Source organism: Arctopsyche grandis, chromosome 6 (assembly GCF_051622035.1).
Source record: "Arctopsyche grandis isolate Sample6627 chromosome 6, ASM5162203v2, whole genome shotgun sequence".
NCBI lineage: Eukaryota > Metazoa > Arthropoda > Insecta > Trichoptera > Hydropsychidae > Arctopsyche > Arctopsyche grandis.
The window spans coordinates 28,451,047-28,739,404 of NC_135360.1; the positions used below are offsets into that span (position 1 = coordinate 28,451,047).

Sequence of the window (288,358 nt, forward strand, 5' to 3'; positions counted from 1 at the left end):
ATAAATTGGCAAACTCTGATAAGAAACGATCAACTTGAAGTCTAACCAACAGTATTATTAAAGATTAGCACGGGATCAAACTTGGTAATCTCTCGGTGCTAAACATAAACACAAAAACCGAGCCATACTGCTGGTTGGCCATATGCTCTTCGTTGCTAAGAAATAAATAAACAAATACTCAAAAAATTTCTAGAGGTATAGTATGTAAATAATCAATCTACCCGCAGATAAATCTCTTCGTCAGTGTCCGACTTATTGTATCTTTTACAATTTTATTTAAAATATGGTGTATTTATTTACATTGGTTTGTAAGGAAGTACATACATACATACATACAGATGTTGAATGGAATATCAATTTTAGTATTCATAGATGCTTAGGATTATATATGTAGTTAAATAGGAAAAATAGACAGTGATGCGTTGTAACTAGATGACTACGCCGATTTTCTTGTCGAAGGTGACTACTCGTCTGGGTGCTGTGGATGTAGCCGATGGCGATGGTCAGAGCCAGGTTCGACGATGATGGGGGAGTGGGGCAGGGCCTCCAGTTGGTGAAGTTGCAGACGGAGATCCGTTTCTGCAGCTGCCGTCTTCCCTCAATGGTCAAGATGGCGGTCGCCTCGTCCATCTCACCGTCGATCCCTGAGCTTGGAGTGGGATCCTCACCGAACCTGAACACAAATTATAGTCATAAGTATACTACAGAGATATGTACACAGGATGAATGTCAAATTTGAATCTTCGTACTAGTCTACAGTCATATATTTTGTTAGTACTGTGGCGGCTCGCTATACGACATGGTCGAGTTTGGTTACCTTCCTGCGAGTGGGGACCAACTCGGCTGGGTTCGGAGAGCGGCTACTCACTCTGCCTTCAGCTGTCACAAATAAAACACGTGCATTAACATGCCAGTCGTCTCATTCGTTCATCCCCCATAACTGGGGTAACCAAACTCGACCATGTCGTATAGCGAGCCGCCACAGTACCATACATCATTAATTGGTTATTTTTTTAAGATTTTCATTCATAATGTTCTTGTTGGCTGCTTGCTACTTTCTAGAGTTGATTTTTGTTAGTCGTTTCATTCTATTATGAAAATTAAATAAAATTATTAAATACATGTACGGTTGTATGCTGGCGGTCTGTTGTCTGTGGTAGTCGTATCATTGTTCGCCGTGGTTCTGCTCTCGTTTCTCTTGCGATTAACCGGCATTATCAATGCTGCAACTAATGCTCGTAAAGAAATAATAAATCAAATTGTACAGGGTATATTTTATACTGTTAGAGTTTTTTTTAAGTATTGTTGCGTGGACGTGAAGTGGGGGCTTCCAGAATCGGAGAGAAAGACGCAGGAGTTGTAGTAGCGGTTTATTGGTCTGCTCTCGTCGGTGCTCCAAGTCGGAATGGTTTACAAGCCGAGAGCGCCCCATATTTATACCCGTTTGGGCTCCACAACTATTGGTCGATCCCTTTGGCCGTTAAATACGGCTTATTCATTCGGCGAGGACATTTTGGCGCGAACGAGAGATCAGGTGATTAGCGCTCATAAGTAGAGATAAGATAGTCACCGTGCTATCCATTGTTCGGCAAACCTTTAACAATGCATTTACAACCTTTGAACAATACACGGCCCTCTCAGGCTCCGGTGACTACTCATAAGCCATCGGTCCACGAGCGCTACCCATCTAATCTCTACGTTACAGTATTTTGAACCAAAGTGTTGTTTGAAACAATAATTGTTTTTTTATTTATTTTATCTATGTACGTAGTAACAATAGATGAAGTTTTGTGATCATGCGAAAATTCGAACTCGAGATTTTGACTGATTCCAACTCAGAATCGATCACTGATCACGTTTTTTTATGATCTAGAAAAATTTGTGTGTATCTGTGTGGGTGTCTGTGTATTTTGGGGATTTTTTGAACACTGTTTTTTTTTGTCCTATTGAACTGAAACTTAGTATCGGTTACTGAAATTCTGATCGATATGACGTTAATTTTTTTCAAGTTTTTAAGTTGACTGGAAATGGTACCTCCACTTATAGGTATCATCTTTTTTTTAAATTTTTGAATTCAATTATCTCCCAAGCTGCTAATCAAATCGGACTGATTTTTTACTTTATCTACATATATTTATTATAATATTTTTTAAATATTTTTTCGTAAGCCGTAAGTAGTACTTTTACTATAAAGAACCGAGGTTTTTTACGTTTTTCTCGGAAAACTTTTGGTTTATTGAACTGAAATTTCATATCTATCAGTTTAAGCTGAATACCAAGTTATGTATAAAATTTGGTGGCAGCTTACTCTTGTTCGATTTTTCTTCCACTATTTTTTTCGACCCTTCAAGCACGTGTGCGCTTCACGAAAAAATCCAAGTATTATTCTTGTATGAAAATAAAAAAAAAAATCGCTAAATTTAATAAACTGGAAGTGGGATTTTTCCTCTTTGAAAAGTCAAAAATGTTGTGACTACGATTCTTTCCACACCCCTGATCTTGTCAAGTTGAAAATTTATATTTGTATTCTTTATGTACTAACTTAGAGTTGGTAAGGTTTTGGTCAGAATTCGTAAACCGGAAGTAGTATTTTTTTTTTAAAACAATATTTCATTATTTTATTAAGACTTTTTAAATTATTTTTATTTTCTTGATATTTTATGTGTATAATAATTATATTGATTATAAGTAATAAAAAAGTTTCGGACAAAATCTGACAACCGGAAGTAGAACTTTTGTCTTATGCAAGTTTGCATACATTTGCGCCCAATTTGTATCGAAAATGCACCCATAACCGGTATGTGTGAATGTGTATGTATGTTTAATTATCAAATTTTGTTTTTTGACCTTCTTATATTCCTCAAATACATAGATAAAGTCATGGGTTGCTCACATCCGAATTTTAACCTCGTTTCCCTGAAGTATATTAATAACACTGATAGGCTTAAATAACTATATATTTAGGCTGTGGCTATTTGCAGGTACTATATCTGCGACAGGCGCAAAGCCTTCTGCCATCTGCGAACTTATAATCCGATTATAATTTCTTACATTTAATATATACTAGACTTGATTGAATTAATAATATAAACTAATTTGGATTATATTTTTACTCTACGTCACTTTACGGGTTCGAACTAAATTTTAAGAGGTTTAAAACAAAATTTTAGAAGTAAACACGCTGATAGTGACAGTTCACGCGCATGCGCAGAAAGCTTTGCGCCTGTCGCAGATATAGTACCTGCAAATAGTCAATAATTCGCAGATATAGTACCTGCAAATAGCCACAACCATATATTTATTATATATATTATTCATTAAAAAGTGCATATCATTGAAAATCAATTGACTTGGGGATAATATTCAAATTTATTTGCTAGTTGTATGTATGATACATATTTACATATTTGTTAATATAAAAAATAGCTACATATGGATAGCTTATTATTGAATAATTAAATTATGATCAATAGTCATATATTCAAAAGTGGGATTTTTTACCTTTCTAAGGTTGCGACGAATTTATTGATCTATAATACGTTGGTCTTTAGACGAAATATGAAAATTCAATATATGAATGTACATATGTATGTATATGAAATGTCTCGTTCAATTGAGCAAAACAGCGTGGTAATCAAAATGCAATTGAGTAGTGAAGTTTTATTACATTTTAAATGAAGATATACAACAAAAATAGTCTTTGGTAATAAATATAGCATTCATATTGATATATGTATTATCAGTGCCGGCCTTACACCCAATAGCGCCCTCAGGCCATTTTTTCTAAACACCCTTAGAAAAAAAATTTGTATGGCTTTTGGCGCTCTAATTTTAAAATTTAAAGCGCCTTTAATACATCGAGCGGCGCCCTAATTTATTTGGTGCCCTCGGGCACCGCCCGACCCAGCCCCCCCTAAAACCGGCACTGTGTATTATATACATATTATTATAAATAAAAGATAAAAGGTTCTTTGCGTACGAAAACATTAAAGATGAGTCTTGCATAAGTGTTTATGATTCTGCTTCCATTGCAACTCAAGTTATTCCCGAGTGGGTTTTAATGTCAGCGCATTTGTCTACGCTTTAATAAACATTTAGACCGGCAATACTTGTATGAAGACACCATTTTGGAAATGCCGACTCAAATGAAGTATCTTCACACTTTCTGTTTACGATTTTTACAAGCATCTCCTGAGGTGTGTGGACAGGTCCATGGAACCAGTTCTACAACGGTTTCAGCATCTGGAACAACGAGTGAATATTACATATGTCTGATTAAGCTCGATTGTATAGTATTTTATTCGACCGATCGCCACAGTATAACCATAAATTATAATGCACGAAAGTATCCATAGAGACGAATAAATAATGATTGCTTCATACAAGTACATAGTGGACATTTGCCATGCGATGTGAAGATATCCATAAATGATGCATTTTACCTGTACGAATACAGCAGAAGACACGAAATGGCAGAATTAATTATGAAGGAACTCTTTTCTTACAATATATAATTAGATAAATATAGCTGTGAAATTTTTATGTAGAGGATATTGAAGAAGATGAAAGCTGCACCTTCAGAAACATGAGGAATAAAGGAATGGTTTCAGAGAAATATTTGTTTTTAAATTTAATACTATTAGGAAGATGCGAAGCCATCGAGTTTTCAATACCTGTAAATAAATCGATAAATGTAATGTACGGGAATAATATTCTCATTGAAATGTTTTACAAAAGTGGATGTAGTATTCAATGACTTTTGGAAACCGTGAGTCAAAATTTAAAATATCTAGAAACCTGTTGGTAAACAGATGTCTTAATAAATAAACTTTCATTTGGTAGTAATGTGTTTTTGAATTATTCTCAAAAATATTCCAATAGTTAAGTTCATAGTAGCGTGTTCTTGAGTCTTGTTTATGTATGTTTATTTATTATCTTTGAAATATGTTTCAAAGGATTTCTATACATCCCTAATGACTAAAGATAAATTGGTGCTACTTTAGTATGCGGTCTACCTTAGCATGCGATCTACCTTTGAATCGCAGTCGACTATTTTTTTTAATATTTGTATTGTAGCAACGAAATGTTTATCACAATTTTTATTGTCAAAGCATTTCTATCAAAATATCGTCAGCAGATACATATCTCCTAACCAAATCTTAAATGAATAGGGCCAACCTTAATTTAACCTAACCTATCCTGACCCTTAAATAAATAGGTGTTGGCTGCTAAGATATGTTTATTTTTGTGAAAATATTGATGAAATAAAACTGACACCTATTTATTTAAAGGTCAAGATAGGTTAGGTTGAGTTAAGGTTGGCCGTATTAATTTAATATTGGGTTGTTAGGGTCGGTATTATTTGGTCTCAGTGTTACACGCGAGAACAGAGACAGTGAGACCGCATATTAAATTAAAAAAATGAAGGTAGATCGCATACTAAAGTAGATATGTGAAGGTAGACCGCATACTAAAGTAGCACCGATAAATTTTTGATAAATTGTATCACATTGGTCATCATCCAAAAAAACAACAAAGACATGTAGGTACATGTAATAGCGCTATTCTATGTGTCGGCGATAACGCTTGCCAATCAAGAAAAAACCTGTATATATACTGTTTGCTACCAATATTTCCTCTAGGAAAATAGTCTCACGAGCAATTAGCGCCATCCATTGAAAATTAATGTAATTAGATAATAAATTTTTCTATTAGTGTTTAATATTCTTTATGTAGTTTTTATTTACACCATGAAATCGGGTCAAAAACCACTCGTTGAAATATCAACGGGCACAACACTCGTTTATTATAAAAGTATGTAATTTACAAATACACAAAAAATAATTTACAAATAACAGTTATTACGCGTATTTTATGGAAGAAATTATAATGAAATTATCGAAATGAATTATAATACACAAATATACATTATAAATAATACATTATAAATAAATATACATAATATATGTGTGTAAAAACCATACATTATGTAGATACATATACCTATGTATAGTATTTATTGGAAAGGTTTTTGTCGAAGTCCATTATTACTCCTGAATTTGAGTGATCGAATTGAATTCAAGTGTTTTGAACCTTAACAAAAATATTATTGGAAGCAAAGTGTTCGAAGTATGTGCTTGCGATTTATTTATTTTCATAATATTGAAGCGAATCAAGGAAATGCCAATGTTTCCAGAGAAAACAATTTAATAGAAATAGTAAATACGAAAAACAACAATATTGCACGAAAGTTACATCACAGCGATAGCTGTAATGTTAAATTATTTGATTTGCACTCAATTAAAGCGGTTGAATGGTTTGTTTTTATATTGAAAACTTCATCAACTTTTTGTACGTAGATACATATTATATAATATAATATGTATCTAAGAACAAAAGATAACGTCTGAATTGTCTATCCTATTGAGGCTGCTTTAGGCCAATGCGGTTGACCCAATTTCGATGTGGTATTTTATAGCTCTATTATATTGGGAATTCTTTTGGGAGGGTTTTAAGTTATATGTATTTCATTATGGAATGACTCTAGGAGGGAGAGCAATGAATAAAAGACAATTAAATTGATATAAGAGAGGTATATTGCAAGCACATATAGGAGAAAGAGATAATATGCTCACTGGTGTAATACGAAATGGGTTTTCATTTTTAAATGTTTCAATTTAAAAATAATAAAGCTATTCAATGATTTTATGAGGACATTATCAATTATAGTGTGGAGCGTTTGATGTACATATGTATTTTGTCTAGGGATTGCAAAAATACTGGAATTTCTGATATCAGTATTATCGAAAAAAAGAACGATACTGTTATTACCGTTATTTTTTTTAATTAATTAATTTTTAATAAATAAAAACATCGCTTCTGATATCCCGAGCAGTGCTTGTATGTTTCAACATGTTTATTGAATAATACGCCAAACCCAAACATTCAAATATATAAGGATATTCTGGTACAAAACTGTGAAGTAGGTACGTCCCAGGTATATAGGATCATAATGTTTCGTAGAAAATAGTGTTTTTTGAGTGTTTTTTTTTTGCAATCCGATTTAGGCTTATCAGATACCCAATCATCGCACACAAGATGTAAACGTAGAGTCAACCATCAGCTGGGGAATTACATAGATGTGGTAGAAAGACAATTTTTTTCCCATACACTAATTAGAAAAATAGTCCGTGTCATCATTGTATGTATATATCGTACTGAAAAATGTACCAAATAATATATTTTATCACATTTTCAATATATGTATGTACATATGTGCGTAATTAAAAAAAATCAGTACTTTATATTAAACATTTTCTTATTTAAATTAAAATTGAAAAGCTTTGCGAACTTGAGACGCATTGAAATGGGGCCGCGATACCGAAAATGCTCTCGAACATTGTATTTAACGATATGTATCGGAAAACAGTAAAAATCAAAGCAATTTTACAGACAACGATATATGCAAAATATATATGCATTGGTCGTTTTCGTAGTTTTTAGTCATGGAGATATCGTTTTCGACAAATAATATGTACGAATTTGAAAAAAATCGATACAATCGGTATTTCAATTTTTAATACCGGTATTACCAAAGGTTATTTTAGGTTAAAAACCGGTATTACAATTCTTAATTGTGTCAATATTATAATATGTCTGTGTACCAAAAAATATAATTTAAAATTTTTGGTAAGAAAAAGGTGATTAAAAAATGACCTGTCACTATCGACATCTGAATTAAAAACAATGATTACTATTCATATTCAAAAATAATGATATTATATGTATCCGGAAATAGTCTCAGGTATTAGTACTGTTGCGTAGCTGTGGGTTCAGGATCTAAATGAAAGGCCAAAGCCGCTTCACGGCATTTATTTAACGATTCGGGAGGTCCACACGCAATCACCGTTCACTCCAGAATAATCTGATCTACCGTGTGTACCTCCTTATAAAGGACAAGTAACAAATGACAGCTTTCCCGATCCATTAATGTGTCTATTGTATTGGCACTTAAAGGCCTACCCTGGCGAGTCTATTGTTTACGCAAGCGCTCGCCCAGGTATTTGAGAACTCCAGCGTATCCTTTGTTCGGGCACTTACTGAGTCCCGTCAGCCTAATCCAGGGTCTCTATTGTTCACGCACGAATGCAATTAGACAGTCGATACTCTTTCTCATGTTCCCACGTTACAGTACGATATTTTTAGCATACTTTGATTTTAAATTTATGATACACTTAGCGGCTCCTTTGAATAGCAGGTCAAAAATGATATTTTGTGTTGACTCATTCTTCGACTGATCTATACAACGATTTCTTCTAAATTCAATGCAATTTGACTAACGAAAAATATAAATTATTATATTTCGACACTACCGGTAGTACCGAAGCTTGAATTTTGATAAAAAAACTGGTAGAACTGGTTTCGGTAGTACCGGAATTGTAATCTTTAGTCGTGACGATGAATGATAGGTACTGTTACCTTACAAATTTATTAAAAACTTTTAAGAAAAATCGATTTTGTTCAAATCAAATTTCAAATTTTTGGAAAAAAAACCTTTAACACAGTGCTAGTTCCATGTAATTATCAGATTAGATCTTTATTTATTATTTTAATACAAACATCAACACCATTATTAGACAAAGCAATGAAACGCAACAGTATTTGAACTATGTATGTATAACAATGTGTTCAAACAATAAATTAGATGGAAATAGACTCGTGGAACAATTTAACAAAATTATCGAACATCATTACACTGTCTTTAACAAGGTGCTTTAAAGTTTTAACAAGGTGCAAAAGTTTCGCACGATAACAATACACGAACACCTAAAATTGACGAAATCACCCCTCGCGAAAGCGTATTTATTACAATGTAAAATTTGTGTACATATCTATATATAAATACAGACACGTGTATGTATTTCCGATCGACCGTAATTTACAAAGTCGAAGTTTTCATCACATTTACAAGGGACTAAATGCTGGGGCAATTTTATTCGACGTTGCAAACTTTCGCAAAGTTCGAACGTTGCGTGTTTCCCAACCCCACAGCCCATACGACACATGAATATTAAATGATATGGATTCAGTTTCTAACCGTTTCTTATTATGCGATGATGGTCTGGAGATCCTGAGCAAGAATAGCGAGATGTCAGCACTTCCCGTCTGGTCAGAGTTTCTGGTCCCACTTCGACGCAAGGACACCACGAAAAAAATTGCTTGAATCCTCGCCGAAATCTGAAAGCCAAAAAAAATCATCATTTATAAGGAGATACCATCTCGCCCAAGTTATTCAATGCAGAATTTTCAGGAACTTGGAATGGGACACAGCCGGAGTAAGAATCAACGGTCGCTTCTTGAGCCACCTTCGACGATATAGTTTTAATAGCTCGTAATTCAGCTGACCTACTTAACAGACTAGCACAACTGGACAGGGAAAGTAGAAAAGTAGGATTAAAAATTAACGTAGATAAGATCAAACTAGTGTTCAATAGTTATTGCATGCATTCCATTAGATGATAAACCAGTAGAAGTCGTAAATAATTATTTATATTTAGGTCAAGTAATTGAAATGTCTGGTAGTAAAGATGAAGAGAAATTAGGATGGAGTGCATTTGGACGAATAAATGCGGTTTTTAAATAAAAAATGCCACTTTGCCTGAAGAAAAAGATCTTCAATCAATGTATGCCAGTGATTACGTATGGATGTGAAACTTGGACATTGAACGCCAAGTTGCTACACAAAGTCCAATGCACTCAAAGAAGTATGGAACGTTGTATACTTAGCATAACGAGGAATGGCAGGAAATGAAATTTAGTAAAGAATGATTAATTTCCACTCCAGTAAGTAAAAAATGTGATTTTTTGTTGCTCAGTGTTATCTTGAATAGATTTGATACGATCTGTAATCTTGTACGGTTCCGTTATTAAATAAAATTCCAATCATAATACATATGTATATATATTTTTTAAATAATAACGTAACTTTTGCCGAACTTTGTACTACATATATGTATAATACATAGTCTGTGGTTGTTTGCCGAAAGTAAATGAGATTGTATTCTGGCACAGTGAGCGGAAAATTTGGGGTTTTCACCTCGTGTTTGCAACCCTCATGAACGAGTTACGGTAAATATGTATATAAAAAAGAAATAGACGAAAAATCTCCGACGCCACTGTTTCGCAGATCAATTTGTGTTTGGGTTAATTTTATACATTGAAGTTGATAGTCTGTTTATTTAGTTTGCGATGAAGTAAACAAAGTTTAGGACCCGAAATCAACCCTCAGGATTTCAGGCAATTTGTTTTCAGTCGGAAAACTATAATATGTATTCATTATAAAGCTGAAAAAAGTATTTTGAAAAAGGCTAATGGATTGGAGGGGAGGGGGGGAAACAGACCAATACTTTATTGAAAATAAACAATTTGATTAAAAAAACAAATATTCACCAGCTAACGACAGTCAAATTATTATTGCAAAATGCTAAATTGTCATTTTTTTAGACAGTTCATTACTTTTCTAAGCATAGCTGTCTAAAATTCACCGAATTTTCTCTCAGATTTTATTTCTGGATAGTTTGAAGTTGATGAATATACATATAGATATGTATGTATATGTACACTTTCTACTTTAAATGGTCTTACAGGAAGACTATTTCAAGCTTTTTGAAGTCCAAGCAGCATTTCAGTGAAAGTTTTCAGATGAATTTTATTTACAGGTGCCCCAAATGTGCCTACCTGGCCAGAAAAATTGTACATTTGATACAAGTTTTATTATACAAAGTAAATATGTATCAATTAATATCCTCAGAGGCATTTATATTTAAATTTGTAAATTTGCAGCATTTTATACAATTCAGCGAAATCTGAGATTGCTAAAAACTCGAGATTTGAATGGAAACTCTGAAACGATCGACCTGGAGTCACAAATCCATAGTCTGGCCAGCAGTAGGGCTTCCAAGCCGGCTTAAACTGAAACCGAAAAACCGGCTTTTGACCATTCTTCAAAAAACCGGCTTTTTGAGACTTTCTTTAATTAATGTTTTTTTTCCTCAAAACTAGCAATTATGAATTTCAAATTTCTATAAAATATCAACAAAAAAATGTGTATATCCAAACTTTCTTGGGGAATAGGCGTAAATACATATTTTTCTTTGAACAACAAAATAAGGTACAGCACTTAGCGGTGGCTTTGAGATTTAGTAATGGATCAGTTCATAAACCAATAAAATATTATTGAAAGTAGTTTCAATAACCTACACAAGGCCTTTCAGAATTTCGGCAAATTGGGTTTATATAATTTGTGGCTTATTTAAATCGTCTAATTTTTTGTGCATTTTTGTAATCTGCCATTTTACGGCTGTAATATATAATACAAAATTTATTATTTGTAATAATAGAATATATTTACAATTTTTCGACATAAAAATTTTAAAATAAAAAAAATCTAAATTTTCTGAAACCGGTTAACCGGCTTTTTATTTGTAAAAAAGCCGAAAACCGTGTTTTTCTTTCGGGCGGTTTTTTTGTGAACTATGCAACTATTCAGTTGTGCCTTAACCAAACCATTCCAGAATTTCAGTTTTTTTTATTCAGAAACTTCAAAAAGTTCAAAGATTATATTGAAATAAATGATGAATTATATCCGATAGATGTCACTTGATTGATATTGTAATCAAAACATAATTATTCGGTTATGTATATACATACAAGTTGTTGTAAAGTGTTAATTTTGGAGTTACTAATCGTCTGATTGTTTCCGCCCCACCCTGTATATCGATCGTTATTCCACGTCGTATGGTTTGTAAGATAACGAAGTGATATTATCAGAACTTGGTTCACTCTTGCGCAAAGCGGTCAGTATAATAATATATCGTTCAAATTGGCTTGTTTACGTTGCGTCAACCTGACGCGTATGAAAGTGACATTTCCAATATGGCCAATGTCGCAATGAGTTGGGATAAAACAAATTGAAAAAGGAAAAAACAAATGTTATGAAGTAGTAATAAATTGTCGCCTACTTGATTTATATTTCATAAAGCAGGAAATATAGTGAATCGACTGAGAGCTTCTATTAAACGTTCTTTTCCACGTATTAATTGTTATTAAAGCCTTGCAAGTGATGGAATAGTGTTTCGTATGAAAGCTCTGATGAATAAGCGGACTATTTCACATTTATGGATCATATTCCTGTGAGGCTTTGCAGGACTAAGTGTAAGCTTTCTCCGGTAAATTATTTTTCCTATTGATTTCGGCTTATTCAGGCATGTTCATTTGACGAGACAAACATTTTTATATATTAAACATATTATATAAACTAAGAGAGAATTTAAAAACAATATATATTTAATATCACGTAGCACTGATTAATTGATTATAAAACGAAAAATTTATTTCTTTCGTCACTACATGAGTAAATTTAAGTTAGTTTTTCATTTGAAAACCAATCGATACATATTGCATATATGTATATATGTATATAATTATTGTAATTTCAACATAATTAATTTTTTTTTGTTAATTTTAAAGTTTTGATAATATTATTTTTAAATTTCACATTCGTATATTTCAATTGTTACCCGATTTATGTAAATACATAGTACGTACATATAAATATAATATAAGCTGCTCAAATTCAATTCCTGATTACTAAAGGTGGGATCAGACGAACTTTTCATCATAAATTTTGAAAAGGACCTACCCTCTTCTAAATTCAGACAAGTTTATTTTTCATCCAAAATATTTCCATCTTGAAAATATTGATCTGTAAGATTAACTAAGATATCTCCGCTTGCTATTCACTCTTTGGATTTCATTACTTATAATAAAATATACTTAATTTAAAAAATAAAATTTGAACCCTTCGCTATTTTATTACTTTAATAAATACATACGTAGTATATAATTGTAACTACATATGTAAGTATCAGTAAAATACAGCTTGTAACAAGTTTTTTAATTATTTGATTTGTATATTGATTCCATATATTAACCAGCAACGTCGTCTAGTGGTGATTATTGAATTCTTTCGTGCTTGATGTCACAGGTTCGATTCCCACTAAGAGTCTCGTTGTTGGCCAGACCTTGGTATGTCGAGGTCAATCGTTTCTTATCAGAATTTTACAATTTTTCTGATTTTCATTGAAACGGTTCCTGTAAAATTGGCTTTTCCTTTTCAATTTTCTGTTGCAAACCTTGAGTTATTGTTATATCTCAGGTTTCACCAGATTTCTCACCATAGATGTCTCTGTGGTTGTTTATCGAATGTAAAAATTCGTATTGTTACATGAAAAATGTTATTTATCGTATTTATACGATGTTTGTAATATCTGACCATAGATGTCAGGTAGTTTTCGATTTACATGTGTATGTATGTAATAATTATGTATTTAGATGTCTCGTTAATTGTGAGTTTTCATGTCTTGTAATAAATTAGCCATAGTGACGACCTGGAGCTAGTCTGTAATGTCACTGTGGCGAAATTGTAAAAAATATACATATATATATATATATATATATATATATATATATATATATATATATATATATATATATATATATATATATATATATATATATATATATATATATATATGGATTACTTCTGAATGGCTCATATAATGATGATTGATTACCAAAGATAAAAATTTGATTTAAATATTTGTACAAAGATAAAATTTTAAACCTAAGCCTATTTACATAAATGATGAAATATACAATTAGACCTGAACTACATACTTGTCAATGCTTCATACCATTGCTAATGATAATATATATGAGATTGATTTTTTTTATACAAAAATATTGTCTATAGGTAACGTTCATCGATCTCATCACCTGTTTCGTTTATTATATGTCTGGACATATGGAAAGGATGATCTATTTTTTAACCGATCTTCCTGTCGTGTTTTATGTAGTGTCGAGCACGACCTTTTGCCGCAAATCACCATAATAAATATCAACATTGGCCAAGCACCTTGCTCTGGTCCTATCGCCTTGGGCTATTTTTCTTTTTTTTTCGAAGCGCCTGCGGGTTTCGCGATAAGCGCAATTATTTGAATATGGTCCCATTCGTTTTGAGATTACTCTAATGCCACCCTCAGATAAAAGCAGAACCATAGGGGATAAGGGATACTGTCGAATGGAGGTGAAAAATATTTTTTCGAAAAGAGTTTCGAGAAAATGTAAACAGAACACGTGCGCGAAACTAAAAGCTCGCACGACATTAATTTTTGTCACGCGCGGGTTTCGGCGACGCAAATTTAATATCGAATGTATTTCCGTCACTCAAAATATGGAAAAAAAAGAATATAATCGAAAAACTATTCGAATCAAAAACGTATAAACGCAAGGATCTTTCAATGTGTTTGAAAAGTGCGAGTTTCGCATTCAAATTCGACCGTGCGAAACATTAACAATCTGAAATTTCCCTTTTTTCATTCACCAATTGGAATTGGAATCGGTTTTCCGATGAAAATTCTGATGAAAATTCTGATGAAAATATAAAATATGATTTATGCTCATTTTACAGTCTGGAAATTCATTTGTTAAATTAATTACGATAAGGATTAATTGACGAAACTAAAGTTGTATGTATGTATGTAATTAAATGAAAACTCAACGTTATGCTGGTTTACTTTCGAGGTAAACTCCATCTGTATTTAAATCACTTGGTGTTATATTTTTATGTTAATTTTCATTTAAAAGCTTTAAAAAAAGTCTTCTCCTGAAGGTAGCTTTACGAGCGAGATAAATTATAACTATTATATATTTTTAATCTTCATTCGTATTTACTGCGACAAATGTTAAAACTGAATAAGCATATTAGTTTTATTATCAAATCTAAAAAAATAAATACAAACTAAGCAAATCTAACAAAATAAATACACATTAATACAAGATATTAATTTTATTATATATAAATTATATAAAGATTCAAATTTTACAATGAATGTTTTGTGTATATAAAATTGAACAAACAATTCGATTTCATTGTTTGTTCAATTTTATGTTGTATGTACATAAATATTTCGATGTATGTACATAAATATTTCATATTATAATTATTATAATTGAAAAGATTTATATAAAAAATATATATTTATATAAATTTAAAATTTCATGTATGGAACGTTTTATATATATTCTTGTGGATTAATAACAAAAATTCGTTTATTTTATCGAGGTAAGCCAGTTATCAATAGAATTTTTGAAGAATAGTCGAAATATGATTTTTCTAAGTGGAATTTTATTTAATTGTCATATAAAGACAATTTAATATATTATCCCTATTAATTCAATTCAGATTCTTGTAAATACGAGTAAATAATAGTACGAGATGTTAGCCCGCAATTTTACCGATTTAAAATTCAGCACACTTCCAATTAACCCTTTTAAACGAAAACAAAAAATAATGTGGCTAGAACACTATTCTAATAAATATGTTTCAATAGAATATACTCGATATAAAATATTAATAACAGTGTGAAAAAATCTCAAGTAAAAATACGCACTTTTGACTTTTGATTTGAACTGGAAGACTACGTAGAGACATTTGAAAGCTGAAAAGTACTACAAATGGAAGATAAAATACTCGACTATAGATTTCAATATTCATTTTGAACAGGAAATTGACAGATTTTGATAAATCGACCGAACAACACCAAGATATAGAAAAATCGCACGATTTAAGAAACACATATGTATCTCCGAATATCGAGCTAATCAACATTTTTTATTACCAGATTCGTATTCACTGGGCATAGATCTATAAGAAAAGTCATATCTCGTCTCTGAACCATTTTTCGTGTTGAACAGTGTAATTGAAGCGCCTTTACCAAGTTCTGTGCGTCTCTCAAGTTCATCTTTCCAACCCTCAAATTCAAATTGCTCTTCGAATATAGAATATAAAATAAACATATTTAATAACAACAAAGATTCACGAATCTTATATTGCAGGAATATTTATTTTACAAGCCGCTTACCGCAGTGAAGGCTCTTTTTCCTTCGCTTACATTCCATTATATGTACATATGTACTACGACAGTATGTGGCGCTTTAATGCAAAGGTATAACTTTCGCAACACTCTTGGTTAGAATGATAACACTACTTTCCATAAACAGTACCGCAAAACTAGGATCACGTGACAGTTTGAGAGCCGCCTCTATTACGCAAAACAGTCAAACGCTATAATAAACAACCCAACACGAACATTCAACACGTAATTCGCAAAGTCGGCAGGGTAACGGAGCGTTGCGTTAAAATCGCAAAAAGGCGGATTCGCGGTCGAATTACGAGAAACATTAAATTAAATAAATAAATGTCCGTGTATTCGTGTTTCGGTACGATTTTTCGGTTCATTTATTGCATGTATTTCCAGCGTTTTCCGTACTTCATTCCACGTTCACCTTTGACTGCAGAGCGAGCGATGAAAAATTTCAGTTTCGCGGTTCGCAGAGCGCATAAACTTTAACGGAATTTTCATTACCGGCGGAAAATTCGTCGCCGAGAAAAGTCGGAAGTTGAAGCTTTGTATACCTGGTTTTCTTTGTTTTTTGCAAATGAACTGCTACACCGTTTGAAATGGTTGAAAGAGAATTTTTTGATGTGCATGATTTACGTATAAGGCAGTATATCATCAAGCTTATTTATTACATTTGGAGGTGAACATGGAAACAATTTTTTTAATCGTTATATTGCATGACATATGAGCCGCTATATTTGAAAGTGGTAAAGTCCAATTTTGAAAAAAAAGGGTTTAATGCTAGAATTAGGTAAACACGGATGTTCTTTTGTAAATTCTACATCAAAATAGATCCATATAATATGATCAGAAGAAATTTCACTGTAAAATATTATTGTACAGCTGTCATTGTTTGATTGTTAAATGCTTTTTATTATTACGAAATTACGTTCACAATACATCTTATATATATTGTAATAGCTATTGATTTACTGATCATTTTATATTTTACAATTTTATTTTAATTTGGTTACTAATCATAGTATTGTATTATTCTAATGTTAATGTACAGCATAATAGGAAAACGAGCTCAAAAACCTGTTATTGTTGATAGTAGAGTGAGTTCATATATATCATACTATTTTATCACTGCCTTTAATTTGATATGTCCAGAATCTCGGAAAACCAAATAGCAGGTTTCTAGTATTTTTAAATATTGTAAAACGGAAAACATTAAATATCTCGAAATGAAGAAAAGTGGACTTATGCCATTTTTAAATATAATGTCCCATACAATTCCGTAAAAAAATAGTGAAGAGCTTTGATTGATACAGTTGAATATTCAAAACAAATGTGTAACAAAAGTACGTCAGCTCATCATGTTTAAATTTTCATTTAATATAAATTTTCTGTAGCCTGCTAGATTACTTGTTCTCCCTCTAAATTTGAACACAGGTGAGTAAATGATTTTTTGTCCATTCGAAAATGACATTTAATTAAGGAAAATATTGCTTAAAATCTATTTGTAAGCTTTCCAAATGTTTCAAAAAGGATATCCAGTATAGTTTGAAACAAATCACTATCAAGATTTGTTGCTGAGATATGAAAAAAAAAACTAATTTCATTACAATTTCTATAGAAATAATCTTTATGTGTTTTCAATTATTGTGTAAGATCATTACTCTTCAGTGGTTGGTGACTTTATGTACATATACATATACATATATATGTATGACTCAAGGCAATAGTTTCCTATCAGATGTTGGCAATTAATCTTATTTAATTGTTGAAACTGTTCTTACCAAATTGATCACCTACCCTAATTTATCATCATTATTTGAAATTTATAATAATATTTTAAATTAATATAAAGTTCATCTGTTGCTACAAAATTGGCCATAGATGTCGCCTTGGGGAAATGTCGTAAAGACCATGATAAAAATTTTTGAAATACCCACTTATCTTGAAAATGTCCAATTTAGTAATAAAGCTTAATAGCCAAAGCTTTGATATTTGAAATCATTTTAAATTAAAAGTTAAAAATACATTTTTTTAATCGTATTATACTGAAAAATTGCATCTTATCCGAATAAAGGATTTGCTTAATTAAAAAATTCATATTTATAATTATTATATTAATTACTGGTGTTGTGCCCGATGAAATATCATCGCATGGGTTATGGCATATTAAGTTATTAAATAATAAAAAAATTAAAAGATATGTGACGGTTCTGTGTTCGATTAATTAAAATATAATTAAAATATAATGTTTCTTACATATTTATTGAAACTGGCTGTAGGTGCAAGGCATTCCTTATGCTATATTTTATTTGATATTTTTACTTTATCTGTTATTATTAAATGCTATTTTTTATGTTTATGTATGGATGTATTTATGTTTATGTTTAATTGTTATTTTGCTTTTTTTTCTTTTTTGTGTTATATTTTTTGACCATTGTGGCGCTTTAGGAATTCCTGTTATGCCACAATGGTCTGTTTAAAATAAATAAATAAATAAATAAATAATTAATTTAATACTTATATTTAATTGCATAATATGAAAAAAGGTTCAAAAGCGCGCTAAATCAAATTACCATTATGTATTTTTTATATGGAGTGACGTAAGCAATATCTAACCTGTAACGGACCTGTAATATAGTGATAGACCCGATGAAAATTTAATCGGGTGTATTATAAGTAAAAACTACTTACTTACCTGCATATACATATATACAATATAAAACAGCAATAGAAAAATTAATTAATTTTCAATAGATGGCGCTAAATGCTCTGAAACTATTTTCCTTAAGGAAAAATTGGTAGCAAACAGTATATATAGAATTTTTTTTTTCGTCTGTTATTATGTTCGTATTATATTCGTACATTTTTTTGGCAATGTTTTAACTGTGACGTAAGTACATATGTACATATGTCGAATCGAAACTATTATAGTACGGCGAGTGTTATCGCACCAAGGCACACAGAATAGCGATATTATACATATATATATATATATATATATATATATATATATATATATATATATATATATATATATATATATATATATAATGTGTATTATATTAATTAATTATTAATACGAAAGCCATGAATTGCATAAAGGATTCTATACGATTTGAAATGATTGATTATTTAATATATATTTTATATTTGATACATATGTACATATGTATTTACAAGATGTATTGCAATCATTGATGTGCATACAGGTCAAATATTGAATAAGCATTACGTGCTGTTTAATTAGGAGATGGTGTTAATAATCTGTGTAATCAACAGCTTCCCTTTAGCCAACATTGTATTTCGATGGAAAATTGTGTATAGAAAGCTATCTCGATGTTTTATATTATTTGCTGATAGGCATTTATTTGTTGCTAACGAAATTGTGATTGTTTTCTATTCAATTCGAAACGAATTGATGTTATTTTTTTTTTCAGATATTGTTGTGTGAATGATGTGTTCCCAATATTGAAGTGTCAAAGCGTTCGCAGAATCGAAGTAATATAATATTGAGAATGAATGAATATTTTCGCTCGTTTGAGTCGGAAACAATATCGTAAGACGTATCATAAACTTGTTGAGTGTACAAAATTGAATAAAAACACGTTGTTTTTTTCTTGGAAATACTCTACATAAATACATATACAATACATTTTATCTCATTTCTTCCAATAAGGTATGTAATCTTATAGATAGACGAATCAATATTTTCCTTGTTTACAAAATTTTGTTCGTGTTTTCATTTAATTTCATTGTATATTATATGTGAACATATCGTAATGGAAATTTGAAGAGTGGTAAAAATTCTTATAAAGGTTTTTTGTACTCTTGAATTCTATACAATTTTATAGATATATTGAAGTTTTATTTAATCATGTATCTTTCACAATTATTGACAATTCAGGTTCTTTGAAAATAAGTTTTTTTTTGTGGGAGGGATAGCTTAAATAATTTAATATCAGCAACGGGGAACTAATATACAATGTGGTTAGCATATATGCTTTCGAACATAGTGGTCACGAGTTCGAGTCCCACTGGTTGCTGCTGGCCAGACCTTATTTTATGACTCTAGGTCGATCCTTTCCTAGCAGAGTTTGCCAGTTTATCTGATTTTCATTGAAACGGTTCCAACAAATTGGCAACCTTTACCTATTTCTTGCAATTTTCGAGTATTCAGCATCTCCAATTTCACCGATTCGTATAAAAATGTTGTTAAATGGTCCAAAAAAATTATCCATATATGTTTCTGTGATGCTTTGCTTAAAATTATTCTAAAAATTGTAGATCAATATTTGTAATTGGCCAGGAAGGTGCATTCGGGTTTACCTGTTAGGCCTTCCTGGTATATATACATATATGTAAGTAAAAATAAAATATTTGCACATAAATAATGACTAAAAAAAACCCATTGAATATTCAATGGGTTTATTTTAGTGGGTTTATGGGTTTATTCAATTATTCAATTATATATATATATATATATATATATATATATATATATATATATATATATATATATATATATATATATATATATATATATATATATATATATATATGTATAATATCGCTATATGTATATTGTATTGCCATTAAAAATATGTATGTTTATATTCGACTAGTTGTTTTACCAGTCTTCGCTCAGTATTTGTAATATAAACAGATTAAACATGGTGAATCTAATAGTAAATATTAATTTGTTTTTTTATTAAATTTATTTGAATCAAAAAATTTTTTTTAGCCATATCGAATCTACCAACAAACCTTATATACATACATACAAAGTCTCTTTCGAAATTATATATTAGATGTTAGTGAATTTAAAATAAGTAATTGTCAGAGTATTTGTTCACATCAGGTACTGTTAAGTTAAATAAAGCCTCGTAATGATAATAATCAAAATCAGACTCATTTTTAATTTATTATTATTCGTTCGTAAATCATGTCAAAAATAAATTGTAAATTAAATTTTGGCGCCTTGTATGGTAAAGAATTCATTGATTTTATTATAGAATATTATTTTTTATACGAATTTAATTAGATTGTATTGCAAATTTTTATGATCAACTTCATCCAGGCAATGCTAAATATAATTTCGAATATTTTTAAAGTACCATAGGGATCGCTTTTGCTCGGGCAACGTTAATTACCAAGGTTTATTTTTGTTGAACTGGAAAAACCTCACCTAACGGCAATTCATTAATTGAATGAATCACTGTGGGGTATTTTTGCTGAAATGCTATTTGTTCAATTACATTTCCACAATTATGTAGCATTTTTAGGCGACATGTAACTAAAGCGGTATATAGATTTTACAATTTGATATTCAGCCGATGGATTTTTACATTGATAATTAAAATATACTATTTTTCGCTGTGGTTCGTTGTCATGCTTGCAATTTATTTTATCCAATTTGAGGCCCATGCTGTGGGTGGAATGAAAAATAAATGAAATTGTTTAAAAAATATACGGCATCCATTATTCTGTCGATTTCAATCATGCCGTTTTAAATTACTTCGTACGGTAAAAACTTATCGTGTGAAAAAGCTCACGATCCGGTATCCGAAAACGATTAGGTGTAACTTTTGCCGTTTTCCCAGCCGCGAAATAGCCCGCGTAAAACATTCGAAACCGTCTTGTTTGTTGGCCGGGATAACGGAGCTAATTTGTATCCGTTTATATATAGGTAATATTGTTTTTCAAGGGGGAGAACATCTCTCGAAATCGCTTTTGCTCATTTTCGCGGAGAAACTTTTCGTTATCCACTTCGCAAAAATGATAATGAGGAAAATTCGCTGAAAAGTGACCCGCGTGCGGTCCAAGCAAAAATATTCCGAGTAGTCGAGAGCAAAATACGAAAACTTGGTAATTGAGTTTCGGGGGCATTCTATAAAGAATGTATTTTATTAGAAATATGTACACGTATACGTGTTGAAGATTTACAAATTTATTAAAATTGCCAGGGCTATTTTAAGGTATATCCATTTAAATATTGATTCATGATGTTTTTCAGAACGTCGAATGTAAATTTCAGGTTATAAATATAAATATACATACATCGAATATATAATTTTGAAAGAGACTTTGCATATACATATATATGTATGTATGTATGTATTGTTCTATGACGATATATTTTCTTTTCGATTCAAATAAATTAGCCCCCTGGTCCTGAGGGGCGCCGAAGGCTCCGGGGGCGCAGGTGCCGGATTCTGGTTTACATATAATTTCGAAAGAGACTTAATATATATATGTTTATTTTTTCGTGACAGTCAAATTAATAAAAAAAAACCAAATGAATATTCAAATAAATTTATATAAAATGTTTACTATAAGATTGGTCATTTTTAAGCGGTTTATATTACAAATACCGAGCGAGGCCGGGTAAAACCACTAGTAGGTATATAATTTTGAAAGAGACTTTATATGTATGTATGTAAGTTTTAGTTCGTAGAATCCGTGACGTTAAATTTAATAACATAACAAATGAATATTCAAATATATTTAAATAAAATGTTTACTATTAGATTAACCTTGTTTAAGCCGTTTATATTACAAATACCGAGCGAAGCCGGGTAAAACCACTAGTAAATATATATAACCAGGAGCGTGGACTATTTATGCAAATATTTCTTGCAAATCTCAAGTAATTCAACGTCTTGAGTTTCGTCAATTTTTATGATGAAGTACTGCACAAATTTATCCATAGATGTAACTGTGGATGATGTTCGTATGAATTCACTTTGTATAAATACGCAAGTATTCATTCGAGAAACCGCATCACAGTTTGGAAAATACTGTGCATATATGTATAATCAGCAGCGTGGACTAATGGTTAGCATATATGATTTCGAGTGGAGTGGTCACGGGTTCGTGTCCCACTGGTGGCTGTTGGCCAGATCTTGGTTTGTGACTCTAGGTCGATCGTTTCCTATCAGAGTTTGGCAATTTTGCTGATTTTCATTGAAACGGTTCCTGTAAATTGGCATTTATTTCAAATCTTTCTTGCAAATCTCAAGTTATTCAACGTCTTGAGTTTCGTCAATTTTTATGATGAAATGCGGCAAAAATTTCTCCATAGATGTCTCTGTGGACGATGATCGTATAAATTCGTATTTTATAAATGCTTGTATTGAACGTATTGTATAAATGCTTAAATTTTTTGAAATATCTTTTTACTTATTAATTCAGCTAGTCAAATATAAAATACTAAGATGCAATATTTTAAAATTAAGTTGTAAAACTAAAATCCAAAGTCGTCTACATTAAAGTCGCCTAAACCTAATTGCTTTTCACGTGAAAAAATTTAAATTAGTTTCAACTTAAACATAAGAAAAAGGGGTTTCAACATTTTCAGGCAATTAATCATTCAGATTTACATAATTTTTCCAACACACTTTTCGTTTTTCTGTTCACTCTCGTTCGTTCTTTATTCATAAGTGTAATAATAATCGGTGGGAGACAGAGGAAAAAATCATTTATACCTGCGAACTTACAACTGATTTTTTCATCATTTAATTAAATTTAAATGTAATAAAATTAACCCCACGCAATTCTCTTTGAATAATAAATGAACCAACCTTGAAACCGAGGACTGCTTAAAGCGCGAACATGTATGTATATTTAAAAAAAAAAACAAGCATTAAAATAATACGAAAATGTTATAAGTGCTCGTCTTTATAAACAAGCACGTCTCATGTTGTTTGCTAATCGTGATTATATAATATATTTGTAAGTCGTACATTATTAGAATTACCATTAACTGTGAATGTCTGTGCTAATATTGACATGGCAAACATTTGCATATTTTAAAATATGCATTTAATCCAAAGCATACACACTCTAAAATCTTTGAATGTAGAATAATATTATTTATTTAAGTTTAAGTTTGGACCATTGTGGCATTACAGGAGTCCCTAATGCGCCACAATGGTTAAAAAAATACAAAGAGATAAGAAAAATGAAAATATATATATGTATATCTATACACAGACAAAAATACATTTATACATAATTATAGCAATAGCAGATAAAGTAAAAATATCAAATAATAAAAGTAGGGAATGTCTTGCATCTACAGCCAGCACCAATATATAAGAACGAGTCACAAATATAAAACATCCTTTAGAGGAAGATCAAAAGTCCACTCATACAATACATTCAATGAAAATAATGATGAGCGCAGGCTACCAGACAAATAGGTTAAAATAATCTACGATATTCTACGCTCATTAAGATGAAAAATATCACATTTATGGAATTTTAACTAAGAATATTTTGAATTGTATCTATCAAACATAATTCTGAACTATTTTTACTTTAACTAATTTTACTATCTATTTTTATTTGTTAATTTAATAAACCGAAATTGGGATTTTTTCCTCTTAAAAAGGTCAAAAATGTCGTGGCCACTATTCTGTCCACACCCCTGAACGTATTGTTGCGTAGGGGTGGGTGGAGGATCCAAGTAAAAGGCCATCAGTCGTTTCACAGCATTTATTGATGATTAAGGAGATACACGCACTGGCAGTGCTTAGTCCAGAATGACATGATATCGCCTACGTACCGCCTTATAAGGGGTAGATCTCTCAGGACGTCTAATCTGTTTACCTACTGTATAGTCACGTATTCGGATATGCATTCCCACGATATGAGAAGTGCAATCATTGTTTAGCTTATCTCCACTTAGCCTGTCGCTAATCCTTGAAACCACTTATACCAGTCGCACGGTATGCACTTAGTTAATCCGTTAACAGATATCCGTTACAGATAATCCTTGAACGGCCACACAGTCTCTGGGATTCTATTCGCTTAATCCGCGGCGTACGTAACAGTATCAAGCTGAAGATTTACATTTGTATTCTCTATGTACTAACTTTCGTAAAACAGAAAGTAGTATTATATTTTAAGTAATATTTCATTATTTTATTTTGACCTTTTAAATTATTTTTATTTTATTGATATTTAATGTGTGTAATAATCATAGTGATTTTAAGTAAAAAAAAAAATCGAACAAAATCCGACAACCGGAAGTAGAATTTTTGTCTTCTGTAAGTTTCCCTACATTTGCGCTCAATTTGTATCGAAAACGCTCCCATAACCGGCATGTGTGAACGTGTATGTATATTTAATTATAGATTTTTTTGTGACTTCCTTATATTCCTCAAATACATATGTAGATAAAGTCATGGGTTGGTCACATCCGAATTTTATTTATTAAAATACACATATATATATATATATATATATATATATATATATATATATATATATATATATATTTATATATATATATATATATATATATATATATATATATATATATATATAAATAACCAGCAGCGTGGACTAGTGTTTAGCATATTGCGCTTTCAAGCAGAGTGGTCACGGTTCGATTCCCACTAGTAGCTGTTAGCCAGACCTTGGTTTGTGACTCCAAGTCGATAGTTTCCTTTCATAGTTAGCCAAATGTTATGTTTTTCATTTAAACGGTTCCTGTAAATTGGCATTTCCTATCCAATCTCTCTTGAAAATCTCAAGTTATTCAGCGTCTTGACTTTCGCCAATTTCTATGATAAAATGCTGCAAAAAATTCTCCATAGAAATCACTGTGGATGATGTTTGTATGAATTCGCATTGTATAAAATGGTTATATTATATTAATTGTATTATTGTATTGTATCTGTATTAGTCACTTTGGAGCAACAAACATTGTATGGCAGGATCCTAAAATGCAACTACGTATGTACTTGAATTATAATTGTCAACAGATACATATGTACATATATTGTCAAAGTTTACAGGATGTGACACGTTAACTATAGGGGGCATGATTTAATTTCCAAGCAAGTTAGTTCCCGCTTTCGTATCACCACCTGTCGAATAGTCTTTGGGATTCTGAGTCAGCTTCCTGACAATTAGGAAATTTCAACCGACATTTGCCCCACTCCCCCACCAGCTAGGGATTAGGTTTTCGACATTCCAATATCGGATTCCTAGCATTTCAACAAATTCAATTTGCTCGCGAAGCGACCACCTCTCGAGAATGCTCTCTGCCATCAAACCCTGAACGTAGCTTCTGAGGCACAGAGAGAGGGTTTCTTCCTCACATCCTTGTACCCGCAAGGGTCCCTCGAGGGTCCTACAAGAACGCTTGTCTAAACCTGTTGAGACGATGAACGCATAAATTGGTACCGTCGATAATCCTCGCCAAAATCTCCACTTATTATTATACCTATGTACCAATGTGTACGTATTTAGGTAGGAGACAGTCCTACTTCGTCCTACGTAGTACATTATTTATATTACAATATAATTTAATAGAGTCCTCTGTGTATTGTAAGGTAAAAATAGAACGACTTGAAGCTTTCGTCCGGGAAAATACGTTGATGAGTTTTGCCCGAAGTTATTATATCATAGTAGATAGCCACAATGAAGTACGTACATATTTGTAGTGGGTCGTAAAATACCTTTTTTGATCTCTTGGTAAATAACGTTGCGAAAGTTTTTGTGTATCGGTATTTTGATTGAAACTATTACGATAACTATTTTATTATATCGTTTTCTTTGAAGGATTTTGGTTTATGCTTTGATGGCTTTTTATTTTATTGTAGGACAGCGTTTTATTTGTATTTTTATGTTTGTTGTTTTATTTTATATACTGTTTTTGTTTGTTGTTTTATTTTAATCTTTAATTTATACCAGAAAGGCTTTACAGGTAACCCCAATGCGCCTTCCTGGCCAGAAACATTGTACATTTGATACAAATATTATTAGTAGTATACAAAGTACTTAAATGCGTATCAATTAATATTCACAGATACATCTATGGTCAAATTTGTAGCATTTTATACAGTTCAGCGAAATTCGAGATTGCTGAAAAGTCGAGATTTTGCGAGAAAATGGGTAAGGTTGCCAATTTGTAGGAACCGTTTCAATGAAAATCAGATAAATTGGAAATGATCGACCTTGAGTCACAAATCCAAGGTCTGGCCAGCAGAAACCAGTGGGATTTGAACCCGTGACCACTCTGTTCAAAGCATTATATGCTAACCACTAGTCTATTCTGCTGGTTATGCAAAGGAAACTTGAAAAGATCATACTGAATTACGAATTTAAGAATTTCTTAATTCGTAATTATGAATCGAAGTATGCATATCATACTTGATTTGATTTATTTAATTGAAATTAAAGATTTATGTTTATGCTTAGCACCGAGAGGTGACCAGGTTTGATCCTGTGCAAATGTTAAATACTGCATTACTTTACTTTATAAGACTCACACTTGCTTATTTGTGACTCCAAGTCGATCGGTTCCTATCAAAGTTTACTAATTTATCTGATTTTATTTTTGAAATGGTTCCTCGATCAAATTGGCAAAAACCATCCTACCTGCTATGTCACAAATATCTGAATTTGATGTACAATATGCTAAAAATTATGTACAAATCTAAATCCATAGATGTCTCTATGGATTAATTAATTGATTCATTAATTTTTAATTTCGTGTTCTTGAGCCTCTCGAAATATAGCGAATTATGTAATAAAAAAATCTGCAATGTTTGTAATTAATTGGCTAGGAAGGAGCATTGGGGTTTACCTGTTAGGCCTTCCTAGTATTTATCTATGTAAAAATAAATAAATAAATAAAAAAAATTCGTTAGAGCATTTATTTTATATATCATTTCCTTAAAAGATGTTTTTCAATTCAAACTTTCTATAGGTAAAATCAAAATATTTGAATCAAAATTTAGTAATGGAATTCAGACTACTTCATTTTTAATGAAATATGAATTATAAATAATGAAATGAAATGTAAAAAAAATTGACACGTTTGAATCCGCTAAAAGCGTCGGCACTTTTTTTTTAACATAAACGAGATTTTTTTCGCTGCCAAGTGATTGACGCATATCTTGGCGATATTTTCCATGTTCCATATTAAATTTCCCACAGACAGAACGATCGATGAATTCGTACTCACGACATTCTGGCTACATTTCACCCATTATACCTATATATTATATATCCAATGTAGTGTGAAAGGAACAGAACGAGAAAAGAATTACTGTATATTTTACACTTCACACTACCGAAGTAAAACTTCAATATGCAAAATCTATATACATATACACCAGATATGAAATAGGTCAAGTATGTGAAGGTCATTTTTAATGAATTCACATAAATATTTATCAAAGGCATGCAATTCCCGTTCCCGTTCCCGTTTCAAGTGATAGTTGGAGCACTACTAAAGTCTCTTCAACGTCGTGTCGTCATAAACCAACTGGTAACGTGGTTACCAACGAACACATTTCCTTGACTACACAATGGCGCTTCAAACTTTCGGGTCGGTAAAATCGTAATTACGAATATTATTATTAACAAGTTTTTTTTTCACAGTAAGCTTCCCGGACATACATACAACAAATCCTGAAAGTTTCATAGTAATGGGTTGAGTGATAGCCTATACGAGACAGACAGACAGACAGACAAACAGACAAATAGACATTCAATTTTATATCATATATGTATATATATATATATATAGATTTAATTTTTTTAATATAAAATATCTATAGATTTATACACCAGAACAGAGAGATACATATCTATTGAATTTGGTTTCCCGGGGCTTTTTTTCAAAAACCGATTTTTAATTAGTTTTATTCTTAATATATCCTTATAATGATTTTCTCCAGAATTGGGCCTTTCAAATAGCACGGGTCCTATGAATTTATTTTAACTCCTCTCCCTTCTCAGCAACCCTGTACACATATGTAAGTTACTGGTTGATTTGGTGAGCAATTCTCAAATTCTTTCAGAATTGAGTTTATAAGTATATAAGATGACAGTTTGTTCTCTTCTCCTGTGGCTCGTACCAATTTGATGGTTTGGTCGCCTGTTGCAAGGGGCGTCAAGCTCCTCAACCTGATTTTAATATATACTGATCTAGTTGAGGGATTGTTTAATTTGAGATCGTAATAAGTTCTATTATTGTATTGGTTTTTGATTTGTTTGCTTTTTTATTATGTTTTATTTTCATTATTATTATTGTATTTTTTTTAACCATAGTGATGACTTGAAACTACTATGCAATGTATGTAACTATGGCAAAATTATAAATAAATATGTATCTAATAATACAAAATCGATTGTACTTTCTGATTTAAATGGCAGTTCAAATAAAACCAAATTAAAACTATATTTCGTTCGGTAGTCTGTGGTTTTGCGGTATCCATTATTTTACTCGTAAATGTAAGTTTTATTTGTATAACTTGTATAAATTTTATTTTATATATGTATGTTGAGGTCAAATTTATTTACAATGCTTTGTGTATTGATGCCTCGTATGTATGTACATACATATTTAGATAAAGTAGAGATATATAAATACATGCTACGACCTATGCAAATACTAACCGCTCCTATGAGAGATTACCTTGGTAAAATGCTATATTTTTACCGATGCAACAATTCCACGAATCTCACTTATATATGTTTATGTCACAGTATATTTTTCACTGACGTTTCAGTGAAATCATAATCAGTTGGTTTTATTAATTTAAGATTAGATTGATGGGGTTGGTATTATTTAAGGGACAGGATAGGTTAGGTTAAGTAAGGGTTGGCCCTATTCATTTAAGATTGGGTTGTTAGGGTTAAATTCATTGTTTGATACATTTACACTGCTTGAATTGCTGAAAATATATTTTCACATGAAATATGCTTTCACTGCAACATATGTACATATATACACCCAGCGCAAAGCGAAGCTTATCAGTCACAAATTTTACCGGAATGGCCCATTTTTCGCCCTATTGGGTCTCACTTTCTGGCAATTTTGTTTTTATACTTTTACAGTTGTTTTCAGCATACCTCAACGTATTGTTGCCAAAAAGTTTTAAAGTCAGTTTCCCCCAGACTTTCAAGTAGTGCGTGCTTTTTTTAGTGTTGTGAGAGTTGAGCGTAAAATATGAATTTTTGTCGATCGCCGAGAAATCAAAAATTGTCACTTTCTGAAATTTATCGACGAACGGGGACACATTCTACCTACAATTGCTGTATTTTTTAAGAAGTATAAAAAAACAATGGACGTAACACCTGTCGAAAAAATGGCAAAAAACTGACTTCTCGAGACGAACGGTTTCTTAAGAGAATTTTACATCAAAACAGTTTCAAAACTACGTCAGAAATTAGGTCTGAGTTCGTTGAAGTTGGAAAAAACAGTAAGCCTTAGAACAATTCAATATAAACTAAATGAACTTGGTCTATTTTAACGGCGCCGTGAAAAAAAAAAACCTCCTCACGAAGAAAATGAAGGATACTTGTCTTTGGTGGGCCAAAGAGAAGAAAAATTGGACAGTTCAAGATTGGAAGACGATTACTTTTTCAGATGAATCTAAATTCAACCTGATTGGATCAGATGGGATGGTGCTAGTACGACGAAAATCAGGCGAACGCTATAAAGAATCGTGCTAAGCGCTGACTGTTTAGCATTCGCCATGGTATGATAATGGGGGCCATCACACGGTATGGTGTTGGGTCAATCATTAAACTAGATGGGATAGTCGACTCACAGAAGTATAAAAAAATCATCGACAAAAGCGTTATTCCTACATTAGAAGGCTTACCGGAAATGGTTAAGGATATTGTATTTCATGATGATTCAGCAAAGGCGCATCGTTCAAAATTTCAGAGTATTCAAATTGTTTTCACAATTAATTTTAATTATTTTTAATGCATTGGTATATCACCATTTGTTTTTTTTTTTAATATCGATCAAGATAAAGATAGTTTAGGTATAAATGGATTGAATTGGATTGAATGGCCAGGAAACAGCTCGGATCTAAATAAAATCGAAAATATGTAAGCAAAATAGGCAAAAAAATTAGAGATAAGAAACCAAGAACCATAAAATAATTAAAATACATTATTTATGATGTATGCTACAATGAAATTAGTGATGAAATATTAAAAAAATAATATGAATCACTACTTAAACGAATAAAACTACTTATTATAAATAAAGAGGGTCCCATTAAATATTAATATAAAAAAAAACATTTTTATTTGTATTCCCTACTATTATTTGAAATCCCCTTGATATGTTGAAAATCTTGAAGAAGAAAAAAAATCCGTTTATATCGATTTTTTGATTTATGAAATCTACTCCAGGTATAAAAAAAAAGTTCATTTTCACTCCAAATTTACAATGATTCCCCTCATAATGTTATCTATTGACGAAATTGCTTTTTTTTTGGTGCATATTGATGAAGAGGAGTTGTAGAAAGTAATACGAAAACTGTTATTTTAAATTCCTTTCCTAGTCTTTTAAAATATATCGTTATTTGCATGTGATGCAACTGATAAGCTTCGCTTTGCACTGGGTGTACATATATAATTGTGAAAGAAGTTTTCTTAGGAAATGAATGAAATCGACTTTCAATCAAAATTCACACAAATGCGTAGGAAAATTGAATACAAATTGTGTATAACATTATCTTGCGGTTTTACAAACACGAATTCAGGCCATAATAACATTTTAATGAAGACTAATTATACAATGTGTTTACGATTCGCGGGAAAATTTCGCTTTTAACTCGCGCCGACGACATCTTTGTCAACACGACGTAGCGCACGCATACTTTGCGAAACTTCAGACACTTCGTTCGCCAAACAAAGCGGTAAAATTAAGGTCGAAATAATAATTAAACCATCCTAGAGGAAGTGCGAAGGACTGGGGGGGAGGCAGAGGGAGGTGGAAAGCCTCATTGAATATTTTATCACATCACGAGTGCTTTTGACGTTGACGCATTGACCGGATCCTCCTTTTGATTCACGCGAGTGTGCGAAAACGTGTCAGTCTCGCGAACGTGCTGAAAAATTCGACTCTGACACTTTTGACTGATCTGAAGCAGCTGTCGCCCCCTGAAAATGTTTCGAAATGAGACCTATCAAGTTCTCATCCCCAGCTCGTCCATTTTTTTCGACCCCCAGCACGAAAAGTCAGCGTGTATTGGAATTGGAGTTTTATATATGTATGTACTTAATATTCGGAAAGTTTAGATTGGAGTTTTGCGAATTCATAGGTGCAGTATTTGGATCGAGTGACGTGGGTTTTTATTATGATGTACCACATTTACATTAATGAAAAGTTAAAATTCATTATGTTATCAAACTCGTGTGTGAAAGTTCACGTGTGCTTTTCAGAAATTGATACATAATATTGTAGCATATGCTAAAAGGAGCCACCGTTATAATTGGTTTTCGAGGATTATCTCTAGCCTTAAGTGCTGTCGGCTAACAATGGAGATCTCCAAATGGACTTAGTGGTCGGTAACGGCACCCAGACACTTCCCGCTAAAGTTCTCAGAACTGACAGCGCGAGACCGTGGGACTGCATATCTGGTATGTGACTATAAAAATAGGTAAACAAACGTATCGAGGAAGATGCACTGAGCGACCTCCCCTTTATAAGCAGGTACTTAGGCCATACCAAGGGATTCTGGACGGAGCACTGGCAGTGCGTGGATCTCCTTAATCACCCAATAAATGCTGTGAAGCGACTATGGCCTTTTATTTGGATCCTCCACCCACCCCAACACAACAATATTATATACACGAGAAAATTTTATTTTATTTTTACATAGATATGTACCAGAAAGGCCTAACAGGTAAGCTCCAATGCGCTTTCCTAGACAACTGATTATAAACATTTTTTGTAATATAAATCGCTGTATTTCTAGAGGCTGAAGAACACCAAATTAACAAATAACTAATTAATTAATTAATCCATAGAGACATCTATGGATTTAGACTTGTACATAAATTTTTTACATATTGTACATAAATCAAATTCAGATATTTGTGATAGCAGGTAGGATGGATTTTGCCAATTTGATGAACCATTTCAATGAATATCAGATAAATTGGCAAACTCTGATAGGAAATGATCGACTTGGAGTCACAAATATCCAAGTTTGACCAGCAGCGTTAAAGATTAGCATGGGATCGAACCCGGTTACTTCTCAGTGCTGAAAATAAACGCAACTACCGAGTCATACTGCTGGCTATGATGAATTCAAAGTTTTGTCTTTGTATATGTAAATGTAACAATTTAATAATTGGAATAAGGCAATTCGAATTTTGTAAGACTTTTGTTATTATATTCTTTACATAACATATTGACTGTAAAATATATTTAATGATACATTTAAATATGCACTGTTCTTCATACATAGAGTTTTATTAGATTAGGATATATATTTTATGAAATTGAAAACAATGAAGTTCACATGTTTTGACCCAATTTAAAATAAACCAATAAACAATTTACGTATGAGAAATAATTTCATTTATTAAACTTGTATCATTTTTTTGATAAATTCCTTATCTCCATTTTATGTAAGTGTATCTAAAACATACTTTCATGTTATTATAACAAATTCGTAATTTGATAGATCTCTTTAGATTTCGTTGAAATTTGTATTGATAAGCCCCAATTATGAATTTTTGGAATTTACATAGCTTGAAGCTTTCAACTTGTCATGATTTTAATCTGCTGGGTTTTCGGCTGTCAAAATTATCAAGTATCTATATTTAAATGATGAACTTCTGACAGGAACTCTAGTTTGCTCTATTGAAAACAATTTCGAAATTATATTATAATATTAAATAATATAATATAATGAAATTTTCAAACAATATTTAATAGCAAAAATCTCAAAAATTTTTGGGACGCCGAATATATAAAAATATTTAAAGTTCAGACACTTCTTTTTTTTCGTGAATTTAAAGAATTTACTTGAGTTAACTTTTTACCATTTTTGCAATTAAGTTGGGGCGTACCTAGAAGGTCTTTATTTTTTTATATGTTTTAGAGTGAATCTTTATTATCCAGTGATATTATACTTTCAATAGTATAGTAGGTTTACTTTTTTCAATTCAATCGGTGAAAACATGAAATAGTGATAACCAGTGGCGTGGACTAGTAGCATATTACGCTTACGAGCAGAGTGGTTACGGGTTCGAGTCCCACTAGAGTTCCGCTGCTGGCCAGACCTTGGTTTGTGGCTCCAAGTAGATCGTTTCATTGAAACGGGTCCTGTAAAATTGACATCTACCTTCCTATCTCTCTTGCTAATCTCAAGTTATTTAGCGTCTTGTGGTTCCCCAATTTGATTATAAAACTGCTGCGAAAATTTCTCCATATATGTCCTGTGAATTTTTGTATGAATTTGCATTGTATAAAATGCTTATGTACATATATTGATTGTATTGTATCTGTATAAGGGTACTCGTCGCTTTGGAGCGATCTGTATAGGCGAGTGTTCTTGTTCTATGAAATAAAATAAAAATATCACACAAATCAGGACATTGCAAATATGCTGTCATCTAGGATGATAGATCATAATAGTACTAATTGGACGAAAGGACTTGAGAATTGTGTAAATTATTGAAAATTATAAAAGACATAGTGTGAAAAAGATAAAGGTGCTTAAGCAATTAAAGTCTGACAAAGCGAGACGGTGGCGAATAAATACGGCAACTTTCCATTAGACGTCAAGATAGTCAAAATTGTAGCATTATAATTGTAGTCTATTATGATTATTTTCCACCATCAAAATCATCAGAAACGATTTAAATTTCCATCGTTGACCAAACCGCACAAAATGGCAAAGTTTCAAAACGATCGAAAGACTGTAGGAAAAGATACTAAATCGATTACAAATTATCTATTTTTTGCGAGATGTCGAACCTTGCACTTGCATTGTATCAAACACTTGCGAAACACTTGCATTGTATCAAACACTTGCATTGTATCAAATATCGAGTACCCGAAGTGCGCCATACCCAAAAACGAAAAATGAAAACAATCGAGAGAGAATTCTGAGAAAAATACCAAATTGAATGTATTATGCAGTCATGCGACATTTTTATGTCTATGACTATAAGAAGAGGCTTGTAAAAAAATGTATTTCATCTAAAGGTTTAGGACCTATCAAGCTGTATTTGGGCTGCAAAAGTTGGTCTAAAATCATCGAATTTGCATTCTGGTGTAATTCAACATTTATACACTGAAGAATATATCAAAACACTTTTTTTGGAGTTAGAAGAAAAATACAAAAAAATACAGACATTACTAACAAACTAACCAGTAGATTCTATAACAGAATCACTAATAACCATACTAACAGACTTGTGAAGAGTCTCGGTGATTACAACAAAATTTCTATACCCTTCAGGTATTACACACAGATTACCTAAACACAATCTGCTTTAGGTCATCGACTTGAATTAATATTATGTATTAGATGTATTATGAGCATTTATAAAAATTGTAAATAGGTTTTTGAGCTCTTTTTCCTATTATATAATACTATTATTACTAGGAGTCCTCCAGCTTCTTCATAAAAAGAGAGAGCTTCTTGGCAAGGTGAAGCGCCGTAAGATGGAATACTTTGGCCACATTATTCGCGGCCCCAAATATCGCCTTCTACAAACAATCATAGAAGGGAAAATAGAAGGCAAACGGTGGCTTGGGAGAAAGAAGCTCTCTTGGCTCCGGAACATCAGGTCATGGATGGGACTCGGTCTCGAAAAGCTATTTCGGCTTGTCCATGATAGGGAAAAATTCGCACGGGCCATAAACGATGTCTGCCCATGGTAGTCGCCTACGTCTGAATACGGATTCGGCATTAGAAGAAGAAGAAGAAGATGATTACTAACAAAATTAAATTATAATTGTAAAATAAAAAATGATCATTAGATCAGTAGCTATTAAAATAGATATAAGATGTATTGTGAACATAATTTAGTAATAATAAAAAACATTTAAAAATCAAATCAAAACAACATTAATACATATCAGAAGTAAATGTATTCGGAGTATGAATTCCCTAAAATGCCAATGAAAGAAAATTAAATACTTTTACTGCCAGTATGAAATCACTGTAACTGTATATAACAAACTTAAAATAAAATAACAAAATGGATGTATAACGTTAACAAATTATGGTTCAAAGTTGTTAAACGAAAGAGCAAGATTATCATTAACAGTTTATAAGCGAGATTTGCATCATAATATCTGGCAAATCAGCCGAAGAGTTTCAGCAGACGTCGACATGCGATATTTCAACGGGGTGTTTTGTTTCGGGATGTGCCTCCTTCTTATACCGCAGGCAAACGTTTCAGTTAGCAAAGTTGGATGAAACGCGAGACCGCAGCTTCAAGATTGCTCCTTGCAGAGTGGTAGACGCTTTATTATTTCCTGCCCGAGGAGAACATTCGAATCGCGCTAAGGTTTTTAATTAAAACTTGTCGTCGGCCACGTTTTTGGCCCAGGACACACTTTTCGGTGTTTATGAAACGCGAGAGCGCACCGGATGCTACAGCAGCTGCCTCATCGAGTCTATTTGAATTATTAACGGTCGTCGGCAGACGCTGTCTCACGGCTCTAAATTTGCCAAAAATTAATTATAATTTTTTTCATTTTATACCAACGAGAGCGTGACGGTGATGTATCGTTCAAATTTCAGCTGAAAAATTGTTTAATTGTATTAAATATATATCTGCAAGGATAACGTAGTCTGTAGAGTGTTTATTAATATACTAGTGTTGTACCCGATGACGTATCATCACATGGGTGTTGGCATATTAAGAGGGCTGGACAGCAGCGCCTTGTCCATACAAACGTACTATACTACTCCCTACCTCAATTATGGCACTAGAGAAATTATTTTTAAATGTGCTATGGATATCCACCATTGAGGTGCATCTATTGTTTTATTTTTTTGATTAATTATTTTTTATAGGAGCTAGGAGCCGCCAAACATCTATAAAATCGCCTCTTTTTTACACCCACGAAAAGAGTCTAGCGTGGTTATTTAACGGTCGATTTTAAAAAAAATACGCCGATAGATGCACAGAAAATATCTTTCTCATACCGATGATGAATTTTTTTTAAAAATTAGTCCAGTTTTGGAGGAGAAAATAGTAGAATACGAAACCTCGATTTTATCAATTTAAAACACGTTTTATCTGGTCGAAACGCAACTGTCGCATTCACGCAATATATATATTGATATATATTGTCGCATTCACTCTATATATACATACACTCAATATATATATCGAAGAAAGGAACGGTAACAAAATTAAGGTATCGGGGGTACAGCCCTCTTAAGGTATTAAATAAAATTACATTAAAATAAATGTGTCAGTTCGATCCGCATGCGGTTGATTTTTTTTCAAATACCTTTTAAATATAAAACAGATGGCGGTAAACTCTCTGCCAAGAGGAAACATTGGTAGCTAAGAGTATATATAGAAGATTTTTTTTATTTTTTTATTATATGTTTGTATACGTTTTGGTAGTGGTTTAGCAGCATATACATATATATGTATGTAGAATCGAAACTATTATTATATGTAGTACGGCGAGCGTTATCTCAGACAAACAGACACACATACAGACAGACAGACAGAACAGCGACATTATGTATATATATATATATATATATATATATATATATATATATATATATATATATATATATATATATATCACTAGCTGAACCCGGCATGCGTTGCAATGCCAGAATAAGGCATTCAATTCCCGTTCCCGTTTCAAGTGATGGTTGGAGCTCTACTAACGTCTCTTCAACACCGTGTCGTCATAAACCAATGGTTACTAACGAATACATTTCCTTGACTACACAATGGCGCTTCAAACTTTCGTGTCGGTAACAGCGTAATAACGAATATTATTATTAAGAGGTTCTTTTTCAGTCATCTTCCCGGACATGCATACAACAAATACTGAAAGTTCCATCGTAATCGGTTCAGTGGTTAAGGAGCTTATACGAGACAGACAGACAGACAAACAGACATTCAATTTTATATACATATATAGATGAGCCGTTATATTTTTATATATCAATTTTTAGTTCCAAAACACTAATTCTGTTTGACTTAATTCACAAATAATTGTTATCACTAATTTTTAACACGTCCAGAATCTGGGAAAAGCAGAATAAACGTATAACAGGCAAACAGTATTTTTAAATATCGTTAAACGCAAAACATTATATATTTAATGTTTTGCGTGATATTTCTCGATACGATGAAAAGTGGACTTTTGCCACGTCAATTATAACGGCTCATCTGGTATATTTTCGACCATTGTGGCGCATTAGCAGCAGCGTGAACTAATGGTTAGCATATTATACTTTCGAGCGGAGTGGTCACGGTTCGATAGTAGCTGTTAGCCAGGCCTTGGTTTGTGACTTGTGACTTGGTCGATCGTTTCCTTTCAGAGTTTGCCAAATTTTCTGATTTTCATTGAAACGGTTCCTGTAAATTTCCTTTTCAATCTTTATTGTACATCTAAAGGTATTTAGCGTCTTGAGGTTCACCATTTTCTATTATAAAATGGTGCAAAAATTTATGCATAGATGTCGCTGTGGATGATGTTTGTTTGAATTTGCATTGTATAAAAATGCTTGCATTAATTGTATTATTATATTGTATCTGTATTAGTACACTCGTCGCTTTGGAGCGATCTGTAAAGGCGAGTGTAAAGGCATGTTCGATGAAAATAATAAAAAACATATTAAATGAGTATTATTTGTATTGGTATAATTTAGATGCGTTTGAAAAGGTATGTTTGTGATATTTTAAAAGTTAATAAATATATGCATCTTACGTATGTACATATATACGAGCTTACACATTTTTTTATCTGATGGATTCGAACATACATACGTACATACGTATTTCAAGACTATGATGATTAACGGTGACTAGCTGCTAGTAACGCTTGCCAAAAGTTCTGATTGAAGAACTGAGAAAAAGGGATGAAAACGAGAAAAGAAATAAATTTAGTCCCCAAAAGCAGAAATGTCGATAGATTTTCGCCGATTTCAATGTGTGGGTTTAAGCAAAAACATTATATAGGCGTATATGTACATGTGTGTATAAATTTAGCGTTGAAATGTGTATTATATCATATTAAATATGCACATATATAAAATGATGATTTATTCACTCAACTTTAGATTTCCTCGTAATATTTTATTTGGAAATTTTCTTATTTTTGTAACGTCGTCAAAGAACCTTATCAAAATTTAATGGAAATTATTTTTTTAATGAATTATATTACATATACATATGTACATATGTATGTAAAATAACTGAATCAAAAGCGCTGCGATATATAAATACGATATATGATATGTAATCGCATCAAAAAAGCAATGAAAAAATGAAATCTAATGGGAAATCGATATGTCATCGTTGCATGTTATGATTTTGAACCTTTATATTAAATATTACGGCTACAGGTACACATACAGGTCGAAATATAGGAATCATTGCTAGTAATTTATTATATAAATACGATATATGATATGTAATCGCATCAAAAAAGCAATGAAAAAATGAAATCTAATGGAAAATCGATATGTCATCGTTGCATGCTATGATTATGAGCCTTTATATTAAATATTACGGCTACAGGTACACATACAGGTCGAAATATAGGAATCATTGCTAGTAATTTATTATATAAATACGATATATGATATGTAATCGCATCAAAAAAGCAATGAAAAATTTAAATCTAATGGGAAATCGATATGTCATCGTTGCATGTTATGATTTTGAGCCTTTATATTAAATATTACGGATACAGGAACATATACAGGTCGAAATATAGGAATCATTGCTAGTAATTTATTATATAATTAAAAATAAGAATGTTTAAGAGTATATAATTTAAACGGTTGCACGAAAGAAAATGTGCACAATGGAAACGCCACATAAATTTAAATAGTGTGCTATACTGTAGTATAATTATTTTCAGGCTTTTTACAAATGAGAGAGCTGTTGGAAACACTCCATTGCAATTAAGAACTTTTGAACACCTTTTTAAAATTTATTTTTGCGTATATATGTATAATTTATCAAATTACAGAGTTGCATTTAAAAATGGTGGTCACACGAATGATATTCTGCTCGATGAATAATTTTCATAAATCAAACTATAAGATATCCGATGGTTAAAATATTGTGATTTATTTCAGAAAAACTTCCCGCAATCATTCACAATTTTCACACATACATAAATATAAAATAGTAGATGTATCATTTCGATAATATCCATATTGCATCTATCCGATAACGCGTGACGATCTCATTCATATTTAACGACACGTCCCAAAGATAGTTTTCGCTACGAAAATTTAGACGGTGAAACGCTACGACGTGTTTTCCTCTCATCGATATTCCATTCGAAGTGCGTGAATGTAATATTTGAGCTATCATTTCGAACGAATTTTCCGAAACGAGGCGATATAGCCGCGAAAAAAATAGAGGCATATTGACGTTCTTTCGTGATTCGCTTACCTGGAATTCATCCAAAAGTAGATCATCGGATTGTACATGGCGTTGCTCATCGCCAACCAGTAGATGGATAGGTAGATCTCTTGAATGTACTGGAAATTGGTGATTTCTGGATAGTAAGATGTGATTATGAAGTAGCAGTGGAACGGCAACCAGCAAACGCCGAATATCACCACGACGACTATCATCATCTTCACAACCTGAAATGTATTAAAAAAAAAATAGAAAAACATCTTGAAGTAATATACAATATTATACCAATTTTATTTATTTAAATTGGCACACATACAGAATAATATATAAACAAGAAAGCAGAGACAAAAAATAATAAATACAAATAAAAATATAATATTACATGTAAAGTGGGCACCACATGGTGATATAAGAAAACAAAATAGAAAAATTACAAACATATATAAAAATTGAATGACGATGAAGGTGAAGAAGTGAATCAACCACAGATTAGCTTCTTCACCCTAGCCCTAAAATTACTGAAAGAGTCAGAAAAAAGGTCGGGACAATCATCTAAGTCATCGTAAAGACGGCATATACGTGCGATTGCGCTATTAAAAGAAGTGTTATTACGACAAATTGGTGGATAAAAAAGATTTCTACATCTGGTGAATCTGGCATTAACGTTAAAATTAATTTAGTTCAACACAGGATATCATTAGCAATCTTGTATAAAATTAACAAATCAGAAACTCTTCTGCGCTGAGACAAACTTGCGATCTTGAAAAAAGAGAGTCTGTCATTATAAGATGGTAACAATTTAACAAGACCAGTCATATGAGATAAATGGCGCAGAATTGTCTCTAAATGATCTACGTAAGTTTGGTAATAAGGAGACCATATAACTGAAGCATACTCCATATTACTGCGAACCAACTGTTATAGAGCAATATTAGAGTATGCGGATTCTTAAAGGCTTCGCAACTCGGCAGATAAATCCCAATAGTTTATATGAATTAGTGACTATATGGTTAAATTGCTCAAATTATAATATAGTATAGAACATTCTATAAATACATAAATAGTATAGAACATTCTATAAATACATAAATAGTATAGAACATTTTTGAAATATAATTTAAATATATTACATTTATACTTTACAATATATGTATGTATGTACATACATATAGCCAGCAGCATAGCTCGGACGTTAAGCTTCTGCTTACCGTCAAGAAGATGCCGGGTTCTATCCCTGAATGAAAATGAATTTTTCAGAGTATGCTGTTGGTCAGACCTGGATTTGTGACTCCAGGTTGATCGTTTCCTATCAGAGTTTGCCAATTTTCTCTGATTTCATTGTTGAAACGGTTCCCGGAAAAAAAAATGGCTAAAAATCCTTCCTACCTACTATGTCACCACTATTTGAAATTTGATGGATGTACAATAAAAATTTATGTACAATTCATAGATGTCTCGTTAATTTGCGAGTTTTTTCAGTGTCTCGCAATTCAACGACTTATAATAAAAAAATGCTGCATTTGTATTTGTAATTGGCCAGGAAGGCGCATTGGGATTTTCCTGTAAGGCCTTCCTGGTATATATGTAAAAATAAAAAAATAAAATAAAAAAAAATATATGTTACAGTAAGAGCGTCAAATCTCGAATCAGTATACACTGAATACACTAAGCAACAAAAAGTCACGTTTTTGAGTTATCAGAGCGGAGACTAATCAATCTTTACTAAGTTTGACCCACTGAATTTGAATATGATAATGATATTTGTTAGTTCGCTCCCGAAATAGCACTTTTAAAAAATACATATATATCTTAGCAGCCAACACCTATTTTTTTAAGGATCAGGTTAGGTTAGGTTAGGGTTTGCCCTATTCATTTAACATTAGGTTGTTAGGGTCGATATTTTCTTCGTTGCTGACGATATTTTGATAAAAATGCTTCGACAATATTATGGGGCGGCAGGAAAAAACAAAAATTATAATAAACAGGTCGTTGCTACGATACAAATAAAAAAATTCGGGTGTGACCAACCCATGACTTTATCTATGTATTTGAGGAATATAAGAAGGTTACAAAACAAAATTCAATATTGAACTAATAACTATGATAGCGATACAAATTGAGCGCGAATATATGCAAATACTTGCACAAGACAAAAGTTCTACTTCCGGTTGTCGGATTTTGTTCAAATTTTTTTTATTATTTAAAATCAGTATAATTATAATACACATTAAATATCAAGAGGATAAAAATAATATAAAAGGTCAAAATAAAATAATGAAATATTGTTTTAAAAAAAAATACTACTTCCGGTTTACAAATTCTGACCAAAACGTTATCAAATCTAAGTTAGTACATAAAGAATACAAATATAAATTTTCAGCTTAATACGTTTAGGGGTGTGGACAGGATCCAGGCGACAACATTTTTATCCTTTTTAATAGGAGAAAATCCCACTTCCGGTTCATTAAATTTGGTGATTTAATTTTTTAATTTTACTTAAAATCACTATCTTTATTATACACAATAAATATCAAGACGCTTAAAATAATTTAAAAGGTCAAAATAAATTAATGAAAAAATAATGAAATATTGTTTTTAAAAAAAATACTACTTCCGGTTTACGAATTCTGACCAAAACGTTACCAAATCTAAGTTAATACATAAAGAATACAATTATAAGTTTTCAGCTTAATAAGTTTAGGGGTTTGGTCAGGATCCAGGCGACAACATTTTTGACCTTTCTAAGACGAGAAAATCTCTCTTCCGGTTCATTAAATTTGGTGATTTTATTTTTTATTTTTACTTAAAATCACTATCTTTATTATACACAATAAATATCAAGACGCTTAAAATAATTTAAAAGGTCAAAATAAATTAATGAAAAAATAATGAAATATTGTTTTAAAAAAAAATACTACTTCCGGTTTACGAATTCTGACCAAAACGTTACCAAATCTAAGTTAGTACATAAACAACACAAATATAAATTTTCAGCTTAATACGTTCAGGGGTGTGGACAGGATCCAGGCGACAACATTTTTGACCTTTCTAAGACGAGAAAATCTCTCTTCCGGTTCATTAAATTTGGTGATTTAATTTTTTAATTTTACTTAAAACCACTATCTTTATTAAACACAATAAATATCAAGACGCTTAAAATAATTTAAAAGGTCAAAATAAAATAATGAAAAAATAATGAAATATTGTTTTAAAAAAAAATACTACTTCCGGTTTGCGAATTCTGACCAAAATGTTACCAAATCTAAGTTAATACATAAAAAATACAATTATAAATTTTCAGCTTAATACGTTTAGGGGTTTGGTCAGGATCCAGGCGACAACATTTTTGACCTTTCTAAGACGAGAAAATCTCTCTTCCGGTTCATTAAATTTGGTGATTTTATTTTTTATTTTTACTTAAAATCACTATCTTTATTATACACAATAAATATCAAGACGCTTAAAATAATTTAAAAGGTCAAAATAAATTAATGAAAAAATAATGAAATATTGTTTTTAAAAAAAATACTACTTCCGGTTTACGAATTCTGACCAAAACGTTACCAAATCTAAGTTAGTACATAAACAACACAAATATAAATTTTCAGCTTAATACGTTCAGGGGTGTGGACAGGATCCAGGCGACAACATTTTTGACCTTTCTAATAGGAGAAAATCCCACTTCCGGTTCATTAAATTTGATGATTTTATTTTTTATTTTTACTTAAAATCACTATCTTTATTATACACAATAAATATCAAGACGCTTAAAATAATTTAAAAGGTCAAAATAAAATAATGAAAAAATAATGAAATATTGTTTTTAAAAAAAATACTACTTCCGGTTTACGAATTCTGACCAAAACATTACCAAATCTAAGTTAGTACATAAACAACACAAATATAAATTTTCAGCTTAATACGTTCAGGGGTGTGGACAGGATCCAGGCGACAACATTTTTGACCTTTCTAATAGGAGAAAATCCCACTTCCGGTTCATTAAATTTGATGATTTTATTTTTTATTTTTACTTAAAATCACTATCTTTATTATACACAATAAATATCAAGACGCTTAAAATAATTTAAAAGGTCAAAATAAAATAATGAAAAAATAATGAAATATTGTTTTAAAAAAAAATACTACTTCCGGTTTACGAATTCTGACCAAAACGTTACCAAATCTAAGTTAGTACATAAATAATATAAATATAAATTTTCAGCTTAATACGTTCAGGGGTGTGGACAGGATCCAGGCGACAACATTTTTGACCTTTCTAATAGGAGAAAATCCCACTTCCGGTTCATTAAATTTGATGATTTTATTTTTTATTTTTACTTAAAATCACTATCTTTATTATACACAATAAATATCAAGACGCTTAAAATAATTTAAAAGGTCAAAATAAAATAATGAAAAAATAATGAAATATTGTTTTAAAAAAAAATACTACTTCCGGTTTACGAATTCTGACCAAAACGTTACCAAATCTAAGTTAGTACATAAATAATATAAATATAAATTTTCAGCTTAATACGTTCAGGGGTGTGGTCAGGATCCAGGCGACAACATTTTGACCTTCCTTCCGGATGCTTCCGGAAGGGAAAAAATCCCACTTCCGGTTTATTAAAATTAGTGATTTTTTTTTATTTTAATCACATTGATACAAGAATTATACTTGCATTTTTTCGTGAAGACCACACATGTTTAAGGGGTCGAAAAAAATAGTGGAAGAAAAATCGAACAAGAGTAAACTGCCACTTCCGGTCGACGGACGCTTACCAAATTTTATACATAACTTGGTATTGAGCTTAAACTGATCGATATGAAATTTCAGTTCGAATAATCAAAAGGCTTTTGAGAAAAACATAAAAAACCTCGATTATCTAGAGTAAAAGTACTACTTCCGGTTCAGATAAAAATATTTAAAAAATATAAAATTATAAAAATTATTATTTTTAGTACATGTAAAAAAAATTCAGTCCGATTCAGTTAGTAGTTTGGGAGAAAATCGAATTCAAAAACTTAAAAAAAAGAGGACACCTATAAGGGGAGGTACCATTTCCGGTCAACTTAAAAATTTGAAAAAAATTTACGTAGTGTCTATAAGAATTTCATTAACCGATACTAAGTTTTGGTTCGATAGGACTAACGGTGTTGAAAAAATCCCCAAAGTACACAGACACACACACAGACACACACACAGACACACACACAGACACACACACAGACACACACACAGACACACATACAGACACACACACATTTTTTCTAGATCATGAAAACGTGATCAGTAATCGATTCTGAGTTCGAATCAGTCAAAATCTCGAGTTCGAATTTTCGCATGATCACAAAACTTCATCTATTGTTACTACGTACATAGATAAAGTAAAAAATAGTCGACTACGATTCAAAGGTAGATTGCATGCTAAGGTAGACCGCACACTAAAGTATCACCCAGTATTATTATACATATACATACATACATAAATCTATGAAATTTAAGTCCTGTGAAATCCGCAAATTTTCCGGTTGACTTGACATGCATTCAGAATCGTACATAAAAAAAACCGATGGCGCTGAATTAATTTAATTCACCACCGTTGCTTTTCCGGTACCAACGAAAAAAGCTAAAAGGCCTATAGGAATGTGTTACTTTGTTTGCACTAACTAACTAGGGAAAAGCTGAAGCCCACTCGAGCGTTAAACTGAATTACGCGAGTTGCCCTCTTGAAAGTGGGCGTGGGTGGTTTCAAATGACGTGTTCTTTAAAGGTAAACGTCGTTGTTTATTATACATACATACGTGTGTTTGGAAACGTGAGTAACAGTGAGCCAAGGCCATCGAAAAAAGCGAATTTAACGAGTGAAATCAATCAAAAATACATACAATTTGGACGTAACATATCGCTGTCAATAAATTGCGCAGTTACGAGGACTTGGTTTGCTTTTTTTTATACAAATCGAATGTACGTATAACGGTATGTATGTATGTATGTACATACATAGGTACTTTCAAGAGGTACTTGGTCCTTTCCGATAAGTGACAATTTTTTTCCCTTTGAGCTATTGAAGAGTTGCTGAAAGGTGCACTTAACTTTGGCAATGGTCAAATGGTCTTTGACGGTGTAAAGGAATTCAAGGCGTTTTAAAAAATAAAATTTGTCATTAAATTTATATAAAACTCAAAACTGGGGATTGCAATACCGGTATACTGGTTTACCGGTATATCGGCAACATTTCGCTATTTTATTTATATACAGACATATTATTGCATAATATTACATTGAAATCGATGCAAATGGCGTATTGTGGATTAGGTTGTCTGGAATTTGTTAATTTTTAGTATTAAATGTGGAAATTTCAAATTGATAAATTCACTTGTAGCACAGACTAACCAAATCGTAATACATAAATGCGATCAGACGGTTGTTTTAATTTAGATCGAAATTTTAAATGGTTCAAAATTTAAATAAATAAATATGATTGGTTAAAAATATAATTTATTTATTATTAGGAATTTACTTTAATGCATTTACATATATGACATTATTCACCCGAGATTTATTTTTTAAATATTTACGATCCTAGGTTAATATTTTTAGGAAAAGTAACCGCATCTATGTACATATGTACGTAGTAACAATAGAAGACGTTTTATTTATTTATTTACCGGTGAATACCGGTAGTCGGAAATATTAATTACCCTTTACCGGTTTATGACATTTGATGGCCAATTGCAATCCTACTAAAAACGAAAAAAAATCTCAGTGTATTTAATTAGTTCTTTGTTTGTACTTCCAATTTACAGCCAGATACTTGCATCAAAATTTCTAGTTTGTTATTTTTTTATTTACAATTAAAATTATTCCATTATGCCTTTATGCGACAAGGGATTTTGTGTATTGAGCTATGGGCAATAAATATGGTTCAACGTTGGTTATGGTTAAATCCTTTTAATTAGTTATGGTTAGAGCCTTTATCGAACTCGTATTGTAAATAGGTTTTTGGTTATTTTTCCTATTATGCTGAACATTAACATTCAAATAACATAATACTATAATTATTAACGAAAATATGTAAAACAGAAAATGATCAGTATATCATTAGCAATTAAAATAGATATAAGTTATTTGTGAATATAATTTAATAAAAGGTATTTAAGAAACAAAAATCAAAATCAAACTCATGTTTTGCGAAAACGCCTAAGCGTCGGATACTGGAAGATCTTGGTCCGATACAGTTGGTCAATTTTTAAATGAATTGGTCAGTAGCTATCTATGCGTATACAAATTGGGTAAGTTAATTTATCAGTCTGAGAATGTATGTACTTTTATTTGTTTTATTAAAATCTCGACTTTTTAAAATAAGAAGGTCATTCACGTGTTTTCGGTTTCAAAATTTCATTTCATTATGTATTGATTGTTCAATTTATTTACTGACCATTTATGATAATTATTGGCTAAAACTGTAAAAGCCACTCGAATCTACTAGTTGAATTGCTCGGCGTTGATTGGGATATTGAATGTCAACAAATAAAAGCAAAAAAATGAAATACCTTGTAAAAGAGCCCCATTTATAGATTTGTATATCGGGAAAATAAACAAACATTCATCTTTAAATATTATTTATATATAATATATATGTATGTATGTATGTATATTATTTTGTTTGATTAATTTATATGAATTTATAGATTGTAATATTTTGTATGTATTATGGTTAGTTTTATTTGTGAAGTGAGAAAATATCAAGGTTGACGAAATTTAGCGAAAATTCTGAAGGCTTTCCCAGTAACGAATATAAATTTTCAGCCTTCAACGATTTGCGGTTTTTTTTCTTTAAGAAGAGGCGTTTAAAAAACAGCGCAGCTTTTCTCTTATTAACTTGTTTTATTCGTTCGCATTTGAAATATCAAGTGCGTAAATATCTAAATGCAAAGTTATGACAAAGGTTTTCGCGTTTTATTTTTAACTTTTACGACCGCCGAACATTTTCAGTCCATTAAAAAAAGGTTGTTTCTCTTTAGAAGCTACTTCCGCCCCAATGGGAGTGCCATTTAAATTAATTGAGGATTTTCTAAGAAAGCCACGAGTTTCCGCATCGATACTTTTAATGTGTTGTGAGCTTTTATTTCTCGAGATAATTACTTTTCGAGGGGGTTTTTGGTTTGTTTTACAAACTTATGTATAATTGAAGTGTCGGATCATTCGCGTTTTAAATAATAGTATGCGAGTCAGCGAAGTGAGTTTGCGGGTTTTCCCGGATTGAAAAGCTTGCGAAAATTCGCTAATGGTTTTTCATTACGCACACCGATATCATACATATCTTCAATATATAATACGACAATGTAGACACGTTCAATTAATCTCGAGTAAATACATACGAAATTCGTATCGGCATTGTATGATTCGTCGGAAAGGATTACTTTTCAAATTGAAATTTCGATTGTGCGTTTTCTGGGATTATGTACGATTTTCCGGCACACAAAATAAGAAGGCATGTTTTCATTACGTGTGAAACAATTAATCCGTTTGTCAACTTTTGTTAGCCCTCCGATACACACGTTTCATTAAAAAGGTACGAGCTTTCAATCAATGTTGAACTCGGTTCGGTGTCGAACATTTGACCGAACCTCTCATTCGGAAATAAACAAACCCGACTCGAAGCTTTTGAAATCTGTCAAAAGTTACGGAAGTGTTGAAGTTTTGCTTTTTTACCCGCTGATGGCACTCGGAAACTTGTCTTTCTTCAAAGGCAAGCGAATGTGACTGATTTTCATTTGGGAATCTACAATACATATGTCGGTTATACGAAATAAATTTTGTTTCCATTTTCTGACTCTATTTATTATATATCAATCTTCTCATGTTTGTATTCAAATAAAAGCCAATTCATAGTTTTAAAATTTGCATGTTATTAATTATATGCATGTTTAAATACACAGAGCAACAAATAAAATTAACGAAGCGGAGACTATTCAATCGTTACTAATTTAGACCCATTGAATTATATATGATAATAATTTTTGTTGTTTTTTTCTTCATTTATGAGATACATACAAACATATGTACGAGCGTTTAAAAAAATGCGCAATTTTTACAGATTTTTTGTTTTTGCAGTTTTGAACTCAAAATCTAGTATTGCTGTGCTAAAATTGAGTATTAAAATTAATAGTCGGATGTCTTTTCTATTGATTGTGATTTTAATTGCTTTAAAATACGTATAATTTTAAAATAGTGATATATTTTTTTTACTGACCGCAAAAGCCAAAAAAATGGAAATTTTTCACATTTTTTAAATCGCTTATATCTCATAAACGAGAGTAAACCAACAGTAATCATTATCATATTCGAATTCAATGGGTCAAACTTAATAAAGATTGATTAGTCTGCACTCTGGTAATTTTTTTTCTTGCTCAGTGTTATTAAGTGTGTACATTAACTATGTAGCTTTGGCTTTTAACTAAAGCGAAAAATTATTTTAAATTGAGTTAAAAATGTGGTTGTTTTTAGACCGTATGCATGATTCAAAAGCGAGATGAAAGATAGAAAACGCATCACTCCATTAATTTAAGTTCAGATAAATTAAAGTCGAAAACCAACTCTTGTAAACGTAGTGAAGTATAGAACTGGTCCAATAAATGCATAATAGCTCGAGAAAAAAATGTGTAAAAAAATATATGTATATACATACATAAGTATATATTTTTAACTTTAAAATTCGCTAGATTATGAATTACACGTATTTTTAAACGTAAGATATCACAATCAATATAAAAAAAGAACTCACTTTTGATTTCGATACTCAATTATGGCATAAAAATACTAGATTTTGAGTTAAAGACTGCAAAAGCCAAAAATCTGTAGAAATTGCGCATTTTTTAAACGTTCATCACATAAAAATCAGACGAAAAAATCGAAGTAAGAAGAGGCTAGTAAAAAGAAAATCATTATCATATTCAAATTTAGTGGATCAAACTTAGTCTCCGCTCCGGTATGTAGAAATCGTGATCTTTGGTTTTTTTTTTGATTTTTGAGTCAAATAATACGATATAGAAGATAGTGCTTATGTAATAATATACTTTCAGCATAATTTTGACGAAAATAGCGCTTAATCTGAAAATTGTGATATATAAAAACTTCTCAAGATCATAAAACCTGATATGTATGTAGTTCAAAGTTTTTAATCAACTTATTTGAATTTGAACCGTAAACCGTAAACATAAAAACCTGCATATTTTAAATTCAACATTGCATCATTAAAACATGTCGAAGTATTTGCTTCTTCAAATATAATTTTCGAACACACATATAAAAAAAATAGCACATACAAAAATGTACATTGAAAATATATAAGATAAATAAAGATTATCTCTCTCTCTATATATGTATGTATGTACATATAAAACAAAATAAATAATTGTACGTATCGCTTGATTCATGAGAGTTTTGGCACTCTTCTTAGGCTAAATCATTTCAGTTCATCGCTCCCATACAACGAGCCCGTTAATATGAAACGCCGTTAACGACGTATCGAGTACTAAACTCTACGCGCCATATGCAATAAATCAACCTAACGGGCAACATTGTAAAAATACGAGACATTTTGTGAAACTGAAGCGAAATCCGGTTATAGAAAAAAATATATTGTATATTGACAAGCACATATGTATGTACATATATACGAATATTTTTTGCGGACACATTACGACATTCACAACGAGCAACCCACAAATTTTATTTATTAAATTTATGCACCACAGAAAACAGCACGTTTTGAAGATGCAAGCTTTCGAGACGGCTAGCCGACATTGCACGTGAAATATTACAGGCACGTGCTCCTGTGAAACTCTACCGAAAATGCACCAGCAAGCATGCAATACATCCCTGTAACATTATATAATCTGAAAAGTAATCAAAAACCAATTATAGTGTTTCAAATCGAAGTGCATTCTCTCTACCTATATATGTAGCTGCCATTCCTCAGGGAGATCTATGTATATTCAATCCGAAACTTATCCAGTTTCATTTATTATAATATATCTACATACGATATGTATATATATTTAGGGTTGAAGTCGTACTGATTCAATATTATGAAACCTGAAGGTTTCGATTGAAATTTATGACAGTAAAAGCTTTTACAAGGTATGAAACAAATTGGACCGAGAAAATGGTCCAATAAAGCTATTCAAATTATATTATTGGATCGTATCCGTGGAGAGCTTTTCTTCTCGAACGTACGCTCGGGCATAAAAATAGACATTCATTCAAATCGTAATCTATTCGGTGGATATACGGATATTCGATTGATGAAATGATGCATAGAAAAAGCATATAAAGTGCCCTTTTTTAATGTCGATAAAAACATGTATATGTATATGTTTGTATTTGAATTCTCACCTATGTATACATACGTACATTTATTATCGTAATCGATATACATTAGTTTAAAAAAAGATTGGCAAACTGCAAGGTTATTCTTTATTATTTTGAAGAGTTGTAAAATAATTTGAAATTTTTAACTTTGACTGATGACTGATTTGATATCAAATTAAGTATATACATACATATGTGTAAATCATTAATATTTTAGTTGAATATTTATTAAATAAGCTTTTGATTAGTTGATAGAAAATTTCAATATTAAACTAAAACTTTTTTGTTGAATTTTTACTAACCATCGATATTTTCCCAAATACTACAGATATTTTAACCTCAATCAATATAAGTTTTATGTCAAAGTTTTCCATTTTTATCTTGGTTTGTTAATAATTTTTTACCATTTTCACCATCAGTTACTTTCCATTCACCATCGTTATTTTTTTATTATAATTTGTATCACAGCATAAAAAATACTACTTCTGGTTTACGAATTCTAACCAAAACCTTGTCAACTCTGAAACAGTATGTATATGTATATACATATATATATATATATATATATATATATATATATATATATATATATATATATATATATATATATATATATATATATATATATATATATATATATATATAAAAATAAATATAAATATAAATTTTCAACCCGATTGGTTTAGAAGTGCGGTAAAAACATTTTTGGTCTTTCTAAGAGGAAAAAATCCCACTTCCGGTTGATCGAATCTGTTCATTTTTTTTTATTAACATGATATTAATACAAGGATTATACTGGAATTTTATCGTGAAGAGCACACATATTTAAAGGGTCGAGAAAAAGCGAAAAAAAAACAAACCTTTAAATAAATTGGCTTTTCAAGATCCTTTATTATATTAATATGTACATATATAGAGCTTCTACAAAACCGATACTTACAAAATTGATCAAGGCAAACTTAATAGAATTCCAAAAAATTGCACAGAAACATTTTATCCAGATAATCGGAATAAAATTTTTCATTATATCGATTAATATGCAGGATGCATGAAGAATTTCATATAGTTCGGTTGAAATACACGCCATCCCAGGAAGTTTTAGGTATAGAAATCTAATTCAAAAACTATTAGCCGGATATTTGAACCTAGTTAAGGCGTGATTTCAAAGTAAACGTGTTATACATACCCTTCTTTTGCTTTTGACGTTCTCTAATTGACGTTGAGTGCATTCGCCTATACTTTGCGAGCCCCATAGTTCAAAGCCAACGCGAGCATACGTGAAACTCATCGATCCTATCGGCACGAAGTACGTTAATGCAATGAAAGCTATGTTGTATCTGAAACGATAATATAACACATTTTAAAATACAAAAAATCAACGTGACTACATTGATAGGAAGTACTGATGAACTTACATGAATTCTCCGGTGGAATGGTTTGACGGACCGTCCGGCCACTCTGAATAGCACAGTGTTCTGTAATGTGCAAAGAATGGAGATTGAATGAATTGTTTTATAGAAAAATTTATATTTAAGACATATTCATATTTATGCATTGCAATAATCTGGAGTTTTTAAATCATTTACTGTACATATAATATTATAATAATATGTGTGCAATATCAGTTGCTAGGATTAAGTCGTAAATCAGACGGCTCTATGCATTTAATGCATATTTATAGCCCCATTTTCACCCTGTAAATCGTCGTATTTAGAACGTACATAAGCGTATGTGTATGTGATGTATTTTTTTTTTGATTTTTAAATGCTTTTTATTATTACGAAATTATGTTCACAATACATCTTATATCTATTTTAATAGCTACTGATCTACTGATCATTATTTATTTTACAATTTTAATTTAATTTTGTAAGTAATCATAGTATTATATTATTCTAATGTTAATGTACAGCATAATAAGAAAAAGAGCTCAAAAACCTATGTGTGATGTATAATAATATAATGCCAGTATTGAAAAAGTCGGGTAAAATAATAATTTGTTTTCTTTGGTGAAAACCTTTACGTGGAAACCGTTCTGTGATAAGATAGTGTCGTAGAGTTTCAATGAATACAGCTATGTAGAATATGTATGAATATTTTGTATGAAAATGGACAAAGCTCTCTGAGGCGTAAAACAAAATAAAAGCTTATATAGTATTTTATTATATAATGAAATCGAATGATACAATTTTTTATTACAATTATTCCAATAAAAGTAAAAATTAAATAAAAGCCGGTTAAAGTCCATCTTGACGATAATAAAAATTAAAAATTATTTTTTTTAATAACTTAATAGAGTCGTAAGATTGAATAAAATCATGAATTTTGGCTGTCACCGATATTTGCAAGATGTCGATGACAATGTAATGTCAGGACAGTCGAGCTTCCAGGTTGAATTGAGTGAAGCTGCAGAAATATTAATGCTTTCTGCAATCAAATCTTTAGTTTTGCTCTGTGAATTGGGAAGAGGAACATCTACGTTTGACGGAGCTGCTATGACAACTTCAGCAGTGGAAGAGTTGAGTGGCAGGGGTTGTCCCACAGTGTTTTCAATTCATGTTCAAGACTGGTGTGACACCTTGGGGCAAACCGTCAGGTCACATTGCTTATTGATTTGTTATTTTTATTATTATTCTTTATTCATTTTTTATGTATTTATTATAATCATAAATATAAAATAAATAAATGAATGTTTTGTGTATTATAATTATATGTAATTATGGTATTTGATCATACAAGGTTTCACTTGGTCAATGTTTTGTATAAATATTGAAAAACTGTATGTTTCTGTTTTTAATAAATAATTAATCAAATCGTTTATATTTTAACCAGCAGCATAGCTCAGTCTTTAAGCTTCTGCCTAACACAGAGAGGCACCGGGTTCGATCCCATAAGCTGACTTCGATTGAAAATAATTTTTCTGAGTATATCTGTAGTGCTGCTGGTCAGACCTGGATATTTGTGATTCCAGGTCTATCGTTTCCTATGAGAGTTTGCCAATTTCTCTGATTTCATTGTTGAAACGGTTCTCGATTAAAATTGGCTAAAAAACCTCCCTACCTACTATGTCGCCACTATTTGAGTATGATTCATGTACAATAAAATGTATTTACAATTCATAGATGTCTGGTATAAAAATGTAATAAAAATTTCACATTGTGTATGAAACAAGCTTATATGCATATCAAATATTTATTAAATTTATTATTAAATATTTCGACAAACAAAAGTGAAAACAAAATACAAAAAAATATTTAAAGTACATATATAATAAAACACTTCAGATAATAAAAAAATATAAATTCGAAGAAGTGCTTAATTTGAATGCTTTTTGAAATATTGACTTACGAAAATAATAAGCGTGTACTTATTTGTCAAGAATATTTCCTGGAAAACTGATTTTCCGTAGTCAGAATAATAAGATGGAGTATTTTAGGCGATAAGATCAAAAGATTTATATCACCACAAATTTATTTCTTATAAATATATACACAATGTTGCTTTATTACCTGGACACTAACAAGTCGAAGTTTTCGTGCTGAATTTTATAATATCCGAGTCAGGTGAAAATGTCTGTGTTTCGCAAAATTTAATATATAAACAGTGTGTTTAATTCACAATAAAAAATCGGACATATTCAATTGCAATATGTTTAAATTTTTCTCCAAAAAAATTCACTAGAAAAAACGATTATGTATTATCATTTGTTTTTTCACGATTTGAATTTTAAATAATTGAATAGTATCGTATTGAAAATAAGTGATAGTGAAAGGTTCATTCAACAGATTGAATAAGATTTTTAGTGTTTCGCAATTGTTAATTCGCATCAATAATCTCTACATTTTGGCAGGAAGGGCGGAAACACACTGAGTGGTACATGGTACGTATTTTTTTGGATAATTTTAAATACGCGAAAAAAATGCAGCACCTCTAGCCCATATACGTGGTAAACAGTCCCAAAAATCACCCCCTGTAGTATTTTCGGTGATATTTTCTCCTTGCTTGACAGTGATCGATAACGGTGAATCCCGTATTTGAAGAAATGAAGAAGAAACTTGTCTGATCTTGGTTGCATATGACTATGCATTCAAGTGCATATCAAGGGAACCCCCACTGTGAAACGGTCTCAGTGGTGAGCCAAAGACGTGACGTCCCGTACTACTCAGTGTGTTTTCACTCAGTGCGGCTTCCGTAGTGAAAGAGTTTAGTGGCAGGGGTTTCAACTCATGTTTTGTTTGTAAAATAAAATAGGGGTAAAATAAAAAAAAACTCATAACATGTAATAAAATATTGTAATACTGTACATATGTTTATGTTTTTAATAAATAAATAGGTATAAAATCTCCTTGTACTCCAATCACAAACCAAATTAAAAATCAACCCTCTAGAATTTTTTGCACTAATTTCCACTCGATTAAAAGCGACAATCATCACGAGCATACAAATTACCATGTCATTCGACACTCAAACACGAAGACTAATCAATTACACTCGCCAATTTTCCGACACGCAAACAAACGCGGCAAAAAAAACAGTCGACTTCACACTAGAGATTCTGTTCCGGGTTGATTTGGGACAGAAATTCTCGGGAATTAACGAAATTTTTAAAATTCTTTGTACCGGGAATTTTTGTCTTGAATCCCGGGAAAAATATTTCAGTCAAAAAGTTCTTTAAATTTATTTATTAAATCGAACACGTACACTCGCTTTACAGATTGTTCCAAAGTGTATATAAATACATAATTATTATTATATATTTTTACATTATGTATATACGACATCAATGGTCAAACATATCAAAGTAGCATTGGAAGCATTTTATGCAATACGTCCAATTTGATTAATACGAGCATTTATACAGAGTGAATTCAAACAAATATCATCCACAGAGACATCCATTGACAAACATGGCACATTAGTATAACAATCATTTATACAATACGATCAACACATTCAATTCATACAATGCGAATTCATACAAACATCATCCACAGAGACATCTATGGTGAATTTTTTGTAGCGTTTTATTATACAAATCTTCAGATTTGCAAGAGAGATATGAAAGGAGATGCCAATTTTATAGGAACCATTTCAATTAAATCAGAAAAATTGGCCAACTATGATAGGAAATACCGAGCTAGGGTCACGACCAAGGTCTGGTCAGCACCCACTAGTGGGGCTTGAACCGTGACCACTCTGCTCAAAAAAATAATAATATGCTAACCACAGTCCACGCTGTTGGTTTAATGAAAGCATATATATGTATGTATGTATATCCTACGATGAAATTATTATAAGTGAGTAAATTTTCTTATATTGACCATTCCATAATGGAAGAATCTCTTTTAGATCCTGTTGTATATGAGATGTTGAATATAAGGTGTTTTTAAAGACAAAACTAGAAAATAACGTAAATCAAAATAGCGTCGACTTTGACTTTTTTATATTGACAAATTTTATATTGATGAAAAGTAAATGAAATTGAAAAAACGATCTTTTTTCCCACCATATGAGCCGTAATAATTGAATGTGGCATAAGTCCACTTTTTTTCATTTTAAACGTGGATGTTCCTCTTCCCAATTCATAGAGCAAAACTAAAGAGTTATTTTCAGCAAGAATCAATATTGCAGCAACTTCACTCAATTGAACCAGGAAGCTCGACTGTCCTGACATTACATCGTCATCGACATCTTGCAAATGTCGATGACAGCCAAAATTCATGATTTTATTCAATCTTCGACTCTATTAAATTATTAAAAAATTATTTTTTTAATTTTTATTATCGTCAAGATGGACTTTAACAGGCTTTTATTTATTTTTTACTTTTATTGGAATAATTGTAATAAAAAAATGTATCATTCGATTTCATTATATAATAAAATACTGTATAAGCTTTTATTTTGTTTTATACCTCAAAGAGTTTAGTCTATTTTCATACAAAACATTCATAAATAGCTGTCTTCATTGACACTATCTTATCACAGAACGGTTTCCACGTAAAGGTTCAACTTTTCCACATTTTTTCACGAAACAAAACAAATTATTATTTTAACCGACTTTTTTAATACTGGCATCACACATAGGTTTTTGAGCTGTGTTTCCTAGTATTCTGTACATTAACATTAGAATAATATAATACGATGATTACTAACAAAATTAAATTAAAATTGTAAAATAGAAAATGATCAGTAGATCAGTAGCTATTAAAATAGATATAAGATATATTGTGAACATAATTTCGTAATAATAAAAAGCATTTAAAAATCGTTGTACTAACGAAAAGTAAATGAAATTGAAAAAAACGATCTTTTTTCCACCATATGAGCCGTAATAATCGAATGTGGCATAAGTCCACTTTTCTTCATTTCGAGAAATATTTCGCTAAACATTAAATATAATGTTTTCCATTTAATAATATTTCAAAGTACTGGTGGCTTGTAATACGTTTATTCTGCCTTTCCGAATTTCTGGACACATTGAATTAAAAGAAGTGATAACAATTTGTGAATTAAGTCAAACAATAGTGTTTTTGGAATTGAAAATTGGTCGTCCGCCACTTTCAAATACAACGAAACATATATCCTGGGATTCTGGGAACCCCGGTTACGATCCCAAGCTCCGTTCCATGTCCCGGGAATTGAAAATCAGAAACCCTACCCCACACCGCGCTAGGGAAATTTTCATCGATGAGCTTAATTCACTTTTCGAGTCAAATCGTCGAAAGTTTGCGTGCATCGAGAAAGTGTATTATATTCGGCGAGTGTCCTGTCAAATTGACTAATACATCACCGTATGTATGGGGCTGATAGCGTTACGTGTAAACTAAGGGATGGTAGCAATAAAGTAGCTCGTCGAATAAACGTTATTTATCGCGTTCACCGTCTGAATAAGTAAGCCGGGCTTTATGTTGAGCCAATTTCGGGCCGATAAAGATTGCTTGACCGTTCGCACGCATGAGGGATTTCATCCTCCCAATGGCGCTTTTCGCGAAATTAATATTTCACGCGGTACCAAATGGCGATCGATTGCCTAAACATCGTCAGCTGAATCTCTAATGTGTCTACCTTGCGTCTTCCATCTCGAAAGTGTTGAAGAACATGAGCATAGGAGAGCCGAGAGCAGCGCTGACTATCCAAACCAAGGCCGCAACTGCGAGGGTAGCTCGTCTTCCGGCTCGGGGTTTCAGAGGTTTCATGATGGCCATGTATCTGAAATAAAGAAAAAAAAAAGTTAGATTATCCAATTAAACTATAGTATCTCCCAACCGTATCTACGAATACCTGTTGATGTTAGTCATGTAAACGTTTGACTTATTAGGCTAAAGCGTTTCGTTTCATATACGGTCTAGACTTATGTACTTTCCTTGCTAAAATAGTTCAAGAAACTTCAATAATACTATCGAGGTGGTTTACAGTCTTAGAAGGTTTTATATACATATGTACATATGTATATATATATATTTAACCTTTGAAGGATGGAGTGAAGGAACGAGTGTCCCGAACCGGGGTCGAGTAAGACCTCAGTATTTTTTAATCAAAATACAGTTTTTCTCAATACAAATGGGTTTAATATAGGTATATATATATATATATATATATATATATATATATATATATATATATATATATATATATATATATATATATATATATATATATATATATATATATATTATTAATCATTTTATACATGAATATAAAAAAAGTTTAAGCCCTATAGCATGTTTTGGACTATTTTTGTATTAAAAAATAACGACAAGCATCAAGACGCGAAAGCACATAGGTAGGACCAACAGGCGACTGCATGACAATAACCCCAGTATTTTTTAATCAAAATACAGCTTTTCTCAATACAAATGGGTTCAATATATATCTTATTAATCATTTTATACATCAACATAAAAAGTTTTAGTCCTATTGCATGTATTTGACTATTTTTGTATTAAAAAATAACAACAAGCTTCGACACGCAAACGCACATAAGTAAGGCCAACAGGCGACTGCACGACAATACTCACGCGCCAAAAACGACGAAAACAATAGCTTACGAAAATATAGCTGTCTCTTTCTCTTGAATTGATTCATCGATCAACAAGAATATGCACGCGAACAGTCAAAAACACGACTTATCGCTACCGCCTTTAAATCATACTTTGGAACGTAGAAATGTATAAATGTATTTTTTTACGACTCACCCCTTTTCTAAATCATACAAAATCTATTAACATAAATTTCTTGTAGTTCATTCTAGGAATACAAGAAATATAGGATGTATAGCTTTGAAAACCATATAGTTAATACGAAAAACGTAAAAATTGGGGCCCTTGCATACCTCACTTCGGTGAGGGAGGGTTAAGTTAAAGTTTGGACCTTTGTGGCATTAGAGTAGCCCGTAATGCCCCACAATGGTCGAAAAAATACAAAGAGATGAGAAAAATAAAAATATATACATACATACATATATTAACAGACAAAAAATACGTCATATACAAACATATATATTCCGAATTGGTACTCAATTTTTTAATTTAATTCATTGAAAGGCTAAGGAGTTATGTTTAATTTACAAAACCTATTACTTTTACCGTTAAAATTCGGGTGGTCCATTATGAGTAAATACATTTTATAGTTTACATTTTATAGTTTACGTTTTAAGAATGGTCTGTTGAATTAGATTTAAATTTATTTTTATAATCTAATTATGTTTATTCTGTATGATATATCTCCGATTTTAATTAACAGATGTAACATGCGTCATTTGCCACAGCGCGCATTTTATTTGCGGTCGCCCGCATTCCGAAAAATATATATAATATTTTTACAATAATTCGATTCGAATGCATCGAAACGACCAAATAAAATAATTCGAACATTTATGACGTTCGAGATATAATTAAATTGGACACGGTTTTTTCTTTCGCTTGTTATATTTTTCGGGGAAAAAACCGAAAGAGCGAGTTCGTGACGCGTGTCTTCAAATAAATTTTTAGCGTTCGCTCGTCGATATTATAAGGTATAAATTGAATTTTTTTCAAACGAAAAATAAAAAAAGTAAAAAGCAATATGTAAGTATGTACGTATACATATAAAGGCGCGGAAAAAACGGAATGCCGGTCACAAAGGGCGGAACGTTCTGTAATTTAATTTAATACATCTTTTCCAAGTTTCTTTGTAGATCGAAAAATGATAGACATCACAATGCGATCTACGAATTAAATGCACGACAAACCTTTTATTAAGTTATCGTTTACGACGGAATGTCATTGGTATGCATGTCATTGGTATGTATATATCAAGTAAAAGTACAATTACTTGCCGAGTCTTTCAAATTGTCACTCAAATATAATGTAAAATTTTGAAAGTACTAAAAAAAATATGATTAAACTGAATTCAGTTATAAAATCATTTTTGTTCCAATTTTTAGTATCCTATAAGAGGTCTTTGGTTACTTTTAAAAATAGGTTCATATTTTCAAACGTACTTTAAAATTAAACTGTGAATCACATGACAATTTAAAACACAATCAAGCATTCATTATAAAATAAGATGAAACAATTTCAGTGGAAATATCAGCATGAAATAATTTAAATAATGAAATAATTAATAGCGAGCTATTTAGTAGGATAAATTTTTTTCTTCAACCGATCTGCTTTAGATTTTATTACATCTTACATATGTACGTACTATATATGTTTAATTATTTATTTAATAAAAAATCAACATGCCTCAGATGTAGAAATTCATAAAAAGCAAGAATAAATATAACAAAATGACATCTGAGCCCAATTATAGATTTGTACAAAATACATAATATATCTATGTATGTAGAACATAATATATATTTGAACACATATGTAAATAAAAATAACCACCAGTTTATATTCCGCAAACACATTAAAGACGCTCGTTCCATACGTTTTCACTCTCTTTTTATTCATATGTAAACAAATGTGAAATTTATTGCGGGGATTGGGGAAGGTAAGTTTTATTTTGCCTTAAATTTGCGCATTATTATATGTACATAGCATAAAATTTTATTGAGTTTCATTTAATATTTGTTTTCATTTTCCTGTCAATTAGTGAATTAAAATGGTGAGAGTTTTTTAGAGTATAGAAAAAGTGAAAGGTACATAGGAACAATATTTTTTCATATAAAATCGATTTAACCATTTAGAAAAAATCGATCGATTCGCCCTCTACCATTCATACAGCTAAATTACAATATGACGATGTTTTTGCTGATATTATGATATTACATATGTATAGGTATACATTCATATGCATATGTATAATTTATTCTTCTTTTCAAGTTTTCAACACTTAAGTGTTTGTGGTTTATTTTTGCAGAATTGATCGATTGTACTTTTATGAAAAGCGTATGCTGAATTCAATGTGAATTCAATGAACTTTAAATAACAAAAAGATTTAAATACGAATAAAATTTTCACAAAAGTTGGAAACGCTTTCTCTCAATTGAACACCGTAGTTTCTGAAAGCGTTCGTGTCCATAATATTTCGAACATCGTTCTACGTTTTATACCACTTTGCACTTCTCTACGGATTTAGAGATGCTTCAGATGTCCAAAGACATATTTAACAAGTGTAATCGTGGTCTGAACTACAGAGGGATCAGAGTGTACGATTTCCATTCGATTCTGAAATTCAACGTCATCACCGACAGGGTTTTCTACAATTGTAAAGAGTCTAGGTTGAGATAAGTCTTTTTGTTTTTATTGTTTTGATTGTTTAACACTGTATTGTGTCTCATAATGTGTCAGATACATATGTCTGAAAGCTTGGCGTTCATTTATGTTACATGTTATTGTATGTGACTAGCTTTTTGATTATTTCAAAAGAGACACAAAAAGTTATCGATACCAAATTCCTCAACCAGATTTCTGTCAACTAGGATTTATTTAATTTAAAATATGCTGATCTGGTTGAGGGATTGTTCAGTTTGAGATCGTGATTGTGTTCTCATATTTAATTGTTAATATTAAAATTATTGTTAATATTAAAAACATTTTTAAATGTTTTTTCAATGGAGTATGTATGTATATCTGTAATGTCATTATAGCTTGACTGTAGTAGATACATACATATGTACCAATTATTTATAGACATGATGTTGAAACCAACACTGTAATATTTAAAGTATATCAGAGTTTTGGAAAATGTATCATGGACGTAAAAACGGAAGGAAATAGTCGAATTTATTTATGAATACATTTCCATTATTTTTGATGGAAAAAGATAACTTCAAAATTATACAATATGGAAAATCAAGAGAAATAAATTCTATTACCGACACCTAATCTGATTATACACTTACTTTGGATTATAAATTATTTGAACTTTGATTTATTAATGCCTTCCTAAAACCACCTGTTTATATATCAACGAGAAAACACTAGTTTATTTTAAATTGTAAATATTTAGTATCGATAAAATTGATGAAATAAATTAGAAATCGTTCTATAGGTACAAAATAATGTCTTTTCCGCTATAAAAGTCTCGTATAAACTAATGTAAATATACTGTGTCAGTGTATTTTTCAATATTTAAAAACATGTATATTTAATTATCAATATTGACAGATTATACATACATGCCTTCTTCATTAAACGAGTCCTTCAAATAAACTGTCAGCGCTCACTCGTCGATGTTATAAATATTATATATCATTTTCTAGACGAAAAAACAAATTAGTATATATTTAAGTGGGGAAAAATGAAATGCCGGTACAAAGGTCAGAATGCTCTGTTATTTAATTTATCTTATTCTAATTTATTTTTTACAACGCACGAGTAACCCTTTATTTAGGTCGAATCGTCCGCTTAATAGCAGAATGTCATTCGTATGTACATACCCATACATACATATATACATACATCAAGTCAAGGTACAGTTAATCGCCGTCTTTCAAACTATCACTCAAAATATTATAAAATATTAAATTCAAGAATAATATATATATAAAATATTATATGTATATGAAACTGTGTCTCCCATTCACGTTAGGATAAGTTAACATTTTTTAACGGTGAAATGTAGTGGAATTGTTTCAATAATCAAAATAAATCATGTATAACAAGCCTATTATTATTATTCTAGCTTGCACTAGCAGAACGACATTCTTGTAATATTAGAAAAATAAACAATTAATTAATTAAACAAACTGTTATGTACCTTCCTTATCAATGTAGTCAACTAACCAGTAGGGATAAGACACACCATTGATTTGTGGCACACCTAATTTAATGAGAGATGTACACCATTGATTTGTGGTACACCTAATTTAATAAGTAGCACTATTAATTTGTGGCACACCTAATTTAATAAGTAGCAGCATTGATTTACAGCACACCTTATACACTGACTAACCAAAATAATACGACGCGTGTCTTCAACACTTCATTGTTTTAATGAAGAGTATATAAACTCATTACTGTTAGAATTTAAGTTAGTCATCACCATCGATTCCGCAAGTGACAGTTTGTCATCACCATCAAGACTCCGAGAGTGGTAGTCGATACCATCGAGACTCCGAGAGTAGCAGTCAACATATCGGCAGCAGAACAAAGTTAAATAGTGAAGAAAAGTTAAAGTGAAACAGTTCTACGTATCTTATTTAAATTCTCCGTTCCATAATTAAATTCTACTAATAAGATAAATGTTACACTTTAATAATAATAAAAATATCTTGGTTAGTTAATCAAGTAGTAAAAAAAAAAAGAAAAATTATTTAATCTTTCCTTGGAACGTGACAGTACATATGTTATATTATGTATATATTTCAGAACTGTTATTAATCATAACAATGAGATGTCTCTATCCTTAGGTTTATAAAATGTATTATGAACATTTGATCATAGTTGTAAATGTGTAGGTCTGCTTTTACTTCTATTGTGCTTTAACAGAAATAGAAACGTTTACCAATTACAACAAAACACGTGTAAAACTTGTAAACACTGAATCGGTAGCTAATAGAATAAACTGGCGGGTAGTGAATATATGTGCATATGTACATATGTAAATATAATATCTCATGAAAAATTATATTTTTTCAAAATGAAATAAGAAAAAATCGTATTTTAAAAAAGATGTTTCTAATATTGCCGGAAACAATATGAATATTGCAAACCACTGAAAAAATCGAGTTACTGTTTCGATTCGTGTTTTTGAATATTAAGGGTTTCTTTTCTCAGATACACATGTTCAATTTTATTTTTAGCATATTAGCTACAGTGACATCACAGAGTACTCTAACGCGTCACTGTGGCCAGTGACACAACCATAACACAAATAAAGGTATATATAACATCCGTGCTCGATGATATTAACCAGTAGCGTAGTCTAGTGGTAAATGTTGAATTATCTTGTACTTGATGTTACGAGTTCGATTCCCGCTAAGTCTCGCTATTGGCTAGACCTTGATTTGTCAAGGTCAATCGTTTCTTATCAGAATTTGCCAATTTTTCTGATTTTAATTGAAACGATTCCTGTAAAATTGACGTTTCCTTCCCAATTTTCTGTTGCGAACCTTTAGTTATTGTTATATCTTAGGTTTCGCCATATTGCTCACCATAGATTTCTCTGTGGTTGTTTATCGAATATAAAATTCGTATTGTTACATTAAAGTTATTCATCGTTATTTATCGTATTAATACGATATTTGTAATATCTGACGATAGATGTCAGATATTGTTTAGATTTACATGTATCTATGTAATAATTATGTGGACCAGGAAGGCGCATTTGGGGTTTACCTGTTAAGCCTTCCTGGTACATTTGTATATACATATGTATGTAAAAATAAATAAATATTTATCTTTTATCTATATATATAAAATTTAATGTCGGTCTGTGTGTCTCGAATAGGCTCCTAAACCACTGAACTGATTACGATGGAACTTTCAGGATTTGTTGTATGCATGTCCGGGAAGATTACTGTGAAAATAATAATAATATTCGTAATTACGATTTTACTGACGCGAAAGTAAAGTTATCCTCCCGCCTTCAACGCATCATGCCGTGAGTGTGACAATAATCGCGCCGCGCCTACCTCGCACTTGAATGTACTGACCATTCAGGGCTGTACCACAAACACACGTCAGCAAATATATCTATACCTATATATAAAATTGAATGTCTGTGGAACGGGAACGGGAATGGGAACGAGAACGGGAATGGGAACGAGAACGGGAACGGGAATTGCACGCGTTATTGTGGCATTGCAACGCATGCCGTGTTCAGCTCGTAATTGATAAAATCAACCACGGGCATTGCTCCACAACCATTCAACCAGTTCAGTGCAGCTTACATTAAACAGGTCAATTTCACCAGCAACCCGGTTGAGCAGATATATCGCTCTATGTAGATATTGGAGATGTTGCCAACATATTTGTGCGAGCTACAGGACGAGGAAAAAAATATGATTTCTCAGGTTTCTGAGCTTAAAAAATATAAATAAAGGTGTATACAACTTAAATTCATTAAGAACCTGAGGATAAAAAATTTATGAAAAGCGCAAGTTGAATTCAATGTATGAGAAAGGAGCTCTCTAAATTACAATACATGAATAAGAAAAAAATAATTTAATAAGAATAAAATTTTCATTAAAGTTGGAGAAGGTTTCTTCAAACGATTTCCGTTGTTTTTGAAAGCATCCGAAACTTTAATGTTTCGAGCGTCGTTATACGAGTTTCACCATTGCACTTCTCTCCGGATTTCGAGATATTTCAGAAGTTTAAAGATATATTTAACAAACAGAATTTTGACCTCAACTATAGAGGAATCAGAGCATATGATTTTCATTCGATCCTGAAATTCAATCTGATCACCAACGGGGTTTTTTTCAACAATAAAGAGTCCAAGCTAAGATTCGTCTTACCGTTGCTTAACGTATCGTTGTTAATTATGGCTATGTTTTTCATGGCTATGAATGCTTTCCATTGTATTGTGACTAAAAATGTGGCTGAAATGTCTGAAACCTTGAGTTACATGTGTATAATTGAAATTATTTTATTGCATGTTATTATGTTTATGATTAAGTCTAAAACAATACGACAAGTTATAGATATTGTAGAAAGAGACTTTGTTGAAATGGATCAAGCAACCGATGAGCAGAGGTATTTAGTTAAAAAAAATTAAATAAGATCTAGAGTATTTTAAGCACTGACGTGATTGACGCACAAATTGAATACATATATCCATTTTGTCAAGAGAAATAAAATACTGAATGTGATTTACTTTGTTTCAGAGAAATATTCTTCAAAAATCAAATAGTTATATTTGATTTTGATTATTAAATGCTTTTTATTATTACGAAATTATGTTCACAATACATCTTATATCTATTTTAATAGATACTTATCTACTGATCATTTTCTATTTTACAATTTTAATTTAATTTGGTTAGTAATCACAGTAGTATATTATTCTAATGTTAATCTAAAGCATAATAGGAAAAAGAGCTCAAAAACCTATTTACAAATATGGAAATTAGGAATAGTGTGGTTTTTTGTGATCGGTTCTATTGTATTCGCTATCTCGTCTAAGTCAATCCTTGAATTGTTATACCAAGGATTAATTCAAGAATACTACGAAGGAAGGCATAGACCTTACCTTTTTCCATTATGGTTACCGCATGACGACGTTTATCAAACACCAATTTACGAACTATTTTTATTTTTGGAATATATGGCCATGTTGGCGAATTTAATCACATATAACGGTTATTTTTTTATTATAAATGTCGTCTAAGAATCAAGTTCACCCATAAAATGTTTGATTGCAGGTTACATGACTGTATTTATACAGTTTATTGTACACATGAAAGGACAGTACGATCTGATAATTTCAAGTTTTCGAGATTTGTTCAAATTTGACGGAGTTGAATTAACACACTATAAAAAGAGAGAATTGCTTAAAGATAGAATGAAGGCTATTATCAAAAGACACCAACGTATATTGGAGTAAGATCTATTATTTACAAACATACAATACATTTATGAATATGTACTGATAATCACATTATAATTTAAAGTATTACTTAGTAGGTGTTTATGTTTTATTCCCTCCATACACGTGTGTTTTATTCCCTCCATACACGTGTGTTTTATTCCCTTCATACATCTTTCTAGTATGAGAATTAAGACACTGAATATCTATGGAATAACTTTATTCGACCTAATGATTTTTAGCACATTGTTAGTTTGTGTGACTGGATTTCAAGTTGCAGAGATAAAATAAAGTCTTGTTTAATTTTACATGAACCTAACACTTTCAATATAAAAAAAAATACAAAACGCAATTTCAGGGAATTGAAAATGGAAAATTTGAAATAGTGTTTTGGCTATTTTTTTGTGGAGCGGTGCTTCAAATTTTAATTCCAAGTGTCATCTGTTCGAAGTTCACAGAAAAGGTATACGTATACATATATGTATGTATATAATATTATTATTATTTTTATATACATATACATATATCAGGAAGGCCTAACTGGTAGACCATAATGCGCCTTCCTAGACAATTAATTGTAAATACTGCAGTATTTTTATTACATAAATCGCTGTATTTCGAGAGGCTGAAGAACACGAAACTAACAGTTAAATAATTAATGAATTAATCCATGGATTTAGACTTGTACATAAATTTTTTATATATTGTATATATGGTATCATGACAAATCACTCACAGATTTTACACTAATAATTTATACGTTAATTTGAATTCTATATGATTTGATACATGTGTCATTGCATCGATCAAAAACTATAAACCGTTGAGTGTAAAGTCCGTGAGTGATTTGTCGAGGAACCCTATATACATATGTAAACAATACTACACATCTAACTGTTTAGTAAGAAATTTTATAAACAGTTATTTTTTAACAACCTTTAGGCTAAATTGGCAGGAGATGCTTGCTATTTCTGTAATTGCGAATGCTTTGATATTAAAAATACAATTGAAAAAGACATGCAAATATTTATAGCACACTCGAATCGTCCCCTTGAAATTACCGCATTGGGGTTGACGACAATATCTTTGGAAACGTTTTTAGGAGTAAGTTGAATAATTCAATTGTAATATAACCACTGTTAATATAAGACTGACTTATGAACTTCGTAAATCCAAAATTAAATTAACTTCAATAACCTTTATTTTGGACTTTTGAAATTATCAAAACAATTAATGTGGATGTACACTGTTGATAAGTTTCACTAACGATATATACTTACAAACATTTGGGTTGCTGTTAATTTAATTTTTTTTTTTAAATTTAGATTATGAGTACTGCTATTTCGTATTTTACCATGCTACGGAAAATGAACAATCTTCAAGTTTATGGATTAAAAGTAAATTACTGTTTTGTTTTATAAATGAAAAATTAAATTTTAATTCATTTCAAGCGTGTCATTTTTTTCTTCTGGATTCAAACAGACTTAAATACGATTAGTAAGTTGTATGTTGATTAGACTACGAGAATTTAAAATGGAAAAAATAAATGTTTGCATTATCAAAGCAATCTTTTATTACAATATTAATAATGCGTATATGGATTCGAAGTAAATTTAAATTTAATTTTTTTCCATTACGAATTATTTGACGGGTATAAAATACCATATTGCAGAAATATTCCTAAAATTGTATTTAACTACATGCTTACTTAACGCTTACATAATAAATTATATTAATACTCACATAAATATACACATGTATGTATTTGAAAATTCTATCTAGCTATAATGTGACATATTGTAAAGTTAATCCTTAATGACTTGTATATTTCGGTAGTCGAATTATTAGACTGGAATTCTAATTGGCATAAATAAATGTTTACGCTAGTATACCAATATTTTATTATAAAGATTAATATACATACATATAAAAACAAATATAAAGGTTAGTCAAAAACAGGTATTTAATTCAATTAAAATGACAATATAATTGAATTTGTTCAATATGATTGTATGTAATGAGGTCTCAACAAATATCCACCATGAATGTACTTCAAATATTTTTGTCCAATTTACTTCAAATATTTTGTTTCAATAGTTATAACGATATCGTTATGTGAATATACCGTTAAAATTTCGGAGGTAAATGTGTAATAATATAAAAAAATCCAGGCGGACGCAATTTATCGTCTGGCATTTTAATAAATCCGAGTCCCAACCCTATCCTAACCCAACTTAAACTCATTTAATTAATTTTATTAAAACCGAATAATATATTGAATGTTTCCCATTGAAAATATCTTTGGAAGCTCTTAATTAATACTACCATTCAATGTCTACAATTGATGTCTGACGACCACATCCAAATTTAAACATTTAAATGGAAACTTAACGTTCAAATTAATTGAATCAAAACAAAGTCGTGGGTTGGCCACGCCACATAAATTAATTAAAGTGTCTTAAATCAGATTAAAACGTTCATTAGATAAACCACAATTTTGCGCGAGAAAATTAGAACATGACCCAAAGCAGCAGCGCGTCATTGCAAACACAAACATATCGCATGTCACTCGTTATATTTTGTTTCTGGAAACTAGAAATTGCCGACTTATTTTGGACTGTTTTTTATGAAATTGGGGCAAGAAAATATGCTGAATAAAAATAAATTAAAAACTTCGAGATGATTATATTATGTCACATTATTACATACATATATAGTTATGTTATGTTATGTTTTCGAATATTTTTTTAGATAGATATGAAAAAGTAATAGTACATAATTAATTTTGAAACCAACACTATAGCAATTAGACAATCCGGGAAATAAAGATATGTTATACATGGCAGAATCAGCAGTCAACAGAAAAATGGATGAAAATTGCCAAATTTTATTTGTGTAAATTATTTGATGTAAAAAGACGACTTTAAAATTGTACCATATGTATTAATTTTAGAATTATTCAAAAGGAAATTTCATAATTTACTGATATACATACATACATACATATCAACGATCAAAATACCAGTTTGTTATAAATCTAAAATATTAAGCATTGATTAAAATTGATAAGAATTTTCCGCTTTAAATTGCTTTTATTTATTAATATTTTTAATATACTCTTTTTCTTGTCTTTTCAATATTTATGAATATTGATATTTATTATTCATTATTGACAAATTATGTATTTTCATTCATTTACAAATATCTTAATCATAAAGTAACGAATCCTCGACGCGTGTTTTCAAATAAACTTTCAATGCTCGTCGATTCTATAAGGTATAATTTATTCAGCAAAAAAAAAATAAATACACATAAAAAAGCGGAAAAAACGCAATGTCAGTCTCAAAGGTCGAATGCTCTGTAATTCAATTAATCTAGTTCAATTTTTTTTTATTAATGCACGACTAACCCTTTATTAAGGTATCGTCCAATTTATAGCAGAATGTCATTCGTATGTACGTACATAAATATGTATGTACATACATGCATATCAAGTCAAGGTAAAATTAATCGCCGTTTTTCAAACTGTTAAGAAAAATTTGTTTTTCTCATATGGGATTTTTTAAATATAAATTCTTATTTACTCTAGTAATATGTATAATGTGTGGAATGGTTTTAATTATCAAAATAAATCATGTATAATAAGTAGGGGTCTCAAATCTGAGTATTGGAATACTTTTATACGAAATTATATTTTTATTTTAAATTTACAGCACATTCCATTCTATTTGTTGTGGCAATTATTTGTTTCAGCTATTAGAATTCTCTTCAATTTTATAAATAGGAACAAGGAAAGGTCAAAAGACCTTTCCTTGTTCCTTTCCTGGGCCGCCTTTATATCATTACCGCGTAAGTACGTATGTAATGATATAAAGGCAGCCCAACCTCTTAGTAATATATATTTACTTACATTAGTTAAAGCCGGGATCATAATTTTGATTGAAATCCCAATCATTAAAATCTTTTTTTTTTTTTAATTTTTTTTATTACTTAAAATTACTATCAGTATTATACACAATTATTATCAAAAAGATTATAATAATTTAAAAGGTCAAAATAAAATAATGAAATATTGTTTTAAAAAAAATACTACTTTCCCACTTCCGGTTTATAAAATTTAATGATTTTTTTATATTTTCATGACATGGATACAAGAATTACACTTGAATTTTTCACGACGAGCACACATGTTTAAGGGGCCAAAAAATAGTGGAAGAAAAATCGAACCAGAGTAAACTTCCACTTCCGGTTGACGGATGCTTACCGAATTTTATGAATAACTTGGTATTAACCTTAAACTTCTTTATATGAAATTTCAGTTCAATAAACAAAAATACATACACACATTTTTCACTAACCTCTTCTTATTCAAGATCACGAAAACTTGATTCTTCAATTTTCGTATGATCACAAAACTTCATCTATTGTTACTACGTACATAGATAAAGTAAAAAGGAGTAGAGTGTTTCAATAATTTTGTTAGAGGAGCAATGATTCGTGGCATTATAATAATTTAGATTTTTATACTCCTTATAAATATTTCTCAAAGATGGATATAGACGACTATAGACAACATTCAAAAAATGTATTCAATCTATGAATTTTTCCCAAAGTCGGAACATCATAAATCATTTTCTGGCACTCAAAATGCATACTATTTCATCCAAATCAGAAATTGAAAAACTTAAAAAAAAATTAAAATAAGAATGACTTTTCAGTAAAAATTATGTTTTTACCAAAGTTGGGAAAGCTTTCCTCAGCAACGACAGTAGTTTCTGAAAGCGTCTAAAGCGTTCATAAAGCTTCTGACATCGTCTTAAGTATTACGTTATTGCACTTCTCTCAGGAATTTAGAAATGTTGCAGAAGTTCAAAGACATATTTAACAAGCGTAGTTTCAATATCGACCAAAAATATATTAGAGCGTACGATTTCCATTCCATTCTGAAGTTCAATTTGATCAGCAATGGAGTTTTTTTTAACAATAAAGAGTCCAAGTTTAGATTATTAAGTCCAATATTTAACATATCATTGTTGGCATTAGATTTATATTTCATGTTTACGAACGCTTTTCACTGTGTTGTAATTAAGGATGTGTCGGAAATGTCTGAAAGTTTGACATATGGCACTATTGTTAAACTTATGTTTTTGCAAGAGATTATGTTGCTGATTAAGTCGAAGAGTGTGCGACATGTCATCGATATTATAGAAATAGATTTCATTGAAATGGATCAAGCCACTGATGGTGAAAGGTATTTATATAATACATCTGAATACAGATGTATTATATGTATGTTACTGTGTGTCTGTGTATTTTGGGGATTTATTGTACACCGTTACTCCTATCAAACTGAACCTTAGTATCAGTTGCTGAGATTCTTATCGATACGACGTAAAATTTTCAAATTTTCAAGTTGACCGGAATTGGAAGTTTTTTAATTAAATTATCTCTCAAACCACTAACCCAATCAGACAGTAATTTTTTTTTCATGTAATAGAAATTATAAATATTATACCTTAATATTTTTTGAAAATTTTTACCTAAACCGGAAGTAGTACTGTCAGTCTGGCAGTTTTATTTTTTTCGACCCCTTAAACATGTGTGCTCTTCACGAAAAAATTCAAGTATGATTCTTGTATCAATGTGATAAAAACAAATAACTAAATTTAATAAACCGGAAGTGGGATTATTGTGTCTTAGAAAGGTAAAAAATGTTGCGACCACGATTCTGTCCACGCCCCTGAACGTATCGAGCTGTAATTTATATTTGTATTCTTTATGTACTAACTTGAAGCTGATAAAGTTTTGGTCAAAATTCATAAACCGGAAGTAGTATTTTTTTCAAAATTATTTTTTATAATAATTATGGTGATTTTAAGTAATAAAAAAATCCGACAACCGGAAGTAGAACGGATTAATAACAAAAATTCGTTTATTTTATCGAGGTAAGCCAGTTATCAATAGAATTTTTGTTATTAATTCACAAGAATAGTCGAAATATGATTTGAATTTAAGTGAAATTTTATTTAATTCTCATATAAAGATAATTTAATATATTATCCCTATTAATTCAATTCAGATTCGTGTAAATACGAGTAAACACTAGTACGAGCTTTTTGCTCGCAATTTTACCGATTTAAAGTTCAGCACACTTCCGATTAACCCTTTTAAACGAAAACAAAAAATAGTGTGCTCAGAACGCTATCTCAATAAACATGTTTCAATAGAAAAAACTCAATATATAATAGTATTAGCAGTGGGAAAAAATCCAAAGTGAAAATACGTACTTTTGACTTTTGATTTGAACTGGATGACTACTTAGAGAGATTTGAAAGCTAAAACTGGAAGACAAAATACCCGACTATAGATTCCAATATTCATTTTGAAATTGACAGATTTTGAGACATCGACCGAACAACACCAAGATATAGAAAAATCGCGTGATTTATAAAACACATATATCTCTGAATCTCGAGCCAATCAACATTTTTTATTACCAGATTCGTGATTACTGGGCATAGATCTATTTATAAAAGTCATATTTCGTCTCTGAACCATTTTTCGTGTCGAACAGTGTTATATTTAAACAGCAGAATAGAACAGTGGTTAGCATATAATGCGTTGAACAAAGTGGTCACGGGTTCAAATCCAACTGGTTTCTGCTGGTCAGACCTTGGATTTGCGACCTCAGGTCGATCGTTTCCTATCAGAGTTTGTCAATTTATCTGATTTTCATTGAATCGGCTCTAACAAATTGGCAACTTTACCCATTTTCTCGCAAATCTCGAATTTCGCTGAATTGTATAAAATGCTGCAAATTTATAAAATTGACAATAGTGTCTCTGTGGGTGCTATTAATATGTATTTACTGTATCAAATGTATAATGTTTCTGGCATTGAGATTACCTGGTATAAATTAAAAAAAAAATTGATTGATGTTTAATATTAATGTATGTATGTATATGTATGTATTTCAACAAACTGAACCAAGTAAAATATTTATATACAATACTTTCTTATATTTCAGGAAAATATTCTTCAAAAATCAAATACTTATATGGAAACTAGCGATAGTGTGGATTTTTGTATCTATTTCAATAGTCGGCTCTTATATGTTGAAGACAATCCTCGAATTATTATACCAAATATTAATTCAAGAATACGTCGTAGGCAGGCTAAGACCTCACGTTTTTCCACTATGGTTACCCTACTGTGATGTTAATGAAACGCCAGCATATGAAATATTATTATTTGTGGAATTTGTGTCTATGGTGGCAAATTTAATCGTATTTTACGGTATTTTTGGAAACAAAGTATCAAACTTGAATTCGCCAATGAAAAACATCCATTATGTTAAGTTATTTTAATCATTTCAGGTTACTTGAATGTATTGATACAATTCATCGTCCACATGGTGGGACAGTTTGACATTATAAAATTAAACTTTCAGGATTTGTTCAAATTTAGCGGAGCTGAAATGACAAATAGTGAAATGAGGAAAATACTCAAACACAGAATGAGGGCCATCATCAGAAGACACCAACGTATATTGGAGTAAGATCTATTATATTTTTCTCAATGTGCACCGATCGGTCGTAATAACATGTTTTTACGCAAATACAATACACTAGTATTGTGGCCGATGTAATATCAACGCATGGGTTATATAACGCATGGGCATATTTAGCTATTTTAAAAATATTTTTTTACAAGCCTCTTCTATGTATGTTTGCCTTCGCTCGCTTGTCTGACAACATTTGGATTTGATATTATTCATTCTTCCGATCGTTTTGAAACTTTGAGCGGTTTGGTCAACAATGCATATTTAAATCAAATCTGCCAGTACGATGTTAAAAAATAATCATAATAAACGCGTTTAAAAAATTCTACAATTTTGATCATTTTGACGTCTAATGGTAAGTTGCCTTATTTTTTTGCATTTCCGCCACCCACTCGCTGAAGAGAATGCAACTATGAGCGTTTTTTTTAATAAATAATGAGTATTAATATTATGAAACAAAAATTTGTGTTGTAATTATGTTCTTATATTCGAAACCAAGTCAAAATTTGATGATTCGGATTATCCGTGTTTTTCAATTATTCGTGCCCTTCCTCCCCAGCATTAGCCCAGATAATCGAGAGTGTACTGTATTATGCAAATATAATACACTAGTGTTGTGCCCGATGTAATATCAACGCATGGGTTATGGCATATTAAGTTAATAATAAAAAAAACTTCATCTATTGTTATTACGTACATAGATAAAGTAAAAATTAAAACAAATGTTAAAAAAATAATTTATCGATGAACGGGGACACATTCTACCTACAATAACTATATTTTTTAAGAAGTATAAAAAAACAATGGACATAACACCCGTCGAAAGAGCAAAAATGGCAAAAAAACTGACTTCTCGAGACGAACGGATTTTAAAGAGAATTTTACATCAAAACAGTTTCAAAACTGCGTCAGAAATTAGGTCTGAGTTCATTTAAGTTGGAAAAAACAGTAAGCCTTAGAACAGTTCAATATAAACTAAATGAACTTGGTCTATCGAAATGTTGATATGTTGATATTCCCCTTGATATGTTGAAAAGCTTAAAGAATATAAAAAATTATAAAAAAAAACATTTTTATTTGTATTCCCTACTATTATTTGAAGTCCCCTTGATATGTTGAAAATCTTGAAGAAGAAAAAAAATCCATTTTTATCGATTTTTTGATTTATGAAATCTACTCCAGCTATAAAAAAAATGTTCATTTTTACTCCAAATTTACAATGATTCCCCCCATAATGTTATCTATTGACGAAATCGCTTTTTTTTGCTGCATATTGATGAAGAGGAGTTGTAGAAAGTAATACGAAAACTGTTATTTTAAATTCCTTTCCTAGTCTTTTAAAATATATCGTTATTTGCATGTGATGCAACTGATAAGCTTCGCTTTGCGCTGTGTGTACATCATCATATATATAAAGACGGTAATCTGTGTGTGTGTGTGTGTGGGTGTGTGTGTGTGTGTCCTAACTCTCGCCGAACATAATGAACGAATCGATAAAAATCGATTAATTCATTTTTCGGCGAGACGACTTTGTCGCGACTCGAACCGATCACCCCAAATAGCCTGAATATGGATCTAATGAGCTAATGGTCTCGGACATCGCGCCAAATCCAATTTTTCATTTTGCCTTTTTTTTTTAAACATTAATTGAAATATTCCTTCTCGCCATATAAAAAAACGTAATTTTAATAATTTCATTTAGCGAAGTTTTGAACCATTTTTTTTTCTTTTCATATAAAACAATTAAATATATATTTTTAATTGAAATTATTGAAATTGAAATTAATTTATATTTTAGCGATATTTTAAAAATAAAATCAATTCCAGGACGCCGACTGGAACCTACCCCCATCGCGCCCAGATCAATATACGCTGACCAGTACACCATGATACGGATATAAAGACTGCTCTAAATAACGTTAATATTCACTAATCGTACAGAACGTATGGACAACCAATCAAAACGGAGTCATATCTTCGGTAGTTGTCGGAAGAAGTCGGAAGTAGTCGGGAGAGGTCGGGAGTGGTCGGGTGTCATGGATCGAGTGAATCGATTTCGATTTGCAGTATCGCTCGGGGCGATAGCTAATAATAATAGAAAAAAATAGGAAGTCTTTAAATAAATAATTGAAAACTCTCTATGGGAGTCTGCGTATTTTTAAGAATTGAAAATTATTACAAATAAAGAATTGAAAACTATCTATGAGAGTCTACGAAAATAACGGTAATAAATAATAATAATAAAATAAATAATTTTATACCCATGCGATGATGTTTCATCGGGCTATTCACTAGTATAAACAATAAGCACCAATAGAAAAAATAATAAACTCATTATTTATTGAAATAACTTTCAATAGATGGCGCTAAATGCTGAGAGACTTATTAGTCTAGAGGAAACATTGGTAGCAAACAGTTTTTCGAAGATCTATTATCTATTATTAACGACTATTATAATACAGCGAGCGTTATGTCACACAGACACATTACACATACACACATCTAGAAACACATACATAATACCTCTATTATGTATATACATATGTATATATATATATATATATATATATATATATATATATATATATATATATATATATATATATATATATAATATTATCATTATCTTTCTAGTATGAGAAATAAAACAATGGATGTGTTTGGAGTAGCTTTATTTGCTCAAATGCTTTTATCCTCTATAGTACTTTGTATGACCGGATTTCAAATCGCAGTTGTGAGTTTCAACCAAAATTCTGTGTAATTTTAAACAAACCTAATACTTTCAACAGTAAATAATAGAATCACAATTTCAGGGAGTTGAAAATGGACAAATTAAAATATTATTTGTGATGTTGTTTGGTGGAGCGGTCGTTCAACTTTTAATTCCAAGTATAATTGGTTCAATGTACACAGAAAAGGTATAAATATATAATAAGTTTTTCGTTCGAAATTGTATGGAAAGTACTTTTTATGTGATTTTTAGGCTAAATTGGTAGGAGATGCTTGCTATTCCTGTAACTGGGAACGCTTTGATATTCACAATACCATTGAAAGAGATTTACAAATATTTTTAATACGCTCGAGTCGTCCTCTCGAAATTTCTGCACTAGGATTGACGATAATATCTATGGAAACATTTTCAGCAGTAAGATAAAGTTATAAAATTAAATTGTGAAATAAAATCCCGCTAAGATATTAGCATTATATCAAAACATGATTTTCTTCATTTTCAAATGATATACATATTTATGTTGGAGTAATTTGATTTAATTTTTTATTTAAGATCATGAGTACTGCGGCTTCTTACTTCACCATGATACGGCAAATGAACGAAAGCGTATAAATTAACACAATTTTCACGCTGATGGATGGAAAACACAATTTTTATTTGATTTTTTCAACGTGCAATTTGACCAGCCAAAAATTGAATTTTTATTCACAAATAAATTAGATTCACGAAATGTTCCCATCGGAGCTAGTTTTTGGTGTGGAAAATTTTTAATTTGGGCTTTAGAGAAATTTCGAACGTGTGTCAACTTTTGCTTCTAGTTTCAAACCAATTCCAGTGTTTTTACACGTATTGTGACGTGTCTTAATTGAAAAGTTCCCAAAAGGCAATTTAGTGCTTGCAATTTTTTTCGATATAAATAAAAGAATTTTGAAGTGAAATTAAATATATTTCTACTATAACTTAATTTATATTTATGTATTGTAAGACAATCTTTTTTCCTTATGCACTTTCATATACTAGGTATAAACATATGTATGTATGTACATTAATAAATTATTTTTTTTGGTATATTTCATTTTAAATACCTTGAGTAATATATGTCTAATTCACTATTGGAATATATTCCATGTAGGTGTTCCTTCTCGAGAATTATTTCTCGTGAATTTCTCAAAAAAAATACCAAATTAAGAAATTTTATAAAACATCTTTTATTATAAAATTTTTTTTTTTCGAATATTTTCAAATAGTTTACAGTCACTGCTCTTTAGAATGCTATATTAGAATGAGCGGGTTTTATACCTAATGTGCATACTTCTTAGAAAGGGTCTGCGAATGATTTTCAACTTTATAACGTGCCTTATCTTATGTTCTTTTTTATCTTATTTTGACCCGGACATTGCAAATGCGTCAATCTTTAGAAATACGCAAACAATATATTTTGACTACTAATTTTTGACCTGAATTTATTTCTATTACCATTACTAAGTTGATTCATATGGCAAATTACATTCCAACTGGTCGAAATATATTATAACTGAAAATATAAGTTGGTACCAGGTTAGATTGAAAGGTTAGGCTTTCGTGATAACGTCACTTGACTGAAAATAAAAGTCACATTTTTGTTTTAAATTTACTCTTAGAGTTTTCGTAATACCATGCTCATTACTATAATTCGTAATACCTAGCAAATATTGACGCATCAATTAATTCTAAATAATTCGTAAAAACACCAGAATTTTCAAAGATATTATATTACAACTGTCGCACATTGTTGAAAGTGTATTTGTATTTGTAGAGTTATAATTTAATAGTTGATTTGTATTCGAATATGAATTACTTAAACGTCAGTTGGAATATATGACAACTAAAAATACACTTTGACTGTAACATCTATGTGCATACAATTGAGTCACATTTGATCTCTGACCGCCACGCCAAATTTAATCATTTAAATGGAACTGCACAGTTTATGTTTGAATTAATCGAACCAGAACAAAGTTGCGTGTTGGCCGTACCTCGTGATTTAATTAAAGTGTCTTAGATCAGATGAAAACGCTCATTTGTTAAACCGCAAAGTTGCGCGAGAAAATTAGAACACAACCTACAGCAGCAGTGTAATTGCGAACACAAACATTTCGCATATCACTCGTTATATTCTGCAAACAAAATTAATTACCAGCAAAGGTAAAATAATAAATAGCTATTCTATACTTTACTTAGTGTGATTTTTGTACATTTATTAATTTCATCTTCAAATCGGGAATAAAAGATATAGATGGAATTAAATGAAAGCACTCCTTTTGAACAAAAAAGGCAATTAAATAGGTCATTATTTTGAAAAAACTCATTTGGGAGATTAAATTATTATTCTATGAACGCTATTGTCGTTGCCCAGGTGATCCATTTAATAAATACAATAATCCTGAAAATTTCGTATCCTTAGAATGGAATGGCGATACTTTAGATACTAATATTTTTAGTACATTCGAATCGTCCCCTTGAAATTATCGCATTGGGGTTGACGACAATATATTTGGAAACGTTTTCAGGAGTAAGTTGAATAATTCAATTGTAATATAACCACTGTTAATATAACACTGACTTATGAACTTCGTAAATCCAAAATTAAATTAAATTCATTAACCTTTATTTTGAACTTTTTAAATTATTTAAACAAATAATGTGGATTTACGTCGTTGATACGTTTCACTAATGATATGTAATTAAAAACATTTGGGTTGCTGTTAATTTAATTTTTTATTTATTTTAGATTATGAGTACTGCTATTTCGTATTTTACCATGCTACGGCAAATGAACGGAAGTGTATAATTAAATAATCTTCAAGTTAATGGATAAAAATTAAATTAATGTTCTGTTTTATTAATGGAAAATTAAATTTTAATTCATTTCAAGCGTGTGTCATTTTTTTCTTCTTGATTCAAACAGACTAAAATACATATAAATCCTTAAAGATAAGTAAGTTGTATATTGATTAGACTACGAGAATTTAAAACGGAAAAAATAAATGTTTGCATTATCAAGCCAATCTTTTATTACAATTTTAATAATACGTATATGGATTCGAAGTAAATTTAAATTTCATTTTATAAGAATTATTTGACGGGTATAAAATACTATATTGCAGAAATATTTCTAAAATTGCATTTAACTACATGCTTACTTAATGCTCATATAATAAATTTTATTAATACTCACACAAATATATGTATAATGTATATGTAAGTTGTATATTTCGGTAGTCGAATTATTAGACTGTAATTCTAATTGGAATAAATAAATGTTTACGCTATTACACCAATCTTTTATTATAAAAATTAATATACATATAAAAACAAATATATAGGTTATTCAAACACAGGTATTTAATTCAATTAAAATGACAATGTAATTGAATTTGTTCAATATGACTGTATGTAATGGGGTTTCAACAAATATCCACCATGAATGTACTTCAAATATATTTGTCTATAATTGCTCAGTTATATAACGATATCGTTATCTGAATATATCGTAAAAATTTTGGAGATAAATTTGTAATAATATAAAAAAATCCAGGCGGACACAATTTATCGTCTGTCGTTTTAATAAATCCGAGTCCAAATCCTATAAATTAAAATAAATTAAAAACTTGGAGATGATCATTATTTCGTATTATTACATACATATACATATGTACATAGGTATGATAAAGACTTTAAGTTTTCGAATATTTTTTTAGATACCAACACTATAAAAATTAGGCAATCTGAGGAAGGTAAATAAATCTAAAATATTAAGCATTGATAAAATTGATTAAAAAGTAATGGAATAGATTAAAAATGTTTCTGAGTAACCAATCTCTAAAATTATGCCTTTTCCACTTTAAATTGCTTTTATTTTTTAATATTTTTAACATACTTTTTGTCTTGTCTTTTCAATATTTATGAATATGGATATTTATTATTCATTATTGACAAATTATTATTTATTTTTAATATACAAGTATACCACAGTGTCTTCACAGGTCACCCCAATATGATACTGTCACCCTAATTATGTGTTTTCATTAATATACAAATACCTCAATCATAAAGAAACGAATCCTCGACGCGCGTTTTCAAATAAACTGTCAATTCTTGTCGAATCTATAAGGTATAATTTATTCAGACAAAAAAAAGAAATACATATAAAAAACGGAAAAAACGCAACGTCATTCTCAAAGGTCGAATGCTCTGTAATTCAATTAATCTAGTTCAATTTTTTTTATGAATGTACGCCTAACCCTTTATTAAGGTATCGTCCAATTTATAGCAGAATGTAATTCGTATGTATCTATGTACATATATATGTACATACATATCAATTCACGATAAAATAATCGCTGATTTTCAAACTGTCACTCAAAATAATATAAGATTTTAAATGCAATACAAAATAATATTAAATGCAAGAAAAATTATTTTTTCTTATACGGGATTTTTAAAATATAGATTCCCATTTACTCTAGTAATAAAATGTGTAGAATGGTTTCAATTATCAAAATAAATCATGTGTAACAAGTAGGGGTCTTAAATTGGAATACTTTTATACGAACTTATTTTTTATTTTAAATTTACAGCACATTCCATTCTATTTACAGCACATTTCATTCTATATTTGTTGTAGCACATTAGAATTCTCTTCAAATTTCATTAATATTTTGACCTTTCTAAAACTTCATCTAAACTTTTTAAAGTTTACTATTCGATATTCGATTATATTATAATATTTGGTAGCACTAATAATAAGCCAATAATAACACTAACCTCAATAGATAACAATACATACACATACAAATGTTTGTATTGAAATAAAACTAAAAATTAATCATACGTACAAATTAGTAAGTACTGAGGACTATGATACGATATGTTTATATTCTCTAGATATAAAAATTTAATAGCAGATTCTTAATAGTTGTTAAATAGCATACAGAATGAATTATGAAGATGTCTCTGTGGATTGATGTTTGTATTTGCTTTGTATAATACTTACAATACAATATTTGACCATAGATGTCGTGTTCAATGTAAATGGGTGTATACCTGTATATATGATTAATAATTCTTAATTAGTATACCATATCCGTCTATTTGGAGCAAAACGAGTGTGCATGATAAATTGAAATAAAAAAGGAATGTCTCTTATGCTTAAATTGGAGGAGAAACGTTACCAATCACAAAAAAACTTGTTAATTACATATAGATACTGAACACTGGATTGGTAGCACTAGAATGTCTATAAGGTGGGTAGTGATAATTCCTCATGAACAACAGAAATACAATTAAATTTAAGAATCCTATTTTATAGAAGATGTAAACCACTGAGAAAAATTGAATAAATGTTTCAAATCTGAACCTTTTAGTCAATAAGAAAGAGCTCCGCCTGTCACTTAAATTATACCGGGGACCAAAAGCTACATTTTGCGGCTATGGAATATCCGAATATGTATGTATGTTTGTACATATAAACACTTTATTTAAAATAAACAACGGTTACGAATGTGCGGAATTGAATTGTTTGCCAGGTAGGCGGTTTTCCGCAGTCTGTGTTATACGTGTTGAGGAATAAATGAGGCAAGAGCCGAGCAAAAGGAAAACAAACGAAAGGAAAAGTGAGAAAAACTGTCGGCATTTGGAACCGGCTGCGAATACAAACAGAAAAATAAACATAAGATTTTATTGATTGTACGGGAAACATTTAAGAGCGAGTCCGCGGTTCAGTATTTCTTGATTTGCGTATGTAACCAATTCGTTTCCGAATTTATTAAATCTTTATATATAAAAATAACCACCGGTTTATATTATGCACACACGTGCGTAATATATATATATATATATATATATATATATATATATATATATATATATATATATATATATAAAATTGTGGGTGGAATATTTTTACGGTTGAAGGATTTATTTAGTTTCTATTTTCATTTTATGTTGAAGTTGTTGTTTGTCACAGCAATTAGAGTATATAAAAGTTTAAAAGAAAATGTGTGGATCGCACTTTCGAACTCGTTCTGGTTAGTATTCCAATAAAGGAATTTTAACAGCTTTAACCTTCGACTTGTGGGATAACAAAAACGACGTGGGATGAAAATGGCTTAAAAACTAGTATGATAAAAGGTTCAAAATCAAGCTAGTAAGTTGAAAATACAGATCTGAAATTGGCGCCTTGGCCATGGAACGAATACACGGCATCGGCCATATTATTTTATATAAACATATTTTTACTATTCATTATATAGCCTACATATTAGTGAATTAAAAATATATATGAGAAATAATGAGAACCTTTAATGCAAATTTATAAGATCAAGTGGGAAAAAGATCAAGTGGGAAGAAGAAAAAGAAAAAGAAGAAAAAAAGATATAGTGGGAAAGGGAAAAAGAGGTTATAGGTGTAGAACAATTAAAATTGGACAGAACAAGTGGGGGGGGGGGGGGGGGGAAGTCAAATAAATAAGGCTACAGGCTAATGAAAAAGGAATAGCTGTAACCGATTTCAATTTTTTTCGATAATATTTCACTAGCGGACACAATTTAAATCTCTATCGGGGGCCAAACCTCGCAAAATAGCAAAGTTTCAAAGCCATCAGAAGAGCTTAGGAAGGAATGTCTTGAGGACGAACCTTGTAAAAATGTAAGGATTTTTTAAAGGAAGAAAAAAGGAGGAACAATAATTTTGTCAGCGAAGAAAAAAAATTTTTTATATAAAATCTACTAAACCATCCAGAAAAAATCAATGTTTCCTAGTCCTATTGTAGCAATCGCACTCTTCAAGACAGCAAATAAAAATAAAATATCGTTAGCTTTTTGCTTTATCGATGAAGTTTTGTGCTATTATTATGTAAATATATGTATATGTTACCCACACGAATCTGTAAAATATATGTATTTCTGCTATATATGTATATAATGCTGTGTATCGGATTTATCCGTAGATGTCTCTATGGTATTGTATTAAAATATAATTGTAAAGTGTTTGGAATTGTAAGTCCTAATGTACAACAAATCATCTACATAAATGTACATATGAGCCGTTTTATTTGTAAGTGGCACAAGTCCACTTTCCTTCAATGATGGATATAGTCATAGATTGAATACACTTTTTGAATTTATTCAATGTCTGAACATAGGTAACATCGTGTACTATTTCATCCAAATCAGAAATTTACAAATTTAAAATAAGAATGACTTTTCAGTAAAAATTATATTTTTACCAAAGTTGGGAAAGCTTTCCGCTGCAACGACAGTAGTTTCTGAAAGCGTCCAAAGCGTTCATAAAGCTTCTGACATCGTCTTACGTATTACGTTATTGCACTTCTCTCAGGAATTTAGAAATGTTGCAGAAGTTCAAAGACATATTTAACAAGCGTAGTTTCAACATCGACCAACAATATATTAGAGCGTACGATTTCCACTCGATCCTGAAGTTCAATTTGATCTGCAATGGGGTTTTCTTTAACAATAAAGAGTCCAAGTTGAGATTATTAAGTCCAATATTTTATATATTATTGTTGACATTTGCATTATGTATGATGTATTTGAACGCTTTTCACTGTGTTGTAATTAAGGATGTGTCGGAAATGTCTGAAAGTTTGGCTTACGTCGGTATTGTTAAACTTATGTTATTTCAAGAGATTATGTTGCTGGTTAAGTCGAAGGGTGTGCGACAAGTCATTGATAATATAGAAAGAGATTTCATTGAAATGGATCAAGCCACTGATGGTGAAAGGTATTTAACTGAATATAGATGTACATATTTATGTACATATATAAATGGTTTCCTTGATTGTTCTGATTTACTGAATAAGGTTAATTTCAGAATCCCAGTTCGGTACTCTAGACGCGTTGCACTCTTTTCACTTGATCCTTTCAATACTAATTCCCAAAAATATTTTTATCTGCAGCGCGTTTATCGTGTGTTTAACGGAGAGCTGAATGAGGTTGATCTATTTGGTATTTCCCTACATCAATCCAGGTCTAACATCAAGAGAATCTTGACCGATTGATTCATTTCTTCTCCTATTCTATTTTTCCAATATTTCCAATATTTTTATACTTTAGTTTAGTTATGTAATGTGCTATTTAATCATATTATAGCTTTCATTCTTTTTCTTTTCATTTGTTTATTTTGTATTTACCTTTTTCATTTGTTTTATATTTGTAAATTTCAATTTCTTCTTATATTCTATTTTATAACCTTTTCCAAATATTTTAATACTATAGTTTAATTATGCAATGTCCTACATATTTTGTCATGCCTTTATTCTTTACTTTTTAATTTGTTTTCCTTATATTTATCTTTTTCATTTTTGTAAAAATCTATTATTGGACTCGGATGTTACATATATTATTTATTTACTATTTGTTTTTTTATACATATCTATGTACATCCTGTCTGTTGATTTTTCAATTAATAAAATAAAATAAAATAAAATATATGCTGATTTTTTGAACACAGTTTGACAAACACAAACATATTTTTCTAGATCATGAAAACGTGATCAGTAATCGATTGAGTTCGAATCAGTCAAAATCTCGAGTTCGAATTTCGCATGATCATAAAACTTCATCTATTGTTACTACGTACATATGTAGATAAAGTAATAAAACGGAATTGGGATTTTTTCCTCTAAGAGAGGTCAAAAATGTTCTGGCCACTACTCTGTCCACACCCCTAAACGTATCAAGATGAAAATTTATATTTGTATTCTTTACGTACTAACTTAGATTTGTTAAGGATTTGGTCAAAATTCATAAACCAGAAGTATTATTTTTTTCAAAACCATATTTAATTATTTTATTTTAAACTTCTTGATATTTAGTTTGTATAATAATTATGGTGATTTTAAGTAATAAAAAAATTTCGAACAAAATCCGACAACTGGAAGTAGAACTTTTGTGTTGTGTAAGTTTCCCTACAATTGCGCTCAATTTGTATCGAAAATGCTCCTATAGCCGGAACGTGTATGTATATTTAATTATTGAATTTTTTTTTGTGACTTTCTTATATTCCTCAAATATATAGATAAAGTCATGAGCAGGTCACATCCAATTTTTTTTGATGCTGCATGTTTGGAACTGGATGTGGAAGCAAACACATCGGATTTTCATTGAATCGGTCCCAACAAATTGGCAACTTTACCCATTTTCTCGCAAATCTCGAGTTTTCAGAAATTTCGAATTTTACTGAATTGTAAAATTGTGGGTGTTATTGATATGTATTTACTGTTATGTTATGGTATAAATTAAAAAAAAAATTGATTGATGTTTAATATTAGCCTCAAATATGTTTATATAAGCATTTAAACAAACTGAATCAAGTAAAATATTTCTATACAATACTTTCTTATATTTCAGGAAAATATTCTTCAAAAATCAAATACTTATATGGAAACTAGTGTTAGTGTGGGTTTTTGTATCTATTTCAATAGTTGGCGCTTATATGTTGAAGACAATCCTCGAATTATTATACCAAGCATTAATTCAAGAATACTTCGTCGGAAGGCTAAGACCTTTCGTTTTTCCACTATGGTTACCCTACGATGATGTTAATGATACGCCAATATATGAAATATTATTATTTGTGGAATATGTGGCTATGGTATCAATTTTAATCGTATTTCACGGTATTTTTGGAAACAAAGTATCAAACTTGAATTCGCTAATGAAAAACATTCACTATGTTAAGTTATTTTATCATTTCAGGTTACTTGAATGTATTGATACAATTCATCGTCCACATGGTGGGACAGTTTGACATTATAATATTAAACTTTCAGGATTTGTTCAAATTTGACGGAGCTGAAATGACACATAGTGAAATGAGGAAAATACTGAAACACAGAATGAGGGCTATCATCAGAAGACACCAACGTATATTGGAGTAAGATCTATTATATTCATTTCAATGTGCACCGATCGGTCGTATTAATATGTTTTTATGCAAATATAATACACTAGTGTTGTGCCCGATGTAATATCAACGCATGGGTATGGCATATTTAGCTATTTATTAAAAAAAATAAAAAAAAATATTTTTTTACAAGCCGGATTCTAGTATACATATAATTTCGAAAGAGTATACATGTTAGTTTGTTCGTGAGAGTCAATTCAATAATAGTTTGTATATAAAATTATTATTTTGATTAAAAACACCAATATTTTTTTTTTACTACCGCCATCTATGCATAAAATTAATGACTACCAACTGTCACCGAGATTAAAAATATTCGGACCTGAAATGCTTCTTGTACGATATTTTATCTCTATCGTAATGGCGGAGGCTCCATTTACTTATATTGATGACCAAAATGAGCAATATGGCAAAGTATGAAAACAATCGGATAAGAGGCAAACTTTTTCCTGAATTGTAATCGTAAGTGAAATGTGAAGGAGGTATGTAAAAAAAAAAACAAACGAGTATTCAAATAAATTTTTTAAAAAAAAACTATTCAAATAAATTTAAAAAAAAAACTATTCAAATAAATTTTTTAAAAAAAAACTATTCAAATAAATTTAATAAAATGTTTTCTATTAGATTAGTGATGTTTAAGCGGTTTATATTACAAATGCCGAGCGAAGCCGGGTTAAACCACTTGTAGGTTATATAATGAATGTTAAAATGTTTGTATTATAATGATGATTTGATATTCATGTTATGGCCAAATACGTCAGGCTCAACTGTCATGGTGACATTTATGACACTGACATGTAGCTGTAGGAATCAGTCGATCTTTTTGTTTTGTTTTCAACTCGTTGACATGGGAAGTTTTGGGTTAAAGTATGCACATTAAACGAGGTGTATCGCAAAGCATAGAACATCTTTTTGGTTGCATTGCCTGTGTGCATGCGACACGTGCACCTCTATCGTGCGCCCGTCGAGACATTCGATTTCTTTAATTTCATATACAAAATATAGAAGAGGCTTGTTTTTTTTATTTTTTTTTCAAATACCTTTTGTTTTCAAATAAATATATTTAATTGTTTAATATGAAAAAAATGGTAAAAACTACAGATCTACCTACATATAAACAATAAACACCAAATAATGAAATAACTTTCAATAGATGGCGCTAAATGTTCAGAGACTTATTTGTCTAGAGGAAATATTGGTAGGAAACAGTATACATATATTGAAGTTTTTTGAAGATCTGTTAATATTTTCGTATTATATTCGTACGTTTTGTTGGCAATATTTTTACATATGTCGAATTGAAACGACAATTATAATACGGCGAACGTTATCCCACACAATAAAATACACAGACACATACAGAGCCACACAGCAACACATACAGAATAGCGCTATTATATGTGTATAAATGTTTATCTTTCCAGTATGAGAATTAAAATAATGGATGTGTTTGGAGTAGCTTTATTCACTCAAATGCTTTTGTCTTCTATAGTACTTTGTATGACCGGATTTCAAGTCGCTGTTGTGAGTTTCAACCAAAATCCTGTGTAATTTTAAACAAACCTAATACTTTCAACAGTAAATAATAGAATCGCAATTTCAGGGAGTTGAAAATGGACAAATTAAAATATTATTTGTGATGTTGTTTGGTGGAGCGGTCGTTCAACTTTTAATTCCGAGTATAATTGGATCAATGTTTACAGAAAAGGTATAAATATGTACATTCATAATAATCGTATATATTATAAGTGTTTCGTTCGAAATTGTACGGAAAGTACTTTTGATGTGATTTTTAGGCTAAATTGGCAGGAGATGCTTGCTATTCCTGTAACTGGGAACGCTTTGATATTCACAATACCATCGAAAAAGATTTACAAATATTTTTAATACGCTCGAGTCGTCCTCTTGAAATTTCTGCACTAGGATTGACGATAATATCTATGGAGACATTTTCAGGAGTAAGATAAAGTTATAAAATTTAATTGTGAAACAAAATACCATTAAGATATTAACATTCTTACAAAACTTGATTTACTTCATTTGCAAATGATATACATATTTATGTTGGAGTAATTTAATTTAATTTTTATTTAAGATCATGAGTACTGCGGCCTCTTACTTCACCATGATACGGCAAATGAACAACAGTGTATAAATTAACACAATCTTCACGCTGATGGATTAAAACACAATTTTTATTTGATTTTTTAAATGTACAATTTGATCAGCCAAAAATTTTATTTTTATTTACAAATAAATTAGATTCACGAAATGTTCCCATCGGAGCTAGTTTCCGGTGTGGAACATTTTCAATTTGGGCTTTAGAGAAATTTCGAGCGTGTGCAAACTTTTGCTTCTACATAGTTTCAAATCAATTCCATTGTTTTTACTCGTATTGTGACGTGTCTTAATTGAAAAGTTTTCAAAAAAAATATAACTTAATTTATATTTATGTATTGTAAGACACGCTTTTTTCCTTATGCACTTTCATATAGTAGGTATAAACATATGTATGTATGTACATTAATAAATATTTTTTTTTGGTATATTTAATTTTAAATACCTATAATAATATATGACTAATTCACTATTTATCTGGATTTGCCATGCAATGTTTTTTTTTTATAAAATATACAAAAATGAAAAAAAATCTCAGTTGGTCGTAATGTGACGTGGATCGTTTAATAATCGATTAATTCTCGTAATAACTCCAAGTTTACATTACTTAAACTTATTTAATTAACGAAACTTTCATAATACCGGAGTCAACTTATTTATTTTACATTTGGAATAAATAGAGTCTTAATCTCCCAATAATAAACAATTGCTTACGAAAATATAGCTGTCTCTTTCTCTTGAATTGATTCATCGATCAACTATATACATATCTTATTAATCATTTTATACATGAAAATAAAAAAGTTTTAGTCCTATAGCATGTTTTGGACTATTTTTGTTTTAAAAAATAACGACAAGCATCAACATGCAAACGCACATAGGTAAGGCCAACAGGCGACTACAGGAATCAATAACCACGCACCAAAAGCGACGAAAACAATTGCTTACGAAAATATAGCTGTCTCTTTCTCTTGAATTGATTCATCGATCAACTATATATCTTATTAATCATTTTATACATGAAAATAAAAAAAGTTTTAGTCCTATAGCATGTTTTGGACTATTTTTGTATTAAAAAATAACGACAATCATCAACACGTGAAAGCACATAGGTAAGGCCAACAGGCGACTGCATGACAATACCCACGCGCCAAAAACGACGAAAACAATAGCTTACGAAAATATAGCTGTCTCTTTCTCTTGAATTGATTCATCGATCAACAAGAATATGCACGCGAACAGTCAAAAACACGACTTATCGCTACCGCCTTTAAATCATACTTTGGAACGTAGAAATGTATAAATGTATTTTTTTACGACTCACCCCTTTTCTAAATCATACAAAATATATTTCTTGTAGTTCATTCTAGGAATACAAGAAATATAGACAGTATATCTTTGAAAACCATATATGTAGGTATTATTGAGTTGGGGGAGGATTAATTAATTTATTTATTTATTAGAGTTGAAGAGTATCTTCCAGTTAAATATTTTGTATTTTTACTAATTGGAATATATTCCATGGTATAACCTGGTAGCAACTATTTTTAGAGTTGAAGTGTATTTTCAGTTATAATATATTCCGTCTAACCCACGTAAGCTGATTCATATGGCAAATTACATTCCAACCGGTCAAAACACATTATAACTGAAAAAATAATCCAACTATAAGGTAACAGGTTAGATTGAAAGGTTGGGTTTACGTGATAGCGTCACTTGACTATTAAATTAAGCTGGAAAATCATATTTTTGTTTAAATCTACTTTATTAGAGTTATCGTAATACGATACTTATTACTATAATTCGTAATACCTAGCAAATATTAAAGCATCGTTAAATTCTAAATAATTCGTAAAAACATCAGAATTGTGAAAGATATTATATTACAACTGTAGCACATTGTTGAAAGTGTATTTGCATTTTTTAGAGTTATAATTTACTAGTTGATTTGTATACAGTAACACAGCGGTTTCCAAACTTTATGCTACTACGCCTCCCTAAAAAAAAATTTTTTTTCCGCGCCTCCCTACCTTTTATTTTTTAATATATATAATAATATAGACACGTTTTAAATAATAAACCTTTATTTAAAAAAAATACTGAACACTACAATAGACAGAATAATAAAAAGGTTTTGCTATAACATAAATTCATACGAACACGTATATTTATTATTATATTAAATTACTAATTAAACTACATCTAACACATCAAAATTTAATGCGAATGATGTTGTTGTTTATTGGCACAAAGTTTATCAAATCTTGGGGCCAATATGAAGAGTGCCACTCGTAAACTCCTTTTCGACTATTGACCTGGCTCGATATTTGGTTTTCATTGCAGCTAGTGCCGAAAAGCCCGTTTCGCATAAATAAGACGTTACAAACGGTAGAAACACTTGCATTGCTTTGCAATACAAAGATTCATACTTAATTAAAATTGAATTATGGTTTCATTTTGAAACTTGTTTTTTAGTGAGCTATCGCATGATAATTCTATCAATTTTTCTTTTTCGATGGTTGTTAGTTCGAATTCGTATTCTTCATTGTAGTTTAATGGATTCTGTATACACAAAAACTTTGAAATAATTGTAAAAATTCAGCACTAAACCATCCAAGAGGTCAATAAAAAGATTTTTACTTGCTTCAATATTGGCTGTGGCCCAGAAATATTTGGAAAGTGAAAACATATCTAATTCATTCTTTTGTAAATTTAATTTCCATAACTTCAAATTTTTAATGAAAGCTTTTACTTTGTCTTTTTGAACAAGTGGATGTATTTTTGATCCCTGCATTGATTTATTTAAACCCCTCAATTTTCCAAAAATTTCAACCAAATAGGCAAGTTTAACAATTAAATTATCGGAAGGTTTTCTTCGAGAAAGGTTGCTAATTAAATGTGTATATAAAAATGAAAGAAAAATAAAAATAAACATTCATGCATTGAATTTTAACTGTTAAGCTACGATATGAAGTTTTATTCATTTGTAGATATTATGGTATGAAAATTATTTTTTTATTAAAAAGTTTTGGCGCCTCCCCTGGCAATAGTCCGCGCCTCCCAGTTTGGAAACCGCTGCAGTAACATCTACATACAATCGAGTCAAATTTGATCTCTGACCGTCACGTCCAAATTGAATCATTTAAATGAAACTTCTGCACCGTGTATATTCGAATTAATCAAACCAGAACAAAGTCGTGTGTTGGCCGCACCGCATGACTTAATTAAAGTGTCTTAAATCAGATGAAAGCGTTAATTAGTTAAACCGCAAAGTTGCGCGAGAAAATTAGAACACAACCCACAGCAGTAGAGTGTCATTGCAAACACAAACATATCGCATATCACTCGTTATATTCTTCACACAAAATTACTAAATAGGAAAGGTAATAGTAAAGATAATAAATAGCTATTCTATACTCTACTAAGTGTAATTTTTTATATTCATTAATTTCATCTTTAAATCGGGAATGAAATATTTAGATTGAATTAAATGAAACCACTCCTTTTGAACACAAAAGGCAATTAAATAGGTCATTATTTTGGAAAAACTCATTAAGGAGATGAAATTATTATTCTATAAACGCTATTGACGTTGCCTAGGCGATCCACTTCGTAAATACAATAATCCTGAAAATTTCGTAACCTTAGAATGGAATGGCGATACATTCACAATAGACATTTCAGTAAACGATGGGGGCTGAAGATAAAAATTATATATCTCGACCCTTTTTTTAACTAATGTTTTATTAACCAAATCAGATAGAATGTGGAAAGAGAAACAAAACTGGATAAGAAACTCAAATAAGTGAAATATAACTAATCAAAATTAATCATTATCGAATTTTAATTTACCATTTCTCATCGCATACTGAAAATAAAACATTTGACCATTGATACGGCTGAAAAAGCGAATTATTTACTTAGCAGTAAATACGTGAATGAAACAAATTAAGCGTATAATTGTTTGAAATTTTGTCGCAGGCAAAATGTTAAAGGCTTAAATTAATTAGTATAAATATTGAAAATAAATAACTGTTATAAAATTCCTTGGCCTCCTTTACTTAGCAACGCCCGTTGTTCCTGATATTATTATTATATTCGCGAAAATCGATCTTGAATGTGAGCGGGTTGAATCAATACTTGTATTTTTCATCCGAGTAATCGGACTCGTTGGCCATTTAGGAAGCTTTTAAGGTTGAGTGCTTACTTTGGGGATGAAAAAGTGGCGTGCCTCAAACAATACACAACACATAAACACAGGGTGCTTTCTATCCCCGCTGTCTGTTTTAAAACTAATGTTTAGATCCATCAAATGGTGGATTTTTAGTTCTCAGACAATATATGTATGCATACATATAGTTGAGCTTAGATACATAGATAGTTTTCCCGGTCCACGTGATGTGTATTTAGACGTTGCATTGATGAAAGTTAACGGAGGTTTAAAACGGAAAAGTTTTCGGAAAAATTTTACAGGGTGTAGAATTGATCTGTTGCTCGACAAATTCTCTTTTCACATTAAGGCATATTTTGAAATTGATTAGTATATAAATTTAGCACTCGTCGGTTAAACTTTGTAGTGCGATTGACAACTTAATTATACCGTTATTTCAAAGCCACATTTACTCTGTTTGCAAGTAAATATCCAAAGGCAATTATCAAACTTATAATATATTATATTAAAATGAAGTATTGATAATACATATGTTATTAATACGAATGGTATCAATCCTTGTAATTTTGAAGGCAGTTATAAATGTAGTTACCTTTATGGTTTACTGTTTCAAGGGCACTTTCTAAATGTAATTAAACTGAAACGATACTAAGACTTCCGATCAATATATTTGAATATACGAATAGATACGTCTATGAAAATAATAATACTTTACAACTTGAAACTATTCGAATTAACTTTTGATTTGTATGGATGAAGAGTTCGGTGAATCCAAATACTGGAAAATGTTATTAAAATAAGATAAATATGGTTACCAAATACGGTAAGTTTGAGCCCCTAGTTATATAATATAAATTGAAAATGGCGGTACATATTTATGGTTCCTAAAATTGAACACTTTATTATTAGTAATTGACAATTTTATTCAGACGATAAACAATTTTGAACTATAAAGCAATCAGGAAAATATATGCTCGGGTTTATTATCGCTGCTAAATAAAAAAAAGAGAAATCTAAATTTTGTATAAGACATAAGTAGTTATGGCAAAACACACATTTTATAAGAGACATAAAAACAACAATAAAAAGATAGCCAGACGTTGATGCAAAAGTAAAAACCTCAATAAAATTAAATAGATATGTACATATATGGGAAATCGGGATTTTTTAGCAATTCACGAAAGTATCGCTTTGATTGTTGGTATTTCTAAACCTAAACTTATCGCACGAGATACAAATTGGACATATTTGTATTTTATTTTAAATTAATCATCCACTCTCGCCTAACAGATGGCTCCAAAGCGGCGAGTGTGCTAAATAGATTAAGACTCGAGAAAGTATAAATTACATATATTAAATACATAATTATTACATACATACACATGTAAATCGAAACAACACCTGACATCTATGGTCAGACATTACAAACATCGTATACAATACGATCAATAACATTTTTCATGTAACAATTCGAATTTTTACATTCAATAAACATCCACAGAGACACCTACGGAGAGAAATCTGAAATATAACAATAGCTCAAGGTTTGCAATAGAAAATTGGAGAGAAAAAGCCAATTTTACAGGAACCGTTTCAATGAAAATCAGAAAAATTGGCAAACTTTGATAAGAAACGATCGATCTCGAAAAACCAAGGTCTGTCCAACAACGAGACTCTAGTGGGAATCGAACCCGTGTTACCTTGCACGAAAGAATACAACATTCACCACTAGACCACGCTGCTGGTTGTATATGATATGTACATATGTACATATCGATTAAAATCGAGAGCAAGGATCATATTTTCATAACGTGGAGTAAAAACAAACTAAGATTCCGATCACGAAGGTGCAATCGAAGTTAATAGCCGCGCGTTCAAAACGCAATTTTCCGGCCGCTGCGGAAAATCGATAAGTTTCCATTTGAGGAGCACTAATTGTCCGTATTATGACGAAGTATTTGAGATTTTCCCGGTCGACCTCAGTTTTTCGTTTTGATAAATGGAGCGTATCTGAGGGTTCTGATGGTGGTCTGTTTTGTTCTGTAATTAAGGTCTCTAGAGGCTGTAGTGAGAGGTACGACCTCATCGGCGTCGTCGTTCTTATATTACGTATATACATATATATATATATATATATATATATATATATATATATATATATATATATATATATATATATATATATATATATATATATATATATATATATATATATATATATATATATATATATATATATATATACTACAGAGAGGATACCCATGAGGGCCATTACGTCACTTGGATATTTGAATCCTTAAAATTACGCGTTACCAGTTCAAATGGTTGATAGTAATAATAACAAGTGCGGGAAGGATCGTAAATCAACCGCAAATGAGAAAATAAAATCGCTTAATAATTAAAAACTGTTTCATTTGTGTGCTGTATTTTATGCGCGTATTTGTAGCCAGGTCTCAAATTTTTTTCGGTTTATATTTTATCTACAGGATAATTTTAAGATTTATTTCATAGAATTAAGAAATTTGGAGAAATATGTACATATGTAACTGCTCGCACAGTTATTTATCGAATGGCTCCTATTCCAAGAGCTATCGACTTCTCAATGAAATCGTTGCTGCTGAGCCTGAATGTGATATTTTCCACCTCAGTGAGGGATTATCGGGGATGATTTTAACCTATTTGTTTGGTATCCTGCGTTTATCATTAGTTTCATAATCAAATGTGATGTATGTGTGGAATTTTGATCTTTTCTCTTGCATTTGGGCCTCGCAGGGATGTGTTGTATTTGCGGCTGGTTCTTATATATCTATTGGTGCTGGCTATAGGTGCAAGATATTCCCTGCTTTGTGTTCTATTATTTCATACTTTTACTTTATATTCTATTATTAGAATGCTATTCTTTATTGTGATTACGTAGTAATTAAATAAATTAATAATTAAATAAATTAGCTATTCAATAAATAAAAAAATAAATACATTTTTAGTCTGTGTATTTATTTTTTTATTTATTTAATAGCTGATTGTGTAACAAAATCTCAAACTAAAATTTATGTATATATTTTTATTTTTCTCATCTCTTTGTATTTTTTCGATCATTGTGACACATTTGAGACTCCTGTAATGCCACAAAAGACCCAAACTTAAAATTAAAGAAATACATATGTAGAAATACATTCGCAAATATTATTATGAATGATATTACGCTTTTTGACTTGTTTTTAATATCTTATCATTAGTTTGATTTCTGATTTATTTCATTCAAGTTGTGAAAAACATCGAGGTTATTAAGAAAAATCTTGACGAATCTTGTTAGGAAATTCTAAAATTTCAAATTATCTGATCTTGGTTTTGATTAGAGGAAATGAATTTGAAAAACTTGCTTTATTATTTAAATAAACATTGGTTAACATATTTTCCAGTTACTTTATTTTATAAAAAAAACCGTTTTTTGTGATATAAAATTGTCAATTAAATTTGATTTGCATGAATACTTTTAAGCGAAAGTTATAAATGATATTTTTGAGATAAATACATTAATTATAAGCTAAACTCGAATATATGTGTATACATACATATGTTAATATATAATATTACGATTGTATCATAACTTGTTCATCAAGTTCCCAATGTTTGTTAATGAATTGTAGACTAAAATGACGAGAATTGTTCAAAATTCATTCTGGCATTAATGTGTTGCAATCCATATTTTCAAAAACATGTGTATGTTTGTATGTATGTGTGTAGATACCAATGTATGTATGTATATAAAATTCTGTTTTGTTTCGAATCCCTATCTCGTTTGGCTTTCAAATGAAATTTTTTCAATCGACAAAGGGTCAGTCATCTGAAAAGAGCTTTTTGCGTAAAAAATTCGTATCCCTTGAATTAGGTATGTTTTTTGGAATTATTTTTTTGTTTAAGGTTTATAGTATTATATTTTAAATTATCTGAGTAACAGAAGATGTTTGGTCGCTTCAATGGAAATAGAAACAAGGTCACAGTCGTTGTTATCGAAGTGTGATTTATTATAAATCATTATGTGTATAATATAATACTACCCAATTTTTACAGTTGAAACCGTAAAATAAATATATGGAAAAAACAAGGAACGGAAAATTTAAATCTCTCCAAGAATATGAAGTAAAAAAGTGTTTTTTATGGAGTAATAAAGGTTTTTATTAAAACTCACAATAATAGAAGCCATTATTTAAATGCTTGAATTTCTTCAAATAATATTATATTTTTTGACGTATGCATACTTATAAATGAAAACAATGAACTTATTTGAATAAGAATGAATCTTTTTTGAGATTTTTTAAATAAAATTTGCTTGTAATTTTTTTCGAACTTGAACAATAGCTTCAAGAGGTGAGTTTTTGTTGCTTTGATTTCATTTCCCATCCATAAAAATACTTTTATACTTATAAACTTATACATAATTATTTTTATAAATTACTCAAGGCATAGTATATTATTTCAATTTTACTGTTATAATATTATAATATTATGAGCTTTTTGTTAATAGTTTAGTGTGGATCCGACGTGTTTACACTATGACTTATAATATATAATTTAACAAATCTTAAAGGAATTTCTACTCGTGAAAGTTTAATTTGACAGCGGTTTAAACATGCAAAATTAAATTTGCGTCAGAATTAGAAAACAGGCCCGCAGCACGGGGATTAATGCGCCACGCACAAGGGAAAAGTTTAAATCTCAGGTATAATCATTATATTTCACTACATATGCAAATGTACAAACAACCGAATTGAAACAGATGTTTCTCTGGAGTCGGAAATCAAATTTATTAAAGTTAAATTGGAATTCTCACAATCTTAACTCGGGAAATTCGCACGGCTGTATATCTATATGTATATGTATGTACATACATGTACGTAGATGTAGTTTATAGAAATGGAAAAATGCGTGGGAAAAAGCTTAAAAGATTACGAGCTTTGGCCGCTAAATTTATCCCGGAAAGTTTCGACATTGGGCTGCTCTGGTTGGGAAAGTTTGTAACACTAAAAGGGCAATAAAAACCTTAATTGTTTGGACTGTATGGAAACTTTCAGGTGGGTATTATAGTCGATAATACGCCCTGTGATATTTCATTGACATCCTCATTATAACTTTTCGATACGTTATATTGGAATCTAATTAAATTTATAAAATACTTCATATTATCCTTATATATTATTATTATTTAAATTATAATCATCATAATAAACCGACATGTAGGTTCAAATAAAGTACAATGAAAATGTACATACATACATAATAGGGATTCTGATTTCCCGTATATTTTTAAATTCCGAAACACGGGTCGGAGATCATTCCCGGGATTCCTGGAATCCCGGCACATGTAGTTTAATATTTTTTTCAATTTAATTCATTTTTTAATGATATGAAATTTATTTATTTAAAAAAGTAATCAATATGTGTGTACATATATATTAACTAGAAAAAATGTAATAATAAAAATGTATTTATTTAAACAGCTTCTACAGAATATAAAAATATTTAAATGAGAATCCGAAATCCTATTTCTAGATCTGGAACAAATATTTCTTACAATGGAAAAAACTCTTTCAGTTTTCATCAAAGTTGGTTTTATAATAAAATGGGACGAAATATATTTTTTTAACTATTGGTTTTGTATGAGCATATACATGTACATATGTACTTTAATTATAGTTTATATTTTGTAGTTTTAACTTTATGTACTACTAAATAAAATTGTCCTTTCATCGTCAAACACACAATTGTGTCATTTTCATCAGAATCTAAAAGAGTTTTTCCATTGTGGAATCTTCAATACAAGAAAGATACACACATTTTATAATAGTTTTATCGTAGGATAAACACTCTCCTTTATTTAAGCCATTAAAAGATTATTTTGATTGAAATATTTTTCCCGGGATCTGAAATAAGAGTTTCCGGGAATTACCGTCCCGGGTTGAGCCGGGCAAAATCTCTAGTACATATCATACATGCATAATAAACACATACATATGGATGTATGTATATTTTTGTACATTTTTCATTAGATAACACTTTTCTGTAGAAATAAATATAAAAACATTATACATATTATTTAATGTTGTTCTATTGAGAGAGGAAATAAATGCCATTTTTTTATGCCAATTTAAAAAATAAAGAGAGGAAATAAATGCCATTTAAAAGCATAAAACATATACAAAATTTATATCTAAATATTAAAACCAATAATATCATAATACTGAAGAAATCACAAGTTAATAGAAAAATTCCAAAATTGAGTTTCAGTTTCACAACATATTAATTTTACTTGTGTTATATAATACATACCAATTTTGCTTTTATATGGAATTATATTAAAAATAAGAAAATATAATTGGTTGTAATTTAATATAGTTAAAGAGGGAAGAAATTGAATAATTCTCCTTGTGGAGAATTATTTAATTCAATTTGAAACTGGAATTCATTAATTTGAACTATTATAATGTATCTATATATTTGATTGATTTTGATAATATTTGGTTGATTCTGTAATTCTGGCAAGAATATTTGGTTGATTCTGATACTTGACGCTGCTTAAAACTTGATTAATGTCGCAGTTTTATCGTAATGAATATGGTATTAAATAAATTGTCATCATAATTGTGAAGAATGGGAAGAAAGCATTATTATGACAAGACACTTGTCTCACTTTCTAGCTCCTTGAGCCTGAAGACTGATGTCTTTTCCTAATGCTTAAGACGCTCAATATATCGCCTACGGTAAAAATATATATAAAAAAAAACAAATCGAAATAAATTAAATATATTAAAAGGAAAGGTGTATTATACGTACTATGTATGTATGTATATACGGAAACCTGCTTATGGGGTTTGCATCCGACGGGTTATTCATCCTATAAATCTATTTATGTTAGTGGATTTCATTGTTATCAGTCGTCCTTTTCTCCGGTCCCTCGGCCAAATGTTGATTTAGGCCGTGTTAAATGAAATTACTTTATATTGTTTATTATCATCGAGTCTAATGGCCGACCGTAAAATAAAATACGGCCATTTTGGTTCATTCATTGTCGTTAAACGTACGTAGCGGCCGACGCGACGGTTCAATGTGGACTTTTCCACCGGAAAAACATGAACGAGTGCCATGTATATATACATATGTATATGATGATATTGTAGCATTCGTCAGATTTGCACTTAGTCATCGTCATTTGGAGACTGTCTGCTATTGTGTAGCGCGGAAGCTGTGTCCGCCCTCCCGTCCCGAACAAGTAGCATTCGTGTTACGTATCCCCAGAGAGATCGTGACTGTAATCGCGATTCTAGAAATAATTGTTTGTATGTATGTATTTGTGTATGATGAATCACTTTTAAGTGCTCCTTGTTCAATGATCGCCGGGAATATTATCCTGCAGAGCTAGTTCGAATTTCTAGGTGTGAATATGTCGAGAAATGTATTAGAATGGAGTTAATATGAAATAAATACCTTCAGAATGTATGTAAATTATAATGCTTTATGTACACTTAATTAAAATACGATTGGTAATGTAAAATATATGATAACGATTAATGTGAATTATTTGAAAATGAAGGATTTTTGATCACAAATGGATTTGATAACAAATAACTCAATTATCAATATTAATTTAATGTAAACCAGCTTCACAAAAGAAAGTGGTCTTTATATGGGATTTAATTATTCCTATCTGTGTTTTACAAATAGTTAGTTTCCCCGATGAATGCTATAAACAAAAGGTGTAACGATAAAGATTGAAGGGATTGAAATTTTATTCTAATATATACACATACGTAATGTTCATATTTGATTTTATGAGAAGTGATGGAAGCTCAATTTTCAGTTCCAAAACCACTATTTCTGTTTGACTTAATTCACAAATTGCTATCAATTATTTTAATTCGATATGTTCAGAATCTCTGGAAAGCAGGGCAAAAGTATTACAGGCCACTAGTATTTTTAAATATTGTTAAAACCAAAACATTATATTGAATGTTTTGCAAGATATTTCTCGAAATGAAGAAAAGTGGACTTATGCCACTTTCAATTATAGTGGCTTATATATAAGCCGTTATAATTGAAAGTAAGATAATTTTAGATCAGCTATGTAAATATTTTCTGTCAAAATTGCATACAATTTATGAGGCCGTATCATATAAAAAATGATTTTTATAAAATATGATTCCCTCAAAATGTCTTTTGTATAATTTAAAATTTTTGTATGATTTTAGTTTTCAATCAATCAATCAGAAGCGTTATATTTCAATTCATCGATTGATTATATTTATAAAAATATTGTATAATATTTGCCCACCTTTCTTGAAAACTTAATAACGCCTTAGAGAACATTTAGATTGAAAATTGAAAATATGGTGAGCCTTATTTTGATAGGAATATGTAAATTGTGTTTGGTTTTCAAGAACGCGTTGTAATTTAGATTTGCTTATTTTAGTTTATTTTAAATATATTATGCAGTACAAACAATGTATGTAGTTGCTATCTAAAAAGCAAATATCAAAGGTAGTCGAAAGATTTTCAGTTGAAATACCAGCAGGTATGACCTAAATATTTATTCAACGATTTTGAAATTATTCAACTCGAGCTACAGCTGTTGGATAAAATTTGACGGGTTGTCTTCTCTCAAATTTTGACAGTTCGATTCGCAAACTAACGTACATATGTAGTTTTATCTTCGTAAAAATTTTTATCCCTAAAGAAAATTTGGTTTTGAGCCGGCGTTTGAAGATAACACGTAAATATCGCATAATGTTTTCTAATAATATCTACAGTTCTCTTTTTGAGCTTAATTTATTAATAAAAGTACGCGCATGGCTGAAGCAAACATTTCTATAAATAACACAGAAAGATTTCACATAAAAATATAGTCACAAAGTGGGCAAACGAAAACCGGAAACATATTACCGAATCGAAAATATTAGATAAAATTCCATTTATACTTAAGCGAAGTTACGGAGCTTTGGAGATTTATAAAAAAGCCAAGGTAAATAATATTCAAAATTGTATTCCATAATCTAAAATCACATAAAATGTCATTTTTTCGTTTGGTTTGAATTTTGTAAGGGTATTCTGTTAATGCACACATGTATTTGGTAGCTTTAGCAAACAGAATTTTTGACTTTAAATGAAAATAAATTCCTCTTCATGGTATCATAAATGTCATTTTTAGTACACTGATTTTAGTTTTCATATTGTAGCTCTTATATTTATTAATGTAAAGATAATACGGAACTTTCTTGAATGCGAAAGCTGAAATCTACATAAATAAATACCAAAGATACATGATAATAAATTGAGTCCTATATTACATACATACATAAGTAACATATGTACATACATATATGCTGAACGTTAAAAACCGACTACAAATAAAGGACGCTTTAATATTTAAAGTCATTGAAATAAAACTGGATTTCACGTATTTCATTGTGTAATAAATTTTTAATAGAATTTACTATATATTTTTATTAAATTTTAAAGTGTGGGAGGTTTTTCTGCCACACTTTACATTCGTTTTTATAAAATGTTGAATTATTTCAAGTTTAAAAATAGAGCTTTGAATATGATACAAAAGTTGTATAAAAAAATAATAATTGAATGAGGTTTTTAATAAATGTTATAGAAATATGGACACAGTGTATGAGATAATAGGCTAAGATATAATAATAGAATATTTTCAAAGTGAAGTTGATGGATTAAGATACGTCACAACGGTCAAGTGTATTCTCAACGGGCTAAATGAAACACTCTCGTCGAGTAGTTTCGAACACAAAGTCCCCTAAATAATTTTTTACTCTAGCCAAAACTATGTACATTATGAAAACACTAAAGTTTACCCAGCATCGATACATATTTTGCGAAATATTTCGCAGCATATGAAACTTGCACAGAATGCCATCGACGTGATATAACAATTTTCAATACATTCAGGACGACATAGCACAGAAACGACCTTTCAATTGCATTCAGAATATGATGAATAATCTTCAAACAAACACGATCGCGTGTTTTGCATCCATTAAGCGAGTCAGCAACACTCTACAGCTGCATAGTTGCAAAAGCCATTGAATTGCAAGCAGTCAACGTGGCAATTTGGATCTTTGCACCGTTCACATTGCAAAGTGTAGTTGAGTTTTCCCGGAAAATAACCTTATATTCCGTTATGTGTAATACTAAGTATCGAAATTTTCGCGTTACATAATATTTTACGGATGGAACAGAGTCTATTTTTTGTCAATGTAATATATCAATGATGATGTTATATATTAAATATTTATGTTATGAATGTAGCTCGCTTCTTCGTAGGTAAATATTATATCATACGTTTGTTTTGTCATTTATCTTCATAAGGGCAACATAACAGTCTGGGAATATAATAAAATGGATTTATTTTTCATTTTGTTTTGATTTCTGATGCTATAATGGGGTTGTGATTTATTTGTATCTCTCCCAAAGCTCGACCTATATTTTTATTTTAATAAATAGCAAGCTTTAAGGATTTGATACGACGTTGAATTAAATTCTTGTTTTATTATTAGCTCACCAGTCGTTTGTAAATATTATATATATATATATATATATATATATATATATATATATATATATATATATATATCTATATATATATATATATATATATATATATATATATATATATATATATATATATATATATATATATATATATATATATATATATATAATATTTACAAACGACTGGTGAGCTAATAATAAAACAATATATATATATATATATATATATATATATATATATATATATATATATATATATATATATATATATATATAATATTTACAAACGACTGGTGAGCTAATAATAAAACAATATATATATATATATATATATATATATATATATATATATATATATATATATATATATAATATTTACAAACGACTGGTGAGCTAATAATAAAACAATATATATATATATATATATATATATATATATATATATATATATATATATATATATATATATCTATATATATATATATATTTATATATATATATATATATATATATATATATATATATATATATATATATATATATATATATATATATATATATATATATATATATATATATATATATATATAATATTTACAAACGACTGGTGAGCTAATAATAAAACAATATATATATATATATATATATATATATATATATATATATATATATATATATATATATATATATATATATATATATATATATATATATATATATATATATATATATATATATTTGGACTTTATTGATGGGTATTCACTGATACATTATAGACAGCCTTCAAGCCAACTTAGCCTTTTCCTATGTATTCTCCAAATCCTATTAGACAAATAAAAGTAGTTTTTGGACTTGTTTTTATTTATATGAAAACATAATACAATATTCAATATTATGGTTTTTTAAAATATTCTTCAACGACTGTCTTAGACTTTCAAACAGATGTTTTTTATATTGAAAATACAATTACACATGTACATACGTATTATTTAAATTTTATTTTTCATGTTATGGATACAACGCGCTAAATGTAAATATTAATTAATGAGATGACTACACAACAAACATTAAGTAATTATTTTCTATCATATATATAGTATGTATGTACATATGTATGTATGTATAAACATCCGGAAAAAAATACACTATCATTCTTAGTTTCATTTTATTTATATTTTCCATTAATATATTAAAACAAAAACTATCACTAAAGACAAACCGACTGTAACAGACAGCTTCACGATTTTCCGATAAAGCTTTCTCTACGACTAATGAAGCTAATGATGGCGCCTTTATCGCTTCGACACTAACTTTCTTCTTTCCTTATTTCTAGAAAAGCACTCTTGTGAAACTTTCATTTCAGACAAACAAAATTTACTATGCAGACCATCGTTGGAATATAAATATGTATATATGTATGTACATATATACATAAATATTTCATTGTTTTGAAATACACATTCCAATGTTTAAAAATATTATTTATAATTGTACACTTAAGCACCATAGAGTAAAGTAGTGGAAGTCCCATTTATAATATAAAATATAAAAAAAATCACGTTTTTTACTTACTGAAACGGAGACTAATCAATCTATACTAAATTTGACATTGAATAATATTTGTTGGCTTGCTCCCATTTAAGAGATATAAGCGTATAAAAAAAAGTCCCATTTTTACATATTTTTGGCTTTTGTAGTCCTCATTTCAAAATAAAATATTACTGTGCCAAAAGTGTGTATTGGAATAGTCGCATGTTTTTTTTTTGATTGTGATTTTATATTGCTTTGAAATACTTACATACTTACGTTTATCTATCGAATTTTAAAATTCAAAAATATATTTATTATATCCTTTTTTTTCTCGATATATGTATATCATATTTTATCAATATTTTTTTATTTCAACGTACTAATTCCAATGGTATATTATTTCAAATTACTATATGAAATATCATAGTTGAGGTTGCTTGAACGTTTCGATAAAACAAAAAATACTGATATAAAAAACCAAACCTTATACATAAACGTGGTGAAAAATTAGCTCATACGCTATATTACTAGAAAAAAAATATTTTTGACTTTTGAAATTTGTTTGATAATTAAATATAAGTATTTCAATGCAATAAAAAATCACAATCAATAGATAAAATATCTGACTCTTGATTCCAGTTATCACTTTTGGCACATCAGTACTAGATTTTTAATTACAGACTGCAAAATTAAAATATCTGTAAAAATTGTGCATTTTTTGAAACGCTCACATCTCATGAACGAGTGAAAATCAATAAAAGTGACAAACATCTGCAATTGATTCAATTATTTTTTCCAGTCAACATGTGTAGAGTTTTAAGAAAATTGGACAATGCATGAAAAATAAATAATTCCGTTTTTATATACTGCTATTTTGTTACGAGACAATAAAGCAAAACGAAATGAAAAATAAGAAGTTTCAATTACCATTTGTCACCGACACAAAAACCACACTGCGCAATGTGTTCGAGGTAGAGAGAGTAGCAACATTTCGTTCGAGTGCATTTATATTACCGTGACATAAGAAGTTTCACTTAAAAACAACCTTGCCCATCGCTGAATTGTGCAAACATACAGACAAACGTCGGAAAATATATTTAATATATGTTTACAAAAAAAAAAAATGCGCGTTTTCGCAACATTCACGAGTGTAAACATTCCAAAAATTCTACCATAGCACCCTTATTTTATTTTTTTCCATACAAAACATTTTTTTTATTTCGCCACTAATGAACGAAAGGCGGCAGAAAACGCGTAGTCGTTTCAAATGTAAATGTGGTCAGACCTCGAGGGCACGTCGATTTCAAACCATTCACCACCCCAAGAGAGAAGAGGGTGCTTTTGACGTCATTTAACGGAATTTTTCGGGCCAAATGAAAAAAGAGGAGAAAAACGAGAATCACAGCTCTCCCCTTGGATTGCGGTGACCCCGTAGGCCAGGGGCGTCCTGTCACGTGATAATCTGCATTTCTAGATCGTCTGTCCGTGGCACATCTGTAACACAGGGTCGTGTTAGCAAATAACACGACGACTACGGTCTCAAGTGGCTGGTTGGATTCTGCCGAGCTCTGAATAACTTCGAGTTAGATTGAGTCGTAAACGGAGCCCCATTCACACGAGAAGCTCGTGTGTACTATGTATTTGGTTTCGAGTTGTGAATTTGCCTCACAAATTAATTAACAATCGCGCGGTTAAAAGGAATTTTGCATACTTGAGCTCGGTTAAAGAGAAACGACACGCTTCGCGTTTTGAATCTTGCGCGAACGCTTCAAAATTGCGTTCCATTAACTTTCACTGAAGATGTGTTGAATTTCAAACGATTGCGGTACGGCCTGATATCATGGTTACAGTTGAATGGTTAAAGACACTTTTAGGTCTTTGAAAACAATATAAGTATATAAACAATATATATTTTTTATTTTATTTAACCCTCCCTCACCGAAGAGGGGAATGCATTCCCCACATTTTACATTTTTAACATACCTCTTCTTACTTCGCCTTACGATTACTATTATTAAAAAAATTTGCCTCTTATCCGATCGTTTTCATACTTTGCCATATTGCTCATTTTGGTCATCGATATAAGTAAAGGTATCATCCGCCATTACGATGGTGAAAAAAAATCGTATCATACACGTTTGAAAATACTCCCACGAAGATCTATGTATCTGCCTGACGTTAATCGCTCAAAATGTACGGTGGCATTGTTCGCCTACTGCAATCGCTTCGGCTTAATTATTGCTGTATATCCCTTTTCTCATGATTACTCTATTTAAATTAAAATATTTTTTTATATAATATTACTGTCAAATAAACATCTTTTTCATAATAGCTGCCAATTTTTTGGAACTATTTTAATGAAAATCAGATAAATTGGCAAACTCTGGTAGGAAACGATCGACTTGATCTACTGTCTTCCACTTACATATATGTAGAAATATTTTGTATATATGGTTTTGGATGCAAGATATCCCCTATCACCATGTCTTATAATAATATTTTGTCTTATAACCAGTAGCGTGGTCTGGTGGTGAATGTTGAATTATCTCGTACTTGATGTTACGAGTTTGATTCCCGCTAAGTCTCGCTATTGGCCAGACCTTGGTTTGTCAAGGTTGATCGTTTCTTATCAGAATTTGTCAATTTTTCTGATTTTCATTGAAACGATTCCTGTAAAATTGGCGTTTCCTTCCCAATTTTCTGTTGCGAACCTTTAGTTATTGTTTTATCTTAGGTTTCGCCATATTGCTCACCATAGATGTCTCTGTGGTTGTTTATCGAATATGAAATTCGTATTGTTACATGAAAGTTATTCATCGTTATTTATCGTATTAATACGATGTTTGTAATATCTGACCATAGATGTCAGATATTGTTTAGATTTACATGTATCTATGTAATAATTATGTGGACCAGGAAGGCGTATTTGGGGTTTACCTGTTAAGCCTTCCTGGTATATTTGTATATATGTATGTATGTATTTAACTATTATTTTGTATTTTGTAACTATTTCCCATTATATCTAAACATTTATATATTTTTAATGCTATATTTTAGACCATTTGTGGATAGGATAGGAATTCTTATAATGTCACAACGATCCAAACTTTAAAATAAGTATATTATATAAAGGAAGTAAATATAATATATTATATAATTTGAGGAATGAGTAATAGTAAAGTGTGATAAAACTATTGGATGAACTTTGTAGTCAATCTCGATTCAAATTTCCGTTTAAAACTGTCGAAATACATATGTACATATATACACACATTAAATCATGGAGAAAATACAATACATATTTCATCATGAAGGATTAAACTATGTACATATATAGGCCAATTTTTTCTATTTGTAAAGCGCATCTACATTTTAAAGGAAGGATGAAAACCTTAGAATGAAGCATCGCATTTTAAATAGAAGTTTTAAATTGAAATTAACAATGTAAGGAAGGTACTTCTATAAAATTAAGATCAAACCTTGAGATTAAATACTGCAATGATTCATCCCAATTGATATGCTATAAAGCGAGAACTTTCTGCATATATCTTGGTCATTATCCCTTCGAGAATCTTTTTAAGTTCCTCTCGATATTATACAAGAAGCTTTTACATCTCGAATTTTGATATTTTCATTAAGCTTTATTTCAGTTTTATGATACCTCTAATACGTAATAAAATCATTTCGTTGTTCACCTACATTATTCATGCAATTTGAACGGTTGATTGCTTTCATTCAATGACAAAGATGGTTCAATAGCATTTATTGGTGGGAAAATATTAATATTCATATCGATATTGGTTGGCTAGAGGTCGTTTGATATGTAAATGAAGAAGAATGCGAATTCTTAACGAGTCGCTTACGATTCTAGCAGCCACGAGAACCAGCATTAAGTGGAATTCAATCTAGGTGGGCATTTTATTACGATAATTATTGAATAATTACTGTAACACTACATATTGTACTGAATGACTAAGATTTAATGAAGTAATGTATAGGTATATAAATTGGCAGTAAAATTAACGTACATTATAGATAAAATTACTAAGACGATGACTTGCTTATAAAAAACAATTAAAACACGAATTAAAATAAAGATATATGATATACATATATAAATATTATGTAACGTAATTTATATAAACGTATTTTATATAAACGCGCGCACGTATTAATTAATATAAAAATTGTAGCATGAAAATATATTATATTATATTATTTATTTATTTAAAGCTTAGACCATTGTAGCATTACAGGGAATCCTAATGCGCTACAATGGTTAAAAATATAACAGAAAAGAAACAAAAAAATAACTAAATAAATTAGACATGATAAAAATAAAACATATAAATATTTTATATATTTTACAACTATATATTATATAATAAGAAATATATTATATTATATTACAATATTACATATTAGCCAGCAGCATAGCTCGGTCGTTAAGCTTCTGCCTAACACCGAGAGGCGCCGGGTTTGATCCCATGAGCTGACCTCGATTGAAAGGATTTTTTCCGAGTATATCTTTAGTGCTGCTGGTCAGACCTGGATATTTATGCTCCAGGTCAATCGTTTCCTATCAGAGTTTCCGATTAAAAATGGCCAAAAACCTTCCTACCTACTATGTCACCACTATTTGAGTGTGATTAATGTACAATCAAATTTATGCACAATTCATAGATGTCTCGTTAATTTGCGAGTTTTCAGTGTCTTGTATAATAAAAATGCTGCATTGTTTGTAATTGGCCAGGAACGCGTATTGGGGTTTACCTGTAAGGTCTTCCTGGTATAAAATGTAATAAAAAAAATTATATATAAAAATTATTTGAGCCAATAAAATAGAATTTAGACAAACAATTAAGGGATATTATTATAAATTTTATAATAATATAGTATATTATTATTATAAAACGAAGTTCTCGCTGTTAACTCCACGTTCCATCTCTCTTCCTCCCCCTGGAATCGTATATCGTGGAAAGAGACGAAGCTTGGTGAGTGTTTTCGAAGTACTCACTAACCATGCTCTGTCTCTCTTTCTCCCTTTGGAATCGCATATCGTGGAAAGAGACGCGTCATATCACTTCTTTCACATGATCAGCAGACAAAATAGATTTTTTTCAATTAATTAAACTTTAAATTATTAATACATATTTTAACGAGTGCACAATTATGTGTAAACAGGCGACTAGTTAATTATAAAATACTACGTAAATATTTAAATTAAAAAATTCACAGTGTAAAATTTTCGTTAAAAATTTATTTGAAAACATTACTTAAGGATTGCAAAAATTCCGGTAATATGATGAGAAACAAATTCAAAGAAAAACAATTTAAAATTCTTGCAACTTAAAATTACGAAAATGAAACGTTCCCGTTATATTTCGCAAGACGAAGAGGAGAGATATGACGATGGGTCGCAAATTAGGGCTTTTAAGGGTCACAAAGGAGATCAATTCTATTAATATGGACACTATTGGGGACCACTTCGAATAGAATTCCCAGGATTTGCCCAAGATTATTTCAGTTTCCACGTTTTGGAGTAATTCACAGCGGTACAAAGACAAGCTCAGGAAATTGCTTTCGCGTCAACAATTGTGCCTCGTTCGCGCCAACGCTTACGACAGACACTATAGTGCCGGAAAACGTTGAATATTTATGAAGACGCTTTCAAAATCGACATCTTCAACTTTGATCTCTTCTTAATTTGCCACTCGTTCACACTTTCGGGTGTGAGACGTCAAATATGAAGTTGTTTCCAAAGCACGATGCTGTAAAATTTATTATTGACGATACAAAAAATACGACCGAAATTTAACAACCCGTAAACAATAAACCGGAAACTATTAATATTTATATAATATATGAGTATCCGTATCATTTTAATACGCTCATAAGATCTATATATTTTACGGCCGTTTTATGGCACCGATAAAGTGAAAAATGTACATGTGAGATGTTTTATATCACACGATCGAATTAAATTTATGTTTTATTCACAAAACAGACATTAAAGCTTTCCAACTTTCGCTTATACGTATAGCTTTGGGTAAATTACATAAATTACATTATGAATAATTTCGATTGTGCTCTCGTTAAATTTAAGGCGAATTTTCCCGAGTGTAAAATCCTAATTTTCAATTAATCTAAGTCACTTTCTAGAAATATTATTACGAAATTATACGCAAGTTGGAAAACATCAAGTCGGAATATAATTTAGACATTATCACAAAGAAAATTTCAGCTACATATGTACATACTGAAAAGCTTTCTGTTTTCAAATAATATTTTAGGTACTACATGTATTACAAAATAAAATAAGTTGGTATTCTATTGTATATTAATCAAATTGTTTTGAGAAAAATGAGTCTACACGTAAGATCTTTTTTGACCTGCTATTCAAAGGAGCTGCTTATTGTATTATGAATTGAAAATCAAAGTTAAAGTATGTTGAAAATATTGTACTCATATTTCCAAATACGTAGTATATTAATTTATATCTATGTGACTGTCAAAAATGAAAAGCTTATTTTTTCACCTGACAATTCAACACAAAAATCCTTTAAAGAAGAATACGTAAAAAATTATTATATCTTTTTTGACACTCAGTGATCGGTGCTTCGCGCGGATGTAGGACTATTTTTTATTTAAGAAAGAAATTAATTGAAAACTGTTTTAAGTAATTGATTAAAATAATTAATAATCAACCGACAATTAGCCTGCAATTAATTAATTCTTTTTTTATTAGTATTTTATCCGATTGTATTGCACCAATTGCTTAAATAAATCAAAACCGATAGATACCGGTACTACTGATATGATAAAAATTTGTTTCTATAGTACCGGTAGAAACATAAATGTCAATATTTTTAACATCCCTATATTTGAAGGGTTCGGGAAACTATATAACTATATTTGATGGGTTTGTAGCAAAAGATTTCTTTCCCTATATTCAACTGTCCAAGTAACGTCAAGTGAAGTCCAGAAATACCTGAGCAACGCCTGTTAGCACATAAATATAATGCAATAAACATAATTAATATGATTAAATTATAATATAAAATATAGCAAAGAAAATATATAGTATAATAAAATAGGATACAATTTATTTTATGAATTTGAATTTGAATTTGTGATATTTATTACTATTTTAAATATTTCAAAATATTATATACATATTTTTGATTGGTCTTTTCTTTCATCTCTTCATGCATTCAGGACTCAATTCAATGCATCTGAAGAATTTATTGAGCATTCATTCAATTGGAGTGAGAAAATTCCTCCATAGAAGATTCCTTTCGCATATACATTTATGTATATGTATGTACATATGTATACCAGTACCAAATGCAATTCATTTATCTATAAATGTGCAGTTAAGGGTATATTTGAATGGAATTACTATTCATAGTAGTAATAGTTCGGATGCATACTTTATTGATTTAGGCTAAAAGAAGGGATTATATGTACATACATATATGTACTTATGTACTATCGCACTTGGCAAGTTTTTCAGTCGAACTCAGACTAAGGGTAAGGCTTAGGTTTTTAGGGACGCACGTTTTTAGGGGGGGATAGAGAGTAGTATATATATATTTTTATTGTTCTGTGGCTGCTTATTATTCAGCTCACTACGTTTTCGATGCTGTTTTCGCGAAAGAATGATTTTTTTTGAAGAAACCCGCGGAAAAATTTATGCACATTGTGATATACTGAGAAGGCGCGAACAAAGTATCGTAAAATCCATTTTCCGAATGATCGCCTCCATATAAAAACATCACGTCCACGATCGGATGAGATAAAAATGACCTAATGTACGTATTTATATTTATATTTTACATTTTTATTTTAATACAATACGTCCGAAAGAGCATTAAATATGATGTAAACTTTTTAGGCATTTGGAAATCGTTTCAAGTAATAATAATAAAATATTTCGGTCTTTAGTAAACTTTGTTTGGTCTCTTTTAAGTTTACAGTTTATTTTGGAAAAAGTTTCATTTTCAGCTAAGAAAAATATCGAACACTTTAAAAGTTCAACCGAGAGAACTAATTAGACTCGCATAAATTACAATTCATTTAAATTGTGAAAATAAATTCAGTGTTTCTTTTATGAATATTATAAATTTTCTTTCAATAAAACTTTCCACATGAACAATCAACAGCTATAATTTATTTCTAGTAGCATTAAAATAAATTTTTCGGTACATTTTTGGCAATCGTAAATTTTTATTACATACATATTGATTTATTCAACAAGATAAATTTAAATCATGTAGTTATTTTGATTTTTCAACTTCTTAAAACCACTTTTGATAAAATATAATGGTTTTTTAAATTATTTTCTAATACTTTTTCAAATATATCTTTGTGTAAAACATTTGTAAAAAGTTTGAAAATAAGGTCGAAAAGCGCAGTAGTTTACATATTAGCCAGCAGTATGGCTTAATGGTAGCGTGTATGCTTAGCACCAAGTTATCAGTGGGTTCGATCCGCCATACTGCTGGTTAGATTTGGGGCTATTTGTGACTCCAAATCGATTGTTTCTTATCAAAATTTTGCCAATTTTATTTGATATTGTTGAAACGGCTCCTCAAAATTGGTAATAAATCATCTTTCCTGTTGTCACAAATCTTCTGTATTTATTGTGTGTATAATTTGTAAAAATTATGTACAAAATCTAAATCCATAGATGTCTCATTGGATTAATTCTGTAATTAATTAATTAATTAATTGTTATTTTCCGTTCTTCAGATTCTGGAAATACAGTGATTTATGTAATAATAAAATGCTGCATTGTTTGAAATTAATTTTTTGTCAAGCCTTCCTGGTATATATCTATGTATGTAAAAAATAAAATAAAATATCTCATTCTCCCGTGCACAATATGTATGTAATTTAGAATTTACGAAGTCTACGAATTAATGAAGATATATTGATATTTTTTAAGGAATACATATCTATCATTTATTTTCATATACATAAGTACATTTCATATGGTTGAGCAATATAAAAAAACTGAAGCGAGTTTGCAGACCGAGACGTTGCATTCGTCCATTAACGATCTTTAAGAATATAATGGAATTTTAAATTTTACACCAGAACGTGTTGGAAATTCGGAAAGTCTCTCAAATGTGTTCCAAAGCACAGACATCGCGTAGCGACGGAAGGTCGAGTAGGAAAAATCGGAAAATTCTCGAGGGTTCGCAGCGTTGCATAACGCAAAGAACACAACCGAAACGGACGCTTCAACAAATTGGATTACGAAGAGGATTTCGCGGACCCATTTTGGATGCATAAATCTCGAATGAAATTTAACGATCCGTATACGACGTGACGTTAAAGGAAATTAAACGAAGAGTAAGGGATTGAAAGAAGAAGAGTAAGAGTAAAAAAATAAGTGGGAACAACGGTGACAAGATCAGCTTCGGAATTCGAACAAGCTCTGGAGAGCATTTTTTGATTTTAATTTCCGCAGGCGAAGACTTCCTTCGGAAATTTCACACTCAATAATCTCTAATATATATGTACATATGTAAATACAGTGTAATCCAGCGTGGGATGATCCAAAATAAATCAATTCGAATTCATACTACATATATACATTATATTAATACGAAATACGAAACCAAAAAGTAAATCATAACCAATAATAATTTATTCAAATAGACATCAATTTCAAAATATATTATACAAACGTTCAAGATTTGATCAATCTCGGTTTTTTACAATTTCATTGGATTAGTATTATCTTTTATTTACATATGTATAAAAAATCTATTCCGTAAATGATTACTTTTTATTTGTGTGTTTAGCTGTTATGCAAATTTACGGTTTTCAATTAAGGACTACCGAATTTATGAAAATGTAAAATTTTATATAGTATATATACCAAATCCCTATGCGCTTTCCTCCCCAATTAACTGTATCATCGTCATCATCATCTTTCTCATCATCGTCCTCTCCAACACTCTTTCACTTGTCTCTGTTTTGTGCAACTCTCATCCGTCTCACCCAACACATTTTCCTAATTTCGTCTACCCATCTTCCCTGCGGTCTTCTTTTTACCCTTATGCATTCTCTCGGGTACCATTCTAGCACTTCTTTCGTCCACCTTTTTGCCACATGGTCCGCCTACTGCCATTTCAATCTCTTCACTCTATCCACCATATCCACAACCCTTTTCCTACTTCTCACTCTCGTATTCCATTTCCTGTATTTCTTCGTTATGCTAAGCATACAACGTTCCATATTTCTTTGTATGTATTGGAGTTTGTGTAGCAACTTGGCGTTCAATGTCCAAGTTTCATATCCATACGTCATCACTGGCAAAACACATTGATCGAAGATCTTTTTCTTCAGGCAAAGTGGAATTTTTGGTATAAAAATCGCATTTATTCGTCCAAATGTACTATATAAGCATCGATAAACAATATATAGAGCAATTTTACAGTGGATCATGTATAAATTTAATTAATGGATAAATTTAATAAACATTTTTGCAGCATTTTATAAATCAACGAAATTGAGATGCTTAAAACAGCATTCAGATGTACACACATATATATATATATATATATATATATATATATATATATATATATATATATATATATATATATATATATATATATATATATATATATATATATATATTATATATTATTACTGGTGTAAAATTTAAAATTCCATTATATTCTTAAAGATCGTTAATGGACGAATGCAACGTCTCGGTCTGCAAACTCGCTTCAGTTTTTCTATATTGCTCAACCATATTTTTATTTTTATTTTTAAATGCTTTTTATTATTACGAAATTATGTTCACAATACATCTTATATCTATTTTAATAGCTACTGATATGTTTATTATATTAGTGTACTGTTAAGAGAATATTTGCTTCCAATTTTTAATTTCATGAGGAAATATACTTTTTTGAAATCAATATGATAAAGAAATTTTACTTCAAGCGAACGTAAAAAGGTCAAACATTTTATGTATAAGTACATCATTTTACTCGATTTTTATATTTCATCCACTGCATATATAAAAATAAATATAAATTTGAGTAGATCCCACTTCGAATAAATTAAGACACCTTAATTTTTCTTTGGCTTGTCTTTTATAAATAATATATGCGTACTTATATATCTATATATGTATATATAAATCAATATTTGTGTGTTTATCTATTTGTCTGTGTGTCACGTATGCGTTCCTATACCATTCAACCGATTGCGATGAAACTTACAGAAGTTATTGTTTGTATGTTCGCGATAGTTCCTGTGAAAAAAATCACCCAAAAACAGGAATGGAAACGGGAAAAACGGGAATAATTTAAAATGTATTCGCTGCTTGCGTTTTTCCGACAAATGGGAACGGGAACGGGAACGGGAATTGTATGCGTTATTGCGGCATTGCTACGTATGCCGGGTTTAGCTAGTTATATTGTTGCGTACGGGTGGGTGGAGGATCCAAGTAAAAGGCCAACAGTCGTTTCACAGCATTTATTGATGATTCAGGAGATACACGCAGTGTCACTGCTAAGTCCAGAATGAATTATATCGCCTACGTACCGCCTTATAAAGGGTAGATCTCTCAGGACGCCTAATCTGTTTACCTGTTGTATAGTCACGTATTCGGATATGTATTTCCAAGAGATTGGGTCTTCCCATACCGATTCTGAGAAATAACTAATAACGGTCATTGTTTAGCCTAAATGCACTTAGAGTCCAGATATAATCTTTGGAAGTAAGTGCATGCATTTAGTTAACCGATAACAGATATCCGTTGGTCTAAGTACAATTCGCTCAATCCACGGCGTACGTAACAATATTATAACATAGCATGCAACTTAAAATTTCTTAAACGCCGGCCTAATGCAAGTGTAACCCGTTAAGAGAGAAAAACCTGAATATTTATAGGTTTAAATTCTTGAAAAGGGTGTACTCGAAAATTTCCGCCAGGCACGAATTTAATTAAAATTATTTTCCATGGCGTCTATTAAGACAATTGCCGCTCGTTCAAAATTAATTGCGCACCTTCTCCAATAATAATTCCCCGATACATAACTCTGCACTCGCCGTCGTATTCCTTTATTAAAATTAAAGTGGAAAACTTATCGGGTTACTTTCGAATTGTTGCGCGAGGGCTGTCGTAGCCCCCGGGAAATGAAAAACTTTTCCCCGGATTCTGGTGAAAAGCCCACCGCTAAAAGCCCGCCGATATATCTGGCCGTAATACCGCGAGATGCGTTCACTTCACTTTGGCGCACGCTAGTACGTGACGATCACAATGAAAATCTGCCAAGTCGCGAACGCATTACCGAAAACGACAGCTTTCCGCACACTCGGAGTAAAGCTCGCATTTTCCCCCTCCCACCTTCTTTTCCCATGCAGAATTTAAGAAAAATACTCCAAGCCGACGGGGATTGAATTTGCGATATAATATATTAAAGAAAATCTACCGCTCTCACCGGATGAGCTTTCGTATATGTAAGCGCGTTACGCGATCAATCTTATTACTGTGTATACATATACCAATTTATGAAAATAAACAAATTTTACAAAATGTCTGCGAGGCGTTGGTAAATTCTTGATTGTGGAAAAAAATGATTTAAGGTAATGGAATAGAATTGGTACAGTGCTCAATTTTTAAACTGCATCTCACTCTGTCACTTGAAAATGGTGTTGATTGAAATTGAAGTTGATTAAAATTACTATGTACTTTTTCACTAAAACACCTTCAGTAGTCCGAAATCTAATTAATTGAAAAGTAGTTGATTATTATATTGAGAAAATATTTTAGAAAGTTAAAAGCTATGCACTTAAAAGTACATAGTTTTAACTTTGAAAAACATTTTCAACGTTCCCATAAATGCCATTGTCTACTTGATTTAATCTTAAACTAGTTGATATCGGCATGCGTTGCAATGCCACAATAACGCAATACAATTCCCGTTCCCGTTCCCAGTTTCAAGTATTGGTTGGAGCTCAACTAAAGTCTCTTCAAAGCCGTGTCATCATAAAAGAACTGGTAACGTGGTTACCAACGAAGACATTTCCTTGACTACACAATGGCGCTACACAATACATACAAAGTCTCTTTCGAAATTATATATTAGATGTTTGTATATATTTTTACTATGATATTATGCATTAATTGGGCCAGTTTAAAATTTCAATGCGTTTACAAGGCCTGTTTTTTTATCTCATTATTTTTTTTTATATCTTTACATATTAATTAAAGTAGCAAATGGTTTTTCAACGTGGAAAAAATGTGTAGAAGAAAAGTATATATTTTATTCTTAAAATTCACCAGATAATTAATTATAAGTATTTTAAATTAATAAAAAATGACAATCAATAGGAAAATTATCTTACTGTTGATTACAATAATCACTTTTGGCACAGCAATACTAGATTTTGAGTTAGACTCCAAAAGCCAAAAATCTGTAAAAATTGCACATTTCTTGGAACGCCCCTATCACATAAACATGTGCGAAAGTGTGGGAAAATTTTAAAGCAATATTTTTTTAAGTATACTACAATTGTACGATAAGTATTACATATTTAATAAGATATCCTTATTAGTCTTATTTGTCCCAACAATCTCCATGCATTTTAAAACGCGTCTTTTTTCTCTGCCGTAAAAAGCTTATATTAACTTTATAAAACAGATATGTCGAGAGCGCAGCTGAACACGTAAAATAAGAGAGAAAAAAAACAGAAGGACAATTTTTTGCCTGTCGTCATTACTTAAGCTTATTTTTCTTATGAACTTCATGCAAAAAAAATTCAAAGAGATTTCACTAGCACGCGCCATCACAGCATTATTTTAAACATCAACGAGCTAATCCCATACTGAGACTAGTTAATATAATAATAATAGTATGATTTTTTAATTAAATAACAACAAACGAAAAACCTAACTCTTACAGAGATGAAAGGACGTAACACGATCCCTTTATCGCAAAAATTCAATAAATAATTAGGGTTTTAACACGATAAATACACCTAACCGAAATTTTCTTTTCCTTAATTAAGACCTGACATTAAAACTCCGGGTAAAGGAAATACCGGCACCCTTTATATCTCTTTCGCAAACCCTTCCACTAACCCATCCGTTTTGTATGTGCTATATAATACATCCGCTTAAGTAAATAAGTAAGTATTATACAAAAGTTGTGCCGAACAACACATGCGTGCTGGATTAATTGAACGGAAGTCTTTTATATATGTACATTCATATGTATATACGTGGTACATATGTATAGTAACATGTACCATAAAAGCTCGTCTTGCCTTTCAATTACCTCGCAACGTATCAATTAAATATTGAACATTAGGCACAATAGGCTCGTAAGTGCAAAAGTTTTATATATACACGTATATTATAAGGTAAATTGGCTAAAGAAGTTTGTATACTACTACCGCTGAGAGAATCTGGTTTTAAATTTTGCCAAAATTAGCTTGGATTTAAAATACAACGGCAAAAGGAGACGCAGAATTTAATATAAGGCAACTTCTGGATGGTGACTATTTATATTTATAAAATGTAAATATATACTTCGAGAGTAAGAAAAATAACATGCAAGATATTTTCAGAATGTTTGTAGTGTTAAATAATGTGTGGCCTTTTGAAAAATTAAAATATTTAACTTATAAATAAATTTTACACATTATGTATGCAGATTAAAAGATAACATAAAAATAAAATTGATGGGCCTTTGAATATTTATCATTTGTGTGTTGAATTATAAAATAAAAGTATCAGCTTCTGTATCTATACTTTTCATCCCAAGAGTGATTGCCTCAGCAATTGCAAAACCGCATACCACTATACAGCAAATTTCTATTTCCAGTTGTGTGAAAATTCAATAAAACTTTAGCGTTGCCATCGAATTTAATAACTTGATTTTCAAACTGTATTTGCAACACGTAGCATATTTTATTAACATTTCTATTTATAATATAAAATATATTTGAAAAATCTGCAGTGGCTACACTCGATGTGTTCATTAGTACAAATGCATAATCTAGTATAGTATTTTTGTTAAAAATTCACATGGCTTTATAGTACGTTCGCTTGTCAGATTAGTATTACTAATTGGACTAATTGGACTTCATACAATATTTTATACATATTTTGTATGGCTTTGACACAATACTTCACACTGACTGTAGGTCATCAGGTCAATTATTTATTATCATTACAAAGCGTCAATCTTACTCTATTAAATTATGTAGTTAAATATGTATACCTATACATATATTTATAACAATTTGAAATGCGATATAAGGATTTTGGAACTTCTACTACCGCTCATATGTACATATGTATATGTATACACCACGAGCAGCCGCAGTTCTACGTTTAAATTATAATATTAATTTTAATCGAGATTTATTATAAATAATATATGTTTATATACATATGTACATGTGAATGCCAACATTTCCAACTAGAAGTATTTAGAAATCCAATATAAAGCAGGTATAAAAATTGTAGCCAATCCAAACAAACCCTAGATCACTACTGCCGAGGATTTCAAGCTTTCTAAAGATGTGTTTAGACTCTCTTATATATCTTACAACAATATAAAATAAACGAAATAAGTCTATTAATGAATGTATTTTTCCAAAACTAGTTCATACTCTAATGTAATGCTCACACTCTAAATTCAAAGCCACAATGTAAAATACTCAGCAGTTAGGGATTTCCACCGGGTAATTCTGCTATGGTTACAAATTCAGAAATTTCGGTGTAAACACGTTTTTATAAACGTCGACAAATGAATGACACGGATTATACGACCCATGTTCGATGCATTTATTTCAATGCTACCTTTAAAGGCTTAGCAGGTAATATTCTTGTTTAATTTGTACCTATACATGCTCAATATACAACTGCTTATCGGCGTTTTGCAGGCCCATGGACTTGTAATACGCCGATCGGCGTTGGTCAGCATTCAAAGGGATAACTAATCCCAGTAGATAGGCGAAACAGCAATTCGCCAAAACAGGTGGTCGCTCGTTTTATATAAATTTAAATAATAATAAATTCGTTTTAATAATAAATTTTCTTCTCATTTTCTTACATTTCCCGTTTTTCATGAGAAAGCAAAAGCACACCGCTCAAATTGCGCGTCCTTTTAAATGTTGACCGCAAAAGGCGAGAACAAAACGTAACAAATGTAAAGACTTACCATAGGAAGGGGTGGGGGGGGAGGAAAAACTTTCCGAAGGCGTAAAAAGGGATTTCGTTAGATCTTTAGGAGCAAAAGAAAAAAAAAGAGAGAGGATAAATAATCACCTGTAAAAGGGAAACCATTACAGGTGCGCCAGTACGCTTTTTTAACGTGAGCGCAATACACCCGGAGCTAAAGTTTCTAATTTTTTTTTCATTTTGTAAATACAAAAGCAATATTTCACATTTTAGTCGCTTCGGACGAAAGGAGAGATTAACTAACGTAAAAAGGAGACATCTTTGAAATTACAAAGCGCCTTACAACTCAAAGAGAATGTTAACGAAAACATGCTAACGATCAAAAATTCATCAATGGAAATAGATTTGAATTATATTTAATTTATACAATCGAATTTTCATAAATTTTCCAGTAAGCAAATATGTTTATGTATACTTTTGTCTCAAAAATTCATTCAATACGGCCAAAGGAAAACGAGCACACAATTTGTCTAATACCTTAATTGTATCATTCACTAATACATATTCTATGAATTAACGTCATTTTAATTGGAATTTCAATGTTAATTAATATCGTTGAAATATTTTTGTTTGGAAATTCATATATGTATGTTATAGTGAAATTATAATTTCATTGATGTTTCAGAGAAATCATATTCAATAAAAATTTCACTGGGTTTAGTTCAATGAAATAATATCCAATTACAATTTCACTGGCCCCTATAAGTGAAATCATAAATTTTGACAATTGGATGCTAGTGCGTCGCTGACACGAATCGCGCCACCTCACGTTACAAACAAAAGTTGGGGTTGATTTTATTTATTTGAGGTTAGGTTAGGTTAGGTTAAGTTAGGGTTAGTTTTATTTATTTAAGATTAGGTTGTTAGGGTTGGTAGTACGTTGTAATTCGAATTAAACATTCACTGACATTGAGAAATGAATTTTTAATTCTATTGTTATATCCGTACTCACTGCTTGAGTCAATGAAATTATAATCTGACTAGTGGAGTTATAATTTTACTGACATTATTTTCAATACAATTAGTTTCACTGCGATATATGCATGCACGTAATTTACCGCAAATTTATTTATTTATTTAAAATTTGGACCATTGTAGCATTACAGGGATTCCTGATGCGCCACAATGGTAAAAATTTAACAGAAAAGAAACAAAATAATAACTAAAGAAATTAGACAAGACAAAAATTATAGCATATACATATATACACAAACGACAAATTTAACACAATCATAAAATAATAAGCTATAGAATAGCGGATAATGATAATAATTACAAATTATAAAAAACAATAAAGAAGAGAATGTCTTATAAAAGAAAAAGAGAAAGAAAAATAAATATAAACATATGTACATATGTATATACTATACAGACAAAAATACATTTATACATAATCATAAAAAAACAATAGCAATTAATAATAGTAGATAACGTAAAAATATCAAATATAAAATATAACATAAGGAATGTCTTGCACCTACAGCCAGTTCCAATAAATAAGAACCAACTGCAAATACAAAACATCTCTGTGGGGCCCAAATGGAAGAGAGTAAATCAAAATTCCACTCATAAATCTCAATCAATCATGAAAGCAATGATGAGTGCAGACTACCAGACATATAGGTTAGAATAATATCCGACAATTTACGCTCACTAAGGTGGAAAATATCAAATTCAGACTCAGCAGCAACGATTTAATTTAGAAGTCGAATAGCTCTTGGAATAGGAGCCATTCGAAAAAGAACTGTACGAGCAGGGGGTACAACCATCAAATGATGATGTCTACCACGACATAATCACGATACTATTAAGGACATAAAGTCCCAACTGTTCCAGCAACAACGGGCATGACGTATTACCACGTAGTAGCTGGAGAACAAAACGAATTAATTAGAAGTTTCTCCGAAGTTGAAGGGAACTATACCCAAACATGCCCAAAAGAAAAGGAGTGGGGTAGAGATATGGGAGATATGAGATATAATTGTATTTATATAATTATATTTATATAATTATATTTATATAATTATATTTATATAATTATATAAATACATATGTGCGTGGTAGACATCATCATTTGCTGGCTGTACCTCCTGCCCGCACAGTTCTTTTTCGAATGGCTCCTATTCCAAGAGCTATTCGACTTCTTAATGAAATCGTTGCTGCCGAGACTGAATGTGATATTTTCCACCTTAGTGAGCGTAAATTGTCGGAAATTACTCTAACCCATTTATCTGGTAGTCTGCGCTCATCATTGTTTTCATGATTGATTGTGATTTATGAGTGAAATTTTGATTAACTCTCTTCCATTTGGGCCTTACAGGGATGTTTTGTATTTGTAGTTGTTTCTTACATATTTATTGAAACTGGCTGTAGGTGCAAGGCATTCCTTATGCTATATTTTTTTATTTGATATTTTTACTTTATCTGTTATTATTAAATGCTATTTTTTATGTTTATGTATGGATGTATTTATGTTTATGTTCAAATGTATTTTTTTATGTATAATTGATGAGTATATTATTTTCGTTATGTATTAATTTATGTTTAATTGTTATTTTGTTTTTTTTGTGTTATATTTTTTGACCATTGTGGCGCTTTAGGAATTCCTGTTATGCCACAATGGTCTGTTTAGAATAAAATAATAAATAATAAATAAATAAAAAAAACCAATCACGTTTACATTACTTATCCAAATCTCTATTTAGTTTGACTCACTAAAAATTTCAAAACTCAGTTTCTGTCGATTTTAATTTGTATTGCTTTAAAATACTTCAATCCCTCAGCAATTGAGAGGTGCCGAGTCAATGTGTAAATGAATAAAAAAATTGTTTTCTAATAATACGGAATAATTAGCCGCAAAGTCAAGTAGTGTGGGGGATGGGAACGAGTTAATTGAAAACTTTGAAGTATGCCGATAACGCTTGATCTTTCATTAACGGAATCGTGCGGATTTTGAGATTACGGTTGACGGATTAACGAATCGATCCACTGTAACGGAAACGATGTCATGTCTGGTATTTCGACGTCGAAACCTAAATTTATAGACGATCGTATCTGTAGACGCAAAGCCGAACTCGAAATGAAAGTCCACTTGCTAGTAACTTCAAGTCGACTTGTTTCGAGTTAAGCTGCAGATTAAGCGTTTGAACTTTGGACACGAATAAAAATAAAATTCGATAAGTAAATAATAAAATAACGGAATTAGCTTATGTAAATATGTATAGTCCGTATATTATGGAATAATAATATAAGTTTTTATGTACATGTGTATATTTAAATCAGATACTAATTTACAGTGATAGATGAATATAATCCACACATATCAGTCTGATGCTTTGTTAATATTGTTGATCGGAATATTTCAACAATTTTATAAAATTTCAACTTCACCTTGTTCGTTAAATTTATTTATTATTTTATAATAATAATAACCAATGTGACCTGACAGGTAACCGCAAAGTGTCACATCAGTCTTACAAAAAAAAGAAAAGAACAATAAAAATTACCAATCATTCATCTCATTCAAATAGACTCGTGTTGAATCTCATGAAACTGACCAGTTCATCAACATGACAATTAAACAGGTCCAAATGTTCATCTATCACATTAAGGAGCCGGATAGCCTTTACAAGAGACGAGTTATTGAAAGCAGACGTTTTCGAAGGAAAAGGTTGGAAAAGTAAGCGATGACGCAAAGCTCTACCGCATTCAGGCGCCCAATAAATTTAAGTTCCAATAAAATCGAAGGGTTTTCAATACTTCCCTTTAATACTTCAAAGAAATATTTGGAAATGGCAATAATTCTTCTCGAAGATAGTGAGTCAAAGCCTAGCATACCTTGTAAAAAGGCAGTGGGAAATAAATAGGGGTAATATTTATATTTCCTCATATAAAGATATCCAAGAAACTTTTTTTGAACTCTTTCTATCAAGAGAGAGAATTTAATTTCAGTGGGACTCCAAATTATAGACCCAAACTCGAATACACTCCGGACAAGCGAACAATAAAGCAACACCATTATACTTGGATCTTGGAAGTAGTGAGCATTACGCAAAACAAATCCAAGCATTTTGGTAGCCCTACAGCACATATCTGAAATATGAGTCGAAAATTTGAAGTCACTTGCGAGTCAGTTCGCGATAACTGATAGTTCTATAGGCGAAGGCTATAAGCGAACTCAATATGAATTTTATTCACTAATTTACACAGTTTCAGCTTCTATATTAACCTTTTCAACTGCTTCTAGAAAGTTGTGATAAAATATTGACAATTTTTGGATGAACGCAAGGAAAGAAATTGATTTGATATACATAATTGTTTGTTGTTCAAAATTTGTAGGAAACATTTTCATGTGTGAGCTAAATATTGAATACTAGTGGTTTTACCCAGCTTCACTCGGTATTTGTAATATAAACAGCTTAAACATGGCTAATCTAATTATTTTAATCGAAAAAAAAAAAATTAACGACAGTTAATCGGAAACGACTGGTTTTTTATAAATATGTATAAGGGAATCGGAACTGAAATTGGAACCAGGAATCGGAACTGAAATCGGATTTGGAATTGAAACAGAAATCTGGATCCGGAACTGAAAAAAAAACCGGAAATGGAACTGAAACAGGAATCTGGATCAGGAACTGAAACAGGAATCCGGAACTGGAACTGAAAAAGTAACCGAGATCCGGAACTGAAGCATAAATCGGGATCCGGTACTGAAACAGAAATCCGGATCCGGAACTGGAAAAGGAATCGAAATCGGAAACGGAATTGAAACTAATATCGATATCTTCGTCATAGAAAATTTGAAAACTTCACGGATTCTACGAACCAAAACTTACATACATATTTTTTTTTTTTTTTTTTTTTTTTTAAATCAATACACACTCGCCATTACAGATTTGCTCCAATGCGACGGGTGTACGTTAATGAAATACATATACAATCAGAAATCAGAAATACAATCAGAATATATAGAATATAACAATTAATCAGAAATAATAATCATAGTGACATCTATGGATTTTCAGATTACTGTGTATAATTAATACAAATTATACACAGGCAGATTTTTGTGACAACAGGATTAGATTTTTTTTTAATACCAATTTTCAGGAACCGTTTCAGCAATGATCAGATAAAATTGGCAAACTCTGATAGAGAAACGATCGATTTGGAGTCACAAAACCCCCAAATCTAACCAGCAGTGGCGAGGACACGAACCTATGACCTCAGTGATGCTAAATATATACGCTATCACTAAGCCAAACTGCTGGCTGTACACATATACATACAAAGTCTCTTTCGAAATAATATATTAGATTTTGATTTGCATACATATGTACTCGTATATGTTTGTTATTCTAAGCAATACGTAAAAATGTTAAGACCAATCTGTAAAATAAATAGCATTGAATGTTAAAAGTTAAAGAGCATTTTTAAAATCAAACAAGCAATTCCATCATTCTTGAAAGATAAATCTAATTTGAAGCGTCAAATTCGATAAGATCTTTTTAGCTTCAATTTTGAAATAAAACTCAATCGATTTTACACTGCTTAGTGTGCTCTGAAGTTGATGTCATTTCACATTTTCAGCATAAAACAAAAAAGAACTTCATCGGCAGTGTACTGACTTAAACGACGTGCAAGTTTCTCTATAACGAGGAAACTTCCCGAATTGCCCCGGCTTTTCTACGCAGAGGCGCAGGTAAGAGAACGTGTAATAATTTTCCCAACATAGCATCGGATTGATAATAAGTACTGAAATTTTTGAAATATGCGACGGTCGTGATTCTTTTAAAGTGTTTCAAATTTCAAATTTCTTTCCACTCAGTGGACCGAAGCTCTCCGAGAGAGCTTTTCGCAAACAATATCGTTTCGAGGTAAATTTCATCCACCGAATTTATATTAGCCCCGGTGTTTGAATATATCACCCACGTGGGAATAATTTTCGTTTTAAGCTATGCATTTATTTTATATATGGATTATATTATGTACATTTATGTAATATTTTGACAGTAGTAGAAACATATCTACGACTGGACGTGTTTGACGAGACCTAAGCGTATTATATTATATTTGAACGCTTTGAAAATGGTTCAAAAGATCCAAAGTGGTGTCGTATATCTAAATCCATATACTCACATTAAAGGGAGTAACCGTATAAAAGTATGTAAATACTTTTAGAGAATCGCATTTACTGAATATTTTCCTTTTATATAAGCACATATGTATGTACATACGTTGGGCATATAAAATTTTCCTTGAAAGTGACTATCATTCTAAAAGATTTTTCAACTTGTTATATTATATATGTATAGTAATCATAAGTGAAAAATAAAATAGGTTTGTAAAAATGAACGTGATGTATGTATGTTTGTGGGTATGTGGCGGAAGCGTCAATCAATAATCTACACCTGATCAGGCCGAGCGACGGGTGATGTCAGCGTCAGATACGCTGCGCGGGAGCGTACACACATACACACATCCACAAAGTTGCACACACACGTTCATTCATCATTTCAAAAGGGTGAACGGGTTGGATCGACGAGCGTGTAATGCGCGCACTCAACTTAAGACATACGCGCGCGCGTCTATAAATACATTACATTATATTTATATAAAACATATTTATTTCAATTCGTAAAATCAACGGGCACAACACTAGTATTAGATATTTGACACAGTGCTATACGCTACATACATTAGTTACATTTGAACCAAACATCAAATGAGCATGGATTAAGCAAAGTAAGAAATAATTATGGTAAATAAAGATATTTATAAAATAATAAAAATAAAAATTGTAATATAAAACAAAATAATAGTACAAAACTTTTATTAACCCTCCCTCACCGAAGTGGGGTATGCAAGTGCCCCAATTTTTACGTTTTTCGTAATAACAATGTGGTTTTCAAAGCTATGTATGTATACACCCTATATTTCTTGTATTTCTAGAATGAACTACAAGAAATTTATTTTAATAGATTTTGTATGATTTAGAAAATATATCGTAAAAAAATACATTTATACATTTCTACGTTCCAAAGTATGATTTAAAGGTGGTAGCGATAAGTCATGTTTTTGACTGTTCGCTTGCATATTCTTGTTGATAGATGAATCAATGCGAGAGAAAGAGACAGCTATTTTTTGTAAGCTATTGCTTTCGTCGGTTTTGGAGCGTGGCTATTGAGTCGTGCAGTCGCCTGTTGGCCTTACTTATGTGCGTTTGCGTGTCGAAGCTTGTTGTTATTTTTTAATACAAAAATAGTCAAAAACATGATATAGGACTAAAACTTTTTATGTTGATGTATAAAATGATTAATAAGATATATATTGAACCCATTTGTATTGAGAAAAGCTGTATTTTGATTAAAAAATACTGGGGTCTTACTCAATCCCGGTTCGGGACACTCGTTCGATCTCGACGCTCCGTCTTTCATAGGTTAAATTAATAAGATAATAGTATAAAATTTTTATTTAGTAAAAAAGATAATTGTATACAAAATGCTATTATCTTATTTGTGAGATAGAGAAGAGCCGTGAATACCGAACATTGTTTTTTTTTGGCAACTGTTTAATTGTATGTAATGCGATTTTCATAGAACTTCCCATTTGACAGCTATATCAGAGTGATATATGTAGCTTCGGCCACAAATTTCACCAATATATTACTTTATTTAATGTATTAATTAATTAAAAAAAGGAATATGAGAGTGTATAAAAGATTTTAATATTGAGTTTAGATGAGGTGACAGTAAATGAAAGTGAAAAAAGTAGCTTTACCACTGTTTCATTAAGTTGCAAAGGGGTGGTAGAAAGAGGCGAATGAAAAGCGAGCTGTCATTGCTCCGATCTGACACAAAATTCTGATGTAAATTCTAATGAGTTTGTTAATGATTAAACATTACATGAGTTTACTTGAATGTTAGCTATCGAATGTTGATAAGATATCAAAGGGACCTAAAAAGTGGAAGTGGTTCAAAATCAGATCACAATTTTTTCACTGAACTAACAGATTGAAGCTAATATATAAAAAGGTTGTTAAATCATTTTAAATGCTATATCTCTAAGCGTATATTTACCTACAATCAGCAGAGAGCATTCTACATATATGATAATCTTTATTATATAAGCTTTGAAGTATGTAAAATTTTTTGTAGTGCAATTGTTACAATAAAATATTGATATCTTAAAGCGTAGAGTGAACAATATTTGATATTAAATGGAATATAATGTGTATCCAATACATATATTGATAAAAATACATGAATGAAATTTAATATATTTGTACTTATGTACATTTCCCGGGAGCAACCCGGGAATACACATTTTCTTATCACACGCAATGAACACAAAGTCATATTTTTAGATGAACTTTAATGCCAATACGTATGTATATCCTCTTAATAAATAACAAGACGGGCTTTTGTTTGAGCTTCTTTTATGTTTGATAATGGGAGACTCGATTGAGAAACGATTCAAAGATATTACAGATGTAAACAACGGAAAATAATTAGGTACATCGCTTAGTAACCGTTTTGAATTCTGTTGCGTACCTATTTCTTATTAATACCATGAATTTCAATAAATAATACGCAGTAAAACCACAAAATTGAGAGTAAGAAATTGGATACCAGGTTCGATTCGGAAAATATCACGAGAAAATTGAATTTAAAAATGCACAAAGGGATATTTCTGCAACGCCACAGGAGTACATACTACATACACCTAGGGAACATATTGCTACGACTCCCTTTATGGTATGCCCGAAAACCAATATAAAATCTGAATATGCTGTACATATATCCATATATACATATGTAGGTGTATCTTGCTACATACATCAAAATATTTTCAACGAAATTGGAGACAAAGCGTACACTGAAGAATATAATGCTATTAATAATTCGACCTTACCATCGTATACGTTATATATCTACATATATACCTGCATACATTTATAGATTTTTTTATACTTACACAAAATATGAATTAACGAAGCGTCAAAACGAAAGAAAAGTGTTTAAATATTGACATTTTCATGCATCATATCGTTAAAAAATTCACAAGAAATCCATCTATAAACACATCTATAAAACGCTTACTTTAAACTGAAAAAAAAGCGTTTCCGTTTAATTAAAAGCCGATAATATAGAATATATAATAATAATAATAATAGCTTTTATTCCAGACGATGAGGAGAATAGTGCAATCCCCAACGCCCATATAAATAATATATAGATAATAAAAAAGTATTGAAAAATAGTAAACAAAAAATAAATAAATAAATACATAAGTAAATATATAAATATTACTGATAATAAATAATAATAATGATAATAAATAATAATAATAAATAATAATAATAAATAATAATAATAATAAATAATAATAATAATAATTATAATAAATAAATAATAATAAATAAGTCTAATAATAATAAATAATAATAATTTTATGTCTATTCAAGGCGGTCAGTGTAGCAGTTTCATCCATCGAACATACAATGAATAATGCAAATGAGAAGATGCAGCAGCAAGAAGACAATTAGGCGATAAAAATATACGAAGACGTAGAGAGGCCGCTCTCATCCTGAGAATGGCTTCAAAATGAGGCACATGCCCTTCTACAAACATTTGCGACGCGCTACAGCTCCTAGGTAACCCGAAAAGAGCACGGTAACAGTTGTTGTATTGTACTTTTATCTTCCTCATCGTCTCCCGCTTGTATCTGGTCCATAATTCACCAGTATAGAGGCTAGTACAAAAGGACATCAATAATTGTCTCTTAACCTCTACACTGGAGTGGAAAAATCGTCTAGCCAGCATATTTGTATATATAATATTAAAGATTATTATTTTATTTTCTGCATAGAAAATTGCACTTCATAGAATGAGAAGTTATGAAATTACATTTTGCCTTTGACGAGAATACTGATAACTTGAGTGCACTTTTTGATGTTAGTTTCTAACGTGCCACTTCTATTTTAATTCGACGGGAACAGACTGTATGTGTATATAAATATGTATATATGTATGTATGTACATAGACATTGAAGCTTTAACCGTAAATAACGGACTCAGTTCGTCGTATTTACGAGATTGTGGCCAATACGTTTTCCAGTCACGGTTCTACCATACTAAAGCTTGGAAAATTTTAACGACGAAAACACACACACACACATTTAACAAGAATATGTAAGACCTGAGATATTATAAATATTTTTACTATGGAACGTCGAGTATGAGTTTTCGTTCGTGGAACTCAATTTGGAAACAAAGTTTGAAATTTCAGCGCGATGAAATGCTGACGGAAAAATATATCGTCGCACAGTGGTGTCCATTAATTTTGTAAAATTTAAATATGAATTTTCACTTTATCTATGTAAGTACGTATGCAATGATATAAATCGCGTAAGTACGTATGTAATGATATAAACGCGGCCCAAGCCTTTAAGTTAGATTAGTTAGATTAAGCGTTTCACACCCGGTGATTTCTTAGTCGCTCACATTTTTATACATTTGGTCTGGTCGGTGTAGCCTAGAGCTATGTTCTGGGACATGTGTTATGAAATTAAATATTTATAATATAATACTGATTCTTAAATATATATAAAATAAAATTCCTACTGTTAAAATATTGATCAAAATGTATAAAAATAGCATTAATTTATGTACAAGTCATATGAGATGATCGAAACATATGTATGTAGTCATATTATACATAATAATATGTAAATTAAACATCCTTATTCAGCTGTCACTTTGACACTTGGTTATAATATTACACGCTGTCCAGTTCACGCATTCGGCAAAGAATTTGCCGAATCCGTGAACTGGGCAACGTGCTTGCACTTTTCACGCACTCGGCAATTCTCTTGCCGAATGCCTGTAATAGACAATTTCACGGATTCTGTGTAACATATATATATATATATATATATATATATATATATATATATATATATATATATATATATATATATATAAATATATAAATATATATATATATATATATATATATATATATATATATATATATATATATATATATATATATATATATATATATTTATATATATATATATATATATATATATATATATATATATATATATATATATATATATATATATATATGTATATATATATTTTTTTAATTTTATCTCTCATATATATTGACGTACAAAACCTCATGTACTTCTAAATGTTGTCTTATGGCCAATTGTGTCATACTTGACATTTGGCGGTTGATGTCTCTTCAAATGGGGTGAGTTTCAAGTTGTAAATAATTTCTGTGTGGTCTGTACTTGCTTCTGCTTAACACTGAGAGGCGCCGAGTTCGATCCCTTGAGCTGACCTCGATTGAAAAGAATTTTTCTGAGTATATCTGTAATGCTGCTGGTCAGAATTACAGATATACTCAGATTTTGACCAGGATTTGTGACTCCTGGTTGATCGTTTCCTATCAGAGTTTGCCAATTTCCTCTGATTTCATTGTTGAAACGATTCCTGATTAAAAATTGGCTAAAAATCCTTCCTACCCACCATGTCACCACTATTTGAGTATGATTAATGTAAATATTACAATAAAAATGTATGTACAATTCATAGATGTCTCGTTAATTGTCGAGTTTAAGTCAGTGTCTCGTAATTTAGCGACTTATATAATAAAAAAATGCTGTATTGTTTGTAATTTGGCCAGGAAGGCGCATTGGGGTTTACCTGTAATGCCTTCCTGGTATGAAATAAAAAAAAAAAAAAATATATATATAAAAAAAAATAAAAAAAAAAAATATATATATACTTATGTGCATACCAAAGATTTAATAGATATGATAGACGCACATACTTATGTACATAATACGATTGAAAAAAAAAATCTGGGGGAATATCATTTAAAAAAAGTTGATATATTTTAAAAATAGTAAACATGAAAAAAACTAGTCATGAAATACTAATAAAGGTTTATTTTGCCAATTTTGCAATGTGCACCATAGGGTGGCAATCCTTCACATGGAGCTTTTCCCATATGGAACGTTCAACCTTTAAAAGCTCACCGATCTCAAATTGCAATTCGGACGAGCTTTAGTTTGAACGTTTAACGAACGTATTTGGAGATTAGAATGCACCACAATTTCCAGCATCAATACGTACTACATAGTACATACATATATAGTCTATTTAGGTCAGTCAAAACAACAATGTTAAACGTGCATTAGCAATTTATAAACAATCAATCGTTGTGAACATAGAGCTAAGTTAATACATACATATATGCATACTAAACAAATTTATTTTTGCTTTGTAGATACATATGTACGTTTTGAGCATTTGCGCAACGATTGTAAGTAATAGAGTAACGTTTCAAAATGTCCTGAGCTTATTACAAACTTGATAATTTAAATTTCAAGTTGAACTTCTAGTTATTTAGTAAATTTGATAATATGAACATATGTGAATACATATGCATGTTTGCATTACTCAGTGTGCTTTATTTAGATACATTGAGCTATTTTGTAATGCCATTGTTAAATTGTAAATAAAAATAAATTGCAATAAATAAAGTATACATTGCAGTACCTTCTACAAATTATGATAAAAAAAAAAACGAATTGCAATTTCATTATTCATATGTAATCAAAGTCACTTATTTGCTTTGTAAGTACAAATGTGTAATTATTTTTAATAATGAATCGAAATATTTTTCATCCTATTAAGAGGGCTGTACACCCGAAACCTTAATTTTGTTACCGTTCCTTTCTTCGATATATATATTGAGTGTATGTATATATTGAGTGAATGCGACAATATATATCAATATATATATATTGAGTGAATGCGACAGTTGCGCTTCGACCAGATAAAACGTGTTTTAAATTGACAAAATCGAGGTTTCGTATTCTACTATTTTCTCCTCCAAAACTGGACCAATGTTTAAAAAAATTTCATGATCGGTATGAGAAAGATATTTTCTGTGCATCTATCGGCGTATTTTTTTTTAATCGACCGTTAAATAATCACGCTAGACTCTTTTCGTGGGTGTAAAAAAGAGGCGATTTTATAGATGTTTGGCGGCTCCTAGCTCCTATAAAAAATAATTAATCAAAAAAATAAAACGATAGATGCACCCCAATGGTGGATATCATAATTGAGGTAGGGAGAATTATAGTACGTTTGTATGGACGAGGCGCTGCTGTCCAGCCCTCTTAAGTAGAATATTTAGACTTCAGCAATATTCGTTTATTTTGTATATACATAATATATTTTTAGAAATTTTAGTATTCGTATTTTTATTCCAAGAAGATAATAAATATGTATTTCTCGGTAAAATTTTTTCCGATGTGATTTTTTTTTGTATTTAAGCTCAAAGTGGAAATTTGAGATGAAAAGTTTGACCTCCAAACCGAACGAAAAATAGGGTGAAACGTGGATGAAAAATTCGGGTTTTATTTATTTTTTATGATTTATACTATACAAATACGTATGATCGTGCAGAAAGTTGAGTGATGGTATCAATAAATATAAATACAAATATAAATTCAATAGATATACATAAATGCAAAACAAAGGGAACCGATTTAAATGTTATTTCGATAAAAAAATGAAACAAACACATATGTATATGTATATATAGATATTTTTTAAATTTTACTTTACATAGTTATATATCAGGAAAGCCAACAGCTAGATCCCACTACGTCTTCCTAGACAATTAATTACAAACATTGCAGCATTTTTATTATATAAATCGCTGTATCTCTAAAGGCTGAAGAATACTAAATTAACAATCAATTAATTAATGAATTAATCCATAGAGAAATCTATGAATTTAGACTTGTATATACATTTTTACATATTGTACATAAATCAAATTCAGATATTTGTGACATAGTGGGTAGGGTGATTTTTGCCAATTTGATGGAGGAACCGTTTCAATAATGAAAACAGTTAAATTGGCAAACTCCGATAAGAAACGATCGACTTGGAGCCACAAATATCCAAGTCTGACCAGCAGTATTAAAGATTAGCACGGGATCGAACCTGGTAGCCTCTAGGTGCTAAACATAAACGCAACCACCGAGCCATACTGATTTTAATTTTATATGTACATGTGATTTATGAATAGATAAATTTCATGAAATTCACAAACATTGTAAGAAATTTTTCAGGATAAAATCTAATATATAATTTTGGAAGCGACTTTTTTTGTAACAATGTATATGTGTATGTTGGTTCGTAAATCCATGACGTCATCGAACGAATGAATATTCAAATAAATTTAAATAAAATAAAACTATTCAAATAAATTTAAATATAATAAAACTATTCAAATAAATTTAATAAAATGTTTATTATTAGATAAGCCACGTTTTAAGCGGTTTATATTACAAATACCGAGCGAAGCCTGGTAAAAACACTATTAATAATATAATTTCGAAAGAGACTTCGTATGTAACTATTGTTGATTCGTAAATCCGTGACGTCATCGAACAAATGAATATTCAAAGAAATTTAATAAAACGTTTACTATTAGATTGGCCATGTTTAAGCGGTTTATATTACAAATACCGAGCGAAGCCGGGTAAAAACACTAGTAATTTATATACATAACTATTGTTTTTAGATCTCCAACCATTCTACCGATTTTAAAAAAGTGAAAAGCTCGATAGTACATAGAGATCTACAGAGTTTCAAATATGATGCAATTTTCTACACAATCAATTTTCGATACTTTAAATCATATGTATATATGTATACTTTAAATCATAGCCAGCAGCATAGCTCGGACGTTAAGCTTCTGCTTACCGTCAAGAAGGTGCCGGGTTCTATCCCTGAATGAAAATGAATTTTTCAGAGTATGCTGTTGGTCAGACCTGGATTTGTGCTCCAGGTTGATCGTTTCCTATCAGAGTTTGCCAATTTTCTCTGATTTCATTGTTGAAACGGTTCCCGGAAAAAAAAAATTGGCTAAAAACCTACCTACTATGTTACCACTATTTGAAATTTGATGGATGTACAATAAAAATTTATGTACAATTCATAGATGTCTCGTTAATTTGCGAGTTTTTTCAGTGTCTCGCAATTCAACGACTTATAATAAAAAAATGCTGCATTTGTATTTGTAATTGGCCAGGAAGGTGCATTGGGATTTACCTGTAAGGCCTTCCTGGTATATATGTAAAATAAAAATAAAATAAAATAAAAAATAAATATTAAAACGTTTGCAATGATTTAGTCTCAGTATTTTTTATAGCTTGAATATATGAACTTGCGAAAATTACATACATAGGTTTTTGAAAGAAGAGATGCAAAACAACAAACTTTGACAAAGCCGTACCCCAAGTTTATCACAACATTAGCCCACCTAAAGGACACTCAAACTTTCACAAAGGATAGGCAAAGGGAAAGTTCTAGCACGCATTCTTTACTAATTCCATACATACATATATACTTATGTATATATGTATGCATGTGTGCGAAGTGCGTGTTTGTCCCATATTTGAACTTATGTACTAAATCCGATTAGAGGCTGAGTGACCATCAAAGACATACACACACGTATCAATCTAGGGACAGTGCATTTGCCATCGCCGGGAATAATTTACCCCAAGCAGATAAAGGACGAGTGGGAGGAATCGAACGAAGCACGACGGTCTGTCTGATGTATTATGCAGTCGTGCAACGGCAGCTCATTGCATTTATAATGATTTTCTCTTGTAGCCGAACAGACCAGGGTCAAATCTAATCAATGAGTAATTGGACGACCAGGTAATGAAAGTTTCAACTGAACCTAAGCATTTGAAGTTTTAGCCTATGTTAAATTAATCCTCCCTCACCGAAGTGGGGTATTGAAGTGCCTTCATTTTCCAAAGCTATACACCCTACATTCTTGTATTCCTAGAATGAACTACAAGAAATTTATTTTAATAGACTTTGTATGATTTAGAAAAGGGGTACATGGATGCGCTCTAAAATCGCCAGACAAATTGAACGACAGATTAACGGACGGCTGCTTTAAATGCAATTCTCATCTTCTCGAATGATAGATTGCACATCAGATGACGGGTAACCTTTCGATGTGCACATATGCAATTATTAAAATTGAGTTGGATCTTTCAGGCGAGTTTAATAAGGCAAGATTCGATAAGTTCCGAAGTTACAAGGTTACTCGTCATCTGATGTGCAATCTATCATGTCGTTCGTTTTTCTGGTGATTTTAGAGCGGATGCACGAAACCCGTATAACAAGCCTATTTATATTATACTAGCTTGCACTAGCAGAACGACATTCTTGTAATATTAGCGAAATAAACAATTAATTAATTAAACAAACTGTTATGTACCTTCCTTATCAATGTAGTCAACTAACCAGTAGGGATAAGATACACCATTGATTTGTGGCACACCTAATTTAATAAGAGATGTACACCATTGATTTGTGGTACACCTAATTTAATAAGTAGCACTATTAATTTGTGGCACACCTAATTTAATAAGTAGTAGCATTGATTTACAGCACACCTTAAACACTGACTAACCAAAATAATACAACGCGTGTCTTCAACACTTCATTGTTTTAATGAAGAGTATATAAACTCATTACTGTTAGAATTTAAGTTAGTCATCACCATCGATTCCGCAAGTGACAGTTAGTCATCACCATCAAGACTCCGAGAGTGGTAGTCGATACCATCGAGACTCCGAGAGTAGCATTCGAGAAAACGAGAATTACTTTTAAAGCTGCCCTTCTGTTAATCTGGCGATTTTAGACCGGATGCACCAAACCCTAAAAAAATACATTTCTACGTTCCAAAGTATGATTTAAAGGCGGTAGCGATAAGTCATGTTTTTGACTGTTCGCTTGCATATTCTTGTTGATCGATGAATCAATGCGAGAGAAAGAGACAGCTATATTTTCGTAAGCTATTGTTTTCTTCGCTTTTTGCGCGTTGCTATTGAGTCATGCAGTCGCCTGTTGGCCTTACCTACATATGTGCGTTTACATGTCGATGTTTGTCGTTATTTTTTAATACAAAAATAGTCAAAAACATGCTATAGGACTAAAATTTTTTTTATGTTGATGTATAAAATGATTAATAAGATATATATTGAACCCATTTGTATCGATAAAAGCTGTATTTTGATTAAAAAATACTGGGGTCTTACTCGACCCCGGTTCGGGACACTAGTTCGATCTCGACGCCCCATCCTTCAAAGATTAAACGAAAAGCGAAAATATTTTTTGGCCTTAAACTACATACATACATACAATGTCTGTACGTCAGATACAAATGTCACATTTGAAATCGTAAAATCTAATATATAATTTTGAAAGAGACTTGTTATGTAAGTAAATATTGTTTGTTGGAAAATGGTTGGGAACTTCGAAAACAAGTCAAAATTTCTATGACGACATGGGAACGGGGGACGGGGCCCGCGGGGGGAGACACTGGATTCTGGTATAATATATAATACATCTAATACATAATTTCAAAAGAGACTTTGTAAGTTTGTAATTATAGTTGGTTGAAAATCGAAAACATGTCAGTTTCTATGACGATTCGATTGGTTGAATATTTATTTTTTTCGATTCGAATAAATGTAATAAAAAAACGAATGAATATTTACTATTAGATTCGCGTTATTTAAGCTGTTTATATAAGCCGGGTAAAACAATTAGTGTACAATATTTGTAAAACAGCAACATCGGTATTTTCCTGAATTAGGATTTACGTATTTTTTTTGAGCGGAGGAATCCACTTTGGTCTGGGATTTTTTAGGTGAGGAGTTGATTTTTTTAGTATTGAATAAAAACGTTGAAGATTTAAAAAAATATATTTTTGTAAAGAAGAAAACAATAAGCGTCAGAAAGAAAAGATTTTCGAGGTTGTTTTTGACAAGTTTTACGAGAAAACGAGGTCGCCTGAAGTGAAAAATTTTCAAGTTTCGAACGTAGATGTACGTAGAACGTAGAACGTACAGTCGACTCAAAAGACTTGAACGCATCGTGTACAGACGTTGATTACGTGTGTGGCGATTTGGGCAACGAAATTGTAACAATTAAAAAATTAAAAATAAATTTGTAATATATAATTATGTGTACGTTCTAAGTGTATAATAATGGCATCAGAACGCATAAGTGAAGTAATAACAATTGAAAAAAAAATTATGGACATTTTGACCACAAAAACTAACAGTATATCAAATGACAATAAGACATTTTTAATTACATCAGTAAAAAAATTAGTTGAATATATTTGTGAAAATGAAAATAATGATAAGGAACAATTTTTGGATGTAATATGTGAATTAAGAAGTGAATTTAAAAATTTGAAAAACAATATACAAAAAGACATAAATATAATAAAAACCAACAGTGAATTAAACATTTTAAAAAGTGTAAATAAGAATAAAAATAATTTAAGTTATGCAAATGCACTTAAAAAAAATAATAAAGACATAACAATAATTGTTCCGAAAAAAATTCAAGAAACGGACAAAACAAAAGAAGAGTGCAAAAATTTAATAAAACCCAAGGAACTAAAAATAGGAATACAAGGGGTTAAAAAAATCGGTAAAGGGGGCATTGCTGTAACGTGTAACAGTGCACAGGATAGTATTAAATTAATAAAAGAAGTAGAAAATAAATTAGGGGAGAATTATAATGTTAAAAGAGGGGAATTAAAAAATCCCAAAATTAAAATTGTAGATATGTCGGAGGAACTTACAAGTGAACAGTTGGCTGAGTGTTTGATGAATCAAAATCAAGAAGTTATAAATGATGGTGAACTGAAGGTGTTAAAAATATGGAAAAGTAGAAAAAATAATAAATATAATGCGATAGTGGAAGTAGATTGCAATACATTTAAAAGATTTATTGAAGATGGAAAAGTAAATATAAATTGGGATAGATGTAGGGTTTTTGAAGAAATTAATATTCTAAGATGTCTAAATTGTTACGGATTTAATCACAAAGCGGTGGATTGTAGAAACAAGGTGACATGTGCGAAATGTGGAGAAGAAGGGCACAAAAGCGAGGGATGTAACAATAAAATAATAAAATGTAATAATTGCTTTAAAAGTAATAATAAATTAAAATTAAATTTGAACACAAATCACGGACCGTTGGACACTAAGTGCAGTGTATATAAAAGAAATATAGAATTAATGAGAAATAGAATTAAGTATAATAATATATAGCAACCACCAAAAGGTATCGGTATAAATGTACAAAGTTTTTTTGCTCACAAGGATGAGGTTTGGAGTTTAACTGTAAGTCAAAAACCATTATTTATAGGTTTAAGTGAAACGCATGTAACTAGTGATTTTGAAGATTTTGAGCTGAATATAGATGGATATTGTGTTTTGAGATGTGACTCTAATTCTAGACATACGGGTGGGGTACTATTGTATTTAAGGGATGATTTAAGTTACGGTAATGTAATAGTTAATAAGGTTGATGGTGAGTTTTGGACAATTGGTGTGGATCTGCTTGTGAATGGAGTTACTGTGTTTTTGCTAGTAATTTACCGCTCTCCGAATGGTAGAAGTGGAAGATTTCTTAAATTTTTAGAAGAATTGAGTGAAAGAAGTATAGATGTGAGTAAAAATATAATTATGTTTGGGGACTGGAATTTTAATTGGTTACAGACAGAAGAATTTTATGTAAAAAAGTTGAGAAATTGGGTAAATGAATTAGGTTTTAAACAAAAAGTGACGGAAGCAACGAGAGTGAATAATTTATCAAGCTCTCTCATTGATTTGGTTATAACAAATATAATGGATCTGCGGTGTGAGGTGAAAGATGTACCGAAAATAGGAGACCATTCTATTGTCAACATGTTTTTGGGACAGCGGTTTAGTAACGGAGGACTTAAAAATATGCAGGTGACTGAAAGAGAAAACATTGATTATCAATTGATGAATGAATTGTTAAAGGAGTGTGTATGGGGAAAGGATGGTGATAGTGTGAATGAAATGTGGGAGATAATGTATCGTAATATAACATATTCTAAAAGTAAATGCGTAAAAACCACTAGAATCATGCATAAGCATAAGCTGAAACCTTGGTTTACCAAGGAAGTAAAGGAAAGCTTAGTTGATAAGAATGTTAGTTATAAAAGATATAAAATTATTAAGGCTATGGATGGAATCCAATTAGAAAAGGCTTGGTTAGAGTATAAAAGAAAGAGGAATAAATGTGTGAATGTTTTACGTAATGCGAAGAGGGATTGGCATGAAAGAAATATTGATGGTGCAAAAAAAGATCCCACAAAAATGTGGCGAATAATTAAAACTTTGATTTCCGGGGGAAAAAATGTTTCTTTGAATGAATTAGAAGTCGAGGGAGTAGTATATAATGATAAAGAGGATATGGTTGAAAGATTGAATGAGTTTTACATCAATAGTGTGAATGATATAGTTAATTCAATACAAACAAGGCATAATAGTGTGAATGATGATATTAATTTGGGTTTAAATAAGTTTGAAAGGTTTAAATTAGTGGAAATGGGGGGATTAAATGGTGTATTGAAGGGTATGAAATCAGTTTCTAGTATGGATGGATTGACTCTAGATATTTTAATCAACACTTGGGACATGGTTGGACCTCAGTTACTGAAATTAATAAATGAATCGTTAGAAGTGGGATCCGTCCCGGATGCATGGAAGGTGTCTACTATTGTACCGGTACCAAAGGTTACTGGCACACATAAAGCCAGTGAAATGAGGCCCATCAATATGTTACCAATTGTTGAGAAGATGCTGGAGGAAATCGTTATGATTCAATTGAAAGAGTTCATTAGTATAAATGATTGTTTGGTTGTGGAACAGTCTGGATTTAGAGTGAAACATTCAACAGAAACCGCTATCCAATTGGTAGTTTCTGATTGGATGGAGACGATGGATGAATCTAGCATGGTTGTTGGAGCAGTTTTTCTAGATTTTAAGCGAGCGTTCGAGACAGTAGATAGGAATATTTTATTACAAAAATTATATAAGTTAGGAATAAATGGTATAGTATTAAAGTGGCTTCAATCATACTTAAATAATAGAAGGCAAAGAGTAAAAATTGATAAGGTGTTATCCTCTGAATTTGTAACACCTCATGGAGTGCCGCAAGGGTCCAAATTGGGACCCTTATTATTTATACTATATATAAACGATATTGTTAAGGTAATTAAGATGTGTAAAATACATTTGTTTGCAGATGATACATTGATATATATAATTGGAAAGAATGTTGATGTAATGTCTGAGATTTTAAATATAGAATTAAATTATGTGAATGACTGGTTGTGTGAAAATAAATTAAAGTTGAATGTGAATAAAACAAAAATGATGTGGTTGAATGGTAAAAATAAAAATATATTGAATGAAATTAGAATTGATGATAAGTTAATTGAAAAAGTTGAAAATATAAAATACTTAGGTGTATACATAGATTCAGGACTAAATTTTAAAATGCACGCTGACTATATAATAAAAAAAATGGCTAGAAAAGTTGGTGTATTATGTAGATTAAGAAATATTTTAAGTAAAAAAAGTAAAATTTTAGTGTTTAATTCAATTGTCTTGCCACATGTGGTTTATTGTGCCACTGTGCTTAATTTGTTTAGTGGCCAAGATTTAGAAAAAATGCAAAAAATACAGAATAAAGCTATGAGAGCTATTTTGAATGTGAGTAGATTTAAGAGTATTGGAAGTATGTTAGATGAATTAGGATGGATGAGTATTAGAATTAGTCTAAATATTAGTACATTGTCTTTTGTTTATAAGTTAGATCATAAGTTATTACCTAAGTATTTTGATGATTATATAATAAGGAATAGAGATAAACATAGTTTTTATACTAGAAATAAGGACAAACTAGTTGTAAGTAGAGTAAGAAAGAATAAGACGGCTGGGGGTGTTTTTCACAGGGGTGTGCTCATGTATAATGCCCTCCCTGAGTACGTCAGGTCTGCTAAAAACATGGATGCATTCCTGCGAGGTGCGAAGAGACACCTCTGTGAGGGACAGTACATATAAGTTAATTATAAATTTTAGAGTTAAGTATAATAATTAAGATGTATTTTTTAAATTAGCTTGATAGCTAAATATATATCTATAAATAAAATAAATAAAAAATAAAATAGATATTTCATAAAATGAAACCTATTTTCCGTTGATATTATATTACATTATTATATAAAAAATTGTACATATACAATATACTAGATGTTTTACCAGGCTTCCCTTCAGTATTTGTAATATAAACAGCTTAAACATGGCGAATCTACTAGTAAATATTTATTTGTTTTTTTTTATTAAATTTATTTTAATCGAAAAAAATATATATCGAATCATCGTCATAGAAACATTGATTTGTTTTCGATATTACCAAGCAACATTACATACATACTTACATGGTTACAAAGTTTCTTTCGAAATTATATATTAAGAAGTGATGCTTCAAATTGAATTACTGTGTAATCACCATAAACCATAATCAATATAAAAAGCATTTCACTATTGATTACATCACTCTTTCGTTGCCCAGCACTTGTATATTTTGAATTAAAGACTACAAAATCTGAAAACCTGAAATAATTGCGCATTTTTTAAAACGCTCATACCTCATAAAAGAGAAGAAACCAACAACAATAATTATAATATTCGAATTTAGTGAATCAAACTTAGTAAAGATTGACTAGTCCTGCTCTATAAACTCAAAATGTGATTTTTGTTACTCAATTTTATTAAGATAATTAGCTCATTGCGCCAAATTATTAATTATTAAAAAAATATATTGTGCATATGTATGTGTATTACTTCGGCAAGGATTTTTTATAGCTCGATTTAAGATCGAACGTATTTGAATTTAACAGTCTTTTGTCAAAATGTATAGACACAGAGACCACTTAGATAAATTGGAATTGAATTTAATTTAGAAAACCCACATACATACATACAGCCAGCAGTTTGGCTTAGTGGTAGCGTATATATTTAGCACCACTGAGGTCAAAGGTTCGAGTCCTCGCCATCTGCTGGTTAGATTTGGGGGTTTTGTGACTCCAAATCGATCGTTTCTCTATCAGAGTTTGCCAATTTTATCTGATCATTGCTGAAACGGTTCCTGACAATTGGTATTAGATCTAATCCTGTTGTCACAAAATCTGCCTGTGTATAATTTGTAATAATTATACGCAGTAATCTGAAATCTATAGACATCTCTATAATTTCGTATTTATTATATGTATAAAAATTGTACACAAAAAAAATCTAAAAATAATCCATAGATGTCTCTATGATTATTATGTCTGATTAATTGTTATATGCTATATATTCTGATTGTATATGTATTACTGTATTTCTGATTTCTGATTGTTTATGTATTCTGTATTTCGTTAACGTACACCCGTCGCATTGAAGCAAATCTGTAATGACGAGTGTATATTGATTTGTAACAATAAAATATAAATAAAATATAAGGGAAATCTTATCAAATAATGCATTAGTCAATTTCGAAGATTTTTTCACCCGAAAATCCTTTCCTTTTCCAAGGGTCGTTAATCACCTTGCATAAGCTACAACCGCCACACTAGTTTCATACAAATCGTCCCGCAAAACATATTTTACGGTGATTTATTATTTTATTCTCCATTGAACGCAAAATGGTACCGCGATATTCATACCACTAAAAGCCTTTCCGCGTCCGATGTGTTCGAGAGGATGAGACAAAAAAAAAATCACATTCGAGTGTGATTCTCCAACACATTAAAATATTTTGTTACGTGTCGGATCGAGACTGAACCGAGAGAAAAAAATGATAAATAAAAGACTCGTTAAAAGGAACACTCGTTGGGATGTGACCAGTCCGGGAACAGCAACCAATCGCCGAGGCAATTTCCGTTTCCTAAAAGGCTTTCGCTGACGATGGTCGTCTGCGTCTAGTGTGACCACTTCCGGTGGAAAAGCTGCGTTCATGATTTTCACGAGCTTTCACCGACCGCAAAACATCCAGGATCGTTATCGATTTCAATCAATTTTGCCAAAATGACGTTCCATTACCGACGTCGCCAAATGCGAATTTTATTAGATTAATATCGCACCGACCTTAATGAAATTACTTAGAAATATATTTATACAATATTATACAGACAGATTTTCATTTCTAAAAGCTTTTTTTTATTACTAAATTATGTTCACAATACATCTTATATCTATTTTAATAGCTACTGATCTACTGATCATTTCCTATTTTATAATTTTAATTTAATTTTGTTAGTAATCATAGTATTATATTATTCTAATGTTAATGTACAGTATAATAGGAAAAAGAGCTCAAAAACCTATGTATTAACAATTCTTATAAATGCTCATAATACATCTAATACATAATATTAATTAAAGACTCTCTAAAGTCGACGATTTAAAGCAGATTGTGGTGTTTAGGTAATATGCGTTTATACCTGAAGGGTATAGACATTTTGTTGTAATCACCGAGACTTCACAAGTGTGTTAGTATGGTTATTATTATTATACATTTAATACAGCTGCGTGCTTTCAACCTATCTGCTTTATTATTAGACATTTCTAACAAACTAACCAGTAGATTCTATGACAGAATCACTAATAACCATACTAACACACTTGTGAAGTCTCGGTGATTACAACAAAATGTCTATACCCTTCAGGTATGAACACATATTACCTAGATTCTGTCATAGAATCTACTGGTTAGTTTGTTAGTAATGTCTAATAATAATACAGATAGATTGAAATCACGCAGCCGTATTAAATGTATCGTTTGTCATTTGTCGAATATATGTCCACTTTTCTTCATTTCGAAAAATATTAATATTAATATTAATATTAGCCAGCAGCATAGCTCGGTCGTTAAGCTTCTGCCTAACACCGAGAGGCGCCAGGTTTGATCCCATGAGCTGACCTCGATTGAAAATCATTTTTATATCTGTATATCTGTAGTGCTGCTGGTCAGACCTGGATATTTTGTAATCGATATAATTTGCCTAGAGGAAGCAATGGTAGCAAACAGTATATATTCGTACATTTTGTTATCTCAGATACACACACAGAATAGCGATATTATATATATATGCATATATGTATGTAAGATACTGGTAGCCTGTAATATGTTTATTCTGCTTTTCCGAGATTCTAGACATATAAAATTAAAGATAGTGATAGCAATTTGTGAAATAAGTCAAACAAAAATAGTATTTTGGATCTGGAAATTGGACTTCAAATATAACGGCTCGTATAATATGTACTTATGTACATTAAAAAAATAGTGGATATTTCTACAAGTTTGCTTAGCATATCAATGTTTTGCTCAATTGGTCGTATGGAAAACACTATTGACTTTCGTAACAATGGTTACCAAATGTATCGTTTTATTTTAAGTGTTCAATAAAGTTTCATCAAAGGAAGACGTGTATATGAAGTTTCTTAGGAAAATTTTGATCAAAATGAGTATAAGAAAATGTCCTATAGAATGTTTCATTATGTTTTTAAATATAAATACGATATATAAATTTGCAATGACACTGAAACTAATCTATCGTTAGGCTATTTTTATACAAAAAAGGATCTTATTATGTGAAAGAAATAATGATTTCAATCGAAACGACATTAAATAAATGCAAAATACCATTTTGTAGAACTAAACTTAATGCTTTTAAATTATATTTTATTATTAATTATTAACGTAAGTATCTTGAAAGTATATTAAAAGTGAAATCAAACAAATTAGTATATATATCATTATTTCATGAAGTTGTCTAGATAGTAAAATTGTTAATTATACATAAAATATAATTTAAAAGCATTACGTTTAATTCTACAAAGCGTTATTTTTCATTTATTAAATTTCGTTTCGATTGAAATCATTATTTATGTAATCTGTAATTGGACTCGGATGTTATATATATTATATATTTACTGTTTGTTTTATGCATTTCTACATCTTGTTGTCTGTTGATTTTTCAATAAATAAAACTAAATTTCTTTGACGTAAATAGCATCTCAGTTATAAAATAGATGAATATAAGATCTGAATAAAAAAAAACGCTACCGAATAAATCATAAAAATCTATTTAATTAATATTTGTATAGCTTTATGTCTGAATTTCAATTATTTATAATGTATTGCAAAGAATTCATGTAACTTATTTTATTCATTTAAATGCCTCAATTAATGTTTATATTAGACAGACAAAAAATTGAGCTTTATTTTTAATATCCATTTTAAAAGGAGTCTTAAAATTTTAATTTTCCTAACGCAAAGAGCACAGAAAGAAATGAAATATTATACAATAATGGGGATTATTTAATATATGTACTACATATAATCTTTCAAGAATAAAATTATATGGAATAATATTAGAATACGTACTGTATTTTAATGCTTCAAAAATAAATTTTACAGGTATTTCCGGATGTAAAAGCTAAGCAAAGAACAATAAAAATACAGAAATATGTGCTATTAAACAATTCGGATTCAAGAAAAACTTTACCACTCAACAAAGGAACATTAAAAACATCAATAGAGAGTAGAATCTCATAAATTTCTCCCAAGACGTACAGAACGTCGATCGTAAACGTTGAATCTATTTAAATATGTGTTTTAAAAGTAAACAAGACTGGCAAAAGGGGCACCCACCAAACAGTAGAAGCTGTGCGTCTTTCTTTCCGCGGAAAATTCTGTAAGGAGGGAAATAGATACGTTCATTCTTCGCGAGCCTTTTGTTGCTTCCGGTGCATAAAGAGCTGGGTATTCTGCCACAAAGAGCCGCACATCCACAATATCTTTCACCTACTGAAAAAGGGCACTCGCAATAACTCACACTCTATCAAACGTAAGACTTGACTTCAAAAGCTCTTTGAGTGAACGATCCACAGCGATGTTTTCCCGAACGAGGAAAAAATGCGCAACATCCGGCGCTTGCAAATTTTCCACAGGAAAAATTACAATTTCACCACGGTGACACACGTGAAGGTGTGATCGTCACGTCTCGTTGTAAAATTTTATTCACCATCGTCTGAAGGGCAATTCAAAGGGTAGATGGACCTATGCGAAAACTTTACAAAGTGTTTACGTACGTGAGATGATTACGAGAGAGCGCGTGTATCACATTCGGACCATCCCACGTCACAATGTGAAATTGATTAGACATTCACTGAAACGCACACTGCAATTTCACAAACATACACAAATGCTATAATATAATATATAATTTTGAATTCAACATTGAACACACATTTAATGAATTAACATAGAATGTATTATAATTCCTCGTTTATATGGTTGGTTTAGAATGGTTGAGTTAGTGTTTTTTAATTATGTTTTTATTATGATTTCATGTTTTATTTAGTTATCCTTTCTTTTTTAATCTGTATATTTGTATATGTAATTTGTTTTTTAACGTATATTTTTTACTATTGTACTTCTTAATCTTTTTAGCACACTCGTCGCTTTGGAGCAATCTGTTAGACGAGTGTGCTTGATTAATTGATTTTTGTTAAGATAAATAAATAAATAAAATATGACATAGACTAAAATATTCATATAATCCCCACATATTCAATTAAACACAATCATATATTTCACATCAAATCTTTGAAAAGTTATCAAATAATCACTTTATTGTGCCCAATAATCGTTCAACTTATTTAATCGTCGAAGTCAATTGGCTTCTGAGATTTCTATTGGATTACTCTCTTTAGTGTCGTTTCAAAAATAAAGTGAACATACATATCTACTAATAATTCATAAAAATTTTCAAACTGAAATCATCATATATATGTATAATAGCGCTATTCTGTGTGTCTTTTAGTGTGTGTGTCTGTCTGAGATAGCGCTCGCCGTACTATAATAGTCGATTCAATTCGACATGTTTTATTTTATTTTTTTACATATGTACATATGTATGTAAAAACATTGCCAACAAAACGTATGAGTATAATACTAACATAAAAACAGATATCAACAAAAATCTTCCATACATATATACTGTTTGCTACCACTTTTTCTTCTAGGACAATAAGTCTAATAAATAAATACTCAGGCATTTGGCGACATCTATTGAAAATTTATTTAACTAATTATATTTTCTATTGGTGTTTTATTTTAATTTTACATATATACCAGGAAGGTCTTACAGGTAAACCCCAATGCGCCTTACTGGCCAATTACAAATTTACAAATTACAATTCAGCATTTTTTTTTATTTAAATCACTGAATTACGATACACTGTAAAATTTGTAAATCAATGAGACATCTATTAATTTGTACACAAACTTATTTATTGTACATTAATTAATAACAAATTATAGGTGACATATCGTATAGGAGGGATTTTTAGCCAATTTTTTTTCCGGGAACCGTTTCAACAATGAAATCAGAGAAAATTGGCAAACTCTGATAGGAAACGATCAACCTGAAGTCACAAATCTAGGTCTAACCAACAACATACTCTGAAAAATCCATTTTCATTCGAGGCTCGGGCCCAGGGTTCGAACCCGCCGACTCTCAACGCTAAGCAGAAGCTTAACGACCGAGCTATGCTGCTGGCTAATTATATTATTTATATGTCGCTAGGTAGGTAATTTTTATTACCATTTCATTTTTATATTAAACAATTAAATGTAACTATTAAATAAAATATATTTAAAAGATATTTGGAAAAAATACGACTGAATTCTTTTGATTTTTATTTGAATAATAGTTTAATATGTCATAACGCATTCGATGATATTTCATCGGGTTAAACACTACATAGTATAATATATTAGTGGTTTTACCCGGCTTTGCTCAATATTTGTAATATAAATCGCTTTACTACGGCTAATCTAATAGGAACTGAAATAAGAATCCGGATCAGGAACTGAAAAAGGAATCCGGAATCGGAATTGTAAAAGATATCCGGATCCAGAACTAAACTGAAATAGCGAAACGGAACTGAAAAAGTCATCCGGATCCTGAAGTAAAAAAGGAATCCTGATCCAGAACTCAAGAGGAATCGGGATCCGGAACTAAAATAGGAATCGAAATCGATATCGATATCGTTGTCATAGAAAATTTGATTTTTTCGATAACGTCACGGAACCGAAGCTTACATATGTATATACATACAAAGTCCTTTTTTAAATTTTATATTAGATTGAACTGCGATAGATGCAAAAATGAACCAATTTGAAAGCTAATTAATTAAGAAATAGACGCATGCAAACTCGCGCAAGCATTTACTTTCGCGTGGCATTAAAATATGTGTGTAATTGTACAAATATTAAGAAAATTATTCGTCAAAGTTATTATATATTATACATACCTATACATATTGCTAAAAAGCTAAATAACACAAGTTAGTAAAAGTGATATATCGTAAATAAATTATTTTACCGAGCGCTTAATGTCGATGGAAATACGAATAAACATGTCAATTTTTTTATAAATTGAACGACCTCCTTTATAGTGAGAAACTTAAATTACGCCGTTTCCGTCTACATATATGATTATAACAGTATGTATAGGTTTTAATTATAGTAGTGAAGATATTTTTAAAAGCATGCTGACAATTTGCAGAGAGTTCAATTTTGATCATGACAATATAAACACTTATTTGCCACAAAATTCTGAGTAAAATTGTAATTATGTAGGGGGATAAAATTGAAATATTTGCGTCTAAAATATTTTAAGCGATATTTCAGACTTGAAAATGATATAAAATGTAAATATGTTTCATTTCATATTCAGTCCATCGAAGCGTTTATTTTACTAGGAATTTTAACAAATTCATTTTAGCATTTTGGCAATTTATAATTTCGGAGAAATAAAAATGAATATAAATTTACATATACCTACATACATATGTATGTATGTATATAATTTTCATCGAAGCAAACTATGTAAATATGCAACTACATACAGTTTTAATATTTATTTTTCAATGTCAACAACCCATTTTCTATTTGCTTATTGAATATTTACCAGGGTTGTGAATATATAGGTCTTTAAGCTTTTTCCGTATTATGCTGTACAGTTATATAATAAGATTATATAACTGTACAGCATAAAATGTAGATTAACATTAGAATAATATAATACTATGATTACTAACCAAATTAAATTAAATTGTAAAATATAAAATGATCAGTAGATCAGTAGCTATTAAAATAGATATAGGATGTATTGTGAACATAATTTCGTAATAACAAAAAGCATTTAAAAACCAAAATATAATAAGATAATAAAATAATACTAACAAAATATTTTTTTTAATATAAAATGATAACTAGCTCAGTAACTACATGAATAGTTTCAAAATCAAAGAAAATAAAAAAATGGCTTATTTTTACATTGACATTGACATCTAAAACGTGTATCTAAACCTTAGTGCGATCAAAAATAATCCCTATGTCTGTAATTGTATCGTATTCAACGCTGCGTACGAACAAATTCTGTTTTATTGAAATAATTCGAAATATAAAATAAAACACAAAAGACGGGGTAACAAAAATGAACAAAGAGGCAAAGCCAGAGGAAGAATGAAGAGTGACACCTAAACGTAGATTCAAAATTTGGAATACAATAGTTTCGAAACGTTTTATATATATATCACTATGATTTATGGTTAACGATATCTACATATTATATATGAAAATGTGTATACGTTAAAACATACATACACGTCAAATTGAACCTTGCAAACACCAAATCTAACTCTACATATGTATTTATTTAAGTTTAAGTTTGGACCATTGTGGCATTACAGAAGTTCCTGATGCGACACAATAGTCGAAAAAAATACAGAGAGATGAGAAAAATAAAAGTAGATACATATGTTTATACACAGATAAAAATACATTTATACAGAATCATTATAATAATAGCAGATAAAGTAAAAATGTCTAATAATATAATATAAAGTAGGGAATGTCTTACACCTATAGCCAGCACCAATAAATAATAACCGGCCGCAAATAAAAAAAAACATCGCTGCAAGGCCCAAGCAGAAGAGAGAGGATCTAAATTCCACTTATCAATCAATTATTAAAATAAGGATGAGTTCAGGCTACCAGACAAATAGGTTAAAATATATGAGGTGGAATATAACACATTCAGGCTCAGCAGCAACGATTTCATCGAGAAGTCGGTTATTTCTTGGAATAGGAGCCATTCGATAAAGAACTGTGTGGGCAGGATGTAGAATCATCAAATGATGATGTCTATCAGCACATATGTAATTATTAGGGACAATAAAGTCCCAACTGTTCCAGCAACGACGGGCATGACGTATTACCACGTAGAAGTTGGAGAACAAAACTAATTAATGAGAAGTTTTCTCTGAAGTTCAAGGGATATTAACCCAAACATGCCCAAAAGGAAAGGAGTAGGGTAGATATATAGGTAATACCCATATTATTTCCTATATAGGAAAAGAAGAAATGCTTTTTGTACTTTCTCAATCACCAGAGAGTAATTTTCTTCATGCGGATTCCATACAATCGCATTATACTGTAGCTTGCTTCTAACAAGCGAGTTGAAAATCAAGCGAGAAGACAAAGGGTTGGAGAATAACCTAGCATATCAAAAAAAAAAAATCCATGTCGTCGAAAGAAAACATCAGTGGCTGTCTTGATGTGGTTGTGAAAGGTGAGTTAAGGATCAAAAGTGATACCCAAATCAACCATAGATTCCACACGCTTCAACAAAACGTATCCAATGGACATATGTATATCTAGTTTTATCAAATATTATGTTTAGTTTTATTAAATATATAATAGTTATTTGAGACATCTAAATTCTGAGTGTTTTTGTAAATGAGAATATTCAAAAATTGAAAATTTAATCAATTTTGTCTGTATCAGATATTGGATTTCAATTCTTAGAATAATTAAAATCAAAATAAGACATTCTGTAATGACTAATTTCAATATCCAAAAGTCACTCAGTACGAAACGACACACTTGAATATCACACGTTTTGATTGTCCAAAGCTATAGATACTTACATACACATTGCACTCATTGCCTATTCTCTTGCAGCATTGAAATTCACCCAGCAGTGAACCCATGTATAATACGAACATACATATGTAGATACTTTCGACATTTAACGCCTGACGTGGCCCTTAAGGGTCATTTTCGCGAATCGCACCGAAGTGGGACCCTGTTACGATCCGGCCACCCGTGATAAACTTAACAAGCGACCGTTCTTTTGGGTACTTCCGGTCGTCGCGACTCGAATTATACGGCACCGTTGTGTGTCAGTGAATAAAATATGAATAAAAAGGATATAACGTGGGAGTCGCACGTGAACCCGAGCGAGTGTCGAAGCGAACCGGAGAAGTAGTTTTGAAAGTTTTTCAGCGGTGCGAATTTATCCGAGTGCATTCGAAATGCACTGATTCAATTTAGACTGCACTTTGTAACATTGCTTAAAATCGTCGAGGCTATTTTCAACCCGCAATGTGAAAATTGATCTGTAGAGATCTCTGCTTATTGTATTCGATTAAAAACAACCGATTCGAATCAATTAGATTGTCCTGTATAGAGTCAGATCAAGATGCTCAGTTCAAATTGGTGTAAATGCTGAAATATTTATAAAAAATTAAACAATTCAAAAGAAAATTGAATTCATATAAAAATTTTCATGAAAACTTTTACTACATATTTGAATCATTAGACAGGATCGTTTATGTTCCTATAGATTCTTTAGAAGATGTTGAAATAAAAGATAACGCACGCTTCACCTAAAATATGCTTAAAAACATAGAAGGGGCTTGTTTTTAAAAAACGTTTTTTTTACTACAGTTTGTTTTTTTATTTTATTTATACTTTTTAGTATTAAATTAAACTTGTTTATTTGTAGCGTAAATACGAAGAGCCCTTTTAATTGAGAATTCACCCATTGTTTGAGAATTCACCCAAACTTCAGTCATGAGTATTGAAAAGTGCTCGAATTTGAGGTTATGTACATACGTCAACTGTCAAAAGACGAATTCTTTGATTATAACTAATAAAATCACTGGGTCTGGTATGGATACCATTTTGTACATACCTCGCTAGTTTAACTACAAAATATAATATGTGGATGCATTTTCTATTCACAAGGCTTTTATGTTTTTCACTATTTTAATAACGAAGTTTTGACAGATCTAACCTTCATATATACGGGATTACAAAAACGAAATGGGATGACTTTAGAACGGCTTATAAAATTTAGTATGATAAAAAGTTTGTAAAATATCGCATATGTATATAAAATCAAGCCAGAAAAACAGTCCAACTGTAAGATATGCGTTTAAAATTTGGCCGTAAAACGTACTTATGTACATACATATATCAGAATTGTTTTAACATTCATTATATAACCTATGAGTGAAGTAAAAATATATATGAGAGATAATGAGAGCCTATAATGCAAATTTTATAAGACATAGTGTGAAAACGAACATATAAGGTTACTGACCACTAAACGTCAAGATGTCCAAAATTATTGCATTTTTAAACGTGTGCATTACGATTATTTTTCACCATCGAACTATCAGAATCAATTTAAATTTCCATCGTTGACCAAACCGTTTCAAAATGATCGGAAGACTGTAGGAATAGATTAGCGTTAGAAATAGAAGAGGCTTTTACAAATATTAAAAGCAAGAAAAATCGGAATATTTATCTTTAGGCCTTAATTGAGAAAGGTCTTTTCGGGATTTATGAAAGATTTTGGGTTAGAAACGAGTATAACGTTTTGTCTTTTGTTAGAATTTTACGATTTTACATATATGACTTGAATTATGTAACGTGCTGCAGAAAATATAAATCTTATCCACATTGTAATTCTCTTTTGATTAATTTCTATTGTCTTAAATATACCGATATATAGAAAGTATTCAAGAATATTACCCCTAGATAAATATTCCAGTCTCAAGAGATTTAAAGTGATTCCATCGGAACATTGAATTATCTACACAAGTATTATATAATTTTATACATATTAAATATTATAAAAAATGGCTGAAATTTAAATCAAAATTTATTTTTTTGGGCTTTCTTTCATCTTTTGATATTGAATATACATAGTTAATAATAGGTATGTTAATATTTTACGTAAAAAAAATGCTCTTCACACGTATTTCGTAATATAATATAAAATTTTCAATATGGAAAATAACGCTTTGAATGCTTTTGAAGTCTTTCTTCGTTTTGTAATGAATACATTTATAATGCGAATCGACTGAAATTAATTTGCACAATGAAAAACATCTACAACGACGAAATTTCGTAAGCCGAATGAATTGTTCAGGTGTGGCTTAGTATTAAATATTACTTCCTGTAATGAAAAAGCGAAAAAGTCAGGACGTTTAATTTTTTTTTGTACTTGCTGAATTCACGTGAATAATTGCGACTCGTATTGTATTGTATTACATTTTGTATATGAAATATTCGAATAAAAAGTCAAACACTGTCGATTGTTGGTCTTTCACTACGTTTATTATAATTGAAATAATATTGGTCTTGAAAATGAACGACTTTTATCCATTTACCTGTTTGATTGCTTGCCAGTAAATTAGAAAGCGCAATTTCAAAAACATGCAAGTGCTTTGCTGTTATTCACGAAGATTTTTGTACTAGATGAATTTATTCCGGAATGCGGAAAATTTTTCGTCATAATCGAATTATAAAGATACACCATCAAGAGAGATAGATATTTATTTTTAAATTTATACCAGGGAGGCCTAACAAGTATACAAAGTAAATAAATATCAATTAACACACACAGAGACATTACAAATTTGTAAATTTACAGCATTTTTAAACAATTCAGCGAAATTACGTAAATACATATCAATTAACATCCACAGAGATATTTATGGTAAAATTTGTAAATTTGCAGCATTTTATACAGTTCAGAAAAATTTGAGGTTGCTGAAAACTCGAGATTTGCCAGAAAATGGGAAGGTTGCCAATTTGTTGGAACTGTTTCAATAAAAATCAGATAAATTGGCGAAATTTGATAGGAAACCATCGACCTGGAGTCACAAATCCAAGGTCTGGCCAGCAGAAACCTGTGGGATTAGAACCCGTGACCACTTTCTTCAAAGCATTATATGCTTACCACCAGTCTATTCTGTTGGTTATATCAACGAGAAAAGCTGATGTTCACAAAAACGTCTTAAGCGGATGGGAAAAGAAGAAGAAAAACTTTATATTATAATCTATTATACTCTATTGGACATTTAAAACACAGGAACTTGCAACTTTTAGACCCGCACATAGAAAATTGAAAAACTTGATTATATTTTAGAACTGCATAGTATATTTTCGTTTCGTTTGAAGATTCGTTTTTCTTGGTGCAAAATATCAAAGTATGTTTTGTAATTTCGCGGTAAGCAAAAACACATGTTGAAATGTGTTCGTATGTACAATATTTGATACTGAATATTTCCTCTACGGTTTCGAGTTCAGTCTATGGAACAATGGGTGATATTTTTCAACGTGTTGCACTTTTACGATAATGAGTTTTTGAAAATTGCATGCGCACTTTGTATTTTTCTTTCGAGGGGGTATTCATATGTATGCGAGGACGTTATTGTCCTATGAGTATACGCCGTGCAATTTTGAGACAGGAAATGCGACTGCTTTTACATGTAAATTGCCATTCAAAATCTAAAAAAAAGTCGAAAGTACGAGATAAATAAAAACCGTATGTATTGAAATTGAAAATACATAGCAACAAAAAATAATATTTGAAATCGATGCCGATAAAAGGTTTACAATGTACAACTAATATGCTGGTTATATAACTCTTGAAAAGCTTTAAAAGCTGAATTTAATATTCTGGCATCCATCCCTAGGTGGAAATGTACTTAAAAATATAAAACAACACAGTAAGTTTGACAGACTCCCATTGGATTTTACCGTGAAAATTTATTACGAATATTTTACGACGAGACTCAAACGCGAAGTACGTATTTATATTACATACATACATATATACGTAAAATGCATTATACGTACGTATAATGTGTATGTTAATACAAAAAGGGATCGTAAATTTTTAAGTAGAATTTGAAACTTTGTAACAGTTGGATTTTGAAAGCGTGATATCTGTAGTATGAATGTAATGTTATATTATTATTTTTTAATAATGTATATCTATACGTGGAATAGTTTCAATGAGAAACTTTAAGCTCAAAATAAAAAAAGTTTTCAAGAAACTCCTTTGGTGTACTTTGGGAATCTTTTCTCGAGTAGTATTCTGTCCTTTGTTCCACTTAATATAGTTTTCACTTACTATATTTTTCACTTAATATAAACCTTTTTAAAGAGAAAATGTGATTTGATAAATGTGAATAGCATTCACATATACATACTGATTCAAATGAATATAGTCCAATATTGTTCTGGTACCATACCAAGTTCAAAGCTAATAACAATAAGATAAGACCGTTATATTTGAAGTTGGCGTAAATCTACTTTTATTCATTTCGAGAAATATCTCGCAAAACATTAAAATTGATGTTTAAAAATGGCTTGTAATAAGTTTGTTCGGGCTTGTGTTCAGGATCGTGTTCGGGATCCAGAATGATGAAATGAATTGCTTGCTCTTCTCTTTGTCTTACATTTATTTGTAATTTAAAAGTACACTTTCCTTTGTTGCTCCATTAGCCAGCAGCATAGCTCGGACGTTAAGCTTCTGCTTACCGTCAAGAAGGTGCCGGGTTCTATCCCTGAATGAAAATGAATTTTTCAGAGTATGCTGTTGGTCAGACCTGGATTTGTGACTCCAGGTTGATCGTTTCCTATCAGAGTTTGCCAATTTTCTCTGATTTCATTGTTGAAACGGTTCCCGGAAAAAAAAATTGGCTAAAAATCCTTCCTACCTACTATGTCACCACTATTTGAAAATTTGATGGATGTACAATAAGAATTTATGTACAATTCATAGATGTCTCGTTAATTTGCGAGTTTTTTCAGTGTCTTGCAATTCAACGAATTATAATAAAAAATGCTGCATTTGTATTTGTAATTGGCCAGGAAGGCGCATTGGGATTTTCCTGTAAGGCCTTCCTGGTATATATGTAAAATAAAATAAAATATAAAATATAAGAAAAATAAGGTGCGTGCCGACGACTGTTGTGTGCATGAGTGGGTCTCGAGTGACTACTTTCACGTGTATGTGCGTGAGCATTGCACCTTATAGAGCATTACACTGAATGGACGGGGAAATAGGTTGTAACAGCCATGAATGCAAGTCTGTCCAAAGTTTATTCTGCTTTTCCCACACTCTGGACATATCGAAATAAAAGTAATGATAACAATTTGTGAATTAAGTCAAACATAAATAGTGTTTTTGGAATTGAAAATTGGCCTTCCGCCACATTCAAATATAACGGCTATATTATTAGATTATATTATATATTATTAGATTGTTTCGCCATGTTTAAGCTGTTTATATTCAAACTAGTGAATAGCCCGATGAAATATCATCGCATGGGTATAAAATTATTATATACTCGTATAAAACTAAAAAAAAAATCCAGAACCGGAACCGTTATTTTCGTAGACTCTCATAGATAGTTTTCAATTCTTTCTTTGTAATACTTTTCAATTCTTAAAGTTAACGTTAACAAAATGTAATATTTTCCGATTATACACACACGGTCATTGACCTCGTAACGTTGAATATTATAATTACACATAACAAATTACATGCATATACATAAGCTGTGTATTTACAACACGTATTCTGGGCGAGGATATGGCGTGCGGCGCGGGCTCGTGAGCACATCGCGTTTGGATCGGAGGATCCGAGGTTCGATTCCCGGCACCCGCGGTGAATGAAATCAATTTTTTCCCGAATATCGTCAAAATATAAATAATTTAAATTTAAATTTAAATTTAATTAAAAATAAATCTACAAAAAAAATGGTTCAAAACCTCGCTAAATGAAATTATTAAAATTACGTATTTTTATATGGCGAGAAGGAATATTTCAATTAATGTTTAAAAAAAAGGCGAAATTAAGAATTGGATTTGGCGTGATGTACGTGACCATTAGCTCAATTTAGACTATTTTTAGACTATACTCAATTTACTCAATTTATTTGGGGTGATCGGTTCGAGTCGCGACAAAGTCGTCTCGTCGAATAATGAATTTATCGATTTTTATCGATTCATTCATTATGTTCGGCGAGAGTTAGGTTAGTTAGCACACACACACACAGATTACCGTCTTTATATATATGATACCAAGTAATTTAAAAAATATATAAACTTTGTTTTGGAACATGATAATACATATGTATAAAGTTTCAAGTATAAAACTTTTCCAAGCAAAGTCGCCCTAAAGCAATCACTTTGTTTTTTAATTCACACATAAAATCTTAACGTTATAAAAGTGCTCGTAAAATCCAATGTCGAAGTCGTAAAATGCCACAAGTGATCCAATTGACTTACTAAAGTGCACGTACATAGATATTTAATACTAATATATGAAATCACACAGGATCGCTCCCTATACGATGCAGTGTCGTAATTTAATATTCTCGCGTGTGATACCTTCATATACCTATATACACTTGTAGATAGAGTCGCGGGAAAATAGTTGGAGTTTTCCCGCACCAGACAGCTTTGGGTTGGAGTAAAGCCAACTCTATTATGGTTTTTGTGAGCAAGCAAGTGAAAAATATCCCAAAGTAGGCAGTGTGATAAGCCGGGAAATGTACGAGCCGCAGATTCGAGTGCTGTGTGTGAGACTTTATTGTTTGACGATATACACGAACTACGTGACAAAGTTACCTCGGTCCACACTAGTCTAGCTGACTGTGAGCCAAGACAACAAATGGCATGGAAGTAGTTTGGTAGTCAAAAGGAAAAAGGGACACGTCATGGGGAGGAAAAGTTTTGCGACATTCCCGGAAGGAAACGCGAATATAACTCGGCATCTCCAACGCAGGCGACATTTTCGTAAGTACATACTTATTTTTATTTTATTTTTAGCATATTAGCCAAAGTGACATTACAGAGAGCTCTAACGCGTCACTGTGGCCAGTCATACAATCATATCATCATAATAATAATAACTTAAATCATAATAAAACCTACACTTTAACCCTCCCTCACCGAAGTGGGGTATGCAAGTGCCCTAAATCTTACGTTTTTCGTAATAACTATGTGGTTTTCAAAGCTATACACCCTATAATTCTTGTATTCCTAGAATCAACTACAAGAAATTTATTTTAATAGATTTTGTATGATTTAGAAAAGGGGTACATCGTAAAAAATACATTTCTACATTACAAAGTATGTATGTTTTAAAGGCAGTAGCGATAAGTCATGTTTCTTACTGTTCGCTTGCATATTCTCGTTGATCGATGAATCAATGCGAGAGAAAGAGACAGCTATATTTTCGTAAGCTATTGAGTCATGCAGTCGCCTGATGGCCTTACCTATGTACGTTTGCATGTAAATACTTGTCGTTATTATTTAATAAAAAAATAGTCAAAAACTCCGTCCTTCAAAGGTTAACAATCTTTCTGTCAGGTGACGACTCACTGATGCTACATTCTTTTTTAAGCTCCTAAATGGTTTCCTTGATTGGTCTGATTTACTGAGTAAGGTTGGTTTCAGGATCCCAGTAAGGTATTCTAGACACATTCTTTTCACTTAATCCTTTCAAAACCAATTCCCTAAAATATTCCTATCTACAGCATGTTTATCGTATGCCTAACGGGGAGCTAGCTGAATGAGGTTGATCTATTCGGTATTTCCTTACATCAATTCAGGACTGCCATCAGGAGAGTCTTGACTGATTGATCCATTTCTATTTCTATTTATATATTCTTTGTCCAATTATATTATATTACCTTATGTTTAATTATGCATTGTCCTATTTAGTCATATTTTAGTTTTTAATATTTTCTTTTTCAATTGTTTGTATGTACTAGATATATTATCTATTTTGTAAAAATCTATAATTGGGCTCAGATGTTATTTTTTTATATTTATTCTTTATTTTTATGAATTTCTACATCTGAGGCCTGTTGATTTTTCAATAAATAAATAATAATAACAACCTGTTATATCTTGATGGAAAAATCATTGACATTTATAATTGATAAAATCAACCACTGGCGTTGCTCAATAACCACTCAATCATTTGAGCACAGTTTAAATTGAAGAGGTCAACTTCACCAGCAACTCAATTGAGCAGATATATCACTCTAGTGTCTAGATATTGGAGACGTTGCCAACATATTTGTGCTAGCCACAAGAGGAGAAAACAAATCACGATTCCTCAGGTCCCCGAACTTACTAGGTGCATAAAACTTGAATTCATTAAAAATATGAGGATTGTGTACTTTTCCATTTAATAGCTTAAAAAGTGCTTTCCCAGAAACATAACACAACGAGACTACAATGAGTTGAAGCCTAACGCTCCTAATAGGAATGCACTAGGATATAGCCAAGGATAATAACTATACAACAACGATAATATATGTAAATTAATATTATATATGTATGTTTTTAAAAAACTTTATTTTATAATATAATTCATTTTTGACAGAAAGAAGTATAGTATAGGCAATAAATTTATTTTATTATATTTCAATCGAACATGTACACTCGCCATTACAGATCGCTCCAAAGCGACGGGTGTAGTAATATATATATACAATACAATAATACAATTAATAAAAGCATTTTTATACTTTTATACCATGCGAATTTATACAAACATCATCCACAGTGACATTTATGGAGAAATTTTTGCGGCATTTTATGATAGAAATTGGTAATCCTCAAGATGCTGAATAACTTGAGATTTGCAAGAGAGATTGGAAAGGAAATGGCAATTTACAGAAATTGTTTCAACGACAATCAGAAAAATTGGCAAACTCTGAAAGACAAAGATCGACCTGGAGTCACAAACCAAGGTTTGGCCAACAGCTACTAGTGGGCATCGAACCGTGACCATTCCGGTCGAAATTATAATACGCAAACCACTAGTCCACGCTGCTGCCTGATTTGTATATTAAATCATCTCTCAGCTTCATTATTTCCCACGTAGATGAAAGGCTAGTGGATTAAGGCATATACGAAATATCTATACCTGAAGTAGGAATAATATTTTTGGTTGTGTAGATTTACATAAGAGTAAATTGAATAAAATTTTTAAATTTAACAATGTTATGCACGCGAAACTCGGCAAATTTGGTTTAAAAATATACCGAGACTTAATAAATTATTAGTTTTTACATTCATTTGTATATATATATATGTATAGAGCACAAATATCAACGGATTCTATTCGTAATTTAAACTTCAACGTCAATATCTGACGCAGACTACACAATGTGGTATAAAATAATATGCTTTCGATACTTTTTGCAGTATTTGCATAACCTTAAAACTTTTCATATAGTCGTAAAATAAAGTGACGAAGAGCGCTTTTCTTGAACCTATCGGAAACGTTTTTCCATGAATATATACATATATACATATTTTTCAATCGTAACGATCTCATTAATGAAATACGATGGCGTACAATAAATACGGGTATTTTGAAAAAAAGAAGGCAATTATAATCCCGAGATTTATAATAATTCCTACATATTGTGTCAAATTAATTGCCGTAGATAATAATTTAGGGAAAAGACGGGGCGAAATAATCTCCCTTGTCATAATTGGACATGTTCGATAACCATTAATTTGGATCAATGACGATTAACGAAACGTTACGTTCCCATAATACAAGAATAATGATCTCTTTTGAGATTAGAATTTGTAGAGCTTCCTTGCTGTTATTACTTTGTCACTCTCGATAGGAATATGATGTGATTTTAACGAACGAGACGAAACATGAAAATAGACGTCTACATTTGCGTCTACGAAGTTGAGAAGTACGTTGCTTTTAAACGGCGACAGTTTCCGAGTTGTTTTCCCACAGCAAATGCCAACTCAAGTCTTCATTTGAAAGTCTCCCTAATCCCAGACCTATCCATGAAATATATACTTAGTGGAATAAGTATTTCCGTAGTGTACGAAACGTTAATATCTCTGAGTCGGAGAGTCTTGTTAGATGTCGTGTATATATGTACATAAGTTTAATAAATTATTTCAAACGTCAGCTATTCGTATATCAACGACAAACTTGCATGTGGCTGCCAGTGGTAGTTAATTGAAATAAAAATATTTAAATAATAGTATGCATTTAGAACTCCTTATCGATATAAATCTATTTGAACTGTGTTTTTTATCGCGCATTTTTATGCTATCTATAAATTTGTTTACATTGCAATGCATTTCGACCTAGATTAGCTTGTATTATTTCTTCACTTTATTTGTGAAATCATTATTGTTTTATAAAATACTTATACTTAATTAATTGTATTAGTTTATTTGTGATTTTAAATTAATCACAAATAAACTAATACAATATATTTCAGAACGAAAAAATACGCGAGATATTAAATAGTTATCAGTAACGTACAAAAAACACAATTTAATATAGACAAAATAATTTATAATAATAAATAAATTATTAAATGCAATCGGTCAGTAACTTTTGAATGAAATGTTTAGTTACTGAATAAAGATTTTATTAATTTGTCTATTAAATAATTGAATTAGTCTCAACAAAATTTCCATTCTATAATATTAGTAAATTAATCACTCACGTGATCATTGTTTCAAAAAATTATCTCATTATGCACGATTGCACAAAAGAACTTCATATACCGAACTATGAACCAGCTGGTAAAATAAACTGACCGTATAATTAAATATTCATATGTACACATGTAACTGATAACACGTTTTTTACTTATCGTAGCTTTGAACATTTTTTTAAACACTAAAACTAAACAAAGAGACAAAGACATTTTTTTAAACTAAACGAGACAAGGCCAACTAATAAATCATTGTCATATTCGAATTTAGTGGGTCAAACTCAGTATAGATTGATTCGTCTCCGCTTCGGTAATTTTTTTACCTCGGTGTAATTCATTATAATCACCTACTGTTTGACTACTGGTCCAAATGTATTGACCACTATTAATAATAATGAAATAATTTTACCAACAAAATAGTTTAAGTTACTGACCAAACAATCACGTACTTTTTTAAGTCGCAATTGTGCAGCTGCAGTTTAGTCACCTCTGACCTTCATTCGTGTATGTGTCATATATCACCGCAACTCCATGTATAAACAATTTTATACGCATGCATATGCAATTGCATTATAACCGCATTTCACCTTGGGCAAATATGGTTAAAACGAAGTTTTAATTAAAATTTAATTTTAGACACGGAGGAGTCCATTTATATAAATTAGACCTAATCATGGACAACATAGCCATACAAAAGATATTTTCAACCTTAACATTTTATCTTCAATAATCCATCAGAAAGATACAGTATATAAGGTCACTTTCTTTATTATACGTCATATATGTATATATTATATTTTATTTAATTTTTTTTTTATAAAACCATTAATTTTTAAAGTATAATTCACAACAGGAAGGTACAAACTTCTGTTTATATATTTAGCCAGCAACAGCAGATTTGTGGTTAGCATATATTTGTAGTGCTGCTAGTCAGACTTGGATATTTGTGACTCCAGGTCGATCGTTTGCTATCAGAGTTTGCCAATTTTTCTGATTTCATTGTTGAAACGGTTCCTGATTAAATTGGCTAAAAACCTTCCTACCTACTATGTCATCACTATTCGAGTATGATTAATGTACAATAAAATTTATGTACAATTCATATATGTCTCGTTAATTTCGAGTTTTCAGTGTTTCGTAATTCAGCAACTTGTGTAACAAAAATGCGGCATTGTTTGTAATTAGCCAGGAAGGCGCATTGGGGTTTAACTGCTAGGCCTTCCTGTTATATATGTAAAAAAATAAAAAAATAAAAATAAATAATGCTTTTGAACAAAGTGGTCACGGGATCAATCCCATTGGTTGATGCTGGCCAGACCAAACCTCATTTCTTATCAGAGTTTTTCCAATTTATTTGATTTGAATTGAAACGGTTCTAACAAATTGGGATCTCTGTCATATCTCTCTCGCAAAATTAAAATTATTCAGAATCTTGATTTATTGCTGATTTGTATAAATGCTGCAAATTTATCCATAGATGTCTCTATGGACGTTGACCATTGTTTGTATTTGCTTTGTGTAATTGCCAATGCTTCTGTCCAATGTTTGACCATATATATTGTTGCGTAGGGGTGGGTGGAGGATCCAAGTAAAAGGCCAACAGTCGTTTCACAGCATTTATTGATGATTAAGGAGATACACGTATTGTCAGTGTTCAGTCCAGAATGACATGATATCGCTTACGTACCGCCTTATAAAGGGTAGATCTCTCAGGGCGCCTAATCTGTTTACCTGTTGTATAGTCACGTATTCGGATATGTATTTCCACGACATTGGGTCTTCCCGTACCGATTCTGAGAAATAACTAATAACGGTCATTGTTTAGCCTAAATGCACTTAGAGTCCAGATATAATCCTGGAAGTAAGTGCAAGCACTTACATAGTTAATCCGATAACAGATAACACTTGAACGATCACATAGTCTCTGGGATTCTATTCGCTTAATCCGCGGCGTACGTAACAATATCTTGTTTAATTTAAAAAATATTATTTATAATTATGTCTTATATTTATAATTGAAAGTTATTAATCTGTATGTACATATGCATATCGTACATTCGTCGCATTTGAGCGATATACAAGGCGAGTGTGCATGATTGATTGAATACAAATATAAAAATACAAAATAAAAAAAATAGTAGCCCCTAAATGGCCTAGACCAAAATCGATGACTATTTCAATCGTTTTTTTGGGCCATAAAGGGAGAGTTAGGGATTGCGAAATGTGAAATTTTATAGCGAGGGATTGTACATATATAAACGGATGTGACGTCATGTAATGAAAAACTCACTTATTGAAACAATAGATTTTGTAAAGCTTTATGACTTTCGTTTTGCTTGGTCATTTCTATCTCGGATAAGAGATAAAAATGACCACTGACACGAAAGCCATGTGAAAAGCAAAGGAGGTATGTAAAAACAGAACCACAGAACCGACACATTTATTTATTTATTTTTTTACTTAATAACTGAATATGCCATAGCCCATGTGATAATATTTCATCGGGCACAACACTAGTTGAACAATAATTGTACACGATAACATAATTTGAGAACGGTTTGTGATCCCTGGGCAATTATCGAATGACGGATATTTATATCGCTGTCGCATCAGATTTCTCAGTCGTTCCAATACAATTCCACGCGACAGTTCAAAGTGAAAATCCCCGCAATATTTACTACCGTATTTACTATTTACATATCATCACACGTGATAATTTTGTACTACTGACCTTAACATTGACGCACATTCCAGTACTTAATAACTACGCCAATTCGAAATTATTTACAGAACTCAAAAGATGAAGGGCTTTTATTTTTTAATATGCTGCACTTTCTTAACCGTTAACCGAATTGATTCTGGAACTACACGTGAACCACGAAATATCTTCAAAACTCCCACAATCATCAATGCCATAGTGCCTCCAAACCATAAAGACTATGTGGCGATGGCACGGTTTGTCGTACATCAAGCAGGTAGGCAAAACATTTATTCTAATTACATTAGACGTTGATTCTCCAACCTTTGTTTTGTCTATAATTAACATACGCTATCATGTCACTATCTACATGTTCATTTGCATTCTACATATACATATATATTGTTGCTAAGTAAAGCAATTCCAAAATACGATAAGAGAATACGTAGGTACATTATACCAATAGTGACTCAACAAACAATTCTTATTCCACAGATTGGGCATCTGTCGCAACTTTATCCACGATTCAAAAGATAAAGAACTATCCTTTCACGAATATAGCATCAATGAGCGACGGAACTGTGGACCATTCGATCGGAATACCGTATTTTTATTTGACACCGCTCGATTTTGCATCGAAAGACTTGACGGTGAGTGTTTTGACCCCTACACTTATTTCTTTCACTCGGTTCTAAATTGGCTCAATATATATATATATATATATATATATATATATATATATATATATATATATATATATATATATATATATTAATGCGACTTAATATCGTATTCAGGAAGATAGTAGATGTACAATTTCTGTAACCTTGGAAGAGACATCATATTGTCGGCAGCAAAATTACGACCCCGATGACCCCAGATGTGCCCGCGTAATGTTATCAGGTCGAATGGTCACTGTGAGTAAACAGTTTAATCAATTTATGTTTACAATTATAACGATAAAATCAAAATCAATTATTTATCACTTCTTTCTAGCTCAAAAATGGTACGGAAGAATACGATTTCGCCAAGGAAGCCTTATTTACCAGACATCATTCAATGGCTAATTTGCCGGCAGGTAAAAATCGTGCTGAAAAGTTTCATTACCATACATCAAAAACTGTTCTAAATTTGTTGACAATTTTCAGATCACAAGTTTTACGTTACAAAACTTCAACTGGAGCAGATTGTTATGTTGGATTGGTTCGGTGGACCGGCATACATTTCAATCGACGAATATTTGGCATATAGCAGTAAAAACATTTACAAATCTGCACCATTTACGGCTTTTGTAAAAGAAGATTTAAACTGATGTATATGAATGGTGTCGATTACTAATCTCGTGGTTTTTGAAAAATATGTTCATCGTGTGTGTCTGTCTGTGTATTTATAAGATACTTTGAAACCGTTAATTTAAGCTAATTGAAGAATAAAAACATCTCCCCCAAAAATGAAAATATTTAATTAAATAACAACAAAATAACATAAATTTGTTTGTAAGGATTTTTTAATGTACATAAATAAAAGTAAAATTTTAAAATAAAACCGTTTTGCATGAAAACTGTCTTGGTTGTTGAGTATCATATAATAAATCAATGCCTTTCATTAGAAATAAATCATCTTAATGTTTTTGCCGGATAAAAATCATTTAAAATAAGATGAAGAAAAGCTCATAAAATAATGGATATTTTTATTAGCTTTAGAAGTTCTACAAAAATTAAAAAAAAAAAGAGAGTAAGTTTTTTTCTATCATAATATGATCCATGTGCGGACATTTGGCCGAATTGACACTTGGCCGATGGACGTTATGCCGACGGATTATTGGCCGAAAGGACATTTGGCCAAATAGACATTCGGCTGAACTGACACTAGGCAGAACGAAATTTTTAATTGTTTAAATTTATTTCTTACTAGTGGTTTTACCCGGCTTCGCTCAGTATTTGTAATATAAACAGCTTAAACATGGCTAATATAATAGTAAACATTAATTTGTATTTGTATTTGAATCGAAAAAAAAATAATATTCAACGATATCTATATTGTCATAAAAAAAATTGATTTGTTTTCGATGCTCCCGATCAAAATTACATAAATTAAACCTTACATCGTTACAAAGTCTCTTTCAAAATTGTATATTTATTTTTTAAATAATAAAATGAGTAAATAAAATAAAAATCTGCTAAATAAATTTGAGCGATTAAAAATTTCATTCGACTTAATATCCGTTCGGCCAAGTGTCCCTTCGGCTAAATGTCCGTCGATCCATGGAACAACGGTTTAGAACCACATATGTACATATGTATGTAGTATATGTACATATGTACATATGGTTTATCTAGAAATTGGTTTTTTGTCCATTTTGAGAAATATCTCACAAATATATATTAAATATATTAAATATAATGTTTTGCGTTTAATAATATTGAAAACCAGTGGTGGCCTTTAATACGTATATTTTACTTTTCCAAGAATCTGGACAAATTGAATTAAAATAAGTGATAACACTTAGCGAATTAAGTCAAACAGAAATATTGTTTTGGGAACTGAAAATTGGACTAACGCCACTTACAAATCAAACGGCCCTAATTTTTACGTTACAGAGTTACGTTTTTACGTTAAATATTGATTTAAGTTGAATTATCTCACTTAAAAAATCAGTCGTTAAAAATAAATTCTTCGAACAATAAAAGACTTTAAATTTTCCAAAATCCAAAAGTATTTGGAACTGAAAATTGGATTTCCGCTATTTTCAAATATAACAGTTCAATATTATAAAATGTATTTCCAATAATACCATTATTAAAAAATGGTGATTTTATGGTTATTGTATAATACATGCTTGAGATTAAAAAATTTATCATCTTACTTTAAAAGAAAAAAATCCTTTACCTATGATATGTGCACATGTGTATGTATCTCTTATTGTTAGGCCAAACGACAACATAAAAGAAAAAAACTAAAAGACAATGGTGCAAAAAGTAAACAGTCCTATTTAGATATAAAACAATGAGTGTGCTGAACTACTAGACTCAGCTGCGAAATAAACGGAGGGAGTTTTGTCGGACAACTTGTTTGCTTCGTATTAAAAAGGACAAGCTTAACTTTTTTCAAAGAAATAGTAAAAGAACGAAAGCTTCTCCTCCCGCAAAAAATGTTTAATTCATATCGTGCGCCATATTTCATTTTTTTGAAAGTGTAAAAGCTAACGAAATCAAAGATTCAAGTATGCAAATGAGAGCAAAACAGACCGATAAAAGTTCGAGTTAAAAATTCCCGTCAAGTTTAGAGATCGAATCGAGTGTTTCACTCGAGTTAAAACAAATTCCCTTAATCTTTTACTTTTCCGCTTTTCTTCGAGAAACCCGGGAAGAGACAAGTTCAGACAAAGACGTTTTAAAATAAGCCACACGATCCACACGACATACCATTAAAATAAAAAAAATGAAACGAACTCTTCAAAATGTGACTGAAAACGATAGAAACGTGAGGCGAATGAAATGAATGTTTTTTTTTAGCCTTTTATATATCAAGTTGAATGGTCATACTCATCTCATCCAATCTCCATATACCAACATACATACATACATATTATAATATATTTACTTTTTGACGTGACAAAAGGCTTGCATATACTTTGTACATATGTCGCGAAAGAATAAAGTGTCATTCTCAACAATAAAATAAATAAAATCGAAATAGAATTACGTGCGAGAATGAGCATTTGATGTTCTGAAAAATGAATTGAAAATTTTAACGGTAAAATTGATTTAAAGTTTCAATCAATTAAATCAACAAATTGAGTACAGCTGCTTTACAGTTGTCTTCAACCGTATGAATTATCAAATCAGTATTTTTATAACTGTGGTGATTTCTGTATTCATTGATCGGCATAAATCAACGATTAGCATGTAATGCTTTCAATTGTGTAGTCACGGGTTCTATCCTATTTGCTGCTGGCCAAACCTTGGATATGTGACTCCAAGGTTGAACGTTTCCTATAAAATTTTGACAATTTATCTGATTTTATTGAAACGGTTACAACAAATTGGCAACCCTGTCCTATCCCTTTCACAAAAATGTCTTTGTGTCTGCTTATCGTTTGACCGTAGATGTCGTATTTAATAAATGGGTTTATACCTGTTTGAATAATTCTTAATCTATGTAGCACATTCATTGTGTTGGAGAAATATGTTAGACGAGTGTGCATGATTGATTGAACAAATAAAATGAATAACTACATAAGTATTATTGCTATGCGATAGATAATCTCTGATTTATTTGGATTTAATTCAAATGCGACATTTTCGATCTTTTTGAGGCTACCAATAATATGCACCACTAGTGTTTTGACCGTTGATTTCAGCCGGAGGCTTTGGAAAGGAATTTATACACGAATTAAAATAAAGTTATATGTTACATACCTACATATATATAAATATAATGTAAGGTAATTTATAGGCGTGCGCGCGTATCACATAATGCGCCTTTATCCCGCGTCGAAATGATGAATGAATATTTGTGAGTGTGTGTCTTCGTGGATGTGTGTATATCTGTACACTCCTGCGCACCTGACGTATACCCTACCCGTTCCAACTCGCTCAATATCAGGAGCACATGCCAGACGCTCCAATCCCTCCCCCCACTTCCCCGAATAAAAGAAATGTGTCGTTGGACATATGCTCGATCCCCACGTGGTCGAATTTTTTCAAATACCCTTTAAATATATTTAATTTAATATTTATATTTAATTGTTTAATATGAAAAAAAGGTAAAAACTACCTACCTACCTACCTAATTCTATACCTACCTAAAAATTCACTAATTAAATTAATTTTAAATAGATGGCGGTAAATTCTCTGCTAAGAGGAAATATTGGTAGGAAATAGTATATAAATATAGATTTTTTTTATTATTTTGTTATTGTATTCGTATATAATAATAAGGCATGCAATTCCCGTTCCCGTTCCTGTTCCCGTTCCCTTTGCGTTCCCGTCCCCGTTTCAAGTGATGGTTGGAGTTCAACAACGTCTCTTCGACGCCGTGTTGTCATAAACCAACTGGTAACGTGGTTACCAATGAAAACATTTCTTTGACTACACAACGGAGCTTCAAACTTTCGCGTCGTTAAAATTGTAATTACGAATATTATTATTAAGAGGTTTTTTCCCTGTGTTTTACACAATAATCTTCCCGGACATGCATACAACAAATCCTGAAAGTTCCATCGTAATCGGTTCAGTGGTTTTGGAGCCTATACGAGACAAACAGATAGACAGACAAACAGACATTTAATTGTACATATATATATAAATTCAAAATTGCAAGAAATTAAATTCAAAATTGCAACATTTTCCGCATAACAAGCAGTTACACTTACGTCTCAAATTTTATCCGTCTATTCATAGGATAGTTTCTCGCAAAGGATTTGAGAAATGTATAAGGTTGAATCCTTTGACAATGGTTATGCTCGCCGTTCATTTATGGCATATGAAAAATTTCCGCGCACTAAGTTATTCCGTGAAAAGAAGGCACGGAACTTTTTATGTTGGGTCTCCAGATTCTAGATTCATGAAATCTCGAGACACAGTGCTACTTTGGAATCCATTCGAGCTGCTCGAGCGCCGAGACTAAGTTTTCCCATGCGTGGAAAATACGCTCGGGGCACGGATGCTGGGGACGGATGGTTTGCTTCCCGGTTATTATTATTTGAAACCGCGTCCTTTGTGTTTCTGATATGAAATGTTCGACGAGGAGATATTCCGGTCTTCTCGGCGAGACGAAAATTAAAATTCACCTTGCGGTGTTGAGTTGAATGTGAGCCCGTTGAAATAAAACCACACCTCGACATTTTAATCTTCCATGCAAATATGCACACGGCGAAGCAATCAATCGCGAGTTTTCTGCAATCGGGTTTTTTTTTTCAAACACAAAAAGTCTGAATTGGCCGTTCGGATCTGAAACACGGTAGAGCGAGCTGATGATGTTGAACACTTTTAAAACAATTTCATTTGCAAAGTATAGCGAAAGATACTTGCATATATGTAGATAAATGTATGCAGGTATATATGAGCTATTATAATTGCTATTGTTTTTTATGATTATGTATAAATGTATTATTTTCTGTGTATATACATATATTTATATTTATTTTTCTTTCTCTGTTTTCTTTTATAAGACATTCCCTTCTTTGTTGTTTTTTATAATTTGTAATTATTATTATTATTATTATAAGTTGTGTATATATATATGTTTTGTTTTTGTTATGTCTAATTTCTTTAATTATTATTTTTTTTCCATTCTTTACTGTTATATTTTTGACCATTGTGGTGCATTAGGAACTCCTGTAATGCTACAATGGTCGAAACTTATAAATAAATAAATAATCGAATGTGGAATAAGTCCACTTAAAAAATTAAATGTAATATTTTGCGTCTAATAATATTTAAAAATACTAGTGGCTTTGTAATACGTTTATTCTTCTCTTCTGAGATTCTGGACATATCGAATTAAAAGAAGTGATGACAATTTGTGAATTAAGACAAACAGAAATAGTGTTTTTTGAACTAACAATTGGAATTCCGCCACTTTCAATGTTGATGAAAATTATTTAATTATTTCAATATATGTAGGTACATTCAATATTGCAAAAGAAAGAAAATTAAGTTTGAAACATAAAATTGTGATTATTTCATTCATAATTTTCCAACATTAATCATGTTTGAAATGTAATGAAAAATTCAAAATAATCCACTGTGATGCGGAAAATTTCACTTTTACACAGTTTATAACACGGAAAATATAATTTTCACCAAAAAACGGGCTACTAGAATAACGTATTTTGTGAACAAAAGTCTGTATGTGTGTTATAAGACAAGTTGTGATGTTTGAGAAACCGTTAGGAAAGACTAATTGCTAGAGATTACTCTTTGGATTTATCTACAAAACAAATCTCAACTTTAATCGCCAATTAGCGCTGTATTATTTGTTTATTTAAGAAGAGCAAAATCAGTGTTAATATTGCTATATAACACTAAACATCAAAAGGGAATGACAAGTTTGTCTGAACTTGTCATTCCCTTTTGATCAATCACGTTTTTATTTACTTGTCGGAGCGAAGACTAATCAATAATTACTAAATTCGAATATGACAATGATTTTTGTTGGCTTTTTATTATTTTGATTTTGTTGGCTTTCTCTCGTTTAAGAGATAACCAGCAGCGTGGACTAGTTGTAAGCATATTATGCTTTCAAGTAGAGTGGTCACGGTTAGATTCCCACTAGTAGCTGTTGGCTAACTCCAGGACGATTTGCCATTTTTTCTGATTTTCATTGAAACGTTTCATTTGATTTAGCATCTCTTTTCCAATCACTCTTGCAAATCTCAAGTTATTCAGCATCTTGAGATTTGCCAATTTGTATAATAAAATGATGCAAAAATTTCAACATAGATATCACTGTGAGTGATTTTTGTATGAATTCGGATTGTATAAAGGTTTGTATTGATTGTTTTGACCATATTGTATATATATTAGTATACTCGTCGCTTTGGAGCCATCTGTAAAAAGAGTACATGTTCAATTAAAATAAAAATAAAAATATGAGCGTTAACAGATTTTTGGCTTTTGCAGTCTTTGATTCAAAATCTGGTAATACTGTGCCAAAAGTGAGTATTGTAATCAATATTTAGATGCTTTTTCTATTGATTATGATTTTTATCGCTTTAAAATACGTATAACCAATCATTTAGCGAATTTCAAAAGTCAAAAATACATTTTTTCCCGTAATACTATGAGCTAATCTCGCAATAAATCGTTTATAAAATTTGGTTTCCGATCTCAGATTTTTTTTTATTTTATCTCAAAGTACTAATAGATACATAGATGATTTTAAATTTCAATATGAAATGTACTAGACTCATTGCTCAGGCTTCTACAGTCTTTTACTCAAAACCCCAGTATTGTTGTGATAAAAATGAGTATTAAAATCAATAATCAAATGTTTTTTCTCTAGATTGTAATTTTTGATTACTTAAAAATACTTGAAATTTATCTGGCTAATTTTAAATGTCAAAAATATACTTTTTTTATACATTTTTTCTCGATGGATTGGGTCAGTTTTATATTTTACTACCTTAACAAGGAGGTTTATGCGAATTGATTTTTATTGTCAATATTTTTTTGTTTATCAAAAGTTACTAATTCCTGCGGTAAATGATTTTAAATTGAGTTTAAAAATACACAAAAATAGATAATGCAAGAGCAAAATAAAGAATGGAGAGTAATACATTCATTAAAGTAATACATATGTATGTAAGTTCAAAAATAGTAATGCTACATTTATAAAAAGTAAAATAACGTATCACATTTTATTATCGGGGTGAAAACATGACTCGAATTTGAATTCGCAACATGTGGCAATTAATGACGAGATTACCAATACTCAACCACTGACTATTATACAAAATTCGATACAGAAATCGTATCAAAACTAGCTACAAGTTGTATACAATTATCATTAGCCTAAAAGCATTAAAGTATAACCTAGGCCAACAATAGAAAACATTGCCAATCGGATTTGCGCCAATGGATGTAATATCATGTTCACGATATCTAAATACGTATGATATTTCATTCTAATCAAATCAATAACAAATTTTATCTACATTTACAAATACAAACAGCAATCGTATAACAAATTTGTTCCATTAGCGCTCGACGGAAAGTTTCGATTTTTACTTCTCGGTCTCAAAGCTTTCAACTTTTGATGATTCGAGAGTTGTTTGCCTCGACGCAATTGATACACAGCGAATTAAATACGGTGCCTAATTAAGCAATATCCATTTTGATTTGGAAAATTAATTTGGGCCCGCATTTTCGAGCGAAAATTGCGAACGGAGAGAGTAGCGCCGCTCGTTAAATTTGTTTTGTTCGAAGAGGAGTGAGTTTTCCGAGGAAAATCCATGCAAAATTCACCATTTCAGACGGCCAGCACCCGAATGATAAAAGATTTTCTTCGACATCGTGACGGATGCGTGTACCTACCGTGCAAGAGTGAACCAAGTCTTCGGGAAAATCCCCGCGAACTAATTCAATAACGGGCTGAACGCTTCTGCGTCATACTCTAATAATAATCAAACTTGGTTCATAAAGGAAGCGCTTGATATATTCATAGCTTCTATGTACTAGGATAACTTCATATAATGTAATTATTTCGCGTGTACGTAAGTAGATCTTGATCATGGTTTTTTTAATGTAGAAATTCATTCGTCAATGTTACATATACAAGATACATAATACATATATTCATTTAACCAGCAGCTTGGTCTAGTAGTGAAGGTTGTATTCTTTAGTGCAAGGTGTTACGGGATCGATTCCTACTATAGTCTTGTTGTTGGCCAGACCTTGGTTTGTCGAGGTCGATCGTTTCTTATCAGATTTTGCCAATTTTTCTGATTATCATTGAAACGGTTCCTGTCAAATTTGCTTTTCCTTCACAATTTTCTGTTGCAAGCCTTGAGTTATTGTTATATCTCAATTTTCGCCAGATTTTTCACCATAGTTGTCTCTGTGGTTGTTTATCGAATGTAAAAATTCGTATTGTTACATGAAAAATGTTATTAATCGTATTTATACTATGTTTATAATATCTGACCATAGACGTCAGGTATTGTTTCGATTTACATGTGTATGTATGTAATAATTATGTATTTAGATGTCTCGTTAATTATGAGTTTTCATTGTCTTGTAATAAATTAGCCATAGTGACGACCTGGAGTTAATCAGTAATGTCACTATGGCGAAATTGTAAAAAATAAATAAATAAATATCGATATACGATATAAATCAATTGCTATGTCTTTCATTGTAGTCATACTCATATCTTTGGAGAACGAAGATATGTAAACGTTTGCTTTAAGTTTATAATATCTTGTATGAAGTCCTGTAAATTACCGTAATAAATCTGATATTATTTTTGAAAATGTACTGTTTAATTTGTACACACTTTATTGAAACTTGAATAACAAGAATAGGCATATTAAATATAATTATATGTCCTAAATTAAAAATACTATCGAAGGTTCAGCACAAATTCAAAAGTACACTTTCAAAATAAATAAACTAATCTTATTTTATCATTACTGTGTTCTATTGGATTTTTCTTATACATAAGACCTCTCTTCAATGTTTACATATATTATTTGTTTTTGTATTTATTTTCTTTCTTATATTTGTTTATATAAGCGTTGCGCGATTTTGTCGCCGAGCTATTTTGGTTTGCGATTTTGTCCAGCGCGGTTTAGTCAGGACATAATTTTCATGCTAATTTTTGTTTACATTTTATTACATTTTGATATTTAATTTTTATTTTTGTTTCTTTTGATTGTTTTTTCATGTATGTATATATATCCTAGCTATAGTGACGCCCTGGAGTATATCTGTAATGTCATTATAGCTTAACTGTAGTAAATAAATAAATTTAGACACAGAATTGTCACATTAAATAAATACAAACTTTAACAGTCTAGTTTTCCAGGTAACAATATAATACAAAACACGTGTATCTACGAAGAGAAAATATGTATGTGTGTACATAATCAGCACCTATTGAATTAATCTGTCTCAATAATCACGATGCAGTTATTTTTTTTCGCAAGATTTTAAAAGAGAATGCAGAGGTTTGTTGTTTTCGCAAACTATTCTTGGAATTCGCGTAATGGAGAGTATATTCGCGGGCCGTACAACTTTGAACGAATGTTGCTTAAAATAAACCCTTTCAATAAGAAATTCCCCGCAGGGCTTCAACTTGTAAACGGGAATTGTCTGGTTTGCGAAAATATTTTGCTTCCTGTGTATAGGGTTACGAAATTTGGAATTATCAACCGAGATGAGCGAGAGGTGGAAAAAGTTGAGAAAAATTCAAAAAACGCGTTAGAGAATAAATAATTTGACTTTAACGTTATATTATAAACAATATTGTATGGGATTGTCATTGTACAATCACCAAAGACTACAAAATTTTAGGATTTTAATAATTTGAAATTATATATACACTGAAAATTAACGCATACTTTTAATATACACTTGAATAAGCAATTTTGCATATATCATAGCACTGAAATTAATTTCAGCACTAAAGGCGACGCTGAAAAAATATTTTTAATACGTGCAAACGAACTTCAGGTGCTTTAATTGCGCTCATTTATCAAACGGTGTGTGTGTGAGTATTTCAAATATACGCTTTTTTTAATAATCACCGATTTCAAAACTTTTTGCCCGACATAGTTTTATATTGCGCAGATTTGAAGCGTATAATTGGTAATTATGAATATATACCCATGTACACATGTATGTTTGTATGTACATACATATATATGCAAATAACTATGTACCTTTGTATGTAGAATGTACGTTAGAGGGAGTGATTTTATTTTAAAATAATTTATTTCGATGTTAAATATATTTGAAGCATTTATCATAATGAAGGCGGCGCTTACAAACAAGCATCTCAATCTTCGTACGCAGTTGAGATTCGCGTAGAGCTACGTCTGGACAGTATTACTACGCGGATATGAGACGTGGACTCTGAAGACCAGGATGATTAGCCGCATTGAAGCTTTTGAGATGTGGGTTTACAGGCGTATGCTGAAGATCCCGTGGACCAAAAAAATCTCAAATGAAGCTGTCCTCGGCATGATGGGGAGAGGCAGGGAACTTGTTTCTGTCATCAAGTGGAGAAAGATGGAGTACCTCGGACACATGATACGGGGTCCAAAATACGAATTTCTCCTTTTGATAACCATGGGGAAAATGATTGGCAGGAAAAAGTTGTCTTGGCATCGAAACATGCGCATGTGGACCGATATGAGCGCCGAAGACCTATTCCTAGCCGCTGAAGACCGATGCAGATATCTTCAAATAATCGACGAGGTGGTCGCCAACGTTCGGATGCGGACAGGGCATTAAGAAGAAGAAGATAATTTGATGATATTTAAAATTGTATAAAATCAGTCGGTGCTACTTCAGTATGCGATCTACGTTAACATGCGATCTACCTTTGAATTGCAGTTGACTATTTTTACTTTATTTTATTTGTATCGTAGCCGACCTATTTTTTATTTGTATCGTAGCCGACCAATTTTTTTTTTGTATCGTAGCCGACCTATTTATAATAATTTTTGTTTTTATCTGCCGCCCCATAATGTTGTTGAAGTTTCTATCAAAGCGATATTTCTATCAAAATATCGTCAGCAGCGAATAAAATACCGACCCTAACAACCTAATCTTAAATGAATAGAGTCAACCTTAACTTAACCTAACCTAACCTAACCTGACCCATAAATAAATTAATGTTGGTTGCTACCTAAATTAAATAAATAAATATATGTTGCTCTACCAGAAGACGAGCTTTTGTCTTGTGCAAGTTTCCCTACATTTGCGCTCAATTTGTATCGAAAATGCTCTCATAGCCGGTATGTGTGAAGCAGTGGCGTGCGGTGACTTTTCAAACAAGGGATGCTGTCTCTTGTTTGAAAAAAAAAACCGACCAATTTATTTTTTTAAATTTTATTTTATTCTTCGTTCCTTTTTACAAAATTCATCGATAACCGCATCATAGAATTTTTTATTGTTTTTTAAATTTGACATTATTTTCTTTTCGATTGCAATTTTAGTAAGACCAGAGAGTCTTTCTTCACTTTGACTACTTCTGGTGAACGTTTTAATTCTTTTCATAGTCGAAAATGATCGTTCAGCCGATGCGCTCGTGGAAGGTATCGTACAAATTAATTGTATTAAACTAAATACTTGTTCCAAAACTTCTATTAGATCATCTTTCACAATTAATTCCTTTACGTCATTTATAGATTTCAAATGAAAATCTTGCGTTGAGTACATGTAAATTAATTCGCTTTTTAATTTCATCAAATCAAATTATTTTCCATAAGTTAGGTGGAGTGATTTAAATAGGATATCTGGAAAATTATTTTCATATTCTTTAAATTTTTTGACGTTAAAAAAAATTAAAAGAAATTTTAAATTTTCGATATCTCGAAATCGATTGGTTGTATTTACTGAAAGAGTTTCTAAAATTTCAGAATAGTGAAGTTTATACGTTGTTTTCACATCTTCTTCACATTCAGCATATTTTCTTTTTCTATTAAAATTTTTAGTTATTACTTTGTTCCACAATGAATCAAAATCGTCTTTTTTGTTATCTAAATATTTTACAAATTTCAAAGGTTTTTTTTTGTAAAATTTCAAATAAAAAATCTGCCGAATTAAATATTGCAGAAAATAAATGCAAATTGAAATTGAATTCAAACTCTTTTAAATAACGATGAAGGACTTCAGCATTTATGACAGCATCAGTATCCCATTCGTCTTCATCATTAATTATTTGATTAAATATTTCCATTAATTCTGTTTGATATTCTTATACCATATTTAAAATTTTGCTATTGTAGTTCCATCGTGTAGGGGCAGCAGTGGGAAATCGTTTTGTTATTTGACAATCGAGAAGGGAAATTCTTCTTGAAGACTTACAAAAAAAAGTTGAAAATGACAACATACGGCTGAAAAAACGTTTGCATCCGGATATATGTTTAACAGATTGCGACAAAACTAAATTAAATCTATGAGCGTAACAATGGACAAATAAAGAATTAGGACAAATATCTCGAATTTTTCGTTGCACTCCATTATGCTCCCCGGACATTACAGCCGCTCCATCATACGTTTGTGCAATTAATTTGTCCAAACAACCAAATTCTTCCAAGGTCTCACGTATGTGCTGAAAAAGAAAATTAGCTGTTCTATTGGGACTAACATCGACAAATCCAACTAATCTCTCCTGAATTTCATTGTTTTCATCTACATATCTAAAAATAGTAGATAGCTGAGCTTTGCGACTGATATCTGTAGATTCGTCCACAATTATGGAAACAAATTTTGATGCACGTATTTCAGTTTTAATCTCATCTAGCAAGACTTTTGATATTGCGGATACCAAGTCATTTTGTATATGGTTCGATAATCCAGTAAACACCGTAGAGTTATCTAAATGAGTTTTCAATTTTATGTCTGATTCACTCAACAGATACAGCAATTCAATATAATTCCCTCTATTTTACGATTCCTGGTGTTCAAAATGTCCTCGTAAAGATTGTTCTTGTTTTGCTAAAAAACAGATCGCGCTTATTAATTTCGACAAAATGTATCTATTTGCAGTAACTTCTTTGTTGTGCATTTCAATATTTGCTTTAAATTGAGCACTTAAAAAATTTTCTATACGAGGTCCCTTTCCAAATTTTTTAAATTGAGCAGCAGAACATATGTGAGCTTGAGAACATTCATGTCTCTTGCGCGATTTACTTAAATTGTTTAGGTCAGAAAATCTTAATTTACTCCAGACATTCACTTCTTGAGAAAATAAAATATATGGCCAACAGAATAATTTCGTTCAGTGAGCACATCCACAAATCCATGAAATTTTTTCGTATGTTTCTGTGTTAAAATACCTTTCAAATGTTTTTGTTTTAGACTGAATATTTAATATTGGTGTGGGTTTGGGGCTCTTAACAATAATCTCCTTTTCATTAAATGGGAGAGAAGCAAATCTTCTTTTCAGCACATTTTCAATTAAACAATTGCAATTATTATTGATCTCGACGACAAGTTATTTTCGATATCCATATTAAAGGCAATAATGAAAACTCGTAAGTAGTGGAACAGTAAACTAAAAATAAAGTAAGACGAAACTAATTTAAATGAAAACATAATTCAAAAGTAAAAAATAACCAACTTACAGTATAAATGATTAACTTCGTCTAAAGAAATGAATCGGCTAGCTTTTTGATAAATAACTTGGGGCGTAGCGTGCGGAAATATCGATCAACAGCGGCTTCCAAGTGAAACTCAATAGATAAGCAAACAGAGAAACCGAATCCACCGTAGAGGTTAAACAAGTGTCAACGCGTCCGCGCGAATAAGACAGCCTCATAGTGCGCATGCGCAAATGGGATCGGTCGCGACTCCGAATCCATGACGCGGGCGCAGTCAGCGTCTACACCCGTCACTCGCCACTCGTTTACGGCCGGCCGCCTATGCGAATCGTTAATAAAAATTATCAAAAGATCCTATATAATGCATCATGTAACAAAAAACACGTGATATGTGAAATATATATATTTACTCATAAACTACATCATAATCACGTACATCACTAAGAATACATCGAAGCGAAATTCAAATATTTATTAAAAATACTCTTGGCTTTTTAAAGTTATAGGGGATGCGCCGCATCCACCGCATCCATGGACCGCACGCCACTGGTGTGAAGGTGTCTGTACGGTTCAATATCGAATTTTGTTTTGTGACCTTCTTATATTCCTCAAATACATAGATAAAGTCGTGGGTTGGTCACAACCAAATTTTTATTATTATTTAACGTTCCCTTGATGCGACGAAAGTTTTTCACTAGGTCCATCGATGAAAATCCAAATTTCGCATTTATCACTCCAGCTTAATGTAAATTGTATACGTACATATGTATGTACATACATACTGTTATGTACCCCGCTTATCACTCTAGTTCCCACAATATCAAATGTACTTTTCACACGCTTATATACGTGAATAACAAAACTATAAAAATTCATGTAATTGGATATTCAGATAACACAGGAATGTGCCCAGCCCATAAGATAACAAATCATTTATATAGATCGCCATTCGATCGCATTAGTCAGTCATCATCATCGACTCCGAGAGTGACAGTCATCATCATCGACTCTGAGAGTGACAGTCGTCACCATAAAGACTCCGAGAACGCGTCCGCAAATAACGGTTAGCACAGCAGCAGAATAAAGTGAACGAAAGTTAAAGTTATAGTGAAATAGTTCTACGTGTCTCCTATTATAAAAGTCATCGTTCCATAATCTATCGTTTTTCGAATATATCTATAATATAAGATAAATGTAACATTTTAATAATAATAAAGAAACTTGGTTGGTTAACCAAGTAGTAAATAAAAATTAAATAAATATTTTCCTGGAACGTGACAATACATACATAGGTATATATGTAATGTAAAACAAAATTCTTTACTTAGACATTATTACAAACTTTGGAATAGAAGTCGTAAGCATCGACATATGTGTATAATCCGTTCTAAGAATAAAGGGCGAGTTCAAGAATAAGTAATTTGACTTTACAAACAAGTATCACGTACACGCGAGTGCTATTGTTTTATTTCATGTAAATTCTAATTGCAACTCAACTCTTTTACAACCCACCCACGAAAGTACAAACCACCCACGCAGCGAACGAGAGGTGTATAAATTTGACACCGAATATGCTAAAAAATTCAGATTGAATTCGCATACAGATGTCGAACATGGGAAAGGTCAAAAGCGTGCGCAATTAAATTTAATGGGTATGACCATTTGTCCATTCTATCAGGTCGTGTCACACGTCCCAGTTACACACACACACACAAACGACCAAAAATTAAACAAGCGATTTTCGGACAATCCGATTTCACATTTTGCCTAATGGTCCTCTATTATCCTTCCTCGAATGGACCTCAGCCTCGGTCCGTTTCATTGTGTTATTCCCCCGCGGAGAAATCTTTCTGCTGAAAAGTTGCGTCGAAACCAACAATAACGGTCAACAATAGGCTCTATTATCGCACAATCTCACTTTCTCACTGTACGTACCTTTGGTAGAACATTCCATTGTTGCCCACAGAAACTACGGCGGCAATAAAAAATAATTGAAAAATCCATCTGATGCAATGCGAAAGCTGTGTGTGTATACGTAAAGGATGATTCCAACAGTTATCGCGAAAGCTTTTCTTAAATAAAACACATATATCACGAGAGCACATCATAAATTTTTATTATATCTGACAGTTTGATTTATGACAATAATAAACAGAACAAAATATCATTCATACATATATCCCCCACGGTATCGCTTACAGGCAATCATTCAAAGGTCAAACTTTTGATAACTTTTCGCAATAAAAATGGATCAATAGCATCTCTAACAGCTCGAATGTTGTCTTTTAGATGCTTGAGCATTTATAGACTATCGTCATACATTCTACTTATAATTGCACGATCTTAGAGGTCAATTAATTCACCGTTTCTTATACGATCATTAAAATTCATACACTTTTCTCTAAGATTACCTAAACACAATCTGCTCTTTGTCATCGACTTTAGAAAGTCTTTAATTAATATTATGTATTAGATGTATTATGAGCATTTATAAGAATTGTAAATAGGTTTTTGAGCTCTTTTTCCTATTATGCTTTAGATTAACATTAGAATAATATAATACTATGATTACTAACAAAATTAATTTAAAATTGTAAAATAGAAAATGATCAGTAGATCAGTAGCTATTAAAATAGATATAAGATGTATTTTGAACATAATTTAGTAAGAATAAAAAGCATTCAAAATAAATTACACTTTTCTCTTTCGCCTATAAACCGTAGTAGTTATATACCCATAATTCGAACTCTCATATGCAATAAAGATTTCCGAAATTCAATCATGGAGCGTCAAGGGGCGAGAGAGCGACTACTTGATTGGATCGGAGTATTTTTAAAGTTGATATGCTTCTCAGTGAGGATCTATCCTGTCTTAAATGGAGTTCCTCAAGGTTCAGTTTTAGGCCCTATTCTTTTTAAAATTCGTAGTAACGTTATAGTTAAGGATATTACTTGTAAATCTCTATTTTTTCTGATGACATTAACCTTTATTGTCCTACCATTTCAGACGGTAACAGCTGTTTAGCAGGTGCTTTAATTAAATAACCGTTTTAAATAAAATTATAAATTATGTAATTTGTACTTTATTTGAGGAAAACATTCATGCTTACCAATAGATCACCCTTTGTGTATACCTTGTTAGTAATTTGATACCGCATATGACTTCGTATTGTGTAAAAAAAAATCGCAGTTTAAAATTGGAATTTGAATGCTGAATTTCGTTTAATTGATACTAATGGCTGAATCGATTGAATTTCATGTTACAGACGAGTAGAAATCGTGCACAAACGAGTTCGAATATAATTTCGCGATTGATGAGAGACATGTATGAATGAGCCGAATAATTAGAGCGGATCAAATCAACTTGTCAAATTTTAGCCGAAGGTCGTTATCGTCCCAACGTCGACACTGTACATCGATATTCAATTTAACCATACATTTAAATTGTAAATTGATTATTGCTAAGGTCGTAGGAGAAATAAATGTATAAAATACAATGAAGCAAAATCATAAAGTTATTATATTGTTGCGTAGGGGTAAATTCAGGATTGAAATGAAAGGCCAAAATCGCTTTACAGCATTTATTCAACGATTCAGGGGGTCCACACGTAACCACCGCTCACTCAATAATACTTGATCTACCGTGTGTACCTACTTATAAAGGACAAGTTGCCCAGCATAGCATCCCCGATCCGTTGGCGTGTCTATTGTCTAGGCACGTAGGTCTACCTGCATTCGCCCCATTTCTGAGAACCCCCGAGTATCCTTTGTTTGGGCACTTATTGAGTCCCATTAGCCTAATCCGGGGTTTCTATTGTTCACCCACGAATGCACTTAGACAGTGGATACTCTTTCCCATGTTCCTACATTACAATATATGTATGTATATACATATATAATCAAAGTTGGTTCTAATTTATGTATTCGTTGATCCTTTTTACAAGGTTTTTATGAGCTTCACTCTGTTAGTTCTCTGACACCATACTGGTCAAAAAATTTTTATCTGATTTTGAACCATTTACACTCTTCAGGTCGCTTTGATATCTTACCGATGGTGACCGGATAAATGCACCCAAGAAAGCCGCACTCTCGAGACATCCAAACTTTCAAAGGTGCTTCAGAAGAACTAACGCATAAAAGCATCAAGGGGTATTTGTATGTTATTTGAGGGTGCTGCCTCTTTTGTGGAATTCTTCTTGCGTGAGCTCTTCTTGAAAGCCTTTTAAAATTAGCATTTCTCGAAACTGCGCCACTATTAAGTGTATTTGAGTGTATTCTTCCGGGAACCCTTACAGGCATAACATTCAAGTAAGCTAATGTCTCCAACATAAAGCTAGGGGAGTTTAATCATTAACGAACTCATTGAAATTTACATCGGAATTTAACCAAAGAAATGTTTGGCCGAACGCAAATTTGGCCGATTGTGTATCAAAAGTACTCAAAACTCACCAAAAACAGATACAATATTCAGAAATCAACTCAACCTCATTAAAATTTGTTATTTTTGATACATTTAAATAATTAAAATGTCATTCTGTAGCTATAAACCCCTAGTCCACGCTGCTGGTTTTTCTCGTATTATCCTAATTTAATATATTTTTCAGAAAAAGTTTCAGTTTCACTCCTCCGAATATTTCTGGGAATTTTGGCTGTAATTATATAAATAATTATAAAAATATAAATATAAAATGTATATACATGACTACGACCCTCAATTCAAGTAAGTAGATATATGTACATACATATATATATATATGTACATAATAAATTTCTTCAATTCTTAAAAAAAAGTTGAAAGAAACTTCCTCAGACAATTAACTATGATAACAGTTAAATATTTGTTTTAAAAATGAAAAAGCAACGCTTAAAATCAAGTACGCTTTCTTAAAACGGTGTTCTTCAATATAATAAAAAAATAACCTTATAATATTTTACTTGCCAAATTAATTTTTATACATATTATCAAAAGGTGTCAGAAACTTTGTAAATGCAAGCCCATTTGTCACAAGTGGTTAAAATTTATTGAAAATGCTGACAAGGCAGTACGTAAATGCGTTGACTGCATTCAAAATTCTAATTGCTAATTTCAAGGCTAATCTAATACGCATTCTAATCACGTATCGATGGACCCGAAAGGGAGAATTTAAACTTGATTTTCGTCCAGACCGCAAAAAGGTCCCGGACTATGCGACCCATTAAAACTTAAGGGTGCTTCTGGACCGGTGGCACGTTGTCGAATTTGTGTGGAGATTAATACAGAAGTTTCACAACGTAAACATTTACGTAAAACGGTACATTCTTCTACGGCAGAAAACAATAACAAAATTTACAACCATCGACGCACTCCAAAACGCAAACACAGCCTATCGGATACTATATAATTAAAAAAAAACACTGGAAAATGGGTCAGCGATCCAACATCTCATATCAATCATTCCACTACAATGTCTGCATTAGCCAGGCGCCTCTATCAAGATTTGCCAAATTTCGGAGTACACAAAAAAAATAGAATTGCGTAATCCTATGGGGTGACCTTTTCGTCAGGATGAATCGCCAATCAATGGGTCCTTTAGAAGCGTTTTCGAAATCGTATCTGACAGGAAAATCCATAACTATTCTCCAGTCCCAGTCGAGGACCGATCTTTGGATAATATCCGACCCCATTTATTCCACGTCGTTCTTTTAAAACGTTTTTAAATCTGAACGCTTATTTAATAGCTATCGACTTATCTCACAATCGAATAAAATCCACCAGTAAAATAAACCTTGTTTTAAAAATACTTTAATATTTACTTAATACCAAAAAGTTTTTTAAAAACAAACCTCTTTTTTAGTTTTGTATATAATATTAAGATACATATATAAATTATTATTTTGAATAGAAATACCAATAATTTTATTTTACTACCGCCATCTATGTATAAAACTAAAAACTACATAGACGTCACCAGATTTCAAATTCGCAAACTTCAAACGCGTTTTAAACGATATTTTATCTCTATCGTAATGGCGGAGGAGGAGAAAATGAGCAATATGGCAAAGTATGAAAACGATCGGATAAGAGGCAACTTTTTTCCTGAATTGTAATCGTAAGTGAAACGTAAAAGAGTTTTGTAAAAATCTCAGCATGTAAATATGCTGCAGAAGATTGAAACTGATCAAAGCAACCAGAAACTGTAGAATCAGATCGATTTAGAAATTTGAGGTTATGTATGTGTTCGCCGATGACTGTCAAACGAAATCGATGACACAATACTAAAAATAATACGCAAATATTATTACAAAATATGTGGATGCATTTTCTATTTTCTATTTCACTATTTCAACAACGAAGTATTGACAGTTTTATTTTTCGACATATGGGATGACAAAAATGAAGTGGGACGACCTTAAAATATCTTATGATAAAATCTAGTATGATAAAAGGTGCGTAAAATATCACAGTCCAGAAGAGACGCTCTCAGTCCAAAATCAATTCAAAAAGTCGAAATAAAAGAGTTGAAAACATAGTTAGAAGAGATTGAAAAAAGAGACATCAAACAAGCCTTGGCCAAAGAGCGAACAATGCATCGGCCATTTCAATTTTATAAAAACATATTTTTATCATTCATTACATAATCTATTAGTGATGTAAAAATATATATGAGAGATAATGAGAGCTTATAATCCAAATTTTATAAGATATAGTGAGAAAATAATAAAGTTATAGCTGTTTAAACAATTAAAATCTCACAAAACGAGTGGGGGGCGGAAATTTAAACAAACAAGGCTACTGGCTATATATAAGTCAATGGGTGTTTATGACGATTATATTTCACTATCGACATCGAGCGGGCCCAATTGAAATCTCCATCGGCGACCAAACCTCGCAAAATGGCAAAGTTTCAAAGCGATCGAAAGAATGTAGGAGGTTTGTCAGCCCAATGGCGAAGAGAAACTAAAAAAAACCCTGTAAAAATAAAATAAATAAATGCGTTTAAAATTACTTTTCAAATATATACATAATTTAAAAAAATAATGAGAAGTCATAGCGACGTTAAATAATGAATGAATATCCGTAGGCAATTTTAAGAAGTGATAAACCTTTGTTGTGAATGTTTTAAGTTTACAACTCGAAAATGTCGAAAAAGTTAAACCAAAAACAACATGAAATATGTGATGTTATTTCAAATAGAAAACCACTTAAAGCTTTATTTTATTCCACACAAACCACGACAAGCCGAGACACGCTCTTTCTCTTATATATGCATATATTTGAACTTTTCATGTATGTAAGCGCATTACAAAAATTCGCTGTCTTATTCGCTGCCTTAAAACGAATAAAATATTTAAAAATAAAATGCATCAGATGGAAAAGTCGCTCCTTAAATAAATATCGTTAAAAGTACAGAGAAAACAGCGCAGCTTTCGGTCTAGGAATCGGAGTTCACTGCGCAAACATTACAAAACGATAAAATATGCTTTTACTAGAATTGAACAATAAAAGGATACGGTTAAATAAAACAAATCCTGTAATTGATATTTTTTACCATTTGTGTGTTTTGTTATTTTTGCCTCCGAATGCTATTTGAATAATGTAATATCACGTAATATAATAAATACGACATACGAGACAATAATAATGAAAATAAACAGCGGTACAAAATGTATACAATGTGCGAAGAAAAACAATATCACGTGTCCGACGATAATAAAAGAAAGTATAAGTTCTTGAATTTTCTCGAACAATTTGAGTATTTTTCACCTGTTATTGGAGGAATTTAATCAAAGTCGATTATTTCCGAGGAGATCCTTGTTTTACAACCGTCCGTAATCTCCATTTCCATTAGACGACAAATTTATTTAATGAGATTTTGTACAACTCCTCCCACGTCTTAGGTCTTTGCCTTATTGTAAATCTAATTTTTTGTTCATCTCTTTGAACGAAAAAAGCAAAAAATCGAAATAAATTCATATTTGCCTTGCTTTATTGAATCAGGAAGAGGATATAAAGAGACGGATGATATTACGAAAGATGAAGTGCATTTAGACGAATTAAAGCTGTTTTTAAACCGCTTTAAAAACAGCTTTTGTCTGAAAATATCAATTTATACTTCCAATAAACAACCAGCACCGTGGACTAGTAGTTAGCATATATGTATGCTTTCGAACGTGGTCGAAGGGGTTCAATTCCCACTTATTGCTGCTGGCCAGGCCTATGTTTGTGACTCCAGTTCGATCGTTTCCTATCAGAGTTTTCCAATTTATCTAATTTTCATTGAAACAGTTCCAACAAATTTTATTTTATTTCAATTAATCATGCACACTCGCCTAATAAATTTCTCTGAAGCGGCGAGTGTGTTAAATAGATTAAGACTATAAAAATTTTTAAATACATATATTAAATACATAATTTTTACATACATACCCATGTAAATTGAAACAATACCAGACATCTATGGTCAGACATTACAAACATCGTATATGTACAATACGATCAATAACATTTTTCATGTAACAATACGAATTTTAGCATTCAATAAACATCCACAGAGACATCTATGGAGAGAAATCTGTCGAAACCTGAGATATAACAATTAATCAAAGTTTTGCAATAGAAAATTGGAGAGGAAAAGCCAATTTTACAGGAACCGTTTCAATGAAAATCAGAAAAATTGGCAAATTCTGATAAGAAACGATCAACCTCAACAAACCAAAGTCTGACCAACAACGAGACTCTAGTGGGAATCGAACCCGTGACACCCTGCATGAAAGAATACATCACTCACCACTATAGCACGATGCTAGTTGTCAACCTTTGCCCATTTCTCGCAATTTTCGAGTTTTCAGCTTCTTGGATTTCACTGATTCGTATAAAAATGCTGCAAAAATTTGTTCAAATGAACGAATGTTCATAAATGTCTCGAAAATTTAGAGTTTTTCAGCATTTCCAAATTTGACGATATATGTATATAAAAAAAAATGCTCCGAAAATGTAAGTTTATCAACAAACAAAAATCTTATTCATATAACTCTCTATGATGCTTTGTTAAAATTATTCTAAAAATTATAAATCGGTGTTTGTTAACATTAGGGCTTACCTGTTAGGCCTTCCTGGTATATGTACATATGTATGTGTGTAAAAAATAAAATAATAAAGTTGGGCATTGAATGGAAAATTCCTAATTGAAGTTCTGGGCACTCAGGCAAGGCAAAACATGGATACGAATGGTACATAAAATGTCATACACAGTTTAACATGAAATTGACGCTATATAACAAATTAATATCGTAGCAATGCGTCGTTAGTGATCAATTCCACGAAATGAGTATTATTGAGATAATCTCAACGAGATTACTGCACATAGGCATCCTCACGAATAGACTCAATTGTGTATATCCATACATAGCAAAGATCCATGATTGAAAGATTAATAATATATTTTTTGAATTTTGGGATCTTCTTACTTTATTTCCCAATATGATGCGAAAACCCAAAGGCTTAGCAAGCGCTATGAACATACATACACAATTAACTAGTTCGCAGAGTACATACATGTACATATTTCCTTTGAAGTAAACCTTCAGGGACACAGACAGGTATATCAACATCACAAACGCGACAAGCCAAATAAGCTAAATTTTGAATCAAATATCGATCGATCACAAAGGTGATATACATATATCCACTTTCATTGCCAGCAAATCATTTTAAAGTTATGTTATTATTTACAGGTATAAAGGGGGGCTGAATATAAACATGATAATTTTACATTATTCATTCAAGTTGACTGTCTCAATTGCTTTAGCTTTTATTTTTAACTAGCTGAACCCGGCATGCCTTGCAATTCCACAATAACGCGTGCAATTCCCGTTCCCGTTCCACAGCCATTCAATTTATATATAGGTATAGATATATTTGTTGACGTGGGCCATCCCTACAAACAAACTACGTGTGTGGTACAGCCTTAAATGGTCAGTACATTCAAGTGCGAGGTAGGCGTGGCGCAATTATTATCACACTCGCGGCGTGATGCGTTGAAGGCAAGATAGCTTTATTTTCGCGTCAGTAAAATCGTTATTACAAATATTATCATTAAGAGGTTTTTTGCCGTTTTTTTTTCACAGTAATCTTCCCCGACATGCATACAACAAATACTGAAAGTTCCATCGAATCGGTTCAGTGGCTTAGGAGCCTATTCGAGAAACACAGACAGACATTCAATTTTATATATACATATAGTTAGCGGCCTGTGTGCACATATTTGTTTAATAAAAATTCGGCATTGTTGGTAATTAATTGTCTAAATGGCCAACTGGTTCAGATTTGACATTTGGCGGTTGACGCGTCTTCGAATGGGAGTGAGTTCCAAGTTGTAAATAACTACTTTGTGGTCTGTAGCGATCGATAAATGGGACTAAAACTATTTCAGATACATCTTATCTCACCGGTGTGTATAGTTTCTTATAGTTTCTTCAGAGTGAAACTGAAATATCTAACTGAAGTCTGAAGTTTAACCTAGAAAATGTTGTGGTCATTCATAATATACATAGATTAACTTTTCTTAACTTAAACCAAACTTCAAAGATTTGTTTTAACCTTTATATTAATGTTGTGTTTCTTCCTCCAAAACAAACTTTCTAACCTATATAGGATTAATATACATATGTACATAAATCAAAAAGTGATGTACATCAATGTATACTTTCTTATAAGCGTTACTATACGAGGAGAATAATAGATCTGGCCATCGAAACAATTGACAGAGAGAGAGGATTTTTGAACCAAATATAATAGATATTAAAAATAAATGTAAGCAATTGAAAATGTCATTCGGCCAAATGTTCTTTCGGTCGAATTTCCACGCACGTCACCAATGGTTCGGTGATTACTGGTCACAAAGTCACTAAAATCTCTATAACGGAACATCTGGCAGCCGAAAAGTCCATCATACTAACGATAACTATCATACTAACGAGAACTTGAGTGCCGAATATTGCATATTCACGTTTTCAATGGCAAACATTTTCTTTGTGACCACCGCAATGTGATTAATAATCCAATTACCGTCACACCAATAGACAGAATTCTTCACCAAAAAAGTTCAACCACCGTTTTTTGAACGCACCGTATACGAGTGCGTTCGAAAGCAATATATAAAACGAACGACAGCATAAAAAGCTCATATACGCCGAATGTAAACGAGCCGAAGTGGCGGGAAATAATTTAGAGCTTTCGCGAGCAATTGTTCGCAGATTCAATTTTCTGTACAATTCGTCTTCTATTCCGGCCTTCTATCGCGAAAACAACACCTTCCAGCCTGTCAGCTGGATGCGGGACGGACCGAGGAGGAACGAAACGTCGTAAAAATTCATCGGATGAACTTCGCCTATGGGACGATTACCATATTTATGAGGGGGGTGGGATGGGTGGGACGATGGCTCTCGTCGAACGAGGACCACAAACAAATTGCCTATTCGGATATCGACAGCAATCAGCCCCGTCTTTTCGTCGTCTCTCCGCTCTTATTTATTCTCTCTCTATTTCGAACCACGACGATTCTGATTCGGCGACGAATATGTACCGAGACGAGACTCGTCGCACAAGCACTTTGTCATTCGAAACTTAAGCAAATGTATGTATCTTTGTACATATGTACATATTTGCATATGTATGTAGTCGACTATAATACGTGAAGTGGTTCGAATGAAAAAAGAAACCACGAATAATGCTGCGTACGGACCAAACCAACGACGATGTTGGGCCAACGTTTTAACCAGCAGGATCAAACCAGTAGCGTACAAAATATCGAAATAAAAATTAAATTTAAAAATTGAAATTAAATATCAAAATTAAAACTATTATTATTATATAAAAATTAAATTCAAATATCAAAATAAAATTATAATCAATATATTAAAATTAAAATAAAATATTGAAAATTAAAACAGAACATGCCCAATTTAAATAAATTTTCGAGATTGACCTAAAATTAGATCATCAACAATCACATACAGGTAATCCTTGACTTTTGTTTGTCGAAGATCGAAAAAAAAATCAAAGAATTATTATTTTTACTTCCCCGTAATGCGCAGTTACTGAGAATATCTCATGTATTAGTATGGGTGACCGAGCGATGATCGCAATCCGGAGCGTTGTCGGTCTATCAATCGAATTTTTTTTAGTCTTCAATTGTTTCTCTCGTCGAAATAAATCAATTAATTAAATCATTTCAGAGGTAAATTTTATCGGATAATGTCTTTAATTGTTTCTCTCGTCGAAATAAATCAAATAATTAAATCAATCTCAGAGGTAAAATTTATCGGATAATGTGTGATTATTAATTTTATTTCGACGAAAGAAAAAAAAACCCTTTGACAAATCACCGACATTTTTTTTTTTAAATGTTTCATCGACGGCGGAAACACAGTAGTATATCGTGACGACTTATAAGAAACAATAACAAGGTTTTTTTCGCTCGTAATCAGAGATATTATAATATTTCTCTGGTTGTAATGCATATCGACGGAATTCAAAACATTGTTGCTATTCAAAACATCAACGATGATCTAATTTTAGCTCAATCTCGCTCTTTAGCTCAATTTTGATATTTAATTTCAATTTTTTAATTTAATTTTTATTTCGATATTTTGTACGCTACTGGTTTTAAAAGTTGGCCCAAAATCGTCGTTGGTTTGGTGCGTACAGACCATAAAACGAGCGAATGAAAGCGCTCCCTAAGAAAAAAGTGAAAAGTGAAAATGCACTTTTACGATATTTGATATACATACACGTTTTGGAGTTACGAATTTTTTCTCGGCGGAAAGCGATGAGTTAAAATTTAGTATCAATTACCAAAGAAAAAATAGATTTTCTAAAGAAAATGCTGTAGTCTACTGCTACATTCATTCTAATTTGAATAGAATAGCTAGTACGTATTTGTATTATATGTACTATATTTACAACATATACAATTTTTGTTTATGTGAAAAAATTTAAATATAAATAATTTTGCATACAAAAAATCGACAAAAGATACAAAGAATGCTGATTAAAGATCACATACACATAAAACGAGTCGTAAGTAATTTTCCAACCATTGAAATTGGCAAAATATACATACAATGTATGCTGATTGGAGGATATTTTATTTATATCATACATACATATAGATGTATAAAGAAACAATACAATTATGAGCAAATATAAAAGTGATTTTGTACGCATTTTTATGTATTACTACTAACCACTATTCAGGCAAACGCCAATTAATTTGGACATTCAATACTAATACTCGCACTATTCATTATCACGAAAAACGTATTTATACAATACAATTCACTGTCGCAGGAATATATGTATGTATTATAAATTGGGAAAAGCCTTCAAGCGAAATGGACTTAATTCGCTTTTGCATTCGGCGCATCGTGTATTAATTAATTCCAGACGACACGCTTACTAAATGTATGGTTTGTGGCCGGACAACAACATATGACGTTTATGCGATTTATATAAAATGACCGAGCAATTATTTTGCAATGCTGGGAGAAAATACAGTCGTTGTTTTATCATTAAGCGGTGCGTGGTCTGAACGGCAGGTTTAAATATTAAAAATAAACAGACCCTCGAGAAAATTAGTTAAATGGATTTTAATTCATTCATTAAGCGTTCTTTGGCAAGAAATTGGAACACTACTGTTTTTTTTATGATTAATATTAAATGGTTTTATATATGTGTGTTACTATACGATACTATATAACGTCACTGATTCTTGCAATCAATATTTAACCGACTCACACCGAGCCAATTTATTTGAAATCTTGTAAATACAAAATATTTCCGTCGACAATACATTTTTTTTACCAAATTTAGACCATCGATCCATAAAAAAATGTATTAAATGATGCACCAATTTTATATTTTTAGTGCTGTTAATGGGAGTTTTTATGATGATTTTAATGGACCGGTTGACTTTATTATGCGTTGGTATGTGATTGTAATGTTGTGTGAGTGTGTGATGTTTTTGGAAAGATTTTGAAAAGAGTTCTGCTTTTTCGCAATCACGCGTCACTGTGATTCCTGCATCATCTAATGGAGGAATCGAGTTTTTTGTCCTGCGAATCGCTTTAGCTAATTTCCATAGAGAGCCATCAAATGAGCTTAAATAAATTAAATCAGCTGAACTTTTCAAAGTTATGTTAATCTTAAAATTGTATATATGCATCTACGGACGAGAGGTGCTGTATTACATAAAAAATAAATCGGCTGATAACTAAAAATAAAACTATCACTGTTTGATCTGTGTACATGTGTAGCTTGTATTGGTTAGAAAGTTTGTTATGAAGGAAAAAACAATGAAATTTGAGGTTATGAGTTGCTGCCGGCAATATGTATACTCATTTATGCCGGGAACCTTACAGTTTAGAATAGTTTATTAATACTAAGATTGCCTTAAGAATAGTTTATCAATGTATGATTGTCCATAAATGAGTTTATGTATTTACAGAAATGAACTTTTCAATCATCAGATAAATTAAATCAGCTGATAACTAAAAATAATTGTATGTGATGTATGTAAGCTTATTGTAAAAAACTAAATGTATGTAAGCTTATTGTAAATCATATTAACAATTAGATACAACATAGCTTATTATTGAATACTTATCTCGCAGATAAAACCCAGTGAAGAGATATATTTTTAGCCGTGAAATGTCAAATCTGACATATTTGGCCAAAAATCAATATATATCGTGTATTACCCTACAAGAAGCTACACGCTAAATTTGAAATTTATATATGCATATGAGAGTTAAAACTATAAATATTTATATATTAGTGATAACGAGAACCTATAGAGCAAATTTCATAAAATATAGAGTGAATTATAGGCGTTTAAACAATTAAAATCTGATAAGGCGAACAGTTTACGCCTTGTTAAACAACGCTTGTTAAACGTCAAGAAGATTTACTTTCCCCGTTTTTAAAACGCGTTGTATACGATATTTTATCTCCAAAGTAATGGCAGACGATACATTAACGTGTATTGATGACCAAAATGAGCAATATGGCAACGTATGAAAACGATCGGATAAGAGATAAAAATGACCACTAACACGAAAGCCATGAAACGTAAAGGAGGTATGTAAAAAAGAAAATATTTTAAACAGTGTAACTTAATGTGTTTTTTGTCCGATATTTTGTATGAAAATTGTACACATGGCAAATTTCAATAAAAAATTAATAAGTTTAAATAGGTTTTTGATAAGATTAAACAAGCCAAAACGTAATAAGTCGCAACAATAAGAAAAAATACGCAATGGAGGGAAAATCCACCGGACCAGCCATTATTAAAATAGATCTTAGACGTATTATGAACATAGCTATTAACCTCATGAACGATACAAATCCAATAAAAAATAAACAAGAACATGGAATTGAGCTTGAATTTTAAGATCAATTTAAATTTTAGAACAGAAAAAAGCATAGACCACTTTTTAAACTGTTCGATATACGTACATATATACCCAGCAGTTTGGCTTAGTGGTAGCGTATATATTTAGCACCACTGAGGTCAAAGGTTCGAGTCCTCGCCACTGCTGGTTAGATTTGACTCCAAATCGATCGTTTCTCTGTCAGAGTTTGCCAATTTTATCTGATCATTGCTGAAACGGTTCCTGAAAATTGGAATTAGATCTAATCCTGTTGTCACAAAATCTGCCTGTGTATAATTTGTAATAATTATACACAGTAATCTGAAATCTATAGATATCTCTATAGACATCTCTATAATTTCATATTTATTATATGTATAAAAATTGTATAAAAAAAAAAAGCTAAAAATAATCCATAGATGTCTCTATGATTATTATTTCTGATTAATTGTTATATGCTATATATTCTGATTGTATATGTATGTATTACTGTGTTTCTGATTTCTGATTGTTTATGTATTCTGTATTTCGTTAACGTACACCCGTCGCATTGGAGCAAATCTGTAATGGCGAGTGTATATTGATTTGTAACAATAAAATAAAATAAATAAATTAAAATATGTACCTACATAAAGGAGTGAAATTTTCATACATAATTTTCATATATGTATGTATGTATTATACAAACTACTATTATATTTGATACATTTATTCTGATTTTCCAAGATTCTGGACATATCAAATTAAAATAAGTAATAGCTATTTGTGAATTATGTAAGTCAAACAGAAATAGTACTTTTGGAACTGAAAATTGGACTAACGCCACTTTCAAATATAACGACTCTAATGTTTACGTTACAGCGTGAAATATATGTCGATTTAAGTTGAATTATTTCACTTAAAAAATAGGTCGTTGAAAATAAATTTTTCGAACAATAAAATACTTTAAATTCTCGACTCCTTCATTTAATAAGTATTATGACGCAAGCATTTTGGATACGATGAAATTTTATAGAATCTCATTAGCGAAAGTTAACAAAATATGGCGAAGTTGATTTAAGAAACTTGTGCCAAATTTACCATTTTCTACGAAACATTTTGAAGATATATTTAAATCAGGCACCATTATATATGTACATACTATGTACATATGTACATATATGTAATCAATTTTAAATAATATAAACAGTTTTTAAAAAACTCTTTTTCTTTTACTAGGTACAGTTTTTTTTACTTAATAATAAAAATATTTTAATACTAAAGCTAATTAATTTCCGAGTCAACGCAGCATGTAAATATGCGAGAGGTATCACCTTCTCCAAATTTTTTAGATTCTTAAACGTGTTTATTGTAATCTCAATTGAAGTCTATTGGTGGCCAAACTTCGCAAAATGACCACGTTTCAAAGCGATCGAAAGAGTATAGAAAGTTTGTCATACTAACGAACGAAGTGAAACTAATAAAAACTTTGAAAAAATACCACCATCATACTTCAAAGAAGCCCACTCCTTGAATATGACTGTGTATATATTAAAATACGGGAACTGATTATTTGGTAAGTTAAAATAACTAAAATGATCAGTTAAAAATTAAAATTAATGATCAGTAATTAATTAAATAAGTGATCACTTAAATAATATATATGATCAGTAAATATTCATTTTTCGATCAGTAAATAACAATTTTTCTATCAGTAATTAATTAAATGAGTGATCAGATAAATAATATAAATGATAAGTAAAACCAAATAAATTATAATTTTTGACAGTTGGATGATAGCGCGTCGCCCATCTTAGATCTTAGCAGCCAACACTTTTATTTAAGTTGGGTTGGCCCTATTAATTTAAGATTAGGTTGTTAGGGTCGGTATTTATTAATTTAACAGACACGCGAGAACTGAGACAGTGAGACTGAAATGAACCTGCAGCGAGGGCGAGGATCGAGGGGGTTGAAAATGGAGAGGGGGTCAATATTTGTTTATGTTCAAGTTGTTAAATCCAGGTCAAACACATATCTGAGAAAAAGTCAGTCCGAGGGAAAAAACAAAAATCAGGAAGCCAGTAGCCAAGTGAAAGAAAGCCAGTTGAAAAAGGAACTCGAAGTCCAGGAGAAAAGCGAGAAATCAAAACACCAGTGAATGTCAGATTTTATCAACGCTTGGTCCGGCGCAAACAAAGAAACGCACGCGGGTGGAGAGAACACTACCGAAAACGATCCGATATGGCAACATTGGCTCTACTTCATCTGTCAAAATGCGTAAAACTGATCGTTTCATTTAATAATTTATTTTTACATACCTCTTTTTATACTTCACTTACGATTACAATTCAGGAAACAAATTGCCTCATGTCCGATCGTTTTCATACTTTGCCTTATTGCTCATTTTGGTCATCAATATAAGTATTGCCATTACGATGGAGGAAAAATTTCGTTTTAGACGCGTTTTAAATTTGAATTTCTGAAAAGTGCCTGACGTTTATCCAGTTTTTAGTTTTAAACATACATAGATGGCGGTAGTAAAATAAAATTATTGGTATTTTTATTCAAAACGCGTTTTTTTTTTAGCATTACGTTTTAGAATTCAATTATTAAATCTTATCATTTCGTTTTATATACTGATCATTTTGCTTTCATTACTGCTCATATTATTAAAACACTTATTATTTTATTTGATAAATGATCGCATAGCAACTGATCAATACGGGTCTACCCCACGGGATCGAATTAGAAATGCACGAAAAACCAAATATCGGAAGGCAGAGATCGAAAATCGAAAGATCTTAAGTCGAAAGATTAAAAAAAAGGGTGCATGGTAAACGGTACATACTCACGTACATCCTCACTTAATTTGCGTGAGCAGGATACAACAGGAACAAGAGGAACAGGCTTTTCCTCCCGTATTAATGTGCGCGCGCAGAAAAGCCTGTTCCTCTTGTTCCTGTTGTATCCTGCTCGCGCAAATTAAGTGAGTATGTACCGTTTAAAATGCACCCTTTTTTTTTTTGATCTTTCGACTTAAGATCTTTCGATTTTCGATCTTTGCCTTCCGATATTTGGTTTTTCGTGCATTTCTAATTCGATCCCGTGAGGTGCACCCGATCAATACAAACTGATCGTTTATTATATTCACTGATCAATCCATTATTTTTACCTACCAAATGCTATTTTTTACTGATCAAAATGTGAATTTTTTACTGATCGGTAAAATAGACGCCTTAAAGTACGAGACAAAATCAACTTCAAATGTCAATAGCACGATTTATATTATATACGGATTTATTCAAATCACGTTGCCGACCGGTATATTTCGTAGAACTCCAATAACACTCATTGTACACATCCCAGACACGATTTTAAATACATGAGTGTGTAAATATGAAGTTTGATTCCGTTTACAAACACGCGAGTTTGTGTACCTACTCGCGTGCAATAGACATAGTACTTGGTAGGCGCCATTAGCCGTTATCGAAAAACGATTCGTTATACACTATGTATGGGTCAGTCGTAAATTGAAAATGAATAAAAAAAAAATGAAGCACGGTACACTCAACTAATAAATATCGGACTTATCCTGCAAATGTACAAACACACACACACACACTCACTCACCTGTCAATGCTAATCGCCATCAGCGTAAATACAGATGCGGATATGCTCAAGACGGATACAAATTGGCTGATCTTGCAGTAGAGCGCTCCGAATGGCCAGTCCGCGTTCATCATGTACCAGTAGTTGAACGTCACGTTCAACGTCGATACCATCGTGTCTGCGATTGACAGGTTCACTGAAAAAATAATTTAAAATGCGTGTGAAAATGGTGTCAAAAATTCACTCAAATCGACTGTATAATAAAAGCATTTCGCCTCTCAAATCGATATTGTTCAGAGATATTCCAAATCAACCTGTCTGCAAAACCGCTGTAACTATTAACCACTAGACCAGCAGCGTGGTCTAGTGGTGAATGTTGAATCATTTCGTACTTGATGTTACGAGTTCGAATCACCGCTAAGTCTCGCTGTTGGCCAGACCTTGATTTATCTACATAGGTCGATCGTTTCTTATCAGAATTTGCCAATTTTTCTGATTTTCATTGAAATGATTCCCGTAAAATTGGCGTTTCCTTCCCACTTTTCTGTTGCGAGCCTTTAGTTATTGTTATATTTTAGGTTTCGCCATATTGCTCACCATAGATGTCTCTGTGGTTGTTTATCGAATATAAAAATTCGTATTGTTACATGAAAGTTATTCATCATTACTTATCGTATTAATACGATGCTTGTAATATATGTATGTATACTGACCATAGATGTCAGATATTTAGATTTGCATGAATATATGTAATAATTATGTTGACCAGGAAGGCGCATTTGGGGTTTACCTGTAAAGCCTTCCTGGTATATTTGTATATATGTATGTGAAAATATGTATGTAAATAAATAAATAAATAAATAAACTATAATTATATTCGGTTCAAAAATAGTACCTAGTAAAAATAGTAGTAAATATAGTACCACTTAAAATCGCGAATACGCAATATTTGGCACTCGTTAGTATGATCGTTATCATTAGTATGGTGGACTTTTCGGCTGTCAGATGTTCCGTTATAGAGATTTTAGTGACTTTGTGACCAGTGCTTTGTGACCGGTAATCACCGAACCATTGGTGACGTGCATGGACATTCGACCGAAAGAATATTTGTCCGAATTACATTTTCAATTGCTTAAATTTATTTTTAATATGAATTATATTTGGTTCAAAATTCCTCTCTCTCTGTCAATTGTTTCGAAAGCCAGGTTCACTATTCTCCTCGAATAGTACCACTTAAAAGAAAGTATACATTGATGTACATAGCTATCACTGTTTGATCAATGTTCATACCTAAAGATTAAGCCTATATATGTAGGTTAGAAAGTTTGTTTTGGAGGAAGAAACACAACATTAATATAAAGGTTACAACAAATCATTGAACTTTGGCTAAAGTTTAGAATAGTTAATCAATACTATGAATGACCACAAATTTTTCTAGGGTAGACTTCAGACTTTAGTTAGATATATCAATTTCACTCTGAATAAACTATACGAAACTATACACACAGGTGAGATAAGATGTATCTGAAATAGTTTTAGTCCCATTTATCGTTCGGTACAAACCACACAGTAGTTATTTATAATTTTAGATTCACCCCCATTCGAAGAGACGTCAACCGCCAAATGTCAAATCTGACATTTGGCACAGCAATATTAGATTTATTTAGTTAAAGACTGCAAAACCAAAAATCTGTAAAAATTGAGCATTTTTTTAAATGCTCATATTTCATGAACCAGAGGAAACCAAAACAAAAACCACTGTCATATTCGGATTAAGTGGGTCAAAATTAGTAAAGATTGATTAGTCTTTGCTCGGGTATTTTTTTTTTGTTGCTCAGTGTTATAGTAGAATAGAAATAACATTATAAAAAAATACTTTAGACGAATTAAAAGCTTTTGAAAAACTTGCAATTATTTGGAAACACTTCGCATAATTTATAAATGCAACCTCTCGTATTAACGAGAGGGTGCATTTGACCTAAATTTATAGAAGGTTGGATATGAAAGGGCCATCGATTCATACGAACGAAAATACGTAATAACAAAGTGGAGGAAGATTTTCAAGATTCTGCACAACACGATCACATTAAAGTGGATTCATCCACAAGATTCTAAGGTTAAACTAGGCACTAGCTTACAATTGATATTAAAAACTGGACAATTATTTAAACATAATTTAATATTATTCTTACATTCATTCCTCGAAATTCTTATACTATGGTTATTCATACATTTTAACCTTTGAAGAACGGAGCGTCGAGATTGAACGAGTGTTCCTAACCGGGGTCATGTAAAACCCCAGTATTTTTTAATCAAATCACAGCTTATCTCAATACAAATGGGTTCAATATATATTATCTTATTAATCATTTTATACATCAACATAAAAAGTTTTAGTCCTATGGCATGTTTTTGACTATTTTTGTATTAAATAATAACAACAAGTATCGACATGCAAACGCACATAGGTAAGGCCAACAGGTGACTGCATGACTCAATAGCCTCGCGCCAAAAGTGACGAAAACAATAGCTTACAAAAATATAGCTGTCTCTTTCTCTCGCATTGATTCATCGATCAACAAGAATATGCAAGCGAACAGTCAAAAACATGACTTATCACTACCGCTTTTAAATCATACTTTGGAACGTACAAATGTATAAATGTATTTTTTTACGATGTACCCCTTTTCTAAATCATACAAAATCTATTAAAATAAACTTCTTGTAGTTCATTCTAGGAATACAAGAAATATAGGGTGAATAGCTTTGAAAACCACATAGCTATTATGAAAAACGTGCGTAAAAATTGGCGCACTTGTATAAACCACTTCGGTGAGGGAGGGTTAACATAACTTTGACGCAACACTATAAACGTAATGTAATATTGCTCATCTCGAGATAATATCTATGTATTTTAAAAGCACTTTTTTGTCTCGTGGCTTTTGATGATATGTATGTACCCTATCGAATAGATTACATATATACATGTATGTAGTTTTGCATCAAAATACATAACTTTATGGAAAACCGTGAGACAAAAGGCTATAGAAACTCTATCGTATGGTAATAAAGCTAGTTGAATTGAGTTTACTTTTGAACCGTACCATGCTGCGAGGGATATTGCTCCCCTACGGTGCACGTGCACGCCCGTGTAATATTTTCAGGGGTTTGGAAAATGTAGCAGGAATTGCTCTCGAGTATGCCGTGAAAATATACTATGTAGCACTCATAGATACCTGCTGAAGTCATTTCAGCGAAACAATGTCACCTGAACTCGAACGGAGCTGCACTAGTTCGTCATAAGTTTCTCATTTTCTTCGTGGTGCATACACGTGACGTGTATAGCCATTATTACTTCCAACGTGACAAAAGGCGATATGAAAGTGGAGATGTGTGTATCTAGTGTTTAGTGTGTAGGGGCGATGGATACGACGTGAATGGCTACTTTATTAGATGGTCGCAAAGTTTAATGAAAAAGTCAACCGTTTAAAAGGGGACTTGAACATTGTAATAGGAAATTGTTTCTCACTTATAATAGGAGCGTGGAATTTCCTCTGTTGTGTGTAATTTTTAATTATGTAACTTATAGCTGTATTGAGTAAGTTGTCGATGAACAAAATGTTGGTGATTGTCACGGTTTGTAGCGGAGAAATGTTATAATAATAGAAGTGGCTTTAGGCTTCGTATTGTTGTCAAGTGGCAAAGCTCTGTGGACATTTCATAATAATTTTCCCGACAGTCGTATTTGATGCTTTTTTTGTTAATTTTACTCGCAAGATCGGCAATTGCACAATGCATTCAAAAACACACAATAATCAACATGTGATTCATTTTTATAAGTAAATTAATCATTTAAGTAACATATTATTAAATTAACATCGTAGTTTGACAGTGTTTAAAAGTGTCATGGCGACTGCATGCATTCTACATACAATTTCAGGGGTGGCACCAGAGAAATGTAAAAATTATTTTTAAATAAATGTAAAAACATTTCTCTTGGTGGCGCCGAATACTCAATTATTTTAAGAACCAATCATTTATGTTTAATTAATATAAATATCGTTCGTTTTATATTATACATATTTTTGTTGAAACTATACATTGCACGTTAATTTAAGAGTTCCCAAAGACAGACAAATGCAAAAAAAGTGGATGAAAAAAATCCGCCAATCGAGAAAAGAACGGATAGGCTACCAACGCCCAACACCGCAAAAATTGAAAATTTATTTATTTATTTAATAGTTTTGGACCATTGTGGCATTACAGGAAGAACCTAATGCGCCACAATGGCCTACATTTGAAAAAGATATAAAAACAAGTAAACTGTAAATAAAGGAAAAAAGCAAAAGCAGAAAACATGGTAAAATAAAATAATAAAAAAAAGTAACAAAAGGAAAATAATACATCATTCAGAGAGAAAAAAAATAACAAAAGTGTAAAAATTAAAAATAAAGTCCATAAATCCCATACTTTGTTTACACTGAGCAAAATTAAAATACATAGTATATAAAAATGTACAAAGGAGAAAGAAAAAGTAAAATAAAATAAAACAAAATATGAATAAAAAATAAAATCACAGCGAGGCCCAAATGGAAGAGAGTAGATTAAGATTCCACTCATACATCACATTCAAATTAAGAAAGTAATGATGAGCGCAGGTTACCAGATAAATATGTTAAAATAACATCCGATAATCTACGCTCCCCAAGGTGGAAAATATCACATTCAGGGACAGCAGCAACGATTTCATTGAGAAGTCGAATAGCTCTTGGAATAGGAGCCATTCGAAAAAGAACTGTGCGAGCAGCAGGTGCAACCATCAAATGATGATGTCTACCACGCACATAATTATTAGGGACATAAAGTCCCAACTGTTCCAGCAACAACGGGCATGACGTATTACCACGCAATAGCTGGAGAACGAAACGAATTAACGAGAAGTTTCTCCGAAGTTCAAGGGAATTATACCCAAGCATGCCCAAAAGGAAAGTAGTACCCATACTCTTTCTTATAAAGAAAACGAAGAAACGCTTTTTGCACTTTTTCGATAATAAATTATGTAACTTATAGCTGTATTGAGTAAGTTGTCGATGAACAAAATGTTGGTGATTGTCACGGTTTGTAGCAGAGAAATGTTATAATAATAGAAGTGGCTTTAGGCTTCGTATTGTTGTCAAGTAGCAAAGGTCTGTGGACATTTCATAATAATTTTCCCGGCAGTCGTATTTGATGTTTTTTTTGTTAATTTAGATCGGCAAGTGCATCGTTAAAAATTGCACAATGCATTCAAAAACACACAATAATCAACATGTGATTCATTTTTATAAGTAAACTAATCATTTAAGTAACATATTATTAAATTAACATCGTAGTTTGACAGTGTTTAAAAGTGTCATGGCGACTGCATGCATTCTACATACAATTTCAGGGGTGGCACCAGAGAAATGTAAAAATTATTTTTAAATAAATTTAATTTCTGGCGCCGAATACTCAATTATATTAAGAACCAATCATTTAAGTTTAATTAATATAAATATCGTTCGTTTTATATTATATATATATTTTTATTGAAACTATACATTGCACGTGAATTTAAGAGTTCCCAAAGACAGACAAATGCAAAAAAAGTGGATGAAAAAAATCCGCCAATCGAGAAAAGAACGGATAAGCTACCAACGCCCAACACCGCAAAAATTGTAAATAAATTTATATCAAAATAAAACTTTTATTTCTGTAGTGAATATGTGATGACCCTGATTCTATTCCGTGCGTGTATCTATAGTTATGGAAACGTTACGCGTATAATTGACACAGGAGATGTATTGGTAAAGGTATTATTATAACATTTCTCTGGTTTGAAGAGTCTGGTGTACTAAGCACACACTATAGAATGTATATTGCACAATATTATGCATTGAAAGTATTGATTTAGCATCACTTTAGTATTGATGACATTTAGTTTATATTTCTTTTTAATGATTTGGTATAAAATAGAATAAAATATTACATATTCACTGTTCTAGGTTACATTATTGTTTTTTTATTTAAATTTTATATGAAAAACAACTGAACGATTGAAAAATTGAACTGAACGATTGAACAACTGAACGATTGACTTTATCTTCGAGTTCAAACTGTGGTTTTTTTTTATTTTAATAATTAAAGGACAATACTTACATCTTCAATTTTGTAAAATGCAGACGCTTTTGTATGTTTTAATTAACGTTTAATTAAACTTATATAGCGAGCGAGTGAAACTTTGCATAGGTACGTAGTTATTAGTAAATAATAATAACGTTCTTTTATTTTATTTTCATATATTTTTTATTTAAATTCAAATATAATATTTGTTGATACAAATACTATTAGAGCATAAATTGAAATTTTCATTTAATGTATTACATTATATATTCAGAGCCTTATCGTAATACATAAATAAATTCATCATTTATTATAAAAGATTTTTTCGAGGCTAAAATTTTAAGATTATTACGGACTATTTTTTTTTTTTACTTTAAACTTTTCTTTTGAAGATTTTTTCTGTTGAATTTTGTTCTCGACTATTTTTATAAATCATAAAAATAGAATCAAATTTAATTTAGCCAACGAGACGGCGATCCTGAGCGCAAACATCGGCATCAAAAATTTGAATGTGAAATGAATACAATATATTATAATAATATTATAATATATTATGATAAATGTTAATAATATATTATTAAATTAAATTAAATGTTAATAATACATTATCATATTATAATATTATAATAAATGTAAATAAAAGATAAATGCTAATATATTATATGTATGTAGTTCCCGACTTTGAATGAAAATTTTTAAAAAATGGAATATTTAATAGTCCTTCCAATTAATAGATTTCCGTAAGCATATTCCTATATTTGGGTAGTATTAAAAACGAATAAATATCTGTAACTTTTATTTTTCTATTTAATCAAAGTTGGAATTTTTATTTTTTTATATATTGTTTGTAAAAAATATTTTAAATAAGATTTTTGATGGAGGTAGAGAGGGGCGCCAAATTCAAGATTTTTTCCTAGCACAGGCCTGTAGATATTTACTTATATGTACGTATAAAAGAGTGATTTAAATATTTTAGGTTTTATAAAAAATCTTTTGGTAAATGTTTCATAGTTTATTTATTTATTTTAGAGCTAATTACATTAGATAACTGAGAGTACATTTTTTTTTCCAAAGTAAGGATCACTGAAATGAAAGAGTCAAGCCAAATAAAATATAATATGTAAAAGTAAGAAATTGGAAATGTATTCGATCGATAAAACGTGAGAAGATTTCAATGTTTTGTCAAAATGTTACGAATAGTTCCTCTCGAGTATATTCTACACAATGTATCTATTAATATTTACCTTGCAAAGTTGTAACTGACAGTTAAATTAGCTTACACCGATAAATCAAAATTCCAGTGTGTCTTGTTTATCCCGAGATGCCACCGCAATTTCGTTCGAAATAACCTTCGTCAATTTGACGGAAATTTTAACTGACACTTTTCCAAATAAATTGACACGTTTGTAACGATATTTTAGAGCGAGTGATTAAACCTCACTCGAAAACATACACCGTTGCATTGTCTCGAATAAATTACATAATACGATGTAAAGTAATATTTAAAAAATGTACACACGAGTTTTCTTTTGAATTAAATATTTATATTACGTTGTATTATCTATCGTCGTAAACCGTCACTTATAAGTAAGTGGTGGATGAATGACCATTTTATATGGCGGTCGGCGAAATTAATAATAAAATTTGGGGTCGTAAAGAAGAGCAGTTAAACATCCCTCGCGTAAAAACTGAGTTTCAACACTCGAACACCATCGAATGAGCCATGTAATAGTCATGAAGGGTCGCAAAAAAAATTTAACGGCAAATTTGCAAGACATTGACCGCTTAATGTTGTGCGTACATGCCATTTTGTATATACTTAATTATTTTTACTAACAATAACAGTTATCGGCGACCGAAAACGTTCGTGTGAATTTCAATTTAATGTTAAATTAATATAAATTTGCAATTTTTTCAAATTAAAGATTAAAAAAGTGTGCCAACATATTAGGAATTTGTACAGTTTTTTTTTTAATTTGTGAAATTTATTTCAGCTATTTTTCGGATTTAAATCAAGGTTTCTTAATTAAGGTCCAAGTATGGTTTTTAATTTAAAAATATTAAACAAAATGTAATTTTTTTGTATCAAAAAAATTGTACGATTTCGATATTATTAAAATTGAAATCACCGTATGCGAATATATTTTTATTTAACCGTTACAAATAAAATTAATCATCATAATCAATCTTCATGTGTGGAATTTTGATCAAAAATTACTTAAATGGGTACATTGAACTCAAGCAACCTGTATAATGTAAAAAAATAATTGTATTTTTAAAAAATGTCAATGAATTTTCAAAGGAAAAGGAATTCGCTTAATAAAATAGTTATAGTCGATCCGTTGTAGCGCGAGACTTACAAGAACCGAGCATGCTGTCACATTCGTGCAATGTGTTGTAACATTTTAAGGACGTAAAATAATTTCTGTATTTATTTTTTAATTATTTCTTATTTTACTATATAATAATACAATACAAGGTCTTTAATAGTATTACTGTAAGTTTTGCTGTCGTATAAAAAATACAAATTTTCATTAATATAAAATATATACGTATTCCATAAATAAATTAATAATATGAACAACTTACGTATTTTATATTAAAATTTTATCAATGTAAATATTTCACTTTTGAATATGTTCTTGAATATTTTTGAGTATGTTCACACGAACTCAAAACTGACAAAAAATAAAAGTCAAATTATACGCATGAAAAATATTGCATTTATTGAACAACATGCAATGCGAAACTGAAACGAAATGTAATTGGCCATCGCGGGTCGAGTGGGGGGGTGAATGTGATAGCATATATATTTTACGTAAGTCTCTGTGCTAGATCGGTTCGACTATAGCAAGTGTATTTTGTTTTTGTATTTTTTATGAATAAATAAGTTAAATATATATGCATTTGTAAATAGTTCAAATATATTTTTTTAAAGCAGAAATTCAACTGTTTGCATTCTTAAATGAAAATAAAGCAAATTTTATAATATATAGAGTGAAAAAAGAAAATGTTATAGGCGTTTAAACAATTAAAATCTGACAAAGCAAGATGGTGGCGAAAAGGGATATAAAGTAAGAAGAGGCTAAAACGATCAATCTGGACCACCAGTCTGGACGATCAATTTGGACGATAAACGTCAAGAAGAAATATGACGGAGTATTTTCAAACGTGTCTATTATGATTATTTTACACCATCGTAATAGCGGATGTCATTTCCACTTATATTCATGACCAAACCGAGCAAAATGGCAAAGTTTGAAAACGATCGGATAAGAACCCAAACTTCGTCACACGACAAAATCTTTAACGAACTAAGAATAGGCTAGTAATAGTAAAAACGAATACGTTTAGAAGCGCTTGTTTATTTTCCAAATACACAATAAAGGTTATGTGAATGTGAAAATTAAGCGATCATAGTCTAAAATAAAAAGAGCCTAATGGTTTGAACATATTAAAAAATCAACCTAACATTTCGTGCGAGAGGGTCATTAACTCATTAGTTGTGATATTTTTCAAAGTATATATTAAAAATAATTACGCCCAAAAGCTCGACGAGCAGTTTAATTTCACTCGAGAGCTTTTTTTTATATAAATATTATAATATAATATAATTTATTTCCAAATTAATGTAGATATCGCATGGTAGTATTGAGACATAACGTTCTGCTTCTGGCTTATAATTTACTACTATTGTAGAATAAGCCTGAAAATCAAATACTGTGATTGCGACCAATCTCAAAGTTTCTATATGTATTGACTTGTGCGGTTAATCGCAAACAGGTCAAACGAAAGTTTTAGACAAACCAATATACAAGTACATACATATGTATGTATTTATGTATGTACATATACATATGTTCTCAATCCATTTTGACAGTTGAAATTGAAATTATTAACGTTAACGACGGTCTACAAACAGTAATCAGCACAGCTTTTGTGTTCTTAGTTGTTTATATTGCGCCATTATACAAAATGTTTATGGGAGGGTCTTTCGCATGTGATACTAAACTTTTAGGTTAAATGTGCTTAAAATCTACTATTTATTTTCAGTTGGAAAGTCTGAAATGGCAGTCAGTAATAACATATTTAGGAGTAACGTTCGATAAAAGAATGAGATGGGCACCTCACATTGAGGGAGCGAAATGCAAGGCAAAATGCGGGGTATATCCTCAATATACCCAATATTTAATCGACATAGTTCTTTATCAACTCAAAATAAAATAAAATTATATCGCGAGCTCATATTACCATTATAAACCTATGCTTAACCTGTATGGAATAACTCTTCGAATACTAACCTTTCCAAGCTCCAAGTAATACAAAATAAATCCCTAAAAATAATTTATAATACACCCAGAATCACTATTAACCATACTAACACACTTGTGAAGAGTTTCGGTGATTATAAACAATGTCTAGATATACCCTTGAGGTATAAACACAGATTACCTACACACAATTTGCTTAAGATCGTTGACTTTAGAGAGTCTTTAATTCATATTATGTATTAGATGTATTATGAGCATTTATAAGAATTGTAAATAGGTTTTTGAGCTATTTTTCCTATTATGCTGTACATAAACATCAGAATAATATAATACTATGATTACTAACAAAATTAAATTAAAATTGTAAAATAGAAAATGATCAATAGATCAGTAGCTATTAAAATAGATACAAGATGTATTGTGAACATAATTTATTAATAATAAAAAAAAACATTTAAAAATCAAAAAAATTGATTGTTGGAATTTTCATATGATTCTGAAGCTACAATTTGTTATAATCACATCGAAAGTCCATACATGTGTACGTGCGTATGTTAAGTAATAATATTAATTAAAAGACGTAATTGCTTTCAAAATTCTATATTTTGAAACATGTAACGTGATGAAGGTCAATTTCAAAACTACTTTGTCCTTATTAGATTTCAGACAATTCCATCCCAATGTCGAAAGCATACGCATGTACGTGATTATTAATCAATCAACAGAAAGGTCGTTCGTCATGCGAGCTTAATCGATGAATATTGTAATTAAAAGCTTAAGTACTATACATATGTAAATTTATATTTAAATGTAAGCACATTTTGTTGTTCACATATATGTATGTATATGCCCTTGCATTACTTTGCTTGAGATCATGTTTTCGACGATGTGTCAATTTTCAATGATTTCCCACAGGAAAACTCTCACATATTATTTTGAATAAAAATCTGTTTAAAAATCGACACAATTTGATTAAAGCCCCCAGGATAGTTGAGCTAATTTCAAACTTGGACAATTATGAGCTAGAAGGGATATTCTATAAATGTATTTGGCTTTTGCTCCGTAATATATCAGTTTTATAATTAATCGTATGGATTATTAAAAATAACGAAAAGAGCAAAGTAGAACATTTCATATTATGAGATTATGTAATACTAACATTTCGATTTTTAAATAAGCTAAATAATAATCGTTTCAAAGTAAATTAAGAAAAATTGTTTTACTGGGATTTCATATATTACAAAAATATCAATAAAATAAATAAAAGTAAAATATCAATAGTTTGCAATACCTCAACCGATATATGTATGTAGGTACATATTTTATTATTTACAATTAATTGCAAACATTGCATCATTTTTATTACATAAATCGTTGTATAATATTTCGAAAGGCTGAAGAACACGAAATTAGCAATTAATTAATTAATGAATCAATCCATTGAGACATCTATGGACTTGTATATAATTTTTTACATATTGTACATAAATCAAATTCAGATATTTGTGACATAGCGGGTAGGATGGTTTTTTCCAATTTGATGGAGGATCCGTTTCAACAATGAAATCAGATAAATTGCCCAACTCTAACAGGAAACGTCACAAATATCCAAGTCTGACCAGCAGCATTAAAGATTAGCACGGGATCGAGCCCGGTAACCTCTCGGTGCTAAACTTACACGCAACCACCAAGCCATATTGCTGAATATGTATGTAATATGGTATCCGGATATGTGCCCCCCGGAAACATACCCCCGACACATACCCCCGGTCAAAAATCCCCTGGACATTAACCCCCCGTGCAAATAATCCCCGCCACGGAAAATTGCTTAAAAATATTAATAAATATTTATTAATTAATAATAAAGTAAAATAATAAATAAGTATACATTAACTGTGGTAGAGCATATTGAATTTCAGTTTATATAGTTTATATATGTACAATACTAGCTGAACCCCGGCATGCGTTGCAATGCCATAATAACGCATGCAATTCCCGTACCCGTTCCCGTTCTCGTTCCGTTCCCGTTCCCGTTTCCGTTCTAGTTCCCGTTCCCGTTCCCGTTCCCGTTCCCGTTCCCGTTCCCGTTCCCGTTCCCGTTCCCGTTCCCGTTCCCGTTCCCGTTCCCGTTCCCGTTCCCGTTCCCGTTCCCGTTCCCGTTCCCGTTCCCGTTCCCGTTCCCGTTCCCGTTCCCGTTCCCGTTCCCGTTCTTATTTGTCGGAAAAACGCAGGTAGCGAACACATTTGAAATTATTGCGTTGCAATGACACTCATTCCCGTTTTTCCCGTTTCCGTACAGGTGTTTTCCCGTTTTTTTCACAGTAATCAGTCCTGAAAGTTTCATCGTAATCGGTTCAGTGGTTTAGCAGCCTATTCATTCACACACAGACATTCATTATATATATATATATATATATATATATATATATATATATATATATATATATATATATATATATATATATATATATATATATATATATATATATATATATATATATATATATATATATATATATATATATATATATATATATATATATATATATAGATTTAATTTCAATTTATTGTATTAAATAGAATAAATATCAATTTAAAAGACTTTTAGTCACCAGTTAGCGTTTGCATTATTTGGTATTGAAAGCAAAATTTAATAAAAGTGTATATTATTGTCATTATATTTTAAATATTTTTAGACTATCCATGATGGAATTTGTAAAATCGAGAAAAGGAAAAGAAAAAGTGATTAAAATACAATTGATTTTGGAGTTTTGTATATTTTAAATTATTATTATTGGGGGGGGGGGGGGGGGTTATTTGCACGGGGGGCTAATGTCCAGGGGTTTTTTGACCGGGGGTATGTGTCCGGGGGATAAGTGTCCTAGAACCACGAATATCACCAGTCAATATTCACGGGTTTGGTGCAAACGATCGAAAAGCACCAGAGAGATTGAACCACAGATTAACTGGATGGCTGCTTTAAACGCAATTCTCGACTTCACGAATGAAAAATTTAAGTAACCTTTCGATGTGCACAGATGCAATTAATAAAATGGTAATTATTAAAATTGAGTTGGATCTTTCTGGCGAGTTATTAATAATTTAATAAGAAAAAATTCGGAACTAAAGCATCAGAAGCACAGAACGTATACAGGGTAGGTATGTTGGGACTTCGGGTAAATTTCGCTTACTATAAGTGCGAGCAGTGCGCACGCGTAAGGTACATGTGTCGTTAATCTGTGGTTCAGTCTGTCTGTCACTTTTCGATCGTTTGCACCGCATCGATATTCACCTATGCCATTTTGGACTTTACATACAAATAGTAAAGCTCATTTCGAATTGACTCATTTTTGTTTGATATTGAAAATCGTATTATGGAATATCAGATAAACGTATCAAATAGGTGAGAACTAGATTTGAAATGGTGAAAGTGGATACTAACCTAAGAAGTAGTTGGTGACAGTCCTCATTCTTTTGTGTGCCAGCACAATCCATATGACGATGAGGTTCCCTCCGGTGGCAACAGTCACCATGACCCAGAACAGGAGGCTCCATATCAGCTTCCTCCACCACGGCAAGATGAAGTTGTAAGTTGCATCTGTCGTGAAGTTGTCACCTGACACATTGTACAACAGCCCCGAATGGTTGAACAGCGATGCGAAGTCGTACAGCGAAATGTTTGAGAAGCCTTCATGCGGCGGAACAAACTCCATTATAGAGCTTTCACACTTGAAACTGTCGAGTCTCTATCACATCACCCATACCCTCCATTCTCCTTCAATATATGCAAGTATTACTCTATGAGTATAATATATGTTATTATATTTTACAGTAATCTGTTTTGAAGCGATTCATTTCCCCATTTTTTTTTAAATATATTTTTTAGTATTATTATTTTATATATAAATAGAACATTTAGTAGCTATGAATATTTTATATGTACATACGTATATAGGTATGGATTTAATAATATAAATTTGATACAATTCCCATCGCTTGTTTGGATTTATGATATGCGCTGATTGTGAGATCTCTGCACGCCATCTGCAAAAAAAGAAAAAATAAGTGAATTTTAAATTATAAGATGTTGACTGCAATTTATCTGGAACTGTTTGCGGTTGAGCAATTTCCTGTGTAAAGCGAAATAAATTTCCTATGTTTATTTTATTTGTTTATTTAATCTGCAATACATTATACGTTTGTACATATAAGAAAATTACAACACACGAATTGAACGTTGTTTGTGGAATTAAGTTGAAACATAAACTAAACAGTGAATTAACTATGGGATGAGAGTATTTATTGACGATAATATATGCAAAAAATCTCATAGCGAAACTAACCATGTACTAAAAAATGCAACGCAAAAAAATTCAGATCAAAGTGCATTTTATAAACAAACTATAAAAAAATGCATCTAAATTATTTTGGACACATAGAGACGATATATAAATATATGTATTTATATTTTTTTTCAAAATATCATGATATCATCATCTACAGTCATTCGCAATCCACTGCTGGATGAAGGCCTCTCCAACACGCTTCCACTCGTCTCTGTTTTGCGCAACTCTCCTCTATCTCATCGCACACATTTTCCTAATTTCGTCTATCCATCTTCCCTGCGGTCTTTCTTTTAACCTTTTGCATTCTCTCGGGTACCATTCTAGCACTTCTTTTGTCCACCTTTCGTCCATCACGTGACTCGCCCATTGCCATTTCAATCTCTTCACTCTATCCACTACATCCACAGCCCTTGTCATACTTTTCACCCAAGTATTCCGTTTCCTGTCTTTCCTCATTATGCCAAGCATAAAACGTTCCTTACTTCTTTGAGTGCATTGAACTTTGTGTAGCAACTTGGCGTTCAATGTCTAAGTTTTACATCCATACGTCATCACTGGCAAAACACATTGGTCGAAGATCTTTTTCTTCAGGCTTTCAAAATATATATCATTATAATAAAACTGAGTTACATAGTATATTAAAATTCTCGAAGGTTATGAAAACAATTATTTGAACGTCGATCAACATCGTTTTTGGACCACATCCAGCACTCGTAAGTAATACATTTAAAATTTTCTAAATTAACCTACTTTGTATAAGTATTATTTACAAAGAAATGGAATCAAATCAATCAGCACGTACTTCATTAATGACGGTGCATTTTCTAATCAAATCCCAAAGATACAACTTGCTGATAAACACACGATCGTACACACATAGATAAAACGAACAGACGGAGGCGGCTATTAAAAGCTTACTTTATAATACACGGATAAAACCAATGTGAGTTTGCACGCGACATCGTCGACTGCATTCAATTTCCGCAAATGAATCTACTACCCCTTTAACCGTGGAAAGAAAATTCCACCCTATCCAAGCCACCTCCCCTGAGGCCGAATGACAAAATATTTGACTTTGCTACCCTCCACAAACAGACATTAGCGACGCGGTCCTTCTCGGGCGACGGATTCTGCGAGATGTTGTTTCTTCGCAAACACATTAGGTCCGCTTTCACCCACCACCCACTTTCTCAACAGCGGTAAACCGATAAAATGCGAAACTGTGTGTCTGTCTGAGATAGTATGACTGAAAAGTACTGTGAATGCACCATCAAGCACGAGGCAATGAACTTTTATACCTCTATATGCTTTTGACGACGAACCGTGTCTAAACACATATTTGGGATACGAAAATATGTCACCTTTGACATGGATATAAATCAGAAATTATATCTCGCATATCAAGGATACTTATATTGTTGAAAAAAGTGAGAATTAGTAGGCCTATTCACTTACAACCAGTCTGCATTTCGGCATTATGTGAAAAATGTATGAAATTCTGTGCGAAGTACTTTAAATTCAAATGCAATGCTAGCAATGATGAAATAAATAAATATTTGTAAAACATCATAGAGAAATTTTAAAATAGGATGACATTTTAAATCCATAAAAAACTCTATACTCTATATTCTATTCGTGTCTTTTCTTAACCTTTGAAGGACGAAGCATCGAGATCGAACGAGTGTCCCGAACCGGGGTCGAGTAAGACCTAATAATAATAGCATGTTCACTATTTTTGTATTAATAAATAGCGATAAGTATTGACATGCAAACGCACATAGGTGAGGCCAACAGGCGACTGTATGACTCAATAGCCACGCGCCAAAAGCCACAAAAACAATAGCTTACGAAAATATAGCTGTCTCTTTCTCTCGCATTCATTCATCGATCAACAAGAATATTCGAACAGTCGAAAACATGACTTATCACTACCGCCTTTAAATCATACTTTGGAACGTAGAAATGTATAAATGTATTTTTTTACGATATACCCCTTTTCTAAATCATACAAAATTTAAACTATTACAACTATTAAAATAAATTTCTTGTAGTTCATTCTAGAAATACAAGAAATATAGGGTGTATAGCTTTGAAAACCACATAGTTATTACGAAAAACGTAAAAATTGGGGCACTTGCATACCCCACTTCGGTGTGTATACAAACAAATTTTGCTTAAAACTTAAATTTATCATGTACATATGTGTATATTACAGTTGAAGTGTATTTTCCAGTTGTAATATACGTTGACTAGTTGGAATATATTTAATCTAACCTAGTATCAACTACCATTATAGTTGAAGTGTATTTTCAGTTGTAATATATTATGACTAATTGGAATATATTCTGCCTCACGTTTATTCCAACTGGTTAAAATATATTGTAACTGAAAATACAGTTGAACTATAAGTTGATACCAGGTTAGATGGAGAGGTTAAGTTTTCGTGAAAATGCCATTCGACTAGTAAATTGAGTTGGAAAGTCACATTTTTGTTTTGAACACATTCTTAGAGTTATCGTAATACGGCTATAATTACAATTATTTGTAATACCTAGAACTATAAATCATTCGTAAAAACATCACAGCAATCAAAAATTGACTATTATGTATGTTACAACTAGCGCACATCATTGAAAGTGTATTTGCACTTGTAGAGAAATAATTTACGAGTTAAATTGTATACGAATATGAATGATCTAATACTACTATAATCCAAATATTTTTTTTTAACATAAAAAGCTGTCAAAAGATTTTGTGAATTGTTTCCTCGTGGCTTAGAATTATAAACTTTCTGGAACTATTTTTTGTTTGATGATCCAATCCAAAAGTCGATACAAAAGAACATTAATTATAATCCAAAACATTTGCTTTAGTTATTTTTCAAATGGTTCTTAATTTTCAAAGAATGAAGCTCGTTGAAGTGCATGCTTGTTGCACTGATTTAAAGATATGTACATACTCATACGATGCGATAGAGAATGCAATTTGGCAAATGAGCGCTTTCATCCAGAATGATAGCCAATCAGACTGTGAATTCAAAGACCCATTATACATTTAACAATTTCAGTTGCATTCAGCTATTGAAAATGCCACTAATAAAGGTATTGTGCTATTCTATGGTGAATAATTTCCGATTGTATGTGGAACTGATAAAATAATACTAGATTTATCAAATCTCAAACTCACAGTATTTTTTGATCCCGCTCCTCATGCTTATGTGCGTAAATCCAGAAACGCGCAAATAATTGGCCCTTCTGCCGTAAAGGGTCCTTAGGGTTTTGTGGAAGGTGGGATACTACAGAGCCCTGCAATACCATCGCACATCCATTCAGTTTGAGTGCAAAATTATATTTTCTGGGTATCAAATTTTTCCCCGACGGAAGCTTATCACTTATAAATAATCACACTAACGAGCCATATGAAAATTAGGGAAATTAGGGCGTAAACAAAAACGTACCGGTCTTCTGCATTAGCTCACACTATGTCTAATTTTGTCGACTCAAATGAGTACATTATATAATATTACAAACACTTTTGACTTGGATTATATCTATGAGGCTATCAAGCCATTTAAATGCTTATACTTTTATTCACAGCATTGATGTACATATACATATATAAACTTGAGTACGTAAATGTTGAATCAAATTTTTATTATGGTAGGCATTCTTGAAGAGATTTCCCAACAGACAAGGCCTCTGGTTATTATATATTTTACCCTACGAGAGACATATCCGAAGACAAATCTCTCAATTTCATCTGTGAGAATCTTTCAAATGAAATTTTGTAATCATATTGGGAGAAAATTAATAAACAACGTTCGCACATATTATACAATTATTAAAAAAGTATTGTGATTATAATAATGTACGTTTAGTAATATTTAAATCGTTTGAAAGACAAAGATGGACACAATAAGAATCGCTCGAAGATGTTGGTTTCTGAGAAATCACTACGACAGGTTCTTTGCAGACAAATCGGCAGTCAGATTCAGAATCGATATCGAAATGTATGTATATAATTTTAGTACTGATCTTTTATGGTTGTCTTCATATTAGGAAAAAATACAACTTACATATACATATATTACTTTTATGGTACAAGTAACAGCATCACAAATTTTCTTCCCAAAAATATAGCGATAATGTAATTATTAATGAAGTATCCGGCATTAGTGAGAGTTTATTTTCGCAGTGGAATCGTAGTAATTGTCTGAAGGGGAAGGAGTTTCCTGGGGAGGTTTATTAACTAAGAATTGTACACTAGACCGTAGTAGAGAGCAAAAAGAAAAATGCATCGCAGCGGAAGAAACGTTTCCCGGATGTGTGATTAAAAGCTTGGAGTGTGGGAGTGTGAGTTTTGTATCCTGTGGGAAAAATGGCTCACTTCCTGTCTTACAGTATGAAACTTTTTCGCAAAAATAAATCTTGAAGGCGAGGTCGTCCGGCAAATGGATAAACAGGAGATTTAGTGAACCGTGTGAGCAAATTTACGGAGAATTATATGTAATCGTAACAAATAACAAACAGTCAAAGATTCAAAGAAAAAAATTCCCCTTCAAAGGTGTCCTGAGTTAACATAGATTCAACATAAACTCTTGTTGCTAATTCTGTGACTTAAGAGGGCTGGACAGCAGCGCCTTGTCCATACAAACGTACTATACTTCTCCCTTCCTCAATTATGGCACTAGAGAAATTATTTTTTAATATGCTATGGATATCTACCATTGGGGTGCATCTATTGTTTTATTTTTTTGATTAATTATTTTTTATAGGAGCTAGAAGCCGCCAAACTATAAAAATCTATAAAATCGCCTCTTTTTTACACCCACGAAACGAGTCCAGCGTGCAGGAGTCCAACGGTCGATTTAAAAAAAAAATACGCCGATAGATGCACAGAAAGTATCTTTCTCATACCGATGATGAATTTTTTTTTTAAATTGGTCCATTTTTGGAGGAGAAAATAGGAGAATACGAAACCTAGATTTTTTCAATTTAAAATACGTTTTATCTGGTCGAAGCGCAACTGTCGCATTCACTCAATATATACATACACTCAATATATATATCGAAGAAAGGAACGGTAACAAAATTAAGGTTTCGGGTGTACAGCCCTCTTAACGACCGATAAACCAATTTCTTGCCAGTATAACGAAGAAAATAATCCAAGAAAGGATTATAATGTTTGATCACTTTGTTTTAAACGTTTTATACTTAAGTATTAGGCGTTATATTGTGATAAATAATTGATATGAAAGCGAAGAAATCAATTGAGAAAATAAAGCCATCATACGTAACATTAGGTACAATACTATACAAAGATGATTGTTTGTTTGCTTGAGCGTTGTGCAAATTTGCAGTTTCCAACCGAACGCTACCAAACATCTCATATTGTGGTACTCTGGCTTATAGTGTTAGCTAAGTATCATAAATAATTATATATTATCATTATGAAAATAAGAATACATTATGATTATGAAAATAAGAATACATACGTTGAATTTGCCACATATATTTATACGTATAATAAAAATAGAATAAGGGGAGAATTAATATTATATATTGTACAATCTTCTAACAAGCCTACAGAGACAAGTATTATTCTACACAACAAACACGAAGTCACAACCAGCCCTAATTCGATTTGGCGTCCGGGAAAAAATATATATTTATATACATATACATATATTTTCTTTCTCTTTTACTTAGGGAATTTAACGCTCGGAAAAACACAACAATAAGGATCGCATATATCCGCAGACAAATCATCGATAAAAGCGACGAACCGAACTTCCACGGACGGATATTTAACCTTTTCGTATCCGAGGTGCGATGCAACACGGTCAGGTGCGTGGGAGCACTTTCCCGACTAATTAATTGGAAATCGAAAGTGGGTTTTTGGACACAATCAGGCTAATTGATCGTTTCGCCACACCCGTATTGATGTCGGTCCAATTTCCTCAAAACTGCCCGGCCGTAAACCATTTCGGGCCGGTGTGGAAGCAAATCAAAACGAACCACGTTTACTACACCCACGCTCAATATATTCTCTCAGATGTCCAATATGGCCTTGGCAAACCGATAGATTGGTCTTCTTCCACGAAAGGGGATTAATTTTATTATTGTGGCAATATTGTCGTCGACGAAGAAAATCGTTATATATATAGAGGCATTAATTTAAAAGCGATTAGAATTATAGGCACATATAATATACGTATACGGATATACATAAGTCAGAGTAAAAGAAGTATGTACATATGGATATGCGAATTTTCCGGAAGGAAAATCGGATTCTCAATTTTTTTGGGTTTAATTCAGTGTACACACATACGTATGCAATTACAATTGTGAAACTTTTTTATTGAAGTAACACAGTTATTGAGAACCATCACGTGTTTAAAAATATGAAAATATATCTCAAATATATACATATATGTATGTACATATGTATAAAGAAACTCTTTCATTGATTGTTTGAAACTTTAAACTTACAAAAAGACGGACTGCTTCATTAACTACTGTCTTAATAACCAGTTGTTTGTCAATGTTACCAAGTTTCAACATTCTCTCGACTTACATCCCCTATATTGTTTCATTTTCTTATACATAGATACTAAACAATTACTTAGGGTTGATCGAGTGAGAAGCCTTGGCATTTTAGTTGATAGTAAATAACACGACAAAAGTACTACAAATGAAATATAAAATAACCGACTATGGATTCCAATATTCATTTTGAACAGGAAATTGACAAATTTCGAGACATCGACGGAATAATACCAATATATAGAAAAATCGCGCGATTTAAAAAAACACATATATCTCCGAATCTCGAGCCTATCAACATTTTTTATTACCAGATTCGTGTTTACTGGATTTTTCGTGTCAAACAACTGAACCATTTTTCATGTCGAACAACTGTTATCTTTCCGTTTTCATATTCATTTAATAATAAGCAAGGTATATGGGAATTTGGGTTTCATTTTTTGACTATCCAACCCCTTTAAATCCCATAGTACTGTTGCTCTTCCATTTCAATTAATTTGTAAGAAGTCATCTGGAATTTTCTAGTACTTTTTGGAATTTATTCTATCGCATATATGTACATATGTATGTTAATAGCTTATAATGCATATACGACCCTGTGCGAATGTTACAAATATGAATCTCATCGTATGGAAATGATTTTGTTGAAAAAAATGCTTCAACAGTCAGGTAAATGCAGTTGTTTTCAATATAATAATATAAATTGTATACAATGGATATTATTTTATATTAATTTTTAGGCGATGAGATTTATTATGATATTAAATTATTTTTAAACTATTTACAAGATAGAAAAAAATAAAAATAAAAATATAAATAAAATAATCTATTCCTACTGCAATTCCACATTTCTTCACAAAGGTCGTTTTGTTTCCTTAAAATCTAGGAGGAAAATTGATGGTGTTTTTGAAGCTTTTGAATTATACAATTGATAGTCCTTATTTATTTAATCAAATACTATTCCAATGTACATATAATAAGATCTCTCCAAAATTGTTCATTATATCACACTAGTGCCTGTTTACTAACCATTTATCTAATACCTTTTTATATACATATTTAGATCTTGCTCTTCTATTTATAATATTCCACGTCATATTGGGATCTTTTATTACTTTAAATTTCTATTTTTATCATTTTTCTTAGTAATTGTAAACATTATTTGCTATATAATTCCATTACACGTTTTTCCTATAAAAATACTTGTATTTATAAAAACGTTATGACAAAAAAATCATACAATTTATAAAAGTCTTTGTTAAAACTTCACTGTCATTATAAATTTATGTCAAAAATATACGAAATATGTAGTTGAACCCCAAATTTTATTATTGAAATTTTTACAATGAAACTTTTCTTGTTATTTTTTTCTACACTAACAACATTGCACTATGCACGCCACTGATATCGTATCTTTGAGCGTCGCGTGACAACTCATTTTGCGTTTTCAAAAAATAAAAATAAATTACATCTGTATTATCCGTACAAGCTAATACCTAGAATTATCCAATCAAATATGGAAAAATGTTATTCAAATTATAATATATCACATATTATCTAACAATTTCAGAACAACGGGTTAGCAAATCCCAGCTTTCATTCGCTTAGTGAAAGCTTAGCTGACTCTATGATTTCAATGCTGAAAACTACCCATTTGTAAAGGAATTAAATTCATATTCTAGTAGACGAATCCCTATAGGATATTTTACACTTTTGTCTGTCTAAAACTAGAAATTATTCAGAGCGTCATAATACGTTCCCAGAATTCTTATTCCATATAATTCATGGATGTGATATGATTAGGGAGTGTTTAAGTATGCGAGAGAGAGTCACATAATCGCAGGTTAATATACACATAACAAATTCATATTAAAACATAATAACTAAACTTTGATATTTAAAAATTATTCACTGAATATATATTTTTCAAATATAAAACAACAAATAGAATAATATTTCCATAGAAATTCCAATTCAAAGGACGATCGCAAAAATTGCGGAAAACTCAATCACACAGTTTTCCGAACGTCCTCGGTAACATGCACTGGCAATTTAATCGGAACAACCGTTTCCCCGTGGAATATTTTCCAGCGCATTTGTGTAACGGAAAAACATGGATAAATTTATTTTATACTATCTGAAACGATGATTTTAGAGCTGAAATTTTATCTTGAAGAAAAACAGTACCAAAAAAGTATCGTGCAGGCATTTTTTTTAATTTGAAGATATAAATATAGATTTATTACACAGTCAATTTGAGTATTAAACATAATTAGAGATAGTGAAAAACCTGTTAAATTGGCGCTATAGATGCTGTGAATATGAATTACTCGGCAGAATTTCACAAATGATATACGACCGCGGCTTAAATGCAACATGGAAACTCCATTTATAGTATGTATGTAGATAGCAAACTTTCCATTTATCAAATTGAAATTCGATTTGCACCAAACTCTAGTCAGTTAAGGAATATCATATATCCTTTATCATAATAACTTATATAGAAGATTATTAAAGGACAAAACAAAGTTGATGAATAGATGTCTTTTTACAAGCTTTTACTAGCTTTACTTTGTTAGTTCAGTGACATTCCAGCCTGTCAAAAAATTGTGACCTAATTTTGAACCACTTCCACTCTTTAGATTGCGTTAATATCTTATCGGAATACGGAAGCTAGCTAACATTGAAGTAAGTTAATGTTTCCGACATGAAACTAGAGGAGTTTAATCATTATCCAACTCATTAAAATTGTTATGCATCGGAATTTTATATCAGATCGAAGCGATGACACCCTCACAATTCTCTTAAGTAGTGCTAACATTTACTTTTCTCACTCTCACTTTCTCCCATCTCATATAAACCTAGTATCACAAGCTTTTATACTTTCTAACATATGTACATACGTTTTAAATGCAATAATAGATTAAATAAAGATATTGGTTGTGTTTGTGGCCTCTACCATTAAAGTATTTTGGCTAAATCATCCACACTTATCGTTGGAAAAACAATGGAGGTCGCTATCCTCTGGAATAAGAGTATCGACAAGAATATATTTAGAATAAAGACTCTTTGCTGCAGGGAAAGCCTGCATTGACATTAACAGAGTTAAATTACTAAATGTACTGCGCATTGAAGAATTAGACTGCTCTAAATTAAGTTGCAAAACACAAAATTCTGGAACTTTAATTAAAAATTCTAATAAGATGATAGTACAAGAATGTAAAATATAAAGTACTCTTAGAAGAATTTATTAATATGACCAAATATAAAATACTTTGCATTCTATAGAAATTTTAGTTAAGCCCCCACCCTTTTAAAAAAGCTATTTACTATAAATCTTTGAATTTGTATGATTACAATGCAACTGTCATTAATTACAATAATATAAAAAACCAGCTTAAATTCCAATGATTTCTACAAGCTTATTTTTAATAGCTTTTTTAGCGTTCATTTATGTATAGGTATAATACACATGTACATATGTGTATCTAAAATATCAATAGATGCAGTATTGCTCTGAACGTTTAGACTAATTGAATCAATTTTACATGTACGTTTTTTACAACGAATTCGTAATGGATTTCGGTTAAACCGTTGACGTTTCTATTTAACCCAGATAATGTGCGCACATTCAGCAAACTTTCGCGGTCAGATGAATCCATAAAATTAGACTTTTTTTTCAGGTCAAATGGACCGTTTAGCACAAAAATAAACCTCACTTTGACACAAACCAAAATTTATCTACAATTCTTTTTAAATTCCTTTTCAAAGTTAATGCAATGTAGGACTGAAGCGAGTGGCACAAGGTTCACACTGTGAGCATAAAGAAACCCAAGTAGAATAGCCCAAATGCTCGTACATATACATACATATGTATGTATGTATATAGAGAATACCTATAAATCTCTCCACGGGGAATTGTATACCCTTTTAAGTGTCCCTCATGATCGTAGAGATTTCACAAAATGTGATATTCGTATTTAAAAAGAAAATAAAGTAAAAACAACACACACACAAACACGCCCTTAGATTAATATATGAGGTATAATCCGCTTTTGACAGTGTTTGAAAAATAAATAAATAGGAAAAATAAATATTTTTAAATCTCAAGACCAAAATGTAAATGTAAATACGATTGTTGGTTATAAAAAATGTGCACGCTAAATTGAATTAAATTAGGCAAATGGAAATTTGGCCAAACGGACATTAATAAATACCGGTATATATGTATGTATATATTAATAAACACGGGCAATTACCGGTAAATAAAAAAAAATAGTTTTCGGAAACTATTTTATCGCGAATTTAGTGCACACACCGGTTTATAATTGAATAATATTACATTGAAAATCGATGCAAATGGCAAATTGCTTATTGGAATGGAATTTTTTTATTTTCAGTATTAAATGTGGCTATTTCAAATTCATACATTCACTGGCAACGCAGACCAATCAAATATACGATCCATCCATCCATCTGATCACGTTATAAACGTGATCAGATGGATGTTTAAACTGTGAACGAAACATACAAATGGTCTTAACTTTTAATAAATAAATATGATTAGTTAAAAATTAAATTTATTTAATATTACTACTTTACTTTAATGCAATTATATGACATTATTCACGTATGAGATTTTGAAATATATATGATTCAATTTAGATAAATGTTTTTGGGAAAAGTATTCACATAGAGTTATAAAATATTTTAATTTAGCGGTAAATACCGGATTACCGGTAGTAGGAAAAATCATTCACTTTCAGAAATTTGACGGTACATTGCAATCTCTAACTCAACTAAAATTTTTATAGAATGCAAAATTTAATTTAATATTACCTCATTGGAAGTAGAGATACGACGTAATAATAATGTTATGACTAGAAAATATATCCAATTAAAATGTGAAATAATTTTCCTATGGGAATAGGAAGGTATGTAGATGTGCGTCGAGAATACGGGCTAATTTTCCATAAAATATCCAGGATTATCAAGGGCGTTTAATAAAACGTGTGCTTTTAGTTGAAATCGGCAAGGGATGAACAGAACGACGAGATGGGAGGGGGGGTGGGTGGTGGATGACGTTTAAGATGGCCGTATTATAAATTCAATTTGGTCCTCAGTACCCTCGTGCATAAACGCGACGGGGATATGAACCCTTTCCTTAACAAGGGCTGGCTTTGTGTTTCCCGCTCCAGGATTTCTACAAATTTTAGACTGAGCCTCCACTTATTCCAGGGCCGGAACGTGCGATAAAGTATATGCATTGTTAAGCGTGTGTTGTTTAATTCTTAAAGCTTAGCGAACACATTGTCGCGTAAATTGTACTTACTTAGATACGTTTTCGCTTAAATATAATACGTATAAACATATTTTATTTTTTTATTTTACATAGATATATACCAAGAAGGCCTTATAGGTAAACCCCAATGCGCTTTCCTAGACAATTAATTACAAACATTGCAGAATTTTTATTACATAAATCACTGTATTTCGAGAGGCTGAAGAACACCCAATTTATCTAACAATTAATTAATGAATTCATAGGGGAATTTTTGAATTTAGACTTGTAGATAAATTTATATACATATAAATATATTGTTAAAGGATATTGGAATATTAGGGAAAATGTACTGTGTCATTATCTATATGTATCATAAATGTTCAAAAGTAAAATAAACGGTCAGTATAGTCGGGTAAGTGATAATTGTAGACTAGTGTTGTGCCCGAAGATATTTCAACGGGTGTTTTCCAAAAAATAATTGATCCAAAATTGAATTGAGGAACCGTTGCAACCGTTTTTTACATATTGTACATAAATCAAATTCAGATATAAGTGACAGGAGGTAGGATGATTTTTGTAAATTTGATGGAGGAACCGTTTCTACAATGAAATCAGATAAATTGGCAAACTCTGATAAGAAAAGATCGACTTAGAGTCACAAATATACAAGTCTGACCAGCAGTATTAAAGATTATTTCCATTCAAACATACATATATGTATGTAAAACCATCCATCCTTTATCAAAATCAAAAGTTGGTCATTCAATTTAAAAGGCAAAAGATTTGTCTTCTCAAAGTTTTATCAAAATACACAATTTTGAAATTGATTTTATTTTATTTTATTTCTACATAGATATATACCGGGAAGGCTTAACAGGTAGAACCCAATGCACTTTCCTAGACAATTAATTACAAACATTGCACCATTTTTTATTACATTAATCGCTGATTTTCGAGATGCTGAACTTTAAATTAATTGATAAATTAATCCATAGATAAATCTATGTATTTAGACTTGTACATAAGTTTTAACATATTGTACATAAATCAAATTCAGATATTTGTGATAGTGGATAGGAAGGTTTTTGGCAATTTGATGGAGGAACCGTTTCAACAATGAAACCAGATAAATTGGCAAACTCTGGTAAGAAACGATTGACTTGGAGTCAAAAATATCCATGTCTGACCAGCAGTATTAAAGATTAGCACGGAATCGAACCCGGTAACCTCTCGGTGCTAAACATAAACGCAATCACCGAGCCATACTGCTGGCTATGTATACTAATCGAAGTGAAATTATTCATTTTCCGATTTTATATTAAACATATAGCTTTAATTGGACAGCCCTCGCATTTTACAAACACACTATAGAATTTCACCATCCTTTGGCCACCAATCCTCAATCATTCACTATCAGATTGAATGTGGTAATCAATGAAAACCTCAATCCAATCAATCGCGGGGTAAGCACACGGACTGAGCGAGTACGCGGTTCATTGAAAATGATTGATTTCGACCAAAAACAACATTCAAATATTACCACCTATTCTATTACTGTATGCCTTATATATGTACCTATACATATGTATACAGATACAAATTTTATTTTATTTTTTATTTTTATTTCAATCGAACATGTACACTCGCCTTTAGAGATCAATCCAAAGCGACCAGTGTACAAATACAGATACAATTCAATAATATAATTAATACAAACACTTTTATACAATGCAAATTCATACAAATTCAAATTCATTTGTTTATATTTGTAAATTTCAATTTCTTCTTATATTCTATTTTATAACCTTTTCCAAATATTTAAATACTATAGTTTAATTATGCAATGTTCTACATATTTTGTCATGCCTTTATTATTTACTTTTTAATTTGTTTTCCTTATATTTATCTTTTTCATTTTTGTAAAAATCTATTATTGGACTCGGATGTTACATATATTATTTATTTACCATTTGTTTTTTTTATACATATCTATGTACATCCTGTCTGTTGATTTTTCAATTAATAAAATAATAAATAATAATAATAAAATAATACAAACATCATCCACAGTGACATCTATGGATAATTTTTGCAGCAATTTATTATAGAAATTGGCGAACCTCAAGACGCTGAATAACTTGAGATTTGCAAGAGAGATTGCACAGGAAATGCTAATTTACAGGAACTGTTTCAATGAAAATCAGAAAAATTGTCAAACTCTAAACGGAAACAATCGACCTGGAGTCACAAACCAAGATCTGGCCAACAGGTACTAGTGGGAATCGAACCATGACCACTCCGCTCGAAAGCATAATATGCAAACCACTAGTCTACGCTGCTGGCTATATACAAAGCATACATTCCAGCTTTCTTTTAGCCAGCAGTATGGCTCAGTGATAGCGTGGATGTTTAGCACCAAGTGATTATTGGGTTCGATCCCGCTATACTGCTGGTCATACTTGGCTGTTTGTGAGTCCAAGTCGATCGTGTCTTATCAGAGGTTGCCAATTTTATCTGATCATTGTTGAAACGTTTCCTTAGAATTGGCAAAAAAATCTTCCTACCTGTTGTCACAAATCTTCTGTATTATGTATATGTTACAGTGAAAGCATATTTCAAGTGAAAATGTATCAAAAAATTTACAACCTTTAACTCTATAAATTTAACCCTAACAATCCAATCTTAAATTAATAGGGCCAACCCTTACTTAACCTAACCTATCCTAACCCATGAATAATACCAACTCCAACAATCTAATCTTAAATGAATAAAACCAAACCTGAAAATATAGCTGGTTATGATTTCACTGAAACAACAGTGAAAATATATTTTAACTGACATATAATTTCATTGTGACATATGTACAATTTCTAAAAATGTATATACAAAAATCCATAGATCTCGCAATGGATTAATGGATTTAATTAATTTAATTAATTGTTAATTTCGTGTTCTTCAGCTTTATATTAAACAATCCAGCATTTTATTATTACATAAATCACTGTATTTCCAGAAGCTGAAGAACACGAAATAACAATTATTTAATTAATCACAGAATTAATCCAGTGAGACATCTATGGATTTAGATTTTGTACATAATTTTTACAAATTATACACACAATAAATACAGAAGATTTGTGACAACAGGAAAGATGATTTTTTTGCTAATTTTGAGGAACCTTTTCAACAATGATCAGACAAAATTGGCAAAAACGTTCGATTTGGAGTCAAAAATACCTCCAAATCTAACCAGCAGTATTGCGGATCGAACCCACTGATTACTTGGTGCTATACATACATGCTACCATTAAGTCGCACTGCTGGCTATATATATGTAAAATAAATACATACACACAAAAGCTGAAAAATTTAATCAAACTTAACACGAGAGGAGCCATATATGTTTATTTATGTATATATGTTCATATATATGTACTCGCAGTTGCACACCTCATTAAGCCAGTAGCATTATTGAACGTATGTATGCGGGGGTGCGTCTCAACGGGGATGGAATATGTGTATGGTGTTGATGGGGCTAACGTCAAGCAGCCTAATGAAATATTTTCACCGTGACCCCATTCTGAAAAGGTCATGAAACACTTGTGTGACACGTCGTGAGTAATGGTCTCGCCCGCGGCCATGTTGATTCGATCATATCAACGACGTGCCAAAACTCGAAAAGCTACCCCTAGTTCGCGAAGAAACTTTCATATAAAGTGTTGTTCAAACTATGTACTATTTCACATATTATTTTATGATATAGTAAAAGAAAATAATAGTGAGTACCTTTATAAAAATGATATAGCAACCCATAGTCATCACTAGACTTCGGCTATTCGTCAGGGCAATTGTTAATAACAATAGACCGTTCAATCAGTGTTCAAATTAAAAGAGCAAAAAACCTTATTTTATAAGAAACTAGCTGAACCCGGCATGCGGTGCAATGCCACAATAACACATGCAATTCCCGTTCCCATTTCAAGTGATGGTTGGAGCTGAACCCGTGTCTCTTCAAAGCCGTGTCGTCATAAACCAACTAGTAACGCGGTTACCAACAAACACATTTCCTTGACAACACAATGGCGCTCCATACTTTCGCATCGGTAAAATCGTAATTACGAATATTATTATTAAGAGGTTTTTTTCCCATTTTTGTTTCACAGTAAGCTTCCCGGACATGCATACAACAAATCCTGAAAGTTCCATCGTAATCGGTTGAGTAGTTTAGGAGCTTTAGCCTATCCGAGACAGTCAGGCAGACAAACCCACATTCAATTTTATTTTATTTTATTTATTTTATTTTATTCTAAACAGACCATTGCGGCATAACAGGAATTCCTAAAGCGCCACAATGGTCAAAAAATATAACACAAAAAAAACAAAATAACAATTAAACATAAATTAATACATAACGAAAATAATATAATCATCAATTATACATAAAAAAATACATTTGAACATAAACATAAATACATCCATACATAAACATAAAAAATAGCATTTAATAATAACAGATAAAAAAATAAAAAAAATATCAAATAAAAAAATATATAGCATAAGGAATGCCTTGCACCTACAGGCAGTTTCAATAAATATGTAAGAAACAACTACAAATACAAAACATCCAAATGGAAGAGAGTTAATCAAAATTTCACTCATAAATCACAATCAATCATGAAAACAATGATGAGCGCAGACTACCAGATAAATGGGTTAGAGTAATTTCCGACAATTTACGCTCACTAAGGTGGAAAATATCACATTCAGTCTCGGCAGCAACGATTTCATTAAGAAGTCGAATAGCTCTTGGAATAGGAGCCATTCGAAAAAGAACTGTGCGGGCAGGAGGTACAGCCAGCAAATGATGATGTCTACCACGCACATGTACATATATATACATTTATAGATTAATAATAATGCCCTAGCCCCTAGCCTAAGTAAAGTCATCATCGATGTATCATTACCGACAGAAAGTGCAAAAAATCACCCGCAATGCTCAATGTCGGGGTTGTGAGTAGCCAGCAGCGTGGCTCGGTAGTTGCTACTAATATACTAAGCACCGAGCGGTCACCGGATTCGTATCCGTGAGCTGACCGCGATTTAAAATAATTTATTCTGAGTATAATATTTAATGCTGCTGGTTAGGTTTGGATATTTGTGACTCCAAGTCGATCGTTTCCTATCAGAATTTGCCAAATTATCTGATTTTATTGTTGAAGCGGTTCCTCCATCAAATTATTCTATTCTATAATGTCAATGTGGATAATTTGTAAATAAAAAAAATTGATGGAAAGGATTCACGGTCATTTCACCGTATTCGCTTCACTGTAGACATTTGACCGTGTGACCATTCACCTTAGAAACAATTCAACGTGTAACCTTTTTAGTGCACGGACATTTGACCACGTGACATATTTTCAATATTTTGTGAAAAAAATCCACAAAGATTTCATAAAATATTTTTTCCTTTGTCTACATATGTATATACATATTTAGGATCTGGTGACATAGGAGTGAATTGAGACTCGCTTAATAAATGGTTTAAAACATTGTTTACTCGGCAGAGGGCCGCAACGGTCTGTCTGTCACATTACATGCTACCAACTCCATCATTCATTATCTTCACGCATGCCAACCTAAATCATTCATAGATGCATTATTCTAGGTTATAAAACTAAATACCACACATATATTATAAAAACATAATTTCGCAAGTTTGGGGTATAACCCGACTCAATTTGAATGAAAAACTTTTTTTTTAATTAAAATAAACTGAACTTATGTACATATGTATAACTGCAGTAAATTTTATTAATAATAGTGAGCGCAATCAGATTAATGCGATACAATATATCTGTCAACTTACATTTGTATTTACGCATGTTTAACCAAAACTTGATTTACTGTGCTACAAAAATCCATTAACCACTGTGTTGGACGCCAGGCGTCCCGTTAAAATGTGTGTTTTTAGGTAAAATAAAGTAAAATCAGAAAGTTTTTATCATGTATTAAACGTCAAATAATATAAAATAGAGCAAGAAATGAAAAAAAAACCGGCTGAAGTAGAGCCGTTTCAAATAATTTCAAGGCAAATATCATTCACACACTGACTGCTGAGCGCGGCGTTCTGAATTCCTCCTCTCTCTCTCTCTATCGTATCTGTGAGGCACGTGTACAAGGGACTTCCCACGAAAATAATTATTTCTGTTGATATTATTGATCAAGAATATATTGAATAAAACTATTAATAATAGATAGATCCCAAGAAGTTCAATATTTTCATAAAACGCTTAATTATTTAACTAAAATACTTTTAATTTGAAATTCTAAAATAAAATCAAACTTTAATATACAGTTTATTTTATTTGTAAAAGATAAACTAATAAATTACTTCAAGCATTTCACCTCCATTTCAAACCGATTCAAACAAAACTTATATTACTGAAGTTAATATAGGCTAAAATTATTCATTTCAAAATGTAAACGTACGCTTTGCAGCTTGGTTTCAGAGTTTTGTTGAAATTTGAATTGAAAATTATAGGCATAAAATTTAACCAACCGGTTCAAATATAATACTGTACATAGTTTCAGTATGATTTTCACGTAAATTTAATTGACCCCACAAAAGTGAGGCCAATTAATTACCAACAAACGGACGAAAAATCACCGAGCGAAATAAGAGAAAATGTGTCGCAATTAGCGTAGAATAATTCTATAATTTAATTTGTCTAATTTACTGAAATTTATCATGCTAATAATCGCTAAATTTGATATTACGATCGGAAATTGAACCCCTCGTTAAGAACATGCTCATACATATACTGTACTAAGCCAATTTCTTAATTGAAATTAATACGCCTAATTAGTCATAGAATTCATAACGAAAGGTAGAAGAATATTTTATGTATATGTATGGTTGTGATAATTTAATGTTTTTTAACTGTTAATTTCATCACATTTCACAAAAATGATAACGCAAGCGAAAACGAGAATATTATGAAGGCAATTAAATTTTATAACCGTTTTATTTTCATTTAACCTTTGAAGGACGGAGAGTCGAGTTCGAACGAGTGTCTTGAACCGGGGTCGAGTACGACCCCAGTATTTTTTAATCAAAATACAGCTTTTCTTAACACAAATGGGTTCAATATATATCTTATTAATCATTTTATACATCAACATAACAAAGTTATAGTCCTATAGCATGTTTTTGACTATTTTTGTATTAAAAAATAACAACAAGCATTGACATGCAAACGCACATAGGTAAAGCCAACAGGCGAATGCATGACTCAATAGCCACGCGCCAAAAGCGGCGAAAGCAATAACCTACGAAAATATAGCCGTCTCTTTCCCTCACATTGATTCATCGATCAACAAGAATATGCAATCGAACAGTCAAAAATATGACTTATCGCTACCGCCTTTAAATCATACGTTGGGACGTAGAAATGTATTTTTTTACGATGAAGACCTTTTCTAAATCATACAAAATCCATTAGAATAGATTTTTTGTAGTTCATTCCAAGAATACAAGAAATATAGGGTGTATACATAGCTTTGAAAACCACATAGTTATTACGAAAAACATAAAAATTGGGACACTTTCATACCCCACTTCGTTGAGGGAGGGTTAAAGATATGCAACCATAAAGCTTTTTTATGTACTACTTTTACATTATAAATATATAGAGCTTCATAATATGACGACGTTGAATGGAAAAAATAAAGTGATTAATCATTTATGGCAGTTTGTAAAATTGCTCTATTAAAATGCACTACATTTTCAAGAGTGTCTTGTCATCGTCAATTGTGTTCAAAGATCTTCATACAAAACAAGACGAAAGCTTGAAACTCGACATTAATTCGAAACGTTTGTGACATTCAGCTGAGATAAAGTGATGCTGTTCGTCAGATTTCACGGTATGGCTCATCCTTGTGTTTTTCCCTACTAATGACCGATGGATAATGGTTGTACTGAAGTTGATACTGTCACCTGAAATGGATGTCGTAATTAAAAATTAAAATTCCCGTCGTAAAAAGGTATATTCCGTAAGCGATTAATGCAAATAAACAGTCATTAACGACTCTAACGACCGACGAAAAAAGCAATGTATTTTCAAAACAAAGACCGAAAATTGCCACGCTTTGCCAATTCAAAAGCTTCCACCGTCTTTGCAAATCGTGATTGATGGTCGAATCGATTAAAACACACGTCGTTAATAAACGTATCGTTTTAATGCAAAATTTAATTTTTCACGCAAACAACGACCCGACGAGATTTTGACAAATTTGATTGAAATCTAATTGATTGATCAAAATAAGATACAATTTTTTATTATTATTTACATTCAAACATTCATGCATTTATGCATTATCAAAATCAAAAGTTGGTCATTCAATTTAAAAGGCAAAAGGTTTGTCTTCTCGAAGCTAAATCAAAAAGTTGACATATGTACATAATTAATGCGCCCATTAAACACAATTGTGACATTGATTTTATTTTTAAATAGATATATGTATACCGGGAAGGCTTAAGGTAAGCTAATTACAAACATTGCAGCATTTGTTAAGGCCTAAGGTAAGCTAATTACAAAATCGCTGAATTTCGAGATGCTGAAGAACAAGAAATTAACTTTAAATTAATTAATAAATTAATCCATAGATAAATCTATGGCTTAAGCCTTGAAAAAAAGTTTTTACATATTGTACAGTATCAAACTCAGGTATTTGTGACAGCGGGTAGGATGATTTTTGCCAATTTAATGGAGGAACCGTTTCAACAACGAAATCAGATAAATTGGCAAACTCTGATAGGAAACGATCGACTTGGAGTCACAAATATCCAAGTCTGACCAGCAGTTTTGAATATTAACACGGGATCGAACCCGGTAACCTCTCGGTGCTAAACATAAACATAAGTTTGACATAATTTGACTAAAATGAGATATTAATATAAACTTTGTATGAGTTTTGTATTTTTTTTTTACCGTGTATCATTTTCATTCTGAAATCATCCAGCAAAATATTAGTGGTAAATAAAAGCCAAAAGAACTTGCACATGAAATATTGTTAGCTGGAGGATATACATAAATACCTATATCAACTCTTTCAGTTATTGTAAACTTAAAAACGCTATATCTCAAAATTACATGAAAATTTACATGAAAATTTATTTTCGTTGCATTAATATAAGGGTTCAGATACTGTGAGATATTAATACAAAGCCATGAACCGGAATTGGTAGTTTATTTCCGCACCGAATTGAGTTCGCATTGCATTTAGTATAGAAAAACCATACAATTGATATAAATATATGTAATATATTTAATTATCATATACATATTCGGAGGGTAAGAAAATATATCATAGAAGTAACGTTTCAAATATGGTATGAAAAGGTGAAAAATTGTGTATCGGTGTAGTAATTGACAAAATAAAGATACAAATTTAAAGTAAAGAATGAAGACTTTGTGGCATTTTATAGCAAATTTTTGCAGTTTCTTAAAGTTAAATAGTTAAACTTTAATGATTAATGATTTTTGGTAAAACTTTAATTTAAAATATTAGAACATACATATGTAGGTACCTTTTTGAGTTTATATTCAATCAAATTAAATACGTATATTCAATAATATAAAACGACGATATTTTATTGGTTTTTCTGAAAACTTTAAAATCGTGAATGTCTTGGATAATGTGCTATTTTATTTATTTTTACATACATATATACAAATATACCAGGAAGGCTTAACAGGTAAACCCCAAATGCGCCTTCCTGGTCCACATAATTATTACATATGTAGATACATGTAAATCTAAACAATATCTGACATCTATCGTCAGATATTACAAATATCGTATTAATACGATAAATAACGATGAATAACTTTCATGTAACAATACGAATTTTATATTCGATAAAAAACCACAGAGACATCTATGGTGAGCAATATGGCGAAACCTAAGATATAACAATAACTAAAGGTTCGCAACAGAAAATTGGGAAGGAAACGGAAATTCTGATAAGAAACGATCGACCTCAACAAACAAAGGTCTGGCCAACAACAAGACTATAGTAGGAATCGAACCCGTAACACCTTGCACTAAAAAATACAACCTTCATTACTAGACCACGCTGCTGGTTAAATGAATATGTGTATTATGTGTCTTGCTTTGTAAAAAAGGTTCGGCAAACCTTTAACAATGCATTTACAACATGTGAACAATGGACAGCGCACTCTGGGTCCGCTCTTTACTGATAAGAAACGATCGACCTTGACAAATCCAGGTCTGGCCAATAACGAGACTTAGCGGGAATCTATAAAGACGAAGTAAATATAATGAAGTTTAATATACATATACAATATGTATCTAAGAAACGTGTTTATTATATATGTACATATGTACATACACATATCTACATTTATATAACCCATAGTTGATTAAATTTTCCCAAAAGACGTAAGATAAAATTCATGCACTTCATTTTAATGCAGATAGTAAAATGCAAGTTGTAAAAGATATCATAGTTGGCGCGACTTTTGAGTGCGGCGATAATGTCACACAAAATGTACGAAAGTTAAACGTTTATAATGACTTTCATAAACTAAGAAAAGAGACACATTTAAAGCGAAATTTCATGAGTGAATATATATATTATATTATACGAATTTGTAGAAAATTCTGTATCAACATTGTTAATTTTTGCATCAACATTTATAATCAAAATTTTTGTCTGTGTTTATACATATGTATGTACATATGTATATATTTATTTTATTCTTTTTATATGATATTCCCTACTCTGTTTTTTACAATTTTTTTTTTATTTATCCGCTATTTTATAGCTTATTATTTTTTACGATTATGTTAAATGTGTTGTTTGTGTATATACGTATACAATATGTTTTGTTTTTGTCATGTCTAATTTCTGGTATACCGACTTTTCCGCGCGTTAAATAAGCGCCCCGACATAAGCGCGTCGACATTTCCCGGCCGCGACAAAACCGCGAGAGCCAAAGCTGCGATAGACATAGCCGCGCGCCGACAAAACCGCGCCAGCAAAAGCCGCAGCCTTAAATTTACGTTTACAAACTTTGGCCACTGAGCAATTTTATTGCTAGTAAAATCAAGTCGCAAGCTTTTTCCGTCGTGTAATTATATATGTAGGTATTTATTACAAGTTTGGACCATTGTAGCATTACAGGAATTCGTAATACGCCACAATGGTCAAAAATATAACAGAAAAGAAAAGAATCAAAATAATAACTATAGAAATTAGGGTGTCCAGTCAAAATCGCGCGGTCAATAAGCGTCCCGACATAAGCGCGCCGACATTTCCCGGCCGCGACAAAACCGCGAGAGCCAAATCCGCGACAGACATAACCGCGCGGCGATATAACCACGCGCCGACAAAACCGCGCCAGTAAAAACTGCTCGGCGACAAAACCGCGCAAGAATCCGCTGTCAGAAACAAGTTGCGCTCGCGCGGTATCTCGGTAGGGAGTAGTATCGGTTTTGTCGCGGCCGGGAAATGTCGGCGCGCTTATGTCGGGGCACTTATTGACCGCGCGATTTTGACTGGACACCCTAATTCTATAGTTATTATTTGGCTTCTTTTCTTTTCTGTTATATTTTTGACCATTGTGGCGCATTAGGAATTCCTGTAATGCTACAATGGTCCAAACTTGTAATAAATACCTATATATGTAATTACACGACGGATAAAGCTTGCGACTTGAATTAACTAGCAATAAAATTGCTCAATGGCCAAAGTTTGTAAACGTAAAGTTAAGATTAATCAATGAAACATTTAGAAAACCGTAAACGGGAAAGAAAATCCGCGATCGGAAATAAACTTTTCCGAAATTTCACCGTACATTGCGAACTCTTACTGGGAAAGTTTTACCGTATCATTTTGACGTATTGTAAAACGCAAATATACGTACGTACATATTTACATACATACCAATTGCACCTATGTATGTATGTACATATGAACGAATCATATAAAAATATAATAAGAAAAGTCTTATTAATAAGAATATAAAAAATAAAAAAATAATTGTATAAATCTACGTGTATTTTTATCATATTGTATTATATATTTACAAATTTTAATAAACGTACATATTTCATATGTATTCTGAGTATTATTTACATCACGCCATGAAAAATTCAGGAGGTGGGCGAGGATTTGCTTTTATTAAATTTCTATAAGGGTTGTTTACTGAGAGTTTGCACGCGCGGAATACATATTGTCTGAATCGGTTATTAAATAAAGCTGCGACGAAGTGAAACCGGGGGTTGTGAAGGGGATGGGAGAGTGAAAATAATAAAAGCGCGGGAAAAATCATTTTAGTCGGCAACTTACGGCGAAAGATAATTTTACTTAGCTTGAGAAAATAAGGCTAAAACGTTTTCAGAGCGATTTAAAAGTGGTTACGCGGCTAAATTTAAAGTTGGATGAATAAATTAGAATATCATTTTAACCTTAAAGGGTTTCTGAAGCAGGTACTTCCTAAAGTTCACGACATATAAATTATACATATACTCTCGCGTAATAAATCAAATATTTTATACCGCATCCCAAAGATCAGAACCCAAAATATTATTTACTTTTTTATTTTTTTACCCCAAAAACTTTATTTATATATTGAAATAGTGCGTAATAAAAAAGAGAGGTAATAAAAAATAGCTACATGTAAATACTTTCAGTTTTAATTTTATTAATGATACAATATGTTTCTAGTGTAAATACGTTGGTGAAATCAAAAAGAGGATATATACATATGTATATTTATTATTTTTTACATATGTACATATATTTTTTTTAAATCATATTCAAATAGTGGTGACATGTGGTTAGAATAGTTTTTGCCAATTTGATGGAGGAACCGCTTCAACAATGAAATCTCAGTATTATCTGTAGTGCTACTGGTTAGACTTGGATATTTGTGCATCCAAGTAGATCGTTTCCCACCAGAGTTTGCCAATTTATCTGTTTTCACTGTTGAAACGGTTCCTCATCCAATTTGTACCTATGTACATACTACATATGTCACTACTATTTGAATATGATTTGAAAATTTAAAATCTATTAAATTTATATATATACAAATTTTAGACTTTAAATGTCATTAAGGGACACTTAATAACGTCATCTTGAGAAAATACGAAATTGGATTCATTAGCTTAGCCATTACACCTTTTCCATAGTATAAATAAATAAATACATTTAACACACTTGGATTTATTATTTTTGTATAGATACTATATTTTTGCTTATAAAGGCGTATTTTATCGTACGATTAAATCCAGTAGAAGTGTTTCATTTTCTTTCCTCTAAGAAATCTCATTTTAAACCCTACTAAAATATTAATACACTCCTTCCTGAGATGCATATACTTATATACAAAGTAATAACGATTTTTATATTAGTTCATTATAATCTACAGTGTCGATTTATGTATCGTAGCATTATGGCATATATGAAGAAAAAATCTATTATGTACATATATTTTGGACTTGAGATAAAAATATCATAAATTATTTTCCAGACTTTATTTAAAATAGAGATTTACTTTAGGTCGTCGACTTTAGAGAGTCTTTAATTAATATTATGTATTAGATGTATTATGAACATTTATAAGCCTTGTAAATAGGTTTTTGAGCTCTTTTTCCTATTATGCTGTACATTAACATTAGAATAATATAATACTATGATTACTAACAAAATTAAATTAAAATTGTAAAAAAAAGATCAATAGATCAGTAGCTATTAAAAAAAGATATAAAATGTATTGAGAACATAATTTCGTAATAATAAAAAGCATTTAAAAAATAGATAATTTTAATCTTAATAATATTGCTATACATATTATAAACGAAAAGGAATTTACAATGCATCGCTTCTCTGTGATCCAATATACCTACATATATAATATATAAAATTGTTCAATAAATCCAGACACAATGATCAACATTTACATATAATTCACAGCTCAACGAGCATACCTTCAACACAACTATTATAATATTATGATCGCTTGTATCATTTACTGCAAATCTGGAGATTATTCTAAGATTACACACAACTAGGCACGATTAGAGCAGAGAATAGTTGAGAGAGAGAGAGAGATCGAAAGTTCTAAGCATGCAGACTGTATCGGAATTATTATTGCAAACGATATACATACATACGATCCTAGAAAGGGATTTGCATAAAGCTAAACACGAAACAAACAACATGCATATCTGTATTTGCAGAACGTGCTTCGTAATGATATATTAAATTATATTTTTCCCCATACACGCAATATTTACGAAACACGTTTTCGTTTAATTGCTTAACTTTCGTCGTATACCTTTGCGGACGCACAAATACACACTTCGTCTAGTTTTATTACGAATAAAACCTTCCAGGTAACGTTAATGAGATTTCCGACGTATCTCTGTATAACAGTTTTTCCGCAAGAAGATCATAAATCGTTCGACGGGGTAGTACGATTGGATCGCAAAAAGAGCGCTCGAAATTGGACCACTTTTCTCGCGTCGAACAGACAAGATCAGCTTTTCGTATGAGCATCATTTTTCTTTTGACCTTTATGGAAAAGGCGATACGGCACACTTGCGATTTGTTTCATCTTGATGCTGGAAAATTTTGCGTGAACGGCGGAATCGCGTCAAATTGATTTCAAGAAAGAGAGTTTTCGAAGGAGAATACAATTGCAAAAATCTTTTGTATCATCGGCTATCAAATCAAGGCTGGATATATTTAAGATATTGATTGCAATTATTGGAATATGATATATATTACGTAAAAAAAGCTGTTTTAAGATAAGATTTCAAGATTTTCATCACAAAATTCGTCGTATCTACAAGAAAAACATCGAGAGATAAATCTTTGAGAATTTCTTCGCTGGAAAACAGCTACGAAATCTGATAAATTCTTAAGTCAGTGGACAAATTTTGCTGTGATCCTTATTCTTATAAGTTGGCATCAAGAACTTAACACATCAAAATTAATGGAAAAGTAATTTTCCAAGATACATACATTTATAAATGAGCCGTTATATTTGAAAGTCCAACGTTCAGTTCCAAAAACACTATTTCTGTTTGACTAAATTCACAAATTGTTATCACTTCTTTTAATTCGATATTTCTAGAATATTTTAAAAGCAGAATAAACGTATTACAGGCCACCAGTATTTTTAAATATTGTTAAACGCAAAACATTATATTTAATGTTTTGCGAGATGTTTCTCGAAATGAAGGAAAGTGGACTTATGCCACTTTGGATTATAACGGCTCATATATCAAAATATTCTAAACTAGAGATATGTATATATGTATGTATGTATGTTCGTATATTATATACTCATTAATTACGTGTGTTGTAATGCCAGAATTATGTAATTAGTACAAAGTGGTGAATATTTGGTAGCTTGAATTGTCTCTAATCTCTACTGGATTTAAGTTGGTTTATTTAGTATTTAGAATTTTTCGTCAAAAAATTGACGAAAATATACAGTCTTAAATATAACAGTTTTAATTTTATTTCATGAAAGATTTTAACCATATGTAAGGTTAAAAAACACTCATCAATCATCAATTAAAGTTACTAGCAACCTACGAATAGAAAGATTCTTCTCTCAACATCTTCCAGATTCAAAGTTAAATCCTCTTTGCACATACATATCTACAAAATATTTGTCTATGCTATAAAAGAGTGATCCCATTTTGATGATGATATTTTATTTTACATATGTAGATTCTATATACCAGGAAGACCTAACAGGTAAACCCAATGCGCCTTCCTAGATAATTAATTACAAACATTACAGCATTTTATTATTACATAAGCCGATGTATATCGAGAGAATGAATTAATCCATAGAGCCATCTATGGTTTTAGAGATGTACATAAATTTTTATATATTGTACATTCAGATATTGGTGACGTGGTGGGTAGGGTGATTTTGGCCAAATTGATGGAGAAGCTGTTTCAACAATGAAATCAGATAAATTGGCAAACTCTGATAGGAAACGATCGACTTAGAGTCACAAATATCCAAGCCTGACTAGCAGCATTAAAGATTAGTACGGGATTGAACCCGGTAACCTCTCGGTGCTAAACACAAACTCAACCACTGAACCATACTGCTGGCTATATGCATGTGTAAGTGTAATTATTTTAAGGATTTTGTCAAAATTTACTAGATTTTCATGCTAAATTATCGAAGATTCCCCCGCCATATACATAAATACATAGATATATGGCAATTGATATTCGATGAATTATTTATCACCTCCCAGGTGAAATCAGTTCGAATGAGAAATACTCGCACGTGTGCACCTATAACACAACAATGCTCCTTTGGGATGACGTTGGATGTGTTTACAGGCATTCGTAAAATAAATTCGCGAGCAGGTTGATTTTAAGCGATTCAATTTGGCAGAGTGGTTCTGACGAGCGGTTTAAAATCAACCATTGTCAGATTTACAGGTTGCTCGTGTTTTGGCCGGGAAAAGGTTTCCCGAGTTGTTATTTTATGCTGTAAATTTTTCAGTGCCGCTGTAATGCGAAAGCACATTGTAATCCAGGGGCTTTCTCGAGCAATTTACGCATAATTCAAAAACAGCCACTTAAATTTGCCTCTGCAATTAATAGAATAGCTAATTTTAATACAAGCAATCATTTGAATGCGTCGATTAATTGATTCAAATCTGAAGGAAACGTTCATATAAACTGTAACTAAAATTTTGGTCGGTTTACTTATTATGTTGGTAAATAAATACGCAATAGGACAATTGAATATGTCAAATAACGTGCAAACTGTCAAAATAAACTGACCATTTAATTTAAGCAGTGACTAATACATATATTTTTTTTGATTTTTAAATGCTTTTTATTATTACTAAATTATGTTCACAATACATTTTATATCTATTTTAATAGCTGCTGATCTAATTATCATTTCCTATTTTACAATTATAATTTAGTTAGTAATCACAGTATTATATTATTATAATGTTAATGTACAACATGATAGGAAAAAGAGTTCAAAAACCTATTTACAATTCTTATAAATGCTCATAATACATCTAATATATAATATTAATTAAAGACTCTAAAGTCGACGATGTAAAGCAGATTTAAATCACTGATTAATATAAAACATAACAGTAAATAATTATAAAAACGGATGGAATGTTTGTGGGTATGTGGCGAGTGCATCGACAATATTCCGATTCCTATTTCTGTTCCAATTCCCGGTTCCTATTTCAGTTCCGATTTCAGATTACTATTTCAGTTCCGATTCCCCATTCCTATTTCAGTTTCAATTCCCGATTCATATTTGAGTTGCGATTCCCGGTTCCTATTTCAGTTCCTGGTCCAATTCCGATTCCTCTTCCGGTTTTGATTTCAGTTACAACTTCAGAACCAAAGTTGGACATATGTATGTGGGTTTATTTTAAGGGATGTATCAATTCTTTTTTAGAAACCATGCGTTGAAATATCTTCGGGCACACCACTAGTCTATAATAATAACTTACCCGAATATACTGACCGTTTATTTTACTTTTGACCATTTATGATACATACATATAGATACTAACACAGTACATTTGCCTAAATATTCCAATATCCTATAAAAAATCAGGGCTACACTTTATAAAGCAGTTATCTATGAGTCTATATACTTGACCATACTAGTTAATTTTTATTTATAATTTTTTAGTTATAACAACAGTTTTAAAAAGCAACCATTTATCCAGCAATTTGGCTCGGCGGTTGCATATATGTATAGCTCTGAGAGGTTACCGGGTTCGATTCTGTGGTAATCTTTAATACTGCTGGTCAGACTTGGATATTTGTGCTCCAAGTCAATCATTTCTTATTAGAGTTTTCCAATTTATCTGACTTCATTATTAACACGGTTCCCCCATCAAATTGGCAAAATCCATCCTACCAGCTATGACACAAATACCTGAATTTGATTAATGTATGTACATATATACAATATGGAAAAATTTATGTACAAGCCTAAATCCATAGATGCCTCTATGGATTAATTCATTAACTGTTAATTTCGTGTTCTTTAGTCTCGAAATACAGCTATTTATCTAATAAAAATGCTGCAATGTTTATAAATAATTGTCTAGGAAGGCGCATTTGGGTCTACCTGTTAAGTCTTCCTATGTAAAATAATAAAAAAATAAATAAAATATAAAAATTTGTTCTTATATTTTATTTATTTTTTTATAATCTTCCTAGAAAAAATTTTATATTCCTTTCCGTTAAACTGGTCAAATTTTGAGACCTAAATATATGTACAATAGACCATCAGTAATTTTCTCTTAATATTGGTGTTTTTCAGACACTGAAGAACATTAGCTGCTTCAATAATGTTCATTAAACATCGGGTAAGAATTTTGGAAAAATCGGCTAGTAAAAATTTATCCAAGCTCCCCTCACCCCTCCCCTTTAACCTGAATTTTAAAAATATGAGATGAAATAATTCAAATTGTTTGTTGATATTTACATATATACAAATCTACATATTTTCATAGGCCCATTAGTACAAAAAATAAAATGTATTATATATGGACGTATAAGTGTATGATCCGAGTCATTCTTAATACAACATATATATATGTTATAAATTTGGATCTCATGTCATGCTTGGATATCATGATTTGCACCACTTTGCTATTGGATAGCTAAACAACTGGGCCTTTACCAATATTCTTAAAAAATATTAAGCCTAATAAGTTCATTAAATAATATACATATGTATACTATCATCAACATATTACTGAATGTTCTATGAACTAGCGACTTTTCATTTCATACGTTCATTTCCTACTCTTCATCTGCCAAACGTAGATGATTCCAAACGATGTTTGATGCTTTTCATTGCCCATACATTTGCATATCACATCACCATTACATAATATAATAACCACCATCTTGATCATGCTATTCAAACGAATGTCCCTCAATCGATTGGATTTCGTTATTTAAAGCGAACATCTTTTCACACCTATAAGTATACACAACATTAACCATATCATAACAATATTTCATTCAATATACAAATTATACGATTCATATTTCAATCCGGAAAAAATCACATTGTATTCGAAAAGTTTCCAAAAAAAAAAATCATATTGCATTCCATTGTTCACTTTTGCTAAAACTACAGTGTAAAACACACGCAAATTTTCATTGCAGAGCTTTTCAGAGACACAGTCTCCTTTCAGCGATGCTATAACACGAAAATGCAATGTACGCGTATGTATAATAAAGCACTTTACACGGCGGTTTTCCTATCTGCACATATACTTAACACCGTGTTCATACCGAGAAGCAACAAATAACTTTAAATGGCGGTCTAACAGCCAAGTGATATTTTTAGAGCCGATGAATAATTTAGTTTAGTCGTCGATAAAGATTTGTAGGGCCGAGAATACTGACGTTAAAATTTCGTGTCTATAAAAGCTCAGTACTCGAAAGCATTATGGGTGTTAACATAAATTTTCCGAATTTGCACAATTTCTGATGGAAAATTTACTCGAAATTTTCACCACTTTTGCAAAGACCACGATAAGACGCACGTTGTTTTCTCAATTTCCTCTCAAAAAGGATAATTACACACGGTTATTGTCGCCGCAGTGTCCTCGGTTATTAATAAACCTGTTTTAAGGAAAGGGCGTTGAATGTTAATATAGAGTATTCAGAGATATAAAGGACCGTCCAACAGATGGCTTAAGTATTGTTTAAATCATCGGAAATGGCAAACATCTGGAATGGATATATTTTTTTACAAATGTCAAGTATTATATAAACTACGTATGTATAAGAATAAAAGACTGGAAGTTTCACTTAACCCTCCCTCACCGAAGTGGGGTATGCAAGTGCCCCAATTTTTACGTTTTTCGTAATAACGATGTGGTTTTCAAAACTATACACCCTATATTTCTTGTATTCCTAGAATGAACTACAAGAAATTTATTTTAATAGATTTTGTATGAGTTAGAAAAGGGGTACATCATAAAAAAATATATTTTAAGTCATGTTTTGACTGTTCGCTTGCATATTCTTGTTGATCGTTGAACCAATGCGAGAGAAAGACACAGCTTTATTTTCTATTGTTTTCGTCGCTTTTGAGTCATACAGTCGCCTGTTGGCCAAACCTATGTGCGTTTGCATGACGATAATTGTCGTTATTTTTTAATACAAACATAGTCAAAAACATGCAAAAAAATTTTTATGTTCTTGTATAAAATGATTAATATTGAACCCATTTGTATTGAGAAAAGCTGTATTTTGATTAAAAAGTACTGGCGTTCTAATCGACCCCGGCTATGGACACTCGTTCGATCTCGACACTCCGTCCTTCAAAGGTTAAACTTACATTTATCTGTGAAAAATATATTTTAATATACTTGGGGGAGGCGGCAAAGCCGGTAAAGGTTGTGATTATATTGGACAACACTGTATTCAACCAGCAGCATGGACTTGTAGTTAGGATAAAATGCTTTCGAACTGAGTGGTTACGGGTTTGAGTCACACCGGTTGCTGCTGGCCAAATTTTGGTTTGTGACTCCAAGTCAATCGTTTCCTATCAGAGTTTCAAAATATTTATGATTTTCATTGAATTGGTTCCGGCAAAATTGGCATTCCCTCCCCTTTTTCTCTTTTCATCAAGGTTCGCCGTTTGGTATACAAAAATGCTGTAAAAATTTCTCCATGGATTTCTCTGTGGATGATTGTCGTATAAAAATTCGTACTGTATAAATGCTTGTATTGATCGTATTGTATAAAATGCTTGCAATGCAGTTTGCAATGTTTGACCATAGATGTCATGTATAATGTAAAAATATATATGTAATAATTATGTATTAATATACCTATATAATTTGGTGTGTTTGTTCATCTGTATAGTACACTCAGAAAAGCGAGTGTTTGTACAGACATTATTAATTGAATAAAATAAATAATGTATAATATACTCGGAATTAGGAAAATGTGTGGGGTGAGATGGATTAGAGTTGCGCAAAACAGAGACGAGTGTTGGAAGTGTGTTGGAAGCCTTCATCCAGCAGTGGATGTCGAATGACTGTAGATGAGGATAATGATGATAATAATAATATATGGAAATAGCAGATTTTGTCATTAGATCTTTGGATTATGCATCAAAATATCATAAGAGTCACGATTTCTGTGACTATTACTGGACTAGAAATCCGCTGGCCACTGTGCTAGCCGCTAAGCGTCTAGCACAGTTAAAAGTGTGTGGTTCTAAATAAAATAATTAATATAATTAAATCTGCGAGGTTAATTATATTAATTAGCTATAAAAATCATTTTATTATGTATTCAACGTTAAATAATATAAAATAAGTGCAAGAAATGAAAAAATAATGGCTGAAGCAGAGCCGTCATTCCAAGGCGAATATCATTCTCATACTGACTGTAATCATTTCTGTTGATGTTGTTTTTATTACGTTATCAATTTTATTGCTATCAAAGTTTTTTCTATCAATGTTATTGTTATCTATGGTATTTTTTAAATTATATAATTTGAATCGTAGAGGTTTTGATGAGGAATAAAATATTTGAAGAAATAAAATAGAATATAAGGCCTGGTTACTTTCCATCAAAGTGCGGCAAGTGTTACATGAAGATATGAATCAGCTCTGGTTTCAACAAAGTAGTGCTATCTACATACATATATATCCCATACAATCGCATAATTACATTCGTAATGCCATGACTTCATAGTTTTCAGAAACATCTTGCAATTTAACTCTTTTGGATGACTTTGTTTGGAATTATTTAAAAAATAAAATAATATATTTATTTATTTTTTACAATTACGCCATAGTGACATTAGATATTAGCTCCAGGTCGTCACTATAGCTAATTTATTTATTGAACACTCATAATTAACGAGACATCTAAATACGTAATAATTGCATACATACACATGTAAATTGAAACAATACCTGACATCTATGGTCAGATATTACAAACATCGTATAAATACGATAAATAACATTTTCATGTAACAATACAAATTTTTACATTCGTTAAACAGCCACAGAGACATCTATGGTGAGAAATCTGGCGAAATCTGATATATAACAATAACTCAAGGTTTGCAACAGAAAATTTGGAAGGAAAATCCAATTTTACACGAACTGTTTCAATGAAAATCCGAAAAATTGGCAAATTCTGATAAGAAACGATCGACCACGACAAACCAAGGTCTGGCCAACAACGAGACTCTTAGTGGGAATCGAACCCATGACATCAAGCATGAAATAATTCCATACTCACCACTAGACCACGCTGCTGGTTAATATGTGTATTTATCGATGGTTAACAATCACTTCGCCTGCCGAAAATTAACATTCGAACGGCCACATATTGCAATTGGTCAACTTTTGTTGAGAAAATCGTATAATTGCCACAAATCAAATATTCGAATACATAACACAGATCATTACTTACCTCTTATTAAGTTCACATGGATTTCGTGTTAGTGGTCATTTTTTATATCTCTTATCTCTTATCCGATCGTTTTCATACTTTGCCATATTGCTCATTTTGGTCATCAATATACGTTAATGTATCGTTTGCCATTAAGTTGGAGATAAAATATCGTATACAATGCGTATCAAATATCCAGAATCTCGGGTACGGTGACGTCTATGACGGTACGGCAAGCTAACATAATCTATCTTCAAACTTTTCGCCTTGATATGGTGATATCAGATTTTAATTGTTTAAACGCCTATAATTCACTCTACATTTTATAAAATTTGCTCTATAAGTTCTCGTTATCTCTAATATTTAAATATTTATAGTTTTAACTCTCATTAGTATATATAAATTTTAAATTTGGCGTCTAGCTTCATGTAATGTCATACACGATGTATATTGATTTATGGCCAAATATGTCAGATCTGACATTTCACGGCTAAAAGTATATCTCTTCACTGAGTTTTATCTGCGAGATAAGTATTCAATAAGAAGTTATGTTGTATCTAATTTTTAATAAGATTTACAAAGGGCTTACATACATTTAGTTTTTTACAATAAGCTTACATACATACATCACATACAATTACTTCAACAGCTACCCATAACCTCAAATTTCATTGTTTATTTCTCCAAAACAAACTTTCTAACCAATACAAGCTTCATATATGTACACAGATCAAACAGTGATAGTTTTATTTTTAGTTATCAGCTGGTTTTTTATATTCAATCAAATATGAGTTTGATTTAAGAAAATCCTACAAACTCACAGTTGAACCGAATATATACATTTAATTGAAATCCGTGCACAGATCAACAGATGTAGATAGTTGGAAAAACAGCGTTTTTCATTAGACGCGAAATTTTAATCTCCATCAGCAAAACTTTCGAAAACAATGCCAACTTTTTAAACAATGAAAATGTGAATGTAAATTTCTCATCTTGAGTTTTAATTAAATTAGTTATAGTGACGCGTTGTACCGCATATATTATACTCTGCAGTTCGTTCCAATTTGAATATCGCAGTTTTCTAGCCACGGCTCCAGAAAAAAATCTCATAAATGTCGTTGCCCATTTTTTCCGCATTTATTCAGAGCACGTTTGAAAGTTACGTGGCGAAATGGGGAAACTAATACATATATATGTATGCGATATTTTTATTTTTGCGATATCAAAACGAAACGGAGAAAAAAATAGCGATCCTAAACGCAAACGCATGACTCGTACATTTCGACGTACTACGTAAGTCACGATTAAACGTCTTTGGGGATCGAATGATAAGATCAGCAAATAGATTCTTTGCACAGACGTAGAAAAAAAAATACATCTATTTGTCTATATAAGAAGACTTGTACTTTTGACCTTGTCGCAAGTGTAAAAGACAACTATGAAGTATGTACATATACTATATATATTGTACAATAGATTAATCTTAAAAGTCTTTGTTTCATCATATTTTGTTATTATTATTTTTATTACAAATAAAAATTATATGAGCCATGATAGGAATTACTCTAAGGTTAGACACGTATGGTTGGATTATTTTTGTATAGGAACATATACAAGTATATACAATTTTTCACACACAATAGTATGTACATAGAATGCATTTGAATACAATAGAGACATCTATGAACTTTTTTTTTTGATTTACAGCAAATTTACCAGAAATACATTATGTAGGTAGTATATTTAAGATATAAGATTCAACAATTCGAGATGCCAATTACTAAAATTTTCAAAAAAGTTGGTGGGGGAGGATATAGATTTATTGAAACTGTTACAACAAAGCAGCTAAAAAATTGTGTTTTGAATAACCACAAGATCTCGCCAGTAACGTATTTGGTCAGAACTTAAGCCCACAACCTCTTTAGGGGTATGCAATAACTCTACAAGTGAACTACACTGTGTATATAAACGCACAAAAACACTTTTTGACTCAGTATATACATATATGTATGACACAAAATGAAAGAATATTGACCAAAGCGGGCATCAAATGCTTTTAATGATATCACAGCGTTCTTATTTAAAATTATCAATAATAGTAGTTTAAATTAGTTAAAAATTAAAACTAAAGCGTTTTAGTATAATAAGGCTAACTCTCGATAGTATAAAATTAAAATTTAATTGACATACAATATCTAATATATAACATTTAATTGACATACAATATCTTATTTCAAAACAGATTTTGTATGTAAGTTTTGGGTGGGAGAATACGAGACGTTGTCGAAAAAATCAAATTTTCTATGATAACGAATGATTTCGATTCTGATTTATTTTTCAGTTCCAGATCCGGATCTCTTTTTCAGTTCGGGTTCCAGATTCCTTTTTAATTTCTTGATAATGATTCCTTTTTTAGTTCCGGTTCCGAATTCCAGGTTCAGTTTCTGTTCTGGATTCATTTTTTAGTTCTGGATCAGAATAATTTTTTCAGTTCTGGTTCTAGATTCCTGTTTCAGTTCCGGATCCCTATTTCTTTTTCAGTTCCGGATATTGATTCCTTTTTCAGTTCCGGATATTGATTCCTTTTTCAGTTCCGGATCCGGATTCCTTTTCCAATTTCGAATCAAGATTGTTTTTTCAGTTCCCTTATATACATATACATATATAAACCATTGGTTGTGTGTGTGTGTGTGTGTAATTCATTTCTGATTAGTTGTCGTTAAATAATACTTTTTTCAATTTAATAATAAAACAAATGAATGTTTACTATTAGATTAGCTATGTTTGGTATCACTCGATTTGGGTATCACTTTTGATCCTCAGCTCACCTTTCACAACCATATCAAGAAAGTCGCTGACGTTTCCTTTCGTCGACTTGGATTTGTTTTGAGATATTCAAGATTATTCTCCAATCCTTTGTCTTCTCGCTTGCTTTTCAATTCGCTTGTGAGAAGTAAGCTAGAGTATAATGCGATTGTGTGGAATCCGCATGAAGCAAATTACTCTCTGATGATTGAGAAAGTGCAAAAAGCATTTCTTCGTTTCCTATATAGGAAAGAATATGGGTATTACCCATATCTCTACCCCACTCCTTTCCTTTTGGGCATGCTTGGGTATAATTCCCTTGAACTTCGGAGAAACTTCTCATTAATTCGTTTCGTTCTCCTGCTCTTACGTGGTAATACGTCATGCCCGTTGTTGCTGGAGCAGTTGGGACTTTATGTCCCTAATCACTATGTGCGTGGTAGACATCATCATTTGCTGGCTGTACCTCCTGCCCGCACAGTCCTTTTTCGAATGGCTCCTATTCCAAGAGCTATCCGACTTCTTAATGAAATCGTTGCTGCCGAGACTGAATGTGATATTTTCCACCTTAGTGAGCGTAAATTGTCGGAAATTACTCTAACCCATTTATCTGGTAGTCTGCGCTCGTCATTGTTTTCATGATTGATTGTGATTTATGAGTGAAATTTTGATTAACTCTCTTCCATTTGGGCCTTACAGGGATGTTTTGTATTTGTAGTTGTTTCTTACATATTTATTGAAACTGGCTGTAGGTGCAAGGCATTCCTTATGCTATATTTTATTTGATATTTTTACTTTATCTGTTATTATTAAATGCTATTTTTTATGTATGTATGGATGTATTTTTGTTTATGTTTAATTGTTATTTTGTTTTTTTTCTTTTTTGTGTTATATTTTTTGACCATTGTGGCGCTTTAGGATTTCCTGTTATGCCACAATGGTCTGTTTAAAATAAATAAATAAATAAATGTTTAAGCGGTTAATATTACAAATACCGAGCAAAGCCGGGTAAAACCTCAAGTATACATTAAGTAGAAGACTGTAGTGTTTTTAAACTCGAGTATACCATTTCCTTAGGACGATCGGTGTTATACATATGTAGTTTAGGTCTTGTATAAATTTTTCGCTTTAAGTTTTTTAAGCTTACAAATATATGTATCTCGTTTATCGACACTAATCCGGTGTCGATTTTATAAACAAATATATGGCTGAGAAGATGAGGCTTGTTTTGAAATCGGGATACATATGAGTCAAGCTACATGAAAATAAATTAATATTTTCTAGTTTTTTCTATTTGGTGATTTTTTATAAGCGATAAAAGAAATTAGTGAAAAACAATATTTAATATTGTAATCTGCAAGATTTTTGATCAATGAAAAATTTGTTTATAAATACGGTCAATGATGAATTTATTTATAAATATGTCAGCTTTATTATAGCAATCTATCTGCTTCAGACAGTTTTAATCAAATTGGCAGCGAAAATTTTTCATTAATTCTAACCGTCAAATTCTACATCGACACATCTCAGTTTCAAAAATATACATACGCAAGTAGTCGCGTCGCGCTAAATTAATCTGTCAAAAGCAAAAAAAAAAATTCTATCGGGTGTTCGACACGAGAGAATTCCTTCAAAAAATGACGAGAAAAGTTCAAAAAATGTAATGGGATGAGAGGAGATTCTGGAGAACGAAGAAACGTCGTTGATAGACAGGAGACGAAAAAGGGCGATCATATATATTTTCATGACGCGAAAAAACAAGTTTTCCGCGAGAATATTTGTACATTTTCACCCTAGTATGAAAATATCCTTCAAAAAAATAATAGCAACCGAAAAATCGTGCGGCGGAAATAGCAAAATTTGCTACAATGGCGTAAAATTCTCACATTACTTTTATTATTATTATACACATCAGTATAATTCGGAACATTTGGCTACGAACTATGCGCATCATAAGCAAGCATTCAATCTCCCACAACCGCACAGTGAACCTTTCAATAGGATTAAATGCAAAAATTACCACCAAACCATAAGCAATAACTGAAAGACGTAAAAATATATACGAAACGGTATATTTAAAGGCCAATTTTAATATAAGATCTCACGTGCTAATGGAATTTACCTTCGTCTCGCACATTCAGCATAGTTGATGTGCTGACTGACTAATGGCGATATATTCATATCTAGCTTTTCCCCGGGGCTTAGCAGAGTGAGCTCCAGACCAACTTTTTAGAGTTAGCTTTGCTGAAACCACGATAAACTGGAAAACTGGGGGGTACCAGCGTTTCTCAAATTATATACGGTGAATACAGCAAAAAGCGTGTGCGCTCGAGATTAACCAAAACGGAAATACCGAATACACGAACGACTCCACCAGACGTTCAAATTAGAACAATGGGACAGATGTTTAAGTTTGGACGACGTTTGTTCTACGTATAATATGTCCATATATTCTACAAATGAATTAAAAATTGACATATGTAAATATATACAATGTGTACGATACATTATGTATACACTTGGGTTTCTTTCGGTTCAAACTTTTCGAACATACGAATAAAGTTCGAAACATATTCCGCAGCATTTCAATAAAGGATCGTGTTTTATTCGTGCAAAGTTAACCAACAAACTTTATGCAAAGATTCCACGCCAGATGTTTACCCGTTTAGTGAACCTTCTTTTTTATACATTTGATTGATTGAAAACTATTTCTTACGGCTTTAAATTTGAGTGACATTTAAAATGTAATCTATAATTATTTCCGGTACGATAAGTTTATTTATTTATTTTTTAGAATTTCGCCATAGTGACATTACAGATTAGCTCCAGATCGCCACTATGGCTAATTTATTACAAGACATTGAAAATTCATAATTAACGAGACATCTCAATACATAATTATTACATTCATACACATGTAAATCGAAACAATACCTGACAATACAAACATCGTATAAATACGATTAATAACACTTTTCATGTAACAATACGAATTTTTACATTCGATAAACAGCCACAGAGACATACATATATGGTGAGAAATCTGGCAAAACCTGAGATATATGTAACAATAACTCAAGGTTTGCAACAGAAAATTGGGATGGAAAAGCCAATTTTACAAACTCTGATAAGAAACGTTTGACCTGGAGTCACAAACCAAAGTTAAGCCAGCAGCGGGACTCTAGTGAGACTCGAACATAATATGTTAACCACTAGTCCACGCCGCTGGTTCTTAATTTTATGTTTATGTTCCAAGAATATTCAAAGATTTAGTATGGAGCGTTGGTTTATTTTTAAATAGTAAAATATACAGAGTATTATGAAGCTACATAAGTGCAAAGCCTAAAACGGTTGATACCTCTTATTATTAAAAACATTTTGAGCCACACATACCTTGGTGCAAAGTCTTATGCGTTTTTAATTTAGTTTTTAAAGATTTTTATTAAAAACACCAAAATATCACAGTTAATTCCATATACAGGTATTCCTCAACTTACGATGGAGATACGTTCCTGAACCTCGGTCGTAAGTCGAATCCGTCGTAAGTCGACGAATATATTTATATATTTTTTTTCGGTGATTTTACTTACTTTTATTAATACAGTAATTCAAATGAATTCATATTTAAATTTAAAAAAAATTTAACATCCACATCATCCGTACTTATTAATTATAATTTATACATCCTCATCACTTATCACATACGTAAGAACAATCCATTTCTTCATCTTCAGTTTGAGATACAGTCATATGAGTTTTTTTGAAAAATTTTAATTTTGCTTGAACAGTATCCTGTTTTTTTTCTCTATATATGTATTTCTTGGTAGCATGCGAGATTTTCTTGAATCCTGCGGTTCACATTTGAAAATGGTCTGGGTCCATCGTTTCAAACTTTTGTATTCCTTGATTAATTAAATTAAAAGCAGCAGCCATTTCTTTCAATACAAATTTTTTCAGCGGTTCCGCAGATGTGATTGATTCATTTTCATCAATATCCTCTTCTGCAACCATTTGAGTTTCAAGATCTAATAATTCTGCATTGGTTAGATCTTCTGAATACTTTTCAAGAAGTTGGTTGATGTCTTCGTTATCTGCGTCAAATTGTAGACGTTCACTAAATTGTACGATTAATTTAGTAATATCCTCGACATTTTTCGTATATGGAAAGAGAAACGGGTTCAAATCGATTGGTGAGTTTTTTTCATATTCCGTACATACATGCTGAAGTAACTTCTTAAGCCATTAAAGGGTCCATTCCTTATCTATATTTCTTATAGCATGAAGGATATTATAATTTTTCCAAAATTCTTGAAAAGTTTTTCCTTCTTCTATTGATTTAATGAGATCAACAACCATTTGACCGAGGTACATGTGTGTGGCTCAAAATGTTCTAAATAATATGAGCTATCAACCGTTTAAGGCTTTGCCCTTAGCTTCACAACACCCTGTAGAATCGTTGTTAGGGAATGCATTAAAAGTTACATTTATCCAAAAAATCACTTTCGGAAGTGTTTTAAACACATCAAGAAGGGTTTCCCGAGAGCGGCAAAACAAAATAAAAAATTCCGATGTACGCAGACATCGGAGTCATATTTCTTAGGGGGAGAGAAAGTCGTAAACATATCGTCGGAACGTTTGTTTTTCCGGTTCGTTTGACCGATTTGCGTGAATCCTTTCCCACTTTGCGAAAGCGAACATGTTTCTCAACATTAAGCGAGCAAGACAGACGCGCGAAAAAAATAAATTTTCCGATAGCACTTTCGAAAGCATCGGTCCGGAAATTTGCCACTTGAAAAACTAGAGGAGGAAGAGGAGAAGGCGAAAATAAAAGAAAAGTCAAGATTATATTATAAATCAAACGGCAGACATCAATCTCGCATCACGCACACCACTCGAGTACAAATCAAGCTTTACATATCGCAGTCATCAAATAAAGCGAGTAATTTCAGTCTGTTTCTCGCTACCCGGAAAATGATATTTCACGCGAAGAGAGAGGGGTATCTACCCCCGCCACACCAGTCGCCAATCCCTTTAACCCTTTGACTGCGACATCTTCCGCGATCGAATTAAGTGACAAAGTGGCTCGTCGACACCCCAGAACGCCCGCAGAGATAAGCTGCAGGATGTATCTTGTCCCAGCTCAACGACTGCTTTCAAAACTAAATTATCCCAAACAAGCATACGTATACATATTTACATCTACGTGCTTTGATCTCATTATATTTTCAAGCATCGATTCATATACGAATACATATACATATATATATATATATATATATATATATATATATATATATATATATATATATATATATATATATATATAAATAGTATTAAAATTAAATATTTACAGAACGGTTGGTTTTATATCGTATTCAAATTATGTATTTATTTGACCAGAACAGTTATGAAATCTCATTGCCGTTTGTTGTATTCATTCAAGTGTTATATTAAAAGTTAATGTATCGTTCATTTTAATTAAAAGAATAAGCAAAAGTATGAAATTGAATTTGTTTTGTAATTTTTTTATTTTTAATTAGCAAGCGGTATGGCGATGGTTGCGTTTATGTTAAGTACCGAGAGGTTACCGGGTTTGATACCGTGCTGATCGCTAATGCTGCTGGTCAGACTTTGATTTAACCTTTGAAGGACGGAGTGTCAAGATCGAACGAGTGTCCCTAATCGGGGACGAGTAAGACCCTTAGTATTTTTTAATCAAAATACAGCATTTTCTCAATACAAATGCGTTCAATATATATCTTATTAATCATTTTATACATCAACATAAAAAAGTTTTAGTCCTATAGCATGTTTTTGATTATTTTTGTATTAAATAATAACGACAAGTATCGACATGCAAACGCACATAGGTAAGGCCAACAGATGACTGCATGACTCAATAGCCATGTGCCAAAAGAGACAAAAACAATAGCTTGCAAAAATATAGCTGTCTCTTTCTCTCGCATTGATACATCGATCAACAAGAATAACCAAACGAGCAGTCAAAAACCAGACTTATCGCTACCGCATTTAAATCATACTTTGGAACGTAGAAATGTATAAATGTATTTTTTATGATGTTCCCCTTTTCTAAATCATACAAAATCTATTAAAATAAACTTCTTGTAGTTCATTCTAGGAATACAAGAAATAAAGGGTGTATAGATTTGAAAAGCACATACATAGTTATTATGAAAAACGTAAAAATTGGGGAAAAACGTGAAAGTTCCACTGTGTCTGAAGAAAAAGATCTTCGATCAATGCGTTTTTCCAGTGATGACGTATGGATGTGAAAATTGGACATTGAACGCCAAGATGCTACACAAATTACATTGCACTTAAAGAATCATGGAACGCTGTATGCCCGGCATAACGAGGAAAGACAGAAAGTGAAATACGTAAGTGAGAAGTATGACAAGGATAGTAGACAAAGTGGACAGAGTAAAGAGATTAGAAGTGTATGCTAGAAGAATGGACGAAAGGTGCACAAAAGAAGTGCTAAAATGGTACCCGAGAGAATGCAAAAGGGTAAAAGGAAGACCGCAGGGAAGATGGGTAGACTAAATTCGGATTGCTGCTCGTCAGACTTGGATATTTGTGACTCCAACTCGATCGTTTCTTATCAGAATTTGCCTATTTATCTGATTTCATTGTAGAAACAGTTACTTCATCAATTTGGCAAAACTCAAACTACTCGCTATGTCACAAATATCTGAATTTGATTTATGTTCAATATTTAAAATATTAAGTCTCAATCCATAGATGTCTCAATGGATTAATTAATTGCTAATTTTGTGTTCTTCAGACTCTCGAAATACAGCGATTGATGTAAGAAAAATTCTGCAATTTTTGTAATTAATTTTCTAGGAAGGCGCATTGGGGTCTACCTGTTAGGCCTTTCTGGTATATACATATGTATGTAAAAAATAAAATGAAATAAAAATTGTCTTAAAATATCAAAGTTCATCAGCGAAATTTTGCTCAAAATCTTAATGACAATTGAATTTAGTAATGACAATTGAATCCTTTCGATAGGATTGGAAAATTAGTTTTATAATAAGAGAAAAATGATCAAATGACAATATAACATTAAATAAAAAGCGAACATTATTATTTGAAAATCGTAGTAACTGTTGGTTTCATGAATTGAAAATCTCGCTTTTATTTCTATATTTATTTAATGAATGTTGTAATTTTAAGGTTACGAAAATACCTTGTAAGTATATGAAGATATTTGGCAACTTAAGAAATGAGACACTTTTGGTAAATACACATCTAATTACATTTAGTGTTTTTGGAATAACATTTCAAAAAGGACTCGTTAATTCAGACATTCGTCTAAATTTTACATACATATGTACATATGTATATTTTCTTCAAAGTTACAATCATCTCACGTGGTTGAGCGAAATATGTAGAGCTGTGGAGCGTTTTGTCTCGCAGATATCTATTTATATTTCGGTTAAAACACGTAACGAGATACTGTTAGCGGTGGGAAAATGCAAACGAAATTGTTCGTTTGGAAAATCTCCGAGCTTTCCTTTCGAAACGGATTGTTTTCTATTAACAAAAGGATATGATAGCCCGCCCACAAAGGAATAAATGGCACGCTATATTTTCGCTTCTTAGAGAGCGGGTTCAGGGGTATGATTGCAGTTCGGAATTGCTCAGAGGAATTTCCCTTTCGCTTAATTGAGGAGATCACTTTTCAGTTACATACTTTAAAACGGAACTCACGAGAAAAGCCTTGCGAGAAATTCAAACAAAGCAAACCGATATCACAGCCACTTATTGTCCCAAGAGTACAAGAATACGTACACTCTCGCAACATACATATGTATACATACATAATATAAAGTGGTAATTTTATATGTACGAACATTCTTTTAACATTTTATATTTAATTCCAATAATAATAACATATTAGACCTTATAAAAAACTTTATTAAAATAAATTGTACGACTAATGTATTTTTTTTATCTTAAATGCTTTTTATTAGTACTAAATTATTGGTGTTGTAACCGATAAAATATCATCGCATTGGTTATGGCACATTAAGTTATTATAAAACAAAATTAAAAGAAATGTGTCATTCCTGTGTTCGATCTGCACGTGATCGTATTTTTATTTTTAATACCATTTAAATATATTTCATTTAATATTTATATTTCATTGTTTAATATGAAAAAAGAGTAAAAATTACCTACCTACCTATATACATACATATAAACAATATGAAACACCAATAGAAAAATTAATTAAATAAATAAACTTTCAATAGATTTATTTATTAGTCTAAGTATTTATTTATTAGACTTATTGTCCTGGAGGAAACATTGGTAGCAAACAGTATATATAGAAGTTTTGTCTTGATGTGTTATTATGTTCGTAATATATTCGTACATTTTAATTGTGATGAACATATGTATGTCGAATCGAAACGACTATTATAGTACGGCGAGCGTTATTGCATACAGACGCACAGACGCACAGAATAGCGCTAATATATATGTGATGTTTCCAGTACATCTTATATCTATTTCCATAGATACTGATCGACTAATCATTTTCTATTTGACAATATTATTTAATTTTATTATTAGTAATTAAATGTAGAATTATATTATGCTAATGTTAATGTACAGCATAATAGGAAAGAGCACTCAAAGACCTATTCACAATTCATAAAAATGCCCATAATACATTTTATACATAGCACTAATTAAAGACTCTCTAAAGTCGTGTAAATTACATGCATATGTATGTCTAGAGATTCATAAAATTTCTTCATAGACACTCATGCTGATGTATGTAAATACTATAATAGATAGTCTAAATTTGGCTTTAATTAATGATAAAGCACCCTTTTGGATGAGGGTGAAGGGAAGCAGAACCCTTCATGACCATTTTAGAGGTAATTTATTATCACGAATCAATGTAATGGGAACGAACACACTTGTGCCTTATTCGTGAGGATTGATATATAAATATTTATATAAGCGTTAAAAATATAATTTTATTTTCCCTCATTCAATTTGAATATGAAAATATATATTTGAACTACCTCAATTCATTCAATTCCCAAAAATTGCTTTAAATTATTTATTTATTTAATATACATACTTGGGGGAGGCAGCAAAGCCGATAGACCTAAGTGGTTTGATCAAACATATTTTAACTAATTATACATATGTATATGCAATTAAAATGAGAAAAATTAAAATACATTAAAAAACCAATATTAAAATAAAAATAAGAAAAAAAAATATATAAACAAAAAAAAACAGAAATACGATTATGGGAAAGAAGAATTACAGAAATCCCTTTTATTTTATTTATTGAACCAAAATCAACAGACAACAGGATGTAGATATGTATAAAAAACAAATAATAAATATATAATATACATATGTAACATTTGAGTCCAATAACAGATTTTTACTTATTCTTAAAAATATTAACGTTATCAGAAGTCACTACATTTATCATTGGGAAGACTATTCCAAACTTTGAAACCATTCTGTTTGAAAACAAGGAATCTCTGATCAATTTATTAGTTTTTTCTTTTTGGAGTCTAAGCAAGTGACCTCTGAGGTGAGGTTTTACGTTGAATGTAATAATTAATCAAATAACATTGAACGTAATAATTAATAAAATAAAAAGGTCTTATAGCAGTTGTACAGTTAAGATGTATTCATTCGATTTTCACCCTCAAAAACTTCTGCTTGCGTCGAAATAAATAAACTTTTTAACCGAGTTTGGGAAAGTATTACGATTTATCGTCACGAAAGGCCAATTCCACGAAGCGAATTAAACCAACACAGTAAAAAATAATCCATACATTACATTATATATGTATTTCCAAGATCCCTTTCATCTTTCGATCGCGTCTACGTAAAAACGTGAGAAAACACGAGAAAGCCTCTCGAGGCGCAAAAGTGAGGGCACCCGGTGGAAAACAGGGGGCGAAAGTTACACAAATGAAATTCAAGATAAACAAGATCCAGTATTATTATCTGGATAGTAGAGAACCTTCGATCTGGCACGCCCTTTCGGTTTTGTCCTTCTCGGCGCGAAGGACCACAAACCGAGCACTAATTAAGCGGATGAAATTTTAACGCATTGCGCAACGCGACGCTACTCCCTACACCACATCTGGCATAACGAACGTATGTTCATTTCGATTTGTTCAACTGTTCAAACAAACAGTGTTCTCACAGTTTGCTTGCGATTCATTTCGATCAGATAAATCCCGGCTGTGAAATATTACGTTTGTTTTCGGACGCGAAAGCAGGGTCCGGTCGCGCGAGCAATTTTTTAACGCAACGAAGCGACCATTCGTTAGCGGTGAAAGCATCAACTTTTTAAGTTTAATGAGAAAACCTTCTCGTTAAGATAATTTTTATGAAATATGTCCCCTTCATATACATACATACGTACAAGAATTGTAAAAAGGTTTTTGAGCTATTTTTCTTATTATGCTGTACATTAACATCAGAATAATATAATGATCAGTATATTAACGCCTCGAATACTAACCTTTCCAATATCCAAATAATACAAAATCAATTCCTAAAAATAATTTATAACACACCCATATATACTAACTTGAAAAAACTGCATGCAATAAATAATATCCCATTTGTTACAGACATTACTAACAAACTAATCAGTAGATTATATGACAGAATCACTAATAACCATAATAACACACTTGTGAAGAGTCTCGGTGATTACAACAAAACGTTTATACCCTTCAGGTATAAACACATATTACCTTAACACAATCTGCTCTAGATCATCGACTTTAGAGAGTCTTTAATTCATATTATGTATTTGATGTATAATGAGCATTTATAAGAATTGTAAATAGGTTTTTGAGCTCTTTTTTCGTATTATGCTGTACATTAACATTAGAATAATATAATACTATGATTACTAACAAAATGAAATTAAAATTGTAAAATAGAAAATGATCAGTAGATCAGTAGCTATTCAAATATATATAAGACTAAGAGTATTGTGAACATAATTTAGTAATAATAAAAAGCATTTAAAAATCAGAAGTATACATGAAGTATACAGAAGTATACACATTGCTGATAGTTTTTACTTTATTTTTATTGAAAATGAATATTATAGTTGCATTATTTATATGTGAATATTGTATTTTGGTAATAGAAAATGGACATAAAAACAATATATCTAATTTATGTAATCACTAGTGGTTTTACCCGGCTTGGCTCGGTATTTATAATATAAACCGCTTTGATTTTGATTTTTTAATGTTCACAGTACATCTTATATCTACAAGTTCCTGTTTCCGTTTCAAGTGATGGTTGGAGCTCCACTAACTGAACAATGTATCGATTTTCAGTGAGTTTTGAGTAATTTCAATATATTGTTCGGCCAAATGTCCTTTGATATGATGCAAGTTTTCCACTATGTTCTATCTAATATCTATTCTAATATCCTAAATTCACATTTTTTGCTCCAGCCCAATGCACATTCGTATATAGAAAGAAAAACGATGAAATTAGTCGTAGATAAATTGAGCTGTCCATTAATTAAATATATATGTAATTGAAAACAGATTCGGCCTTCGACGGCAATTCATATATTTTCCGGGTAATTTTCTCAATTTCATAGTAATGAAAACATATCGTTCACGCACACTATTCACTAGTGGAAAACTTTATTTTCCCTTGGGACATCAGAGGAAAACTCCGGAAAAACTTCCCTTCCCTCTTCACCACCTTCTTCCTCTTTGCTTCATCCGAAAATTCGTCTTGTAAAACTATACGTAATTAACGCGTCTATTTTCCACCGGCATCAAAAAAGAGGAAAATTCGCACGAAGGTCGTGGCAACTTTTTCCGTGCTTCCACCTTAATCACGCTCATTATCTTTTAAGTACACAATACAATACAAAGACGATCACACGAAACGTGCTATCACAGAATAACACGCGCACTGAATTTTAGCGTTTTAAAAAAAATCGATGGATTAATCTTCGTTATCTCGCTGTTTTCCAATATCGCACAATATATGGCAGATTGACGTATTATCGAAATGAGAACAAACGAGTTAATCTTATTTTGCGTGAAATTGCTGCTGATGTGGAAATATTTTAACGATTTAATGGAACGCTTTTAATGTAATCAAACGTAAAGCGAAATATTTCCACTGTTAAAAATTTGAACAATTTGTATCAAAAAAACGTTTCAAAAAGAACATAATTCATCTATACCTGATTTGTATATGTATATGAACTTCATATGACTTTTTGTCATTTATTGATTTACATTTTCTGTCAAATATTAATAACAATATCGTAATTTATATTTGATATTAATAACGGCATTTGAACATGAACATTAAATAATTTTTACAAAATTTGTGTTTAATTTGACATTAGAAGCTAAAATTAAAGTCGATTTTGAATGGCGACCTTTGTTCGGTGCGCTCCCTCAATTTGGTTTTTACACCCTAATTCTGATAATTGGCGAGACATCTGCATAAGTGATATCTTAAAATAAAGGGCAAGGTCTTATAAAGGCATGTTTTTAAAAAGGTTTTACCTCTTAAAGAAAATTCAGTTATTTTTTTAAATACAAAAAAAAATATCAGTTTTTTCCTACAAAATTTTTTTCTGTTGAAACAGATGGTTGTTCTGATTTTTATTTGATTGAATAAACATTATAAAAACAAAAAACACAATAATTAACTATCATACCACTTTCAACTTGGGTAGATTAGCAATTAGTTGCGAGATTTTGGTGTTTTTACTAAAAATCTTTAAAAATTAAATTAAAAAAGAAACCATAAGATTTTGTACTGAGGTATGTGTGGCTCAAAATGTTCTAAACAATATGAGCTATCAACCCTTTAAGGCTTTACACTTAGCTTCATAACAATGTTCATACCTATATTTATCTACATGAATTTATATATAAATACAATTTCCAACATCATATAAAATATATAATACGCAATACATATGTAAATATATTACATGTACATGCTTAGAGAGAGATAGATAAACTCATATGAAACTTTTCATCGCACAATAGCACCCGCATTCAAATCTCACGGATATGAATTCAAATATAGAAAATCGTATTCTATACATGTACCGAACTTTCACGGACGAACTTTAGAATTGAGTCTATGCTTAGAGCGAGAATGCATACAAATACATCAGAATAGGGAAACCCCTTAAAATACCAACCAAAAAAGAGACATTTTCTTATCAAATGCAAAAGTACAAGTACATACATGGGTTCTTTGACATATTTTCATAGTTTTGAAAGCGTTCAAACATGTGTTGAAATGTAAGCTTAGTGAAAAGTTGAGACGGGGAAAAAGTCCCTCGGCTCCAGCGAATGAAAACCCACCCTCGAGAGGATCCCCATTCATGTGTTTGACCCACATTTCACAACAATGGCCTATTACAAAGCGAGAACAAAAGGTTGACACCCCCTGCAACAGGTACACGCCGAGTCGCAATGAAATAAATTGTAATAAAAATATTACAAAACCAACAAAAGGATTCATCGCTTGATATGGCATTTTAGCCTTTTATTGTATTTATACAGTTTTTATTCATATATTATACTTGTTTGTGTTGCTTATTTTTTTATGTCAAAACCACGTAACTTTCACGTACAGGATATATTCAATGATTAAAAGGAGATTCCTTTGACACGCCGAAACTTGATGCTTACGACACTTTTATATAAACTGGCAAACTTTTTTAATCTAGCAAAATATTTAGTTACGAAAGATTACACTGTTCGACACGTAAAATGGTTCAGAGACGAGATACCACTTTTTACTTTATTTCTTATATGTAGATCTATACTCAGTTAAGGTAATAAAAAATGTTGATTGGCTCTAGATTCAGAGATATATGTGTTTTTTAAATCGCGCAATTTTTCTATATCTTCGTGTTGTTCGGTTGATGTTTCAAAATCTGTGAATTTCCTGTTCAAAATGAATATTGAAATCTATAGTCGGGTATTTTATCTTTTATTTTTAGTACTTTTCAGCTTTCAAATCTCTCTTAGTAGTCGTCCAGTTCAAATCAAAACTCAAAAGTACGTATTTTCACTTGGGATTTTTTTCCACTGTTAATACTATTTTATATTGAGTACTTTCTATTTAAACATGTTTATTAGGATAATGTTCTGGCTACACTATTTTTTTTTCGTTTAAAATGATTAATTAGAAGTGTGCTAAATTTTAAATCGGTAAAATTGCAAGCTAAAAGTTCGTACTAGTATTTACTCGTATTTACACGAATCTGAATTGAATTAATAGGGATAATATATAAAATTGTCTTTATATGAGAATTAAATTCGTCATGGGTATGGTCGGCTACACTTCTCTTGACCACAGGAGGAGTGTTGCCCTCATCAAGTTCTTGTTTTCCATATTTAGAGGCTGTATCTCCTGTCCGTCTATCCTGGCTGAGAGAGTGTGATATGGACCCGCCATCGTCTCCTTTTTTACACTCCTTTGGCTAGAACTGTGGCTTTTAGTTATACTCCCATTCCTCGCGGCCTCCAATTCTTAAATTCACTGGATGGTGCCATTGACATTTGTCACGTCTCTCTTCATTCTCTGCACCACTTCCTAAGTTATGGAGGTCGCGACCATTTAGAAAGGTTGAGTTAGTGTTTTTAATTATGATTTCATGTTTTATTTAGTTATCTTTTCCTTATTTAATTTGTATATTTGTATATATAGTTTGTTTATTTAGCTTGTATTTTTTCCTTTTGTACTTCTTAATCTTTTTAGCACTCTCGTAGCTTTGGAGCAATCTGTTAGATGAGTGTGCTTGATTAATTGATTTTGTAAAATTTTGTAAAATAAATAAAATTCCACTTATTTCGACATATTTCACAAACATATTTCGACTATTATTGCAGATTAATAACAAAAAAATAAATGAATAGTCAAAATATGATTTTTCTAGGTGGAATTTTATTATTATTATTATTCTAATGTTAATGTACAGCATAATAGTTTTGTTTTGTTTTGTTTGAGGGCATTGTTTTGCAGAGGATTGTTTTTGAAATAAACCAAAATTAGACTTGTGTTTGGATTCCAGAAATAGAGTTCTCAGAGCTCTACCCAAAACATTCGAATACTTCGTAATTTACATTGTTTTCAACGGGGGTCTTTAAACGTCGGAAAAAATGCTCGAAGTACCTTGCGCTCACGGCTAGTAATTACAGCGTACTTTGCTTCCGTTTCCTGCTTCCTATTTTCCGTCGTTTTCTCGCCACACTTCGATACGTAATCTCCCATCTTTTCCAGCACTCGCTTCTTATCTTCAAAATCCGGATGCTTTCCGGCAGCCTCGGGGGGCTAGCCCGAGAGCAAAATGTATGTAAATGCGTTATTTCGAGAAATCCAGTTATATTAAGAAATTATAAGCGAGCGTTGACGTGGACCACGGAAGAGGATTTCAATCAACGCTCTGATTTGGCACGAAATGAAAAATGAAATTAAATAACCCGATGTGAAAATTCACCGACGCGGTTATAAAATATGCTCTGCGAAATTATGTAACTAAACAGAGGTCCGTTTATCAGAATTGTTAATTGTTGAGCCTCCCGGTGATTAATCGAGTGTGGTTAAATTCGCATCGAATTCTCTATAGACCGAGTCGGTTTAATTGCATTATAGACTATTAATCTTTCAATTTGTTCTACACCACTGTGTAACCTTTCGAAGCTCCATCAGTGGGATAATTCAACTCGGAACCATTGATTAACAAAATATTTTTTAAGCGCGACGGCTCCACATTTTTAATACGACTAATTGAATGTCTGTGACTTAATGAGGTTTATTTAGAGTTGAAGCAAAATGGTTTTGGTATATTCACTGAGTACCTACTATCCCGTATAAAAGTCACCGCCAGTATTAATTTAATGTAATTAAAAATAAACGAAAAAAAATCCACTATGCAAAGTCCTCGAACTACTAATTAGCGAAATTTCAAGTTAAAATATGAATAGTTTGGTTCGCTTGAGGCGCTTTTCATTTTTAAAATGTATAGAAATTATGAAAAGAATCTCTCATAGTTATAATGAAGGATCAGTTTCTATTATAATCAATACGTGATGAATATTTTTTTATCATTTTATTACTTACAAGTGTATAAACATTGGAATTAGGAAACTCGTTATCTCAAATTAAAGGCTTTCTGTTAGGTCGAAGAAAGATCTAATTTGATCCAAATTGACGACGATTTTTCCGGTTTGCGCAACAGCTCAGTAATAAAGTAGTATTAAAACATTATACATGTTATAATATACATAGATATGTATATTATAACATGTATTCATTCTTTTCCTTTTCATTTGTTTATTTTGTATTTACCTTTTTCATTTGTTTTATATTTGTAAATTTCAATTTCTTCTTATATTCTATCTTATAACCTTTTCCAAATATTTTAATGCTATAGTTTAATTATGCAATGTACTACATATTTTGTCATGCCTTTATTCTTTACTTTTTAATTTGTTTTCCTTATATTTATCTTTTTCATTTTTGTAAAAATCTATTATTGGACTCGGATGTTACATATATTATTTATTTACTTTTTGTTTTTGTTATACCTATCTCTGTACATCCTGTCTGTTGATTTTTCAATTAATAAAATAAAATAAAATAAATAAATAAATATACTATATTTGTAATATAGATATGTACATAGAAAATAAATTATATACATATATGTTCATATATAGAAGGTATAAATATAATTAATTTGATATTCAATTAAGACTAACGAAGTTCATTAAAAAAAATTCGGGTGTTTGAAGAACATAAGAAAGTCACAAAACAAAATTCTATATTGAACCGTACAGACACATTCGCACATACCGGCAGCATTATGAAATACTAATAGCTCTGACAGCATTTTCGATACAAATTGAGCGCAAATGTATGGATATTTGCACAAGACAAAAGATCTACTTCCGGTTGTCGGATTTTGTTCAATTTTTTTTGTTACTTAAAATCACTATTAGTATTATACACGATACATTAATTAAAATGGTCAAAATAAAATAATGGAATATTGTTAAAAATATATATGTATACTATTTCCGGTTAAACTAAACTAAACTAAAAAAGAGTAAACTGCCACTTCCGGTTGAGAAAGTTGCTTACCAAGTTTTATACATAACTTGGTATTATGCTTAAACTTCTAGATATGAAATTTCAGTTCAATTAACTAAAAGGTACCTGAGAAAAACATAAAAAAACTGATTCTCTAGAGTAAAAGTACTACTTCCGGTTCAAATAAAAATATTTAAAATATATAAAGTTATAAAGATTATTATTTCTATTACATGTAAAAAAAAGTCAGTCCGATTCAGTTAGCGGCTTGGGAGATAATTGAATTCAAAAACTTAAAAAAAGGTCACACCTACATATAAGGGGAGGTACCATTTCCGGTCAATTTAAAAATTTGAAAAAAATTTACGTCATGTCGATAAGAATTTTAGTCACCGATACTAAGTTTCAGTTCTATAGGACCAACGGTGTTCAAAAAATCCTCAAAATACACAGACACAAACATTTTTTCTAGATCATGAAAACGTGATCAGTAATCGATTCTGAGATCAAATCAGTCAAAATCTCGAGTTCTAACTTTCACATGATCATAAAACTTCATCTATTGTTACTACGTACATATGTAGATAAAGTAAAAGATTAGTTAATTTATTTTTCTATAATATTACTAACTTAAAACAAATCAATTATGAATCGTGCGTATTTAATTATAATACAATAAAACCAAAATGGAAGTTTTATGAAATAAAAAGCATTCAAAAAATGATTCGAGATACTAAAAAAAACTACATACCATTGTGTAAGTGTCCAAAATATTAAATTATGCCATTTCGTTTCAAATCAACCCGACGATTAATTCAATTCTGATTGATAGCCTCGTTGAATATGGAAAATCGTGCCTTATGCATAGTTTCGCACATTTCCACCGGAAAATTAATGACGTGTGTAATTATGGCGAGCGAAAAACAGCACCCATTTGTACTTAACAAACGATAAAATTTTATTACGCAAATCGTAAAACTTTAAATGGTTTTGAAAATGTGGATGCGGACATATTTGTATAATAAATATTTCACACCGCACTAAAAAGTTGAAACGTTATTAAAATTACGTGCAAGTAAAACTTTTTGAATAACATCACACATACAGCACTTTAAATTTAATAGTAATAACAAAAGCGCGTATCACTGGAGCGTTGATTGCTTTTTAATACAGCAATGTATTTTTATTTTAAACTAGCTGAACCCGGCATGCGTTGCAATGCCACAATAACGCATGCAATTTCCGTTCCCATTCCCGTTCTCGTTCCCGTTCCCGTTCCGGTTCTCGTTCTCGTTCCCGTTCCCATTTGTCGGAAAAACGCAGACAGCGAACAATTATTGAAATTATTCAATTATTTGTTTATTTTACCCTAACAACGCATGTCGCGACGCGAAAACATTTGAAATTATTGCGTTGCAAAGCCACTCATTCCCGTTTTTCCCGTTTCCGTTCCTGTTTTTGGCCGATTTTTTTAACAGCAAGCTTCTTGGACATGCATACAATGAATCCTGAAAGTTCCATCGTACAATAACGCATGGAATTCCCATTCCCGTTCCCGTTTCTCGATGCGTTTCGATAAGTGAATGTTTCAGTTTCAAATTAATACTTAATATCAAATTAAATTATAATACAGTATAGAAACGCATACGTGACAGACAGACAAACATTGATTTTTATATATATGTAGGATTGTTATGAGTGGTACGTAATATATTTGTACGATGGCATGCGTGCGCGCAAGTTGGTTACCAACTTAAGCATTTCCTTAACTACACACTGGCGCTTCATACTTTGGCGTCGATAAAATCGTAATTACAAATATTATTATTAAGTGGTTTTATCCCGTTTTTTTTTCACAGTAATCTTAAGGGACATGCATACAACAAATCCTGAAAGTTTCATCGTAATCGGCTGTGTGGTTTAGTAGCCTATTCGAGACAGACAGACAAACATTGATTTATATATACATATGTATATATTTATATATACATATATTTCTTATTTAAAATATAGTTTCCACATTAAATGTATATATTAACAGTGTGAAAATTAGTCGTGTCATACGTTATAAGTGAGCGTCTGATAAGCGACGATGGGTGGGATTGATAAGGGCTGATGGGAAAATCCTTTATTTCACATCTGGATGAAAAGGCCAAGTGAAGCGCTGTAAGCCTTTTCAGACGTCTGTAGTGTCTTCCAATACCGGAAAATCCGGCAAGACAAAGTGTACCAAGGAAACCCTTCCATTGTTTCGAACTCCTCAAAGCACACACTAAAAGGAAAAATCGGAAAAACAACTCACTTCATCCCACACTCACCGCCTCTTACGTTTCCCAAAATTCATTCACGTGATCGCCATTTTGCGAAAAATACACATAAAAAATCTCCAGTCAGTATAAACACCGCCTTTTCATTGTATCTACATTTTTTTTTATTTCATTTACTTCGCCGCAATCCGATAATTAAGACTTTAATCAATCACGTAGACTTTTGTTCGGATGAAATCGAATTCTCATTGGTTTTAAGTGAATTGAATGCTAATGAAATTAATAGTCACACTGGAAAAAAGATAAATTTCACAATTCAATTCATACAAATGATACGACCTTTACAAATAAGATTCAGTCTGCATAATGGAATTGTTAGAAAAGATGGTTTCAATGCAAATGTGAATTTACATAAATGCAATCAAGATTTACTTTAAATTTGTTCTTATATTTAAATAATTGCTACGACTACATTATGTATTATATTATACGTGTATAGTAATAGCTGTCGCTTCCCATTAAATTAGGCATTTTCACGTTTCACCCATTGTTAGTTGTGCGCTTGGAAATTAGTTAAATAAACCTTCAAAGAGCTGCAAACCCTTCCGAAATTCGTTCTGAAACCGTGAAATATTATACTAAATTTATCAGCTATGATTCTTTCGAAAACCTGTCTACGGCCTCACTTAAGATATCGTAAGGTATTATAGCAAAATTTGTGATTCAACGTGGAAAAATGTCGAATTACACAAAAACTTATGTATTATGCATATGTACATATGTATATATGTATGTATTTTCATATATAGAAATATCATTTTGAAATACATACATACTTAAATACATACTTAAACTGTGGTTCTGTAAAATAACCAGCAGTGTGAACTAGTGGTTAGCATATATTCTATCGAACATACTGGTCACGAGTTCGAGTCTCGCTGGTTGCTACTGACCAGACTAAATATATTACTAAGAGGTTTGGGTCGCCTTTATATCATTACGTACGTACTTACTTATTCATCGATGGAATATTTGCAAGGCTGGGCGATGACGATGTAATGTCGGAACGAGAAGGAAAGTTTTTCATCCAAACCCAAAAACACGGATGTGCAGCAGAATAGACTAGTGGTTGGCATATAATACTTTGAACAGAGTGGTCACAGGTTCAAGTCTCACTGTTTTCTGCTGGCCAGACCTTGGGTTTGTGACTCCAGGTCGACCGTTTCTTATCGGAGTTTGCCAATATATCTGATTTTATTGAAACGGTTCCAAAAAATTAGGAACGTTTACCTGTTTCTCGCAATTTTCGAGTTTTCAGCATCTTGAATTTAGCTGATTCGTATGAAAAATGCTAAAAATTTGTCCATAAATGTCCCGCAAATTTCGAGCTATTCAGCATTTCGAAATGTGACTTATAAAAAAAAAGCTCCAAAAATGTAAGTTTATTAAAATGCTCCAAAAATGCTGCTTTGTTAAAAATTGTATATCGATGTTTGTAATTGTCAAGGAAGGCGAATTACTGTTAACCTGTTAGGCCTTCTTGGTATATATGCATATGTATATGTAAAAATATAATATAAAATAAATATATTTACATAATTAATTACAAGAGAATACCTTTAAAAAAATAATTTCGGAAAGATTGTTTTGTTTCTATGAAGACTCTTTGTACAAATATGCTAAATTGTAACGCAAAAGCAATTTTAGAAAGAAATCTTGCATAATGAAATATGTAAATTTGAGGTTCCCAGTATCGAAATGATGAGAACATAACACATTTATTTAAATGAAACATTCCCTTTTTACACAATATACATAATTCTCTTCTAAATACATCCACTTGTATTAAGGATCTTGGTGTAATACTATTGATAACTTTGAACATATTTCCTTCGTAACTAATAAATCTCTTGAATTTCTCCTCCACTCAATTAAACCCTTTAATGATCATGCACTTAAATTAATTTATTTTTCGCTTGTAAGGTAATTATCTGATCACCTTTTTATATATCCCATATTAATTGTATCAAAAAAGTCCAACTAAAATTTATCAAATGCATACGATACCATTTCCCTTTCAACGCCCAACTGTTCCCGATATTTTAAAATCCTATTCTTTAACAATCTTTCTGTCAGGCGAAGTCTCACTGATGCTACATTCCTTTTTAAGCTCCTAAATAGTTTCCTTGATTATCCCGCTGTACTGAGTAAGATTGGTTTCAGGATACCAGAGTTAGTGTTTACAAGACTGTCTGGTCCAGAAATCGACTGTTTGTTTATAGTTTAAGTTAATTCTGAATTAAAACCTTCTGTAGGAATTTAAAAAGCAGTAAACTGGCACATTTGGGCATCCCGAGAGGTTTGTTCGGGACACCGGGACACGAGACTTCAAACTGATGACAATCTCGATTAATCGGGACGTCTGACAACCCTAATCAGGAGAATCTTGATTGATTAATCCGTTTCATTTATATTATATAATCTTTATCTAATATTATATCACTTTATGTTTAGTTATGCACTGTCCTATTTAGTCATATTTCAGTTTTAATTCTATTCTTTTTCATTTCATTTTTAAATGCTTTTTATTATTAGAAATTATGTTCACAATACATCTTATATCTCTTTTAATAGCTACTGATCTACTGATCATTTTCTATTTTACGATTTTAATTTAATTTTGTTAGTAATCATAGTATTATCTTATTATAATGTTAATGTACAACATAATAGGAAAAATAGCTCAAAAACCTATTTACAATTCTTATTTTTCTTTTCTTTTTCATTGGTTTAGAGATGTACCGATTTATGTAATTTGTAAAAATCTATAATTGGGGTCAGATGTTATTTTGTTACATTTATTCTTTATTAAAATGCATGTCTACATCTGTTGTCTGTTGATTTTTTCAATAAATAAATAAATATCCAGAGAACCGTTCAGTGTTTATCGAGCAATTGTTTTCACGACAAGGAATGTTTTTTTTGCAAACGCTCTAGAGACTTAAAACTTTCTTAAAAAAAAACAAAAAAAAACAGTCTAACGAAACCCGACGTGAAGGATAGAGTGAAATTCTATTGAGCTTATGAACATTGACGCTGTCACGTCTGCTTCCAGAACCAATCTCATCCTCGTCACCACTTCGAAATCCTTGCAAAATTCCTGATGGGATTTTAGCCGACTGCGCGTGCCGACACGTAACGAGATAACTTATCCCGTCCGTCCCTACTACTATCTGAAACCTTGATAAACGCCCCTTACACTTAATACATACGTACATTTTAGATCGGGGGGACATTTCCAAACACATGTCAAAACATCCTAATCACGTACGAACTCCGAGAAAGCGTGAAAATCCCATTTCGATCGGGGAATAAGACGAGGAAAACGCCTTGCATCCGCGAGAAGATTGGACGACTTTTCCTCGACATACGAGAAAATTGTATGACGCATCCTCGCATAAATAATAAACATTTAATATCGAAGGAACGACATGCTGCCACAATGAGTATCATAAAAAAAAATGTCGTAGGAGAGATCGTTTTGAGGAAATGGGATAGGTATTACCAACAGCCACAAGGTGAAACGTAGATATTCAGCTACAAAAACATATCTAAATATCTAGATAATGTCATTCAAATGCCAAAACACACACCAGAAAATTTGACATGAAACCTACGTACATACATACTATATATCGAAAATCCAACTATTAAAAGTGCTTCAACGTATTCCATAAATAACATTCGCGAAGCTTTAGTGCTTCCAGTGGCTTTATTACGTCGGATAATCTCGTTCTAAATTTAACAAATCGTCATGAATTCTATAACGGCAATGAGTGTTTGAAAATTAGAAATAGCTCACCACTTTATGTAATAAGATAATAAACTTTTACAACTTTGAAAATATAAAAATATCCCTGTGCAGCTTTTGAGTTATTCAATTGATGTGCACGTTTCTTCTACCATATACATACATACATACATACAATCATATAAAAGATATTTCAAAACTCGTAAGCTTTGAAACGCACATTTAATACTGTATATTCATAAAAGTGTGACGATTGTATTTTTAAATTACATTTCATTACAGAATGGAAATACAAGTACTGTGAGATTATAAAAAATATTCACCTTTCATACAAAACACTTGATAATTTAATACACAACATTCATTTCGTGTGAAATTTCATTACATGAAAGTGTATACTTTCGTAAAATATCAGCGGTCATACCCAGCTTTTCCCGAGTCATATTTTTTCATATTTAAATATTAAACATACGGAACCCTGTTTTTTATGCACTGTGCATACATATTTTTCTGTGTCTGCCATTTTTTCTATGCTAATTTCAAGTTTTTTTCATAATCATACTATTTATTATATAATACAGAAGCGTTTAAAAATATATTAGCTATGACAAGTAGAGAGGTCGTGTGTCAAAATCTTGTAGCCATTAAAAAACAGATTGACCGTCTCCAAATAGAATTATCCGATTTTTCTAGCTCAATTGTTTTGTCAGATCCAATAAATCGGTATCCTTTCCCTCAGTTTCCAGAAAATTCGATCAGCATCTTGAATTTGTTGAATCTTATTAAAATATGCTACCTACATAATACATTTCTCGTGAATTTGCTGTGTATCAAAAATTTGTTGATTATCGATGCCTCTATTGTACTCCATGTATTTTTTTATTCAAAAAAATATGAGTACGTTTATATAAAAAAAATCTAACCATATCTGTCGCATTAGGGAAATTCCTGTCATAAAAATAAAAAACTTTCTTATGATATTTCCAAATATTCCAATCCCAATCGCAAAACTGAAATACTAACCAATCTACATATAAATAATATAGTTACTGACCAATTATTATAAAAACTGATATGGCTGATGTAAACAAGTAAAGACCAAATTCTAGAGTTACGAGGCTATGTACATACATATGTATGTACAAAAATATGAGCCGTTGTAAATGAAAGTGGCATAATTCTACTTTCTTTCATTAAATTACATTAAATATTATTTTTTGCGTTTATCAATATTTAAAACTAGTGTATAGCCCGATCAAATATCATCGCATGGGTATAAAATTATTATATACCCGTATGAAACTAAAAAAAAAATCCGGAACCGGAACCGTTATTTTCGTAGACTCTCATAGATAGTTTTCAATTCTTTATTTGTAATAATTTTCAATTCTTAAAGTTAACGTTAACAAAATGTAATATTTTCCGATTATACACAAACGGTCATTGACCTCGTAACGTTGAATATTATTATTACACATAACAAAATAAGTGCATATACATATGATGTGTATTTACAACACGTATTCTGGGCGAGGATATGGCGTGCGACGCGAGCTCATGAGGACATTGCGTTTGGATCGGAGGGTCCGAGGTTCGATTCCTGGCGCCCGCGGTGAATGAAATCAATTTTTTTCTCGAATATCGTCAAAATATAAATAATTTAAATTATAATTATAATTTAATTGAAAATAAATACATAAAAAATGGTTCAAAACCTTGCCCAAATGAAATTATTAAAATTACGCATTTTTATATGGCGAGAAGGAATATTTCAATTAATGCTTAAAAAAAAAAGGCGAAATGAAAAATTGGATTTGGCGTGATGTCCGAGACCATTAGCTCAATTTTGACCATATTCAAACTATTTGGGGTGATCGGTTCGAGTCGCGACAAAGTCGTCTCGTCGAAAAATGAATTAATCGATTTTTATCGATTCGTTCATTATGTTCGGCGAGAGTTAGGACACACACACACACAGATTACCGTCTTTATATATATGATACTGGTGGCCTGTAATGCGTTTATCCTGCTTTTCCAAGATTCTGGACATATCGAATTAAAAGAAGGGATTTAAGTAAATTGTGAATTAATAAAAACAGTAATAGTGTTTTGATAGTAGAAATATACCGGCTCATATATTTCTGTGACTGTATTGATTTTGAAAATGTCAAACAAATAAGTATGTATTAAATGTAATATAAGAAGATTGAAGATAATGTTATACAGGATTCATTTTATTAAATTTTGTATTTTATATCGAGTAATTATTGCTTGGAATATAACTTTTGGTATCACAAAAATGCTATATTTTACGTCAAACAGAAATAGTGTTTTTGGAACTGAAAATTGGAATTTCGCCACTTTCAATTATAACGGCTCATATATACATAGATGTAAATAATTGAATAGTTTCTTACAAAGCCTTAAGTAGATCACAATACTTCAAAGGAAAGAACATCGAGTTTGAAAGATAAGATTCTGAATATTTCATTCATAATTTTCCCACATTAATCATGTTTGAAATGTAATGAAAAATTCAAAATGGTCGACTTTGATGCGGACAATTTCACTTTTACACAGTTTGTAACACGGAAAATATAATTTTCACCAAAAGCAGCTTACGAGAAATTCTCGCCGCCATTTTATAAATAAACTTCGTTTCGCGTAATCGGATAAAAAATATCCTCTTCATAATTTTTTTATACATGATAATTTTTCATGCTTGAAAAGGAGCGTCACATCTCAAACTTGAGTCGAGACGTTATTTAAGATACATTTGAATTCAACGAGGAAAAATACACACACAATACAAATACATAAATATTATATAAACCGACCACACACTTACGGTAAATATGAAAAGCCGCGGTACGTACGGACGCGCAGACACATCTAGATACAGAATGATAAATGACGCTGAAAAAAATACACACAAACATGCAAAGTTTATATCTCCAATTGCGAATATTCACATATGCGGTTGGGAGTGGTATGGGCGAAATTTTGATAAAAATAAATTGTAAGATATCGTCATTTATAAAGCTGTAATTTTCGATCGCTCGCGAACGATACGGATTCGTGCGCGATTCGACGAATTTTTTACCCATCCTCGGTGATTGATTGTAGGCACTTTTTCTCAAATTCGCGAAACGTCGAAAGTGCCATTTAATGCGCAATGGAGCGATCAGATTCTGACGAATTTCTTCCAGAATAAAAAATATATTCAAACACTAGAAAAAAACCGGGCTTCAAGCAAATTCCTAAAACTACATATATATATATACTAGAGCTAGCTCAACTATAGGACGAAAATTTCACATACATATTTCGTAACTCTTAATTAATTAATTTTTTATTTGTACCAGAAAGGCCTAACAGGTAACCCCAATGCGCCTCCCTGGCCAGAAACACTGTATATTTGATGCAAGTATTATCACACAAAGTAAATACATAACAATTAATATCCACAGGGACATTTATGGTTAAATTTGTGAATTTGTAGCATTTTATATAATTCAAGATTGCTGAAAACTCGAGATTTGCGAGAAAATGAGTAAGGTTGCCAATTCGTTGGAGCCGTTTCAGTGAAAATCAGATAAATTAGCAAACTCTGATAGGAAACGCAGAATCCAGTGGAAGTCGAACCCGTGACCACTCTGTTCAAAGCATTATATGCCAACCACTAGTCTATTCTGCTGCATATACGTGTTTTTGGCTTTGGATGAAAAGCTTTCCTTTTTGTTCCGACATTACATCGTCATCGTCATCGCCCAGCCTTGCAAATATTCCATCGATGAGTAAGTAAGTACGTATGTAATGATATAACGGCGACCCAAACCTCTTAGTAATATATTTAATTACATTAGTTTAAGCCGGGATCATAATTTTGATTGAAATCCTAATCATGAAATCACACACATTTTATATATTTATAGTTTACTAGTGGTTTAACCCGGCTTCGCTCGGTATTTGTAATATAAACCGGTTAAATATAACTAAGCTAATAGTAAACATTTTATTATATTTATTTGAATAGTTTTATTTTATATAAATTTATTTGAATACTCATTTGTTTTTTTTTTATTAAATTGACTGTCACGAACAAAGAAACATATATATGTATATACTGTCTCTTTCGAAATTATATGTATACCAGAATCCAGTGCCTTTGCCCCCTAGAGCTTTGCCCCCTAGGGCTTCGCCCCCGGTGCTTTCGTCTCCGAGGACTTCGAATCCTTTGAATCGAAAAAAATTGAATCGACGCCTATGAATCGAAAAAAAAAGAAATCGAACGTGTCGCCTACGAACCAACGAACGAAGGTTACATACATATATACAAAGTCTCTTTCGAAATTATATATTAGATATTGTCGTACATTTGTTATTGAAATATTGTTTAAATTGCCTTTTTATTTTATTTTATTAATAACACCGAGCAACAAAAAATCACGTTTTTGAGTTACCAGAGCGGAGACTAGCCAATCTTTACTAAGTTTGTCCCACTAAATTCGAATATGATATTGATTTTTGTTGGTGGGTGATCGTTTACGAGATATGAGCGTTTAAAAAAATCCGCGATTTTTACAGTTTTTTGGCTTTTGCGGTCTTTAACTCAAAATTTAGGACTGTTACGCTCAAAGTGAGTATTGGAATCAATAGTCAGATATTTTTCCTATTAATTGTTATATTTCATTGCTTTAAAATACTTCTAATTAATTGTCTAGTGAAATTTTTTTAAACGCTCATATCTCGTAAACGATCACCCACCAACAAAAATCAATATCATATTCGAATTCAGTGGGTCAAACTTAGTAAAGATTGGCTAGTCTCCGCTTTGGTATTTTTTTTTTGTTGCTCAGTGTAATTATATTTTTTATTTTAGTACATTAGGTTTTTTATATATATTCATTTTTACTAACCTCTTGTTACATTCACTTATTTATATATTGAATTATTTAAATATATACTATTAAATTATTTAAAAATGAATATGTTATTCAAATTAATTTTTATACGAACAAACAAATGACAACGCTTAATCGTTTTGCTAAGAGAATTTGAGTCACAGCTTTCGGAGACAAATTAAAATACTACAAAAATATAATTATTAAACTATTTAAGTATGATAATTACTGTTAAAACCCCCACGAATACACGCAGTTCTTCGACAAAAAAATCGAACGAAAATCGATCCGAATAATGCCATTAGATTAACAATCGATATTTCGTGGTTGGGAATTGGAGATTCACATAGGGCGAGTGTTCTACACATGTGAAAGTAAACACTTGCTTAATTGTACCAGTGGTCGACCTTTAAACAGGATCAAATGGAGTACAGGACAAAATGTCCCAAAGGGTTTGTGTCTAAGTATATCTAAATTGTTTCAAATACGTTCCTAAGTAGAGGGCTGACGATTCGCCTCGTTGGCTCGTTGCGGATTATAGTTTAAATATTACTGTGCAAATTCCATGCATAAATGTCTACGATGTAAATTCACAAGCAGTAATAAGGATATTGCGGAATCATAATACGAGGATCTCCCCCTACCTTTGCATCCTTCAGGCGTTAAAAATTTATTCGAGGTACAAGTCTGAATTTACTAGTATACGAGAGTAACATTTCGAATATGAAAATATGTATATATAGGTACCTAAATATATTATGTAAATACATATTCGAACGAAGCTTTCTGAATAGACAATTTTTCATCAGAAAAGTACATACATATAGTTTATTTTTTTAACCCTTTAAATGTTTAACCATGTACAAAGTAAACAATAATATAATACTACCCGCTAAGCCTTTCCAGGTAGCATTGGAAAAAAAATGCATTAAAAATGTGTCGTTTAATATGTGTCATTCATTTTTTGACGTTTATAAAGACTGGTTCACACCAGAATTTCTGAATTTATAACCATAGCAGAATTTTCCGATGGAAATCCCTAATTGCGGAGTATTTTAGATTGCGGCTTGGCGTTTAGATTGTGAGCATTACATTTGAATAACAATGAAGAAGATGGAACTAGATTTGGAAAAATACACTCATTAATAGACTTTTGTTTATTTTATATTATTGCAAGATATATTAGAGAGTCTAAAAACACCTTTACAAAACTCGAAATCATCGGCGGTAGTAATCAAGGGTTTGTTTGAATTAGCTACAATTTTTATACCTGCTTTGCTATTGGATTTCTAAATAATTCTAGTTGGAAATGTTGGCGAAATTTTCAGCGTGACGGACTTTCAACAAAAAAAGACGTCAGCACTCAAAGGGTTAATCTCTCAAATCTGATTGAATGCAAATATTCTCCAAACAGCGTAAAGAAAACAAATTATTGCGATGATAAATAATAAAAAAAAATGCTTTTTCTAAATCCAATAACTAAAAATGAAATTATTATGCCACTTTCATCACAACACTTATTGAAATGCCAAAAATATATTTTTTTAACAGATTGAGGGCCTATGTATGACGATAATCTAATATGAGATTATTATGTCTTTCATGAAGAAAGCTATTTATTATATTTTTCGCAAATAAGTTTTCATTTCATTTTTTTTCTCTAAAAAAGTAAGCTTAGATTTAAGTCAGATCAAGTCAATATGAATCGGCAATTCAGAATAGTAAAATAATTAATTCTGTAAAGATAGCTTTGAATCTTTTGCAGAATACCAGATGTACATATGTATAATACTGTTGCGTAGGGGTGGGTGGAGGATCCAAGTAAAAGGCCAACAGTCGTTTCACAGCATTTATTGATGATTAAGGAGTTACACGCACTGTCACCGCTCAGTCCAGAATGACATGATATCGCCTACGTACCGCCTTATAAAGGGTAGATCTCTCAGGACGCCTAATCTGTTTACCTGTTGTATAGTCACGTATTCGGATATGTATTTCCACAACATTGGGTCTCCCCGTACCGATTCTGAGAAATAACTAATAACGGTCATTGTTTAGCCTAAATGCACTTAGAGTCCAGATATAATCCTTGGAAGTAAGTGCATGCATTTAGTTAATCCGATAACAGGTATCCGTTGTTCTAAGTGCAATTCGCTCAATCCGCGGCGTACGTAACAATACATACAAAATATTTATTTAATTTAGAAATAAATCTACCAATCACGATTATCCCCGTACATCACATCACAGTGTGAAAATATCTTGATAAAAGAACCCTTACTATATACACAAAAAATCCACACAACAGCGCAATAGTATTCCATTTCAATTTTATACAAGTCTGACACAACTTTAATTGAGCACGAAATTGACATCGGTGGGGTATAATGGTATATTTACAAGGAAGAACGAGCTATTTTCTTCAAGATTTTCTCCAATTTCCACCGAGCAGATAGAGATCAGACACATAAGACAGAGCCGATTACATTCTAGAAGGTGCGATGATCTAAAGTTAACACGGGTACCTTGATAGCTAGTCTACATACATACATACATATACATATATTATATATATTTATATATATATATGTAATAAAAAATGTTGCAATATTTGTAATTAATTATCTAGGAAGGCGCATTGGGTTTACCTGTTAGGCCATCATGGTATATATCTATGTAAAAAATAAAATAAAAATATACATATACATTTATGATCATAAAACAATAGATATGAATGTTTCGTATGACATATAAATAATAAAAAAACATGTCGATTATTCGCATCGCATTTCCCAACCGACGTTCTATCGTGCCATCTCAGATTTTCATTCTGAAGAATGTATACGTAATACAAAATGACCGAAATAAAATACATAAACAACGAAAATGGTCTTGCGAAATAAAATACCGTAGGTTTTCTACTTTATATTGATACATATGTACATATATTCGTATGAAATATGTGTATGAAACGTTGCAAATTTGAAGAGTGACATGACAAATTGCTTTTATTTGTGTCGCGCATTCGACAAGCCACAGGACCACGGGGAGGAGAGCTTAGAAAAATAAGTGGAAACCCGGAGATTTTTTTTTTTGTACAATTCACATTTATTCATTGACTCGGCCCGAGTTGAAAATAAATAGCCGCATTTACATTTTTGTCGTTTTCATTCGACGAACACGTCTATTCAACGCGTGCGATTTCCTTTGTAATGGCGAATTGAACGCGTCGAAAAATATACGCCACTAAGTCAAATTGATTTTCACCCCCTTTTCCCGTTCACCCGAAAAATGCCTGGGAAACTCATTGAAAATTATTTTTCGATCGATGCCAACGCACCCACGTATACATATCGACAGCAGGCAGAAAAACTATATATAGAGTTTCTAGGTATTTTTAAGTAGATGAGATGTAATAAATTTATAAAGAGCTCATAAAGCTTTCAAAAACAGACAAACGGTTGTACAACTTTGCGTAAAAGCTTCCATTAATCGTGTGAACAATTTAGTCGTAAAAAGTTGGGAAAACATCGGTAGACGAGTTTAATCACAATGCTAAAAATAATTATTTTATTTAAGCATTCTGATAAATACATATGTATGTAGTATGTACATATAATATATGGATCTCGATTAACTTACAATAACATAATAATAAGTAAATCGAACGTACGCTTTTACTCCTCTTTTGTCATTTTTTCACGAAAGCTTCCATACATTTATGCTAAACAGGAGTTTGTATATTATATACAAAAATGTTTTTTGTATACATGTACATATGTATATATATGCAATATATTAAATATACGAGACACATTTTGACAATTCATTAATTTTTAGCCTTGTGTTAACACACACCTTTAAAATATTTAAAAATCAATTTTTACTATATTTTTAGTTAATGTTATTAACTAAAAATATTATTAAATATTTAATTAAATTAATAGTTTATATTTATCTCATAAAATAATTATTTCACTATATAATTCACATTATATAGTGAAATACGAAATACACCGAAGAAGGTGGGAAAATGAGTCTTGAAATATTGAAAGTTAGTGGAATTAGGTAGAACCCAAATTCTCATTTAATCCATCAAAAATGGAAATCAAAACGATACAAATTTCAACAGCAGCCATTTAAACTTAAACTCATACGTTGGAAATTAAATAGCATTATTTAATCAACTAGTATTGTGCCCGTTGATTTCAATTGGTGGCTTCGGAAAGGAATTGATACACGTATTAAAATAAAGTTATATGTTATATATAAATATAGTGTAATGTAAATCATAGTATTAATAGTAAAAATTCCAGTGCCCTCATGAAACTCTCGTCGTTCGCCCACGTCGAAATTATGAATGAATGTGTGTATGTGTGCACGCTACCGCGCAGTGCATTTGACGCTGACGTCACCCATTCCAACGTTTGCTCGGCGCTCAATATCAGGAGCACATGTCAGACGCTCTACAACTTCCCCCCCCCACTTCCCCACTACCCCGCTTCTCTGCTTCCCCATGTCCTCTCATCCCTATAGCGGATGCTTAAAATGCACCCATTAGTCAGAATGTATGTGTAGTCGTTGCTCTAATTGGTCAATTGGACCACTTCACGCTGATTGGTTCGCGTGTATTTATTTTATTAAATATCACTTGGCACAAGATATACTCCTGGTATTCTAAAATGTGTTTTTTTGAAATCTCCATACTGGTCGACGCATCCGCCACACACACACATACATACACCGCGTCCGTTTTTATACATATTGTAACATATGCTAAAAGGAGCCTTAGAGAGCCTTAGAGAGCCTTAGGAGATTTTCTCCAGGCTTAAGTGCTGTCAGCTAACAATGGAGACCCCCGAATGGACTTAGCCACTTCCCGCTAGAGTTCTCAGAACTGACAGCGCGAAAGCGTGGGACTGCATGCTGAGACCGTGGGACTGCATATCTAGTATGTGACTATAACAATATGTAAACAAACGTGTCAAGGCACTGAGCGATCTGCCCTTTATAAGCAGGTACATAGGCCATATGAAGGCATTCTGGACGGAGCACTGGCAGTGCGTGGATCTCCTTAATCACCCAATAAATTCTGTGAAGTGACTTTGGCCTTTTATTTGGATCCTCCACCCACCTCTAAGCAACAATATTATAACTCAACAGCGACTTATACAACTTTTAATAATATATTTAAATTTCACTTTGAAATCCCTTATCAAAATAGAAGTAGCATCATGAACGGACGTGTAATTTTATCACAGTTGCTGGCCTCATTCGTCTAACTTTCAGGAGAGTTTTAATAAGAAGATTAAATTCATCCTGCAACAACCCCACTCCTATATTACGTCGTTAGAAATCGCTTTGAAGCTCGCAAAATATCGAACTTTGCATAATCTAAAACCTTAACCGTGCTATAAAATAGACAAAAGTAATCTTGGATACGTCTATTTATGTACTTGCATACATACATATTTCACGTCTTTGCTTGTTTTTGCCGAAGGTATTTTTGGCGGTTGCCCAAACCCTTATGAAAATGATAAACGGTGTAAATTTTCAGGTGTGAATGACGAATGTTTCGTCCCTAAATGGGTAGACGAAGGGTATGTTTCGGAATTTTCACTCACACACACACACAGAACCCTTGGATACGATCAAAGATCGCTTGTTCCCAACGTTCCATCGCGTCTTTGAACAATTTTCGGATTAATATTTCCAACCGAACTCCGTGTCAATATGTCCACCATAAATTAACATTCATTAATATATTATATTATAGTGAAATTATGTCGGCGCACATAATTCACAACGGGGCTAAAATTAAACCTATACCAACGATTTAGACGAAAATCACACGTAAAATGCCCACAAAGTGTGTATATGTATGATTAAGTTCACGCGGAAAATAGAATTTTATCGTCAAATTATTTTAATTTTATAATGCATAATGTATTATATGAAATCTGAAAGGAAATTAATATTTTAATGTCTTACATTACATATTCATATGGAGGGTGGTCAAAAAGTCCCTGTAAAAAATATCCATTAATATAAAATTCAATAAACTCGTATGTCCCATTTTAGTTTGAACATTTTCCTTTTTCACACTTTTAAACCCTGCAAGTACACATCAGTGCTCTTTTATTCTAGAAATTTTACTACATAAAATGTAAAAGAATTAACCACCTATCGCCATGAAAGCTTTATTCGATTAAACTTATCTTTCAGAATAGTTTCTACTGATCTTACAGTTATGCCTAAAATCCGAGCTATAATTTCTACTACTCGATTTTCTCAATAGTTTCCACAACACATTTTATTCGCTTAGAAGTTGACAATCTGCACTGAAATTTTCTTCCTCGATACTTTCCTACCCTCACTAGAATGATCAATTCATTCACAAAAAAAAAATACAAATATAAATTTTCAAAAAAATAACAAGAATGTTTGTTCACACCAACTTTGACTTTCCTAATAGGAAAAAATCTCACTACTGATTAATAAACTATAATATAAAATAAATTTAATTTTTTTTTTTACTTTCATTGCATTGGTTCAAGGATTATACTTGAATTTTTTAGTGAAGAGTAGACATGTTTAAGGGGTCAAAAAAAGTAGTGG

The 288,358-nt window shown here is 31.2% G+C and overlaps 4 protein-coding genes across 6 annotated transcripts; 3 read left to right on the plus strand and 1 right to left on the minus strand.

The window, feature by feature from the left end:
* Nucleotides 1-3,646: 3,646 nt before the first annotated feature.
* On the minus strand, nt 3,647-215,910 carry LOC143912906 (tachykinin-like peptides receptor 99D). Its single transcript, XM_077432356.1, has 8 exons — nt 215,578-215,910; nt 201,745-201,919; nt 58,804-58,947; nt 53,154-53,213; nt 52,925-53,075; nt 40,389-40,585; nt 9,098-9,237; nt 3,647-4,242 (listed from the first exon to the last, which is right to left on the minus strand). The coding sequence occupies exons 1-8, from the start codon at nt 215,846-215,848 to the stop codon at nt 4,157-4,159; spliced, it is 1,224 nt and encodes a 407-aa protein (XP_077288482.1). The 5' UTR covers nt 215,849-215,910; the 3' UTR covers nt 3,647-4,156.
* Nucleotides 72,558-78,605, plus strand: LOC143913738 (odorant receptor 85f-like). The gene is made up of 5 exons (XM_077433716.1): nt 72,558-72,952; nt 77,897-78,000; nt 78,080-78,180; nt 78,246-78,407; nt 78,546-78,605. The coding sequence occupies exons 1-5, from the start codon at nt 72,558-72,560 to the stop codon at nt 78,603-78,605; spliced, it is 822 nt and encodes a 273-aa protein (XP_077289842.1).
* Nucleotides 85,627-90,114, plus strand: LOC143913742 (odorant receptor 13a-like). Its single transcript, XM_077433723.1, has 7 exons — nt 85,627-85,775; nt 87,404-87,672; nt 87,752-87,929; nt 89,384-89,483; nt 89,563-89,667; nt 89,756-89,917; nt 90,055-90,114. The coding sequence occupies exons 1-7, from the start codon at nt 85,627-85,629 to the stop codon at nt 90,112-90,114; spliced, it is 1,023 nt and encodes a 340-aa protein (XP_077289849.1).
* Nucleotides 167,754-170,884, plus strand: CREG (Cellular Repressor of E1A-stimulated Genes). Of its 3 annotated transcripts, none has more exons than XM_077432358.1 (6): nt 167,754-167,930; nt 168,039-168,223; nt 168,442-168,596; nt 168,744-168,863; nt 168,943-169,024; nt 169,095-170,884. In XM_077432358.1, exons 2-6 carry the CDS (start codon nt 168,049-168,051, stop codon nt 169,256-169,258), a joined length of 696 nt encoding a protein of 231 aa, XP_077288484.1. In that variant the 5' UTR covers nt 167,754-167,930; nt 168,039-168,048; the 3' UTR covers nt 169,259-170,884. The 3 variants fall into 3 exon arrangements, with proteins under 3 accessions (XP_077288484.1, XP_077288483.1, XP_077288486.1); XM_077432357.1 differs by having other exon boundaries at nt 167,849-167,957; XM_077432360.1 differs by having other exon boundaries at nt 167,855-167,968.
* Nucleotides 215,911-288,358: the final 72,448 nt, after the last annotated feature.

What these genes read in the sequence shown, in the direction of transcription:
- LOC143912906 (XM_077432356.1), bottom strand. Translation starts at nt 215,848, where the DNA reads ATGGAGTTTGTTCCGCCGCATGAAGGCTTCTCAAACATTTCGCTGTAC. An exon ending in ACGTCAAAAGCAAAAGAAGG is followed by an intron (nt 40,586 to 52,924) that starts GTATGTATAACA and finishes AATACATTTCAG; the next exon opens with GTTGTGAAGATGATGATAGT. An exon ending in TACTTTTGGATGAATTCCAG is followed by an intron (nt 9,238 to 40,388) that starts GTAAGCGAATCA and finishes TTTGGCTTTCAG; the next exon opens with ATTTCGGCGAGGATTCAAGC.
- LOC143913738 (XM_077433716.1), top strand. Translation starts at nt 72,558, where the DNA reads ATGTTGCAGAAGTTCAAAGACATATTTAACAAGCGTAGTTTCAATATC. An exon ending in CAAGCCACTGATGGTGAAAG is followed by an intron (nt 72,953 to 77,896) that starts GTATTTATATAA and finishes TTATCTTTCTAG; the next exon opens with TATGAGAAATAAAACAATGG. An exon ending in ATTTCAAATCGCAGTTGTGA is followed by an intron (nt 78,001 to 78,079) that starts GTTTCAACCAAA and finishes AATTTCAGGGAG; the next exon opens with TTGAAAATGGACAAATTAAA.
- CREG (XM_077432358.1), top strand. Translation starts at nt 168,049, where the DNA reads ATGAAGGGCTTTTATTTTTTAATATGCTGCACTTTCTTAACCGTTAAC. An exon ending in GTTTGTCGTACATCAAGCAG is followed by an intron (nt 168,224 to 168,441) that starts GTAGGCAAAACA and finishes CTTATTCCACAG; the next exon opens with ATTGGGCATCTGTCGCAACT. An exon ending in TTGCATCGAAAGACTTGACG is followed by an intron (nt 168,597 to 168,743) that starts GTGAGTGTTTTG and finishes TATCGTATTCAG; the next exon opens with GAAGATAGTAGATGTACAAT.
- LOC143913742 (XM_077433723.1), top strand. Translation starts at nt 85,627, where the DNA reads ATGTCTGAAAGTTTGGCTTACGTCGGTATTGTTAAACTTATGTTATTT. An exon ending in CCGGATTTCAAGTCGCTGTT is followed by an intron (nt 89,484 to 89,562) that starts GTGAGTTTCAAC and finishes TCGCAATTTCAG; the next exon opens with GGAGTTGAAAATGGACAAAT. An exon ending in CTATGGAGACATTTTCAGGA is followed by an intron (nt 89,918 to 90,054) that starts GTAAGATAAAGT and finishes TTTTTATTTAAG; the next exon opens with ATCATGAGTACTGCGGCCTC.